Raw genomic sequence first — 243359 nt, 5'->3', positions numbered from 1 at the left:
CAGACAAGCACACATACGTCTTTGCATATCACACATACATGCACACAGAGTGCCAGTGTTTTATTTTTGCACACTTGCAGACCTAGAAATGGACAAAAGCTAGTGTTTCTGTCTCTCTGTCTGTCATAAAGAGATGCAGGCATGTCTGTGTGAGCAGACACACAGGAAGGCAGGCTGAGCAAAGACACCCAGGGAAGGGAGGAAGACTACACTTCATCTGTATTCATGCAAAGGCTGGAGGGCTGTGGTCAAGATATGCTTATTTGTGCTTTTCAACACACCTGCTGTAAAACAATCAGAAAATAACATTTTATTACCCCAATTTACTGCTTTGTTCATTTTAACTGCTGCTGCTGCTCTCCCCATCTCTCTCTCTCTCTCTCTCTCTCTCTCTCTCTCTCTCTCTTTCTCCATTCACTGTCCAGCACAGGGCAAATATTCTTCATATGATGCTTTTAACCTTCAATCATATCTTTACTCATAGTATTGTTGACAGTTGACTAGATTGCTGTATCCTGCATCCTATACACACACACACACACATATATATATATATATAACACACACTTATATATAACTGCTATGAAACAACAGTAAAACACTGCAAGAGAAGATGATTGGGAAATAATTCATTTCATTTATTTATTCTAGTCTGGAAAATGCAATGGATTGCCTTTTTCTTGCTCATAACATAAACCACACCAGCCTTCATGTCATAATCATATTCATTACAGTTTCCATACAGATACAAACCCCATCTGTGAGCTTCAGCATGCCTTTCTCATTGTTTGTGCACGTCCATCTGTGTTCCTAGATAATGATATCTGCGCACATAAACGTTTGTGAGCTTGTATGTGTGCGGCTATGAGCTTGCGATTTTATAGATTTGAGTATGTGCATGTTCGTGTCCACATGCGGATATGTAGGTTTTGTGTACATATGACGCGGGCACAGAGCGTGTGTCCATTTGTGTGTATGGGGGGATGAGGGGGATTGAATTCATAGCTACTTGTTATTCATGAAGGCGGCTGCTGCAGTGTGCAGCAGTGTGAGGGAGATTCCCAGTGGAGTCTCTCTGGTCACACTGCCTGTCTGGGACAGCATCAGAGGATCACAGCTGAACAGAAAACACCTCCACACTGAGCATTCAGCTGCTCCACTGCTAACCTCACAATATTGTATATTGTATAATAACAGTTGCAAAATGCAGACAGAAACATACATATTTTCAGAATTGTATAATTATACACACACATATATAGTGCCCTGATTTGTGCTCTTCTAAATAAAAGGACCACAGTGACATTTTGTGACATACCTTTTTTTTTTTTTTTTGCCATTTTACCCATGAGTCAGATTTTCTCTGTTTCAAGGTCTGGGATTCAATTTAGTTTCAACTTTTCCAAGCAGTTGGTAACTGCTAGCCAGAACCTGTCAAAATATATGCTTTCTGTCAATTTTAAAGCCATTCAGGAGGGCTTTAAATACTACATCTGTTCAATAAACATCCATCCATCCATCCATTTTCTATACCGCTTATCCGTCAGGGTCGCGGGGGAGCTGGAGCCTATCCCAGCTGACTACGGGCGAGAGGCGTGGTTCACCCTGGACTGGTCGCCAGTCAATCGCAATGTTCAATAAACAGTAGTATGTAAATAAAGTATAACAAGAAATGTGTCAGTCTGACTTCTTCATCGCTACCACAGTGCTTTTTCCTCCATTGTTGTTTCATTTTTGTATTTCATCACTCTAGCACATATGATGTTTGCTTTCTTTCCTTCCACCTTTATTCTTTTTCCTCAACTCTTTACTCTTTTACCTCATGTGTCCTTAATGTGACTGTATTTCCCTTACTGTTTCTTTACTCATTTCCCCCTACTTCTCTTTCTCTATCATTCCATCACTTTCTTTCTCTTCATCTCTTGAAACTAACCCTGGAGGTCGCTCCAGGCTGATTGCTTACTACATGCCTCACACCATACCTCAATACTGTCCTGGAGATCCCTACACTCTGCACACACCTACACACACACACACACATTGCAAAGCCGAATACATAAATACACAAGAGTACAATCCTCCATGGAGCCACATTTGCACAGAACACACACACACACAAACCTTCCCTGTCTTGTTCTCCTTCACTTTCTCGGCCTTATTCTTTCCAATTATTCTCTCTCTGTGTCTTGCTCTTTTACAGCCCAGGAAACCTCAGTGGAAGACATTGCAAAGTGCAAACTAGTAAATCCACACTGAAAGAAAGAGACCAAACAATTGCATTTTGAGTAACATGTTCAATGTAATGCAATAAAACAGGAATAAATACTTGTAACTACAAAAATAAAACAGATTATAATGAATGAAATAACATTCAAATACGAATCTAATAAACTTATGCCTCTGATGATGACTTAATGGGCTTTAAAATCTGCTGTAATTTTTAAGGGCACATACCAGGATATTTGATGATGTTAGCTTTTTAAGTGAAAATAGTGTATGCTTCACATTTTGGCTGACCGTTCTTGAATGCATACTTCATATTTGTGTTACATTCAGCCACATATGTATTTTCTCTGCTAATCTGGCAGCCACTGGTTTTCACTGCGATATGAAAATCAATTAACAGACTCTAAGCAATGGCTCGAGTTGCTTAATCCATTAATGCGTCAGTAATTCAGATTAAATTCAGACTGTTTCACAAAATGGGAAGTTTCCCCTTGAACATTAGTATAACTCACAAAGATTACCTAACAGTAATGCAGACTTGATGTTCACTGTTATTGATTACACAAGTAGAGTTTCAGCAATCTTTTGGTTAAGTTTTTTTGGTTACTATTCAGTACGAGTGATTAAACAAGACATGTTAAACCACTGGTGTAGTTTTTTATACACTACTTCTATCATGTTTTTAAAATCTTTTTTTTTCTTTGTGCTATAGCCCTCTTATAGTCCTTCATTTCATTCATGAAACTGTTATTTTCACAAGGTGATCCACTGAGGGTTGTTAACTCTGTTTTCTCCTGGTTGCAGGACACAAATACAGAGATACTGTGACACGTGTTGCAACACATAGCTGAAACTAAAATAAAAGATCATACAAGAGATTTTAAACCAGCACTGAATAATTAAATGTATCATCTCGCCACGTTAAGCCTAGAATATCAATAATTAAGTAAATGTGGTCATTTATTTTTATGGGTGTTTGTTATCAAGAATCGAACTAGATACATACCAAGTCTGCTTTTGCCCTGTGCATTATGTTTTCTGTTATGGAAATATGGAAATTATAAAAACAGTATTCAGTTCAAGTTACAAACAACGGAACTGGAGCTATTTTACAGTGGCTACAATTATCAGCATAACTATTTTCTGCCTGTTGTTTTTTTTTTTAAATAACAGTAGCAGTGATCATCAGCGCACAAGAACGAACAAAGGAGGTATTACTTTTAAAGCAGTATTGGAAGCAAAGGGTGCCTAAACTTCTATTGTAAACTTCCAGCAGTAGTCGTGGCAGTCCCTCAAGTACGAGCAATCGCACAAGCAGCTCAGCAAAAATAGTACCGATGAGGTTCGATTGAGCGGAGGGACACAACTCTGCTGCGGTCCATGAATGCCTTGGGATCCAGCGGAGAAACACAAATATGGATGACGGTGGTGATGCGGTTCTGTGTTCCACCGTTTTTTCACGCTGAGAGAAAAGAGACTGACGCTTGAGCGGGTGGAGACTGCCACACATTTAAATCCCCCGGGTCGGTTTTTCAGCGTTTAGCAACAATTAACTTTTCCTTTTTTTATTTTCTTTCTGTCTTTGGATTCTTTAGAGCTGGTTTAATGTCGTAAATGACAGGGCTGTAAGGGCGTCGTTGTTGGGAAGTTTTTTCGAGGGGGGGTTTTTTGACCAGCAAAGAGCCATGGCAGTCGAGGCTCGGCCGGAGCTGGTCGGGAAGCGGTTCCTCTGTGTGAGCGGGGACGAGCCGCCTGAAATTGGTGACATCGCTCGGTGGCCGTGGAGGTCCGGGGTCATACGAGCCGTTAACCACCGTGACAGCGACAATCCCGACCTGACGGTAAGAAAAACGCTGACTTCGTCCTCATCTTTGGTCTGCTACATGCAAAGCAAATGGTAAAATCTCTGTGGTTGGTGGCTAGCCTGCGAGGCAATGTTGCAGGCTTGCCAGGCGGAAATTATTGTGTGGCTTTCTCTTAGATGTTATTATGGTTCTTCAGACCAGTGTGTATACCACTTGTATTTATCACTGTTTCACCAAAATATTTGTCATTGTTGTTGTAAGTTTGACTAGTTATTTGACCACTTAGTAGTCAAGGTAATGGGAGGCAGACTGCCAGCAGGGGGTTATGGAAAGCAAACAGCTAGCGTCGGTCCAGACAGTACTTTGTCTATTTACATCAAAATCTTCCAACTTGTCTCATTCATAGACCATTTGCTGTGGCTAAGACACTCTTTCGTGTTCCCTTATCTTGTTAGTGCTAAGAATTGTCAAACCTCAGTGGGCTCCATTTATAGTACCCCTGCATCTTCAAGCTATAACGATTAAGGTGAAGTGTCATTTAGAAAATGAGCAATTTATCAACGAGAAATACCCCGAACGTGACTTGATATGGTGTTCTGTGAGAGCGGCTACATTTGTGAAAGCATGTGTAGGAATTTGGATCCCGAGCAGCTAAATGCGTTAATCTGCTGTATACTGCAAATCAGCTGACGGTAAGGTTAGCTTTCTAGATTTACCCCGTGTTACAGCCTTTACGTTAGTTAATCCCTATTACCTCGAATCCACGTTATTTGTGCGTGATGATCGACCATAAAGCTTCGTCTGCCTGTGTTTTTCTGGCGGACAACAACCCCTTCGACTTGGCTAGGGACGCAGGAATGCTAGGACTTGTAAAAACATAAAACTGGCTTGCTGCAGGGTGAACAATGGGCAGTTTGTCTTCATGTAAAATATTGTCTACAATTTCAAGGCAACCCAACATTGTCACTTTTTTAGCTTTCAGGAGCAGACATGTTCCTTGCTTGAGGTGTGATATTTGCATTCTAAACAGTCAGTAGACAAGCAGGGGTGGCTGATAATTTTGGCAATATATTGTTCTAAATTTTTCTCCTCCTCCTTTTTTTTTTTTTTTTAAAATTTAAAAAAAGAGCTATTTTCATAATGGGTTAACATGCCAAAAACAGCAAACAATTAAATATTTGCCCTGACAAGCCCTTGGCTGGCAAATACAGAGTAATGTCTCACTGTACAGTGTGCCTGTGCCCTGCTTTCTTTTGTTCACAGAATCCTTCTGGCTGCCTATGCAGATAACTGGCCAGACCCCAGCACAGTTCTGATTTGATTATGTGGTATAATACTGATGTACTATGTGCCATTCTGTAAAGACACAAAGTCATCTTCCAGCAAATATTATCATCTAATGGTCACAAGTCTCTGGTAGAGCTATTCTTTGTGTCTGAGTCATCTGTGGTAGTTCAGTTCTTTTGTGTTTTTAAATGATTATTTTAAAGCATAACTTTAAGACACAGGTCCGTACTGCGTGTCATTGACAACTCATGGTGTTTTCTGTGTGATGTTTTTCTGCCTTTCGCTCATGCATTTACATCGCATGTATTTGTTGTCTGTGTTTGTGACAGGAGTAGTAAGGTTGCATAATTTCATGAATGGCTAACAGTGTCATAGCTAAACACTTAGCACACTCGTAATTACATGTTCCCCTCTCTGTCTATGCAGAATGTTGCAGTACTTTGACATTACATTTACATTTTGCACAACAGACATGCTTCTAGCATCCTAATTCCTTTGTAGAATTGGTCCTTGTGTGTGATGTGATTTAGGCAGTGAGTACTGTTCTGGTTTAATTCCATACAATGGGGAACAGTCTCATTAGCAAGAGGCTTAACTAGCTGAGTGAATACAGTGGAGAAGGATTGGAGATTAGATTAGAAGAAGTGTGTCAAGCCAAGCTGTCAGGCCTTTGTCAAGTGTCTGGGGTCAGATAGGCCAGAAGTGTAGGACAATATTGCTTTAGCAACGACTCGCTCAGTCTTATTGGCTCATAGCTATATGTTTTGGTTGGAAAATAATTCAGTTCAAACAAGTCAGTTAGTGTGAACTGATGTCAAGATCAGTCGGAGATGACTACCCATTACGTGGCAAATGTCTAAAATCTGTTGGCTCAGACAACAACTGTTGGTTGCCCGCGACCCTGACAGATATGTGGTATAGAAAATGTATGGATAAACACAGTCTTCTCAAATAGCTTAACATTGTAACATAGAGCTGAAGTAGTCAATTAATTGATTAGATCGAAAGATTAGATAGATAGAAAAGAAAATTAAAAGTTAGCTTGAGTTTCACCGTATCATGGTTATTTCATGGTTCCAGCTTAACAAATGTGAGGATTTCCTGCTTGTTTTAAATTATAGTGAATTGATTATTTTTAGGATATGGATTGCTGGTTGGCCAGCATAGGCATTCTGAAGTTGTCATACACTTAGTTTGTTGTCTGAACACTCACCACCTAAACCTCGGTACTTTCTATGCACTTAACACAAATAATTACTGCACACAGTTAGTCTGTACTGTATATTGTGTAGTAATCCAGTGGTTAGCACTCATACTGTATATTGCAGTTGGATTTTATACACAGTGGTATGTGGTCGTGTTTTGAACACCACAGAAAACGTTAACCTTTGCTGAGATGTAATAACTTCTTTGAGTAGGTACAGTGATTTCCATACAACTTTATCAGTGAAGCTGTTATTATTATTATTATTATGTCAATTAATTTAAGGCATTTAGTGATGTATTTGTGTATAGGGTGGCCAGGTAATATACAGCTGGTCGAGTAACCAGTTTGTCTAGCTAGAGACTAAAGACAGTGTGGTTTTAACAAGGGGATGAAATGACAGACAAATATTATTAGAATTGCTGCTGTGTTTTGCTTAATTGCTTTAGAACCAATTCTGTATAATGTATGATGACAGTAAAAGCATTGTATTATAATACAGAGGCACTGTAGTAATAACAGTTGACTACCTGGCTGTTTGTACATTCCCTTATTTATCTAACCCTTAGTCCACATTGTGCAGGTCATAACCAGGTAGTGAATATGATGTAATGTATATGATATGATGAAACGGTGGGTTGAGGCTCAGTCCCTCTGGTATTTATTTACATATGTTTATGCTACTTATTGTAGTACTAGTGTATATATACAGGATTCAGTCCAGTCTTATCCCCTGCATATCTGAGCTAAACCTTAGCACTAATATTTCATCGTTTCCCCGAGTACCCTCCATGCGACAAACCTGACAATACTTTATATCAGCTCTGCTCTATAGAAAGCAGAACGCTTTTCTCTTTTGGGTGCCCACATAAGAAAACATTCAAGAACGCCTCCAAGTATTAAAATACAGCGCTCCTTTGCATTGCAGTGACCCAGCATTGGCGTTCAAATGGCAACACCAGAAACTGTTACATGAACATTAAAACTAAGCTCAGAATTTGTGCAGTGGTGAAATACGGATCATTTAAACAGCACTTTAATTCCCGAGTGTTCACTTTTACAATTTATGGTGGGACTTGAGGGTCACTGATACAAGTTGGAAAAAGAGAGGTGCTCAGCAGCAGAACCCTAAGCTGGCACATTAGGCATAAAACTGCCACACTCATCTGGATTCTCAATGAATGGAAAGAGCAGGGCAGCCAGGTCATTGCCTCTAGGAGCCTTTGTTTTCCAATACTCTGTGTGTGTGCGTGTGTGTATGTGGTACAGTAGCTATGCTGCTGGTCTGTTTTTAGGGTTGTGGCCCGAGGTTCATCTCTGTGTGGCTAATCAGCAGAAAATGACAGGCTGTGACCGGGGAAGAACCTTCCACATACAGTCCATGCGTGGTTGTTGCAGTTCAGCCAGCGCAGAAACATTTCTATGCAGTGTAAGTGTGTGTTGGCTGGTAAATAGCAACATTGTTTAGAGTACAAACACAAACCAGAGGCAGGGAGAATAAACACGACAGGAGAGAAGTGTTCACCTTCTACTGTATATGCTACAGATATGTATCATAATATGGATTTGATTACACCATTTTGTTCCAGTATGTACTCACCAAGCACTTTATTAGGAACACCATACTAATAATGAGTAGGGCCTCTCTTTGCTCTAAAAACAGCCTCAGCTCTTCGTGGCATAGATTACCCAAGGTGTTGGAAATATTCTTTTGAGATTCTGATCCATGTTGACATGATTGCATCAAGTAATTTCTGCAGATTTGCCACCTGCACATTCAAGCTGCGGAGCTCCTTTTCTACCACATCTCAAAGATGCTCTATAGGATTCAGTTCCGGTGACTGTGGAGACCACTGAACAACACTGAACTCACTGAAATGTTCATGAAACCAGCTTGAGACGACTGTTACTTTGTGACATAGTGCATTATCTTACTGGACGTAGCCATTATAACATTGCAGTAGATTGTGGCCATGAAGGGATGCACATAGTCAGCAACAATATTCAAATAGGCTGTGGCATTCAAACAATGAGTGATTGGTATTAATGGGCCCTAAGTGTGCCATGAAAGCATTCCCCACACCATTACACCACCACCACTGTTGACACAAGGCAGGTTGTATCCATAGATTCATGCTGTTGATGCCAAATTCTGATCCTATCATCACTGTGCATCAACAGAAGGGGAACTTCATCAGACCAGGCTACATTTTTCCCGTCTTCCATTGTGAAGTTTTGGTGAGTCTGTGCCCAATCACTCTGACTGAAGTGGAACCTGACATGGTCTTCTGCTGTTGTAACCCATCCGGCCCAAGATCCATCGTGTTGTGCGCTCTGAGATGTTTTTTGGCATGCCACAATTGTACTCCGTGGTTAAGATGGAGAATCAGCTTTATTGGCAGTATATGTATCTTTACATACACACACTGAATTTGTCTTTTGCATTTAACCCAGCCTTAGTTGAACACGCACATGCAACACCCAGAAAATTACATGCAGTGAAACACACACACAGGATCAGTGGGCTGCCACTGTCAGGCACCCAGGGAGCAAATTGGGGGTTAAGTGCCTTGCTCAAGGGCACATCAGCCATTTAAGGGGGGGTGGGGTGTTGATGTGAACTTTAACTGAAGCTCGTGACCTGTGTTGGCATGATCTTATGCATTGCACTGCTGCCACCTGATTGGCTGATTAGATAATTGCATACATAAGTAGGTGTACAGGTGTTCCTAACAAAGTGCACAGTGAGTGTAAAATGACAGCTTTACTCTTTCTGTTCACTGCGTTTTGTGTATTTCAGTTTGAATTTTTGTGTAAAGTGTTGTTTTTTTAAAAAAAAATATATTACCAGTCTGTCCAATTTTACAGGAATTGATTGGGATTGATGTCAAGAAAGGAAATATACTTAAACATATTTTCCTTGTTAAGCAAAAAATCTATTTATTTCACTGAACTAAGATGAGCTTAATTGCCTTGTTCAGTCATCATAAAACACTTCATTCAAAGTCAACAGAAACAAAATAGCCCACCAAAACCATTTTGGTTAGTCTTTGCACTGTACCAACAATCATCAGTTCTGGTTTGGTCAAAATAAACACAGAGCACAGACCTAGCTTTCTGGCTCTACGTGCTGTCCTTCTCTGCTGCCTCTCTTAGCCGTTGTTGGTCTCTTTGTGCCAGTGTGTTAGCTTGCTGAAAGAGAATCTGTAGGTGACCAGTGGCTATCACTTGTTCTTCAGAGACGGACTGTTAAATAAGGAAAATAAAATGACAAAAATCCAAAAAACAGCAATGGACCAGGCCATTCTCCGATAACCAATACATTTGTCCACATGCACTACCCTAAAATATGAGTAATAGTTAATAATAAAGCTACTATAGCTGTGTGTATCTGAGTCACATAGTACTGAGTTGTAAGGAACCGCATATATATTATTAGCTTAGCAAATAGGCCAAGATGGTATTTCATTATTATTGTTTCTCAAATTTTGTTTCATTTATTTATTTACATCTCATTGCAGTGCATTTACAGTGCAGTAAGTCTTTGTGCTGATGTCTTCAGAGAGCACAGAATGACCCCAGGCTTTCAGTCACCTGTTGTCTTTTTAGCATTGACCGGTAACTGTTAATGAATTTCAGTACAATCAGGGAATTAAAGTGGAGTGCATAATGGTGTTATAACGAGTCTTTCTTAACTAAGTGGATATTCACACAGTAAGCTATAGTATTGACATCCAGGTTACATGGTGGTTATGCAGCGCAGTAACTGGATACACAGAGTGTTAGTGGTTTGTTTTCTGGTGCCTAAGGAAACAAAATGTAATCTGAAGCCAGGATGGGCTGGCTGGATTGCTGACTTGATGTACCCTTCCCCCATCTCACCATCTCTCTCTCTCAGTGCACTAAAGCTCTGCTACATCACAGTGCTACATACGGCAGCCATAAAGTCTCCTATAGACTTGAAGGCTTCCCAGATAACCCCAGGAATACATTAGGCTCTGCAACTCAACAGCTGCTGTGGTTCTTGCAAAGCAGTGCCGGACCTGAATGGTGTACTAGTTTGTATTTTAGTAATGCAAAAATGCATCGCATCTGTTGGAAAACAAGGTCAACAAAGCCTGTAATATGTTATATATATATATGTATTCTTCTTTTTGATAGTAGCAACTGACCACCTGACAAATATGAGGAGAATACACCAGTGGCATCTAACATAGTCACTCTTGTCACTTTGGTGGAAGTCACTCTATATGTGAGGTATGCCGTATAATGCTGACCAAAAAAAGTCGATCATTCATGTTACCACCGAAGAAGACCGTGAATCAAATCACATTGCATTTTGTCAGTTGAAACAATGCGCTTTTGATTTTTAGTTGTCTCGTTGTACAGAGTGTTGTAGTAGCAAGCTGAGTCTCAAATGACTACAAGACTAACGGTGATGGAAGCAGAGAATGGCAATCAAAACAGAGGGCAGCGCGACTGTTGGCTGCTCTGAAGTCTGCAGTCCTATACAGTTTCTGGTGAATAAAATAATCTAAGGTGCTGAAAGTACAGATGTGAAGATAGCAAAAGTTATTCGGCACACAAACAAAAACATATTAGTGTGGGCATAGCCACAAATATCCATTGAGAAAGCAGCCCAGATAGACTGTGACTGTATCTTGAATAAGGAATGAGTAAACCTCTTTTACTACTATTGAGATTCAAACTGGCATTGTTTTGTATAAAATTTACAATCACATATTTGGTATTTCTTCCACATTCCAAAAGCCTTGAGTATGATTTAAACAATCATGGGACACTAACAGCCATTTCCTGCGTAAATATCAAAGATGGCCTTACTGCTCCTAACTGTGAAAGAAGTAGAGGGCAGCACGACTGCAGTCTGTTGGCTCCTCTGGTGATGACTTTCATTGAGTTTCGCCAATTATGAAGCAGACAGAGCTCCAGTCTCCTACACTGCTGTCTGTTGTTATCAGCTGTAGTTCAACACTTTGCTAAGGTCCACTGAAAGAGTCATGTCACTCTAAGTCATATGCTGGACTCATAGCTGCCTTGTGTATTTTTGAACACTGCTGTCAGGGAATACTGGCCCAGCCCTCTAACTAGACTGTTTTACCAAAGAATGTGAGGGAAGCTATTTTGGTGTAGCCAGTAATGAGGAGGTTGTGCTTGTTCAGTTTGGAACATCTCCCAAATGGATTGAGCAACTGTGGCTCACGCATGTCCGTGTAGCTTGGGTGTAGCTTTTCTTTTGATTAGAAGACAAGATGTCACCTTCTCCTCTTTGTATCCTGCTTATTTTTAGGATTGTGATGCAGCGGGCTGAGTAAGTTGTCCTGCTGTCCACCCCCTGAGGTGAAACTGTAATCGTTACTTGGTTTACCTTGTTTGCAGAAAGCTGGGGCTGAAGGAATGTTGCCTTACCTGTCTGTATGATGAGTGTGTCTGATGTCCTCACTGACACCAGTTGACCCTGTAATGTAATACAATTAATCTTGTCATCAACTAATTCATTATATTAACATAGTTGCTCTGTGCCAGTGGGACACCACGGAGGGATGAATGACAATAGCTTACTGCTTGCAGTCTCACTTGCTGAATTTGAAACAGGGTCCCTGTTGTCCTGAGTTTGTCCTTCTCTCTAGGCTACAAAAAGAAAGAAAACCACTTCAACTGAAAATTGATAGTGAAACTCATAATTAACAATATAAATTGCGTATGTGTCCTCAGGCAGCAGCTTGTGTTACTGGTCCTACTATAGACACACACACTTGGATTATTGGATTATCTGTGTCACATCCCCTGAACCCCCCTGAGCTTTAGCCCAGTCCCTGTCCTTTTGTATTGTTTCCCCCCAGCTGCCTGTGTCCTGTTGAGTTTTATGTACTTTTATATGTTGTACCCATATCCCTGCCCTGTCGTGATCCAGTCCACCCTGACCTGTTCGCTCATTTCCTGTCTGTTCCTGATCTCTTCTGTCTTGTCCCAGGCTGTGCTTTCACATTCATTGGACTTAGAAGAAACAAAGTCTGTTTCATGATACGTCTAAATGTGACATGCTGTTATTTTGTTTATACTTTACACTGTTTATACTAGATCTTGGAGCAAGGAATAGAATTGAGTGTTTGTACTCAACAGAAAGTCATCACAAATAAGCCAAAATATTAGATTAGTTTTAGACTCAGCTCTTTTCTTGCCTTTCATGGTTCGAATCACCTTCATAACTGTGTTTCCACCAAAGTGCTTTCGGTATAGTACTCTTGCAGACCATACTTGAACCATAATAAATATACATGAACCCTAAATCTGTTGCATTTCCACTAAAGACAGTACTGTTAAACGTAGGCATTGCTGTTACTGAGGCTTTGGAGGTAACTGCAAACACTTTTCCAGCAGTTGGGAAACAACAGAGGAGACTTTTCTTGGTCTTAAGAAGCAACAGCCCTCTGTCACATTGCTTACTGTAGGCTTCATTAATGCCAGATCAACAACATACGATCTGCTAACCTTTTCCTCCGCTCTGTTTTTATTCATGGTCACTTTTCTGTTTTTCAGTCACACAGTCACTACATATACTCACACATTTTATGCAGAAACTATCAGCTCACTGTGTAGTCAACTGAAAGAAAATTAAAAGCAACTATTTTTGATAATAGATAGACAATTTCAGTCATTTTCAAGTCAGAATACCAGATATTTTCTTCGCCTCTTTTGTATGGATCTGTGGATGGATTCTTTGTCATTTGACCTTGCATCTGTGGTAGATATGTTCACTAAATAAAAAAACTATCAAGAAAATAATCAGCAGATACAGTGATAAGAATTATTGTTGGTTGCAGTCCTAGAAGCTACTGCGCTACGGTGTATTTCTTCATAGTGCTGCAATGGTTTTCTCTGCACAGAATATCCAGATGAACTCAGTGGAAAGATAGCTGTACACTCTGTATCATATCTGCTTTTATCTATCTATTTATCTATCTATCTCTCTGTCTGTCTGTCTGTCTATTTATATTCCTTCTTCATTCTTAGCTTTGTCGCTTTCATTCATCTTGATTTTATCTCCTGGTAGTATTCACATAAGGCCTAGTGTTTTCATCCTGGCCTTGTGCTGTTGGTGCATGAGTCACTGACTGGATTTCTGATATTACAGAAAGACTGGCAGAGAGAAGGAGAAAAATAAAGTGAAAAGGATGGAGAGAAGCAGAATAAGTAGAAGTAGGCAGATGAAGGGAGGACGGAGAGAGTGAGAGATGTTTCAGAGAGAGAGAATGAGTGAATATGAATTTGAAAAATGAAGAGAAGGAAAGAGAGCAAGAGCTGTGTACTCTCATTAGTCATTTGGTTTTCCAGCCAGCCAGGCTCTCTGGCAGAGAGAACGAGAAAGCAGAGGAAGGAAAGAGATCGAAAGAGAGAGAGAGCGAGCGAAAATGGGAATGTGAGAGAGACGGAGAGAGAGAGAGAGAGAGAGAGAGAGGGGTTTCTTTCTCCTCTGTCTGGCCTCTCTCCCATAGCAACAGCGGCTTAGCCACGTGAACGCCAGTTCCTTTGAGTTCACCCATTGCACAGAACTTAACTCCTTCAGCACTGGATTGCAGCACAATACAGCAGTAAAGACCCACAGAACAGAAGAAAACTCCAGACAGGGAAAAACATACAAAAGAAGTGGACTTTGTCAGAGTTCAGCTGAATTCAGCTAATTTCTTTGGAGCTGGTCCAGCTGGAATACCTTTAAAAATGATATTCTAGAATGAATTCAGTTGAGTACAGACAGTGTGGAAATAAAATGTATAATATATAAATGTGATCTCTTCTGTGTTCAGAGACTACACAGCATTTATTTATTCATCGTCAGTGCCAAATAGAATACCATGAAGTAGTGTAGAATATTGTGGTAGAATACCATCATGTGGAGTATAGAATGTAGCTAAATGTGTCATGTAGAGCAGAAGAAAATATGTCATGTGTATGATTTATTTCCATAAGCGGCTGGTTGGTTGCAAGAGCTTAAGAGATTGTGATTGATAAGCATCCATGTAAAAATAAAAATACACAAGTTTAAACGTTATGGGATATAATAAAAAACAATTTTTCCAAGATTAGTCCAGATCTAATATGTATCTCTTTTGATGCTAGTTGCTAAAAATGTGTAAGAGGAGTAGTATAAAAACAGATTTGGACAGACTCAAAAATGTTAGACAATCTATTTATACTCTGACAGGTGTAGCTTTTAGGGATAGATTTGTCTGGACTCAGAATCCTGGAAAACAACCAAAAAAAAGGGAATTTTTTCTGAGACTTTGGATTTGAAACCTATCGGCCAAAACAAAAAGTTTGTTGTTACAGCGTCACCATCTGGCCAGTTGAAGTAACTGTGTGTGAGTAGCGGATGACATCTCCAACCTATTTGCCAATTTTGGAAACTGTAGCAGTTATCGTTTTTGAGAACTAGATGCTCTTAGGGCACAATAAGAGAAAGGAGATTCCTAGCAGCAGATACAATAAGGTTATAGCTGCTTCTCTGCTCGGACACCTAAAAATACGTTTAATTAGTTTTGATATTAAAGGTTTACCTTTTTTACAGTTGAATGGAGATCACATCATGTCCATAATCCATAATTATTCTAAATTAGAGGATCTTCATCTCCATTTTACTACACAGTGGAATAGGGAAGTCAAAGACTCCATTTTTGTCTGTCTCTCTCTGTTCACTTTGTTCCTTTTGTTCAACATCTAGCTAACTCTTTCCAGATGGTTTAGAGTTAACTCTCCTTGCCTTTCATCTCCTTTCCTCTCAACTTGTATGTACTGGCATTAATGTTACTTGAAGAGTTTTACAAATAGTCTATTAATACCATAAACCTTTCGAAATAAAAGAGGATGTATTTTCCAGAAGTGAGAGTTTAAATAAAAGATTTTTCCACCTTTCTTAGAATAACATTGCTGTCATTGGAAAACCCGTGTTTTTGACTATTGCCTCATTCTGTGCTAATTTAAATAGATGATAAAAAGAAATTGGTAGCTTTGAAAAATAGAGATGTTGTGGCCTGCAATTTTTTTCTGTATAGACCAAATGAGTAATTTTTGTGTATTTGTTGTAAAATAAGGAATATATTAGAAATAATCATTATTTGTGGACTTGTATGCATAGTGGTGCTTTGTTTGTGTTATTGCATTTTGCAGTAGTATGTTTATTATTTCTTATAAACATTTACTTACACTCTTGATTTCAGTCAAACAGAGTAGTATTTCTAATTACTACAAAGACATTCTAGGAAGATCATAATTTTGTGATTAGTCAATCCAATCCTGGTGTGACTCACAGGAAGCAAGCTGTTGGTATTAACCTGAAACCTGCCATTCTCCTCTCCTTCCGCCATCTGCAACACTATTTTGCAAGGGCACCGTCGCTGCATCCTGGGCTTATTCCCGCCCAAGACAGTTCAAATAGCTTTAAAGAAGTACAAACAAGCCAGATTGTTTTGTTCCCCTAAACTAGAATTATAATGGGTACAGTCAGATCTTTCTTTACAGCTGGAAGAGCATTAAAACAGAATGTGGAGGTCTGCAGAAGTCTGGCTATGCAAGACTAAGCCCATCCTATTTCAAAAAAAGCATTCATACATTCATACTGAAAATTAAGAACAAGAAGTTTGCTGTGTGTACACAGTGTGTATATATTGCTGTGATTATTGGTCTTGAAAACTCATATTGCTACAACCATGGTGTGAGTAGACTTGGTATTTGACGTGCCTCAGCTGGAATGTGAACCACAATTAAACAAGTTAACTCTTGTTACCAGAGAGGGGAAAGATTCCCTCTCACAGAACTCATCCTCTCATTGTTAGCACTCTCTTTGGTCTCTGAGGGCAAGTGGCAGTGTCTCTTGTGAGTACAATCTATAGCTGCAACCAATAATTATTTTCATTAGAAAGCATTAATTAATTATCCAGTCATCATTTGCCATAATTGATTCATCTATAACATTTCAGGAAATTTCATTCCCAGAGTTGGTAATGATATCTTCACTTGTTTTGCCTTCTAGCAGTTTAAAATCCAAACATATTCAATCAACAACATTGAAAACAGCGAAATCAGCAGTTTATCACAACTGAGAAGCTTAATGAATGACTTAAATGATTAATCACTTCAAGTCATTTGATTGTCCATTGACTAATCAGTTTAATTAAATAATTTTCTCAGCACAGGTATTATTCCTCAATAGTACTGCTGTTCCCATCTCCTCCTCCTCCTTAAACTAGAATGGTGTGTTTCCCAGTGTCTTTGTATGATGTGTGTTACCACACCCTGAAGCATGGTTAATCACCTCAGCTGTTTGTGAAATCACATGGATATGAATGAAGCTTTGTCTCAGTGTTAGGAGACATGGAAATACCCTTATAGATATCTACCCAGCTGTGGATAAATGTACAAAAAACATACATACAAAGCAAATAAATGGAAAAAAAAACAACTTAGAAACCATTAAAGATTGTGTTGCTGTTACCAGGGCTGAATGATGTGTGGAAAATATCTGATTTCAATGTTTGTCTGACCAGTTTTGACCCAATTTAAATTGTGCTTATTTTCTATAACCTAAATTCCAGACCTGTTTCAGTGCTGGTAAGTTATGTCAGATGACGTAAACATGATGTTGATGAAAACTGGCTGCTGACATGCTTCATAGGCCTGAATAACAGAGAATAGAGAATAGAATTTTTCAGTTGACAAAGCCAGGAGTGTTATTAACATTTTATAAACACTAATGTAATGTCTTACCAGTGACAGTTTGTTTTACTCCTTCTTTCTTGTAACTTGGATGGTATGGACAAAATCAGGTGTCATGAGATAACAATATCTAAAAGACAATGTTTTAAAGATTAAAGTGACATATTTTGTCATTGGAGGGAACTCACTCCAACGAAATTTGTTCTCTGCATTTAACCCACCCAAGTGACGTGCACACACACACAGCAAACCCGGGGCAGTGGGCGACCGCGTGCAGCGCCCGGGGAGCAGTGGGGGTTAGGTACCTTGCTCAAGGGTACCTCAGCCATGGACACCGGGACGGGGAATCGAACCAGCGATCCACCGGTTACGGGTCCGACACCCTAACCGCTGATCCACGACTGCCCCCAGAAACAACTGGAGGATGCGGGCATGTCTCACAGTATGTCTCATGTTACAGTACCATATCAGTTTATTTATTAAATAGACTTTTTTCCCCCCCAAAGATTGTAATAAAAAAAAGATCCCTCAACTAAACAACAAGTAGCTATCTTTTTTTTTTTTTTACCATGTAGAAATAAATCTGATACAAACATTATTTATTAATACGCAGATCACCAGCACTGGCCTGGAGTTTAATTCACCATAGTAATCACAACTGAAACTGCATTCACATTTGTTCATCCAAGAAAAAAATGGCAATTACATGTTTTAGCTCTGCCATGACTCTGAGCTGTCATTGATGTGACGTGGATTATTGACTATTATCGAACATACCTGTTCATTGTCGTCAAGTGCTTAATAGCTCCGTCAAATCAGTATTGCTATTGTCACATGTATAATTTTGGAGCAGTCAGTCAGCAGTGGCAGCCGCAAAGCTGCGCAGCTAGTGAGACAGGCAGACTTCTGTCGTGCTGGCCAGTCAGCTAGTCAGCCAGCCTTCTCTCCCCTCCTTCAGCTGTCACCTCACAATCCTGTCAGTTTGTACAGCGAAGTGTCTCTCCTCAGCTCTCTACTGTGTCCTCTTGTATCACTCAGGCTAGAAAGAAAAGCCGCATGTGGACTCCAAATGCCTGTGCAGACGCATATACTCACACAGGCCTGGTTTGTCTTTTCTCATGCTGGAGTTACACGGAGAGGAGGAAAAAAAAAGGGATTGGAGTAAAGCAGCAGCGTGACACACCTTGAAACAAAAGTCTTGTGGGGAGTGTTCTGAGCACTGAACAGTCACACATACTCACATAAACCTCGACGTAGTTCAATCACATACAGTCATGACTAGAAAATGTCTTTAAGGAAAACTCTAGTTAGTCTCTGAAAGTTGAGGCTTGGCTTGTGCTTTGTATTTTAGACCTAAATGAATGAAACCAGAGCTCTCATCCTCCTTGTAGACAGAATCACTGAAGACATTCTGTTTTAGGCAGGTTTCCTGCTGTGCTGGAAAAGTTACTGTTCAGCCTGTTCAAACCTCTGCAGAAGTTTAGCCTGACCTCAGCCTGCTCTTTATGGATAATAATTAAATTATAAAATGTGCACCAATGCTGTACATGTATACTATATTCAGCTTTGACTTTTCTTACTTTAATTTACAGTGTGTTTATGAATTGTGTAAACACTGTTGTTGAACTTGGAACTAGTTAATATTCCACAATGCTCTGAAATGTGAAATGTCATGTGTACATGTGCTACTGGTGTGGTTGTTTATTTGTGTATGTGTGTCCTGTGGAGGATAGAGAATGTAGTGGTGTGTGAAGTCCAAAGTTTTTGTTGACATTACATTGTTACATCTTCACTGTTGCTTCTGAAATGACGATTATGCCAAAAAGCAGCACTGCACGAACATTAATGTCTTTTGCACTACTTTTCGATTTTCTTTTGTTAAATTATAGTTTTAGGTGTTTGTTATTTTGACAGAGAAGATTATATAAAAATTATTCTTGGTAATTTATGTATGAGAAAACTGCACAAGTAGTAGAAATCAAACCCTATAAGCCTATTTATTTTCAAGATTGCAGTACACTGAAAGAGAGACCAGTGGATCTAAATAGTTTGAGTTTAAATCCTTAAAATATTGCCTGAAATCTACAACAATAAATCAGTTTTGTCTTCCTTTTTACTTTGTGGTTGACCTTTCTTATTCAAGCCAGTTGGTCTCTGTGTCCTACCAGAGATGCACTGCTTTTACCAGTGTTGTTTGATGTCTGAAATCCTGTTTAACTCTGCATGTATTGATATGACTGAGTTATTTATTTGTCAGAAACACAGAAGCGTCCAGCACGGAGGTGACTAGATATAAGTGTGTACAAGTGAATCTATGTACTGGCCCTTGTTGAAGAAGCATTGAAAAGTCGTGAACTTAGTGCACACAAGAGTTTTCTATCTGTTGTGGGGATATTTTCAGCCAAAATAAAGTTGACCCACTGGGTTTTCACTTCCTTGGATAGTGAGAGTAGATGTAGTCTTTTTTTTTTTTTTTAGTTGGTTCTTGGAGCCAGCAGAGAAGCTGTGTGTTCTGATTTGTGCTTTCATTGCACCTTCCTTCTTTCTGTTTCCTGGATCAGAATGATAGTAGTTACTGGATGTAACTTCAATTCTATGATTACGTGCGTTGCCCTCCACTTGTGTATTATCACAGTTACACATTATTTTTTAATAAGAATATAAAATCTTTATCAAATTAATGACAGTTGTTGAAAAATCCATGTCGTGACTAACCAGTATTCGTCCCACCCTTAGTATACACTGCGCCTTGTTTGTGATGTGTTGTCTCTGCCGCTCGTGCTGACCTGTGAGACTTTTGTACAACCAGCGAGACCTGAGATGTAACATGAGATTGTTTCTTAGAATCTAGGGCAAGGTTCCTTCTCAACACGTGTCGATCTGTGTGTGTTGAGCCTGTCTGGCAGCTTCCGAGTGTGCATGCATATATTTATTAAGCATGTGCTTGTGTGTATCCCTGTGATGGAGATTTGTCTGCAAATTTATGGGTTTGAGAGCATACAGTTGTGTAAAAGTATGCGGATGTGCGTTTGAACAAGGCTTGCGTGATAATTTGTGTGTGTGTGCATGAATTACATTATCATGCTTGGCTTTGTGAATGTTGGCTTTCTGTATGTGCGCATGTGTGTTTGTGTGTGTCCCAGTTCAGCAGTTGAAAGCAGGCAGGGGTGTTCTACTGCTGGCTCCATTGATTGGTTCCATACAGACTGAAACTTGACCTTCACAGCAGATGTCTGTAAGTCTGCCAGGACATGCACACACACACACACACACACACACACACACACACACACACACAAGACTGAATACATTGCTCTACTCTTATTTGTTGCTCTTGCTTCAAGTTTCTTTCAAACTATGTCTCATCACCCTGTCTTCATCTGTGTTTGTGTCTTTCCCTGTGTGATCATGCCAGGCTCCTCCAATCTCTGACATGATCAGTGAGGGTTATTTGATTTATCAAAGTTGAACAGCTTCCATCAATCACCATACACACAATTCACAAATCACTTGTGATCAGCTAGAAGGGGCAGATAACAGCTGGAGGGACTTTAGGGCCCTCTGAAAGTTACTGCACCCTGTGTGATAAGACCAAAAGCAACAGACCCAAACATGAAGATAGTTCTCTAGCTTCAAATGCTGCTGCCTTTTGGAGATTGCAGTCAGAGTTACATTGAGGCCAGTGGAGCACAGTGTGTCACCTTTCTGTAGTATTTCACAGCTGTCGGACAGCTTTACAACGACAGAGAGAGAGAGAATTTTTAAATTGTCTCCATGCTTTGTGTTTCAGAATTCACACCAGAAGTCTTAACTTGTGTAGATTCTTCAGCTATGTTGTACATGGAATTGTTTTTTCATAAGTAGTCAGAATTGACTTGACAAGTAGTGTGATGAGCAACTGGAAAATAAATAAGTGTTACTACATGTGCTAATACTACTACATCACTGCTATCACTGGTGCAATTGTTATCCTGCTTTTTAGTGCTTTCACTTGTACAGTTACTACTGCTATTACTGAAACTACTGCACTACTGCCATTGTTGTTATTGTTCCAATTTAGGGATCTAGCCAGGATTTCAAATCTAGAGATCAAGAGGTCTAAGTCCTCAGTCCTGCCGCCTCTTAAAACATTTTTATCAAGCAACCAAAAAATCAGGAAAATCTCCATTCCCCATATTTTCATGTTTATTGAACTGCTATATGTTGTTTGAAATGCATTTATTTTTGATTATTTGTTTTTGGCTCGTAATCAGGGTACAAAATTAGCACCGGCCACTAGCCAAATGCTGGCAAATATGCGCTGGGTAGATTTGTCTCTATTCCCAGACAAAAGAAAAGCTACTGTAATCTATTGAATTGCTGGTCACATTTTAACATTTACTAGCTATTTGGCTTGTGAACAAAAAAGAAATTGCATTCAGTTGGACTGAGCAAACTCTTGAATTGTACTTTGTAAGCTCCTCAGGTCATGAAAAAAACCCCAATTCCTTAAAACTGTACTGAGAAAAGTGGTTTTGCTCATCAGTGGTAGCTAAAGGCCTGCTTCTAGTATAACTATTACCCCAGAACTCTTATTATTACAGCCATGATGGTATGAACAATTACTTCTAACATTTACTGCTGCAGTTGCTTCCATTACTACAGCCAAAAGTCAAGTCAAGTCAGGTATCAGGTCACTAATGCCACCAATAGAACTACGATTACTGTCACTGCTGTTGTTTGACTGCTGCTGTCACCATAAAGGCAGGCTGTGATGTTGATTTGGTTGGAGGATTGAAACACAGTACCTGCACCCATATCCTCCTCCTGCCACAGTGTACACACTGGCCGAGGCTCTCAACATGTACTTAACGTCTTAAACTGTCAAGGATTCTAGTGAGTGAGCACAGTCGCATGCATGCTCGTTCCCACTCATATCAGTGTGATGAAGCTTGTAGTGAACACTGATTGCATGCTGTTTGAGCCTTCCATCAACATGAAACCTAATCACCTACTTTCTTATCAGCTGTTACAGTTAGTGCCGGGCTATAATTCAATTGTGTCATTTATTAACTCACAGTGACACAAAATTGTGATGATACAATTGTATTATTTTTTTGCAAAATATATCTGTCTAATTTTAATAATTTCGAGCAAATTATACATAATACTTAACCTATGGGAGTTGTTGTTGAAGATTTGTTTATCATAAGAATTTTGTGCTTGCAAGTATAGCAGCAGAACATAGTTCATTACAAATCAGTTAAAAATAAGTTTGATTTATCATTTTAATTGTCATAGCTGCATTCCAAATTACAGTTTTTGAAAACCCATATACTTGATAATGGGTTTCCCCAAATCTATGTTTAAACAGAATGAAGTTTCAGTGAGCTCCATGTTACACACTAGATGAGCACACACATCCTGTTCTCTGACTTGAAGAGACTGACGTTGGTGCCACTTTAGAACCTGCTTGAAGACACTGAGCAGCATGAATGGTGTCAATGAGGATCCTGTACAGATAGATTCAGTGTATGGAGAGATCCAGAACACAAACACACACATACAGACAGGAGAGGAGGGATTTACCAATGAAGACAGCACCGTCAGTTTTCTCCACATTATTCTTAGCTCAGGGTACTACCTGGCTACTGGGGAGAACCCCATGCTAGATTATGTGTGTCTCTCTGTGCATGTGTGTACTTTGAATAGACTAAATGCACCTGTATCTGTCCAGCCTTACCATGTCTGTCACCTGAGTGCAGCCCGAGAGGTTTTGAAGTTTTAAGTGCGGGCGGCAAGTCAGGTTCCAGTCATTTACCATGTGGAGAAATTCTGTCATTACAGTCAAGTTGAGACAGACCACTGATATAATGAGCTCATTGTACATATTGATGCAAGTAGTGTTGATGCTACACTTTGTCCAGTTAAAGCCAAAACTTAGCAGGATGGAAGTGGAATGTGATGATACCTTTACAGATGACCTTTTTTCATTGTGAGATGCATTGTAACTAGCTAAATGTAATAAAAGTAGTGCACATCCATGTCTCGGGATGGAGTATCTGGAGAAGTATCTCTTTTCTGTGACTATAAAGAACATTAAAGTGCAAGCTTCAGAGGATCACTGTAGAGTTGTTGCATATTTTTTGGTCTGACATTTTCAGACATTTTCAGACATTACCATAGGTGGATAATTTTGTAACTTTCTTTAGTCATTAATTAAATGAATAGATACGCAATTATAAATAAATATTTTGGTGACAGGTTGATACAGTATTTTTTTTTAATGAATCCTCTCAATCAGGTGTTGCTATTATGTCTGCCTGCTCTGCTTTTAGACTAGCATGCTGTTACTTAGATAATAGGCTGCTTGTTCTGTTGTGTCATGTCAAATGCATGTCCTGTCCCCATAATGATAAAGCAGATGTGTAGTGGTTTTAGTTATTGGACAGGTTAGGGTAGTGGTGGGCTATCTGTAGGGTTTGTTACATTTAAGGGCACTGACTGAATGATGTCAGTGCTAACAAGTACCAATTCGCATTAAATCAGTCGGTGCTAGATTAAATTTTGGCTCATGATTGAGATTAAATAAACTGGGATATTATTTTTTAGCCAGATTGCCCACTTCTAGGTCAGGCAAGTGATGGGTAGGGTAAGTCTCCTAGAAATGAATGTAATGTTAGGTTGTCTATGTAATGTGCCCATTAGCGAGTGTGTGTGTGTATGCAAGTGCATGTTGTACGTGTGTGAAGACATACACAAGAAAGTGAATGATATGCATGTGAAGACTGTGCATGTGTGTACTCCATTTTGCATGAGACAGACTGTGTGTGAGAGTATGCACACTCACTCTTTTCGAGCCAGGAAACATGCAATTTGAAACGGTGGGATGGTGGAATTTCTAGCCCACATGCTGTAGCAGGAGACAAAGACACGTGAGCCAGTTGACCTCAAACTATCTCTGCGAGAGGGAGGGGGAGGGGGAGAACAGCTCAGTGGCGAAATACACAGACAGGAGAAATGAGTATGTGAGTGTATTAAACAGAGGAAGACACGGGCAGGGGCGAGGGAGAGGCTGTGAAAAAGTAGTGGTACACACCTTTTAAAGGAAAGTGAAGTAGAGAGAAATTAAAGGAGACAACAGATGTGGAAAGAGGAAAAAAAAGGGGAGACAGAACCCGGAGAGATAAGGAGGGAAGAGTTTGTTTTCCTGTAAATCAGTGATTCATTTCTTACAGCAAGGCATGAACAGTGGCAGAGTATGACTTTCCACAGGGGATGCTCATACAGACTATATTCACACTCAGATCAGGCACTTATGAGAGAGAGAGAGAGAGGGAGGGAGAGAGAGAGAGAGATTTACTGAGTCTGGTTTCAATTAACATGCTCAACAATCCTGCTGTGTTTGTCTCTTGGCTTTCACACACGTGAAGTGTGTGTGTGTGTCTACTTGTGACTCAGTCTGCACACAGTTTGAGGGAAATTTCATGTAGTGGTGCTTTACACGGTATTGGTTCATTTATTTTGTTAGATTATAGACACATTTTATATACACACATGTGCACACCATACACATTAACACAAACATACCATAATTAAAAATTATTAAAATGTCAGTAGTCCCACACCAGACTTTTCATGTCTTTGCTGCATAGAGTTCTTCTTGTCCTTCTAACAGATATTTTAAATGTCCATATCCCCATAGCCAGACGTGATTGCTAACTAATCTATCAATGGCAGAACTGTTTAAACCTTTGGTGGGATCTACAAATGCACCTGTTAACCTGTTCTCTGCCTTGTCCAGTCACGTTCTGTTGTATTCACGAGAATCCTTATCACTGCCTTATATTTATGCTGTTTGAGGCTGCAGACTGAGGAGTTACAACAGTTCACTGCAAACACAGAGACAACCATTTTCCCTGACACAGCAGAATATGTGTCCTGCTGCTCTGCTGGATCACTGTCAAACACACACAATCACACCCACACACACTCACTTTGTTGATGTTTGCGTCAAATAGTTTTGGGTTGAGTCACAGCTCCTCTCCCTTTCTCCCACTCTCACTATGGGTTTGATTTCTTTTTTTTTTTCTGCTGTTGTCTTTTGAAAGCTGTAGTCAAAACAAATGTAGATTCTTTATCTTAAACTAAATTTATACAGAAAATGAAAATAAAGCTGTTTACATAGCCATTTGACACTGCTTCAGATGTGGAAGTCACCTTCCATGGTTTTGGCTTCACAGACCTGGCAGTGAACAGGTTTTGTAATAGCAAGATCATTCTTATTTTTTTGGGTGCCAGAATAGTACTGTGAGGTTTAAGTCTTATGTGCCATGTAATTAAGCTGGAACTAAACTTAAATTTAACTGTGATTAGATTTAACAAGCCCAACAAACACAGACAGCACTGCAGCAGCTGCATGTTACATGTGTGTTGTATCCCTGGACGTATTTATGTGTATGATTATTGGTTAGTGCAGTTGCACTTGCAGTAAATGGGAGAAAGCACATTAAGCCATTGACTGGCTCAGATTAAACTGTCAAACATGAACAAATACATACAGAGAATGAAGGACATAGAATTTTCTTATTTAGTTTCTGTCTGTCAGTCCAATATGTCTGTTTTCCCCCACTTCCCCTGCCGAACTCATCGCCAGGTTCTTTTGTGTAAAGTACCTTCAAATGCCTTGTAGTACTGCCAGTGATGAAACTGGAAACCCTAAAGCCACCTCTCAAAACTGAAGCCCTGCAATACTGTACATGTCAACTACAGTTGCCGGTGTCAGCAACTTGTAGAATTTAGTGTATGCAAGTGCCAAAGAAACTACCTCAAAGTTGATTCTTCTTCTTCCTCTGTCCCCCAATGGATATGCAAAGCACAAATGTAAGTTTGCTGGTTTGATATGAGGTCTAACACCTGACCGAACCAATATACTGAATCTTAGCTCGAGATGCTGCACTTGACTCATTAGCCTCTCCCATTGATCATGTAAATGGGAGCGTAGCGGCACCACAGTCCATCAGGACAGCCGTGACACATGTGATGTTTTCATTTCTCATAACAGCCATTCAACAGGATATTTCTTCTTCTAAATTTAACATCAAAACAACAAGAACAAAAAACAAACCCATCACCGTCATCAAACATCAGACTTCACCTTGATACAACTTGAGAAAAGATGACAGTAGCTACATTTCCAGGGCATAACCTTGCAAGTCACAATTAGAGCCTTGTTATTGGGGAGTTTCCCTCTGCTGAAATGCAAATGAAAGTCTATCAAAATGAAGCCTCATACTGAAATATTGTAGTGAGTAACATAATGTTGGACAGCATGAGTTGTACCAAGTTGCTATTGATGACATTTCTCTCTTGTGGACATTGCAGCTCTCAGCTTTAGTAAGCCTATATCACAACAAAACACTTGGAAGCACCATACTGCTGAACTAATCAGCCTTCCTTGAGTTCATGCCAGCTGGCTGCATGCTCTCCATCTACACCTGTCAATGTTGTGTCAGTTGATTTGCTTGGAATTACACTGGTTTAAGTTCGTCATCTTGACTGGACCGGCAAAACTTGAAACCTGCACAACCCTAGCTGACATGTGGTTGAAGTTATTCAAGTCGCTTTCTGTTTATATTGGCTACTTGAGTGGAAAAAAAAATCTTTTAAGTTGCATATGAGTTTTGGGGCTAGTGTGATATTTCCAATACCGGTACCAGAACAAGTCCACTGACAAGTGGTTGTAATGATGGAGAATTAGGAAAAGCTATTTTCCATGATGTCAGTCGTTGGCCCTGCCTCGAACCCAGAAATATCCGGCTCGGTGTGTAGCTGTCAGTCATTTTGTCTGCTTCTTTCTCTCTCCGCTTGTTCTCTCTCATTTTGTCCCCAGCTCATTTTGTGATAAATTGACATTATAGTTGAGTCTGAGGAAAATCTCCATAAGGCATTTAAGTCAGTAAGTTTGGGGGAGAAGGAGTGAAGGAGGTACAGCAGAGTAAGAGGAAGAAGAAAAGCATGCCAGCAGTGTGTAAGTGATAGCAGAGCAGTGCAAGTCAGACACATTTAGCTAGAGGTCAGCCAGGCTGTGTGTCCTGTCTGCATACGGAGCCTTGCATACTGCTCCAGCACTCATTTGTTTCAAAGCTTATGATATCTTCTTAAGAGACTGGCTCATTTTCCACAGTTCCATAGCTTCATCATGAACTGATTAATGAACTTAACAGGAATCTTTTCTGTATTCCTTTTCTGCTGTGATAAATCACCAGTATTTCACCTGTATTTTACCTTACCTTGGATGAAGGACAAGGATTTGATGGATTTATGGATTTGATAATTGTTTGGCAAGACCTGTGCTTAGATAATGCCAGACTTTAAAAATATATGAGAAATCTTAAGGAGAAAACTTTTATGCAGTTGAACTTCTATTAATTTTCAGGAGAGAGAGATTCAGACGTGGTTCAGACTTAATCTGAATCAACAAAAAGACGAGTCTCAGTCCTCATGGCAGGTCTCCCTGTCTGTTCCCAGCTATTGGAAGTCCCTGGGACCACAGTGTTTTGAAGCATCATTGCATCATTATGAAGTAGGTTCTAAGTGCGCATAGTGTTGGTTGAAATGCCTACGCAGCTCACTCACTAACTCATTTGTGTTGTTTCTCTCTTTCTCTCTTTTTGTTACTGACAGACTCGTCAGTATTTTGTTTACGTCCCCAATGTTGACTGCCATTAAACCCACACAGAAGGGAAAGCACTGATTTCAGACTGCAGACATTGTAGAGCTGCTTAATCTGTCCCCGTGGATGTGTGTGTGTGTGTGTGTGCATGCACGCATACATTGTGCTAATGTCTTAAACTACTGTACTATTTAGGTCTGCAATTGAACAGATGGCAACTAGCAAGCTGTTGCTGTGTGTGTGTGTGTGTGTGTGTGTGTGTGTGTGTGTGTGTGTGTGTGTGTGTGTGATCTCCTTGGTAAGGCTCCATGGTTGCATTACTGCCCTCAGCAGTGCTGTAGAGGAGCAGTCAGTGATTGTAATTCATGACACTTTTTGTCGATTTCTCCTCACCGTCTGCTGTCCGACTCTCTGATCTGAGTGTGTTTGTGGGGGTGGGGGGGGGGAATCCATTGTTTGTGCACAGTCCTGCCTCTGTAAAGAAGTGACGATATAGTAATTTTAATTTATTTCGAACTAAAGAAAACAAAATTACAAAGTGCTTCACATAGCAAGCAAAGAAAACATTAAACATGACACAATACACATAAAAACACACTCTGCCCTTTGCCTCTGCTTCTGCCGGATTCTCCCCACCTTCCTCATCATTGCCCTTGAGGAAAGGAACTACACCATGATAGTTATGAAACTCAAATAACATTGGAAATACTACCTTGCCAACTTTGTAAAAATCCCTTCCCTTGGAATTACATGTCTCTGGCTGTTTAATATAACTTATTGAGGCTAACCTGCCCTTAGGCAACAAATGCTCTGAATTCTGCTGTATTTCTCTTAAGGTCAGCTAGCTCAGGTGTTAGTGTTGCTGCCTTTGCAATACACATCTGTGAATTTGGGGGTCAGAAATTGTGATAAGCACTGAAGGAAGGGGAGTATTTCTTTGGCTGTTGATTTCAAATGTTAATTCTTTCTCCAGAATCTCTTACTTTTAAAGGTGATTTGTGTGAAAGAGGAGATATGACATATTGTAGATATGGTTACACTGCGGTAACTAGGAGATAGCTTGATTTGTGGTAAGGTATCCATTAATAGCACCAAATAACTAGTGCTAACTGAATACCTTTGAATATGAGGATTTGTTAACTGTTTTTGAGTCGTTTTTAACAATCTAGCAGAGCTGCATAAATGGCCAATTTGTAGCAACTGGACTTAACATTTCAGAGGTTACACTCTCAAGCTTTATTTTTGTCACAGCAGCAGGAACCGTGTGTTGTAAGCATCAGGCAATGGGACATAATTGCAGTCTGTTAATTCAAGGGTGATGCATTGCAACAATGCAATTTTAATGTGTTTCAGTTTCAGAGTGTTTTGGAGATACATACAGAATACTGATTGTACCACAGATTTGTAGAGTTTACATTACTATTACAGTACTGGGCATTAAGCAGATAGTTGTGGTCAGAATGTACTGTACAGTACTGTATTTCTTGTGTTTTTAATGTTTATGTAGTGCATGATTTTGTAGTGTTAAAGAATAAACGCTAAAGATGAATGAAACATTGAATGGATGCTGGATGAACAGAGTTTTTATTTATTTATTTATTTTAACATAGGATCAGCCTGTAGATCATATACATCTCATTTCTTCAGTGGATCAACAGGAAACAGTGGCCAGACATGAAATTCCTGTTGTTTACGTGCAATGACTCACCAGATAGGTGTGATGGGCCATCCTGGATCAGCCCATTGCAAGAATAGTCAGATATAAAGATATTGTCTGTTAGCATGATAAACACAGTTCATGAACACAGTCTATTGAATTTAGTTTTAGCCTTAACACGGTGGTTGAATTATCATCTGTTTTCTGTTTCAGCGAGATAATCTGTGTGCTATTTTCACACTAAAACACTCATAAAACACTTTAATTTATCTTACAACACCATCACAGACCTCTAAGACACAACATCTATTATTACCATTTTATAAGTCTGGCTTAAAGTTGGAAGGCAACAGCCATATGTGGTGTTAGTGAGTGTGTGAATGGAAATATGACCTTGTTTCTCAGAGAACAATGTAAATAATTGATCAGAGAAATACTGTGAGAGAATCATGGAGGAGAGGAAAACTGATGTGGTGTCTGCTCGCCTTTAGCTCAGTGTGTCTGAGACATTCAGCTCTGAATACTTCACCAGATGTTGCTCTCTAAGCAGGTCCAAGCAGTGAATGTGCTTCACATTACACACACACACACACACTCATTGTTCTACATGCCTGGCTCTCTAGAATTCACACAGAATGTTTCTTTTGAAATGGTGGAGGATTAGACCCTACACAGTCCCAAGTCAAACCCAGGTTTTCTGCTGTAGTTAGCGAAAACTCCTCTTATCTATGAATAAGCTGTTACATTGAAAAGTACAAATATGGATGTGCATGGATTCAATTTCTCTGGCAGCATTATTTTTATTCCAGCTGGGATAAAACGGGTATCACAACAACATTCTGACCATCCTGTCAGTGTTTTTATTGAAAGTGAAGCCTTGCACATGAATCATGAGTTTGTTTTGAGTGTGTCTGGTGTAACTGAGCAGTATTGGATGAATGTGTCTGTGGTTCTTTCGCTGCTTGTCTCTGCTTGTCTCTGGCTGGATTCGAACTGCTCGGTGCCTGAAGGCCTGTGAACCACTCCTGCTGGGAGGCACTCATCAAAGACAGATTGATTCTGCTTCAGTCAGTGCTGTACGTGTAACTGAAGAAATAAGACAGGCCTGCAGTAAAAAAACAAAACAAAAATGAACAAACCTTCAGACACTAACTTAAAGTTTAAATCCTTTCTTCTGGTGGCCTAGTGTTTTAAGATGCATACAGCTGCAAAATCCACAGACTGTTGTTCCGTGTCATATTTGTTGTCCTGTGTCCCTGCATTTCTTATCAGTAAATCTCCTGCCACTGTTAAAATAAAAAGCACAAATGCCAAAAGCCACAATCTTGGAGGTTGGACATCCATGTGTGGTATTCTGTTCTGTGCATGATCAAAACAATGGAAAAACAAGTTTGCTTAATTGCTATGAATTTTTTTTTTTTTACATTCTCACAACTTAATTAATTTAATATGACTGAAAGCTCTGCTGCAGCTAGGTAGAAAGTGAACTTTGAGTTGATAATGTTTAGTCCACTCAGTAGTTTTCTCTGGGTTCTTGGTCTTCATCATAGAGGTGTTGACTCAGTTGTCATGGAGCTGGTTCAGTTGTCATTATGTAACCCAAGTGTGGAACTTGAGCACATGTAAACTTTAATCTTTGTGACTGTTGACGCTGATACTGTTTTGTAAACTGTCACAGTTCACACACTGTCAACTTCTGTCATCATCTGTCATTTGTGCTTACTATCTTGAACGCAGGCTGATACCAATTATTTGTAATCAATGAGACAGATAACTGATAATTGGAGCCAATATACATTTGCATACATATACAAATCTTGGTGTCGAAGTTTAGAATAGTCAGTGAGGGTACAATAACTAAATACAATTACAATACTATATGTAATTACAATTTTGAAGTACTTGGCTTTGAGTATTTCCATTTTATGCTACTTTTATACTTATACTCCACTGCATTTTGGAGGCAAATATTGTTCTTTTTACTCCACTACATTTATTAATTACCTTCACTTGTTATTTTTTTGTATTATTAATAAAAAAAATATGTATACCATTGTGTATCACAGCTATTATGATCAACATTTTTTAAATTAATTTATTTTATTTGAAAAAAAATGATAATGGGGAAGATATTAAATATCAGAAATGAGAATTGACCAGACCAATAGTCAGTCTATGCCTACAAGAAATGTCCAGAACATAGCAAAAATAAATAAAAATAAAAATACAGACAGAGGGCAGGGTCTCTGCAGACTGGCACCACCATAACTTTCTAGTGGGTCATAAATAATGAATGGGAGGGATTACTTAGTAGTTTGCACACTTTATCACTTTAATTACTTTACTTGTAGAGCTACTTCCTATACAAAGACTGCCTGCCTTCTCAGTTGTAACATGTCTGATGACAGCAATAACAGGTTAGTGTATCAGAACAATTACACCGTCTGCTAAGTGAAGAGATGGAGAATAGAGGAAAGGATGGAGAGAGAGAGAGAGGGGGTAAGGGTAAAGAAAAGAGAAATTTTGCCAAGTGCCTGCAGTCGTGTTTCTCGTGCTATGAAACAGGAGATGGTGTGTGAGTCCTGAGCCAGTTCATTCATGGTAATTAACGCCACTAGAATAACTGCCTCTGGAAACAAGTTGTTCTGCTCTGGGGGGAACTGTCTGTGGGTGTGTGAGGAGTCATGTTTCGCACAGGTAACTGGAATCCTTCCACACCCTGAGCTTGCAGGGAGAGGTTAGAGGAGAGAGTGATGACACGGAAACCCAGCAATAGTTGTTTTACATCTCTGTTAGTGGACATGCTTTCAGCCTAGTGAAGGAGCAGAGGAAAGAAATGACAGATGGGAAGGGATATCCAGGAGCCCAGGTCTCCAGGAATCTCACAGACTGGAAAAATTGAAACATGACATTGGCAAGGTTCTCCCTCAAAACTCCAAGAATGTCACTACACATCATACTCTGTCATACAGGCCTACCAGTCCAAAATGTGTTGTTAGAGAGCACTTGATAGTCTTTCTCTCTAATTAAGAAAATAATGCAGTGACATGGGTATAAGTGAACCTTCAGTAAAGGATGATTAACACTTTTGTCAAAAAGACTTTTCATAACAGCGACATAAACATAATGTATATGCTCAATTTGCATAGTTCCTCCTCTAATTTTCAAATGCAGCTATTTTTCACACACACTAGTTCACTCTGTTAGTGTATGTAATGTAGGGACCAGTCTTGAAATGTTTCCAGTTTAATAAGGGATTCACTGACCATTGCTCTCTATGGTTGGGGTTATTGTTAGCTTATGGTGTTGCAGAGATGACTGGTCATGGTTTTGGCATGTTGTTGTTAGCGTAGGGGCAAATCGATGGAACAACTCTGCATTCAGAGAGACAGCCACTGCTGTAAATATCTGAATGTCTAGTCCTAGAATACAGTATACCCCTACTTGTTCTTTTTTGTTGTCTATTGTTATATATCTCGTATTGTTATGACAAAGTGTTATTTATTTTTGTTTGTTATTATTATATACAAACACATTACTGCCACTGTTTGCATCATGATGTATATGATACTCAGCAACTTTGCTTACATTTGCAGAATGTGATGGCTGGAAAAAGCACATGCCACTGTTATTGTTTAGAAAACAGTGTCGCAAGTATATGTTGTACTGTCCACACTGGAGACCAATGCTGTTTAGATTGAAGCCCAGTTCAGGCCAAAGATTCATGATGAGAAAAAAAATGGTTAAGAGTGATGAAATGAAAAGTTACAATTTTTCAAGCTGGACTGTTTCAGCTTGACTCAAGCTGTCAATGGCGATGTCTGCCGCTTAGCCTGTCACTAGTTACTGGTTTTACAGTGTAACTCATACAGCAGCTTGTAGCAGAGTTAGCTAGCTATGTCAGTCACAGTTGACTGGTCAAAACGCTGGATTACGTCAGTGTGTGTGTGTAAAATGTGCCTGTGTAAAAATTGTGACAAAGACAGCAGCTAATGAAGGTGTGAGTCATGTTGTCAAAGATGCAATCACATCTGTGCCGGTGGAGCTGTGAAGTGGTTTATGTAGTAAAGTAGGAAACTAAGGTCACTGGCAAGCTCCTCCCACTCCCACACTCCCTCCCCCATTTTCCTCCCTGTCTCCCCTCTCTTGTACCAGGCTGTTCCTCTGTAATCGCCTGAGATGTCAGAGACCATTTGTCTTCTGCAACTCACAGACACACACACACACACACACACACACACACACACACACACACACACACACACACATTGTAGTGGCTCTCCAAACCCAGTACAGACCTACTTGTGCATGCTTACTCGAATAGAGGTCTTCTTTGTTCACTACATCAACCCCAGAGCTCGTTCTGTCTCTGTGTGTGTGTGTCTCCTCTGTTCTTCCAAGTTTCTCTGTCTAAGAAACACATTTTTTGGATATAAACTGCAACTTGACAGAGGAGCAGAGGCATACAAGTGCAAGGTTTTTTAAAAAGTAAAAGTAAGAGTATGAACCTGAAATAAAGTGTAATCTTGCCTTGTCAAGACTTGAGAAAGAAAGGACAAACTGTCAACCAATGAACTGTTAGCATGCCTAAATAGATCACCCATGTATCACTTTCTCCACCTGTCCTCACTCAGCACAATATAAAATGAGATGTGAACACAGCTGTGGTTTTAAGGTATGTTACTACTGTACAAATTAGGTCACAGTACACATACACACACACACACACACACACACACATTAAGGTATGTGGTTGTTCAGTACTCTTTTGCCTTCCTCGGTTAAATCCAGTCTGTAACCTTTATGTATTGTCCACGTTGAATGGTCCCCGAATTAAACATGACATCATGAGATGTGGATGTCGTGCCCAGATATTTCAAGAGAAACTACACAAGAGGTCGCTTCTAAAAAGGTCAATATCTTAAATCATTTAAAATATCAGATGTGAATTAAATGTCAGGGGGTTAGTGTCAGCAATGGCTTCTTATTTGAGACGCACAACATTCAATAAATCTACAGGGAACAATCTGTTGTAGTCAGAGGAAAGTACTACCTGCAGAAATGTCCTGAAGGCTCCGATATTGTCACTTGCTCTTACACCTTTTGGAAATATGTTAACTCAGGCAGCCCTCACACACATCTATTGATTGAATGATCCAATGAAAAAAATGGAAAACATTAAAATGCTCTGAAATGTTGACATCAAATCACTAAGGGGAAATAGCATAAAGCTCATGTCAGTAAATGCAAATCAAAGGAAATAAAAAAAACGGTTCGTTCAGGTATTATAGGATATTAATAAGTAACTTACAGTGAAAGACGTTTTTCAGATATTCAGGTTCAACAGTTTAGTTATAAACTGAGCAACAGCTGGGTCAGTGATGATTTACTGGATGCCAGCTGTTGTTGGGTATAGCAGGACTTCAGCACTGTAACGCATTCATGCAGGTTGAAAATGTTCAGAACTTTACCGGAATCGAAGAGTGCAGTCTGTAGAGTGCAGATCCCCACCAGGTGTGTGTGTGCACAGTTGTTGTTCACTTGTGGCCCATACCTTGTTAAGAAGAACGAGGAGTCAGCAGTCAGAAACTGTCAATCACTGCACAGTACTCTGGCTTCATGAGCATACGGTTATAAATGTGTACAAAAAAATATTTGGCTCAATGGGTCCGGTAGTATATGAGATAAGCTCTAACTGCTGCAATACACACGTGCACACTCACACTCACACGACCAAATGTACGATCCCCTCCAGGCTTAGGGCTGTCTGAGTTAAGAATAGATCTTAATGACACAGGAGGAAGTTGTAGCTCTGATTTCTCATTTGAGTTTGACATATTAGACAGCTATACAACTATACAGCATGTTTTGTCTAATAGATGACTGGTGTACTGTGAAAACCGTTGGAGAGGAACCTGAAGTTAATGTTTTGAATGTACTAAGACATATGCATGACTAGCTTAAGTTTGCTAATTTTATAGCAGTTATTTGGTTCATAAGAAGTACTGACTGCTGAAGAAACTTAACATTCTGTGCCACGTACTTAAACAGCCCTAATAACGATACTGCCATTATTTTACATTTGAAAAAATGGCGCTAAGTGTTGCAGTAGTTTCATTTATGATTCCTAAATGAAAATCAAGTGAGGTATGGACATTAGAGTTCTAAATGTTAAACAAAGGGATGTTAGCTTGTTGTTCTTCTTCCAGGATGATAAGAACACAGTGTTGAATTCATTCACATTAATTCTTTAAAGGAGCGGGAAGTTTTCAGATTTTCCTTGTGACCGATACAGTATACTGTATACAGTCAGTAGTTTTGATACTGTTTATTAAAAACCAACACCAGTACCAGCTCTGAGAATCAGCTCTGTAGGTATTATGTAAAAAGGTATTCAGTCCCCGGTCTGTTTCTTCCCATGTCGGATGGATTGAATGCAAACAGACAAATATCACTGCACAGTCGGCAGGCAGGCAGGCAGGCATGCGACCGGTGGAGGCAGGAGGGATTTTCCCATACTGCCTCTGCAGCGGCTGCCCTAGATTCCACTGAACGATTGTCTCGATGCAACTCAGCTATTATTAGAGCTGTATTATCAGGAGAGATGGAGTGAGAGCAGAGAGGAAGGGAAACGCAAAGAGGAAGAAAAAGTGGTTGAGAGAAAAGAAAAAAAAGCATTCCTGTTTTTCTTCCAGTTTGTGTCCTTGCCTTGTGCTGAATATTCAACACTTTTTTTTTGTTTTGTTTCCATCAGAAGTCAGTTTGTATTCTCAACAGTATTGCATATTTCAGACCAGGGTTAAGATTGGCTGTTTATTTGCTTCTGTTTTTGATCCAGAGACATATATATCAGTTAGCAGAAGCAAAGATGAGGTTGAGAGAGGTGAATGACTTGTAATCAGTAATGCCGACTCCTTTTACTTCTAGTTTCAGCAGTAGCCTGCGTAACTAAATACCTTTGTCAGATCTGCAGAGCTAAAAAGCACATGCACAGTGATTTGTGGCACTGCTCTGAAATCTGAGCAGATGTGGAATTTCTAGAGCCACACAAGAGTTTGGCCTGTGTTGCTGCAACATGACATATACCACCACTGTCGCTTTCACACCAGTGCTTCACAGTAGACACAGCTGATTAACAGGTTTAATGATGCTGGAACAAACAAATCTGACCTAATCATTTCCAAATAATGAACACATAGATACAAAGGCTGGACCAGAGAAACAAATAGGGATTTGGTCGCAGTCTAAGTCTGCAAGTCGGTCAGCAGACTCTTTGGTCAAACATATAAGAATCATGTGATTGTTCACCTTTAAAGTATTTATCTGATGATGTTATATATTTTCTCTTACTGTCAGCAGATCCCATGTACATCCTCCTCTGCACCTTACTGCTTGACTGTTGATTAAAAAAAATATTCAAAAGCACATCAGTGAGCAACCTGGTTGATGCTCTTCAGAGCCTCTGAAGAGTTGATTTCAGCCTAGTGAAGCTTCTTCGTCTTCAGAGGAGCCTTATTGATTGATACCAGAGCTGTCACATTTTCAGATTGTTACCAAGTCATTGTCGTGGCCAAAAGAATTCGCAATAGCGATATTATCTCGATATCTCAAGAAAAAAATAAAATAAATAGTGTTAACAGTCTTTTCACTTTATTGTGTGTTTTGTCTTTTTTTTTTCGGGTGAACTGATAAACAAAACATCCAGTGTGCTGAAAATGCACACTGGATTATTATCATTTTTAATTCATTTTTTAAATATCACGGTTACCATCTCTACCGATATATTGGTAACACATTAAAGATAAAACAGGATGAAATCAGTGGCTCTGAAGGATGAGTCTGAGTTAGTATTTTCCTAGTAATGCGTCAACAACAACACAGTGCTATTTTTGGAAGTGCCTTTTCCTTCCATCTCTTCCTCTCACCACTCCCTCCCTCCTCTCTCTTGGGCCCACACATCCTTCGTATGGAGGAGATGAAGGAATAAAGGAGGAGTGAAGCTAGGTCACATCACTCTGCTCAAGGCTGTTTACTGTGCCTCTCTCTCTTGCTTGATCTCCATCTTTTTCTCCATCTATCTCTTTCTCTGTCTGTCAGATTTTTTTTTTCTTCTTCTCCTCAGCTTCTTCTCTCTACTTTTTCACCGTTTCTTATGCATTCTCTCAAGTACCTGTGCTGTATTGAACATCTCCACATGGTCTGTCCTGTTTGTCATCTTCAATGTACTCCAGTGAGTGAGTGAGTGATGACCTTGTGGAAGAGGGAATGTCTGTTCATGCTGTCATTGGGTATTACTTCAGCTCATCTGCTCTCTTATTCTGTCTCTCTCTCCTTCACATTACATTCACCCCAGTGAACCCCTACAACAGAGCCTCTCTTCTCCCCTCTCGATGTTGTGTCTATCTGTCTCTATTGTGTTGGAGCTGTAGCCTGGTTAGACCTTTCTAAGCTCATCTTTTTTTGTAATCTTATTCATCTCCAGCAGTTACATTTTGTTTGTGTGGTTCCTTAACAGGAACATTCTGAATCTTTTCCAAACCTCAACTGCATGTGTGTGTTGCTTCATTCTAGACTTGTTGTCTGAACTTGGACGCGCAGTGATTTTGGAGGTCTTTTGAATCTCGTAGTGTTTTTCATAATGACTAGGTGCTTGTCTTTGTTGTCTGCAGGAAGACATGATAAGACATGATATTTTTTGAGCTAAAGTGAAAAGTGGAGTACAGTGGAAACTTTATTAATGGCATATTTTCTTTATTTCTTGACTGTATACTTTACAGGATTTTCCTGAAAATGGTGTATAGACTCATACAGAAATAATTGCTTTCAGTCATCTCTTCAGTCATCACTAACATTAAATACAAGAACTAGAAAGGGCTGCTTTGTTTTTGATAAAAAAAATTTCAAGTGTGCTTTTAGAGTACAAACTGTGCACAATCTAAAACAGTTCAAAATGTCTTGAAATGTGAACTCAATTCAATTCAAGTGCCAATTCATAACAGAGTTATCTCAAGACACTTTACAGGTGTGTAAACAACACATTCAAAACAAAAAAAAAAAAGAAGACAATCAGAGAGAAACAGGTCCCAGGGCAAAACCCCACACCGAGTAAGCATTTGGCGACAGTGGCGAGGAAAAACTTGCTTTTAACAGGCAGAAACCTCGAGCAGAACCAGACTCAGTGTGGACGGCCTTCTGCTGTGACCGCCTGGGAGGGAGAGAGGAGAGACGGGGAGGACAGAGAGAACAGTGCAGAGCAGGAGCAACAGGATCTGGGCAGGGCCATGCAGAGGGTTCTGGATCCAGCAGCACCATCAGTGCATTAGGCAGGGCCATAGAGGGCTCAGGATCCAGCAGCAGTACCAGGCCCAACTCTTTGGGTTTCAAATATTGTGTATGAATGGGAGCAGCTTAAAAGAATTATTTCAAGTTTCACTTTAAGTATAGACATTGAAAGGAGTTGACATGTCAGCCAAATGCATTTGAAACTAGTCAAACTGTAATTGCTGAAAGTATCAGAAATGGTGAGATTAAGACCTGTGGACAGTTGAATTGACAGTATTTTTCAGTTCAAGTATTTGACTATAAGGGTTTGAGTATAAACATCTGAAGGTGGTATGTAGGCCCTGCCAGCAGTTGAACTATCAGTTGATGTGTACATGTTGAAAGCAGATGAAATGTAACTTTGAGCTCTGTGGTCAATGGTCAGCTTGTTCTGAGTGTTGAATTTGGGGTCATTCAGAAATAAAGGATTTCTAATACCTTGACAATTATATCAACTTTTAAGGATCATTAATAACAAACAATAGCAGGCAGGCAGGCAGTATGCCATTGCAGCATCTTGTTAGCATCTGTCTGCATGTAGAAGTGTCCCAAAACTCTGAGCCCCATCTCTTGGAACATAATGTTTTTTTCTCCATACCTCTATGATGGGTACTTTTGGACAGCCAATCACCAGTCTTAGATCTATGTATGTATGTGCATTGGCTCACTGATGCTGATAACATTTGCTCCTTATTGCCAAGCGACAATACTTGTTGGCATTGAAATAATTAGGTGAATGCCTTAAAATTAAGTTTGATACCCATCCCTATGGCTGTGCAGAAGCGTGTGGGTGTGTGTGTGTGTGTGTGTCTAGAGACTATGATGAGTAGACTGGCTGCAAAATGTAACACAAGGCCATGTGGATGTAGGGGCATTTACACTGAGACCTCCATAGCATGGCCCATTCACTCTCAGTCATGCATGATTAGCTGCTGTGTCCCAAGACTGGCATCCTGCAATCCTCCATCTTTCCCTTTACTCCTACATCATCCCTTTTTTTCTGTGCCACTGTATATCCTTTTGTCCTCATTCATCTGCATGTCTTCTCATTGAACAACTGCCCTGCTATTCCCCCTTGTAGTAATGAAACCTTACACACACGCACACACACTTAACATTGGGAGGGAACATCAAATAAGTCTCTACTCACTGCAGCCCTACTGAATGTCCTGTTCGCATGATGACATTTGTTCTTTTCTGCTCTCTTTCCTTGAACCATGAGATTGTTCTCTCTCTCTCTCTCTTCCCCCCCCCTCTCTCTCTGTCTGACCAATTCTTTGTTGCTTGTTGGTAATTGTGAGGTGAAGCCAGCCAGCAGCCCAATGACTCAGAAGCTGTTTTATATATTTATGTACCTCTGGGGGACCATCTCTCTATCAAAGTCTGTGTCTTTATCCCTAGCTCTCTCTCTCCCCCGCTGATTGATATTCTGTAGCAGTAGAAAGCAGCAGCATCAATTGGTCTGTTGTCAGGGAAGGGGCGCCTTGGTTACAGTGTTGTCAACCTGGTTGGCGTTGTGGTAGGTTAGTCGCTCAGTTTCCAGGCAGCTCAACTTTCCTTTTTTGTTCATCTCATCATTCCTTCTCATGTCACCGTGAATCCTTTTTGCCCTAAGTTGTATTTGACATATTCTGCGTCACTGACCGCTGAAGACGCTCTCACTTTCATTTCCTCTTTGTTCTTAACCACACATTGCTCCAATCTCTTTCCTTCCATTCTTTCCTTTATTTTTGTTTTATCCTTTCTTTGCTATTCTTCTCCTTCATGCTTCATTTTCTGCTGTTTGTCATTGGTGATGCTTTCCCCCGTCATTTTCATGTTCTTCTCATAATTCCTTGCCTCTCTTTGTCTCCACCATGCCATCAGATACATTTTTTCATCATCTCATTCCTCTTTTTTTACTGCTCATTTTTGCTTGATAATAATGATCATATGATGCTTTTCTAATTGTCACCACGTCCATAATACTGCTTGTTTCGATTTACTTGCTTTTTGTAGATCCTGGTCGCTCTCTCTACTACGTTTTCAACTGCAGACCCCCTGAATGTAGGCGGAGTTCTTAGCTGATCACTATCGCGATGCTGTGCCCTCCTGCACTTTTCTCAATGCTGGTTTAAAGCAGCCTTTCATTAGATAATGTAGGTTGGCAGATTGTGCCAGCAAAGGGGCACTTCACTGATTTTATTATTGCAAATCATACTGTTGGGGAGTCTTAGAAACCTCGAAATAAAAACTGTTTCAGTTCTCAGCAACAATTTTGAATGATCAGAATTGCTGGTTTTCCTCGATGAATGTGTGTAAATGCTTTAAGTGGCTTTTCAAAGTGACGGCTAAATACATGTCATGTAAGAAAATGTAAAAGCTTGGTTGTACTCAAGTCAGGGTATTACAACTGGAAAAAATACATATGCATTAAACCCTGCCTGTGAAGGCTCTAACGTTCAGTGTTGTTTCTCAGAGGTGATGAATCAACTTACCGTCATTATGGAGGTTGCAGTAAATATTACAGTAGGTGTTTCGAATGTTTTTTTTTTGTTCTACTCGGATATGCCCAACCCAGTATATTCCCTTTAGTCTGTCAAAGATGCTGACTGGATAGGGATTTGATGACCAATTTCCAAACACATTTCAACGACATTCTAGTCATTACCTCTAATGAAGCACTGCATATTGGCAATAATCCCTCTGATGATAAATGCACAATCAGTTTAAATTAAGACTTGACAAGAGGCTTGTTTGTGGTGATGTTGGATCTGATGTAACATTTTCTCCAGCAGATGCAGCAGTGTTTCAGTTTCTGAAAACAGTGGTTGGAAGGCTTGCATTTAGTACCCCGACTAGTTGTTGCCTTTTGTCTAGGCTAAGGCTGAGGGACAGACAGACAGACAGAGAAGCAAAAGGAGGGCGGTTTAGCTGCTCGAAAACTTATTAAGTCGCCACAAAGGGTTAAATGGCTTGTTGGGCTACAAACTCAGAGTTGTGACCTGATTGACTGATGATTGTTGACTCCCATGTAGGTCACTCTCAATGAAATAAAAAAGAAAGGTGTATAACACTTATTATGATTTACTGACAGTTTTAATTTGCCAGTCACAATAAAGCACACAGCCATAGAGGTGGGCTGAAAACACACATTTAGTAGTAGCACACATAGAATCTCACGTTTATAGTGTCTTTATATTATTGTTGTCTCCTGTTATTCGGTCCTTTTCTCTTCTGTACTGTGTATCTGTATGTGTTTTCTCCATCTTTCTCTGGCGCTCTATTTAAAAGGCAGATTTTACACCTCTCTCTGCATTGGTTCTTTGCTTTCATGCCTTATGTTCATTGGCTGCCAGCAACTTCTTGTGCAGCCAGCCAGAAAGCTGCTGTGCAGCCGTTAGTGATGGGCAGATTATACACCACTGCACCGCCAGTATACACATTTTATACACATATTCACTCCTATATAATCACATACTCTGCATGAATGTGCGTATATGCACACATCAGACATCACAGACAGAAACATCTTGAAGAGGCCATATTATGCTAATTTTCAGCCTCATACATTTATGTGGAGTTTACTAGTATAGGCCATATTATTCTATTAATGTATGTCTGCTGTGTACTAATACTAAGCTAATGCTAATCCTTAGCTTTCATGTTCAAAAATACATATTTTTTCTAATACTGTACATGCAACTCCTGTGTCCTGTCTATATCTTTGCTACCAGGAATTCACTGCAGCCCAGTCTAGCTGCACGTGCACTGTAAATATCACCACAACAATAGCTGCAAAACTACAACCACTGGGCAGTGCAGTGGTTTTGGTTGGTTTGGTTGGTTGCAGCTCACTAATTTGGTCTCATGTTTACATTTTGCAAGTTTTGTAATCTTGTTTTACCCTTATCTTAATCTTTCGCAAATCTGGTTTGGCTATCTGTTATATTGTCTTTGTGAGTATCATGCTCTGAGCTTGTACTATTATCAGCCCTTGTTGATAATCTGTAGTCTGCACTCTGTAAAATCCACACACGCACACACACACACACACACACACACACACAGCTAGTTTTCCCAGTTGTGGTGAAGACATTTCCGTCCTCACCACAACTGGCTCTTGACATCCTTAGATGGTGGGAGTAGATGAAGACTTTTATGTTGGTTGTTTCAGTTAATAACTGAGAAGTTGGCAAGTTTTGCATTGTAGGAGTTAGTATTAAACTCTTTGACCTGTTCTGGCTCTGTATGAATGCCTGGCAAGCTAACTGCTTGGTGGACATTGTGTAAATATGTTACATAGTGACACAGACAGGTATTACAAGAAAAGGCTGGACTGCTGATGAAGCATTTCAGGCAGTTTTGGAACAGTGTTTTCTGTAGGAGTAGACTTTTGGTATAATAACTTTGCAGGTGTTTTACATGCACCAATAAGTTAAATTTCACAATAAAGCAAATGAAAAAACCCAGCAAGCATCATATGCCCATTTTAATAATACACATTGACTGTGCACAGCCTCTTCACCTCTTGGCTAGTGTCAGCTCTGTCCTCTCTGTCTCTGGCCTTCCACTGTTGTTTTTTGCTGCACACTTGAGGCCATAAAATACACTAACTTGAAAGAGGGAGTCAGCTGCATGTCACGGCTGGACTTTAGTGACTCCACAATGGGAATCAAACTTCCAGACCCCTGATACGCATACACAAGGTATCTCTGCACCGTCTTTCATCCAGTGTAATTGTCAGTCTGCAGGTAAATACAAATTAATGTGTAGATATTATAACATATCATGAACATTCTGACCTGACAATGACAGAAATGTCAAACTTGTGTATTTCTTCTTTTGGCACAATTGCATTGTTTATCAGTTGGAAAGTGCTGGAAATGCCAAAGCCACTACTTAACGACAGTTGAGTAGTGGCTTTGGACGTTCTGAAATGTATGTTAGCTATGACATGTAAGGGTTGGGTACTGTTAAGACAAACCAGTGGAACAACATCGGGGATGCTGCTACAGATTCAGGCTCCCCTGAAAATAGATCTCTCTGTGGCCCTTGTCCAGCTGTGAGCCCCGGAACCATTCAGCCATACACATTCTTGTATCATCTGCACAGTATGAACCGGGGTTGTATTGGATGACCCAAGTCTGTAGTCAGCTTCATGATTGTGTCTAAGTCAAAGTGGAGCTATGAGCAGGCCATGAGAACAGAGGGACACACAGCCTGCAGAGATAGTGGGAGTTGATATTATTAATCGGATGCTGTACAGTGATGTAAGTATGGCATCTCCTCTCCTTTGTTCTCTCTGTCTCTTATTTCTGCTCCACGCTGTGCTTGATAAAAACATACTGATTCAGAGCTCTCTTGTGGGTCTGTGTGTGGCCAATGCTCACTGCTGCCTACGGTTACTATAGCAACAGACTCACCAGACATTGAGTTCTCCCGTTCCTGTCATGTGTATGTTTTTCCAAGGTAACAAGGTTCATTTATTTATGACTCTATAACGCAAGGTTGAAAAACAAAGTCCCTTGATGCTACTCAGAAAACAATAATAAGTAAATAATAAATAATAAGTCGTAGCAATAAACTGTTGTTTATAGTGTAGTAGAAAGGATGAGATCAGGAGTTTCACAGCTTGAGGAAAGAAGCTGCTCTGTAGTGTAATGGTACAGCAGCAATTATTTCAGTATCTCTTGTCAACTGGCTACAGTGTGAACAGGCTGTGGGTGGGCTGGGTTTTGTCTTTTAGTATCCAAAGGGGCACCCCACCTCACCTCACTCATATCAGTGATGATTGGTTGATGGGATCAGTGACATTCTAGGCAGTTCTGGGCTGTGTATGTACAAGCAATGTGCCAGTTTGTGATGTTTCCAGCCAGGATGCTTTCTGTAAAAGCATATATTAAAGTTAACAAGAACTTGGCATGGGGGAAATAAGCTTGTGACCAGAAGTTTGCCGGTTCAGTTCCCCGGACTGGCAAAATAAGTCTGTGTCAGAAAAGCCGGAAATCAGCACTTGCTCTTCTTTCATTACCACCCTTAAGCAAGGCCCTGAACCCCAACTGTACCACTGCGCAGCGGCCAGCAGATCAGACTGTGGTTGTACTGGGTAGCTTCCAGGCGTGAATGCTATCTGGACATTCCTGCAAAAGACAGGTTTTCTCACAGTGAATCTTCTTTGAGTATATAAAGTTTATCTGTGCAACACTCCACAACAATGTTGATTTCCCGATATGAATTCTCATGCTTGTTAGTAATTTGTCCTATGATGGTGGTGTCGTCTGCATACTTCACAACCGAGTTTTCTCCCTGTGTGGGATTACAGTCATGGGAGCACACAGCCTTTGTAGCACCTCCTGTGTTGATTTAATGCATTTACAGTTGTTACAGAAATGGTGTAGACAATAATTTAGTTTTATTTTGAATTATATTTTGATTTGATTAATTCACTTCACTGATCTATAAATACTGCATATTTGTTTCCTAACAAGTTCACCATGTCATCTTGTGATGATATATCATTACTGTGTTGACAGCTTGTTTCCCCTTAGGCCTCCTTTAGCTTTTGGCTCATAAAAATACTGGTCCCATTATGTGTCTTCAATTAACTGTAATGAATTAAAACTAAATACCTGGTTTATGTAAATGACTTTCCACATTTACATCTTTGAACTCAGCCCTGTCAGCACATCACTATAAAGCTTGTTATTTGTCCTGGGCCATCAGGCAACACCTTTTTGGCATGGGCTGACTTACAGGCCGTGCATCATGTGAAGGTGTGTTTTAGCATGGATGTCTGTATTTGTTTGCTTTGTGTGAATTTGTGGCAGTAATGCCAGTTTAAACTATTACAGTAAAACACACCCTGGGGTGGTTGTGGTGGTAGTTTTGCCTATATAAAAAATCAAAAGATAAGAGTTGCACTTTATCTAAGTTGCACTTTATCTAAGTTGCACTTTATCAGCAAAGATAAAGATGGCAGGACCACCCCAGGATCACGCTAAGTTGAACAGTTTAGCTGTGTTATACACTATATGGACAAAAGTATTCAGATGTACCTCTTCATGGGGCTTTTCAGGGGTTAGGGTTGGACCCTTACTTCTAGTGATAGAAAATCTTAATGCTTTAGCATACCAGGACCTTTTGGACAATGTTATGCTTCCAACTTTGTGGTCACAATTTGGGGAAGGCCCTTTTCTATTCCAGCAACACTGTGCCTCATTGCACAAAGCAGAGTTGCATAAAGACTGATGATTGGATGAGTTTGGTGTGAAAGAACTTGACTGGCCTACACAGAGCCCTGACCTCAACCCCATCCAACATCTTTGGGATGAACTGGAAGTTTTTGTTAGCCTTTTAGTCCAACATCAGTGGTCTGACCTCACAAATGCTCACCTCACAGAAATCCCAGAATCTTTTGGAAAGCCTTGCCAGCAGAGTGGAAGCTGTTATAGCTGCCAAGCTGTCATTAAAGTCACTGTGGGTGTAATGGTGATGTGTCCCAATACTTTTTTCTATATAGCGTACATTAGCCATGAAGGGCGCAATTTTCAAGAGGAACAGGAATACAGGGCTGTTGCTGTAGGAGGAGGAACCAATGAGAAAGAAAGAGACTGTTTTTACAGGTAAACTGGTTTCCCAATTGGGTAGTGGGTTGTAGTGATGACAGAAAACAGGAAGTGATTATTAAGCTGCCTGCATGATTTTTTTTTTTTTAAGAGTTTTAAAACCTACTGATTTGATTTGGTTTGGAGACATTCTCACTGGTAAATCACCTCAGCAGCAGGGTATCACTGGTGCATTGTTTTTATGCATAGATGTTATATTTTCTTCATAAAATGTTGAGTATTATTTTTTCAACTGTAGTCATTACTGGGTTCTAAAACATGCACATATTTTATTCATTTATGTTGTTAATTATAACGAATTAATGACAAATACGAATGACAGTTACCTGAGCTGAACTGGAGACAGAGACTCTGATAGATGGAGGTTGACCTTTGTTGTCTGAAATGAACTAGAATTGAAAGGATTGATAGACAATGGTAGTACTTGTGAGAGTGATGGATTACATTAGATGAGGTTGGAGGGAGTGATGTCCTGGAATGACTACTACTGATCCAAATGAAATGGTCAGAGGGATCAATAATCAATGGAGAGAGAGGTGTAGAATGAGATGGGTCAACTGATAGAAGCATGAAGGATAGATGGAGGTAGCAATAAATGGATTGAGTGCAGTAACGGTAAACAACAGAGGACAGACTGAGGTAGCTGCCCTCAGTGCCTGCTGGCTGGGTCTGAACATTCATTTGACTGCAGTAGTGCACTATGGGAGAGGGGGAAGGGTGGGAGGCTGAATGAGGAGAGATGCACTCGTTGATCCCACTTCCTCTCTCTACGTATGGAGGGAAGAGTGGGGGAGGGTTGAGTTATATGGAAGGAGAAAGATCAGACTGTGGAGAGAGTGAGGATGAAATGAGGAGATGGAGAGAGAAATTGCTAATGTATGCATGCACAGATGCACACACACACACACACTCATAAAATGACAAGACATTGGAGCAGTCAATCAGTGGATCATATTTTTTACAGTAAATAGAAAAAATAGAATTTCTTTCCCACTGTGCTAAAGTGAAGCCAAAATATCCCCGATGCAATCGCTGCCATCTTGCGCAAATGATGTCATTCTGCGTCAGTCTGCTCAGTTGTGATTGGGTGGTGAAACCACATTCAGTTCATGCCCATACACCTGTCTAACCCAATCACAAGCAGCGATTTCACTCCTTTTTATGGCATCAAATAACTAATTACCGTAAACTCAAATTTATCAGAAAAAAATAACATGAACATACATCAGCGTGATAAGAACCATCGAAACTGACAGAAACCATCTTTAGGCAAATTTTAATTGATGATGGAGGGGGATGGGTTTATGGTCTATACTCTAGCCAGATTTTTTGGCTGTACTTTTTGGGACACCCTCAAATCATCCATCTTTATACACAGTCAGTGGTCAGGAGAGGGCAACAAAAGACTGGGAAAGCTGTGTTCTCTTCAAAAAACACCTGTTTGCAATATTCCGCAAGTAAACAATTTCATTGGTAACAGGTGATGCTATGAAAGGGGCATCCTCGAAAGGCTAAGTTGTTCACAACCTAGAGTGGGGCAAGGTTCACCTCTGTGTGAAACATATCATTGTAAAGGATATTACTACAGTGCAGGAACCCTTTAGAAACCTGTTATCAGTAAACACATTTTGTTTGTAAATGATTTTATTCTGTTTTAATTTACATTTTTCACAGAGTTTTTTTCTTAATCTTATTCTCTTCCCTCATCCACTTTTCCTCCTTTCTGTCCACGAGACCCTCATCTGCCTCGTTCTTCTTTTACTTCTCCATTTTATTACTGCAGTTATGTGTTGGGAAACAGGTGTTTAGTGATTTAATATGGCTCCTAGGTTTAAAAGGTTGTGGGGATTTGTCTGCCTGTACAACGCTGATGTCAAAATGTTCTATCCCAACAGACGGTTCGAATCCAATTGTTAAATGCAAATCCACTGCACTCATGATTGGGTTAGTTTGTGAAAATTGTCTTTCTGTGTGGTGTGCAGGTATATGTGGAATTTGATGACCAGGAGTGGGAGAAGAGAGAGTGGGTGAAGGTCTACGAGGATTTCCAGCTGTTTCTACTGGAGCACCAGCTGGTCTGGGCCAAGAGGAAGGAGGGAGGAGGAGGAGGAGGAGCAGGTGGAGGAGCAGGAGGCCTGCTGCAGGGGACCAAGGCCAGACACATACAGTGGCCTGCTCTGGTAAGACCTGTGTTTTCTATTTATAGATGTGGCACAATAACGGAAACAGTCAGTCTTATAGCTGCACTGCCTGTGCTGTTACATATTCACCACAGTCTCAAAGTATTGAATTCTCTTCAGCTAAGTACAGAGCCTCAGGATCAGTCTTTATTTTCACTGTGTTCTTCCCTTTATTTGTCTCTGCGGTCTTGGATGTGAGTTGCTAATGAGTGGCAGCCCTGCCACAGTTACCAGCTTTGTCATGCTCCACATCAGTTTTGTTGAGCTCACTTGCCAGCTGTTGAGATTCCAGTGGTCACAACATTTGTCCTCGTGATGAGAGAGTTTGTCCGCTACATTGTCAAGCTTCTCTGTTAAACTGTCAAGCTTTTTCAGGGCTTCTCCTTCCCACATCAGTTTATGATGTTTTGTGATTTCTCTGCACTGTGTTTTGCCTCAAGGAGCCTGTTTCTACTGCACAAACTTACCTAGAAACTCAAGAACCGTTTAAGAAATTTGAGTACCTTGCCTGCATTTCTACTAAAAAAATCAGAGTTTTAGTTGCTCATCCATAGTCACTGTTAGTACCAGCTAATGACCCAGGACCTATCAGGACCTCAAAGCTGCTAAAACTTGTCTACAGCTTCATTTACACATTTAAAAGATCATTTATATTATAATAGAAGATGGACATCTGTTGTAACATAATTGTTATAATAAAACAATTAAAACTGATGTAAATTATGTGCAGGCACTGGGAAATAGTCTAAACAGAACTGCTGTGCCTCTGTGGTCTCTGCTGTCTGTGTACTTGGTGGCTGAGAGTATATTCAGGCCTTTAGTTCCTTGTTTACGTCCTTGATAAATTTGGTCAAAAAAGCAGCTGAATATCAAAAACAAAAATAAAAAATGGAAATGGTTAGAATTCTGTTTTCTACTTACTTTTATTTTTTAACACATGGTTGGCTGTAGTTTAGAGCTGCTTATTTTGTCCCCTGGATGGAATATGAGTATAGTGAAGTGAATGTCAGAGTAAAGTGGCAGCTGAAACCACAGTTAGAATATATTTGTCTGACAGTGGTTTTAATTGGACCGCCCCACTCTGTTGTGTCTGTCTGTGTGTCATTATCAGCGAGCACATCAGCAATCTGATGCCAAGTCTGCTCTGTCTCTGTCATCACACACACACACTCACACACATGCTTTAGTGTGGTGGCAGTGTGGTTGCTGTGGTGTTTTTGTTGTTGTCTGTATGTCATCCCATTCCTCACACACACTGTATTGCACACATTTCAGACAGCAGTGGTATGTGTTGACATGCTCATGTTGAAGTATTGTGGACGTGTATCTGTCTGTTGCAGTGAGCACATATTTTAATTGTTTTGGAGCTGGATGTTAGTGTGTCTGTCCCTGACTAAAGCGTTTGGTTCATAAATGTTTGACATTGATGGCATTTAGTTTTAGACTGTGTCTGACTGTCTTGTGTGTGTGTGTGTGTGTGTGTCTATTTGTCTCTGTGTGTTCCTAACAGTGGCTGTAAGCGTGTGCATGGAAATGTGATTCAGTGTTTTGATTATGTAATAGTAGAGTGCACAGCGCCATCTGGCACATGCATGAGAGATAAGAGTTCAAAGACTTGTACACACACGGTGCGCGCACACAGTTTTTTTCCTGGTTGTTTTTCCGTCTGTCTGATTCCTGCTTTGTTTTTCTCTCTGCTGCTAGTGTCACAGCAACAACATCAAAATTTAGTACAGATACACATACACAAGTGGTGAAGCTCTAAGCAGCCAATCACTGATTTTTATTTTTTTATTTTTATAAGAAAATGTTCATTCATTAACAAAAGTGAATGTTATAACAAAAAGAATTCCAAGTTGTACGTTATTCTGAACATGTGAGTTATGTTTATTTAATGTGTGGTAGAGTATTTTATTATCGTTGCTTGAATGTCGTTTTCATGAGAAAACGACATTAAAGGGACCATTCACCCCAAAATCAGAAATATGTATTTTTCGTATTGATTGAAGTGCCTTTTATCTATTTAGATTATTTTGGTGTGAGTTGCCAAGTCTGAGTATTTCCACTGTATTTCAACTATTTCACTTGTTGCTTCTTGCTCAAAGCCCCCAAAGTAGATTTGGACAGCTTCATGTTGTGTTCTAGCTGTTCAGACCTGCTACTGGTTTTCATGAGAATTGTGCCCAGTGTATTAAAAATTGAACGAAATTGCATGACTACAAATGTAATTGACCGACCACTGATAATTTTTGATTTACAGTACTGTGTGAAAGTTTTAGGCAAGTGTGGGGGAAAAAAAGCTGTAAACTAAGAATGCTGTCCAAAATATAAATAATGACGATGTTTATTTTTATCAATTTACAAAATGCAAAGTGAGTGAACCAAAGAAAAATCTAAATCAAATTAATACTTGGTGTTACTACCCTTTGCCTTCAAACTAGCATCAGTTCTTATAGGTACACTTGCACGAAGTCAGGGATTTTGTAGGATTATGGTCAGGTGTATGATCAACCAATTATGCCAAATGTGCCAAAGTTACTAATGATCGTCAATTACACATGTAGATTGAAACACAGTCATTAACTGAAACAGAAACAGCTGTGTAGGAGGCTTAAAACTGGGTGAGGAACAGCCAAACTCTGCTACCAAGGTGAGGTTGTGGAAGATTCATTCAGTTTCATGTCACATGTCATACACCATGCCAAGACTGAGCACAGCAACAAGACACAAGGTAGTTATACTGTATCAGCAGTGTCTCCCAGACAAAAATGTCAAAGCAGACTGGGGTTTCAAGACGGACTGCTTAAGCTCTTTTGAAGAAGGACAAAGAAACGGACAACGCTGAGGATCGTAGACACAGTGGTCAACCAAGGAAAGTTAACGCAGCAGATGAAACCCAGGTACATCCATCTACTGGCCAGAAGTGGTCTTCATGCAAGAGTTGCAGCCAAAAAGCCATACCTCCGACATGGAAAAATAGGAACTGGGGTGCAGAGAAATGGCAGCAGGTGCTCTGAACCAATGAGTCAAAATTTGAAATATTTAGCTGTAGCAGAAGGCAATTTGTTCATCGAAGGGCTGCAGATAAGTACAATAATGAGTGTCTACAGGCAACAGTGAAGCATGGTGGAGCTTCCTTGTAAGTTTGCGCCTGCATTTTTGCAAATGGTGTTGGAAATTTGGTCAAGATTAATGGTATCCTCAATGCTGAGAAATAAAGGCAGATACCATCACGGAGGCATATGATTGGCACCATATTTATTCTGCAGCAGGACAACGACCCAAAACATAAAGCCAGTGTCATTAAGAACCATCTTCAGTGTAAAGAACAAGAAGTTCTGGATATGATGGTATGGCCCCCACAGAGCCGTGATCTCAACATCATCGAGTCTGTCTGGGATTACATGAAGAAAATGAAGGATTTGAGAAAGCCTACATGCACAGAAGATCTGTGATTAGTTCTCCAAGATGTTTGGAACAACCTACCGGCCGAGTTCCTTCAAAAACTATGTGCAAGTGTACCTAGAAGACTTGATGCTGTTTTGAAGGCAAAGTGTGGTCACACCAAATGTTGATTTTATTTTAGATTTCTCTTTTGTTCATACACTGCATTTTGTTAATTAATGAAAATAAACTATTAACACTCCCATTTTTGAACGCATTCTTAGTTTACAGCATTTTTTCACACCTACAAAAAATTCACACCTAAAAATTTGCACAGTACTTTACATTACATTACACTTCATTTAGCAGATGCTTTTATCCAAAGCAGCTTATAGAATCACAAGTTTCAGTACAATAGAAGAGCTAAAACATAATTAAAAGTGCTTAAGTGGAAGAGCAAGAGTAGAAAGCAGGAGAACATGAGAGAGTGAAGGGGTGTTAGAGGGTTAGGGTTGTTGGGAGAGAAGGTGTAGTTGAAAGAGATGAGTTTTTAGGTGCTTTTTAAAGGGAGAGAGGGTTGCCCCTGCTCTCACTGTGGCTAGTAAGGTGTTCCACCAGCATGGAATGTTGTGGGAGAAAAGTCTGGCTTGGGAATGCCTTGTGTGAAGGAATGGTATAGCCAGATGACGGTCATTTGCCGTCGTCTGGCTCTGGCCCTGTACTGCATATGATTTCGGAACAATGCAGTTTTTGTCCCGGTTGTGGAACCCTTGACCAGACCCACAGCCTCGCAAGAGTGCTTTAGGGGTCGTGGGAGTTTGTCCAGCCAGATGTGTTTTGTGGACTAGGAGAAGGCTCACAACTGAGTTCCTCGGGGCATCCTTTCTTGGAATATGGGGTGGTTGGTCAGTTGTTACGGGCCATCCAGTCTCTGTATTGCCAGAGTGAGAGCTTGTTTTGCATTGCTGGCAACTGATCAAACTCGTTGCCCGTTAGGGTTGGACTCTGTCAGGGTTGGGATATGTCACCAGTTCTGTTCATAATTTTATGGACAGAATTTCTGGGCACAGCCAAGTGGTGAAGGGTGTCAGGTTCGTTGGCCCTACGATTCCATCTCTGCTTTTTGCAGATGGTGTTGTCCCATTGGTGTCATCGAGCAGTAACCTCCAGTTCGCACTGGGACGGTTTGCAGCAGAGTGTGAAGCAGATGGAGTGAAGATCAGCACCTCTAAATCCGAGGCCATGTTTCTCAGCCAGAAAAGGGTGGATTGCCCACTCTGGGTTGGAGGAGAGTTGCTGCCTCAAGTAGAGGAGTTTAAGTATCTCGAGGTCTTGCTCACGAGTGAGGGTAAAGTGGAGCGGGACATTGACAAGCAGGTCAGAGCAGCATCTGCTGTGATGCAGACGCTGTACTGGTCTGTTGTGGTGAAGAGAGAGTTTAGCCGGAATGACGCTCTCGATTTACTGGTCAATCTACGTTCCAACCGTCACCTATGGTCACGAGCTGTGGGTAGTGACCGAAAGAACAAGATCATGGATACAGGTGGCTGAAATTAGTTTTCTCCGCAGGGCAGCCAGGCTCAGCCTCAGAGATAGGGTGAGGAGCTTGGACATCCGTGAGGTGTTCACATCAAGGGGAGCCAGTTAAGATAGTTCGGGTACCTGGTTAGGGTGCCTCCTGGACATTGTTTCGGCATGTCCATCCAGGAGGAGACCCCAGGGCAGACCCAGGACATGATGGAGGGATTATATCTCTTGTCTGGCCTGGGAACACACTGGTATCCCCCTGGACGAGCTGGTGGAAGTGGCCAGGGAGAGGACAGTCTGGGCTTCCCTGCTGAGGCTGCGGCCCCCACAACCCGGATTCAGATAGGTGGAGGAAGACGAGACGATGATTTTTAGTCATGAATGGGTACTTTGTCTTGTGATGGTTCAGCTTGTGTTGAAATAATGGCAGAATCTGAAATAGCCATTAATGGCTGGGTAAAAAAGTTACAAGGGATCTGGAATGACTTGCACGCTACTATGTTACATTATAATTCACCATAGTGTACACACGTACATCACTTATTCCACAGCTGCAGCAACAGTCATGTCATGCTCACCACTCTCTAAGCCATGCAATTTCAGCTAATGGAAGGCTCTTAACATGAAGCATGCAGGTTGATGATGGCTTGACAGGTGTTAAAAACACAGCGATGTATGCTGTGTAAATGTTCGTTATTCTGGATTTATTAAGACTGGTGAACGTAGAGCGACTTTTAATCAGTTGCAGCCATAGCAAATTCTAATATTTTAGTTTAGTTTAGTTTTAGAAGCCTTTCTGAGTGTGATTGTGCTAAATGACACAACTAAGACTTGCCTCTATTAAATTAGACCTGTTTTTAATAAAGGCCTGGCTCTCTCTGATGAACATAGACATGCATCAACATCACAGCTGGTTGAAGGCACGAAGGAAAGGAGACACCAGTGGACAGCTTTTACTGTGAGGCAAATAAAGGGGCAGTTTGCTTATTGTGCGTATTGAGAATTTGATTTGATTACAATAAGAGTAGATTGTGCGCTAATGAAATACACAGAGTGATCCTTCTTAGTCCAGTCAGTGAGACACTGCATCTGGAGATAATACTTTATTTTGAGTTGACTTGCTCTTGATTACAATCTTTATTATTTAGTGTAATGTTCAGAAAGTCTGCTTTGCTTTCTGAAACATGAGCTGGGAACTCTGCTGTCGCCCAGGAAGCTCCACAGTCAGACATACAGATTAGTACTCACACAGGCAGACCCAGCATGTTGCTGGTCTAGTTATTAGATCGTTACATCACTGAACCTCTGTGACCTTATTCGTGGTTGTCAATGTTTTGCCGTTCTACTCTTTCTGTCCCTCTCATGTACTCTTTTATTCTTGTTCATCTCTCATTCTGCTTTTTCTCAGCATTGGTTATTATGAGGCCTGTAGACTCATTTAGATAATTTATTTTCCTCTGTTATAGGATTTTTTTTCTATAGCCTGTACACACATGAAAACAGTTAATGAACATCCTGATATCCTTACCTTGTGTGTGAGGTCAAGAGATGCCAACTAGATATAGTTGGGCTCGTCTCTATGCACAGCTTGGGCTCTGGAAGCACCCTCCTCAAAAGTGTTTGGTCTTTCCTGTTTTCTGGAGTTGCTCTAGGTGAGAGGAGGGTGGCAGGTGTGGACTTTCTTATAGCCCCCGCAGTTCTCTGCCTGCACGTTGGAGTTTACCCCAGTGAACGACAGGGTTGCTTTCCTGTGCCTCAGGATCAGGGAACAGGTCCTCATTGTTGTTTGTGCTTATGCACCAAATGCCTATGCCCATGACACACATTATGCACTACCCTGTTCCTTGAAGGCACTATGCTACATATATAACAAGGCTGAAACACTATCATTAGATATGCACTTATACCAGTAACAGTATCACGTATTGGTCTTCTACTGTGCTCATGCATAAGTAATCATAAAATTGCTACTGTACAGCCACACCTTAATACCATTTTACAGCACCGTGACATTAACGTCTTGTCAGTTAATTGAGGAGGTATATGGAGGAAGAGCAATGTCAGCAGTTAGGAGAAATTTTCAGATAAGTGATGATGACATAAGTAGAACAGAATGCAAACTATACTATGCTAAACTGTCAAGACCCAAGACCTGCTGAAATAGCACGCACAGTAAACTACAGTCTCATTCACAAGTGGAAGAATCCCAGTTTGTCAGTATGCCTGCCAACCTCTGGCAATGAGCCAGAAGGTCTATAATTCATAGTTTATCCATTCCACAGAATCAGATTATTTTCAGACTCCATCCTTTCTGCTCCATGGACCCACCATCAAACTGCCTGGCCCTCAGGCTGAGCCCTGGCCTGACTGCAGGATGTGACTTTGGAGTTGTCAGAGAATAAGTTTGTCTTATTAGATGCAAGAAGCATCAGTTAGGTTTATTTTTTACTGGTCAGCTGTTTCATTAGTTGAACTGTCAATTTTGTATTGAGCATTTACTGCCTCTGTAGATGAGGTCAACAGGATGGAAACAGAGAAAGACCAATGGAGAGAAACAGGGACAATGAATTGAAAGAGGAATGTCTGAGCTTGAATGTAGCAGACCTTGTTCTGGCTCAGTATCGTAGGATTGATCAACGCTTCAGTGATGCTAATGACGGCAGCAGTACTACTGTAGGAGCAGTAGTAAAAGTATCAATAGGACCTGCAATGCTGGTAGTATTGACAGCTGCAGCAGTAGTTGCTGTAGGTGGAGCAGCAGAAGGATGCAGTAATCTGATAACCAGTTTTAGAACTGAAAAAGATTCAGACAAAATATCAGGTTGCAAAACTGATTACCAGTTTGTGAATATGTTCATTTCTGTACTTCATTCCTGCAGACAGTAGTAATGCCACATTCCATTTGTAGTCGTAAGTCGTAACTCTGGACTCAGATTGACATCACATCTATTAAAAACTGAATCGGATGTGTTGAAGACAGCTTGTTTGTAACATTGCTCAGCCATTGTCGTTATAGCAACACTGACCAGTTACAAGCAGCATTATACAGTATTTCATGCCTGACAAGACCATATGCCTACAGGAGCAGTTAACATTAAGACAGTGTTTTGTACACAACTTACTAAATTGGACACAAAAAAGACAAAAGCACTAAAAACATGCAAAACCACAGCTTTTATTTACAGTTGATACTCTGGGCAGCCATCTTGGTTTGAAAACTCAGTGTCTTCTGAGGTCATCAAGTTCCATTTGTCACTCCTGGCTTCGAAAGTCTGAAAACAACTCAGAAAACGACTTACGACTACAAAAGGAAGGCATCATAAGGGGAGGGAGGTATTCAAGCAATGATGAGGTAAAAGTACATAAAGTATGTCTGTCAGTCATGTCTACAGTGTGGAATTTCACTTAACTAAATAGTTTGGTTAACTAATTGTTGCTACTGTTTATAAAGAAAGTGCTCTAAGGGATGACAGGAGCAGAGATCGGTATGGTATGGTATCATGGAGAAGATTTCACACCTGCAGACTAGTATTTAGTAGTAGGGGTTAGTCTAACACGCATATCCGGAGGAAGGAAAACCAGATCAGACGTTGGGCAGAGCATGCAAGTCCCAGACTGCATCTTAAATTAGGCTAAATAAACTACAGCTCACTTGACAACTACTTCTCTATACCGCAAAAGCCTGCTATGATGGGTCTTATCTCAATAAGTCCCTGATAATATTACTCACTCACTGACTGTTTTCCTTGTCTCTGCCACTATTAGCAGCCTAATAAACACATAGCAAAAATAAAAAAAATTCACCATAGCTTCAGGGTATGGAGAATTGAAAGACAAATGGCCAGTGGCTGCAGTCAGTCTAATCTGACTGAATGCCTGGCAGATGTTGATAGACTGTTAAAATTAAACATTAGACAATGGGCTGATCATACACTGGATGAGATGCTGAAGAAAATTTCAGATTCAGTCCACCTCACATCAATCACCCAGTTAGAGTTTTATGCTTGGTTGAGGACCATGACCCTGCAATTATTCTTTGACCAGCCGGTGGGCTTTCAAAGACAATTCTGATATGAAAAGAAAATGATTTTGACATGAGATTGGTACATCCCTGTCATAGCTGCTTCAATCCTGTTCAGTCTAAGGTTGTGTGATTGGATACTATGTATTGGTGGTTGGCTAAGTACTTCACTGGTTGTTTTTTTGAGTGATTTTTGTCATTTCATTTTGCTAATTTTATGGTCTGCCTTTACTTGAACAACAAAGTGAGAGCCATTGCTCACCTGCAGACTCTCATTCAGCCAGTCAACATAGTAGTACAAAGAGGCCAGCAGAAGAAAAACAGCATGTAGAGCCATAATATTTTCATATCCGCCTTTGTGAATTAAGGGTTTATTTTGGACAAGGCAGTCATTTACAAGTTGGTTCGTTAGTGGCAGGTGAATTAAGTGAACCGGGCCACTTTTAAGGACTTGGTCTTGACATCACTGGTATGGGGCGTGGCTAATCCACCCACTCCCTTCTGTACACCTGCACAAATCACCAGTTGATGGGCTAATGGTGGCTGGTTGCAAAATTTTAACATATCACCCAAATTCAATCTTGACTTGTGTGTGTGTGAGTGTATGTATTTGTGTGAAGGCAGTGTTTTATTCTGTGTGCACATGTATGCATGTTCTTGTATGTGTGTTGGTGTACTCACAGGTGGTGCCAGGTGATGTAAGGTTGCACTCTCCTGTAAGATAATCTTAGCTTTGTTTGCTAATGGAAACTGCCCATTTCATCAGACACCCATGCACACACACAAATGTTGTGACCTTTTCCGCTTCAAACTGCAGTCATCTGTTTTTAAGTATGTCAGTAGAGCTGGGCTGTGTGTGTGTGCGCAGCTGTCCTCTGTTGTCCTCTGCTGATGCAGGCAGCTTTTAATAGAGAGAGAGAGAGAGAGAGAGAGAGAACTGGCAGTCAGTGAGAGATGTGTAAATTAGAGTCTTAGTATAGTAGGATGTTTGCATTCTAAAATATGGTGTGTGTGTCGTACAGAACATACAACAAAATTCAGATGCACTCAAGAATTGGGCTCAGTGTACAAAAGTGTGCTATAAAATAAATAAATAAATACTCTCATTCCATTCACACAAAAACCCGCATTCTTTCTTCCTTCCCACAACCCACGTTCATTTTCCATACACTGTTGTCAGCGTGCGCAGTTCAGAAGTGAGATTAAAAGCAAAGTAGATGTTATTCATAAAGTCGAGCTTATTGCACATTAGTGGGGTTGTACCTATGGTTTGGAGTTTAACACAGTGATGGCTTAGTGATGACACACACACGCAAACACACTCCTGTTTACCATGCTCTGTTTTTTTTGTTTTTTTTATGGTTTTGTGTTTCCTTTTCCAAAGACACAGCTGAACAGTTCTGTCTACATTTTCCTCACTCATTCCACAATAACAGCATATGTAACTGGGTGGACTACTTCAGTGACTGTACCCAGGTAATTCACTTAAATGTAGCTTGGTTTGCATGTCATCTGACTGCTGACCAACTTTGTCTAATGTGTAACCTAGTACTACACATCTGTCAATTTTTAACATGTAGCCTGTGAGTGACAAGCACGATGTAACGTGAACCATACCACAGAGTATGTTATTTACACAGTGAGGCTTGCCTGGAGCTGAAAACCTGTTAATGTAGAACTGAAACAATTTCAGACAAACCAACTGAAGACATTACTTCAGGCTGTGGAAATTGTCATGGCCTCTTTTTCACAATTTCTGAAAGACCAAAAAACTGACCGCAAAAATAATGAATTAATAATTAAAACAAATGTTACAGTTGCAGTCCTATTGCAGTGCACAATGTCAGACGGATAAGCAGTATAGAAAATGAATGGATGGATAAATTTGTTGCGTATGCTGATGTTTTGCAGCACTTAAGAAGTAAAATCAATATGAGGAACATTAATAACCAACAGCTTTTTAAGCAGCTGACTTTAATGAAACAAATAGTACAGGCTGTATAAACCTCACTTTGGAATCCTGTACAAAATGATTAAAAGTGAAGTCACAAAGTATCAGATCAGTCTCTCAGTAAGGATCAAGAATATCACCAAGCATTCAGTGACAGTTAAAAACTGCAGATCTTTGGCACTTAGCCACAGACCTTGTGAAATGAAGGTAGTCTGGCATTGGAGTATTAAAAACTAACGATAAATTAGCTGTTGGTGAAGTATAGATTGTTGTAAATCCAGTGAAATGATGCTTAACAAAATCTGTGTGTTTGTGGTCACCTTCTGCTGAGTCCAGAGAAAACTGACCTTTAACTGATTATTCATATGCATGTGTGTGTACTCAGTGACATGAAAGTATGTCAACTCTTGGTTTTGAGCTTATGTTTATTGCACATTAGATGACAATAAAACATGTGGACAACACACACACACACATATACATACACACACTGCAAGTCTCACTGCTCTGCTTTCCTCTCTTATTGTTTGTGTTCAAAGGATAGGAAATGCTCCTTATTCACTTTGTGCATGTGTGTGTGTGAACTTGCTTGTTGTGTAGGAACATGTGTGGCTTTCTAGTCTGCCAAGGCCCTGGCAAGGTGTTTAGTGAGGCAGAATTTGCCATAGTCTCTCTACAGTTTTGTCTCTCTTTTCTTCTTTCTAATGGTCTCCTATAGCAGTGATTCAAACTCTGCAGTGTGTTCTTCTTGGTCAAAAATAGACCTTAAAAAGTTCCTGTGTTAGGTGTTAGTTACAGTCTGCTTGTCTAACTCCTTACGTTCTCATGTGTTGTTTGACATCAAAATGTCATACTTCTTTAATTTTTAGAGTCATAATCGTGCAGTATTTTGTTGTAATTTAGTCTGCAAAAGCACAACTACGTTCATGGTTGCTCGGAAATAGTTAATAAACCACCCGCACTACTGATACTGTTTTGGACTATTTTAATCATTATGATATTTGTACAGTGAATTAATTTGTGAAGATTTAGTTTGTAGATTTACTTTGGTTTTTTTTGGGGGGGGGGTTGTTTTTTTTGCATTTCCAGAAAACAACAAATTTGAGTTAGACTAAAAACAGGGATGTTCTTCTGGACCCCATTCACATTCTCATTATGTTCTTTGTACTGATCTACACCGTATGACTGCTCAGTGGGAAACGTGTCTCTACTCATGGACGAGAGCCTTGTGCTCACAACAGAGTATGATGTAAACATTAATGGTTTCTTCCTTGGCTAAACTGCAACGGTGGCTAGGCAGTTAGCTAGCCTCTCATCCCAGTCTTCCTTGTGTGTAGATAATATGGAAAGAAAATAGTTCCCACATGAAACTGCTCACAACAAAATCTGTGGAGTATCTTGTGTAACTGCTTGATGAGACGTTGCTTTTTATTTATTTTTTTTATTTATTTATTTTTTTCAAATATATTTTTTGGGGACTTTTAGTACCACAAGCAAAATGCCATCTGTTTTCATTATATTCAAGAGAAGACATCTGTACAGCAAATATCTCCAACACTCTGCAACTCATACCAAAACAATCTAGATGGATAAACAGCATTACAGGTAAGATGGGTGAACCCTTGATTCTAGCAAATTTGTAACTGGTTTTAGTTCAGGTACTTTCTCAATATTCAGTGCTTTGCTTAACTTGGGATGATTTAATTTAAGCAGTGTCATTACTGCTTCTTCTGCCTCTTCAAACAGATGACAGGGAAGTTTGGCAAGTTATATCATCATCTTTAGAATCTTCCAAACCTCTAAATTGAATGATCTAAAGGTGGACAGATAACTCATGTGAGGCATTATTTTAGTGAAGTTGAACTTGAACTTAACATAGGCTTTTGACAGCGGTTTCCTCGGTCTGTGGACAGTTATCAGCGTTCAGTGTTGTGGTTAGTTTTTGTTGGTTTTTTTCTCTTTTCCACTTATGTAACAAAATAACTTCTGCAAATAATGATTGACCAAGGCTGTGTCACAGTGCTGCAAATTTCCTGCTAAATTTGGTTTATTATTTGCTTTCTCTCTTGCACACACACACACACACACACACACACACACACACAGTGACTCAGCTTCTCACCCATTCTCTCTGTCTCTGTGTCCTCTCTTACCACTCTGTTCTCCTCATCAATCTGTGTGAGACATGTGGCTTATGATGACACATCTTCTTCCTACACACCCACACACACACCATAAAACCTTTTACATGAGGACCGCTGCTGACATACAGGATGTGATATAAGGTTCTGATATAACATAGGGCTTTAGTTTATGCACTATGGTAGTAAATAATACAAGTTCTGATAATGTGATCTTAGTCATTATTTGAAGCAGGCTACATTTAGTTTAGTGTCAAATTCAGAAACTCATTTTGTCCCAGAATGTCCTGAAACAGAGAATACTTTGTCATCTTATTTCGAGTGTTGACTGACATGTTCCTGCATGTTGGTTGTATGACTGCAAAACATAAAACATATATTTTAACATAGTAAGCAAGAATCCTTTTGCTTTAGTCATTATGCAATACTGCCAGTTGCCAGTTTAGCTGATAAGATCCTTATTTACCACACATACACACACTGCCAAAATTTTGGCCCATTAGTCAAATCTGACAGCATCCAGCTACTGAGACTGTCCCATTAGTGGAGCTCATAAAGCTGATAGTGGCTGTGTTTGTCTAGTTGCTTGCATCACTGTTGTGTTTGTGCTGTGCTTCAGGCTTCCCCACGCCCATACAACAGCTTTATGTTCCACTGAGCGGCAGGAACCTCTCTCTCTCTCTGTCTTTCTCTTTCTCTCATTGGTTTGACTCCATTACTGAAGCAGAATGCTAGCATTACACAACAACAGAGGAAATAATGAAGCAGTGCTGTTACATGACTTCTTGGCAGATGTGTGTGCAACATCAACCATCTTTAACTAATCACATACAGTAGACCATAACTAATCTGGTTTGGATATTGGTTCTAATTAAAGCTTTTATATTAGTATGCGTTCTTGTTGGTTTATTATTTCATTTTAGTGCTGTGGCAGCATTATTTTCCTTCTTACTGCTTGGCCAAACTGTTTTTAATCTGTCATTTGCACCAGGTGTTTGGTGTTTTCATTCATCAGTATGGCTCTGCTGTGGCCTCCTCCAGCTCTGACATGGGATCAGATCTCATCTGACACCACAGAGCTCCTGCAGAGAGAAAGACTGACATAAGGAGAGAGGGAGTATGTGTGTGCGGGGGCATGTGTGGTTGCATCTCCGATCCAGATATTACATCATCTCTCTGTCTCCCAGGGAACATAGCATACTGTGTGAAGTCATTAAAGACTCTGACTGCAGACTCCCATCAAAGAGACAAAATGAATTCCAGTGACCAAATGACACCCAAGGGCAGAGATAGAGTGTGTGACAGTGAACAAAGAGAATGAGAGAGGATTGAGAGAATGTCAGCCAAGCTGCATCTTACCTTCATAGGAAATGAAGGAAAGGTTGGAAGACATAATAAAACAAACACATGATCCTTATTTCCATGTGAGATTTTTCCTCTCAGTTGCCGTAAATGCTCCAAATCTGATGCAGTGTGTGCTCTGCATTGTTTGACCTGACTTGGCCGAAGTGTGAGGGTTCCTTTACAGGAAACACATCTTGGCAGGTTCAAATGGCCAGAAAGCTGCTTTGGCATGACTTTCTGCATTTATTCATTAATTCTCAGTTAAGTCAGAGATATGCCAAAATATGAGCACTAGTGTGTCTCATGGAAATCTCCAAGAGATTTGTTGCATAACGTTATCTATGGGTTTCTGGTTATTTTGCATTTTGAAGCTATCCTCCTGGGATCTAGGAAACTGTAATAGACATGTTTCGCTATCTTTGAATGAGTAATTGATTTATCAAGAAAATATTTGGTTGATTAGTCAGTTAATAAAAGAAACTGGTTAGTGAACTACTGCGACCTTATTTTTGGGTAAAATGTCTGACTTTTATTTTGGGGCACAGACAGTATAATAACTAAACGGAGCCTCCCACTTTGAAAAGTGAAGCCAGTGCAGAGGTGTCTCAAACCTACATTCTTTTTAATTGCCAGCAGGAGAAAACTCTGCTGGTTTCAGAAAAGAATTCCAATTTTAAGTTGTCTTATGAGAAAATCACCTTACCTGCTAAGGAGTTTATGATCTCACTCGCTAGTTTCAAGTGTTCTTCAATACAGCATGATGTTGGGTTGGCAAATTATGGTCCAATTCAGAGTAAAACAGATGGTACGGCAGGGTATGCTTAAGGTGTGGTTACTTTCTGATTCACAAGTCACTACCATGGCAGAGGTTTAGCTAAAGCATATCCTCCCCAGATCCAAATATGGCCACTTCTGCTTCAAAAAAACCAAAATGGCGACAGCTGTAATGCCAGCCTCAGACCTTCAGAATGGTAGTCCACAAAGCAATGGTGGCGTCATAGTGTGTTTATACTTGTTCTGTGGTTGTGTTTTTGGACTCTGTAATAAGAAAGAGCACTGTCCAGAAAAGGAGCTGCATCTTGAACAGCACATTTACATTTTCTGTACACACACATTTGTATGTTTTTTGTGAAGATTGTTAGATTGTTGTAAACTCAACAGCCTTGGTTGCTGGCAAAATTTCACAATCAAGAAACAGGTTGGATGGAAGGCAGAAAATTATATAACAGTGAAACAGTGGAAAAAGATTGATCAGTTAGTAAAATTGAAGGCTATGCAGCACCTTTTTGAAAATTGCTTTATATTGCTTAATTTCAAATAAAACGCTTAAATATTCTTGGTTCCAACTTCTTAAATGTCATTTCAATACAATTATGAATTGGACATGTTTTTTGTTTTTGAAAAGTTGGTTGGATACACAAAATCTTTGATCTGAAAAAGTGCTTATCACAGTTTCGTAGAAAATAGTGGCTAATTAATTGATAATGAAAACAGTTTTCATGCAGTTTACACACACACACACACTTAGATACATGCCATGCCCTAAAAGCCTGTAGGTTAGAATGGAGAGGTCATCCTTGCTGTAAATGAGCTAACTGACAGCCCACATGATGTGCTGTCTATCTGCCACCTCTGTAGAGGAGGCAAGTGGTGCCGAGCCAGCATTCAAACTGATGGGACGCTCTTCTAGCATGTGCACACACACACACACACACACACACACAGAGGGAGAGAGACTCAGACACAGACACACTTTCATGCTGCGTTCTGGCTGAATGCCCATGTGCTGCTACGCACCAACATTATCTGGCAGAGCTCTCCTCTGCCCTAATTTCAGAGAGACAGATAGACAGAGAAGCTGTAATTTCACAGTTCTTGTTTATGTTGAGAACTGATGGTGCTTGTGTGTGTGAGTATTGCATTTAGAAATGAATTCCTGAGGAAATTTGATCTGTATCTACTGCCAGTGCATAGGATTTATAGAAATTTTCCCACAGAGAATCATAGTAAAATTACTACTGCGACAAATTGTTGTTCAGTTATTTATGTTAGTCAGATGAATTCTTAGCAGGAACATTGCTGATAGGTTCAGGTTCATAGGACAGGATTCAGTGTTGTGCTTATATTGGAGATGACAATGGTGGGTACATATACACCGCTGACTGGTTAATGTGTGCATTCAGAAGTGACCTGCATCTGTCCTGAAGTCGTAGGCATACGTGTCTGCTCATGTCCACACTCAGATAGACAACGGCTCAGTGTGTGTGATATAAATATATTCACATGTACAAACAAACCCAGTGCAATATGATCAATTCACTGTGCTCAGTGTAACCTCAGTGAGATGCAGAGGCGAGGAATGACAGAAAGGCTTTTTGATTTGCAAATGGGAAACACAATTTGCCCACTTAACAAAAACATTTGCTGTTTTTTTTTTCCCTGACTGTCCTCAGTGAATGATAACCAATACACTGGAACTATAGTGTTTGCAGTATTTTAATAGTGTTTTTTATGGCTTTAGAATGACCTTAACCCTAACTGTGACCAACAGTAATTTACATTTTTCTATGTTCATCTGTTTGAAAAGGTTACAGCTACAGAAGTGCTCCACTGTCACTTATGTTAAATAACAAGCATGTTTAGAATGGAAAACCGTCTGCAGTTATCCCCTATAGAATAGTATACCCCTGGGGTGATGTGCGGTGATAAATGTAAAGTTAGCACTTTCGGGGTATGGTACTGCTGCAGGATATTATACCAAAGACTTGGTCTGCAGGTGTGGCTCAGTCTCAGTTGTTTCACTGTCATGTGGTTTTCACTCTTCAAACAACATTTGTATTTGTATTTTATAATGTAATTTGCACTTTCAGCTTTGTGTTCTCTGCACACAGACCCTACCTTTGTTTTGGTTTATCCAATATAGTGTGGTATATAGGTTCAAAAACATCTTTTTTAATTCCAGATCACATTTTGTTCAAAGACTTTTCCTCATTGACAGATTAAAGTTAGTAACACTGCTACAGAGAGAGCCAACTCAAAGTTACCCGCTTGAGAACCCATGGAAGTATGTAGTCAAGATGTATCAGCCTTCTATAAGGATTTCAAAGGAGTGGGCACAACTAAATCCTTATCTGACAGTTAGGTGATTAACAGAAGAATTCTCTTCTCTATTAAAAACCAGAATCCGAATTGTCTTTATTGCCACGTAAGTGAAGAGGTTTCACATTACTAGGAATTTGTCTTAGTGATTGGTGCATACATAGAACGTAAGAACGAGTAACATATAATAATAGAATAAGATAAAATAGAACAAAGTAAAACAAAACAAAATAAGTTAAATAAATATGGTTCTGGGGGTAGTACAAAAGTGAGGTAGTACAGAGTGGAAGTAGTGCAAGTAGGTGAGGTAAACAGTGTAAATGGTCAGCAGGTGGGTCATGACATGAGCACAGATCAGTGACTGTAGTGAAGTAGCTAAAGTGCAGGGCAGTATGTTAATCAGCTGGTGTTCAACAGTCCAACAGCAGAGGGGAAGAAGCTGTTCTTGTGGCGTGAGGTTTTGGTCCGAATGGACCGTAACCTCCTGTCTGAAGGGAGTTTCTCAAAGTCCAGGGTGTCCAGGGTGAGAAGGGTCAGCTGTGATCCAACCTGCACGCCTCAGAGTCCTGGAGATGTACAGATCTTGCTGCAGCCGATCACCTTCTCAGCAGAGAAGTCTTTGCTTGTCCCTGGCAGTGGCCCCAGCGTACCACTCTGTGATGGAGGAGGTGAGGATGGACTCAGTGATGGCCATGTAGAACTGAACCATCATCTTGGCTGGCACGTTGAGTTTCCTCAGCTGCCGCAGGAAGAACATCCTCTGCTGGGCCCTTTTGATGAGGGAGCTGATGGTCAGCTCCCACTTGAGGTCCCGGGTGATGGTGGTACCCAGGAAGCGGAAGGAGTCCACGATGGAGATGGGGGTGTCTGTCAGGGTGAGGGGGAGCGATGGAGCTGGCACTTTCCAAAAGTCTATGATCATCTCCACTGTCTTCTGGGCGTTCAGCTCCAGGTTGTTGTTGCTGCACCAGGACACCAGACGGTCCACCTCCCTCCTGTAGATGGACTCATCCCCGTCCGAGATGAGACCGATGAGGGTGGTGTCGTCTGCAAACTTAATCAGCTTGACAGACTGGTGGCCGGAGGTGGAGCAGTTGGTGTAGATGGAGAAGAGCAGAGGGAAAAGTACATAGCCTTGGGGGGTACCAGTGCTGGTCCGGGTGTCCGAGACATTCTTCCCCAGCCTCACATGCTGTTTCCTGTCTGTCAGGAAGTCAGTGATCCACTGGCAGATGGGGTCAGGCATGTCCAGCAGGGACAGCTTGTCTTGGAGGAGAGCTGGGCGGATCGTATTGAAGGCAGAGCTGAAGTCCACAAACAAGATCCTAACGTAGGTTCCCGGGGAGTCCAGATGCTGCAGGATGAAGTGCAGGGTTAAGTCGACTACACGGACATGACATGGAGGGTGATATTCTTTGGTGCTATTTAGGTCAGGGAAAAGCTGCCTTGATCTGGCTGTGAAAAGCTTTTTAGAAAGCTGCAGACTCGGAGACTGTCGTGTATAAACACTGTGTTAGTGTGCATCAGGTGTTTTCATCATTTGGTGAAAGACTGAAAAATGATAAAGGTATATGTATGTTACATTAATATGAATACATGTCAGTTTTCCATCTATGATGTGTCTGATATGATTTATTTTGATTAATTACATGAAATCATTACTGCATGCAAATGGTGATAACCTAAGAACTGAACATTTCAGTTTGGAGATGGATTTTTTTATTGGCCTGGCCAATTATGTCTGATATTCAGTGTTTTCTAATTGTTGGTATTAGTGTTTTGTTTTGTTTTCCTTTTTTTCCCTTTGTGTTATTGCTGATAAATTCATTTGAAAATGAGCTATTTTGGCTCTGATGCAGCATCTTCTCTCTGTAGTTGCCACTTTCCGGTCCTGTTCAATAACCTGCACACAACAGCCTAGCATCACTGAACACTCTGATGTGACCAGTAACTAAAGTTATATAAGTTAAATAAATGTAATAGTGCAGTATGTGCCTCCAAAATGTAATGGAGTGGAAGTGTAATGCAGCAGAAATTGAAATACTCAAGGACTGTACCTCAAAATTACCACACAGTACTCAAGTACGGGAAACAATAGTTATTGTTATATCACTTCCAAATGTTGGTTAATGGCCTCCTTGATCACTAAAAATCAATGCAGCACTCAAAACAAACGTATCGCTATAAAAATTTGCTATAGGTGATTTTTGTCAACCAGAGCCGAGGGCACATTGTGCGGTTACGTTTGCTGTGGCTGGCACGTGTGCACTTGAGCTGGACTGTGTTTAGTTGCACCACTGACCATGCTTTTGGAAGTCTACCTTTACAAGAACTCCACAGAGGCTGCAGGTCTGTCCAGTATATAGTGGTTTATAGTGCATGCAATACTAAATTTACAATCCAGTTGTTCAAAATGTTTTCTTTTCACAAAATGAAGTGACTTTATATTTTATTCTTCTTTTTATTATTATTATTGCTATTTTGTATGGTGCACAGGACAGAGAAAAATCCGGAGTCAAATTCCTTGTATGGTCACACATACTTGGCAAATAAAGCTGATTCTGATTCTGAAATAACTATAACAATAACATTGCTATTGTAATCATAGCATCTTGGCAGAGCATTTTGAAATTAATTGTCACTCTGTTGTTTCCACTATTTGAATATTAACGCTCATTTTGTCATGGCAGATTAAACTGGCAGGCAAAAGGGGAACAAAGAAAAATAAAGCCTGAAATGTGTGTAATATGTGACTTCTCTTTCCTGGCTACAGACTACTCATGTCCTGCTATGTTACCTAGCAACAATGCCCCAATTTGTAAACTGAAACACAGCACACATGCGTGCGCACAAATAGATATCAGCAGGCATCTTATTATCTGGTCACTGTGGCAGTTGTGACAGGAGAACAAAGGAGTGTGTGTGTTTGTGTGTGTGTGTGTGTGTGAGATCGCGATCACATATGGCTTTTTCCTTTGAAAGCCGTCTCTCTAAACTGTGTCCATCATTGTAATGATCTTGCCTCTGTTGCTTCGTGTGGCTATGGAGTACAGCTACCTCCACAGACACACTGGAAGAGTAGCAAGCTTGTGCCTTGCTCATGGGTTTGGTAGCCAACCAGAGAACTATTTATCTTTTTAACTATCCATCTATTTCAGATGTAGTTTTGGTGGAAATTAGGTCAATAAAAATTCCACACCCCACCCCATCTGTCTTTCCCTGAGCAGATGGAGCTGGTCTAGTGTAATCTCCTGCCTCCTGTGGATCTTTGTGTGCATGTTTAATAATAGCTTACCTTTATGGCAGCAAGGGCTGCAAAAATAATAATAAAAATACAAACATTTGTGTACCTGCAAAAAAGCAAGTCCAGGCCCCGTATTCTGACAGGAAGTAGCACTCCTGCTTTTATAGTCATTTTAGTTCAGACTTTCAGGGCTCCATACTTTAGTGCCAGTGTGGAAACTAAGATTGCACATGAAGTGCCCTCTCATTCACATACTCGCTACAGTCGCCTCTGCACAAATATATATGGTAAAATGATCAAAAGTTGTGATTTTGTTGTGTGTATTGTGAGGACTAACATAGCAGGTGTGTGTGTGTGTGTGTGTGTGTGTGAGCAAGTCTGCCACTCGCGATGTCTGAAGGTTAAATCCTGCACCAGTGTGGCAGATGGACTGCAAGATATAATACTGGACAACTCGGTGTGTGTCTGCTGTTACAGTATCAGAGTGTAAATCTGCTGAGTGATGAACAGATTAATCAGAGCTGCTTTATGGTCAGCTGATGAGTTCAAAGGTGATGGTTTAGGGTGAGAGTGTGTGTGTCTGTGAGGGTTCAGCAGTGGGGCAGCTTGCTCTGTTCTAAGCCAAGCACTCTGCAGCCATTTAAAGACTCCTCTGCTTATTTCTATTTGTTCATTATTATTTAGCAAGTTAAGACAAACTTATATTGTCTCTGAGATAGTGTTAATCTTAGCAGCCACACTTCATTCGATATTTTTTTTTAGCAAGAGAGTATAGCAACTAGAAGCATCAGAACATATGGCATCATAAGCACACAGGAAGTGTTTGTGTGTTTACTCTCACTGCCAGAAGGGGGAGACATGAACTTAATCTGCACATTTAAATATTATTGTTAATTATTGCGAGCATGTAGAGAGATACAGTTCCACAGAAGGATGAGTTTGGGTCCACTGATGATATTTGTGATCATGATGCTATATTAGTGTGAGGTATGAATCAAAATCTGGCCAGTGTTGTAGTTTCACCTCTTATCCACTTTCCCCCAGGGATCAGTAAAGTGATTCTGGTTCTGATTATTACTACTGTTACCGCTACTACTACTGTTACTACTACTACCACTACTGTCATCATCATTATTGTTAATACTGTTTTTTTGTTGTTTTATCATTCCAATACTTGCTATTGCAACGCATCTCTGTCTGCGTTATGGTTTTGACAGCAAAATTAGCATTACATTAGCATTACAAGGTGGTAATACATATATAAAATGGATTATCAGTCAGTTAATGAACATAATTTCAAATTGTTAAGTGAAACAAGTAATGTTAAGTTAGATAACACTCATAGGATACATTTCCATTAATAAAAGAAGGTTAGTTGTTGCTCATACACTGTTGTGGCATGGTCTGATATCTGATGTCTTTTTTGTCTGGCCCATTGTGTCACGATGGATTTGAATAGTTTAAAGTCAATTGCTAAGAAATACTTTCATCTTTTTAATTCCTATATTGTCTAAATAAAGGGAAAAAAGTGTTATGAATGCGGCATAAGAAATAGGAACAAGAAATAAGAAATAGAACTGGATTGAACAGTAGAGAGAGGACAGGGCTGTGAGTGAGATAGCACAGAGGCAGGAGAGGAAGTGAAAGAGAGAGCAAGTCAGAGAGCGTGATGAGTAAGGGAGAGTGAGTATGTAACACACACACACACACAGAAAGAGAGGGCGAGAGAGGAAGTGTTTGTTGGCCGGCCCTGCCTCCGTCCCTCCCTCTCTCCCTCCTTGCGTCAGCAGCAGTTAAAATGTCGGCTGTGTAGCTCGTCCTCTGCTCTGCTTTCTCTCCCTCTTGGCCATCTGTCTTCTCTTCTTACAAGAAGAAACCACTCTCTCGCTCTGCCTTTTTACCCTCGTCAAGCTTTCTATTCTTTCTTCCTGCCTCTCCCCTGTTCCCTGGATCAAAGCTAGTTTCGTCAAGTGTTTTTCTTCAGAGCCATTGCTCATTGACGTTGCTTGGAGACACGGGAGAGAGGTAATGTTATAGTTTTATATCCTCTGCTGTTGCTCAGATTGCTTTTCATTTTTCAGCTAAAGCCAATGTTGAGTTGGATTTGATCCATTAGACTGGATTGAAGTAACAAACTGCCTAGGAACTGTTTACATTTCCCAAAATAGAGTGTATGGTCAATCTAATCTTTTCCATCCTAGATGTTGACGTGTGTGTGTGTGTGTGTAGCCTGCAGTTTCTGAAGGTGATCTAGCTGTTTCTTATATACATCCTTACTAAATACCCTATTTGAAAACATGTCAAACTACACCACAGTCTTATCAAATTTCCACTTTGCAGTTTATATTGTAGAGCATATTGTGTTAAATGAATGAATAAAAGACTTAATGTATTGCATTGAAAGCTTACAGATTTGCATTGAAATCTTTAGATTTACATGTCATAAAATACAGTAGTGCTTATTTGTTTTTTCCAAAATCACTTTTAATTCTTGCTACATTGCGTCCTTATCCTCAGATGTATTTTTTCCGTGATACAGATTTGTGCACGTTAGCAACGGCAACCAAATCTCTCTCATGGTTTGTTCTGATTCACAAGCCCACACTGATGGTGTTCTGATGTGTAGGAGTAACCTCCATGTTTCTGTTAAGGTGTTAAATCATGTCATGTTGGCAGAGTGTGTGATTCATACTTGTACGGGGTATTGCTCATCACATGGCTCACAGTGCTGAGTATTTCAGTTTCTCAGGTATCTGTGTGCATCACAAGTCAAAGGCATACATCATACACCTACATAGCTAATATATTTTGCATAGCTGCAGATGTACAGTTTAGTCCTACACTCATGCTTAATATAGACTTACGGATGCTCTGCTGATTTTACTGATAAAAATCAAATCGTCATAGTTCTCAGCCTTTGAAAACTGTATAATGTCTCCTATAGCTCTGGGCAGATAAACCTCATGATGCCATCAGTCTTATCATGGACAGAGACTTGAGACTTCAATTTTTTATTAGGAAGTCAGCCTGTCAACTATGGGCGTTGAATGTGAAAAATGTGCAAGAGTATAGAAAGTAACTTTAGAAAGATCACATGGCGTGCTGTCTGGCAAAAATGTTTGGATCAGTTGGCTGCCCTTGCACATTCCCCAACTTTATGGAAGAGCCATACTAAAATCTTCATAATGAGTTTATGAATGCACCTCAAGCTAGATCTACAGAAAGATGACATAATGAAATGTCAGGATAATTAACGTCAGTGAATTCAAACAACTGTAGTCGATTTGTATTTTGATTTGCTGTCTAAATTTGGGTAGAAACATAACTATTTTATCACACTGTGTTGATAAAATGCTCAACTTTTTAGCACAAATATTCAAAATTTAATTTATAGTATCCTAAAAACTAAAATGTTAATAAAAAAGTTGTGATAAAATGTATATCCTATATACTCCTATATGGCAAACCAAAATGAAGGAAACAGATAAATAAATCTTAATAACAAGAGTGTGATGAGTCTTCTTGGGAGCTAATCGGACTGCATTCAGCATTGTGTTCAGCATAGTTTGACCCACGTTTTGGTAACATTTTCCACTGGGATGAAGTTCAAAGTGAGAGTGTTTTCTTTTGTCTGTCTGGCCTTGCGTAGGACTGTGTTATACAGGCTGTCGCCCAGTGCTGTTACTGGTGAACTGCCTGCTGTAGTGGCTGTAGATGGGATAGAGCTCCAGATGCTGGTTGGCTCCATGTGGAGTGGACTATCTGCAGGGCAGTGGAGGGCCACTCAGCCTGCAACCCGTTTGGTGGAGTACCTAGCAGAGGTAGAAACAGTAGTTCTTTTAATCACCCAGCTGCAGCACACACTGAGCAACTGACACTAAAGCCCGGGCATGAAATAAAATGTCATTCTTTGAAACATTCCCTTGGTCTAAGGTAGGTTGTTTTTAATAATAATAAATTAGTTATTTAATTTAATAATTTAAAATGAATTAATGCAGTTGGTTTTCACAGCTGACATTTGTTGAGCTTTTTTGGAAGTATTAAATGTGTTCAAATGAAACTGATCCTCATGTTGTTTCATTTCATATGCCGATTAGGCCATAAAATTCAGACAGTGTGTCAGATTTTTGAGCTAGTATGAATGGATTACCTGGTGTACACCAATAAACCACAATATTAAAACCACTGACAAGTGGAGTGTATAAAATAAATCATATTTTTACAATGCAATGTTCTGAGGAGCTGGAGAACCCCACCTGACCTGTCAGCGTAAGGGACACAGGACTTCTGGGGGTATTTAATGGTCAAGGGCATGGGAATTTTGGATCCTTTGGGTCATGTGCATTGAGGATGGGGCCTTCAGATGTGAGGCTGGATTCAGCTTATTCCAATGCATCCCACAGATTCTCGATCAGGTTGGGATCTGGGGAGTCTGCAGGCTGTTGTGGTCCTTGAGACATTCTTGAGCTGGTTTTGAAATGTGACTGGGTGAAGGTGAAGCTGGAGGGAGGTGGCTGCTGATGGGAAGAGCTGTTGTCATGGGGGCATGTATTTGGTCTGCAATGTTTAGGTGGGTGGTGTGTGCTAAAGAGCCTCCACAATTGCCAGAACCCAAGGTTTTCTGGCAGAACATTGTTCATATTCTAACGATGAGATTAATTTTAGATAGATAGAAAAATACTTTATTGATCCAAGTGGAAATTCAATATCCAGTAGGATCAGTACCAAGACAGAAAAAAAGCATGCATTAAAATATAAAGGTAAAAATATAAAGTTTAAAGAAGTATAAAAATAAAGAATATGTAAAGAAAATTAAAATTATAAGTCTAGATATATCTATATATTATAACTACTATACGGATATGACAGTTATAATAAATGCACTATTATACGAGATATAAACAATAATAGAATAAAAACAGTCCAGGTTTTGTTTTTATCTTATTTTTATTCACTTCACCTGTCAGTGATTTAATGTTGCAGCTGATCAGTGTATGTATGTATGTGCGTTTGTTTGTGTGAGAGAGAGAGCGTCTGTGTTTTGACATCTCTGTATACCACCAACGCAAGAAGCAGATTAGAACAGAACCTGTATGTGCGTGTGTGTGTGTGTGTGTGTGCGTGTCTTAGAAAGGAGCTGTTATGCTGTGACCCACTTCGAGAACACCGCTCATCAGTGCAGCACTCCTCTGCAACAAATTCTGCAAATCCTCTACCATTTTGGACATTCATTGCCTGTTATGGGGAAAATTATGGAATGAAAATGGTCAAATGTCGCAGGAAATTGTTGAGTAAGAAAAGGTTTTTTTTTACGTCACCATTTTGTCTGTATTCTGAGAGCAAATCTGTTTCTCTGGAACATCTGGAAGCTATAATCAAGACCAAAATATGATTCTAACGGTGTGTTTTGTAAGCTTTGAATGCTCCCCATCATAACAATAAATCCAAAAACAAGAACACTGAGAGACAAGGACAGGACCAGCTCTGTCTTTCTGGCTACTGTACCTCCTCTGCTCTCTGCTTTCACTCCCATCACCTGCTGTTCCTTTCCTGCTCTACCGTCCAGCTGCATTTGTTGTGCTTTATAACAACAGGGACATAGTGCTTGTTGTGCATGTCATGTGGTAATGTCTCTTGTTCTTCATATTTATTCTTGCTGCCCTGCTTGTGGATCTCTTCTGGACACTACATTGGTGTTTCGCTTTGCCAAACCAGCAGGTTGCCATGAGCAAAACTGAACCTGCAGGTGTTTGAATTAAGCCAGCTTAATACCTGGTTTTGAGAACTGACATCCAATACTGATCAGTAAGCCAAAAATAAATTCAAATAAGCTTTTAGTTTTTTTGGGGACAATTTGAATACACATATAGTGAAAATGTACATTAAGGTGGGTGTTTTACCAGTTAATCATATGACTTTCCTGATTAATAGGTTGCAGGGAAAGGCTTTCTAACATCCAGGCTGAGCCCCCACTGCAACCTAATGGTAGACTGCACATCTGATGTCACCAAGCAGCAGAGGAAAAGCTTCTGATGTCTCTCTCTTAATTTGTTTAAAAAAACATCTCTCTCTCACCTCTCTCGCTCTCGCTCTCGCTCTCCCTGACCTTCAACAGATAATGGCCTGCTGGGTAGCAGTGCTTTAGTGTGGGTGTGTCGGGGGTATCCTCTCTAGGTCACTTGATGATGCATGAGCTCCATCGCCCTCTCATCATCTCTCTTACATTCTGCTACACTTTTCCCTCTTTAATTATTCACCACACATACACCCATGCACAGTGATATAAACACACATGTGCCATATAAACACACATGTGCCATATAAACACACATGTACACAGACAAAACAGCAAAGGATGTGTCGTGTGCTGACCTGCTTTCTCAGAATGGCACTTTTTTCATACCTGTCCTCTTCAGATGTTATTACTGTGTGGGAGCTTGTGTGTATAAATATTCTCTGTCACTGTGTCTTGGGTTCTCTTTATGGAGGCATAGGTTAGTGGTTAGTTTTAATCTGTGTTGTGTATTAGCGGTAAGTGGACACATTCATGTTAAGTGAATTTGTCTCTCCTCTACTCTCCTGCTGCCTGTCTGGAAATGCGCACTGACAGAATGCTTTTTCCTGGCACACTGTGGCAGATGTGACCCAGTTGTGGTTGAGGTGTGTGTGTGTGTGTGTGTGTGTGTGTAAGTGTGTGTATAAGTCATTTTAGAGAGAATGGAGGAGCTGTCATGTCCTCTCAGTTTGAGAGAGAGGGGAATCAGAGCAGGGATTCACAGATGGCAGCCATGCTCTGTGTTTGAAGCTGTTGAGTTTAGATTCAGGATGCACTGATCCATTTTTCAGTTCTGGACTGATTCCAATACTTGAACATGGATAAATATTGCTGATCTAATAATATTGTTTAATTAGTAACAAGCTACATGGCTCACATCATTCTTTTATGGGTAAGGCATTATCAAGCAACACATGTCTGTGTAGACAGAATTGCCTCGTTCTCTTTTCCCAAGGTCTGGCATGCATCTTTTCTAAAGAGCTTTACCAGCCTGCTGTGCTCAGTGGTAGTCATGGTAACATGCTACTTCATGTGTTCTGTATTAACGTGCTTTAAACCTTGCCAAGGTCCCATCATGCATCTGCTCTGCCTCTACCTTACATCAGGTACAGTGGAGACTCATCTCCTCTGACTACATTTGCTCTGAACTCTGAAGAATTTCCCTTGGAATGGTACAAGCATGTGGTTTAGCATTGTGTTAAATAACATAATCCTGGTTTCTGAACCTGGATAAGCCCTTAGTGACCACTCTGATCAAGAATGTTTAAAGGGTGTGAGGGAGAATGTGGCTTCAGGTGCAGGCCAGACAGCCAAATAGCATTCAGGAAGTCCAGTTTTAGAAATTGCAAGTAGAAAAGTAAAAATACATTGTTCATATATAACACAACACCATATGCATAAAATCCAAGTAAAAAATCTTTTTTTAATACAATCTTCATTTGTATTTATCACACATCATAGCACTACTTTTTTGTGATCTTAGCAAATGAATTAGCAATTGTGCTCATTCGTTTACCAGAACAAATAAACCCAGCCTGATTAAAAATATGTAGTGTTTCTGAAGATCGATACAGTGGCATAAAATGTAATATCATTATACTTAAGTGTATTGTTATTTTATTACACCCCTCGTGTGCAGGGAGAAGAATAACCAGGTTGCTCATGTTTTGTATAATCATAGTATCCTTCTTCATGTGATCAGAACTGGGATATTAATGTGCATGTAAACATACTCACTGTCAGTGCCGTGTTCTACTGATGCACCCGAATGTGACACTGGTCAAGTCTACTGCCAAAGGGGGGGGCAGAAGTGACATGTGCACTTTTAAATAAAGACAAATCCGTGGTAAAATAATGTCCAGTCATATAGCCTGTGCTGCCATCTGCATGCTGCCACTGGAGGCTGGTAATATGATATGTATAGACAGACAGAAATAGAGCTGAGCGCACGCACACACACACACACACTCTTGTTTTGCTCGCAGACACAATGTGCTCCTGCCTCCTGTGTATTGGAGGAGGTCACAACCGACTTGTTTCTCACCTCTAATCTCTCTTCTCTCTATCAGACTGACCTTGTTATGTAACTATAAATCACCGCAGCACCAACCCCTGCTACACACACATAAACACAAGCGTGCACTGATGCGCTCGTAAAGATGAGCTCTCCGCATAGAGAAGTATAGCTGTAAATAGTGTAACTGCGCGACATACGCATTAATGCACATATGGATATGAAGAGGAAAGAAGCCAGTGTGGCCTGGTTTCTTATGTGCCGTAACAGCTGAGCTTAGGCCGCAGGCTGACAGTCATCACCAGGATATGTGTGTGCATGTATGTGTACAAGAGACAACATCAAAGTGGAGTGTACTGCCTTTGATCTGTCAGATTTCCTCTACTTATTAATTAATTCATCACTCTTGAGCTCTCCTTCCATCCCCTGCTCTGTCTATTTCTCCTGCTTCTCTCTCTTCCTCATTTCATCATGTCTTCGCTTGTGCTTTCCCTCCTTCTAATCTCATTCATACATTACATACATTCATCTCTCTCTCCTCTCATTCCTCTGTTTGCTCCTCTCTGTCTCACATCTCTCAGTTTATATTGTTTTGCTCCACTGTAGCTCTGGTTTAACCTAAACTGATTCTAATGTAAGGTTTGGACAGAAATGATCCTACTGATAATATTATGTTGTGTAATTGTTGCTGTACTGTTGTTGACCATGCTGTGTGTTTTTTGTGTCTGCAGGCGTTTAAGCCAGTAGTGGGGAAGAGCCTGTTGTCACCAGTAACAGCAGTGGAATTCTTGTTAGACCGACAGCTGGACTTCTTGTCTGACCATTCTGCTTACCAACCATATCAGGTAATAATCACACGTGCATAAACAAACTGAATGATCATCAAGCCCTTTTAAATTTGCTTGCTGTGCTTGATGACTAATTGATCAAGTAGCTAAAGAAATACAATGACACTTTAATAAGTAGCTCATTTGCTGAGAGTTAGATGAGAAGATTGATACTAATGTCACATCAGCATGGCACACATGAAGGTCCTGCCAGCATCCACTTAGCTGCCACTCAGGTCATGTTAGCACAGAAACTTTGGCTCTGTCCAGAGGTATCAAAATACAATGACCAACACCTCTGAAGTTCACCAATTCTTATGAACTGAACCATTGGATTTCAACTTTGTGGTTGAAATTTAATGAAGGTAACCTTCCAGAGAATAAACAAGTATGATTAATATTTAAACAAAGTGATTAAGTCAACAAACTGCTTAGTTCATGCTTGCGTTTCCCTCTCACATTGTTGGCCAGCGTTGCTGGAGCTACATCACAATCTTAGTTCTTAGTGTTTATTAGAGGAGCTCATTTTACTGTATCCATCAGGATACTAGGACAGTATTAGGAAAGTATTAGCCTCAGTTGATGTCAGTTGTCTATAATATGGCATTAAACTGAAAGCAGTTTTACAGGAGTAAGACAGCTTATTAAAGCACAAAGTCAGCAGAAATGAGCTTTTTGACTGTGTTGTCTAACAGATCACTGGTTCTAATAACGCAGCAGTTCACACAATGAAATGGAAAATCAAAGCTACGTATTTTGTTCCTGTGAAACAAAGGTTTCTGTCGGCTAGAAATGAGCAACAAAAATGTTGCGTTTTGGCAGATGGGCCACACTGTAGCTTGATCTCCTTTTGTAATGATGAATCAGTCATTCCCAATTAGTTCTCGGCCGGATACTGCAGCATGGAGTGCTGTTGGTCGTAGAGAGTAGCCAGGCATATGCACTGTGTTCCATGTGGATTTGACAATATGCGATGTGAATATTAAACCAACATGTGCAACATCTGTCCTCTGAGTGGGTTCACACACATTCATGCTGAGTGATACACAGATCCATGATAGATACTGTAGCTTCACAATTAGCAGTAATTCACAGGGATTTACATTTTTGTTATTATGATGTGTGGTTGAGGGTGTGTGTGTGTGAGAGTGCTCTGCAGCTGAACACAGCTTGCTGTATTGTGCTGGCTGGAACACTGTGTTCCACTCAGTGTCAACCAGATGGGGAGACTGTGTTCTGCACTCTCACCATCAGTCATCAGTTTGTTCAAATACCAAAAGAAAGAATCTATTTCTTTTTTTCCTTTGATGGCAGCCAATCAGAAGTCAGATCCACTGTTGCTGTGTCCTCCGGTGACTCATGCTTTGAATCTGTGCAGTAGTTTCTGTGGCTGTCCACTGTGGCCAGTGGATTGGCTTGGTCGTAGTTAGCGACCACAGATGTTCCACATGGTCTACACAGATGTGATGAATGTTGTAACATTGCATTCTGGAGGCAGTAAAACATAAGTATTATTACAGGAGATTGGTGGTTTTGCATTAAGTTGCCCGTATTTTGTCATTAAACACAGAAAACCTGCGTGAGAAAATGATTGGCCACTGCAAACTGTGGTTGCTTAGTAAGTAGTGGGTAGTAAAAATGGGGTGACAACAGAAAGCTTGTGAGATACATTGAACACTCAGTTAGGACTGGGCGATATGGCTTCTAAATAATATCTTGATGTTTATAGGCAGTGCCACAAATAAGGGATAATACCCAAAGAGGTGTCCATTATCGGGAATTAACAGTGTGGAGGCTGCATGTTGGACAGTTGCCTTAGTGGAGACCTTTCATTATTGATTATAGACATCCTGAAAGGCATTACCCTGCTTATACCATAGTCACTTACCAGCAGTGATAATACTATTTTAATATGTTTTCCAGTCAAAATGTAAAGTTTGTCAAAAGCTGTTTCTCTGGTAACACCTGAGGGTTTGACTAATACCTGGAACAAACATTCTCTTTCCAGAAGGTTGCTAAGCGTCGGAAACCTTGTTCACTTCTCCAGTAAATTAGCTGAACCTTAGATATGACTGGCTAATTGGGAACATCCCTAGTCTCCTCAGCTCTGGCTTAGCTGTGAGCCAGAAAGCTAATTTTATGCTAGACAGCAACATTGAAAATGGTTGACAAGCAATAAATATAATTTGATAGTGGGTTTAACAACAAGAACATTTAGCTATCCAGCCATCTCATTATCCTTAAATCAATCTCAAGATTTTCACCAGCAGATGATAGTCCATGTGTACTGTTGGCCACAGCTTGTGTGTTACAGTCACCATCCTGTGGTTAGGATGAGGAACTGAAGAACTACACTCGTTGTTGAGGTGTCTGTGGTCAGCACTTTCATTTAGAATAATGAACAGATGATTTTACTGGAACTAGCGCAGACTACGCCTTGATCTTCATGGTTTATATTAGAGACAGGTCTTCATTTCTAATTCCTTCGTTTTTTTAAATAAGTAGTGATTATGTTCTAGTATGAAGTCTCCGTGTGTTCTGATCTTGCTATTTAGTTCAGCATTGTTGACAGATGCAAAACAAAACAGAACTCATCAAACCGTCTTGTTGTGAAATGAGAATAATGAAATCGAGAGTCGTCTGTATTGGACCGTATCAGTATTCAGATTAGGTGAGATGGCAAAACATTTTTTTTTTTTCATATCAGCTGTTATCATTATTTATCATGATAAAAATGTTATCAAATCACCATTTCTGTTGAGCCTTTAACTTATGGTTGAGGTTTAGTAGAAGTAGATTTGCATTCAGAACTTGATAAAAGCAACAACCGGGGTAATTTGTGGTTAAAGGGGGAAGTGTGAGGTGTCAACTTTGAGTGCCCTGCTGCTCTTCCTGTGGACTCATCTTGTTGCTAATGTTTCAAAGTGTAAGCTGTCCTCTAAACTGCGTTTGTGGTGTATCCTAAACTTTTTGTTGGTTTTTAGTAGAGTTAATGGTGTACATTCATGTTGGTTATTTGGCCACCCTAAGTGAAATATTAAGTAACCAAAGTATCTTCACATTACTGACAGCTTATAGCATTTATCCACAGCAGTTGTTAATGTCTCAAGCTGTTACTTTCTGCCCTGACACCTGACGCTTCCTCAGGTGGAACCATCACTTGTCTTGTTTTTCTATCTGACTTTTGAAAGCAAAACAACAGCATATTGTGTGTTTAGCTAACTCAGTCAACCCTACTGTACACACGTTACGAAGGTCGCCGTTCCTTCCTGACTGTTCCATGACTGTTGTGTGACTGGATTAAAAATAGCTCCGTTCCTGTGATGTGACAAACATTTGCCAAACAGTGTAAGTCATGCACAGCGTGGCGAAGTTTCTGTGGTTCTTATCAAGGAAGTGTTTTTATAGTGTTAAGTTCTTTAATCATTTCTATCACTGGAGAGGAAAAGGAAGTTCTCAGAGCTCTCTGGTAGTAAATCACTTGTCCTAAAGCCGCAGTGATTGTCTGATGTAACAGTTGTTTGTCATTTCAGCCGTTAATTGTCTTCAAAAATTGTGAAACTTAATGACTCATATACAAAAGCATAACTATTCAGTCATGGCTTAATATTCAGCTGATTTTGACAGTCTAGACGAGGTAACAGTTAAAATAAATCCCTTCTTGTGAGATTTCAGAGCGAGACTTCTCCTTGAGCCTTGCTCAAGAAGTACTTCATTACTTCTGAATCTTGTCGGGGAAAAAAAAAAACAACTAAAGGAATAGAATAGATCTTTCCATAACATTGTCAGACAACAGTGCCAGCCTGTGAGTGGCAAAAAACGACTTAAAGTGGATCTTTGATGGTCAGAATTGGATTACATTACAGCCATTGCAGATGCGTCACAGCTGCAGAGTGAGGCAATCCACTGGTACATCTGTGTATGTATCATTTACACATGAAAATATGTAAACATAGGGTCTAGATTTTAAAATGTGGGAACTCCCCTTTAAAGTCCAATGACAACAAAATTTCCCAGTTAAACTTGTAAAGGTAGACAGCATGATGGCATGTCATTTAACAGCTGTTTGTGCACAAAGCAGAGAAAATTGCTAACCCATGCTCACAGGAAACATGGTGGTTTTTGCTTTTATAAAGCTACACACACTACTGCTCCAATGCTGTGACATTCCATCATATGACAATGACAGTCTGAACAGTCAATGTGGTGCAGAAGCTGTGTGATAGATATTTCAAAAGCATCAAGAAATGGTGTGACATCTATCGCTGGACAGTCACAGTTGTTTTGTCTTCTTTTGGCGATTGTAGTTAGACTCAAAAAGATGTGCATCATCTAATGTGTACAGTCTGTAATATAGTTACAGATGCTATATATGTAATCCTTTTACTCACGTTTTGTAAACAGTGGTGTTCACTTGTGCATAGTTAAGTCATGCTCAGCTGCCATACCAGCTTTGATACGGACACCTCTTTCCCGATACAGCAGCAGGCCGTAGCTGTTGAGCTCAGTCACATGCTAATCACAGGCAGCACGGCTGGTTGTGCCATCCTGCTTCAGAGACCTGCTTAATACCCAGGACCTAATATAATGAGTCTCATCACTTCACAGCTTGCAAGTGACATTTGAAATCATGGCAATGTGTACAACTGATGGGCAGCTGACTGTGACAAACATGTACATTCTGTGCCTGTGTGTAATTATGATAGTATTTCTGCTCCAATGGGTAGATGTAGAGAGCATTCTAGCAACTGAACACTTGTTATATCTTGTATTATACTACAGTGATTTACTTTATTTTCAGTCATTTTTTTTCTGTGAAAGTGGATCTTTAACAGACAAAATGAGAGACTTTTACTTTAAAAAGTCAGATCGTCTTTCCTCCTCAGCCCTGTGCTCAAACCTTTTATTCAGTCCTAAACCAATCCAGTATACTCAGAGGTATTGTTTTTGGGATCCTAGAGCCCAGTTTCGGCATACACACCGCCCAGTCGCTACTTGTTGCCAGACCGCACATCCAGAATACACATACTCCCACTTCTCCACTTTCCCAGTACCACCCATCAGCTACTGCTACTGCTGCCAGCTGAAGTGAGGGAAAGTGGGAGCCTCACTCTTCTCTGGCACAATTAACTGCAGAGAAGTACACACTGTCTCTCTCTCTCTTTTTCTTTCTTTCACTCACTGACGCACGCACGCATGCACACACACACACACACACATACAATAGCATATATGATGACTTTGGGCACTTTTCGTAACATTACATCTATTTATCCATTTCCTGGATACTGAACAGTAACTTGCCTAACCGTATCCTAACCATAACCTATATCCTCAATGAGGACACAGCTTTTTGTTCTTGGACAAGCTGTCCCCAATTAACTGGTCTTCAGTCTGAAATGTGTCCCTCAGCGTAGCCTAAGTCAGAAACACACACAGACACACACACAGACTTGAACAGCAGGCCAGCCCACTAAACAGTGACTTCATTGTACAGTTTATGCCAAACAGATTGTAGCCCCCCTACCTCACCCCATCCCCACCTCCCACCCACCCCCTTCCTTCCTGCAGTCTTCCTGTCCAACTGGAAAAACAGAGAGGGGAGTGGCCACGGCTTCACTGCTCTGAGTGTGTGAGAGTGTGTCACAGAGAGCGTCAGAGTGTTTTTACTGCTCTGTGGGGTTCATAGGTCTCCAGAAGAATAGGCAGCTCTGTGCGGGTAAGGGTGATTTAAGAATAGAGGAATCTGTGTGTGTGTGTTGAGGCTGAGGGGAAGGAGGTGGAGAATAGAAGTGTCACTTTGACCAAACTACACACACAGAGCTCAGTAACAGAGCAGTGTGTTTTCCCCAGTACTGTGCTGCTAGTTGCAGCAGTTTCCAGTCTGTCAGTGCGCTGTGTAGTTTGAGTTGTTTGTCATCCTCAAACCAAGTGTGTTCTTCCCACACAGGTGCTTCTCAGCTTCCTGTCAATCAGTCAGAATGTTCTAACAGGCAATGCATAACCTCAGAACACCTTTAATTATGTTGTCACATCAGTTGTTGATTGCAGCTTCATTAGAATAAGGGTTAACAGCACACACCCTTCACTTCAAAAGCCCTCAGGATCCAACTGTAGTGGTTCATGGTCCAGCTACTGGGTAATTTGATCCATGTGACCAAGCTATTCATTCATACTTATTCATTCACAGTGAATCAATCTATCACTTGTGGCTTTCAGTAGGTTAAAAGAGACTCTTAACTGTTTGTTGACACTGTTTGGAAGAGCAAATCTTTAAGCAAAATTCAGGTGATTTCTGGTGGTGAATTTCCTCTGTTAGTCAACAAATATGCAAATTCAAACCAACAATCAGTGTATTGTGTGCCTGATATAACCTGTGTTATTACCACCAACATGTACACATATACACTCATTGTAGTTTGACTCAACCTCAGATACTCACTAGAGCAATATTCAGCAATATTCAGCAATCTTTTTGCTGTCTGTCCTATTTTCTCTGAGTGCCATTAGCAAAAAACCACACTGATAATCTCCGAGAAACAGTACCACAGTTGTTTGTGACTGTGTACATGCCTACTTATTCCACATAATTGTCAGTTCTGTCTATGCAGAACGTTCACACAGGCAGGAGAACCCATCTTCTGAGATTATCACATAATGTTAAGGTTCTTTATTACATACTTCATTGTTGCAGATGGAGAAACACCCCACTGAAGTAGAGCACCAAATAGGCCACATGTTATATTTTTATGAGGTTATTATAACGTTGTATGATTATAAGAAGAGCAGAGGAGCTTCTGATGCTAACAGCCAAGCTACTGCTCATGCCAGATTTGACTTATTGTACTGTGGTGCTTCCGCCTCCTGTGTGTCCTCCAGCATAAGAGCAGCACAGAGATCAGGGAGGTCAGAAAATGTTGAGAAATGGGCTAACATGTTCTTGGTTTGTGTTATTTTCTGATGGTTATTGACAATAAGATAAGGCTGTCAAAAGTATCGAAGTCCCGATACCTTTTCAATACCACGTTTATCTGCACTTGACCAAAAGTAATGAAACTATAAAAACATTAATTCAATCAGATTTTCTGCACAATGCTGCATCAATATTAACATTGTTACATATTATAAGTGTTTGTATATGTTCAGTGACTTTTTTTGTATTATATCATTCTAGCTTTCTTCTTGATTGGATATTTGTTGTTATTGGAATGACAGTGTACATTTAGACTTCAGTGTGACATATTTCTGAGTGAAATGGAATATGTGGACAGTTCAACAGGGATTTGATTTGGACCTGACTTGGCAAGCATGGAGTCTGTGAAAGTCATTTGGAGCAGGATACTGCCAGCTATAAAGTAGACGATGACGACTGGTCTCCACGCTTGCCTACCTCACCTGAGTTGTTGCATCAGGAGGCAAAGAACAGGAGAGATGAATAGATTAAACCTCAACCATATTTTTCAGAAATATAAACAGAAATATAAAAGTTTTTCCAGCTGATGTCCTAACACCCCTGTCTGACCATGAATTTTGCTCCTCTGGGCACTATATTCCACAAGCTTTCATGATGGGTTGTAGAATGAGTCACCAAAAACATTAACAAGAGTAGGCTTTATGTACACTATATAGATAAAGTTATTGAGACACACCTCTTTACTATTGAATTCAGGAGTGGGATGGGATTTCTTTTTTTAGGTTTTGGGCTGGGACCCATACCCCAGCAAAGCTCCATAAAGACATGGTTGGATGAGTTTGGTGTGGAAGAAATTGACTGACCCACACAGAACTCTGACCTCAACCCCACTGAACACTTTTGGGGTGAACTGGAATCGAGATTGTGAGCCAGTCTTTTTTTATCCAACATCAGTGTCTGACCTGACAAATGCTCTACTGCATGAATGGGCAGAAATTCCCACAAAAACACCCCAGAATCGTGTGGAAAACCTTCACAGAAGAACATAAGCTGTCTGTGTATATAGAATGCATTGTCATCAAAGTCCCTGTTGGTGTAATGGTCAGGTGTCGCAATACTTTTCTCTATATTGTGTATTCCTTTATTTACTCTTAAAAGTCTGACAGTGGCAGCTGCCACACACAGAGTCACATACACTCTTCATTAATGCCATTCAGCTGACAGTGCTGCCTCAGTGGTTTTATGCCCTGTGGTGATCCATATACAACACACTCTCTCCCTTTACCCTACGCCCTGCTGTCACATACTTCTATATTCATCCCAGTGTCACGTTACTTTGACAACATCGAACCATCACACCGAAACACATGCCCACACAGACGCCTGTGGTGTCAGTTCACACTAATGCATGATATAGGGATTACCTTACGTGTGTTTTCTAGATCTGTAGCTACCAGCTATAAGCCTTTCGTTTTAGCAGGTTACCTTTGGTTTAACCTATTGAAATGACATTTTGTTCGTCTTAGTTAATTTCATAACTTGACCAAAAGACAACCGACTCACTTAAGTGTTTTTTGTTTTGGGGGCAGCCGTGGCCTAGAGGTTGGAGAAGCGGCTTGTGATCGGAGGGTCACCGGTTCGATTCCCCCACCAGACGGGCAGGAAAAATTTGGGTGTGGTGGAGTGATTAATGCGAAAAATGCCCCCCCCCCCCCTTCATTAGCCGGCTGATGTGCCCTTGAGCAAGGCACTTAACCCAGTATGCTCCCCTGTGTGTGTTTCACTGCATTTGTTTTGCATGTGTGTTCAACTAAGGATGGGTCAAATGCAGAAGACAAATTCAGTGTGTGTATGTAAAAATATATATACTGCCAATAAAGCTGATTCTTCTTCTTCTTCTTTTAGTTGCCATCATATGACTTGAATAAGGTACTTCAATCAAGTCATAATTGCACTTATAAGTATATGTGTACATAATATGTATACATACAGAAGTACACATATATATTGATCCATAAAGAATATAGCTTAAAATATAATACAAATATAAGATACTGGTACCTCACATAAGTTCATTCTGTCAACAGTAATCAATCTGAAATCAGTTTATCAGGTTCACACAGTGTGATGGGATATTAGTCCATTGTTTTGTTTGTTTCTAACTTTATTTCTGAACATTCTGAAGGTTCTGTATGACACCATAGATTGAATCAGCATGTTATTTCTTATACTGCTTATATCTCATTTTCAGGCTACAGCAGGTGGTCGTGAGTATAATCAAATTCGTCATTCTTTTATCTTCTCAGCCAGCAAAAGTCAGTGGAAACTTGGTGGATGTTTAAGATGTATCTGATCTTTATGTATGAGAGAGAAGTTAGTAAATATCTGGACAACATTTTCTAAAATTAACATAGTGTTACATCCACAGTGACTCGGCCACAGCTACAGTGCAGCAAATAAATTTGAGCAGTAGCCAGACAATCCTCAGTCACGCTGTCCTGCACTGTACTCCTGGTACCTGTCACATACATAAAACATACATACACATGTCCAATCTTCATCGCTTCTGTCTCTGAGCAGTAATAAGACCATTTGCACCATAACGGGTGTTTGACGTCTTTGACAAGCCATCTGTCTTTGTCTTCTCCACATATATGTGAATGTGTGTCACAGTTGTTGTTATGTAACTAATTTTCTGATGCACAAGATGTCCTTGTGTGACACTGTGTTGCGTCTGCCTCAGCCCTTTGTTGTATTCACAGCAGGGTTTGAACAAATAACCTTGAGTCATACAAATAGTCAAAGGAAAATAAATAAAAGCTGCTACCCATAATGTAATTTAATTAGTAGATCATAAATTATCTGTATCTGCTTTGTACAGCACACAAGATATCTTTTTCATTTAAGTAGCACAAAGCCATCCACAACAGTCTCGTCATCATCATCAGCAGTTTGCACATCATTGCATGTCATAGCACACCATTGTTGCCACTGTTCACTTGATTCTCTGCTTTTACTCTATTTCATTCCAGTTTGATGAAAATAAACCAATAGGTGTCAGGTGACCATGTTGCCTTGGTAACACAGTGTCTGTGTGTACCATGTCTAAACACGCCAACAGAAAAGATGGCTTGGAGGTAGCAGAAATAGTCTCGGGCACATAGATGTGTGTTATTTTGTGTCACATAAAGCTAAACATAGTTACCACAGAAAAGTGTGTTCTTTATGAGGCTACTCGTTTTGATGTCAGTAGAAGATTCTTCAGCTCCAGTGTTTCATGCTCTTCTGTGGAAAAATATGTCTGATAGCGGGACAACTTCATTAACTTCAGCACACATCAAAACACAGCAGTTAAAGGGGTGAAAATGAGCACATCAGCCCAAGTGTCCCGTTTTCGTCACAGCCGATCAGTAAACATAAACTAAAGTAAACATAAACTATAAACTATGAATAAGAAGGTAAAGTAAAGCTATAATGTGCATGTGTGCTACATCAGCTGTTGTGAAAAATTCAGCAAAGAATGAATAATTGTGCAAAAACTGTCAGGAGGTAAACAACATGGTACATGTGTAATTATTGAATATTAAGGTGCATGTACAGTAGACAGTATGTGTCCAGTACTGTGTTGCTGGATGTAAACAGTCAGTATGTACAAGGGTACAGTCCATTGTTACAGACTCCTGTTTGCTGTTGAGGAGTCTGATGGTGGAGGGAAAGAAAGAGTTCCTGAGTCTGGTGGTCCTGCACTTCACACTCCTGTTCCTCCGGCCTGAGGGGAGTGAACAGAGCTTGTTGGGGGTGGGTGGGGTGCTTGATGATGGAGGCAGCTCTCCTGTGGACTCTGCACTGGTAGATGGGCAAAGGAGTCCTGGTGATCTTAGACGCAGCCTTCACCACTCTCTGCAGGCCTTTGCGGTCCATGAGTGTAGAGCTGTCGTACCACACTGTGATGCAGCCGGTCAGGGTGGACTCAACAACGCAGCTGTAGAAGTTGCTGAGGATCTTTTGTTGACATGCCAAACTTCTTCAGCCTCCTCAGGAAGTACAGCCGCTGCTGAGCTTTCTTCACAAGCTGTGTGATGTTGAGTGTCCAGGTGAGGTCCTTACTGGTGTGGACCCCCAGATATTTGAAGCTGCTCACCCTCTCTACTTCCAGTCCCCAGATAAGCAGTGGCTGATGAGGGCTCTTCTCTTTCCTCATGTCCACTGTCATCTCCTTGGTCGATGTTTGTGATGATAGGGCTGAAGTCCTGTTCCCTATTCTGATAGACTGAGGCCTGCCAGTCAGAAAGTCCAGAAGCCAGTCACAAAGGCACAAAGGATGGTGTGTAGTCAGAGGGAGAACAGTTTGTGGGTGAGCTTGTGGGGGAAGACCATGTTGAATCCGGAGCTGTAGTCAATAAAGAGCATTCTGATGCAAGAGCCTTTATTCTCCAGGTGTGAGAGGGAGATGTGCAGGGCTGCGGCGATAGCATCTGAGGTGGACCTGTTGGGCCGGTAGGCGTACTGCAGGGGGTCCAGTGTGTCCGGGTTAATGCTCTGAATGTGGGTCAACACCACTCACTCGAAGCACTTCATAATGATTGGAGTGAGTGCTACTGGCCTATAGTCATTCAGGGAGGTGGGGGGCTCCTCTTGGGGAGGGGAACTACTCACTCTGTGCGGCCCCTTCTGAACCCTCCTGCAGGTGGTTGGCCTATGGGAGGGTGAACCCACCTCGCCTATTCGGGCTGTGGCCGGCCGAGTCCCGTGGGCAGAGTCTTGGCCACCGGGCGCTCGCCTGCAAGCCCCAACCCCAGGCCTGGCTCCAGGGTGGGGCCCCAGTAACGCCGGTCTGGGCGACATACACGTGCCAAAGTTGCCAGAGTTTATTTTATTCATTAGAGGTTTCTGAAGCGCTCTTGGTCAGACCTGTCACCTAGGACATGTTTGCCTTGGGAGACCCTACCAGGGGCCTTAAGCTCCTGACAACATAGCTCCTAGAATCATTCAGGTGCTCAAACCCCTCCTTCATGTTAAGGTGGAGGTTCAAGGAGGGTTTTTTTTTTTGTATTTTGTTTTGTGCTGTGGGAAAAGAGGAAAGATAGATGGAGATAGGATAGAGAGGTGGGAGAGGGAAAATGTGGGGATAAGGGGGGTAGAAAGGGGAGAGGAGTTTGGGATAAGGGGGAGAGGGGCAGAAGGGTTAGGGGGCCAGAAGATGGAAAGAGGAATGGGAGAGGGTGACAGAGGTGACCATTTGTCTCACCTCCCTGCTCACCTCCAGGGGGCTGAGTGGGGAGGTGAGGCAGATGGAGGGAGGTAGGACGGAGGAATGAAAGGTTGGTGGAAAGAGGAAGGGGTGAAGGAGACAGAGACAAGGGTTGGAATGGGGTGGAAGGATGTTTTTTTGGGCAAAGCTACTGGTGCTCAACCTAAGCTGAACACCCTTTCTTGAGCAGTTCTTCCTTTCTTTCCTCCAACAGTTTTACTCTTGTCTCCAAACTCTGCTCACTTGTGGCTAGTTGTTTCTTTTCTTTCTCCAGTTCTTTTAATTTTGTCTCCCAGCTCTGTTCTTTTTCAGCCAGTTTTTTCTTCTCTTCCTCCAGCTGTTTAACCTTTGTCTCCCAGCTCTGTTCTTTAAAGGCCATCTCCTCTCTGAAGTTCTCCTGCAGGGCTTCGTATCTTTTCTGCCACTGATTGTTGTTTTGGACAATTTTAACTATGTTGGCCTTCAGCTGGCTTGAGACCTCACTGGTTGACATTGTCCTTCTGCATTTGTCTCTTTTTCATTGCCTTGATCCTTTTAATTTTCTTTTTCAGTGCCTTTCTTTGGTCAATCTTCACACTCTTTACATGAGCAAAGAAGACTTTCCTCCTCTTCTTTGTTTTCAGGAAGATTTTTTCTTCTCTCCCTCCAACTGGCTGAGTGTTGTTTCCCAGTTGTGTTGTTTTTCAGCTTTGCCATTTGTGACATCTGTGATTTTATTGTCTTGTTCCGAGAGTACTTGCTTCTCAGGCTCTAGTCCCTGAATGTCCAGGTGCTCGGTGTCATCAACCAATCTTTGAGCCAAATGTTTGCCCTGTCGACATCCAGGCAGACATTAGGTTCACTATACCCTCCCCATTCTGTTTCTCATATGTTAGGCCTCATTCAGACCAAATCGGGCATTGTGGTGATTCATTTTGAGTGTGGACAGTGCATTTAGACTGCAGCGGTGTGGGCTGCAGCGAGTTCAGAAATAAAAATACAACAGCCCTGCAGCTGAAAGTTGAAACAGACTCAATTTTTGATGAAGCGCAACCCAACATCATGCTGGCCGTGACTTATCACATAACCTTGCAAAAACGCTATTGTTGTTCAGACTGTTTACAACTTGCTCCGAGTTACTGTTATGTTGTTTGGTACCTCAAACAACATCGTACTGCCAGGAAAACTGCACACACAGGGGAAGAGAAATGCTCTGTGAAGTTGTTGAAGATAAAGAAAGCCTTTTGTGTGAATGAGGCATTAGTGGCTGTTGGTATTTGTTTGTCTAGTGTGAATGGGGTATAATATTATGGGTATGAAACTGAAAATAAAATGTCCTTATGAGAGGTGGTATCTTTCTGCCATGTACTGAAAGATTTTTATGCTTCATATATACATGTCTGAGGTGAATCCAGGGTTAGAAGTACCCTTTGAGAATCTTGAGGAAATCTTGGTGGTAAAAGCCAAAGATGTGCATCATATGAATAACATAAAGATGATGTTTACACATTCATTCTTTCATTGTTACTCTATGTAGAATCAGCTGTGTGCTTTTGATGTAATAGTGGTAAAAGAACTCATCAGAACAACAAAACATAATTAAGAATATATAAGGTTTATGCTGACCCTCTGTAGCACTGCATTCCAGTGTGCTATTTTTAGTATGTATGCTGGCTTAATTTAGAGCTGAACAAGGCTATGAAACTAGAACACTGCAGCAGGATGAGAGCGAGCCGGACAGACAGTCGAAGAGGAGGAAGGTGAAATGAAAGCCTTGACCTCATCTCGTCTGTTCCAGCACTCCTTGTCTCTTTTTGACTCCCGCAGCTCTGCACTGTGAGTAGACATCCAGGCTGCTTTGATAACTGGAGCCTTGTATTACGTTTCATGTCTATCCCATGAGGGCTATAGAGGAGCTCTGTCGTGAGAGAAGGATTATCTTTCGAGATGAATGTGACTGCGGCGTTCACTTCTGAATTATGTTTCTGTATGTTTTAGTTAATATCTTCATGGACATTTTGTTTTCTGTGGTTAAAAAAAAAATGAAGTCAATCATCATGACGGTGGATGAATGATAAACATAAGATGAAAATGCTTACCATGTTTATTTTTTTTATTATTTTTTTAAAGATTTTGCTTAAGTTGTCAAGCTCACCACTGACTTCCTCTGGGTGACAGGAGGTGCCTTTTTTTTCCACTCCTTCCTCCAGCACAAAGACATTTATTTTTGTCAACTACCAATACAATGCATCAGCCTGATGCATGATGACCTCTGATCTTCTCCACTAAGGGAAAAACATCCCACTATGCAGATGCATACATTATATTTGAGATTTGAAACTAGTAACAAAGTACTGAGAATATGAACTTAAAAAAATCTCAGAATGGGCAAACATCACTACAAGCAGTGGTGGTGTTTGACTCAATATTTCTTTAAGAATGTGTTCTGTTCATCCATGATTCACATGTGCTGCATTATCACCTTGAAGACTCCCCAAAATAACCTCAGTTGACCCGGGCACATGCAGACATACAGCCACACAGAGCAGTAAAGCTGAGTGCACTGTCACTGTGGTGACTGAAGTTTGGTTTCCTCTTCCTCCCTCTGTCTTCTGTCAGCATGGTGTGCATTGTTGCTTTGTCTGTGTTTGAGTGATGGAGTTGATTTTAGTCTTTCTTCTGTTTTTCTGTATTTCTGCTTTCTTGATTCTTGCAGTATGTCTCCTTCTCTCATCTCACTCACCCTGGGTGACCTGCTATTCCCTTGTGTTGATATATGTGTGTGTTTGTGCTTTTTTGTTCCACAGAGAATTTCTGCTATGCTATGTTTATTCATGACTGCACATCTGTTTTCTTTTGAATATTTGTGTGAGTGGGTGAATGCTAGCTTGTGTTGTGAAGCTCTTTCGGTGGTCAGTCAGACTAGAAGAGCAGTTCATTTACCATGTTGTACTGGTCCTCAATAACAGAATAGCAGTCTTTCTTAAACTTTCTCAAAAACACTTCAATACCTCTTAATAAAGCTGTACTTGAACGGTGCTTGATTTGATGGTAGCTCATACTACTGTTGTTCAAATTTTTTACTCTTAACGTCTTCAAAAAGACCCAAAAATTGTAGTTTAGCAAACCCCAGTAGTTTAGCAAACCCCTGCACCAGAAGCTCAGGAATTACTCCTTGGTTTGACAGAAATGAAATTTTTCATGCAATTATCTTCCAACAGCAATAAAAGAATATATAATATTGGGCAATCTAACAATTCTCAATTGAGATAGATCTTGAAGGGGACCATAATCTACTTCTCAGGTGAATTGTTGAGATTGTCGTATTTAATGCCCTCTCACTTGTTCTTCCAAACTTCACATTATCTCATTGACTAGCAGATGTGTCTATGGGAACATACCAGTAGAGTGATATAGCCAGTCTGATGGCTATGCTGATTTGACATGGATCTTCCTTGGATGACATATTGTAGAGAATATTACAGTTACCAATATCAGCGTGGCATATGAGAAGCTTGTGCCAAGAAGAGCTTAAATCCAGTGTTCTATTTTAATATTGCAAAAAAATGTGTGTGTACCTTTCAGGATGAGGTGGACAGTCAGAACCCAGTGTTGAGAGACAACCATCAGCTCCATGAAGAAGTGAAGAGCTGGCTCAAAGACCAGAAAGTGCAAGAAATTTTTATGCAAGGTAAGCTATTTTTTTGTTCCTTTTCATTGCATCATTGTTGCATTAAGTGGTAGTGATTTTTTTGCTGAATGTTTTGAGCGGTTTTGCTCTGTTGACTGTGTGTCACTCAGTCTGCTCAGTCATCTCATTACTAGCGTTACAAACTGTTTCCTGTTGCTTCTAGGTCCCTATTCCTTGAATGGCTACCGTGTGCGTGTATACAGACAAGACTCAGCCACCCAGTGGTTCACTGGCATCATTACACACCACGATCTCTTCAGTCGAAACATGGTCGTTATGAATGACCAGGTACACCCACACTCACACAATGTTGCTCAAAATGTATGTGTACATTTTCTTGTGACCACTTGTAATCAGACACCATGTTTCTTTACTCAAAGATTTTTTTACAGACGATTTGTTGTGGAAAGCAAGCGTTTAAGGGAAGATTTTGATTTAAAGTTGACATTAATACATTAATCCTAATTTCTACTGAGTAATGAACATGAGTAATAGCCATCTGAAAATTAAGCTTACCTTCACATCCACATCCCTTAATTACCTTTTTTTTTGTAGTTTGTCCCAGCTGCAGTGTTGCTGTTGTCTAATTTTCAGTGACATTGCTGAATCTGAATGCAGGTTGTTGAATAAGACTTGGCATTAAAACAGTAAATAGTATGTGTGTAATTTCATCTTTCATATTTCTGTTGTTGTGGATAAAAGGTTGTGAGTAAATTGTTATACTATTTGTTGACTAAATTGTCACCGTAAAAGTGACAAAATCTTGCAGCAAAATCAAAAATATTTTAACATTCTGTATGATTAGCTGATGTCAACCCTGTGATGGACTGGTGACCAGCAAGGGTGCACTGTACTTCTCACCCGTTGTCACTCGAGATAGGCAACAGCCCAACCCTAACCGTGCACAGATAAAGCAGGATGGATGGATTTATAAGTTTTTAAATAGCTAATGTACACCTTAAACTCTGTCATTGCAAGGTGTGTACATGAAGTCTGTCTTCATCTGGTTGTTAAAATGAAATACCATGTGATTCTGCTGTGCAGCAGTGCACCACCAGTTCCTATGGAGACAAATACACTATTTAGCTATCTAGAAGTGGTTCACATGTGTATTGTGTAAGTTTAATCTGGCGTCTTTTCAGGTGCTGGAGCCTCAGAACGTGGATCCATCTATGATCCAGATGACCTTTCTGGATGACGTAGTCCACTCCCTGCTGAAAGGAGAAAACATCGGCATCACTTCCAGACGAAGGTCTCGATCCAGCCAGAACAACAACACTGCCCATGTGAGTACATACACACACAGCAGCTAATGTGCCCAACTGATCACAGCATTCTAAGAGCTGACATACACACTAACTGCTTAATATGATACTGACATATTTAACTGTCTGTGTTATGTATTCAAAATGCATAAAAGTACAATAGCTAAATTAGGACATTTAATAAAACAGAACATTGAGTACATTATGATGTACTGTAGCTTTACATACAGGGAGCAACAGGAGCTGGCAAGATAAAACATGTTTCTGGGTAAGAAGTAAGTTCAAGTTTGAAGACCCTGCATATGAGGTCTCATAAAGACACAGTTCCATTAATGTGTCATCAACAATTCACGCAGATGATGTCCTTCTGTCCAGAGATTACCATCAGACCACTGTGCGAAAAATAAAATAACCAGCGTACATATAAACCAAGATGGGAAAATGTGAACATAATGGAAGCCGAAAACAGAATAGAGGACATTTTGTAGCGTGATTTCAGCCAGATGAGATGAATCCATTATTGACGGTTTCAATTATAAGCAGGTGAATGAAAGTGTACGATGACTTTGCCAAAAAAATAATCAAAAAAAAAATCTGTTGGTCGACACCTTTCTCCGTCCATGTGCCAAGTGTTATTGTTTGGGTGATGGCTCCTTTGCATGACAAAAGAAAAAGAGAACAACGGCAACACATTAACAGTTAGAGTGAAACACTACACATTTCACATTTTGCACATGCTGTGTTAATGACTTAAAATAGATGACATGTATTTAGGCCTGCAACTTCCAGTTATTTTCATTATTGATACATCTACAGATTATTTTCTCAATTCATTGTCAATAAAATGTCAGTATATGTCAAGCTCCTTTGTGTATGCTCCACCTGAACGGAGCCAAAAGGTGGTAATTTTTGTTGTTTGTGTTTTTGTCGCTTCACCAACTGTTCATTAGACCTCAGCATTGTCTGCATTGTGTCTGTTTATCTGTTTGACAGACATTGGTCAACACAGTCTCCCAGTGCCTCCTCAAATCTTATATCAATCATAGCTCAAATCTTTGTTGCATAGATGTTTTCATTTTCTAATAGGGCAGTTATGTGATTATCTGTGATTTATCCTAACTGTTTGACCCATGTCTGCTGCATCATTTCCCTGCTTCCTCACTGTTTCTTAATATCTTTAAAGCTAAAGAAGTTCTTGTGTTGTTTTGTTAAGCTTTAAGTCAAAACTCAACACATAGACTTATTTGTTGTACTGGTGGTAACCAGTACAACAAATATGTCGGCTCCTTTCATGAGACAGTGATGTCAAACACTATTTATGCTATGAGGCACATATGGAAGGAGCTCAGAGATGAATCAGTCCGTAGAACAATCAGCCAGTCATTTCTGGTCCCGCAGTCATTAACAAAATCTCTCCTTGTTCCACATTTTCTTTATATTCATTTCATTTTGTTATTTTTCTCTTGATTTTTTTTTTTCTTGTTGTTGACACATTAAAGATGGCGGGAGGGAGACCCGGCGGGACCACTGGCAACACTCAGGTACCCCAACCCCCCCCCACCACCACCACCACCACCACCATCACCACAACCCTCCAACCCACCAGACCCACACTTTCTACAATACACGACAAATGAAGATATTTAAGTCCATTTAAGTGTACAGTTACAGCTGACATACATGATGTGTGCTTGCCTTAAAGAAAAGACACAGTGCACAATAAGCTTTCCCTAATTCTAAACATTTCCTTCTAGCCAGCTCTTGAGTTTATGAGACAAAGCTGTGAAAAACTTCAAACTATATTTGTCAATATGTTTTTACATACACTGAAGTTCTTAACCCACAACTGATTGAACACACCCATGCAGCATGCAGTGAAACACACAGGAGCAGTGGGCTGCCATGTCAGGCGCCCGGGGAGCAGTTGGGGGTTAAGTGCCTTGCTCAAGGGCACATCAGCAGGTTATGTATTGTAACCAAATTTGATTGTATTTTTAAAGGAACAGTTCACCACAAAATAAAAAAGGTAAAAAATACCGCCCTTACCCGTAGTGCTGTTTATCCAGCTAGATTGTTTTGATATGAGTTGCAGAATTTTGGAGATATTGGCTGGAGAGATGTCTGTCTTCATCTTAATATAGTAGAACTAGATGGCGCATCACTTCTGTTGCTCAAAGCACCAAAATACATTTGAATAATAATAATCCACAGACCTTGCGAGCAGTTTCATGTAGGAACTGATTTCTCTCTACCAAACTACACTGTATCACCGAACAAAACGTGCATCTGCTAATGGACAAGAGGCTCATGCTCTTGACAGGGAAAGATGGTTGTCTGTCTGTAATCTTCCTGATTCAGCAATTGAATGAATTAATGACATACATAAAAAAGACTTAAAATTGACTTTGTCTTTCTACTTCAAGTGCTCATCACGTCTTCAGCATAGTCAGAACAATTAACCTTTTCTTTGACTTGTATCCCCCATCTCATCAACAGAACTCAGTTTGACAAGAACTGTTTTTCTCAACATTTGTATTCACAGATTTATATTCCAAATAGTAAAGAGAAGAAAGTTTGTGATAAATATCTGCCCCACCCTGTAGATGAAATGTCAAAGTGAAATATTAATTTAAACTTCACACTGCCATCTAGTGGTTGTGCCTTTGCGACACACTGTGTGACCCAGCATTTCACAATGTACAAAGCACTTGGACCACACCAGTTCCTCAAAGCTGTGATGATAGTGTTGACAGAACTGAATCAGCCCATAGAGGTCAATAGCAAGGTTTTGGTCAGGTGTGGAGTCATGATGTCCACTTTGTGATTCAGGGACTTTAATGACGTGTCATTCTAAATACCCAGTGTGTGAAATTTTGCCCATTCATGCAGTCGAGCATTTGTGAGGTTCAGGCACTGATGTTACATGAAAAGGCCTTCTTCATTCCAGTTCAATCCAAAGGTGTTGGATGGGCTTGATGTCAGGGTCCTGTGCGGGCCAGTGAAATTCTTCTACACCAGACTCATCCAAACATGTCTTTATTGGCGTACCTTTGTGCATCGAGGCACAGTCATGCTGGAATAGAAAAGGACCTTCATCAAACTGTTGCCTCAAAGTTGGGAGCTTAGCATTGTCTTGGTATGCTCTCTTGGTATGCTAAAGCAGTACGATTTCTCTTCATTGGAAATTCAGTTCAGTTCAGTTCAATTCAATTTTATTTATATAGCACCTATCACAATCAAAATTGTCTTTAGGTGCTTTACAGAAACTCAGAGCCTGAAACCTTAAGCAAGCAGACAGTGGCAAGGAAAAACTCCCTTTTAACAGGAAGAAACCTTGAGCAGTACCCGGCTTGCAAGGGAGAACTATCCTGCTGATAGTCGGCTGGGTAAAAGAGAAGAAGAAGGGGTAGACAGGACAGAGAGGATGAAAGAGAGAGAGAGAAACATGCATGCAATAAACATCATACATTACAAAGGACAATCATGACAGGTTGTTATTATTGAAATGCTGAAGAACTATGCATTGTGTTTTTGTTATTTAGCTGATATGCTGTTCAAGTTAAGTATAATAGCACTACATAGAGGAACAAGATAGGCAGATATTGACTGTAGACACTTGGTTTGTCAGAGGGCCGGATGCAGGTCAGCATGTAGCTCTGGATGGAGACATACCTGCAGAAAGATACAGAGAGAAAAAGAAAGGGAGGGAGAGACACAAAACTATGAGTAGAACTGGACACACAGTTAGTGACATAAAATAATGGATCATATGTTGACCTGATGAGAGGAGGGGAGTGGAGGAAGAAGAGGAGAGGAGGTGGGGGAGTAGAGATGGTGGTGGTGTTGAGGAGGTGGGAGAACTGCTCAGTGGATCATGTTTGTGTCCCCTGGCAGCATAGGCCTATAGCAGCATAGCTATGATAGAGATTAAAGACTAAGAGTTAGTCATTCCTATTCTACCTGTTTCTGTCTGTCAAGAAGTGACTGTAACTATGCCTACCAGCCCTACACACTTTGTTTGAGGCTAACTATACGCTTTACTAAACAGAAAGGTTTTAAGTTTAGTCTTAAAGGTGGAGGTGGTGTCTGCCTCTTGAACCCAGATTGGCAACTGGTTCCACAGCAGGGGTGCCTGATAGCTAAAGGCTCGTCCTCCCGTTCTACTTTTATGAATTCTGGGAACTGCAAGTAAACCTGCACTCTGTGATCTGAGTGTTCTATTGGGAATATATGGGACTATTAGATCCTGCAGGTATGATGGGGCTAGTCCATTTAGGGCCTTATATGTAAGTAGGAGAATTTTAAAGTCTATTCTGAATTTTACCGGAAGCCAGTGAAGAGAAGCTAAGATGGGGGAGATATGATCCCTTTTACTGATTCCTGTTAAAACTCTAGCTGCTGCATTCTGGATCAGCTGCAGGTTATTAACAGAGTAATTTGGACATCCTGACAATAATGAGTTGCAGTAGTCCAGCCTAGAAGTAACGAAAGCATGGACAAGTTTTTCAGCATCACTCTGAGAGAGGACGCTCCTAATCTTAGCAATATTACGGAGGTGAAAGAAGGTGGCCTTAGAGATCTGTTTAATGTGATGGATAAATGACACGTCCTGATCAAAGATAACGCCGAGGTTTCTCACAGTTGTGGGCCGAAGTAATGCTGTCTAGAGAGAGAATATTATCAGTTATTCTAGTTCTGAGATGTTTGGGGCCAAAATCAATGACCTCATTTTTGTCTGAGATCCTTGTCTCATGTTCTAATCTGTGTAATAAAATGCTGTGATTTACAGTGTCAAAGGCAGCACTGAGATCCAGTAGAACGAGTATGGAGACAAGCCCGCGGTCTGATGCCATGAGGAGGTCATTTGTGACTTTAACCAGTGCTGTTTCTGTGCTGTGATGGGCTCTGAAACCAGACTGAAACACTTCAAACAGACTGTTCCCGTGTAGGTGATCAGTTAACTGACTTGCAACCACTCTTTCATCTTAGAAACAAATGGGAGGTTGGATATCGGCCTATAGTTTGCTAAGATGTCTGGGTCAAATGAAGATTTTTAAGTAAAGGTCTGATAACAGCAGTTTTAAACGCCTGTGGTACATAACTTGTTGTTAAAGACAAGTTGATCTGATCTAATAAGGAAGCGCCAGTCAAAGGACGTCCTTGAGGAGCTTAGTTGGGATGGGGTCTAAGAGACATGTAGTTGGGTTAGATTTATTAATGCTGGAGGTCAGCTCAGGGAGGTCTATGGGCAGGAAGCTGTCCAGAGGTGGATTAGGACTAAAAGAGGTTTCTAAAGATGGCAGTATATCTATCGTGGAGAGATCTTGATTGATATTTTCTCCAATGTTATTGATTTTATTGGTGAAGACACTCATAAAGTCTTCACTTCTTGGAGCTGCAGGAATGCAAGGCTCAACAGAGCTGTTACTCTTTGTCAGCCTGGCTACAGAGTTAAAAAGGAAACACTGGTTGTTCTTGTTGAAGTAAGGGGCCTAGCCCAGCCTCTGTAAGACAGCCCTATAAGGAGGTCTGTCTAGATACTTTTGTCTATGTAGCGTATGTAGTCGTCTTGCTTAGTCGACACTGTTTACCCCACTGTAATTTCCATCTGGACAGTATTCAAAGCCATAGTTTTTTCTCTTTTAACAGTTCACCCCACGAGATGGCTTCCAAAATTATCAGCATGTTTAAAAATGACAGGCATGTCCCAGACAGGGTCAAGAGCACAGGGCAGCAATTAAACAGCATGGCACATCGACTTTCCCTCAGCAGGAAGCCATCAAGGCTTTTTAGTAATTCTGCAGATATTGTCCTTGAGGTGTAGTTAGAGTTCTGCTGAACATGTGAAGTGTCAGCATCAAACCCTTTATTGCTAATACGTTAGAGTGTTTTCACAAGGTTAACAGCAATATAAGAACATATTAACACCTACTGCTCACTTTTGAATGGGTGACTTAGCCAAGATTTTTACATGCCCTGTCTTGGTTACGTGGAATCTGTGAAATTCGTGACATGGACATGCCATAGTTGTATTCATAAGAGAAGTAAAGATATAAATTGGTGATTTGTCTTACTTATATTTATTACAGTAGAAATGCATCAAGATCAGCCAGGGCCTTCTGTATTTAAAGAAGATCTACCTGTAAAAAATTAGAGTCATTGTTTACTTCATAGATTTTGGCATTTTCCACAGCTGCTCCTTTAACCCCCTCCATTTACCTCCATCAGCGCCAACCAGCACATTACACAATAACAATGGAACATATTTGCATGGAATCTGCTGTTTATTGATGCAATAAATCACCTCACAATTTACATGACTGCAACTGTGTTGCAAAGAATAAATGTGAAAACTTCAGTAATTTTACACACAAATTACTGTTCAGGGTAATTTCACCCCAAGCCAGTATGGATTGTTTAAAACAAACACAAGTCAGTTTGCCTGGTTGCTACATTTTGTTTAGACTGGTGAGACAGATGTCAGTTGAACTGTCTGCAGGCAGAGCACTCAGACAAAGATGGCATCCACCATCCACACTTAGTCTTGATCATATGGCTGGTAATATTTTCTGATTTTCCCTCTCATGTCCTCTGGCTACATTGCCTCAACTCTCTGTTATTTACTTTGTTTCCTGATGGACAGATAGCTTCACTTGATGCTAAACTAACTGCTTCTAATTGTAATGTTGGCTGCTGTTAGCCGTACAGTCGGCTGTCCTATAAGCTAAGAATTTCTTGCCTGACATATGGCCAAAAATCTCGAGCATCTGGGTTTACCTCATGGTAATGTGGCCCACTGAATATGAGCTGTAATGTCTCTCTCACTCGCCCTGTCTGCAGGTTCCCACTCAAACCATAGACTTATCATTGTTATGATGTCAATGAGTTTTAAATTGCTTTCCTCAACTTTTTCCAAAAATCCGTGATAGAAAAGTCATAACTGACTTTGTTCGTAATTCAGAGTGTCTTGTTAACAGTTTTATAGATGTCTCTTTTACAACGGTTGTCTGTGGGGAAAATGCTTTTGTGTCGCAGGAGAATTTTCCACTGCTGAACACTGAGTAGGTACTGAGCAAAACTGGAAGCAAGGCTGAGCAGCGGCAGGGTATCCAGGTCTAAGTAATACATTCCTGACAGGCCCCCCCTCAGTGGGCAGAAGTGCATCTAATCTATATATAAAATGGACTTTTATGAAAAATCTTGCTGTCATGTTTGATAGTTTTTGGTGTTAGTGGTTTGCCTGTCTGAAATTAAGATCTATAGACGACAAAAGACTTGACTTGACATCTTCCTTGTCGATGCTCGATGCGATTCATGTTCTATGGCCAACTTCACTTCAGACGTGTCAGGGCAAAAGGCCCTGAAACGTGTCAGAAGTAACATCCCACTGCTCATTTAAAAAGACATGCTTTATTTTAGACGAAAATTAGCTCGCCTTCAAACAACCTTAAAGTGTCCATTTCGATGCAGTGCAAACATATTAGAGTAGTAACGCTTTGTAACCGTGCTGTACCTGTTGGTCTTGTCCACTAGTTATATTGATGCCTTTTTTTTTTTATTACCTCTCCACTGTAAGGTGCTTGTATACCGTGTTGGTACATCCAGCTGTCCTTCATGAAGGCCTGTGCATTGGGGTGTGTGAGGACAACTGAGGACTCAATAACATGATACATGTAGAAACTCCTGCATCCTCCAAAATTAGACTCCATAAGTAGGACAGTTGAGTGTAGTTTAAATCAAATTAAACATCAGTACGATTCACAAATATTGCAGGGCGGTCATTTTGTACTGCTGCAAACTGTAGAGGTGCACTTAAAAAGCTGTTATCTGAGCATTCAAATGAATTTTTAATTTTCAATTGAGATGTCTGTATCTCTGTGAGTTGACATGTGACTGTATTTATTCTTACAGAGTCATTACACCCGAGCCCAAGCTAACAGCCCCCGCCCGATTATGACCTCATCTGGCCCAAACCCAAAAGGTTCCCAAGGCACACTGGCCTCCCAGCAGCAGAGCCAATCACAGCAAAGCCAGCAGCCAGCCAGCCAATCACACAACTCGCCTGGCGCCAGTGGGCGGGAGCAGAGAGAGCAGCGCAGCTCTCGCTCTTCAAGGAGGAAAGGATCAGATAGCAGTGTTCCAGAGGAGGACAAAGACAGGAGAGAAGAGACCATAGGGAGAGGTGAGGACGGTCACAGTCAGACAGTCAGAAGATTCCGTATGAGCACATTTAAGGTTACCTTGTGATTTTAGTTATTTCTTAAACTCACCTTCTTCCATGACAAAGGGATTGAAATTAACAGTTTTTGCTTTCTATATTCATTATTAATCTTCAAAAAATCTGCTGTATTAAAAAATATACATAGACTCCTAATTTAGGAGTATGTTGTTCTTGAGGATAAAACTGTAATTATTTTTATTACTTTTTTCTAATACGTCTTTATAACAGTAGTTCCATGTGAAGAGGTCATAAGGCTCTGTAGCTTTTGCTGTTTCCGTCCTCCCACCTACAGTATGTTACAGTAAACATCAGGGATGGTTAAACACAGTAACTGGCAGAGTTTTTAAGTGATTCGAAAAAATTGCCAAAGTTGTCCCTGAAGTGTAGATTTGTACATAATGGACATGGTATTCAGGAGATTAAACAAGCCAGAACAAAACAACAAACAGTGGCAGTGGCACGTTTGACCTAGTGGTCAATAATGGCAGCAGCAAAGAACGCAATAACAAGAACACTACTGTTTTCAGTACAGCCTACCACCTTAATGCGGTGGACATTCTGATGTGTGGTTATCAGCTTGATTATTTTGCCTGGGGAAGAGTCACCACACCACAGACCTCAGAACTAAGCTTTGGCAGAGTGCAGACACCATATTGCAGAGAGTACAGTAACCAAAACAAAATAAAAAAATAGTATATATAATATAAAAAAAACAGTCAGACTTTTGGCCTTGTGGGAACATCTAACTGTAATGAACATTATGTGACATGTAACATTAACAAATGTAACGAAACTTTTAGAACTTACACATAATATAATCTGCTACCATCCACATTTGTCGTTTTTACCAACTAAAGATTTCTTTTATTTGTCCAGATTCTAAGTCAAAGGCCAAGCAGGCTGTGAACAAACGCAGGAAGGGTGAGGAAGATGAGAAGAAGGCAGGTCTGAAGAGACTGAAGACTGACATGACCTCTGATCTGTCAGAGAGCAGTGATTCAGAAAACCCACACAACAAGAGGACCCCCCACTCCTCATGCTCCTCTTCCTCCTCATCATCTTCATCATCCTCCTCCTCATCCTCCTCCTCTTCCTCCTCCTCAGAGCCTAGTTCTGAGAATGAGCTAAAGACTCGCAGCGGTGATGTGAAACAGAGTAGTGTTTCCAAAAAGGAGGAAGATGAGAAGCCGCTGATGCAGGGCACCAAAATGAACGATTCCTCGTCTCTCATTGGTCGCCTGTCCCCATGGGTGGAGCTTCAAGCAGCAGATGACTGCAAGAAGGCTGTGGTGAAGGAAACAGGCAAAATGATATCGAAGGAGGAGGAAGAACTAGTTGCAGTAACACAGATCACGCACTCTCCACGGCAACAGATCCCTCTGATGTCTGACACCGTCCAGGGTGGCATTCTGGAGAGCAGCAAGAACGCTGTGAAAGGTACAATCCACTGATCCATTGTGACTGTCATGTACACCGATCAGCCACAACATTAAAACCACTGACAGATGGAGTGAATAACCTTAATCATATGTTTACAATGCAGTGTTCTGTGGGGAACTCAGGGGGTGATTTGTGGTCCCCGTCCTTGGATTGCTGGATCCTTTGGATCATTGCATTGAGGCCACCCTTCATTTGTCAGTGGATTTAGTGTTGTGGCTGGTCAGTGTATATCAAATCATATATATCCAAACCTTTAATGTTACTGGAATGTTCACTGGGTGAAAGCTTCTCTTCTGCAGGAATGCCCTGATCACATTCTCACAGTCACACATATATGATAATTATCAGTATGTTTACTATTCTTACAGTGTAATGTTTCTTTTTAGCGTCATCTCGATCCCAGACGCCGTCCTTGTCCCACCTCCATGGCAGCAGTGTGATTGACATCACAGATGATGCCCAGGCAACAGTGCACCAGGAGAGTTCAGAGGCAGTGTCAGCACTGCTCGCTTCCCAGAAGGCTGAGTCCACGTCCCTCTCCCCTTACCTTCCCCTCAACCCTTCTCCCGTCTCCTCACCTCCCGTCCCTCCTTCTCCTTCTCCAGAGGGAAGCCGCAGGACGGATATTGAACCTCCCATGCAGCAGCAGGGCATTATTGGAGGTGTTATGACAGCAGTCAGGAGCTTAGGTAGCAAGATAGAGTTTGCTCCCTCCGAAGTCATCAGGTGAGAACTGAATGCTTCACAATGTGTGTTTCTTCAAGTCGCGTCCTGAATTTTACAATTTACTCTCCAGTCCCAATCAATTGTCTTTTAAAAAGACAGTATGTGGCATCATAGTGCATAGCACTATAAATATGTAGACACATGCGACAGGTCAGTAATGAGATTTCTCCCCTGAAATTATTTTGGATTTACTTATTTTGTTTTAGTGATGCAATACACTGCTTCCTGATTATTGTGTGTATGTGTAAACAAGAGCTGACAGTGCAGTGAGAGACAGTTACTCTTCTGAATGTGACAGAATTTTGCAAATCAGCAGATGTTCACTAGTAGGACTGTGCAATTTGTTCCAAATATATAAAATCATGTACCTTCCTATATCTGTATCTTGTGTACTTATATTTGATTATTTTTCATGTTTTATTAGAACTTTTTTGCAAATTTTCAATTAGCCTTTAAATAGGTACAAACCCCTCTCCTGTTGGAATTTACTCTATTCTGTGACATCTCTTTCATTTTTTTTATGTGGACTTGATGCTGCTTTCCTGCCTTCGTCCATACAGTGTAGAACGAGGCAAAATATTACCATACAGAGTGTAATTTGTGACACAGCAAAATAATGACAGAGCATGACATGAAATTTATAAACTTTTTTCCATCTTTAAGCGGTATATTGTCATATCGCATAGCTCTAATGTTGTGCTAATGGTGGAAACGCACTACTTCAGAGAATACTTTGTGTTTCAGTTTTACAATGATGCAGCAGGTTTCTCTCTCACTGAATTCTTTGTCCTGCACAGGCTCACATATAAAAGGCAGTTAGAAACTCATGAACATGTTTACATCGGTGAGAAATCAGCTTTTGTGGGGAAAATAAAGTTTTTCTAACCTCTTACCCTGATTTTAGCAACCAGTTTCTGTGTTACGTGATATTTTAAGAGTCACTTGACTGGCAAAAGCCTACTGTCCCAGATACTTAAGTGCGTGTAAACACACTGATTGCCCCACTACCTATGTAGCAAAATGAGCTGAATTTCATCTCTATCGCACCAAAAGGCCCTAAAAACTGAGCTGAATAAAATCAGTACTGCTACAGCAATAATGGTCTGAAAGATTACGAACTGAAGTTAAATAAATTTGTAAGAATTTTGTTTTTCCTATGATAGAAACCAGGTCAAAGAGTGAGTGCATATGTAGAGACGTTAGTAGCAGCCAGTGAAAAATTTGTTTTCAAATTAAGATCATGATTGTTTCCAATTTTCTGATTTCTATTCATAGTTCTTTAACAGAGCTTTAATGATTTAATCTTTCCTAATACACAGAATAAAGAAAATATAATTTTGTCAGTATATAAGCAAAATCCTTTTTCTGTCTGTTTTTCCAGGCCTGTCGCTTCCATGACTGAAAATGTGGTGCTGGTGGAGAAGGAGAAAACTGTCCTTTCTCATCATCATCATCATCATCATCATCAGCAGCAGCAACAGCAGCAGCATCAGCATCAGCAACATCACACACAACAGCAGCAACACTACACATCAATTCACCCCAGTATAAAGAGCCCATCTCTATCTGAGGAGACGAGAAAACACCCACAGCAACAACAGCTCCCACACAAGATGAACACAGTCCTCCCCCCTGAATTAGCCAAATCCAAAATGAGCCCCAACCCAAACCCCAACCCAAACCCCAACCCAACTCAGCTCGACTCCCTGAAACAGAAACTCCAGCACCCCAACAACTCTCATTCCCATCCTTACCCCAACACAAACCCAGCTGACCTTCTTAAGACAAAGCCCCACCCGAGCCAGCTGGACATCTCCAAACCTAAACCAAACACTTCCCCAGAGGTCTCAAAACATAAAATACCAAGGTACTCTGACACATCCCCACCATCGACAGGCCGTTTGTCCGCTAAAGCAGAGATATCAGAACCTGCTCGATCTGGTTTCAAGCCAGTGCCAGCTCGCTCAGAGTCACTTGGAGTTAGTACAAGCAGCAGCAGCAACAGCAACAGCGGCAGCACCAGCACCAAGAGCCCTCTGATCATCGATAAAAATGAGACCTTCACTGTTTACAGGGACCCAGCACTGGTCCGCTCCGATGCAGAGAATTCTGCCTCTGTCACTGTCTCCTCTAACCACGTGGCAGCCTATCTCCATCCCCACCTGCACACTCTCCACTCTCCATCTCCTCACTCCCCTTGCCTCACCCCTGCATCCCACCCCCATGCCGCCTCCCACCTCCTTGCCCCTCCTCACACTTCTGCCCTACCTCACCATCACCTTTTACCCCCTGGGGTGTTACCGGCCATGCCTCCTCCCGCAGCATCTCTCCTTGGGGGTCACCCTCGGCTCGATTCCCCCAGTGGGTTGGGCCACCTTGCCCTGCCTCACCCAGCAGCTGCACACCAGCAGCAGTTCCTACAGGTCTGACTCCACATACATAAAACCATTTGTAGTCGCGTTATCTGTCTAACTATTCATTTACTATGAGGATATGAGAGTTTGAAACTGAACATAAACACTATTCTCTCAAAAAGACAATGAAAATGTGTCTTGGTTTTCAGGGTCAAGGCCCTCCTCCACCGCCCCTACTAGCCCAGGCTCACAGCGGGGCCGCAGGACTGGGCTTATACCCCATCCTCTGGCAGTACCCCAATGGAACTCCAACCTCCTACCCCCCAGGACTCAACCTGCCCTCCACAGCAAAGTGGGTCCACCCTGAAAATCCTGTCACAGTGAATTCTGAGGCCTCTCTCAGGAGGGTAGGTATATACATGTTGGTCTGTATTTGTGTGTGTGCTTTGCGGGAAATGTGCATGCACATGTGATTGTTTTTCTATTTTTGATAGTTAGCAACCTGCTTGTCTTGGAAGGTGAACATTGGAGATTTTGGCTGGCATGGAGAAAAAGTTGAGGAGGAAAGACCAAATCAAAAGATGAATAGTGCACCTATAAAAGGAATTAATATTATGAGTTGACTCTTTTAATGATAAAAACTTTTTTTGACTTTTCATGATGAAATGTTTGCTCTTAGTTTTTATTGCTACAAACAATCCTGTTGCATGTGTGTGTGAGTACACTATGTAGCATTTGCATTTTTTTGTAATTTGACATGTGTAAACACTTTCTCTTGTTTTTTTGTGGATTTTACGTAATTGTTTATTATTTTGTTGATGTTGTATCTGTGTGTGTGTTGTGTGTGTAGAACACAGCAAGTCCGTGGCTGCACCAGGCTGCTGGTAGTGCTAGTGACAGTCTAGGTTTGCTGAGCCATGTTCCCGTTCGGCCAGCCAGCGCCGATGCACACCGCGGCCCTGTCAAGATCAACGCACACGCAAGCCCTCCAATTTCAAAGGCCAGCTTGGACATTCATAAAGAGTGAGTATAAGGATTAATAACAGGTTAAGATTTGTTTTATGGACTTCAAATAAGAATGTACCTTCAGTCGAGCACCAGCCAAATATTCCTTTGAATGTATATTTCAAAGGTTGTAAAGTTCAGTGGTAGGATACTCAAAGTATTATTAGTGCTTTTTTAAATTTAAATCACCTTTTCAACTTTTAGTTGAAAGCAATAAGGCTTTTGTTGCTGTTGTTCAGCAGTTTACTCCATGCAAGACCTGCCTTGAAATAGCATGAAACAAGCTCTTGATGGGGAGTATATGGGGAAATTTGTAAATTCAAGGGAAGTTTAAAAGGGGACTGTTTAAAGGCTATTTTACTAATTATTCACACATTCATTACAATAGTTAATGTTCTGCCCAGCTACATTACAAGATAGTGAATCTCTCCAATGTGGGGATAGACTCATGGAATTAGTGACAACATAAGATTGCTACTTTTGCTTTTTACTGGAGTCTGACTGAAGGGAAAATATCGTGAGCAAAATATTTGCTTTGTACATTTGAACAGCATGCCATTTGCAACTACATCTGTAAAGCTAGATGTGTTCAGCAAGCCCACACAGAGCAGCATGAGAGCATGCTAAGTTAGCTCTGAGACGGAGACAGGCAGTACCAGGTCACGCAGATGAAGTGGCACTAATCCAGCATTAAAGCAGTTCAGACGGAATGTTGTTCATTCAGCAGTCTCTGTGATTCCTTATATAACCACTGACCATAATTGACACTACTAACACCACAAAAACACAGAGGAAACATCGCTTGTCTCTCTCATTAGCTTAGTTATGTCATGTTCATTCAAATCTGCTGAACAGGCAGTAATACCATGACAAACTGCAGATGACCTAAACTCGTGTTACCTAAGTGTAGGTTGCCTTTCATTAATCTACAATAATGTCTCATTTCTGATTGTCAGTGATTTCTTTATTTGCTGAGTTAAAATATGTGTTTTTGCACATGTTTTATGTGTCATGGCAGTTGACTGCTTAAATTGTGACCGAAAATTATTCTAAAATTGTTCTGCCGGGTTCTTTCTCGTCCTGGAACAAATTTTTTTGAGAGTCAGAATTAGCTTTAATGAGTCTGTTGCAAAATTTTGAGCTTGTTTGTTGAAATATATAGGAAAACCATGTGAAATGTATTGATTTGTTAAATGTTTAACTTGCCTGTGTGCAGGGATGTGGATAAGAAAGGTTTTGTGGACCCAATAAGGACGTTGACATTGGCCCAGCTGAAACAGGATCAGACAGACAGGAGTCGAACTCCAACAGGGAAAGACGTCAGCCTACACCGCCTCTACCTAGACCCTCACAGCAAGGCTCGCCTGGCAAGTACACAGGTACGCTACTCCGCTGTTGTTATCTGATTCATTATTGTTGTTAGTGAAAAATAGTAGTACTGGCTCTAATAGCAATATTACACAACATGTTCAGCTATGTAAAAAGGATAATATTATTAAAACATAATGGGTGAATGTATTTAAATATAGCACCGCCTTTTAAAATACTAACATTTTTCATAGATAATTCTGAATAAGTATTTATTGTAGTATAAGGAAGGACTAGGAAAAAAAAATTAAAATGGAAAATTGATGACCTTAAATCAATAAAAAATTAATGCATGTGTATTCCTAAGTGCCATTCCCATGCCTGAATTAATGGGTAAGGGTTTCATCAGGAAGAGCGTCCTGTGTAAAAAATATTTATATTTTTATGTATTTCAAAGGAGCTGTCTTCGTGCATTTTTTCTTTTGAGAAATGTTAATCTTTTTTATTAATATCTCTCAGTATAGTGATCACTCGAGGTGGACACTATTAACTTGTTGACATCCAGTGTTAAATTACTGGGCCCATATATTGGTCTATACCAAACTCAAATTTAGGGCTGTCAAAACATTAACATGTTAAAGCATTAGGGCTGTGCAAGTCAGCGTTAAAGTAATCGTTAATGCGATAATTAATGTTGACAGTAACCTTTTGACAGCCCTGTCTGTCAGAAAAATAAGATCAGTCCGTTAATCTTTTCATTTTATTTTGCAGGATGCAGTTCAGGCAGCAGACCGAGCCAGTAAATACAAAGAGGAGAATCGGCAAATACTGAAAGAAAGTATCGAAGTCGCTCCCTTCACTGCTAAGATCCAGCGCACCAGTGACCCGGGGATGGAAAGGGACAGAGAGAGATGCAGAGATCCAGCTTTCCCTGTCCGGATACCAGCTCTCGCCTCCCCAAGCCCCAAGGCCACCCACACCCATCCCCACGTCATCCAGTCAGAAAAAAGCAACTACTTCACCACGTTGTCCAACAGCGTAGTAAATGAGCCTCCAAGACTTTACCCCTCAAAGGAGCTCACCTCTTACTATGAGAAAGTGTCCACGGGACCTCCAGGGGTTGTAGCCAGTGTTGGGGCAGCTGTGCCAAGCCCAGGAGTGCTTCCCCTGGGCAGCTACAGCTCAAAGGCTTCCCTCTCCAAGCCCCCACCCCTCATTAAGCACCAGCCAGAGGGAGGAGAGGGTTTAGCAGGGAAAATCACTGAGCAGCTCAGTCAGCAGGTGACACTCCAACAGCACCACACAGGTATAGACAGGATAGAACGCCGTAGCCCTGCCATTTCTCCTTCCTCCTCCTCAACATCCTCCTCTTTCTCCTCAGCCCACAATCACCATCATCACCATCACCAACAGCAACAGCAGCAGCAGCAGCAACAACATCAGCTCAGGGCAATGCCATCTCTTCACCGAGCACCTGTCTTCCATCCACCCACACAGCATGCGCTGGAACGCAAAGAGGCTGCAGAGCGGGAGAAGGAACGAGAACGAGAGAGAGAGAGAGCTGGTTATGGTGGACGCCTGTCTCCACCAACCCTCACACCCATCCAGCCAGTTAGCTTAGCATCAACTGGCAGCAAAACATTAGCAGAGCAGCAGAAGCCCCCCACACTGCTGCCAGAACTCAGGGATATCAAAGGTCATGGAAACACTGCCATTGTCACCTCTGTGGCCTCAGCCGTCAGTGGGGAGATCATGACTTCATGTGTAGATGGGTGGAGAGGTGGAGAGATGATTCAGGAAAGAGGAGGTTCATTCTCTGGAGAGAAAGCAGTGTCGAGGGGGAAGCCCCAAGCCGCAGTGGCATCAGTCATTGTGCGTCCGTCAACATCTATTAAGTATGACAGCACCATTGGTGCTAACAAATCTGGTGCTATGATCCATAAGGATTTCCCTCAGGGTAGGTTCTACCCATCCAAGCTTCAGGGGGAATGTCCTAGACTAGGGGAGATTGTAAGAGAATCTGGAGCTGGCAGGATTATCCAACCAAATTCCAACTTGGATGATATGTCTATCCAGTATAAAAAGACTTCTGTGCGTGGCATACAAGGAAATATAGGAGCCAGTACCATAAACTCTGTATGCAGGACTGCTGTTTCACCGTCAGCTTTTGGCATACAGGTGAAAAGCGGGACATCTACACCAGTCGCATTTCGGGGAGAGATTTCAACCCACAACACTGGTGCTGGTAACTGGGTGCTGAGCCATTCAGGACCAGGAGAGCACCAGGAGGGGTTAGGCTCACGCACCACATCTCCAGGGGGGTCTCTACCTCCTCCTAGTCCAGCAGGGACACCGCAGCCCAGTCCAAGCCTCACCCCAACACCTGTCTCCTGCCAGCCTTACTCCTCATCCTTTGTTCACCTTAAGAAGCACAAAGCTGCCTTGGCTGCAGCTCAATCCCGAAGCAATTTCTCCGCTGCTCCAACATCCATCACAACTGGAAACTCTTCCGTAACTGTGGAAGCAGTTGATAAAGGGCCCATTCATAACTCACCTCTGCCACCATCCTCAAGCCAAGCTTCATCATCCTCCGTCGACAGCAGTAGCAGTAGCTCGGCAAGCGGTAGCACAACACCAGGCAAGTCTAGTCCCCTGCCTAATGGCCATACCTCTGGGTCAGTTTCAACAACCAGCATTCAGCCCAGTAACTACCACAAGCTGAAAAAAGCCTGGTTAACTCGGCACTCAGAGGAGGACAGGAACACAACTGCTGCTACAAGCTCCACCGGTACTAAACAAGAGAAACTGCCAAGCACCACCACCAGCACAAGTAACACCACAGCCATGTCGGAAATGATCAAACCTTGTACGGTCAATCTCAGCGCCTCCACCTCCAGTGAGGTGGAAATGAACAAAGACAGTGGAAGCAAAGTCGAGAGAGACAGACAGCCAGAGGAGAAGGTGGGAGGAGCAGCAGCAGGAGGAGGGGAGGAGAGGAAAACAGCTTCTTCATCAAGGCGAGGCAACAAACGGCCATATGAGTCTGGTTCAGAGAGCGGGGGAGATGACTCTGACGCTAGTGAGAGCAAAATGGAGGGCAGAGCCAAGCGTCAACCAAAACCAACGTACAAGAAGAAACAGAATGATATGGCCAAGAAGAAAGGCGACAATGAGAAGGAAGAAGATGATGTGAAGCCTAATGGCATCTTCAGATCAGCCCGAGAGAAGACTAAACTCAAACTGGCCAGCAGCAGTAAGTCCTATTGTACATGTTTACTGTAGCACTGACCATGCTTTCCATAAAGTTTCCCAGGCAGCAAGATTAAACAGTTTGTGGCGGTTAATAATGATAATAATAGTGCATTTTATCTATAGGCGCCTTTCTATACACGCAAGGCTATCATTAATCATAAGAAAACACACACAATAGTAGCAACAATAACAGCAGAAATAAGAGACAATACAACACAATTTAAAATGGACAGTGCTTCCTTGCAGTAGTAGTCAGAGGGGGTAGGCCAGTCTAAACAGATGGGTGAGGGAGTGAGTCAGAGTTACGGAGGTCAGGTGGTTGAGCAAGGCGGGCAGGGGGAACAGCGAGATGGAGGGAGGGGAATGATCTGAGGGTGTGGCAATATGGAGGAGGTCAGAGAGATATGAAGGGGTGAGGTTGTTGATGGCTTTAAAGGTGAGGAGAAGTATTTGATAGTTTATGCTGTGTGTGATGGGGAGCCGTTGTCAAATGTGTGTGATGTGTTGGGTGGAGGGGTGAGTGTGATGATACGGATGGCTGAATTTTGGACTAGTTGTAGTTTATGGAGGGTTTTTTGTGGAAGGCCAAACAGAAGGGAGTTGCAGTAGTCTAAACGGGAGGTGACGAGGCTGTGAACAAGAATGGTTAAAGGACAAAGCTTGCAATATTTGTTACTTTTGTTTTAGTTAATAAATCTTATTGAAAGGAGTGTTTGTTAGTCATTGTAGTCCCTCCTCTGTCTGTGACTCTCAGCCCAAAGCCCGTTGGTTGCTGCTGAAGATGTAAGTCTACACCTCACAAATACATAGTTTAATTTTAACCAAAGGCTTAATAATTTGGTCACTTTTTTTCAGGAAACATTACTCAAACATGGAGAAATAGTGCATTTACTGGGGACATTTCCAGGTGTGGCTTAGTTCCCATTTGATGCTGTAATGAGTATTTCTGAAATCAGGATGGCGGATGTGGTATTTAGTCAAAATAAACTGCAGTGTGTGTGTTCAAGGTGATGAGGGAACATGTCATTGCAACAGTGCGGTTCACTAATGTGTTTTTGATAGTTTTAGATAACATTGGAGCTCTCAGACACAGAGGAAGAAGATATGTCAGGATTTCAGGATTCACAAAACCAAATTTCAGACTGTCAGACCCATTAAATCCACATGTCACCTTTACACCTTTTACCTTTTCAGATGGAATCCCCAGATCCATCCTGAAGGACTGGAGAAAGGTGAAGAAGCTAAAGCAGACGGGGGAGTCTTTCCTGCAAGATGACTCATGTTCAGAAATAGGACCCAACCTGCAAAAGTGTCGGGAGTGCAGGGTGGTCCGCAGTAAGAAGGGCGAGGAGCCTGCGCATTCTCCCGTCTTCTGTCGTTTCTATTATTTCAGACGGTAAAACTCCCACAACCTTATATTTGTTTCACTTTGTTCTGCTGACATTTCGCACTTTGTTCTTATGGCTTCCTCTACTTTGCTTTGCTCAGTACACTTAGCGTTGCCCACGGGTTCTCCTCAAGCCCATCTTGGCTCCGTTCTTCCCTTTCATCACTAACCATTGCTACATGACATATTGTCATACATTTACCTTCATTACTGTTTTGTGTAAAGAGAAGCAAGCCCTGGTGCTTTTAAGAGGCTGCATGGCAAAACAAAATAACACAGATGAGAAAAGGACAGGAGAGAGGAAGGAAGGTCTCTTCATCAAACATCCTGTGCTAGCTACAGTAATAATCATATGGCTTGTGTAGTCGTGTACTGCCTCTGTCTGTATTTCTCTCTGCACATTTAACACACACACACACACACACACACACACACACACACACACACACACACACACACACACACGAGTTGGCTAAGCTGCAGCTGCAGTCTGAGGTCTACCAGGGTAAATCTGCCAAAGAGGATTTTTCACTTTATAATCTTTTCCTCACTGACTCAATCTGACACAATCCCTCTCTGTCTCCCCCTCCTCTTCTCTGCATCTCCACATCTAATTCTTGATCTCTCTCACCCTATCTCACCTCCTCCCTGTCTGACCCAGTAGACTGTGATTTCATAAACAGTCACCTGAGCTGACTGGGTTGCTTCAGGACATGCACACAGTAGTGGTTTTACAGAGAGATGGCTCATTTAGAAAGCTATCCTATACATATTCACACTTTGAGTCATTTTGTCATTCTAAGTGCTAGTAAATAATTGCATACTATTTGAAACTTGTGTTAGCATGATGAGGATTACTAATTAGGATTATATATATATAAATATTCACTTGTATATCAACTGTTGGGGCTCCTTGTGACTTACACTGGGTATTGTCAATGGATTTTGAAATGAAGAGGGAGAGTTTTAAATACACACTATATAGACAAAGGTATTGGGACACCTGGCCATTACACCAACAGGGTCTTAAATAATATTTGCATTCTAAATGCATACAAGATTAATATGGAGTTGGTCCACCCTTGGCAGCTATGACAGCTTTCGCTCTTCTAGAAAGATTTTCCACAAGCTTTTGTGTTTCTGTGGGAATTTTTGCCCATTCATGCAGTAGAGCATTTGTGAGGTCAGGAACTGATGATGGGTGAAAAGACTGGCTCACAGTGTCTGTTCCAGTTCATCCCAAAGGTGTTTGATGGGGTTAAGGTCAGGGCTCTGTGCAGGCCAGTCAAGTTCTTCCACACCAAACTCATCCAGCCATGTCTTTATGAACATTGCTTTGCTCACGCTGGAATAGAAAAGAGCCTTTCCCAAACTGTCGCCACAAATTTTAAAGCATTGCACTGTCCAGAATGTCTCTGAAGCATTTGGATTTCCCTTCACTGGAAGTAAGGAGCCTAGCCCAAGCCCTGAAAACCAGCCCCATATCACGCCTGAATTCAGTAATAAAGAAGTGTGTCCCAGTACTTTTTATCTGTATAGTGTATGTCCCTGTCCTTTCACAGCTTCACATCACATCACTGAATCTGTGCCTGGTGTTTACATTTAAGTCCAGTTTTTGTCAAATACAGCAGAATAATCTGCATTGGGCATGTTCGGAGTGGTGATGTGAGCAGATAACTCAGCATGTAAATCCAGAACATCCTTTTTTTTTTTATTTTGGGTGATTACATTTTAAATCTCCCTTTCTGCCTTAATTACCTTGGCTTTCCCATTTATGTTAGCAAAAGTAGCCATAAGTATGCTTGGTGTAAGCTGTAATTTAAATATTTACTATTGCTTTTCTAAATAGTAGCACTTCAGGGGCTTCCCTAGTCCACTGGCAATTTAAACTGCTTGGAAATGTACTGTAATATGGAGCATAATTAGCAAAAGAGGTTTTCATCATGCTGTATGACACATGTTAATACATTTATTACCTGGGTTAAAAATGTTTATCATTACTCGACAAAAAGTGTGTAAGTAATCTTTTGCTCCCATTCAGCCTTTCCTACAGTAAAAACGGAGTCATTCGGATGGATGGCTTCTCCACTCCAGACCAGTTTGATGATGAAGCCCTGGCTCTGTGGGACCCTGGGGTTATGCTGGAGAGCCACCTGGACCAAGCCACAGCCAAGTACATCCTCAGCTTCATTGGAGACAAGTTCTGTCAGATGGTTTTGACTGAGAATACTGCAGCCACCTGGGTCAAGAAGGATGGTAAGGTGTCCTTAAAAATAGCTGACATTTTGTATAATTGTATGAATAACTAAACTGAAGCCATTTTATGTGTTTTAGCCAAGCTGGCGTGGAAGCGTGCAGTGAGGGGGGTGAGGGAGATGTGTGATGCCTGCGAGGCAACCCTCTTCAACATCCACTGGGTCTGTCAGAAATGCGGCTTTGTTGTCTGCTTGGACTGCTACAAGGCCAAAGAGAGAAGGAGCTCCAAAGGTCAGTAGTGTGTCTGTTTTGACAGTTAGGAGCCAAATGTGAGATCAGACAAGCACGCTCTACAGGGATTCTGACATGTTTGCATATTATAGAAGCCAGTGAAGTAGCTGCTACCAGTGGAGGATGGTTTAAACCACGCATTCAAGGGAGCATCACATGTTTGGAGTTTGTCAAAATCGTCAATTTGAACTTACTTAAGAGCTTCTTGAACTTACTTTTTTTTCATTATGTGCTCTGGTTTGGTATAAGTTATAGGTGGCAATGACACACCACACTCCAAAAAAGTTGATATACAATATAAAAGAAATCTAAACATAAAATCTGACCCTGACTAAATAAATACTAAAGAATTGACATCCTAACCAAATAAGAACTGTTGATCTGAAGTTCTTGTGCTTGCTTTTCTCGTACAAACAGGGATGTTAGTACAGTAACTAATATTGCAGTCTAATAAGCAAGTGCAATTTCCTGCATTACCTTTCCTCAAGTAACATACTTTGTGTGTGTATAAATGTCCTCTTTTAGCCAGTTAAGTCAGTATTTAGTTAAAGTGACAATTGAAGAGCCATTGATGTGAATTTAAGTAAGAGGATGCATCAGTGTGGAAGTGAAAGGTATTCGTCATATTATTACAGCAAGTGACTTGTGTCTCTCTTTGTGTAATCAGATAAAGAACTATACAGCTGGCTGAAGTGTGTGAAAGGCCAACCTCACGATCACAAACACCTGATGCCAACGCAGATCATACCTGGCACAGGTAGAGTACTCACTATGGTCTTCCTGTTTACACCATGTCTGCATTCCATGGCCCTTTTTTCTGTGTTTAGTTCCTGCCATTTCTTGAACACTGATGTAGTAGAGTGAATAATGTGGATTAAATACTAACAGTGATATTATTTTAAGTCAAAATCCCTGGTGTATGAAATTTGCCATACAGATTAAATTGTCTTGCTTTGTTTTGAAATTCTGCTGCATCTCTGTGATATTTCAGTGTTGACAGATTTGGTGACTGCCATGCACTCTTTGAGAGAAAAATACAACATCAAATCCCACTGTCCCTGCAACAACAAACAGAACCTCCTCAACAAACTCCCATCTACCAATGGAGTCTCACAGGTACTATTCCACTTCCTGGGCTAAACCACTGTATCATTCATTATTCATTTATTCTGTTTTTTATTGTGATTATCCAGTGCGTTGCTTGGACTTTCCTGTAAGTAGTGCTTCAGACCCTTAACATGTTGATTTCTAGAGAGCCACAACAGATGTTATATTTAGTAGATAAACAGTTAGTGATATGATGTTGGGTCTTAAGTTAAAAGAGTAATCCCAAAATGCAGCAGATAGATCTTTTACAAATAACCTAAATGTTGTTTTGTCGAAGGAAATATTGTATATGCAAACAAATAATATTTGCTTGTGTGCTGCCATCATGATATCATGAGTATACTTGCCAACCTTGAGATCTCAAAAAAAATAAGGAGGTCACCCAGAAGAGTTTCAGACATTTTGTTTCCTGCATTTTGGAGATTTTTAAAGAATTTTAACGATAAAATAATAACTATAATGCAACATTTTAAGCATTTTTGTTAAAGATTTTTCTTAATTCTCACATAGAATGCAGAATAATTTTCCCCTCTGTTGAGATCTTGCATGAATCTGTCATGAATCAGTTTTTTGCCACCTCCTTTACAAGAGTCTGTGATTCACGTCGGTGTGACCCCATACTCGACAGAAAATCAGATTTTTACAAACCCAGTTCCAAAAAAGTTGGGACGCTATGTGAAATCTAAACAAAAATACAATGCAAAGCTCATTTTGAATTTGTGGCAGCAACGTGTCTCAAAAAAGTTTGGACAGGATCATGTTTACCCCAGTGTAGCACCCCCTCTTCTTTCAACAACAGGCCATAAATGTCTGGGAACTGAGGAGATCAGTTGCTGGAGTTTTGGGAGAAGAATGTTGTCCCATTCTTGACTGATAAAGGATTCTAACTGCTCAACAGTCTTGGGTCTTCTTTGTTGTACTTTTCCTTTTAAGATGTCCCAAATGTTTTCAATTGGTTAAGGGTCTGGACTGCAAGCAGACCAGTTCAACTCTTCTGCTACGAAGGCATGCTGTGGTTATAGATGTAGTGTGCAGTTTAGCATTGTCCTGCTGAAATATGCAAGGCCTTCCATGAAAAAGATATCATCTGGGCAGGAGCATATGCTGCTCTAAAACCTGTATATACCTTTCAGCATGGATGGTTCCTTCCCAGATGTGCAAGCTGCCCATTCCATAGGCATTAATGCACCCCCATGGCATCAGAGATTCAGGCTTTTGAACTGAGTGCTGATAACAAGACAGATGGTCTCTCTCTTTTTTCAGTCAGGAGGATTCTGCATTACAATGATTCTGAGATGGAATCACAGAATGTCTCAAAACAGAAATCATTCTAGAATCATTCACAGAAACATTCTATTTTTATTTACATTACACAAGCATTCTATTTTTATTTACATTTTAAACAGTGTCCCAGCCTTTTTGGAATTGGGATTGTAAAAATGTGTGCCCCTTTCCTTTAAAACTATAAGATCTGTCTCTATATGTAAGGAGTACTTGGAGTGCAAGTCTCGAGCGTGGATGTTCTTTTGGCATTATCTGCGTGCCAGGAAACGACCTTTAGGTGATGTAGAAACAGTAGTATTTTAGGGTGAATACACGCTGTACACTCCCAGCAACAGGTTGTGGTAACATGGTGTAAAAATCTGTCATAAATCAGCAGAACTGCAGGACAATTGTGACCCCGGGAGTAAACCGGGAGAGGGCAATGAAAAACAGGAGTCTGTCAGGGAATTCTGGATGGTTGGGAGTATGATGTGAATCGTGAAGTTGTTCCAGTGGGCTCCACTTGGCTTGCAGCCCTACACATGCACACAATAGCTGCTGTCCCTTTAGAATGAAATTGCAAACGATCTGATGATTCTCTCTTCTGACAGTCATGGTAATGATGCTTTGATATACCATAATTCATTCTGGAGCAGAGGAGACAAATGAAAACCGTTAACTACTATAACACCAGTTCACACATTTGAAAAGTGATGCATATATGCAAAATTTTTAAGTAAGTTGTATTGATAGGGTACTGAATAAACCGGACTGTTGGGACAGGTAGATTTAGCCAGGATCTGGACATTGATCACTTAAATCTTTTCAAACTTTAGAAAAGAATTAACATGATTACTGTTTAGTAACTTTTCACTCTCTATGAAGGAAGCATTGTTTATCTATATTGTAAGCTGCCAGTGTTGTGTTAATCTTTAACCTCAACTCTGCCAGGTTCTGCAGAATGTCCTGAACCACAGTAACAAGCTGTCTCTGGTGAAAGCTGAACTGGGCTCTCAGCAGAATTCCGACCAAGGCGGAATTAAGGCGGAGACTAACGGAGGAGGCGGTGGAGGAAGCAGTCCGGTTAGCGACGCAGGAAGTGCTCCTGTCACCCCACCAGAGTCTCAGTCACCTCTGCACTTCTTGGCTGACCTGGCAGAACAAAAGTCCAGGGAGGAAAAGAAAGGTAAGGGGAAGCCTTGCAAAGGGTGAGGGGTTTAGACTGTGTTATGTTGTTAAATAGAATCAGTCCAGTTTTATCATTTAGTCAGTGCTTCTTTAATGATTTCTTCTAAATGATCCATTTGATTAGTGTTTTTCACCTCCAGAAAGTATGTTGGCTTTTAGTAACCTGTTTTTGCCCCTGCCTCACTCCCACTGCCTCTAACAGAAAACAAGGAGTCAGTGGTGCTGGGTAAATCGGTGAAGGAAGACAAGGAAGGGGACAGTCTGGAGGTCCTGCAGCAGTGTAAGACCACCTCGCTGGTGGCTAACAGTACGGAGCAGGGATCCACACTCAGAGATCTGCTTACTACCACAGCAGGGAAGCTGAAGCTGGGCTCTACTGATGCAGGAATTGCCTTTGCACCAGTCTACTCTACTGCCTCACAGGTACACAGATTGATACATTCATGCTGTAATGAGGACAAGGATTACTGGTTTGGAAATGAATTAATTATTTGCTTTGTTGCCTAGCAAAGCATACCCCACCTGAAGATGTGTAATAGTATAGAATATTGTCACCTGTTTTATCTACTAATCTTGTCAGTGCCCACAGCACTGAATAAATGAGGTTTAAAATAATCATTTTTCCTCTTTCCTCCTTTCCTTCTAAAGACTGGAAAAGGTGGGCGGACCATGCCAAATATCCTTGATGACATCATTGCTTCAGTAGTTGAGAATAAAATCCCTGCCAGCCGCCAGAACATCACCACCAAGCTGTCAATCAAGCAAGAGCCTGTCACCCCAGGCAAAAATAACAACAACAACAACAACCCCACCCCCGTTGTTACTGAGGATGCCAAACCAGACAAGAAGAAGTCAGCACCTCTTACTGTGGAAGTGCTAGACGAATCCACCAATCAGTATCCAGATATTTCACACTGCTGGTTAAACAACAAACGATTACTGTGGCTCAAAGACCACCGCAACCAGAACAACTGGAAGCTGTTCAGAGAGTGCTGGAAACAAGGACAGGTACAGAATAGGCTTACTAACAAGGGCAGCGGCAGTGCTCATAGTAACAATGCTGTACTAAAAGTACTACTTAGTAATAATATTAATGTTTTCGTGTTTGTCCAGCCTGTGTTGGTGTCAGGGATCCATAAGCGACTGAATGCCAGTCTGTGGAAAGCTGACTCTTTCAACCAGGAGTTTGCAGACCATCAGGGAGACCTCCTCAACTGTAAAGACCAAGTGGTGTCCAACTCCGGGATCAAGGAATTCTGGGATGGATTTGAAGACATCACCAGTGAGTTGATCTGTGCTTGGTTTCACTGTCCTTGTTTGAATAATTAGATAGCTGCTTTTGCACATCATTCATATGAGATGGTCTGTCAGTCTGACTGAGACTTTCTTACCTATTAAGAGCGACCTAAGTCCAAGGATGGAGAACCTATGGTCTACAGACTGAAGGACTGGCCATCTGGAGAGGAGTTCATGGCCCTCATGCCTTCAAGGTACGCACACACACCTGTGCTGTTGAATCTTAAGTTAACAGCCCAAAAACACAAATGCAAAAAACTATGCTAAAAAAAAAAATGCTAATGATAATCCAAATGTATTTCATGGGTACATGTTTTCCAGTGCACTACAATATAAAGTGTTTGTGAGCCCATCTTAGAAGACATGTTTTTGCAGATATGATGACTTGATGAAGAACCTGCCCCTGCCAGAGTACTCCGATCCAGAGGGCAATCTCAACCTGGCCTCTCACCTGCCATCTTTCTTTGTCAGGCCAGATTTGGGGCCAAGACTTTGCTGTGCCTACGGTAGGACTTCTCCTGGCAGCATTCATCTTTTCACTTTAATTTTTTGTACATAAATGCTAATATAAAATGAGCAGGAAGATTTGGGTTTGAGAACTTAATTAGCAGTTAATGAGTATTTTACCAAGTTTGAATCAGTTATATTTAGAATATTTTCACTGATTTTCACCTTGCTGTCAGACAGCTCTTTCCATTGAAGCTGTTATTTCCATCTATGCTCCCTTCATAGTTACACTATATAGACAAAAGTACTGGGACATCTTTATTATTGAATTCAGGTGTGGTATGGAGTTGTTTTTCAGGTGTTAGGCTAAGTCCCTTACTTTCAGTGAAGGGAAATCTTAATGCTTCAGCGTACCAAGACATTTTGGACAGTGCTATGCTTCCAACTTTGTGGCAACTTTGTGGCAACTTTCTGGAACGGAGATTGTGAGCCAGGTCTTTTCCTCTCACAGAAACACCCCAAAATCTTGTGGAAAATATTCTCAAAAGAGTGGAAGCATTTATTACTGCGAAATGGGGGCCAACTCGATATTAATCTATGTGTTTAGAATTAAAAATCCTGTTGATGTAATAGTTGGCTTTGAGATATAGATATAATAGCTTTGAGAATAACTATAATTCAACCTTGAAAAGCAGGAGTTCCTGTTCTACTGCTGCCTCCATCAGTTAGTTTGTGTTATTGTGTTTTAACACATTATCCATGATCCAAACAAATGTGTTAACTAACTTATAAGAATCATTTGACAATTGTCTGATCAATAAATATTCTGTATCAAGCAGAGTTAATGTTCTGCCCCACAATTTTACTACTACTGCATTATGCGCTTTTACTGAAAATCTGTCTATTACAGAAAAGCAAAATGTATAACTAACTAAAGACAAATGTGTGAGCAGTGAGAGCAGTACCAAAATTAATATATGAACTAAAAGAAAAAAATAAGAATTATGTCTACTCTCTAGATAGTACTCTAAGAACCATTTTTATTCTGTCCATCAGGTTTTACATTTTTCCCAAAAAAAGTTCTTGGCAGATAAAATTCCTCTCTGCACTTCTTCTAATAAATTAGGTGTTTGTTTCCCTGTAGGTGTAGCTGCATCTCAGGACCAGGACTTTGGGACTGCCAACCTCCACGTGGAAGTCTCAGATGTCGTCTCAGTCCTGGTCTATGTAGGAGTAGCCAAAGGCAATGGAGTCCTGTCCAAAACTGGTGAGGCTTACTTGTATCAGTTAAATCTAACATCACAGTTTTATAGGTTAGTGTACACAGGAGGGAAAGAAAAGAAACTGAGCAGTGAAGAGACAGGAGGATGAATGGAGACTGGGTTGAGAGAAAGTTCCCAGACCTCGTCATCCTCTTAATCTTACTTGACATAGCCAAAGATAGCAGGGTCCTGTCCAGTGCTGAAACAAACACTCATAGGCTGCTTAAACCTTTCAGCTAAATGCTGCTGCCACTGTTCACTGGAACTGCTGAACCTTTATGAAAGAGTGATACCTACGTTCTACAACCTTAGCCCCCCTTTCCTCTTCACTGTTCATAGTAATTGTCACTGGGATTTTACTTAAGCACTTGCCATCCTTGGAAATATCCATATCATTTTCTTGTAAGAGATTACTTAAACAATTCAATTCAGTTTATTTATGTAGCGCCAAATCACAACCGAACTTGTCTCATGACATTTTCCCGTGTCTAGACCAAACTCTTTAATTTAATTCTTGGTACAGAGAGACTCAATTAAACCCCCATGAGCAGTCATGTGGCAGGGAAAACCTTCCCTTTAGAAGGCAGAAACCTGGGAGCAGACCCCAGCTCTTGGTGGGTGGCCGTCTGCCTTGTTGTGTTGTGTGAGAGAGAGGAGAGTCTGATACAGCTGAAACATGAAAACTCGATTAAGTAATCTCCAGATGGGATAGCAGAGACTTCTTAGTTTCTTCTTCTGATGTCCTCAGTTCTCATTTTCTCAGTCTCTGAGAACAGCCTCTGTTCTCATTTTCTAGCCTTGCTTCATTAGAAAACTTTATGCATGCATTTATGGAAATGAAGATTTGCTTTCTTTTATATGCATCATATCATTACAAACTAAATAGTTAAGGATTTTTGACAATCAATCCATTATTTAAAAGATTAAAATAACAATTGAATACAGCCTCAAAGACATGAGTGTGTGTCTGTGTGTAGGAGTGTTGAAGCGTCTGGAGGAGGAGGATCTAGATGAGGGGGTTCGAAGGAGGCTCAAAGACTCCAGTGAGACACCGGGGGCACTGTGGCATATCTACCTCAACAGAGACATGGACAAAGTCCGAGAGTTCCTGCACAAGGTCAGCACTCTGACAATCATACTGAACTAAACTAAAATAACTTCAAAAGAAAATGTGGTGAACTTGAGTCTAAATATCGAACTCGCTAACAACTTACTCTATCCAATCATCAACTACCTCAGCTGTGTAAGGAGCAGGGATTGGACATGTCCTTGGACCAGGACCCAGTCAGAGAGCAGAGCTTGTACTTGAGCAGGAAGCAGCGTCAGCAGCTGCTTGATGAACACGGAGTTCAGGGCTGGACTGTAGTTCAGTTCCTGGGAGACTCTGTACTTATACCAGCAGGGGCCATGCACCAGGTAAACACAGTATTCACACATGCACACTGTGCGCACACTCACACAGATCAGCACGTTTGAAAGATATTGAAACAATGTCTGCCTAACGTTGGCTGAAGTCTACAGTGTCCAGCTGCAGTGGATCACTGAACCCTTTTTTTGAAAATGAAACAGTTTATCAGTACGAACCAATGGGCTTGAAGCTGTGAGCCACAGACAGATTTGGGAAGTCAGAATGTTTTGTGAGATGGACTAACATTTTGTAGATTTTTGTATTTTGATTATATTGACTGAAATTAAGGAAGATGTAGAACACATCAGGCTTATTCTTTAAGTGATGTTTGATTAAGGTAAAGAGTTTCTGATATTTGTTTTGCAACTTCTCAACCTTTTTACCCTTTTTTATTACATAAATTAAAACCTCATTTTTGCAATATTTTCTTTGTAAACGGTTGTGATTCTAGACATTATCACAATACTGTAGTTCATGTTCTTATGCATTTTTTACATACAAAATGAAATGTTGTTGACCTTTGTAATGAACTCCAGACACATTCTGGCACATTCCTATGACCTCTTCATTACCTGAGTTCAGGGATGCAGTGTTCTCACATCCTCTCTCCATCCTTTCTCTCAGGTGCAGAACCTCCACAGCTGTGTTCAGGTAATCAATGACTTTGTGTCTCCAGAGCACGTGGCCAACTCCTTCCACCTGACCCAGGACCTCCGGCCCAGTAAGGAGGAGGTTAACTACGAGGATAAACTACAGGTGATGAACCACTGAGTTTTTATTAGTTTAAATTCAAACTAATAAAATCTAATTAAAATCTTGCTAAAATTCCCTCACTTATTGATAGTGTTAATGTGAGTTTGGCTGTGCTCCGTCACTGATTCAGAATCAGTCAGTATCCTTCCTCCTGGCTCACATGTAATGTGTGTGTCACAATAAAATAAATTAGACAGAATGGCAGTCAGTGAGGTTCTCTGGACATCAGGTCCCTCTGCTCTGGATGCACTCCACACATTCATTCTCTCATAGACACGAATGTAAATAGGTGTGAGTCGCCATCCATTGTGTGTGTGTGTGTGTGTGTGTGTTCTGGTCCGTTTTACTCAGCAAGACAGTGAGGGCAGGATTATTATCTATAGGAACTGCAGTGCAAATAAACTCATGCTTATTTTATTGTAAGTGAACATTTATTGCTTTGACCTCAGAGCTGTCCATGTAGATGTGTACAAAGACTCTGGTAGCATCATATCTAATAAATTGTAGATTTGGGCCTACACTGTGTACATGAGCATCAACAGATGTGCAATTGGTGATGTAGATGGAAGAGCAGCTGAACCAAACTTTGTTTCCCGAGTCAGTAAGAGAAATGAAAAGTTATTGTTTCTTAACAAATCTAATAAATGATTCTTTTTGAATGGGTTTTCACTGCCCATACTGTTGTATAGCTTTCACTAAGGGCTGCCTCTGTGCATACACTCCATATGAGACAGTGCTACTGTGTCACTACAGGGAACCTCTGATGCTCTGTCACAGTCACCTCACTGACCAGTTCTTCTACTCACGTAGTCCCATTGCTTCCAAACTCCTTCCACAGCACAATGGTGGAAGCCACTTTCTCCCGACAAGTTTCAGTGGTTTATGAAATGTGTACACATTTGCCCAGCTCTGTGCCTGAACACAGCCCATACAGACACCTGCACAGAGTTTCCCCGACTCCACATGTCGGGTTCTTGTTCAGTGCACTGTTTACTGTTGCAGTTCGACCTGCCGCAATTGGCTGATTATTCCATTAGTTGATGGAAAGAAAACTTGCTGCTGCAGTGAGATCACTACAACACAATGAAAGGTTTAAGTTTCTGAAAGCATTGTGTTTAATCATTAAATTAAGATTCACATCAATACAACAGACAGTAAAGAATTCAGTGTCTGCGTTTTGTGCTTCTCAACATAATTTAAAGACAATATGGGGACTGGTATAGGCAGAGTGAAATGTCTGTGCGGTTGGGATCAGGCTGACAGTGATCGTAATAAAAGAAACTGTTGTGGAATAAGTGCCAGTGTGAAAACTTTCTCGTCATCCTCAGGTGAAAAACATCCTGTACCACTGTGTAAAGGAGGTGGTGAGTGCCCTGAAGAGGGCCAGCTCTGAGGAAGATGATGAGGAAGAGAACTCGTGACACCTCACTGGCCTCATTCACGCCTTCCAGACAGGGACACGACTCCCATCGACACCTTGCTGTCCCCACACCCATCACCTCTCATGCAGGACTGTGTCACATGACCATAAGAGGTGTTCGGGTCAGAGCTGGTCATGTGACCCAGGGGACCTCGCAGTGTCAACTGCACACAAATCACACATCCAGGTGGCCAGTGAGAGGCACCTCCATCATCACCCCAGACCTTCAGTGCCAAGAGGAGACAAACACAAGACCAGAGGGGCCACTGGACTGACAGGGATTAAATCTCAACAAGCACACCTCTTTGTGTTTCATAGACTCAGTGCACAGGGAGGACAGAGGAATTCTGGGAAACAAAGTACAGCATGTTGTTTGGAAGTCTCCACTGAAACGGATGTTTCCTGCTAAGATCCGGTTTCCATGGAGACTGTGCTGTGAGCTCCTGTAAATTCACAGGTTTGATGGCAGCAGGAGCTGCAGTGATGATGGAGACGCACTGTAATCTGCTGTGGATTATCAAGGAGGTTTAATCCCTGTCTGTTGCAGCAGCACCACATAACGTCTTGGACAGAAATATCTTGCTGATCACAACAGCATCACCAGCAGCAAGCAGCATCAGGATCAAAACTTTCATCTCTGCTGTTTAAAAAATCAAGGAAAAAAAAAAGATTTGAGGGGAAAAAAAATGCAAAACAGAAATCTCAGATGTTTCAGCCAGCAGGCATTGAGATCTGCTGCTCCCTCGTTTGTTGTTCCTGTCATTTGTCTTTTCTCGTCCTTTTTTTCTAGCTGTCTGTTGCTGTTCTGTTCTTAATTGTCTTTTTCATACGAGCATTGTTTTATTTGCTCTGTGAAGATGTATTTATTTTATAGCTCTATGATATGCGATGTTATTGAGACAAAAGCATTAATGTAAATGTGACTTGTACAGGTTTTTTTTCCTTTTGCTATGTGATTTTCAGTTGTAATACGGCTCTACTGTGATGGAGGACACACACACACACACACACACACACACACACACACACACACACACACCAGCTAATGCCTGTAACTTTGGGAAATGTTGATGTTCTACAGTCCTCATGCCATAAATCCATTTTTTGAAAATGAACTGCCAAATTATTGTAAAGACTGTGTAAAGTTGTATTATGTAAAGAAAGAACAAAATGGCTTCTACACGTCAGCATTTTATGAAAAAGTATTTGCTGTAAAATTGAGACATTTACAAAAAAAGATGTAATTTATTTAAGAAAAGAATGAATTGTCTTGTTTTTTGTTTTGTTAAGATTTACTATGGTGAACTTTTGAAGTTAAAAGATAAAATAATTAAAAGGTTTACTATAATGTGTAAATATATACATATATACATTCACTGAGGTATTTTTTTAAAACATGGCTTGCTTCAATTTCAAATTTTAAAGTGCAAGTGTTACATGCTTTGTACATTGAAGTTCAAAAGGGTTTTACATTTTCCATTAAAATGGATTTATCAGATGTTTGGTGTTGTGTTGTTCATCATCATATCAAAAAATTGCTCTGAGAAAAGATATTGTCCTTGAATTTATGTCAAAGTAATCACCAGCACCATAAAACAAGAGTGCTTTTGTGGAAAGTACATCCCAAATACTTTAAGTAAATGTACATATCTACAGCTACAGGTAATGCTCTTAAAACTGTGAGAGTAAATGGGTGTAATTTGTAAAAATGTAACTTGTGCTATGTGATCATTACCACTAGGTGGTGTTGTTAGTCACGTTTGAGGCGAAGGCTACCCTTCCTTCCTACCATCCAACAGGTGCTCTGAGATGCAATATCCTCTTAAGCTGATGGACAAAAAGAGACGAAACAAAATCAAATTAAAACTCAATTCATAACAAATCAAAACGAGACCGAGAGTTTTGTGGTGAGGCACCATTTGGGATTGTAGTGATGGCCACTGCCATTAATCAAAGCAGCCCTCTTTCGTCAACATTTGGAGGACGCTGCCAAGCTGGTACGTCTCTTAGTGCGTCCTTGAGGCTAGTTTTGCCCTACACTACACACTGATTCTAAATAGGTTTTTAGCATATAGCATCTTCACACCGGAAAAGTATATTCAAAGCAGACAGTGTGCATTCTCAATTTTTAAGTATCCTTATAAGCTATATAATTTCCACAGAACTTTGATGTAAACTATTCTCAGGTGCATGTGCACAATTTTGTAAGTCACATTGTTTTGAAGGAGGCTGAATCTCAAGTGTTTTGGAATTGTATGAGTTTTTGCCACATTTTCTCCAACCAGTCATGTTGGATGTGACGTAATGAATTTGTCCCCAAAATAAGGAAAATCCTCTTGGTCTCATCCCTTGTGTTTTTCTTTCACCATAGCAAAGTTAGGCAGAAGACTAGAATTCATTAAACAAGGATTGATTATTTTAATACTACAGATAATTTAGTAAAAATCTTAAAAAGCCTCTGCTCTCACTGGAACTGTGATGTGTGGAAAAACTTTTCCCTCTTTTGTTTCTTAAATGAACAGTTGGAAAACCTCATACAGCTAAATGCATACAGCAATAAAGTGCTGCCTGATTTAAGGAATCTAATCGAAGTAAACCTTTGTGATGAAAACATTCTTTTCCTGACATGATCTTCCATTAAAGATATAGATATAGACAGTAACTCCATTCTAAACGGATAATCCCGTTGGTATCTGAGAGAGTTGCTGTAAATCTTCAGTGTCACTGTGCCACCTTCAGATTTAGCAAGCTCTCACACGCAGTACTCAGGCTTCACCAGGAGAGGGAGCCGCAGAGCAATCTGGAAATTCCGATTTCTGAGTTTTGTTTTACTCATTGTGAGACCAACTGTCAGAGCTGACTGGCATTTCTGAGTTCATGTTTTGTATATATGCTAGTATTGAACTGAATTCCAGCTCCCAGATGAATTAATGCTGCGATTTTGACACTCGAAATACACCTGGAAGGACTCAAGGATTCAAGGAACTTTACTGTCATACCAGCTCACATTCACATGTTTATGGTACAAAATTAGGACTGAGGTCCCGGGAGCAGTAAGTAGACTATAAGAATATAAAAGTACAAGGTAAATAGAAATATAAGCTAAACAGAAAATAGGATATAAAACTAAACATTTAAATAAGCTAAACATTTAAATAATAATCCAAAGCGGTTCTGTCAAAGATTTCTTGAATCAGCCTTAATTTTAGACTTGATATTGTTCCTTCAAAGGCCAAAACTACACATCCAGTCCAATTTCCATACTTCACAAGAGAGCTGATAATCTTCTGCAGATACAGGATGCCCAGGCATCCAGCTTTCACTGTGTTGAAGAGGGACATGTGATCATGTGGCCTGTGGTTATAAGCAACAAAGCAATGAAAAATGATCCATAGTTTAGTCCTTAGCAATTGTAAATAAACTGTATGATCAGATGCCTCTGCTGGAGGCAATAAACGCTGGATGTCTGCAGATGATTGTCACAGACAGAGATGGAGGAGGCAAGCAGAGATTCATTGTTGGGTGTGTTACAACTCTCCATCTCCCCGTCTCTCCTCTCCCCCCTCTCCCCCCTCTCCCTGTCTCTCCTCTCCCCCTCTCCCTCCCACAGCAGAAGGCCGTCCACACTGAGTCTGGTTCTACTCGAGGTTTCTGCCTGTTAAAAGGAAGTTTTTCCTCGCCACTGTCGCCAAATGCTTACTCAGTGTGGGGTATTGCCCTGGGACCTGTTTCTCTCTGTTTCTCTTCTTCTTTTTGTTGAATGTGTTGTTTACACACCTGTTAAGTGTCTTGAGATAACTGTGTTATGAATTGGCACTTTAAATAAAATTGAATTGAATTGACAAGAGAGGGCAGAAGTATGTGCATACATACACGTATTCTGTTTATTTATTTTTAAGAAAATAAGATTTTTTTAAGAATTTTTAAGAAAGGCTAAGATGTGGTTTCCCTGAAAGTGTAACAAACATGTACACTGGCGACGGCATCTCTAGTCTCCCACACAGCACACACTCCACCCAGGGGCTGCGGTGTGATGTCATGAGTGCGACGACAGCGTGCTGCTCTTCTTCTTCTTTTTTCCTTTTCTTCTGTGTTTATTGACAGATCACAAACCAGCTTTAAAGGTGCATACCCCACCTGCTGTATCACAGTTTGTATATGCTGTACTTGTTTTGTCAATGAAAACAGTTTGTCTTTGTATTTTTTGCCTGATATTAGTGGTGTACAATTTCATTATTGACTGATAGCCAGTAATAGAAGTCTACCATTATCAGACTCATCTATTATTAGTGCGGTATATATCCCCTGCTGCTTTATTGTAATTTGGACATTGATGCTGAGCTGCATGTCAGTGAGGAGAACTGTGTGAGGAGTGTTGCTAAAGTAAACTCTGGCACTGAGAATTGTCCAAACATTGCCAGTCGATGTCCAAAGCTACTGTATGTCTGGACATAAGCTTAGTCAGTTCTTACCACTAATGCTTTGTTGTATCTGCTGCCAACAAAAACTGCATGGGATGTATAAACAGATAGTTTGTTTTAAATGTAAAAAATGTATACTGATATTTATTTGTCAGTAATTTCTTAAACTGTCAGGTTCAGAGTTTGCCTTCTTCAGCGTCTTTCTTTGAGTTAACATTCATTTAGCAGGCAGTGACAGACACTCGGGCTGATTTTCTACCTGATTTCCTCTTTCTCCTCTGCAGTGACTTATTTGCTTTGAAACACTGGAGGTCATGTTTGTGCTGTTGTGTATATGCATGCTTGTGCATTTGTATGAGTGTGTGAGTGTGTGAGGAGACAGGAGCCAGTGCTGACATGACTAATGCTGGGATCAGCTCCCATTCATACCTCCAAAGCTGAACTGGAAACACACATGTTATCCTCCACTGCTCTCCATTATATAAGTTCAAACTGTGCCCTCTGGCACAGTGTGTGTGTGTGTGTGTGTGTGTGTGTGTGTGTGTGTGTGTGTGTGTGTGTGTGCGTGTGCGTGTGTGTGAGTGACAGGTTAACTGGAGTACACTGAGGCAGAAGTTCACCCAGTGAGTTCAGAGAGAGGTCACTCTGTTCTCTTTCTCATATTCCTCCTCTCTGTCTTTGTTTTCCTTTCTGTTTGTCTCTCAGTTGCTTCACTTTTTCTTTCCCTTCGTTTATTCATTTATTTTCTACTTTTTCTCTAACTGTAATTTTTTCTTGTTTCCACTTTCTTCCTTCCTTTCCTCCTTCCTTCCTTTCTTCCTTTCTTTCTTTCTTTCTTCCTTCCTTTCTTTCTTCCTTTCTTTCTTTCTTTCTTTCTTCCTTTCTTCCTTTCTTTCTTTCTTTCTTTCTTCCTTTCTTTCTTTCTTTCTTTCTTTCTTTCTTTCTTTCTTCCTTCCTTTCTTTCTTCCTTTCTTTCTTTCTTTCTTTCTTTCTTTCTTTCTTTCTTTCTTTCTTTCTTTCTTTCTTTCTTTTCCCTCTCCTTTCTCAGTATTAATCATTCCTGACCTTTGTATCTCTCTCAGACTTAATGGCTTTTTAACCGGATTCATTATTTGCTGACTGCTTGTTTCGCCCCCACCATCAGCACACACACACACACACACACACACACACACACACGTAAATATTTACTGCTTACATCATATAATACATATAACACCAAATTTTGCACAATTATTTTATCTCAAATATTTTTCAATAGTATGTTGTAATACTGAAGTGTGTATTGTGCTGCCACTCAGTAATTTAAACAGGACTATTTCTATGCTCACACCATGCATGTGTGTTAAGTCTGTGTGTAAGACTGGTGCCACAGTGACTTTCCTCCAACACAGATGCACTGATGTCTCTTTGTGTGAATGTGTGTGTGTGTGTGTGTGTGTGTGTGTGACTGGTTGCAACAATCAGTGTGTACAAACAGAAGTCGTTCTTCCAAGTGAGACGAGGTGTCATAAATCGAGTGTGTCGACAGCAGGCAGCTTCCTGCTGCTCCTCCCTGTCTGAGCCTGAAGCAGAGGCACAAACAAGTGACATCCAAGATAAGACAATCCACCACATGTCCCACATTTGCTTGCAAAGAAGGTGAGACCACACGGGCCGCCTCAGCTGTGCATAATTGTGATTTGGATCAGAGCTATATCTGCTCTAACTATAAGCACAGAAAGACAGCAAGCATAAATTCAAAGCCTCAAATAAGACATCAAATCATCTCCAAGAGGGGGCAGTGCTGTTCCGAAGGAGGGAGGATACTGCCTGTGACTGGAGAGTTGCCGGTTCAATTACTGACTAAAAGTGTAGAACTTGCCCATTCTCCATTACCAACACTGAGCTCCCTCAGTGAGTTCAATAGCCTCCAACTGCTGCAGTGGAGCTGCTCAGACCAGGCTCTGGTCACACTGGGCAGGTTCAAGTTTAAATGTGTGCAACTGCATGTCCCAGAGAAACTTCCCCAGACAAGTAAATATTAAACGTGAAGTACTGGTGAATATGGTGAGGAGCTCGGAGTAGAGCTGCTGCTCCTCCACATCGAAAGGAGCCAGTTGAGGTGGCTCGGGCATTTGTTCCGGATGCCCCCTGGACGCCTTCCTGGGGAGGTGTTCTGGGCATGCCCCACCGGGAGGAGGCCCCGAGGAAGACCCAGGACACGCTGGAGGGACTATGTCACTCGGCTGGCCTGGGAACGCCTTGGGGTCCACCTGGAAGAGCTGGAAAAAGTGTCTGGGGAGAGGGAAGTCTGGGCATCCCTGCTCAAGCTGCTGCCCCCACGACCCGGTCCCGGATAAAGCGGAAGAAGATGGATGGATGGATGGATGAAATACTGGTGAATAGTCGGAGGAAATACATGAGAATCATAATCAGCTTTACTGGCCATGTGAACAAACAGCTGTATATATAAACATAAACATAAACATACATATAAAGAGCATCAGTGATCAACAACATAAATGACATGTCTATATAGAAGACCAGTTTAATAATCAGCACTAACAGATAGAATATAGATTGCTACATAACGTTTATACAGCCTGCAGGGAATAAACTGACAAAACAGAGCATGATGATGTGTAAAAAACAAGCTGGCACATCTGGGAGAATATGATGAGATGAAAAATACTTAAGTTCCTCTAACCCCTCTTCAAATGTCCTCTTGTCTCTGTCTCACAGAAGGTGGAGGGACAACGTCAGACAATGTGGAAACAAAATGCTCTGAAACTTTGACTGTAAGCATTGCAGATGCCTTTCGCTGACACATTTACGGGTGACCTCAGGCTGAGGTCAGCGATGGTATCAGCTGGATCCTGCCTTCTTCACACCATTCATCACACGCACCAACTCACAGCTTTGTACCCTCACCACCAGTGGAGGGTGCAAACCAATGACTGTATGCAGAGACAGGCAACATGACAGTTCCCCGAAAATGAAGCCAAAGCATCTTGATCGCTCCCTGGTGTCAGGCTCCAGTATAGGTCAGAACCCTCAGTGTTAACAGAGGAGACTCTGACCAAACTAAACATTCACGTACATGTCAGATAAATATATAGATAGGCCTCACCGTGCTGAGGTGCTTGAACCGTAATAAATGAAATTAGAAAACTTCTGAAAAAGATAGAGTTGGTTTTAATTACTTATAAGATGTTATAAAAAGCATGCGAAATGTCACGATTGACGTTTGAGTGCAACTGTCAATCATTGTTCCACTGCCCAGTCACTACTGCACAGTCACAGGCTTCAAATGCACAAGATGGCATATGGGAAATCATCATGAATCATCTTCAATGCCAGTCTGTTATGGATGTAAGTGTATGTTTTGGTGTTGCAGGGATATTGACACTGTGTGCCTGATTTATGTTCATCAGAGAGATGGCCTGTGGAAAGAGGCTGCCCTTTTGTCTGGTTGTTTTCATGCTCCCCTAGCAGAGGGGAGAAGTTCAAACAGGTTGTGTCCAGGTAGTGATGGACTGTTTCCTGTTTGTTGCCCTTAAACGTGTGTGATTATCCACTTTAAATCTGTTTTTATTATGCAATGATGATTTTCAATTGATTAAACACACCTTGGCCTGCTACAGTACAGTAGTAAAATGCTAATTACAGCAGAATAAGTACTTTAACTTACTTTGGGGACAGCCGTGGCCTAGAGGTTGGAGAAGCGGCTTGTGATCAGAGGGTCACCAGTTCGATTCCCCCACCGGACGGGCAGGAAAAATTGGGTGTGGTGGAGTGATTAATGCGAAAAATGCTCCCCCCCTCCATTAGCTGGCTGATGTGCCCTTGAGCAAGGCACTTAACCCCAGTTTGCTCCCTGGGTGCTTGATGCTGCCCACTGCTCCTGTGTGTGTTTCACTGCATGTAATTTGCTGGGTGTTGCATGTGTGTGTTCAACTACTACGAATTCAGTGTGTGTATGTAAAAATACATATACTGTCAATAAAGCTGATTCTTCTTCTTACTTACTTTTAGTACATTTTACTGATAGTACTTCTGTGCTTTCAGGAAGGAAAAGTTTTGAAAGCAGAGCTTTTATTTGCATACACCTTTTCAGACTGTTACCTGTCTGTATCCTGCCTCCTAGCATCTGTCCATCAGTCAATGTGTCAACATCTTTCAAACTCCACATGTTTTTTGGTATAAATCTGTAGTCTCCAAGACCAAGCTCAGATAACTCTGAAGACAACGCTGTGGCTCCTCTATTATTATACACCTGTTTTCACATGATGAGAAAATGGACACACCTTTTAATGATTTAAGTGATATCTATCTGTTTAAACTTCCCTACCTCTCTGTGACACTCAGAGTGGAGTTCAACATCAGACAGATGCACAGCTCTCCCTCCCTGATTCCACCATCAGATCAGCATGTGTGGAGGTCACAGGCTCCTGCTGTGTCTTCACCAATGTGAACTCACTAAGGGCTTGCTAACAGCTGTGTGTGTGTGTGTGTGTGTGCGTGTGTGTGTGTAGCATAGCTCCATTTGGCTGCATGAGGTTTGCTCCCAGTAAAAGTGAACCACAGATGCCTGTCTGTCTCACTCTGGCAGACAGACCAGCTCTCCGAGACTGATTGCCGACCTCAGCATCACACTCCTGCTGCCTGTCGGTTTAACATTTTGGCACACAAGATGCATAAAATGATATGTCTGAATCAGTGAGAGGCTGAAACACAGAAATGGCTAAAATGTGTAGCTGTGAGGAGGAGCATATTAATTAACATTTTAACAGAGAAGACGTGGCCCTAGGATACACCATGTTTCTCAGGCCTGAACCTTCACGGCTTGTGAGCTGCATTCCTTTTCATGTGCCGTGTTGCAAAAATGGATGATGTAAAAGTGGAAGGGCTGCGTAGCTTCAGGTTGTGGCTTGTCACCGCAACACGATGCAGAGGATTGTAATACGCAGAGACAGGATCTAACGACCTTGAAAAGTCATCGCTGTGATGGGATCTTCTGATTTTGAAAATAACATAACAGAACGTGTGCTTGCACAAGTTTGGTTGTCCAAAGCGGTACCTGGTCAGATGATAACGCACTGCCATACAGCAAAGGTTGGGTCACGTTTGATTATGTTACTGGGCCGACCTTGTGGGGTTTTTTTTTTTACTGGAACTTCACTGTCAGCACCCCAACTTTGACAAATCAGTGATCTGAATGACATTAAGAGAAGTTGGCATTTTGTCCCGCAGCCCTAATCTCAGTATGAATGTGGCCTTTTTGTGAGACTGCAGTCAGCCAAGTCATGCATTACTGGCCCTGGCATTTCTTTTCCTTCCCAGTCTTTTCCCTCAAAATCCCAGTGATTTTGAACTTTTCCCCTCAGTAGACCACCAATGGCTAGTAGAAATATCTGACAGAAATCCTGTCCCACATGCGGAAAAGGTAATAACTGAAACTAGGAAGACTCGTGAGACTCTGCTGCAGTTTTTGCACAGCAGGCTAAATTCTTGAATACTTACGTATTGTGTATATTTTTATACTTGGGTATTGTGAGTTGTATTTTTTAAAATGTGTATTACTGAGACGTCTACTGTCATATATCTAATTTAATGACATTTTATGACAAATGTCTGTTATATGTTCTTTTTTATGGTATGTCTTATAATGAAAACCAAGACAAATTCCCACATTAATAAAGATTTCATAAACATGTCTTTGTGAGTGAGTCAGCAGGGCACACTAAGGTTTCTAAATTGGTATTCTGTGCAGATTTCAGACAAGCCTTGCTTAATCCTATACTACTGTCTCAATCTTTTTCTTTCAAATTTTTAATTAATGTGTTGTTTTGCATTCAAGGTCTTGTTAAACTGTAATTTGAGAGTGTGAACTCTATTGAAACATTTTTCTAATTTAAGCTAAAGAAAACCAAGGCTGGGTGGAGCCCTGAGTTTCATAGATGTGACTTTACATCCATGTACAGCAGAGGAGGGAGCAGAAGAGGTAACAGGGCAGTGGGTGTTGGATGTTGGGTGGGGGTTAAGGCTATATGGAGAGGTCTGGGGTAAGATGGGGGTGAAGGTTTAAGTTGAGGGCAGAGGGGAAAGAGAGGAGAGGAGGCATGTATGTTTTGTGTGTGTGTGTGTGTGTGTGTGTGTGTGTGTGCACGAGGGTTTAAGTGAAGGGCAGACGAGAGGCTGCCTGTGTGTTTCTGTCCTCTGAACGACCCCCGCTCTTCAACACATGAACAAGGCTCCCATCTTACCGTGTGTGTGTGTGTGTGTGTGTGTGTGTGTGTGTGTGTGTCTATGTGAGAAAGACAGTGAAGGAAAGCTGTACAGGTGAGAGCATTATGTATCACATGCTTATGTGTAGTTGAATCACAAAAAAACATATCTGTGATCCATCCTATTGTACTCAAATGTCCACTTTTACACGTTCACATCTCTGTCCCCACTGTCTGTCTTATCTAGACACAATAACAGCTTGTTTTATGTAAGGGAGATCTAATTAAAGCATAATTGCTCACATGAAAAATATATACTTTTTACACTGAGATCTTCCAATACTGCCACACAAAAGACCTGTCATTAAGTTGCCATTGTTTTTTTATTTATCAATCAAGCTGGCATAAATCCAGCCCAGTTTGTGATCTTAACACTGCTGTCATGGTGTCCAGTGTGGTCAGCAGTGTTGTGCATGTGCATGTTCATGTGGCTGTGCATTTACGCAGTGTTGGCTAACGAGTAGTGACCCCAGTGCTATCGAATGTTTTCACACTCGGAGGTTCCGCTTCAGCTTGTCTGCGTGTGATTCAGATCTGAGCTGTGATCATAAAAATCATATTTCTTTAGGTACAGGAGGAAGCACAATAAGATAAAACTCCAGCCATCTGAGATTGGAACTTTGGAGTCAGTTTAGGATTAATCACAGCTAAGTCTGGGCTCTGGTCTTTAGTCAGTTCACACAGTAAAGCTGAATTTTTCTTTTGCATCCTCAAAGACAGGAAGTACAAATCTAGTATGCATGTGTGGAACAACATCCTCCAAGTGGATACCAACAGAACCCAGAATGTTGGCTGTGCTAGCCACGCCCAACGCCCTTGCAAACACACGCACACACAAATTCCTCAGTTCCACTGTCACCTGCAGTGCCTGGCTGGCTGCCATGGAGCAGACTGCCAATTTCACGCTCCACTACGTTTTACCGGAACATTCTGCAGGAATCTGTCTCCAACTGGCAGCGAGGCCAAGACGGACAGGTGTGGTGGAGTATTTGTGGGTGGCTGCGTGTCTGTGTGTGTGAGACAGGGAAGGACAGCATTAGTAATTGAGAATATATGCGTGTGTTGTAAGGTTTGGTTATGAATGAGTGTGACAGACAGAAAGTGAGGGTATAAATCTGATGTAAGCTGGATGAGATTGCAGTCTGAGAGCATATTGTCACTTCAAAGATGAAATGAAAGATGAGTACATTTTCAGAATAACCTTTTAACCTTGTTGATACAGCAGTCTACAGATACATCTGATTCACCAGAGCTCCTGTTTGGATAGTAAGTTTTCAGTTTTCCCACCAAAACAAGCTATATATGTATATGCAATAACATATTCGATAAAAGGATTATTTTTTTTATTTATTTTAAATCCTGTATGGTTTACCTCCATTCTTTCAGAGTGTGAGTACTGTATGTGGTTCAAGTTTTATATGTTTAAGTTAAAAATGATCCTGGTGTCTTGCTGAATTGAAGAGCAAAGTTAACATTAGCTGTCGTGCTAACTGTGACAGTCGTATGTGATAGTGTTTACTTAGAAAGTGAAGGGAATCCAGAGTGGCTTCCTGACTCGTGACTTCCTGCCCTCTGCTCTGCCTGGTCCTCACCACACAGCTCTCAGTAAAGCCTTGTGAAACATGCACATTTTTCACTGAAGTTGAATATTTTCAGCTTGCCCTTATGACTCCAGTGATGTAATTCACAATGGCCATTCGCTTCATTCACATTGCCCACAGTGCCCGTCTTTGTATTGACTTTATATGCAATCCCAATGTGTGAAAAAATCCTATATGCTTTCTATGTGAACAAACCATAATGGGACACCAGTGAGTTACCATAAGCTAACAGATGACTGTAATGCCTTTAAGACTAGCACAGTTCAATATTCACAGCTTGTTAGATAATATTAGCAGCCGTGTTTTCAATGTTAAACAAATAAAGCTTTACATTCATTCATATTACACATCCACACTCCACGCATACAACAATTGTAAAACAGAAAATGGATGGAGGCATTTTTTTAAAATCTGGATCAGGTGAATAAAAATTTGTGGTCATTACTGATGGTTACTCAGCGATCAAAAAATTCCAGGTTTTCTGCAGGACATTCCTTGTCATGCAAGAGGCGACTTCCTCTGACCAGTCCATTGTCTGCATTGCTAACTTGGCTAAAATATTGACCAATGTGATCCCAAAACAGTACCAGGTACCAGGTACAATCCATACCTGCAAAATAAAAAGCCTTGAGTATGATCAGGTAGAGCTGAGTCATAACATTAGTGAAAAGACGAGCAGCAGAATGTGTTGACTACACTGAAGGACAGAAGGAGAAATGGGAGGATGGCTGACAGTGATGTTTTGCTGCTATGGCTTAGGCAGTGAGCCGCTATGAACTTTGACCATGGGGGAGGTGACTCAAGTTCAAATGTTACATAATATCAAGGGGCTCCTGTAGACTTGGTGGACACACACACACACACACACACACACACACACACACACACATGCATAAAGACATTACACCCTAAACAATGTATGTAATGTAGCTTTTATTATCTACTGCTTACAAGCCTGGTTTTCTCCGAATGCTTTGCTTCGCTCCAAATGCGGATTAAAACAAACCTGTAATCTCAGGTTTGATCCTGGGTACTGTTCCCCACTATACACGCCTCGCTACCACATTCGCTAACCACACATGTGAACCCCAACCTGTGATGTTAAAGTCTTGTGATTTGAATGTCCATCATTTGGTGCAACCTCCCTCCTGTGGTTTGAGTGTATGCACTTCCTTGATAGGAAGAAAAGGTTCCCAGTAAGTGAAGTCCAGGAAGCAAATTGCATTTCCTTTAAAACCTAATTGAAAAACCTAATAATAATAATAATAAAAAGTAAATTAAATACAAAAAATGCCCCCCCATTAGCTGGCTGATATGCCCTTGAGCAAGGCACCTAACCTCCAATTTGCTCCCTGGGTGCCTGACAGTGGCAGCCCACTGCTCCTGTGTGTGTTTCACTGCATGTAATTTGCTGGGTGTTGCATGTGTGTTCAACTAAGGATGGGATAAATGCAGAAGAAGAAAACATATATACTGCCAATAAAGCTGATTCTTATTTGTTATTCTTTATGTGTGCTTCTTTCAACCTCAGTAAACCCACATGACACACTGTATTCAAACCAGAGGTACAGTGTTGTTTATGGTTGAAAAGTTCAAGAAAATGTCACAATTCAAAACAATAAAAAATTATTTCAGGGAACATTTGACATTTGATGTTCAATTTTATTTGTTAACCTCAATTACATCATTTAATCTTCTAACAGGACTTAAATTTAAACATTTCCATAAACAAACAATGTGCTTATGTGTGGAACAGAAAGAGGATCAGAGAGAGAGCATCTCCCCATCTCCCTGGATGAACTGCTGCTGAACTTTGGCTGTGGTGAGAAGTCACACACACACACACAAATACACATGTTTGCGTGCACACACACACACACACACACACACACACACACAAATGCATGCATGTGCATGTTCTGGGATTCCCTCAGTGGGACATCTGCCTATTTCATGACCACAGTCATTTTGTGTGTGTGATTGTTACGTACATGTGAAGTGAGTATTTAGGTGCACAGCAAATGGTAGTTCCTGTTGATGGAGAGGCTTTGACCCTGCAGTGACCACACATCATTCATCAGTTAAATATGTCCATGTTAACAAAAACACAGTGAAATGACATGAATTACATAAACAAACTGGTGGACTAAGTCAATTGTTACAAAAGGTTGATGTGAACATTTTAGACACAACAAACAATGTACTCTGCCACCCTATGAGCTGTCCTGTGGTGCAAAAGAACAACACGTGGCTTCTGAAAATCAGACAGCTTTTTGCTAAGATTTAAAATCACAATCTGACTCCTCCTAAACCTACAAATTGACAGATTCCTGGGATAAAGTATGCATTAAAATGATGCAACACGTCATCCTGATTCTGTACATGGACTGATGTCCATCAGAGAAGAAACAAAACTGTTTCCAAAAGTGTTCAACAATTCCTCTCAGACTAGTAATTTATTTCATGATTGTAAAAAGTCAAATTGTTAACCGATATGTTTTAAGGCTCTATATGTATTCACTGACTGTCACACACCCTCCACTGCACATTTGTGTGTCAGTGTGTTGTGTCACAGAAGTTAGCCTTCACTGCATTTAGTGCTGCTCAGCTGACATGTAAGCGCAGCCGTGTATAATGGGGAACCATCACATAGCAGGATGGAATGTGGACTGGGGCTGTGTGTTAAACACTGGGATGATCATCCAGGGGTCACACAGGGGTTTAAGTCTAGAGGTGGCGCAGTTCTGTTCTTACTCACAAAAACCCATACTTACTTTCACATACAGTACATATAAATAGCAAGACAGAGACACACACAGTTTTAAATACACGTCCATGCACAGCCACATAAACACAACCAGGGAGAGACAAAACCTACCTAATTCATTTTAAACCTTGTTAATCTGTCTGAACACACACACACAGGCACACACAAACTCGGCAGTGGAGGTAAGCTGCATGCCAAACATACATAGCCCTGGACAAAGGTAACAGAGGGACAAAGGTAAAGTAGAGGTTAGAGCATGGATGGAGAAAAGAGAGGCAGTTGGACAGATAGATGGATGGAGGAATTAAATCAGGAGGGGGTTTTGGAATTGGAATTGAAGTGCAGGGAAGATGAGAGAAGAGAAAGATGTATGAGAAGGGGAAGAAGAGAATTAAAAATACACAAGGCCGCCACTGATGATGGAAATGTTGCTTTCTTCATCTCTCTTTTTGTTATTCAAACACTGGGGCTTCATTACACAAATGTATTACCACAACGCTCAGTGATATTTGTTGGCTTGTCCGCAACGGATTGCACTCACGCAGCAGTGAGTTGAAAAGTTCAGTGATATGAAACAGGAGTGTTTTCTTTTCCCTCACAGGCTGCATCGCTGATGATTTTAAAAACTACTCTGTAGCTATTCTGAATCATCAATGACCGCTGTAAGAGTGAGGGTCACATGGTCCTGCTTCTCTTTAGCCAACCCCACCGCCATAATACAGTTTCTCATCAATATCATTGTCTAGATAGAACATAGAATCCTGCTGTGCTCTTTTAGCTTAACAGCAGCACCTGAGGATAGAAAGGTTCTAGTTCTGAGTCATTTTGGATTCTGACTTGAATTTCTAAACCCAAATCAGGACCATCACTAGAAAAACATTTCCAAATATTTAACTTTCTTTGCCAGAAATGAAACAGAAAAACTAAAGTCTCACACTCATTTCAAATGGACTAGACTTGACTAATCGCATGTATGAACAGATGCATTTTAGTAAAAGGGGGGTCTTAAGAATGAAAATAAGGCAGAGTAGGAATGTCCAATGCTGATCCACAGCCGAGATCAGGACCAGTTTAAATAAATATGTATGTCAGGTATTACAAATCCAGATGTTACCTCTGGACAGCTGACTCTGTTCCTTTAAAACTAAAAGCTGTGAGCGAGCGACCTGCTGAGTCACAAAATGCGTAAAAACAGCGGTGAGTTTTAGTTCATGAGGTGACAGTGAGCAGCAGCGAATGGTGCTTTTGTGTCTGTTTTAGTGAGACTTTGCAAATGAAAACATCAGTATTTTATTCACGCTCAGGTGAGTGTTTGGAGCTCCTGCTCAGACTGTCCTGCAACAGAGCACTGACACTAAATGGTTATTATAGAAAATATAGAACAGTGCAAACTATTCTAACTAAGCCGTAAAACACATCTAAATGGCCTTATTCAGTTTAAGCAGATTTGTAATATGCAAATGAATAATGACAGAAAAAATTGTGAAAGATAAAATGAAAATAAATATTGGATTGTAAGTGAAAATACTGATACTGATAACACAGCCAAGTTGCCACGTGTTTGTTACCTGTTGTATATTGTTCTAATTACACATGAAGCAGAAGGAGCCAGAAGGAGCACGTCCTTGGCAATGGCTGCAACAGCTTTGACACCATCCTACCAACCATCAAATTGTCTTATTTTAGCAACTATTTTCTAGTTGTGATTGTGGCGACTAAAGCTGACATTATAAACAAGACGTCAGGAGGGCTTCCAAACTTATTTGGGGTGACAAAACCACATATTTAAGGTCCAACATAATCTTTTATTAACACTAAACGTGTTTTTAGGGCCTAAAAATGTTTCAACTAGAAACTGTCCTGGTTTAATTTCCTGTTATGATAATATAACGCAGTAATACAATAGACCCGTCTGTATACTGAACCTGTCTGCACTGTAAGTACGCAAGACCAAAATGAAGACTGATTTATCAATTGTAATGCATTAATACCCTCTTGATATATCTCTTATTTTTGCCCCTCTTGTATCATTTTAAATTGTAATTCATTCGCATTTTTATATGACTTTTAATCAACAATTAAAGTTGTATTAATTTATCCTGGGGATGAAAAACAGGAGGAGAGAAGGAAAGGGGAAGGAAATAAGGTGAGGATAAAAGATGGTCAGAGAGAGGGAATGAAAGGGAGCTGGGGCAGCAGCGAAGGAGGGATGGAATAGAAAAGAAGAGAGGGGTGTAGGCAGATGAGAGGTGAACAAAGAATAAATGTGTCTTCATTAAAGGATTGGTAGGTGGAAGATCTGAGGCCTGTGGTGTTTATCACTACACCTCTAGCCTCTTGTCCTCTCCCTCTGCTCTTTCAAAGCTCCTCACATGTGTGAAGGGCGTAAAATCACTTCCTGGGTGGATCGCTTTTGACCCCACGGTCTCGGTGGGAGGTGGAACTGAAGGCTGGGCCTTTCACAGGGCTAAAAGGTGACCGCTATCTGAGACAGACATGGACAGATGAGAAGAGGAGGAGAAGGCAGTTGATGGTTCCAGCTGGAAAACTTGTCAGAGAGGAAGACAGAGAGTTCAGGAGATAGAAGGAGGAGAACGAACACATTCTATCAAAAACTGGTTCAGGGGGACATTAAAATAAAATAAAAATAATAGCTATATAAGTATTGCATAGAATAACACTGTTGATACAGAACCTTAATAAAAGCACCTTATGGGCTGAATGTATGATCTGCATTCATTCTTTGGGTGCAGTGATTGTAAAATAATTTGAATTGTTTCGTAGTTATTTTGACTGATGTGATGATTCAAATTAGCAATTCTAATTTGCTCTTCTAAGCCCTATTTGTGAACCCTCTAAAGTCACCCCAACAACAGCAAATACGACACACTCTCTCACACACACACCTCCACCCTGTGACCCACAGTCAACCCCTGTCCTGCTAACCTGTATTTATTGGCCATTAAAGGCCATAGTTCACTCCAACCCTGACAACTCTGATTTATAGGCAGATTCATCACACCATGTTACTACAGCACACACACTTACCGCCCACTGCAGGTACATGAGACGTGGATGGATGAGTGGATGGATGGATGGATATGTAAAGGGATGACAGAAAGATAAACAGCCTCAGAGAATGTTACTGAAATACTGTAATACGGTGAATTAATATATCCTACAAACACATGAATGATAGCAAAGGTATATATAGAAATCCTCTGATGCCTGCTTTTCTTTCAAACAAGTACTGTTTGAGTGCGCTTGAGTGTGTGTGTGTGTGTGTGTGTGTGTGTGTGTGTGTGTGTGTGAGCTCTAAGTGGTGAGCCATTAGCCAGGAGTCAGGTCGTCTGGTTACTTCTATTGTTCTCTACTTCCGGTGGAGGTGTGTGTTTGTGTGTGTGTGTGTGTGTGTGTGTGTGGATGCATGGACACGTATTCCTGTAGTTGTGGGGACAAAAAGCTGTTTACACAGTCACATTGTGAGGACCTGCCTTACTAATGGGGACAAAACACAAGTCACCCACAACTTGAATCATTTAGGGTGAGGACTTCCTTTAAGCTTAGGTTGAGTTAAGGTATACAAGTAATGTTTATTGTTATGGTAAGGTGGTGGTTAAGCCTCCAGGAAATGAATGGAAGTCTATGAAATGTCCCCAGAAAGTGATGGAAACATGGCTGTCTGTGTGTGTGTGTGTGTGCATGTGATGGAGTTTGTGGATTAATAAATATTTAACCTGCCTTATTTTGTTTTATGCTATATGTTCTATGCTGTATTATTGATGGTATAATTACTAAGGTTATAATCATGTAGAACTGGTTGTTTGTCTCAGGACTGCACACTCTGAGGGAGACAGAGGTATCATGCATAGTAGGAGAAGGACACCATATCTCAAGTCACTCTGACCGATGGGCGAAGACACTGATACACCACCCCTCCCCTCTAGCTTGAGTGGAAAGGTTTAGAGACTAACAACTAGTGTTATCTTAAAGTATATATAATGATGTACTTCCTTGAGTGCTTTAGATCCCACTTGGCGTTTGGCTGAAGCAGACTTGTGTTCTGAGGTGGGATCTCCAAAGATCTTTGTTTCTAAAATAAATAACTCTGTTTTAAGGCTATTCAACGACTCTGTTTTAACTCTCTCACATCAACCTACTCGGGGAAGCAAGTGGGCTTCAACAATTTGGGGGCTCGTCCGGGATGTGAGGAGTTTTTTGATCTGACCTAAAACCAAACTGCACACCGAGGACACAGCGCTGTGGTCGACCTAAAACAAAGGTAAAGCAGAAACCTGTTGTAACGAATTCTGCATATTGAATACTCTTAAATAAGAAGGCAATCTGTGTCTGCAAGTGTGAAGTTTCCAAATTCAGAGTCTGTTGAAAATTCAGAGGATAAAAAAATAAAAAAAATAAAGTGTGAATGAGTGAAAAACAAAGTAAGGAACTGGAACAAAAAAAAGAAAAGAAAAAAGAGGTTAAAAGATCAATTGTAGATCTTGTCCTTGGTCGTGGCGGACCCCACCGTCCTCTGACGAGGGGACGGAGCCAAGGAGGCAGCTGGGTTAGAGTCCCGGGGAGGTGAGGACCCCCGAATTCTGAGTTAGAAGAGCGGTGTCTCTTCAAATATTGGGTTAGAGTCCCTAGGAGCGGCGTCTCCTTAAAAGCTGAAAGGATAAAAGTTCCAGAGTTGGTGAGTATTGAATAAATGTGATATTGTGTGTATGTGTGACATGTCTGGGTAATTGGGGATAAAATAGATAAAAAATAGAATTCAGCGGTGTCTTAAGTGCAGAGCATTACAACAGTGTCGTGACAAAACTGTTCAAAACAGACAGCGGAAACCTCACGGTGTCAACGAAAGCTGCCTGAGCCGCGGAAACCTCACGGTGCCAACGGAAGTGGCCGGTTTTTGTCACAAGGGTCAGTTGCTCGGGTGAACTCCATACAAACTGACTGGCTGTTTTGCTCTGCTCACTGAATAAGACTTGTGGCTCGGGTGGACCCCATACACACCGGCTGACAGCTGAATTTATATTTGAATAAACTATTGGTTAATTAATTACTTAATTAATTAATAGATTGGTATAACATTTTTAAGGATGGAGGGTGAGTTTAATAAGGAGTTACATGACGGAGGTTGTGGACCTGAGGGTCGGTGGAAACCTCTGTCAGCACAACTAGAAAATATAATACTGGCAGGGACAGGGGTTACTGAAGAGAAAGAAAAGGAGAAGAAAAATGGAGGGGGTAAAAAAGAAGGTAGAAAGATGAATAAAGGAGACAGGGAAAGAGTTAAAGGACAGAGTGTCCTTGGGAGGGATGTTATGGGAAAAAGTAGCAGAGTCGAAGGCTAAAAAAATAGAAGCCAGGAGGCAGGAAGAAGCAGCCAGTTTATTAAAAAAAGGAAAATGGAGGAAGGAAGGGAAAGCATATGAGGAGGAGAGGAGAGAATGGTCCGAGTTGGCGGTCTGGTGGCAGGGTGCTGATCATCTACACAAAGAGAAGAAAGAAGAGCGGAAAAGCGAGAAGAAGGAGGCCAACACACTGGTCCAACCCCCACCCTACGCTCCTCCACTGCATCATGTGAGTCCCCTCAGGAAAGGTACCCAACAGTGAAAATAGAGAAAGGACAACTTTTCGTAAGTATACCATACCCAACACCCACCGCCTCTGCAGCCAAATGAGTGTTAGATAAAGCCTCAGTCTCAACGCAGTCACTAGAACAGACAGATAACGAATCAGCAGTGTCAGAATATCGCGCACTGCCAAGACAAGGCCATCGATAGAATAGTACACACCGTACACACACTCCTACCAGGCGAGGATGAAGCGCCCCATGAGCAGCATAAACACCCTATGACCTTGAAATAACACACACACTCAACTACGATAATTTTCCCCTTAATCACCACCAGCTAGGGAGTCAAATACAAATCATTTGGACTAGGTGATGTGCAAGCAATAGTTGATAAAATGCCCCAGTGGCAGAAGGCGGAGGATTGTGGTTAAACAACTTAGATAGTCTTACTGCAGGACAGACTCTGGCGCTTGGAGACTTTAGAGCGGTGGCAGCCAGATGCATGACGGGAGCAGACCTGAGGGAGATTTAGGAGGAGGCTAATACGAGACGCTCTACTGATAACACACCATTTACTAGGGTAAGCACTGACATAGGCAAAGCAATGAGAGAGAAGTATCCATTGCCCAACGTTGCAATGGTTCCAAAATTACAGTGGGCGCCTGAGCAGCACCCATGCGAGTTTCTAGATAAATGTAAGGACACGTGGATCAAACACACAGGTGTCCACCCAGGGCCAAAAGGGGTACAAAGGGAATGGTACAGACAGGCGGTGTTAGAGGGTGTTCCAGAGGAAGTTAGAGAAAAAAAAAACATTTAGTGCATCACCTCACTTGAGCATAAGACGAACAGCAAAAGGAGCGGGACACTATTAAAGAGCTTCAGGGTCAATTACTGAAGCTACAACTGAACGAGGCCTGACAAAGAAGGTAAATGACAAAAAGAGAATAGAAAAAAGTGAAGCTGTGAAGGTAATGGTCACTGCTGAGAATAATGATACTCCTGATTTGTTTCCTGTTCCCTCTTGAATAGAAAAAAAGCTGCCCGAGATACCCACCATACGGCAGAGGAGGAGGCTCCGGGGGCTGGCCACAGTGGGGAGGAGAATGGACGAGAGGACGTGGGGGAAGGGGCGGACCGCCAAAGGGACAGCCGGGAGGAAACGTGTGCTACTACTGCAACCAACCAAGACACTGGGTGAAAGACTGTTCCAGTATACCGCAAAGGGCCGAGGTTGAGGCGATCCACCACGCCCAGGCCTGACGCAGGCACTCAATCACCAAGCAGCACCTACAGTATCCAGTATCCCATGGTGAACTGGGATGACTGGGAGGAGTGGGGAACACACCACAGAGAGACCGCAACAGCAGACCCAGTGCTGTCTATAAAGTCAATCTATTGGGGAGAGATCTCCTAATCAAACTGGGGGCGTCCACACTGTGTAGCCTGGACAGACTCATAGTGACATTGCCAGCTGAGAACCACAGGGCAATACCTCCTCCAGTCTGTGGAAGAGCAGTATGCGGACATCTACTGGGCTCTGTTGCAACCTGAAACGCCTGAGCACAACGGCATCCTCTCGGCCTACCTGCAGTGGAAACCCTGGATCTCACTGCTCGAGCCCTACATCTCTCCTCCTGACCCAGCCCACGTGACCCTCTTCTATGACAGACTGCAAACTGAGTGGTATCAAGACGGGTTCCAAGAACAGCTACAAGGTAAAAGTTGGCGAATACACTCCACCAACATATATGTGGCACCAGAGGGAGTTGCAGCAGCAGTCACACTCACAGCAGATCAACTAGATTGGTATATGATGTCAGAAGAGGCGGTTCCTCACGTCTCACTAGCATTACATCCTAAACATCATGGCAAAAGAACTGGGAGGTGTGGTTAAACACACTCTGGCTCAGACTGATTGGACACTCACACAAATCCCTCATCTTCACTACTAAGCTAAGACATATCACATTGATTGAAATGCGACATGGCTAACCCTCACACTCCGCATGGAACACCCCTATCCTGCCAGTAGAAAAGAAAGGGACAGGTAAATACAGAATGGCACATGACCTCAAAACCATTAATAACATCCTTTCTACTACTACGGTGCCCGTGCCTGATCCATATGTGGCTCTGACTAATCTGGATTCATCTCATTCATGGTTTACATGCATTGATCTGGCTAATGCATTCTTTTGTCTCCCATTAGCAGAAGAGTGCTGTGACATTTTTTTCATTTACCTACAAGGGTTGACAGCTCACACTGTCACCATGGCTGTTCAATCAGGTCCTCATATAGGCTTTAAGTGACTGCATTCTGCCAGACAACACCACACTCATTCAGTATGTAGATGGTCTCTTCCTGGCGGCGCCCACAGCTACTGTCTGTCTTACAGCAACCAGCTCTGTCCTGCAACACTTAGCCAGAAAAGGGTTTAAGGTAAGTAAAGCCAAATTACAGATATCTAGGAAACAGGTTTTATTCCTAGGCAGAGCGATCTTCCAGAAAGGAGCAGGGATGGCTCCAAAAATTGGCTACTGCCACTGAATTGGCCTTACCAGACTACACGTTGCCATTCTACCTTGATATTTCTGAAACAGAAGCAGTTGTTAATGGCATTCTGTTCCAGAAAAAAGGGGGAGAAAAAACAGTGCTAATGTACATAACTGCAATAAACAAATCCATCAAACACGAGGCAGAAATGAGGGAACAATGCAGCAGATCATGCAGCAAAGATGGCGGTTGGGTATCAGGTTAAACGAGAACTAATGTGTTCAGAAGAAGAGATGGAACTGAACCAGAACTAACTGACATTATAAGATTGCAAAAGGGGGTCTTACCACAGGAGAAAACGCTCTGGAAAGCCCGAGGAGCTACGGAGGTGGGAGGACTGTGGAGGAGTCCGGATGGACGTCTTATTCTACCCCAGGCATGAGAAAAACAGCGCTAGAGGAGGCGCATGGAGTAGGACACGTGGGAGCGGCACAGATGCTGAGAAACCTGGAGAACTAGTGGCATCCTCACTTGAAAGATATGGTAAAACACTGGGTAAGAACATGTGAACTTTGCACCAAGTACAATGCCAGACCGACCATCAAAACTCGAACCGGGTAAGTATCCTCTCGAAGTATGACCAGGGAAAGAAATTATCATAGATTACACAGATATGATAACCGCAGTAAGAGGGTACAGATATGTTGATGTGTGTGGATGTGTATACAGAGTGGCCGGAGGCGTGGCCAACAAAAAGGGAGGATAACAAGTCGGTGATTGAGTTTTTGATTAATCACTACATTCCTCGACATGGGTTCCCAGAGAAAATTCGATCAGACAATGGGACTCACTTCAAAAATCAAGACCTCCAGCAGGTGGAGGCAATGCTAGGGCTGAAACATTCATTTGGCACTGTTTACCACCCGCAATCACAGGGCAAGGTTGAAAGGATGAATCAAACAGTTAAGCACAAATTGGCAAAAATATGTGCACAGACTAACCTGACCTGGCTAGATGCTCTACCCCTGGTGCTCATGTCCATTCGAAGCTCCATTAACCAGAGCACAGGGTTCTCTCCTCATGAGCTACAAACAGGGAGAGCTTTTCCAGGTCCCATGACAAAATTGATTGGGATTGGTGAAGACAAACAAAACCTGACCATAAGAGCATATTTTAAAGAACTGCAGGCTTTCGGTTCAGCTTTTGCCAAACAGGTCACGGACCGACATGAGGGGGCGCACGAGGCTTCGTCGCCAGAGGTGAATTGGGTCCTGTTGCGGGTAATCAAACGCAAGTGGTCGGAACCAGAGGTGGACTGGACCGTTTCAGGTGGTGGAGAGAACTTCGCATGCAGTCCGACTGAAGGGTAAAGGAGACACCTGGTACCACTGGAGCCAGTGTGCAGCAGCGGAGGAACCGCAGAGGTCCTTCTTCGAGGTCCACCAGGACCTCCAGGCAGCAAACACTGACCCAACTGGGTTGGGCGTGAGTCACACACACAAAGGGGCAGAATAATCCCCGTGTGCTGACTAGGTGACAGGGCAGTCTACCCCTGGCACTGAAGAACAGAAGAGAAGACGTCACGGGAGGAGGTGAAATAGCGCTCCTCTCCTGCATGTGGCGTGCCAAGCCACCAACCTCCAAAACAGACACCTCTGAAACCTATGAATACAACAATCAGAGAACAAAACAAATTGACCAAGCAGGTGGTATCACTCATACAGAGAACAGAGTTGATTAAAATCTTCTCATTCAGGGATATTACCAACACTTGTGGGTGGCAGATAAACTTTCCAATTGGGCTTTTCTATATTACATATACGTTGGATGAAATCCGAAGGTGAAACGGTAAGATTTGAGAATTTAAGAAGTTAAGATAGCACGTAAAGATGTCCGACTGTCAGTTATCTTTCTTCATTGTTTGTTGGTTTATTGTATGTGTGGCTTTCGCTCTTGCTCTAATAAAACTCTCGCTGTGCGGTCATACCAGACTATAAACAGGATAAGTTGTGCAGCCTCGTGGCTGCTAGAATTGAGTCATAATTCATTTAATATTGTATCTGTGCTATTTTAAGTGTAAACTGTTGCATAATCAACTTCAAACCATTGACAGGGTAAAGAAAAGAGAAGTGATGTATGGTAATGCTAAATGGCTAGCAGGACTCAGCCTGCTGGCCGTGATGATTGTAACTTTAATATTACTCTTGTGTGAATCCACTGACAACACCACATTTGCTTTAGAGCCACAAACCCACACCTACCCCTGACATCTCATCCAATGACATTGTAGCTATTGATTATACCACACTAAAACCCCTAGATGTAATACAAATCTCCACAGGATACAGAGATAGTAGCCTCTGGAGGAGTGGATGACAAATATGTTTGGTCAGTGGTTTAATTTTGTCACTTATGGTCTCTATTGCGACTTTTGTGGGAATTTTAGTTACTTGAGGATGTTGTTGTGTACCCTGTATTCGAGCTCTCACTGTTAGATTCATCACAGCCACAGTAGAGAAGGGTAGCGCCCCTGTTCCAAGGCACATGATGCCGTTGTTGCAAAAGATGGACTCCGATGGGGAGGACGAACAGGATAGGGTTATCAGAGAGTTTGAAATTGACATTCGTAAGTGATCTCTTAATAGAGATCAAAAGGGGGAATTGTGGATTAATAAATATTTAACCTGCCTTATTTTGTTTTATGCTATATGTTCTATGCTGTATTATTGATGGTATAATTACTAAGGTTATAATCATGTAGAACTGGTTGTTTGTCTCAGGACTGCACACTCTGAGGGAGACAGAGGTATCATGCATAGTAGGAGAAGGACACCATATCTCAAGTCACTCTGACCGATGGGCGAAGACACTGATACACCACCCCTCCCCTCTAGCTTGAGTGGAAAGGTTTAGAGACTAACAACTAGTGTTATCTTAAAGTATATATAATGATGTACTTCCTTGAGTGCTTTAGATCCCACTTGGCGTTTGGCTGAAGCAGACTTGTGTTCTGAGGTGGGATCTCCAAAGATCTTTGTTTCTAAAATAAATAACTCTGTTTTAAGGCTATTCAACGACTCTGTTTTAACTCTCTCACATCAACCTACTCGGGGAAGCAAGTGGGCTTCAACAAGTTCCTCACTTTTTCTGTACATCAGAGACAGGAATTATTTCCCTCAACAGACACAAAGACCCCAAATGTGCCAGTCCTACCAATACAGGCACAACTGATCGGTAGTTTTACTACCTCTCCCACACTTTCTCTGTTCCTCCTCCCTTTCCTGTCATGGTCATATGGCCAAGACTATGATCTTTGTCTAACCATCCATCCATCCATTTTCTATACTGCTTATCCGTCAGGGTCGCGGGGGAGCTGGAGCCTATCCCAGCTGACTACGGGCGAGAGGCGGGGTTCACCCTGGACTGGTCGATCTTTGTCTAACCTTACAAATTTATTTCTGTTAACTAAAGAGGAACTACATTCAGGACAATATGTATTGTGTGATTGTTCTTCTTGTATGAGTCTGCTGCTCAGTTCTCTGGTCCCTCTCTGACTAAGGCTACATTATAAAATGCAGAACACTAAACATGTTTATAGCTAATGAACAGAAAAGTTAATGCTGCCAGACACAGACATGCCAGAAAGCAAAGGTAGGGCTGCTAGCTCAGTTACAACACAGACACCACACAGTAAATCTCTCCTCCTACAGTCATTGCTGCTCCATTTTTTAAATATCCTGAGAGGAAGGGCTCCAGCAGCATTTGGTGGTAGGTTATAGTCATGCTTTAAGACAAAACTACAGTAACCCAGACAGGATTGTGATGTCCTACACTTTTGCCCACCTTCTACACTGACTGAAAATGACAAAATTCCAGATCTGGCTGCAGGTAATGAGGTTAATGTTCTCTGCATTAAAGATGTATTATGTCACCCACCTGCATCCCATCCACTATCATTCAGAATGATCTTTTATTTTATGACTCAGATTGCAATCTGATGCATAGCATGCCTCCTCCTCTTCAGTTAAATATTGGGGCTTTTACCATGTAGTCAAACAGAGTTGTTAATGGGACAGAGGAATGGAACATTGTGGAGGCAGAGGGTCCACCAGGTTAGTATCACATACCTGTCTCTCAGCATGGACTAGTGCTGCTGTTAAAACAGCAGTGCACCATGTGAAGGCATATGTGCTTTTTTCAGGGAATGGGAAGTGATACTCTGATTGGTTTAACTCATGCTGCATCGAAAACACACCTATGAGTAATTTAAAGATACTACCACTTTGTGCCTTTCACCTTACTTTGTGCCCACATTATGCACTGTTTAACTAGTGCCATGTACTATATCATGTGCTTGAATAGGGCCCTTTTGGTTCTTGAGTTTTTTGTGGCTGTATGTTTTCTGGAACTATTTGGTTGGAAAGTGCATTTACTTTTGCTATAGCTATTCCTAACTAATATTCACTTTTTCTCTCTCTTCACATGGTTTATTGCTCAAAATTAAAATGAATCTCTTTCCTCCCGTTCAATTTAATTCATGCGGTCTGTCTTTGCTGTCTCCAGCCTCCAACCTATCATTTGGATCTGCTGTCTTAACTTATCCGGTGTCTTCATCTGTTTGTATGTGATAGGCAGGAGAAACACATACGCATATGCCTGCATGTGCAAATACACACACACACACACACACACACACACACACACACACACACACACACACACAGAGTTAGGCATGCTGCTACTTTAAGGTTAGGAGGTGAGCAGGGTTCATGTGCAGGCCAGATGACAGTGGGAGAGGACTGTCACAGCGTCTGCCTGTTACCTGTGTCAGCAAAAGCCCCTGGGCACAAATGCTGATTTCAGTTCAAAGACTCCATGGGACATTTTGTTGATTCTTGCTTTGCTCGACTTGCCACGCGTGGATGCACTGTCTCATTCTTCTGTTTCACTCCCTTGTATCATAAAGTGTGACCAGCTGTGATATTTTTGCTTGACTTGTCGGGGACAAGACACATTAACATCACATCACATCACATATATTGCCATATATTAGTGCAAATAGCCTACATCTAATTCAATAAAAATTCTGGGTTCTGGGATCTTCGAGGAACTAACCAAAATGCCTAATTATGATGACCATTTGGTTTTTGTGTCTTATCTCCGGAGGATTTGGGATGTTTACACTATCAGACTCAAAGGATTGGGCAGTGACAGGCTGCTTTTTATTTTGAACTGCAGTGTACCAATGACAGTCTGAGAAGCACAGATTCAGACAGCCAGGGTTTCATACATCATGTGCCTTAGGAACCAGTTCTGTCATGTACATTGAAACCAGGGGTATCAGAGAAGAAACAAGATGTAACTCTCCATCAGCAATTAGCAAGATAAGGTTCACTATTTTTAAAACAATGGTAGAGACATGTTATATTTTTGGCTGCAAAATGAGAAATGGTGAATCTTTGTGTATTATCAAAAGATTGGAAAACCTGAGAGCTAACGTTCCAGAGAAAACAATGGTTTGTAGTAGTCATTTTCCAGCTGCTGTTGTGTAGCATCAGCAAAGCTACACCAGCGTAATGATGCATCTTCTTAACAACAGTGTTGCAGGATCTCTGTATAAAAGTGGCTATGCACACATGCATATGCATGCACAAACAAGTACACCACTCTACAAAGAAGACAAGACCGTCCTTTGAAGGTGACAATGAAAGATAGCCAGGCGCAGAGCAAACACTGAGACTATGATTGATCTTGGGAATACTCAGAGACAGCCAACAGAAAGTGAAACTGGATGATAAATGTGTTCACACAAATGTGCATTTGTGGGTGGCTTTGCATATATATGTGACCATGTGTGTGTGTGTGTGTGGGTGCCTGTGTGTGTGTCTTTGTGTGGAAGAACATGGCAAACTGCCAAACTAGAGCCCTACTCAGACCCATTATCAGGAATGAAACCATGAATCCAGGTGTTTCGGGATTGTGTGTCAGCCCAGCTGAGATAGTTCACACCATCAGAAAGTGTCTCCTGTGACTGCTGGTGGTTAGGTTTCACTTGCATGGTCACTTTTAATAATTTGATCTGAGGGGTAGCTGTTAATGCTGTTAGGTCACATTCAGAACAACTTTACACTGCATGAAAAAACTGAGCCCCCTCATTCATTTTAATGAAAGCAGTCTGGCAGCACAGCAGGGGTGTCGCGGAGGGCTCCAAGAAAAAACACACAGGACTGTCTGGCAAAAAAGTTAAACCAGGCTGCAGCCCAACATCATCCAGCAATTATGACTAATGTCTCAGGAGTACCTGGCACAAGGCCCCCACACCAACACGAAGCCATATGTTGCTTTAATGCACATATCTAGCTGTGTTTGTTGTAGTTCTCTTTAAACCTGACCTATTAATTTAACTACCCACGGGCCCAGAAACTAACTCCTCATGGCCTAGCACACATAGGTCTGATAAATGGCAAAATATGTATATGTCCATGTTTGTCTCATGCACATGCTCATAAATGTGATGGACATATCACTTATCATATACTCATAGCATATACCTTTTCACACTGCCTTTAGAAAGTATTTAAATTTATTTTTAAAACATCATTTTTAAACAATCAGTAATATTCTAAATTAAAAATGGTTATGTGCACAGAGAGCAGTTTGTGAGAGTTTGAATTTATGACAATAGGTGTCTGAAAATGTCTGGCGCATCTACATTTACTGGTTTTAAAATCTGGCCCATTTGAATTTGTAACTGATTAGCCCAGCTAACACAATCCCAAACAAAAGCCCAAATCACTTCATAATATATTGACTACCTCTATACTTATGGTGAGACCCCTAACAAAGGTCACTACAGTCCAGTAATATGAATGGCTATTTGCTCATTCAGACTGAAACAGCCAGTAACATCACTGGGTTTGCCCTGCTTTTCATGATGGACATAAACTTTGTGATGGAAAGTGGCATTTTGAAATGAACAGTAACTGAGAAAATGTCATGAAAATGAATGCTGACTTGGAAAAACTGCACTTTAAGAAGAAAAATTTCTTTTTAAAAAAATCACCTGCTGTAATAAAGATTGAGGTACTGCCTCTGCAAGCAAGCAAAGGAAAATGATATGTTTGAGAAAGTGCACAGTGTGCATAGCTTCTCTGGTCAGAATAGCTGTCTTAGCTGATTAGAATGGACGAGCTCAGCTGTGGGCATGCTGTGGCAGACCTGTCATGCAATGACAGAGGACAAGATTATCTGTCGAAAAAACCCAAGCCAGTTTAATGGTGTTCTTTGCAGGAGCACTGCATGACCTCTGCGTAAAAAGAGCAATTGCCTGTAGTTGTTACATGGCTCACTGACCTGACATCACTAGCTGTTTAGCCTGCTTGATATCCTTGGGTGTGGGTGATTGGGTGATTGTATCATTGAACAGTTTACACACAGTTTTGCCTCTGTTTGGGGCTTTTGTTGATGATTGCCAGAAACTCTTGCTGAAAGGAAAACAAGGGACACAGTCCTATTGTACTAACTCAGCATTATGTGTAGCATTTTGCCTGATCTTTCCAGCTGCTTTGGAGATTACTTGTTGTGTTTTCCTTTCTTTCCCTGACTGGTGATTGGTCACTTTCTGTTTGTGGATATCTGCCTGACAGCATGCCGACAGTCTTGTTGCCATAATTAATTTGGTTTGTTTGCAGACTGCATTTAGCGCATTGTTTTCTTCCAAACTGTTTTGAAAAAGTCAAATAGTGCAAATGTGTGCTTGACTGATTTCACCTCATTAATGACAGGTAGCTTTAGCCCTGATCTTTTCCAACTACACTTACAATGTGCATCTAAATGTTACACAAGAACTCTATCACTTTCCTTAAATTCCATCATTCTGTGAATGAATGCAGGGTTGAATGCTGTAAGCAAAATGGCATGATGACAAGATCTTGTTAAAACATACCATCAGTTTCTTGTAAAATGTGTGACCCTTGTTTAGCAAACACTGTTTTGCTGACCATGTGTTCAGACTGGAGGAATTTTCTAGAAGTGCTTATATTGCAAAGATGCAGACTTGAGCACAGCACCAACTATGGGCCAGTAGCAGGCTATGTCAGTATGATAAAATCTGTCAAGTTTAAGTTAAAGTTTCAACTTTCAACTCAATTCAATTCAGTTTATTTAGCGCCAATTCACCCTGCGATTGACTGGCAACCAGTCCAGGGTGAACGCCGCCTCTCGCCCGTAATCAGCTGGGATAGGCTATACAGCCCCCCCGCGACCCTGACGGATAAGCGGTATAGAAAATGGATGGATGGATGGATGGATAGTGCCAATTCACAACAAAAGTTATCTCATGACACTTTTCAATTAGAGCAGGTCTAGACCGAACTCTTTGATTAAATTTTACAATACAGAGAACCCAACATCCCCCCTTGAGCAAGCACTTGGCGACAGTGGTGAGGAAAAACTGCCTTTTAGAAGGCAGAAACCTTGGAGCAGACCCTGGCTCTAGGTTGGCAGCCATCTGCCTTGACCGGTTGGGTTGAGAGAGGGAGAAGGAGAGAGAAAGGGGGAGAGATAGACAGGCAGAGAGAGAGAGAGAGAGAGAGAGAGAGAGAGAGAGGGAGAGGGGGGTGGGGCATGAGAGAAAGAGCACACAAACAGAGATACGTAGCTAAATCAAGTACACCAGAAGTACTGGAACTCTGGATAATGATAATGATGAAGTATATAAAAGGTACTATGGTGATTATGATAACAAAAGCAGTAGCAATAATAATAATGGTAGTAGCTGTAGTCATAGTAGTAATAGAATTAAAACAAATTCTGACTAAACAGTAGTAATTGCAGTAAGTGTCAAGCAGGACCGCAGCAGGAGGTCCAACCACGATCCATGGGAACCTGCAAGATGAGAAAGCACAAGGACTCCAGGGAAGAAGTTGGGTTAGTGATATGCATTAATGGAACATAAATGTGTGCAGAAGGAGAGGGAGAGGAAGAAAGAGCTCAGTGCATCACGGGAGGACCCCCGACATTCTAAGTCTATAGCAGCATAACTAGGGGCCGGCCTAGGCCAATCCTAACCATAGGTTTTGTCAAAAAGGAAAGTTTTTAGTCTACTCTTAAACGTAGAGAGGCTGTCCGCCTCCTGGACCGAAGCCGAAAGATGGTTCCACAATAGAGGAGCTTGATAACTAAAGACTCTGGTTCCCAATCCACTTTTGAAGGCTCTAGGAACCACAAGTAGCCCTGCATCTTGGGAATGTAAAGCTCTGGTGGGATAATAGGGTACTCTCAACTCTTTAAGATATGATGGGGCCTGACCATTCAGGGCTTTATATGTGAGGAGGAGAATTTTGATCTCGATCCTGGATTTTACAGGTAGCCAATGGAGAGAAGCCAGTATGGAAGAAATATGATCTCCAATGTTGATTCTTGTGAGTAATCTTTCAGCAGTGTTCTGCATTAGCTGGAGAGTCTTTATAGATTTATTGGGGCAACTTGATAGAAGGGAGTTACAATAATCCAGGCTGGAAGTAATAAATGCGTGGACTCATTTTCCTGCATCTTTCTGGCTCAGAATGTGCCTAATTTTAGCAATACTGCGGAGGTGAAAGAATGCAGTCTTTGAAATGCGTGTTATGTGTGAGTATTGATCAAAAATAACTCCGGGATTACTTACAGTGGAGCTTGAGACCAAGGCTAAGCCATCTAGAGTTGTTATATCATTGGATAATTTGTTTCTAAGGTGTTTCGGGCCCAGAAGAATAACTTCAGTTTTGTCTGAATTTAGAAGTAGAAAATTCCAAGTCATCCAGGTATTTATGTCTTTAAGACATGCCTGAAGTTTGGCTAGCTGATTTGTGTCATTTGGTTTCACTGACAAGTGTGTGTCATCTATATAGCAGTGAAAATGTGTAGAGTGTTTCCTAATAATATCATCGATAGGGAGCATATAAAGGGTGAATAGTATTGGCCTGAGCACAGAACCTTTGGGAACTCTGTGACTAACTTTTGAGTATGAGTATGGATGATGCATCATTAACATGAACAAATTGAGATCAATCTGATGAATAGGAGTGAAACCAGTGCAATACAGTTCATAAAATGCCAAATAAATATTCCAATCTGTGCAATAAGATGGAATGGTCATTGGTGTCAAATGCAGCACTAAGGTCTAACAATGCAAGGACAGAGATAAATCCCTCATCTGATGCAAGTAGAAGGTCATTTGTGAAGTTTTTGTGCCTTTTGCTTTAGTATGTGAATCTCAGTATTATACCATGGCACTAGTCTCTTTTGCTTTATATGTTTCTGTGGTACCGGGACATGACAATAAAATTGCTTCTTTAAATTTAGCCACAGCACAATTAGACAGGTATCTAATATAGGAGTTTTTTTCTTGGTGGTATGTAGTCAAGTAATACAAACTCAAAAGTTATTAAATAGTGGTCAGATAAAAGAGGATTTTGCTCAAAGAGTGTGAATAAGACAGTGAATGGGTCATATGTACACACTGAGAGATGCTGATTGAATCTAATAAAGAGATAAATGCTGTGCAAAAGGCTATCGTTATCATTGTCCACATGGATATTGAAATCGCCCATAATAATTACTTTATTTGTTTTAAGGAGACAAGAACTAGACTTGATAGAAATTAAAACTAAGAATAAGGCTTTTGAATGAATGATAGTTGATTTTAGGCTTTGGATTGAATGATAGGCTTGGGTCAAAAATGGCTGCAAACCCCACCTCCTTGGCCAGTGTCTCGAGGAGTGTGAGTATTAATATGACTTTGAGTAGATTTATTTAGGCTGACGTATTCTCCTGGACAAAGCCAGGTTTCAGTAAGACAAAATAAATCTATATTATAATCTAATATTAATTCATTTACCAGTATATCTTTATATGTTAGAGATCTAACGTTTAACAGTCCATATTTATGTATCATATTTTTTGTAGCTGTGGAGATGTTGGTGTTAACCTTTATTAGATTTTTATGTATAACACCTCTTTTTGTATATCATTTAATTAATTTAGGCGGTCGGGATACAGACACAGTCTCTATGGATTTTGGATGGGTAACTGTTCTAATGAGAGTGCAGCGAGGCATGTAGGACTGCAACTCTGTCTCCTGGTCTCAACCCTGGGTTGTCATAGTTTTGGTTTAATAAGAAACTCCATCAGATTTCCAGATATGAGAGCTGCTCCATCCAAAGTGGGATGAATGCCGTCTGTCCTAACAAGACCAGGTCTTCCCCAGAAGGTCTGTCAGTTATCTACAACATAATAATATAACTGCCACATTGTTTGTTGCCAGCGATTGAATGATGGTGTGCAGCAAAACATGTCATCACTGGTCAGATTGGGTAGGGGTCCAGAGAGAACTACGGAGTTAGACCTTTTTTGGAAAAGTACACATCTAATCCAAGTTCATTTTAGTGACCTCCGACTGGAGCAGCCAAGTGTCATTACTGCTGACACGTAATACTATTTTACCATATTTACGCTCCTTAGCCAGCAGTTTTAGATATGATTCAGCGTTGCCCGCTATGGTCCCAGGACAGGTCCCTAACTTCACATTTCTGACTATAAATTTGCCAATTACCATGTTGACTGATACAATATAATTGCACTGATCCACACTAACCTGTTTTTTATTTGCTTTATTAGGACACAGGGGAGTTTGAGGCAAGCCTTGGTAGGCTGGTGATGGATACTGCCATGGTTGTTTGTATGTTGAAGTTGCTTAGGTGCAACAAATCTTGACAAAAAATCTGTTTGATTATGCATATGTTGGATTATCTGTTGGATTTCAATTTTCCAACATGTTGACTGTCTGTTGTGAATACATCTTTACTAATTTGGTGAAACTGATCTAAAAGGTCTCTTTTATTTATTTACTATATTTTGTAAAATATCTGTGTGACCCTAACATGACTGTTAACTATTAAAAGCTAATGTTTAATGGGCACTTTTTTAACTGTAATTTTAGTTTTTCTACAGTTTATATTGTGAGTTTACCAACCTTTTTTGTTTTTACAGAATTGCTTTAAAACAACATTTTACAGGTTTCATATGTTTGGCACTGTGCTTTTAAATATGTTAAGGCCTGGAACTTTTTCTTCTCTTTCAAAGTTTAAATATGGTGTGTTCAAATAAACTGCAGTTTAATTTAAAGTCAAAGAAAACATGTTATTGGAGACACCTAATTTTAAATTAGTTATCAACTTAAAACTTAAATTAAACATTCAAAACTATGCTTATCAAGTATATCACAGCTAAGTGACAATACTCAATCCTGAATATTTATACGAGACTGACAGAAATACACCGTAGGAATCGTTAAGGAGTCTGTCCATCACCCATATACCCAAACTGACATGAAAAAGCGATGCTCCAAAATACCTGTGGGGGGATCTGCTCTTATTGGAAAGTATTGTGAGACAACTTTTGTTGTCATTTAGTGCTATATAAATAATTTAAATTGAATTTAATTTTGGTTTGGGATTCTTTTGTCTTGCTCGAGAATGAACTCTGATGTGTGAGAAAGGTGTTCTGTATTTTTAGCTAAAAAAGTCTCCTTTAGAGTTTTAAAGAGCTATTCCATGGAGCTGTTTTATGTAAATAATACTCAGTAATTACTAATACTCAAGTGATAGTGCAAACAAAATTTCCTAAAACATTCTTAAAATAAAATGATTCAAACTCCTTCCTCCATACTTTTTCCTATTCACTCAGCTGGTGTACCTTGGCTGAACTGTGAGCTTACACCAGACTTGTTTTCCATCTTAAGGCTCTCTGTCTGTCACCAGCCTGCCCTTACACCTTCAGTACATGTAGCTAAGTGCTTGTCTTTGTGGAAAGTGCTTGGATGGTAACCTCTAAATGCATTCCAGACCTGGCCATTCTTTCACGCCTACTCTGTCTTTCCCTCCTTGCCTTCCTTTCAACTTTTGTTTCATTGTGTGATGGTCATTTGATGTTCACCTTTACACCCCCTCTCACACATTCCCCCTGCAACAGTGACTACTCAAACTTTCCCTTTATCGTCATTCTTCTGTGTTCCAGGTACTGAATCACTGGCTCAATGGCTGTAGTGAACCAAGATGCCAATGATGCTATCTATGTTACATTATTATTAGTAGAGAAGGTGTCACATAAGGGGGGATGTAGTTTGATTTCTGGATCTGTCTGTCCACCATGTATTAATGGATGGATTGCAGTGAATTGTGGTACATACTTGGCCATTTCATTATGAAATTTGATTATCCTGGTTTATACTTTATTCTTAAATCAGATTTCCTTACAACCACACATAGATACAGCCAAAGTGAGATGTTCTATGGTAATGTGAAGTTTTAGTAATCAGACAAAAGGCTAAGCATATTTCAAACTTGATCTTGATAATTAATTTCATAAAGACAGAACAGTCATTTGATTTTGTATCCTTCAACATTTTCTGAAGGAAAACTACAAAACGCTACAAAAAGCTACAAAATTCAAGGCACTGTGTGTGTGTGTGTGTCTCTTCCAACTGGAGACGTCGGAGTCTATCCAGTCTGTCAGTGTTTATGAGGCAGGGTGTTGCATTTGGATGTAAATGACATTGAGGAAATGTTAACAGCACTCGAGCTCAAATGTTGTTTGTGTCTTTTATTTCCTTTCTATTGTCTTTTAGATGTTTAATTGTCCCTGGGCTCATCAAAGTGGGGAATCCCTGTAAAAGTTAAGAGATATGACCCTCATGACCTCTTCATCTGTTCTATTCTGTCTTCCAATCCCTGCTCAGCTTACTTCAAGTTTAAATCAAAGAGCAAGAATTCTCACATGGTTGCTACTGTGGAACTTTCATATGATAGTATTATATTTGCATTCTATCTGTTTCAAGGAATCCATGTATTTGATTCAAGACTATAGCAGTTTAAGTTAAAAACCACAACCAAAACTGGAGGTTATATGTTGCAGCTATAAAGCACCAACTCCCTCCCAACCACATAAGTTGTATAAAATGTATGATATTTATTAAATATATTTTAACAATTAACCTTTTTCTATTTGTGAGTGGGGTTTGTCCAACACTGATGTTGGGTGATAAAGTCTGTCAGAGATCCAGTTCATCCCAAAGATGATGGATGGGGTTGAGGTTCCATCCAGACACACAAAGTACCTTTTAGTGTCTGTGTGCATGGCACAAATTCAGGAAATCCCAACCCAAAGCTCCAAACCTGTTGGGACTTCATCTCTTTGTAAAAGGCCACGCTGTACAGTTTATTTGATTGTCTGATAATGATATGGGTGTGTTTTCATTGGAGGTGCATTAAAGCTTCATGCATCCACTCAAATGTTAATGGATAAGTTCTGTGTCAACAACATTCATGTCCTGTTAATGAGACCAAGCTTGAATTTCTTCTTTTATGAGCAGCAGATTTTATCACTGCAATCAAGCGTTTACATACACATTAGTAACCAGGTCTTTCAGAGAAACCAGGTTACACAGGTATTCAGAGAATCACAACTTGTGACGCCGTTACAAATATCTGTTGTTTTAAATAATGTACTGCTGACTGACTGCTGAGTGAAACAAGTTCAAGTTAAGCCACCATTACAACTTCACACACTTGAGTATTCATTTTGGAGAAATAACTAGCTACCACTGCGCCACTCTTATGTGTATGTGTGTGTGCATGTGATTATGTGTGTTATCACTGCCTTTTGGATGACCTTTCTGCTATCATTAGTGTCACCCTCACCTTGGTCTTAAGTTGTAACTCCCCTGGTATCCTAAGTATTCCCTGAACTTTACTGGGAATAGCTGTTACTGGAAGTACAGGCTAATGCAGAAAAATAGACTGCCTGCCTCCCTCCACAGTCCCTAAAAGAGTTCAGAGCAATGTTGAACTTTTGAACTTGGCAAAGTATGTTTGAAGGCAAAAGGCATCCTGGAAAATCTGCAGGTTGTAATCCCTGAGGACTTTGACAGCAGGGAAACAGGGAGAATTTACTCTATGTGAGACCAAAGGAACTGCTTTCTGGACAATGTGGTGTAAACGTCTTTTTGTAAATGTCTCTTTATAAATACACTCTTGCAAAGATTTTCCTTGGCTTGTACCGAGACTCAGCAGTGTTGGAAAAGCACAGAGAAATATAACTAATAACCACTATTATTCAGCATCCGTACAGCAATTAAGAATTTGTATTACACAAATTTCCAGTTTCAGAGAATAACAAAACAGCTGTCAGTTTTTGGTCTGGCTTTCATTAATGATGGTTTAAGAAACCAACCTGGTTAATTCCACATCACATATGATTTTTATTAAGTTAACCCTATTAAAACATTATTAATAAGGTTCAGGAAAGAGACCATGACAAATTCTCTCACTAATTCAACCACCCTGTCCTTCTCCTGGTCCCTTTCATAGGCCGGCGCTGTGGCTCTGCCTCACAGCTTGAAGATCTTGAAGATCTGAACCAGGATTGTCCCAAGTCTTTCTACTTAGAGTTTCTTTATTATACCAACTGCATGCAGTATGATAAAGCTGTGCCTTGTGCCCACTCACAGACTGTGGACCTGATCATCATCTTAATTTAGCAACTTAAGCGTTTAGTTTACATACCAGTGCTTTGGTATGTATTCCCATTGATAAGACTCAACAATAAACAATAATGGCCAACTCATAATATTGATATTTGATGACTTAGCAATGAGACCCAGCAATCAACCATCTTTCTCCGGAATTAGTCACCCAACCTTTAAACGCAGAACATAAATATGATAGGATGTAGCATGTACTGAGATTTACCATTTCTGTCATGGATGAGGATGAGAGGCCACTATGCCTCATCTGTCAGGTAGTCTTTTGTGATTATTGAACATGTTCATGTCACAATAACAATCAAAATAATGTTTTAACAATAACAAACCCTAAGTAAGGTGCACCTAATCACTTCTGGAGCTTTCATATAAAGATTCCTATTTATCAGATGCTTATTTTTATACAATAACTAGATCATGTCAAAACAAAATCCAGCCTAAACGGTAATCTTATAAATTCAAACAGTGTAACCTATTGGGAAATCCGCTCTCTCAAGGGCAAGATTTAGATATATGCAGGATACACATCAAAGAGGGAGTGTACTGTTTCTCATTTAACAGTACCTGGAAAACACTTGCTATCTGAGTTTACAGTTCTCATATCTGTTGGTCAGAGATCAGGTGTCAACCTGACCTCTGGGTTTCTTAAAAGATGTACTTTTATTGCAGGTTGTTGGCTGGCCCATGACACCAGTGCTAATGACTGTATCTTTGTGATAAGAGGATGAATAAGAGCACGTTTCTGAATGGCAGATGCGGGTAGTTGTGATTTCTCAGCCTCCTGACACCAGTCTCATGTCTGAAAAGGTAAAAGCTTTGAGGATTTTTAATTAACTTGCAGTTTTCATAATATTACGAACTGCCATACTGAGTTTCTCAAATACCCCTTTAAAAGAAAAAAGACAGAAAGAAAATAAAGTAGAATCACATATACATTTATATACACACATATACATACAATTATATACATCCATCCATTTTCTGTACCACTTATCCATCAGGGTCATGGGGGTCTGGAGCCTATCCCAGCTGACTACGGGCGAGAGGCGGGATACACCCTGGACTGGTCGCCAGTCAATCACAGGGCTGACACACAAAGACAGACAACCACACACTCTCACCTAGGGGCAATGTAGAGTAGCCAAATAACCTAATGCATATTTTCTGGAATTGTGGGGGGAAGCCATGCAGACACAGGGAGAACATACAAACTCCACTTAGAAGGGCCCAGACCGGGATTCAAACCTGGAATTCTCTTGCTATGAGGCGACAGCACTAACCATAACACATATTTGGCTTCTCAGTAACCTTGAGGTAGGTTGTTCCAAAGTTCTTGAGCCATGAAAGTTCAATACTTAACCAGTGTTGCTGGAGCTGAAATGTGCTTAACCAGTGGCATGGTCTTTTAAGGCAGCAGCTGCTACTTGCATCACCCCAAGGTACTCACAATTTGAATCAGTGAACACAAAGAGGTTCAATAGGATCTCTTCAACCCATCTGAAGTCAAGTGTTCATGGTCCTCAGTGAAAAGCTGACACGTCACATAATGAAGTCATTTGAAAGTGTCATATGCTACATTTTGGACAATACGTATTTTAAGACAAGAATGGCGTGTTTCTCCTCTGTATTTGTCGAAATACTGTGCTTTGCAACAAAATGCTGGAAGAATGGATGGACTGCATGTCTGCCGGTAGGATAAACAGTACAGCAAAATTCAACCTGGAGTTCGCATGATCCTGCAGGATGTCAGTGTTCCAGCTGGGACGATTACAAGTGCATTAGAAGTTGATTCATAGTTTGATTTAGAATATGGGTAAGTTGCTGTGTCATAGCTACACATTACAATTTCCCTTTTGGTTTTCACCATTTGGCATGGAAATGTCCAATCTGACCAGTGATGACATGTTTATGTCATCATTCAATCGCTGGCTGTCCCCCAAACGATGTGGGCTTTGTAGATAATTGGCAGACCTTCTGCGGAAGACCTGGTCTCATTGGGACAGATGGCATGTATCCCACTTTGGATGAAGCAACTCTCTTTACTTCACAGCTACAAAAAATTTGTAAATTAAATGTTGACTGTTAAACATTAGATCTCTATCATCTAAAGCTATACTGGTAAATTAGTTACTATTAGATTATAATAGAGATTTATTTTGTCTAACCGAAACCTGGCTTCGGCCAGAAGAATATGTCAGCCCAATTGAATCCACTCCCTCCCAGTCATATTAATACTCACATTCCTCGAGACACTGACCAAGGAGGTGGACTTGCAGCCATTTTTGACCCAAACCTATCATTCAATCCAAAGCCTAAAGTCAACTATCATTCATTCGAAAGCCTTATTCTTAGTCTTAATTTCTAGAGTCTAGTCCTTAAAACAAATAAAGTAATTACTAAAGGCGATTTCAATGGACAATGACAACGATAGCCTTTGCACAGCATTTATCTCTATTAGATTCAATCAGCTTCTGTCAGTGTGTACATAGACTCACTCACTGTTTTAATCAAACTCTTGACTTTATGTCGACATATGGCATTGAACATTTAATAGTCTTTGAACAAAGTCCTCTTTTTTCTGACCATTGTTTATAAACTTTTAACTATTAACTTTTGAATTTGTATTACTTGACTGCATACCACAAAGAAAAAACTCATATACTAGATACCTGTCTGATAGTGCTGTGGTTAAATTTAAGGAAGCAATTCTATTGTGATTTACTTCAGTATCATGTGGGAACATTACAATACCAAAGAAAAGTCTTACACCAATTGTAATCTCTCTCAAATCGACCATTTTGTGGACAGTGCTGGAAGCTCAATGATAACAATAGACTCTATCGCCCCTCTAAAAAAGAAACACATAAAGCAAAAGAGACTAGTGCCATGGTCTAATACTGAGGTTCACATACTAAAGCAAAACGTGCAAAAACTTCACAAACGACCTTCTAAATGCATCAGACGAGGGATTTATCTCTGTCCTTGTGCTGTGAGACCTTAGTGCATTTGACACCAATGACCATTTTATCTTATTACACAGATTGGAATATTTAATTGGTATCAAAGGAACTGCATTAAGCTGATTTCAGTCTTACTCATCAGATCGATCTCAGTTTGTTCATGTTAATGATGCATCATCCATACTCATAAAAGTTAGTCATGGAGTTCCGCAAGGTTCTGTGCTCAGGCAAATACTATTCACCCTTTATATGCTCCCCATCAGTGATATTATTAGGAAACACTCCATACATTTTCATTGTTATGCAGATGACACACAATTGTTCTTGTCAATGAAACCAGATGAAACAAATCAGCTAGCCAAACTTCAGGCATGTCTTAAAGACGTAAGAAAATGCATGACTTCCAAATTTAGACTCTAGGAGTTATTTTCGATCAAAACATGTCCTTTAACTCACACATAACACACGTTTCAAAGACTGCATTCCTTCACGTCCACAATATTACTAAAATTAGGCACATTTTGAGTCAGAAAGATGCAAAAAAATTAGTCCATGCATTTATTACTTCCAGACTGGATTACTGTAACTTCCTTTTATCAAGTTGCCCCATTAAGTCTCTAAAGACTCTCCAACTAATCCAGAACGCTGCTGCAAGATTACTCACAAGAACCAACATTAGAGATCATATTTCTCCCATACTGGCTTCTCTCCATTGGCTATCTGTAAAATCCAGGATAGAGTTTAAAGTTCTTCTCCGCACATATAAAGCCCTGAAAGGTCGGGCCCCATCATATCTTAAAGAGTTGAGAGTACCCTATTATCCCACCAGAGCTTTACGTTCCCAAGATGCAAAAGTTATGTCTTACCACTCATTTACCTCAGCACATTTGTAACCAATGGATTGCATGTGTATGTGTGTATGTGTGAATCTGTAAAATGAACTACTGACAGTTGATCAAATTTAGACACTTTGCATGCATACGTGCGTGTGTGAATTTGAAGGTGAGTCATTGAATCAATCCAAACACTGCATTACTTTCACCATCTCTTAATGGCTCTATTATCTGACAGGAAGCAAATGAGATGTGACTTACAGAGTCCAAAGTTAAAAGTAGCTTAGCTACTATGAGTTTCATTCTGAGTGAGGATCTCAGCTAATATCTTGAAGAAAACAAGTCAGTAGGAATAGTTCAATCTCATAACTCCATCTTCAGTACATTGTATAATACAGTCTGAGCTTCTTATGATGGCCATTGCTGATTTTTGTTGGTTTTAGGCCAGCCATCTACTAGATGTTTTTCATCTGCATACCTCTTGTATTAGCTGGTGTAATTTCCATCTTGACATTGTCCCCAGTGACATAATGGATAGATGGATGAGTGGATAGATATTTAAATTTGGATGTGCAGACAGCACTGGGGTAGTGACCCTGATGCTGCCAATGCTGCTGACATCCCAGTAAAAACCCAAGATGTCACAGCCTGAATGAGCTGATTACCACACTTAACCACGTGTGTCTACCAGATGCAACTTCACCACTTCTGTCACAGTTCAAAAGTTTACTGGTAGAATTTCACAAGTGATGTATCTTGAAGCAACGGTCTTTTTTTCTGCTAAGACTAGTCCAATATTGTTGAACATTTTGTGTTGAACATGTTTCTAACTAATTTATCACTGATGTAGTAACAGATATGTTAAGCCCGGACTTTACAAGTCTTTATTTACTAAGAACAAAACCATCTGATCTTTTTTTCCCCCATATTTCGTATATATCCATATTTCCTGAATAGAGTACACTGTATTAGTTTCTAATTAATAGTCATCAGTGAAACCCAGAGTCCACTGGGTGCAGGACAGCTAACTTTCACCTGTGGCTACAATTTTCTTTCTACTAAGTAATTAGTAATTAGTATTTGTAGTTTCCCTTTTGTCTGTGCTACATTCTTCACTGTATTTCAACATTTAAGGCTTTTTATTTGGGAAAGAGAACTGGATAGATACAAACAATGCTGTATTACTGTATAATCTGACATAGAAAATTAATTAAATATGTGTAACAGTTATATGTAAGGCTTAATGTGCCTCTTTAAAATTTAAAGCAAGAATAGTGGACAAATCTTGATTAAAGTAGCTGTGTGATAAAGTAGTATTGATGTAATAAGCGCCACTGTCCCAGGGTGCTGAACTCTATCTGACCTGCTGAACTTGTCAATGGTCTCTCAGATTATGCATAATCACAGTGAGCCACCAACAGCCATGCTAACGACGACATTAGCATCTCTTATTGGGCACTCATACGACTCCACAGCAGGGGCTGAAAGGCAAGCAGACTCGTTGCAAACACAGTTTGAGGAATTAACGCTTTTGATGACTTACACTGACTTTTTTTTTTTAACCCAGGCAGCATTCGCCAGTTGACTTTCAATGACTTTACTCATCAGACCAAATAGCTGCCCACTGAAGTTAAAGTGCATCTATACTGTGCTTGATTAAGTGCACATGTTGCATTGGGAAATTTCTGCTGACCATTTGTTTGAAGTAAACATCTGCCCATACAGTCCCTACTAAATTTGAAATATGAAAGAATAAATGAGAAAAGGAGCACACAAGCAGAGATGCATAGCAGCATAGCATAATAATGACAACGAAGTATACAATAGGTATTATGGTGATTATGATAGCAATATTAGTAACAATAATAATGGTAATAATAATAATACAGCAGAGTAGTAATAGAATTAAAATAGCTTATGACTAAACAGTAGTAATCACAGTAAGTTTCGAGCAGGAGGTCCAACCATGATCCATGGGAACCTGCGAGACGAGAAAACACAAGGACTCCAGGGAAGAAGTTGGGTTAGTGATATGCATTAATGGGACATAAATGTGTGCAGAAGGAGAAGGAGAGGAAGAAAGAGCTCAGTGCATCACGGGAGGACCTCTGGCAGTCTAAGCCTATAGCAGCATAACTAGGGGCCGGCCTAGGCCAGCCCTAACTATAAGCTTTATCCAAAAGGAAAGTATTAAGTCTACTCTTAAATGTAGAGAGGGTGTCCGCCTCTTGGACCGAAACCAGGAGCTTGGTAACCCACTGCTCTTGTGTGTGTTTCACTGCATGTAATTTGCCGGGTGTTGCATGTGTGTGTTGAACTAAGGATGGGATAAATTCAGTAAAATTCAGTATGTGTGTATGTAAGAATATATATATACTGCCAATAAAAGTTGATTCTTCTTCTTCTTCTTCTAACTAAAGGCTCTGGTTCCAGATCTACTTTTGAGGACTTTAGGAACCACAAGTAGTCCTGCATTTTGGGAACGTAAAGCTCTGGTGGGATAATAGGGAACTATCAACTCTTTGAGATATGATGGGGCCTGACCATTCAGGGCTTTATATGTGAGGAGGAGAATTTTAAAATCTATCCTGGATTTTACAGGCAGCCAATGTAGAGAAGCCAGAACAGGAGAAATATGGTCTCTCATGCTGGTTCTTGTGAGTAATCTTGCAGCAGCGTTCTGGATTAGCTGGAGAGTCTTTATAGATTTATTGAGGCAGCCTGATAGGAGGGAGTTACAATAATCCAGCCTGGAGGTAAATTACTATAATTTCTGTGTAGTTTGAGGAAGAGCACTGTAGCTACAGAATAGCTAGCATGTAAGTTTTGCAGGAGTTATGAAGCTACGCTGTAACCATAAAATGCATAACTATAGACCCCCCATTACTATTGTTAGTTTAGTAAAACTAACAATATTATATAATAATATGTAAAACTAACAATTGTAACAATAACTAATATTAATTTTCTTACATAAAAGTTATTTATCTATAATAAACCTTTAATTTGTGAGAGTCATTTGTTTGAGTCATTCAGCCAGTGCTTTGATCAACTTCTGTGTGAGAGAAAGTAAGTGATCATAGAAAAGAAGCTTTTTTAATTTGGCATATTTGATGTGAATCAGAAGGGTAACTCATGTTTTATGTCAGAATCAGAATTCCTTTATTTATCCCTGGAGGGAAATTCTTGATGTATGTAATTCATGTAATTCATGTAATGTAATTCACATTTTAGATGCAACCGCACAGCCCTGCAAACAAACCTGTATGTTTATCTTCCCAGTTCTTTTGCATAACATTTCCAGTTTTGTGAGCAAACACAAAAGCATCAGCAACCTGTCTCTTCAGTTCTGAAATTATTTTGATCAAGTAGCATGTATGATGCTAATCATTATGTTAACATCATAGATAATAGTGCTGTAAAGTGTAAAGAATAGGAAGAATGAATCAAAGAGGGGAGAGGTTAAGCATGTAATGATTTGCCATGCAAAACTCAAGAACATTCTGAGGAAATTGCTCCAAAACCAAACTATTGTACTACTCATTTCTTCTTTATTTGAGGGAGGGTATAGTGTGCTGCCATTTTTCCTAGCATTCATCTTTTTCTACTTAACAAGGAATACTGAAATGGAACACAGAGTTACAATAAACCATGTTTTGTTTTGGATAAAATTGGTCGTAAGCATATTTTCATCTATTAGTCCACCGAAAAAACTCAACAATCCATAAATAGCCCATTGGATCTAATTTGCACCGAAACAATCATGTACCGTAGTTTACAATATACAATGCATGTTACAGGGATATTTGACATCGTGAAATCAAATACAAACAAATCCTTTGGCTTTAGCTCCTTTTCTCTTTCCATTTATTTCTGTATTTGTCTCTGCTTCCTCCAGTCTCCACCCCTCACTTTTTATCATGTACTGTTCTTGGCAACAAAGTGATTTGGTGTATAAAAGTGCTGCCTTCAAAAACAATACTTCACTGGCTATTACAATGATTTACTTTGGACCATGTTCAAGCTTGAGGAGCTAAATGAAAGCAAGCTAGTTTCAAACCTCTTTCAACACTGTGTTGTAAATTCACTACAATGGTCACAAATTTTAACGAAAATAGCCTTGGCTGTGCAAAGTTTTGTCTCCACTGGGTGATGGTGAACAATGGAGGCAAGCAGACGCTCTTTAGAACGAGGAGAGAAGGCAAAGTTCATAAAAGTTCATTCACATCGTTCGAGGGCTAGACCAGCGGGGATAGGATGGCCGGACATAAAGGTGTCAGTTGCAATTTACTATTACAATTTGGCCATTTAGCTGAAACTCTTATCAACAGTGACTTACAATAAGTACAGCAGTTCGGCATTTGTGGATCCAATAATCGCAAGTAGCACAGTAATAAACAAGGGCCAGGGACAACAGCACAATGCTAAGAAGTCAACATGTAGTGGAGGGAGGCTGGGTGTAAATCAGATGGGCACCAGAAAGAGAAACAACTTGTGAAAGAGGCCAAAACACATCTGCCAGTAAAGCTGCCATTAGCCTGTAGGAGTGCAGGCTCTCATTCACCAAGCTAAGTGAAGACCTTTATAAAGATTTGCTAATGTGTGCATTCAAAATGTTTCATGTTACTGATAAGACTGGCAGCACTTTAGAACATTCAGTGTCACTCTTTGTGTTTACAGGCACTTAAGTAACCAGGTTGCTCAGAGATACCAAGTTACACAGGTAATCTGAGAACCTGTGAACATGTTCTATAGTAACTTGAATATTGTTAATCTGCATGCACATGCAGCAGATCTTATTTACTGACCTTGTTTTAGAACCAAAGCATACTGATATGTCATGTGTTAGTTAGTCGAACCTCACTTTCTTTTTTTTTTTTTTTTTTTTTGACTTTCTGTCTGTGTTGGAGCATACTGACATAACTTATCATATAACACACTTAATTCAAATGGAACATAAATGAAATAAATTTCACTTAAACCATCTTGATTTGTCTCTCCACAATCACCTCTGGTTTGATCTAAATACATTTTCAATTCAAGATATGACAAAATCATGGTTGTACAAGTTGTTTTTGCCCTCTGCTGATACCTGAATCCCTTTCGTTTCTCTGCCACTTCAACTCTTTCCTTTCCCTGCCTTTCATGTCCTCTTGTCCCTTGGGACATGGTTCTCATAGGACATGCTGGAGACCTGTAGCCCTCTGTAGTGTTGTCAGACTGGCCTCCACTAGCCTCAGCATCTGTGTCCAGTGCCAGTCCTGTGTTCAGCTGTGTTCTAGCTGTGGAGCCCAGTTTATTTGAACCCTGTTGCATGTGGTGACTCCCCTGTAATCCAAGGTTGCAGTCCAGGTGCTATGGGGACACTAACTCCATGGTTAACTGAGCTAGAGGTAGCTGCAACTACATCAAAAAATAACTATAGCACACAAGAAAGTGAGCAGTAAATGGTGGTTAGTCTGGTAAGTATTGGGTGCACCTGGCCATTACACCAACAGGGACTTTAATGACATTGCATTCTAAATACATAGACAAATGCACAGATTCCACTCTTCGGGGAAGGCTTTCCACAAGATTTTGGAATGTTTCTGTGGGAACTGTTGCCATAAAGTTGGAAGCATACTGTTGTCCAAAAATGTCTTGGTATGCTGAACCATTAAGATTCCTTTCACTGGAGGTAAAGGGCCTAGCCCAACCCCTGAAAAGCAGTCCCATAAGGAGGTGTGTCTGGATACTGTTGTCTATATAGTGTAGGTGTAGGTGGCCCACTGGCTGATATGGGTGTATTATACTACTATTGTAGTATACTGTACTATTAACATTTTATTAAAATACATTCTATTGTCAGTTTTCAGCACTTTTTTATCAAACCTTACTGTACCCCCCCCCCCCCCCACCCTGCAAGTAGGCTAAGGCGCCGAAGATTGTTGGCTTGTTTGTTTGGTATGCTGCAGGAGCTAAATGTGGAAATGCTATGTGTATGTATTTTCAGGTCGTCTCAGTGAAAAAAATGGCTAAATCTTATGCTGCTTCTTGTTTGTTAGTGCAGCAAACAAACAAATAGTAATGTTGCTCACCAATCACTGTCCACAGTTTCTTGCAGGATATGATTGATAATTTATTGGACAGTGGAAGAGCAGCAGAGCAACAACAACAATTGCACATTTACTGTCAGACCAATCTCAGAAAAAAAGCTGAGAACCACAAACCAAAAATAAAAACTGAATACCAAGAATAAGCCACAAAGCCAATGATAGCAATACAGTCATGTTAAAAAGTTGTAGTTAGTGTTTGATGTTTATAGTACCACATTTGATTGTTTTTTTATAAGGGACAAAATGAATATCTTTGTACGACTTTGTTTTAGAAATACTTTTCCACTTCAACCTTTCCATCACACAAATCATTAACTCTGCCGGCTACACACCCATTTTTTAAACAAAGCTGTCTGTTTAAACAGCTACTGCTGTTCACTGACCACTTCAACATAAACACCCTACAGTAATCCTTTAACTGTTTGTTACCCCAAATTTGAGCAAAGAATCTTATCTCTGACTCTGCAGTAAATGTGTGTTCATGCTACTGGCCTACTTCCACTGTTCCACCGAAGGTCTTTACTGGTTCAGTGCCCTGAATCTGAACTGATCAGTATGAACTCTGTTTCACCCTCTGTCTGCTCATCTGCCAGGGTCATCAGCCCTCTGCTTTGCTTTCCCTCCTTCTATGGATTCCAGATTTTTCTGCTATTTTCTCTTTCTTCTCTCTCACAACTTATTGATTTTGTAAGGATAATGGAATGTGTGTGTGTATGTGTCAGGACCACACAGCCTCTGTGTGTGCAGAATAAATATGGTACATTAACAGTCATCGGCAAACCTGTTTTCAAGTAAGATCTTGTCAAACAGTCAGATCAACATAAGATAAGATAATCCTTTATTAGTTCCATAACTGGGAAATTACAACATGAGTACTGCTGTAAACCTATTTATTAGTTACCTGTTTAAGCCCTGTACACCCACTGGATCCTAAAAACCTTGATTAAATGCAGCCTGAAATACTGTCTCTATTCCATTCTTCATCCTTGTCAAAACCTGGTGCTTAAAATACCTACAATACAACCCAACCGTTAACACTTTGACTTGAGTATCTTATTGATGAAGACTCAAGTCACCAGCCTCAAGAAGATGTGAGAAACAGACTGTAGAGGTCTGATAAGCATTCTTATTTCTAATTCCACGGCACAAATGTTCATGTGTGATGTTTGGAAGTGTTACTAGGGTTATTTTTTCCCCACACTGACTTAGTTGTTTCCCCCTCCTTCCAGTTTTTATACCAAGATAGACTAACCTGACTCCAGCTCTGTGCTTCAGACAGATTTAAGATTAATCTCAAGCTTTTCCAGTCTAACAAAAAAAGAAGCAAATTAGTGTATTTCTCAAAATGTTGACACATTTTAATGTTACAATTTACCCTTTTATTTAGAATGAAATGAGAAAATGCAAGATTCACAACAAAACATCTTTATTAAATAAAAAGCCCATACAATAAGTCATTTAAATAACAGGGTAAGATACAAAAGTTATATAAACAGACTCTACATATGTACATAATCCTATAGATACAAAGTTTTCCATGTTTGTGTACAGTGCCTCTTGTTTAGTTTGTTCATATCTTAAAAAAAAAAAAGAAATTATATACAAATCCAATGTATTAACATCATAATATAAAATGTAAAATGCATTAAGTCATCTACAATATGTACAGTTTATATAATGCCATAAATCCACATGAACCAAAGTCCAAAAGAATTACAAGTAGTTTATGTGTGACTGCAGGATTTGATTATTCCTAAAAACTCCCAAAGTACATCAATCATGTACAACATAATTGAGATACTTTTGGGTTAAAACACAGATGATTTGAGACTATTGGAAACCTCAAATTTCAATTGACAATTCTACCACATCTCCATTTAATTTTGTGCATATCTGGTAAACTTGGTTGGCAGATTGTCCACAGGATAGACAGTAGGTCCTGTTTTCATAGTGGGTGGTCCATTTAAAAGAGTCCAGTGACATTTTGTGACCACTTCCACTAGGAAGATCTTCAACAGGACCTTAGCAAACTCCTTCCCCACACACATCCTTGATCCCCCTCCAAAGGGGATGTACTGAAACCTGGAGGAATCAGTGGAGGGTTTGGTCATGAAGCGCTCTGGCTGGAAGTCTTCCTTATTGGGAAAGATTTCTGCAACATCATGGGTGTCACAGATGCTGTAGATGACATTCCACCCTTTGGGAATTTGGTAACCCTGAAATAACGAGAGAAAAATCATCAGTAAGCAGATGGGTAGATGCGACTTTTGAGTATGTTTCTCTTTTAATCAGTTTTGTTCATAGATGTTTGTCAACTTACATTAAGTTCAAAGGTCTTGAGGGCCACTCTGAAGCCTCCTGGAACAGGAGGGTTGATTCTTAGAGTCTCTTTAATGACACAGCTGGCGTATTTCAACTGCTCCAAAGACTCGATGTTCAGATTCTGAAGGTCCATCCCATGCTCCTCCTGAAGACAGACACAAAGACTAAAGTGAGGACAGGCAAGAGATTGTTATGAACCTATTTTGAACTATAGTTAGAATTGAGGACCGGGATAGTACAGATTGTTTACTTCAGCACAAACAGCGATTTTGCATTATGGTAATTTCAAAACAATTTTTACTTGTTTCTTAAAACTGGAACAACAACTTCTAAAACTAGTTGCACAGTGTAAATACCTTGTCCATCAGTTCCTGCCTCAGTCTGTCCAGAACTTCAGGGTTCAGGCCCAGGAACATGATCAGAGAAGTGGCTGTGCTGGCTGTGGTTTCATGGCCCCCAAACAACAGCTCTGTAGCAGACTCCTTAATGGCCTGGAAATAGAAATATAGACTCAGACTTAGTTTTGGCCCTGACCAAAAGAATGGCTCATGGGGATGATAGAAGGTACTTGGGAATTTATCTCTCATGTAGCTTGGTAAAGTCGATATGACGTGAAGGTGTCACTACCTGCATGCTGAATGGGTCCCCATTCTTCTTGACGCTGTCTATGAGCTGCTGCAGAGCATCTCTGTGTTTGGACTCCTTGTGTGACTCCTGCACCTTATTCTTGATGTTCTCCTCTATCTTGGAGTGGATGAAGTTCCTTGCCTTCAAACCCTGGAGGACAGGAATGTTGGTGGAGGAGTAGGGATGGACATAAGAGAGGTGGAATGAAGGGTGATGGAAAGAAAGAAGGGAACAACAAATGAAGAACAGACGGTTACATTCACCATGTACATACATGCAGGCACATTAATTCAACCATTTCACATTGCTGCTTGCCACTTGTGATATGCTAGTTCTGACTTAAAGGACCATATCAAAGTTTTTGAGTGTTTTAGCTCATTTAGTACAATCCATTTCCATTACATGCAGCAATTGGTTATCATGTCGATCAAAGTTTGATCCATGTTTAAAACTAAAAGTGCTACAAAATGATAAAGTGTTTCTCTCTTACCCTGTACAGTCCGCTGAAAGGCACGTCAATGGGAAGGGAGAACAGATTCTTGATCATTTCCTCAAAAGCTTCTACCAGCTGCTGCTCGTCAGTCTTGATCTGCTCCGGCTTGAAGCCGAGGAGGATCCTCATGGCTATGCGGAACATCAGACGCTTCATCTCTGGGTAGACCAGCACACAGGAGTCTTTGGCCAACCACTCCTTCACTGCAGCCTGCACCTCCTCTTGGATGACTGGAACGTAGAGCTCCAGAGCCTCCCTGGAGAAGGCCCGCATAATGGCCTGGAAAGGGACAGGAAGGAGGTTTCATTTATGAAAACAAAAGTCCATCATGTAGCATTACTTTCCATCCAAACCAAATGTCTAACTAAATGACCTACAAGTTAGTTTTTGGCTACTGCGGACAGGATAGACGGAATCTTATCATACTGTCTTAGTGTCATGCATAATCTCATAGCAACATCAAATTTATTATGAGGAGCCTTCAAAGCCATAGGCTGAAACAAGTCCATCTATTTGGAAATGAGTCAAATAAAATAAATGAAATAAGTCAGTAAAATGAGTTATTTCAAATTATATTTCCAAAGCAGGTTCAGTCCACTATGATACTGAAGTTTCACATGTCACTGAAAGTAAAGCAAGGAGTGTTTCAAATGAATCGACTTACCTTCTTCTTGGTCTTGTGTTGGGCTCCGTGCACATTAGACAGTGTGTCCGAGCCCAGGATGGTGCGCACAGAAGCAGGCCACTGCACGGACACGAGCCTGTGCTCCCCCAGCAGAATGTGCCGGACGTTATCCGCTCCGGTCACGCGCACCGTGGGATTCCCGAAGAGGTGTGTGCGGTAGATGTAACCGTACTTCTGCCTTTTCATTCGCAGAAACTTTCTCCTCTGCAGACACGGACGCCAAAAACCAAAACAAAACGATACACACAAAAAACAAACATTAATACACATGGCCACATCTCGCGAGAATAAAAATATACACACAAAACGAAAGCTAAAAGTAATTAAGAAAATCAATAAAATCAACATGGACTATTTCACTTCAAATTTACTTTTAGCTTTGACTTCTTAAAATGGCAACGTGGATGCACTGGAGTTCTCCAAATAAATAATATCTTTAACCCCGGAGGAGCCATAAGCGTCTCAAATCAGTGATATTTGTTTATCACAACTAAAAGCCATGAGAAAAAGTTAGCCACACTCCTCACGGTGCCTGGAGCATCCTGTCCACGTGTGCCCGACAGGCTTTACGCAGAGTTTCCGCATGAAAGCACAAGCCGGCAGCAGTGCAAAGCGTTTACCTGGAGGATGAGCTGCAGCGTCTCTCCAATGAAAGGTAAGCCCATGGATCCGGGAGGCAGCGGGCTGGGGCAGCTCGGGTCTCTGCCTCTGATCATGTAAACCTCCCACAGCTTCACTGCCACTAAAAACAGCAGGATGGGAAGCACGATGGTGCACAGGAAGGTGGCCAGCAGTGTGTTCAGAGCCATGTTACTGCAGCTTCCGTGACAAGCAGCGTCTTGTTGGGGGGAAAAAATGGTGCAGCTCAGGTGAAGCAACAGAGGCTCTGGGCTGCTCATCCAGCGCTTTTATAGGCTGCCAGGACTGCGGGCAGCCTGTTACCTTCTCCTCCCTCAGATAAATTAGTTCACTCAAAGTTCATCTTTAATTGTGGGTGTCGTTCGGCCCCGCCTCCGGCCTGTACTGGCTGACGTGCCTCACCATTTGTTCCAAGGGCCGCATCTTTAATCCCTACCTCCTGTTGCACACAGACAATCCGCGGCGGATTTCACTGAGAAAAGGTGATGATTCCCATCGAGACAATGGATGCGCGTCCCAAGACGCCTTTGTTGGCAATAAGGCAGCTAGTTTACACAGTCATTACCTTGGCTTAAACCCCGTTTGTAGGAGAAGTAATCATGCCTGCCGGGCGGCCTGCATTCAAGAGCAAAAAGCTTTTAAGCAGTACATTTTCAACTGCTTCAGAAAATGGAAAAGAGGCTCAGGGTTGAAGAATGTCCTAATCCCTGTCTCCCTGTGGGTTTCACCACTGGCATTCAAAGTTAAACCTTCTTCTTAGTTTGCTTCAGTTTATAGACTGGATCTGTGCGCAGTTTGTGCGTTGTAAGATTTCATTTGGATGCACCTAATTGTCATTTTCCAATGGACAGATTTCAGCATGTGGCTGTTTAAAAAAACAAATCCAACAATCAGCTGGACCCTCCCCTCGTGCCTTCATGATGCGTCAGTATAACAATGCGGCAGAGACTATGAGAGATGAAACCGTGATAAACACCACTGGGAGCTGCCCTCTGCTTGACTCTGCTGTCTTTGCTCAGTCTGTCTTCAGCTTGAACCTCTTCCTAATCTACAAAAAAAGACTTTAACCTGCTCTTTTTCCGCCCCGCGCGCATGTGTGTGTGTGTGTTATAAAAATGATATCTCTCTCAGTGGGTTCAAACTTGGGTCAGCAGAGACAGGCGGAGGGTACGTGCGCGCGCGCACACACACACACACACACACACACACGCATGCACGCAAGGTTATCCGCGGGCTACGCCGCACGAAAAGTAAACACCGAGCAGAGAAGGAGTCATCAGCCGAGTCACCACATCCTCACTGTGCATTTGGACTCGTGTTTTTTTACGACCTGCCATAACTGCAGGACGTGTGTGTGTGTGTGTGTGTTTATGTGTGTGTGGCAGGGCCAATCGGTCAGTGACAGTGAGACAGCCTGGCTGCTGCTTTTACAACAACGCATAACATGGATGGATCTGTCTGTTCCGGCTAACTGTGTGCGTTTTTTAAAAGAGGGCGCCCTCAGGTTCACCCCGGCGGGAAGGCACCACAGCTATCACTACTGCAATCACACAAAAACCTGGATTTTTTCAAATCTGATCTCGCGTTATGGCTTGGATGTGAAATTTCATGGCTTTTCTTTCGACCTTTTGCTGGTTCAGAATCAGAATCAGAATCGTCTTTAGAGGTTTCACATCACTAGGGATTTGACTTGGTGATTGGTGCAAACATAGAACGTAAGAAAGAGAACATATAATAGAATAAAATAGAATAAGGTAAAACAAAATAAAATAAGTAAAGTAAAATAAACATGCTTCTGGAGGTAGTCCAAAGGTGAGGTAGTGCAGGGTGGAAGTAGTGCAAGTAGTTGAGGTAAACAGTGCAAGCTTTTGGGAAAGAAGCTACATTCTACAATGGAAAAGCTCGTGTGTCTTTTCTGAGATTGACTCCTATATATTTTTTTTTAACTTGGTATGCCATTTGGCTACTTTATAAACAACAAAAAGAGTTTTAAATAATCATCTGCAGGTCCTAGGGGCCCAAGGTAGCTTCAAGGCCCAGTGACTGACGTACACGTCCTTTTACTCTGTTAAACATCTGTTAAACATAGTGTTACTTGATCATATCATATATTCCCAAGCAATATTTAGATTAGCACAAACCAGCTGACAAAAAGTAAGCTTTTGTTTGGCTAATAAAACAGCAACACTTGGTTTTGTGCATCTGTAATTTCCCCATAAGTTCCTAGAACGTTTCTTGGAATCTGGTTCAGATCGTATGTTTTGAGACAGTCTTTAGATGAGTTTACAAGCAGTTTCCTTTTTTTCCTTGTAAGAACGGCTCCATTCATATAAAATTCCCAGAAAGTATAACTGAACAGCAGCCAAAAGACATTTGAAAAATCTGAATAATTACAAAACTACTACGCGTCTGCGGTGTCCACAGCTGCTTTATGCTTCTAAGTGAATTTCCACATGCTTCTACAGATCATTTTTATAAAGCACCTGATCAAGAGAGCATGTAATACTGCATGAATATTTTACGCTACAGCTCTGTGCATGACAACAACAGAAAAAGCTAATAATAAAATACAACTATTTTCATGACATTATTGTGTTTGTTTCACAGTATCAGACACTGAAAAACCGAATGTGACATCAGCCACAATGTTGCTGTGCAGGTCCTTGTTTACTCTCTGTGTTCAGACAGATCACAGTGGGTGAGACATCTTCCAGGTGAATGGGTTTCCAGCTGCTCATGCAGTAGCTGGTGAGTTTTTCTCATCACAATGTGAATGTGTGAAACAGGATTCTGCTGTTCAGGTGTGATAAAAGCAGGGAGGAGGAGGAGGAGGAGGAGGAGGAGGAGGGGTGGGTGAAGGGAAGTTCAAGTGTAGGGAACGATTCCTAGGACTTCGCCTCACCATGCTGCTCCACAAACTCACTGCCGATCACCTGCAGGCCTCCATCTCAAGCGCAAATCCATGCCTTCAGTTTAAAAAGAAATGTACGGCTTTACCCTTTTCATTCAGCTGTACTTAAATGCAGTACCTGAGTCCACGTGCTACTGTTTCTGCTGTGATAATAAAAGCTGAGCTGTTACAGCTTACACTGATGATAATTCAGTCAGACATGTGTTAATGTGTCTCTGTTATCACTATACACTACTTCACTGCATGGACAAAACATGCAGTTCAAAAACACACACACACGCTGGCAGAGAGTGCAAAGTCAGCAGCATGTATTTGAATGTCTCCTCCCTCAGCTCGTGAGTTGGCTGACCTGCTTGTGACCCTGACATTTCCATGAACTCTCTGTGCAACCAAGTTCACTGGCTGTCGGACAGAGATAGAGAGGATCACTTAAAAGTGCTGAAGACAAGGGATCTATTTGTTCCAATATCAAAATCAAATCATTGTTGAATAATTTAATAACAACTACACACAGAAGCCAACAACTCTGCAGTTCCCCTCAGCTCTACAAAACATAGCACTTGTTTTGTTATGTTTTGTTGTTTTTTATATGCTCTGCCACTTTACTCTTTCGGTTCACTCTTGCCACTGTTGTTTTTAGCTGCAGCATCAGCTGTTGGTGAAAAAAACAAGACTTCCTCATACTTGCACACACTTGCACAGGCATATTTATGCTGCTATATGCTAAAACTGGCTCCTTTATATAAATGTTTAGTTTTATATTCTTCTTATATTCTATTTTTATTTAGCTTAAATTTCTATTTTATTCAACTTTTTATCTCATATTTTTATATTTTTATATTCTACTTACTGCTCCCGGGACCTGAGTCCTAATTTCGTACCATAAACATGTGAATGTGAGCTGGTATGACAATAAAGTTCCCTGAATCCTTGAATCCTTGAATCCTTGAAAAGGCGCATAGCACAATACCCGCACAGCACTGACCTGTGGTGAACACAGTGGAGCATTTAGCTGAGGCAAATATTTCCCTCAGGATATGATAGAAACCAAAACAGAGCCAAAGGAGAGTGAATATTGAACTTTCACAAGGTGGCCACAAACATGACTCGAAATTAATGACAACATTGCTCTGTGTCTGCTGAATACTAATACTAGTACTAATTGATTGCCGCAAAAATTGAAAAGCCACAGTATCAGGGTTGTTATCCCACACTCTGGAAAGCTCCTCCAGAAGGTATTATAATATCATACAGACTGAGTAGTACTTTGTGACGAGTAAATTAAACTTCATGTGTAAATTTGGCAGAGTGGACTGTATACTTTCTGTAAATACAAAAAAAATAAAATATCAAAAAGCCAAACAGTCAAGTCAAGTGGATAAGCTGAAACTGAGGCTGAAATAAGAAGCTAATGTGGCTTGGAATAAATAAGGTTCATTAGCTTTGAGAAGATAACAAAGCCTGACATAGTGTAACAGTGTAATACTGGTCAGAACTCATGAATGTTCCCCCCAGGTCAGTGGAGGTATGAGTCTCCTCTTCCTCTTCCTCTGCCTGCTGTATTGTTGAAGTGAATGTAAAAGCTGTTTACTGCCCTGTTAAAGCGTTTGATCTTTGTACTAAAGTACTTGTCACTCCCGTTGACATCCAGGAAGGAAATCACTGTCCCCCACCTCCCCTCACTGCATTAACAAAGGAACGCAGTATCTACTGTTTTCACCTGCAGCAAATGTGCAGTGCAGTCCCAACAAGACTGTGCTTACGATGAACATGGGGCTGAAACCAGTCCAACCTCTGAGCAGGACTGAGAGGAGCAACGACAAAGCATCCTGCACAGACATTCAGTATCACAGGGACTAGTACTGTTTCACTGTTCATGTCAGCATGATGTAGTATTTCTGACAATTGCTGTTTGGGTTATTAGTGACCTTCAAAATACAAAAAATGCAGCTTTTTATATGAACACTTCATATATATAGGAAAAAAATATTGATTATTTATGCAAATACGCACCAGGATGCTGTAAATAAAGACTGACACGCTTCATGTGTTGCCTTTTTCAACTCATGTTAATATATTTTGATTTTTTCCTCCAATTGAACGTGTTGTTTAGTGCATGTAGTCCTACTCAGCTCTTTCAGATCGTTACCTTTAAAAGGGCCATATCTTCTGTGGCTGTGGAGAACCTCTGAGAATCTAGAAACTTTAATTCGAGCGGTTTTCTCGAAGTTTTCTGACTTGCAGTGTTGGAAAAGTAAAATTGTAAAAAAATAAGAATAGTAAATAATAAAAAGATAATAAGAAAGTAAAATTACAATCAAAATTTTAAATCTTAATTTTACCTGTAAAATGCATGAACAGTTCTTATATTATTATGTATTTTATTATTGGCTCATTATATCTGAGGTTTTATTGTGGAAGTGACATTTTACTGTAGAAGAAGAAGATGGTTGAGCTGGAGCTAATTTTGAATGCTTTTATGTGTAAGCTGATCTTGAATTGATCTTTGTGTGTAATGTTTTACAAAATAAACATTAACAAAAGATAAATAAATGAAGTGCAATTAAAAACTGCAATATTTTTTATTTTCTGAAAACTAGGGGGAGCTTAAGCATAATATAGTCAAGTAAAGAAGCTACTTTTCACCACTGGCTGATGATCCTTTGAGTAAACACAATGACTACACCCCTCATCACTGGTTGTATCTGTCTCTCTGTTATGGCCACTTCAGAGTTTTAATTGTAAATTTGCAAGAAGACAAAAGCAAGGACTGTAGTAGCATATATGCACACACACACACACACACACTTACTGTGACAAATGAATATCTCTCCTACAACAACTTACTGACCCCCATCTCCATCTTCCTGTCATGCTCGGACTCCTTCGCGCAGACAGGAGTCATTTCAGAAGTTAACAAAGTTGATGCACTCTGTTACTCTTATGCCTTAAAGTTGGACCAAATATACATCACTCTGACAATGTTTGGTCAGTTAGGGGTCATTTTGTACTCTTGAGAATACTAACCTTGATATTTGTGTGTGTCCAAGCAAATAGTTGTGTGCTGAGAGATAACTCCACCTTCACTTTGTGGATGTGGTGAGTGTATGCAGAAGAATTGTAACAGTGGGAGAATGTAACAAGACAGTGGAGCTCAGAGTGTGCAGTAACAAACACATTTGTGTGTGTGTGCGTGTTGGCAGGGTAGCTGCTGTCCAGTGAAAATAGAGCTCTCCAAATATCTCTCGCCTCATTACATCTGTGGCGACAGGGATCCTCGCATTCAATTGCTGACCCAGGCCAAAGTTCATTTGCTGTTTCCCAGTTAGCGTGTGGTGGGATACAGCGAGGCTCTGAGGGTGAGATACAATATGACAGAACACCCTCGCAGAACAAGTGATGCTTCTGTCTTTGTGTGAGTGTGTGTGTGTGTGTGTGTGTGTGTGTGTGTGAGAGAGAGAGAGAGAGAGACAGAGAGAGAGGAGGAGGAAGAAGGAGGGAGATAGCACCGATATCTCAATTTTGTGACTGGTGGGTCAATTAAAGACGAAGCACCATCTGTCGGCACCTTTGTTGCACTTCAAAGGATCAGTACACCAAGGTAAATAAAAAAAAGGTCTCAACAACATAATTTTTTTTAATTACCTATATAATGGACAAGTCAATTTGGATAGTTATAAGACGAATGCATGATAAACCAAGCTGGAGGCATCTCCAGTGTTATCTAGTTCTGTTTCTTCCCAGTAAAGTTAAAGCAACACACTGTGTGGAAACACAATTAAACACACTAAACCATTTGTGACAGCTTCACTGAAATTCGTCTATTTTAGGGTTTGGGTCTGGCTGTTACCTTCACACGTACATTGTTTTATTTGTTGTGGCCTTTGTGCATGAACTAGCAGAATCTGCAGTTGTCCACACATAATCAAGTGGCCTGGGAGTTGTTCACACCACTGATGGACCTCCACGGATACACAGAGCTACTTAACTGCAACCTGAACTTCAACAGAATCTTGACTGAGCAGGGAATTAAAAAAAATAGAAAAAGAAAAATTTCTACTGCTGGCAACAGCCAACTAACAGTCAACTCAAAGGCATACTATGCAGAACTTGTCAGTTGCTGATTGTAAAGCCACCAGTCAAGGGTGCAGTAAGTGAGAAAGATAGCTAATTGATGAGTCTCATTTCCAAGTTGTCAGCTCCCAACATTTTGGGTTGGTATTGATGTTGTGGCTCAACAATCAATCTTCTTTGTGCAGAAGTGTTGCTCAGAAACATCCCAAACACAGCAAAGTACTAGGAAAATAAAATCCAGACAGAGGACAGCGTCTCAGACAGATACAGACACCACCTCATACCAGTGTCTTGCTATAAATACAAAATAATAATATATAAACAATACTTCTATTAATGGACACTTAAACAAAAATGACTTCATATAGCAAGAATAATGGCCAATGAGGGACCACATAATGTTTACATTTTTCAAAAAAAAAATCTATAATTTGTCTTGTTTTCCCTGTTGTGCTGAAGACAGTGACCCTCAGAGCCTTGAAGTATGCACCATGCAACTATGTTTTTTTTCCCCGTTACATTCCTGTTCTAGAAATGATGGCCAAAACTACAAAAATGAGGCAATTATCCTTTTATTTCCACAGCATAATGATTACTAAGGGATAGAGATGCAACAATTAGGTCTATGATATATTCAATTCAGTTTATTTATATAGTGCCAATTCAAGTGCCAAAGTTATCTCATGACACGTCCCAATTGGAGCAGGTCTAGACCAAACGCTTTAATTAAATTTTGTAATATATATATATATATGATAGTAAATGAAGAGTCTTTGAGTTTTGGACTGTATGTTGGACAAAAAAGGCGATCTGAAATCATAACTTTAGGCTCTGGGAAATTGTGATGAGAATTTTGCACATTTTTTTCAATTTTGTACATTTTATAGATGACACCACTTATCAATTAATTGAGAAAATAATCAGCAGATTAATTGATGATGAAAACAGTTGTTAGTGCCAGCCCTGTTAAGGAATCCTTGGGTTCTTTTGAATATCCATGACAAATATCATGGCAATCTGGACAGTATTTGCCTTGAAAACGCTGGGCAGTGTTACTCAAATACTCTTGACTTAGCTGCAGTTGAGCAAACAGATGTTTAACAATAAGCAGACCTTACTGTTGGATAAACTTTTATTACAGCACACAAAATAAAAACAACTAATTTAGGAAAACAACATCTCAGTCAGGGTGTCTTACTCAGAACAATGATAAAAGTAAAGCAAGAATTCCTTTGGATATCAAAACGTACCCTCTCTCCTCTTCTGGTCCCATTGGAGCTGATCTAATCATTGGCATACAAGCAGATTCATAACTTAAAAACCTGAAGCTTCCCCTGTGCTCTTTTGATTTGGCAGCACTGATTCATTTTGTACTTGATTTAGATTAGGTGTCGATATTAATCTGTTACATTCAGACATTATGTGACACATTATATATTAATAAACATTTATTAAATCTCACCTGCAGAGAGAGAGAGAGAGAGACGAGCCATTTCTAATTCCGTTGATTTTAGAAAACAAGGGAATTAGAAATGGCCAGATTTTACAATCCTGTTTCCTGGAAATTACATTTAGAAACTACTAATAAGCAACAGCATATAAGTTTTGAAGCGCATGTAATGCTGAATTCTCTAGACTTTTTATTAACATTATGTTAATAAAAAAATCTAAAACGTTTTGTTCATTAACATATTGATCGATTGAACGTATCAATTAAATGTCTGTGTAGATTCTCAATCATTCAGGTCATAGAGGAGCTTAAGTTTAGTAACTCTTCTACATATCACATTTTAACAACGTATTATATATTTGTTTTGGGTTTTTATGCTAAAATATCCAATCAAATACAATCACTTACACCAACGACTGCATTTCTAAACTGCATTTCTAGGAGACAGGCTTGTGTTGTATATGACACAGGTACATGTGTGGTACAGGTACAGGTGCTCCTGTTATAATTTGCTGTCTTAAGTCAACTCAGCATTCCCTTCATATTTACTTGTTGTCTTGATAAAATCAGTATAATCTACACTTTAGCTCAAACTCCAAAACCAAAAGTCAAGCCATACTCACCATTCATGCTGACTTTCTCATGTTCACTGATATACTGTTTTCAAGCTCTATTGTCCAATCATTTCAACATTGCACTTTCTGAAAATTTGCAGTTTAGTTACTGTCAAAACTCAACACTTCTTGCACAGTGGTCTAACATAATGTCTTCAGCTGTTTTAAGAACAGATTTCCTGCTTCTTTTTTTTCCTGTAGGCTTTAAATCTAAACACTGTACAGGCAGATTTGAGTTGCATTGACTGTAATAAAGAAAAAGATCATAAAAACAACAAAGCCATGAAGGTAAACAGTATTTATAATAAAGAGATAAAATAAAAGCAGCAGAGTAGAGGTGAGTATGACATGACTGCTGATGTACTGATGAAAATGCTATGTAACAGGGTTAGCATTACATCTATCCTCAATATTTTACTGCCCTCAGTTGTTGCCCAGCTTTTATTCAGGACTTTGCCATTATTTAAATGCACTTATTCTTTTATTTAAAAATTTATGGTAAAACGGATTATAAATGCATGACAGGAGAGGGAGAGCTGAATGACAGAGGCCCTGTATGCACCTCCTAAGAAGGAGAACAGCAGGTGTGTGCACAGAAACACTTAATTTCGAACTGCCCTTTATTATGGAAATTATCTATGAGCAGTTGGAATCTTACTCCTTTACATTGGAATGGTAAACCGGGTCTATGCAACAACATGTTGTCACATTTTTGTATCTTAATCATGCAAGAGTGGGGAGAAGGTACTAAGGAAGTCCTCACATTATATTCGGCTGTGTTCACAAAGCAATCAACAAACGAAAATTCAAACTCTTAATAATTACGTATTCATGGAGATGCATATCACACTGTCACCCCCCGTCTGCCCCATTCTGTTTGTAGCAGACAAACCGCTGTAATATTGTCTTTACAAAATATGCAGTATATACAGTGGCATTTACAAGCAAAATTTAAAAAAGGCAAAACACTAATTAAAAAGAAAGAATAGTTTCAGTGCAAAAATGCCTGCTGAAATTGGAGCACAGACCTAAAACATAACAAGAATAAAAACAGTCTTAATATAAAATGTTTGTCATCAGGAGTCATGTGTGAGTTTAGGTAAGCATCAACTTCCCTAAAGGAACCAATTAATTATTGCTGTGCTTTGTGGATATATGTGGGTATGAGATTCTAAAGCTTCATTTCACCCTGAGGAACAAAAAGAAAGAATTTAGAATGCAAGTTATTGAACTGTTAAATATATGTATATATTATCACTAATAACACGTTTCTCCAGTGGGGGGGGTTGGTTTCTTGCAAGCATGAATTAAGCAGTCCAACTGGGTTGTAAGACAAAACTGTAGTTTATATCACATAATTAGGGTCCGTAACCCTACAACAGACAGGATTTACAGAGGGACGAAGAGGGCATGCACTGATGTCACTTTTACCACCTGACCATCCTCACCACCACTGAGTAGCCAAACTTATCTGTAAAAGTTTTGTACAAACAAGGGTGAATACATTTAACAGCATTGTGTACAACATGCCCGTTTGGTCTGTGAGTGTTGAAATGTACTACGAAAATACAGACCCCATCACCTGGTATTAACATGTGATCATATGCCTGCACATTTCCACCTAGTATTAAGAGGCGTTCTCATATACACTATATAGACAAAAGTATTGGGATGGGGCTGTTTTTTGGGGGTTGGACTTGGCACCTTACTTCCCGTGAAGGGAAATCTTAATGCTTCAGCATACCAAAACATTTTGGACAATGCTATGCTTCCAAATTAGTGGCAACAGTTTGGGGAAGGCCCTTTTCTATTCCAGCAACACTGTGCCCCAGTACACACAGCAAGGTCCAATAAAGCCTGGCTGGATGAGTGTGGTGTGGAAGAACTTGGCTGGCCCACACAGAGCCCTGACCTCAAAAGCCATGAAACACCTTTGGAATGAAGTGAAACGGAATCTGCAAGCCAGTCCTTTCTGTCCAACATCAGTGCCTGACCTCACAAATGCTCTACTGCATGAATCTAAAATCTTGTGGAATCTGTTATAGCTGCAAAGCTGTCTATGTACGTAGAATGCAATGTTACTGAAGTCCTGGTGTTGGTGGTCAGATGTCCCAAAGTTTTTGTCCATACAGTGTAGATTCTGTCCTCGTGGTGGTTGCTTCTCAACATAGAAACTAGGTAGATTGAACAGATGGATATGTGAACAAACATGGTGTGCCCCACCACAACTTCAAAAAATGTGGAGACTCTTGAGGAACTGTTAAGACGTGTAACGTTGGAGTAATACGACAGCCAAAGGCATCTGTGGGATATCCGCTGACTTCACCATAGACTGTACAGATTATAGCTCCTGTGGTTGTGGGCCAATCAGATATTGCATTAAATCAAAGAACGTTTGCAATGAGTGACTGTGAGGAAAGCTATATAAACAGTTTTTTTTCCTAGATCTGAGTGCAAAAAGAATTGAACCTTTTTACAGGACATGTTTTGATACTACCTTGTACATCATTATTTTGGTTGATATGCAGCCCTAGCAGTTCTGGACTAGCATTAGTTTGCCACTAGCCTACATTCTGTTTTTCTGAAAATTAAGTCATGGTGACAAAAAAGTATAGAATATAACCTAACCAGACAATGAAGAAGTATGCTAGCACTAGTCCTAGTAAAGAGCCTAACTACACTAGTACTAGTGCTAATACTAGTGCTAGTGCTAGCTTAGCTAATGCAATCAGTCTTGCGACTTCTGTCTTGCATGCTGTAGCAGTGCTTCTGAGTCTTTTCTCAATTTTAAATGTTTCCAGACTGGACATTTCATTTTGTAAAATCACAATACACGTCTGGAGGTGGTCCAGCTGATCCAATGTTAATACCAGTTGTCAGTTTCCTGTGACTAGTGATAGTGACATCACATGAAAAACGACCATTAGGACTGTTTCATCCATTGTTCACTGACACTCCATCTGAAAATTCTCATTAGCTCCATGTAGGCTTTACTGATCAAACCCAGATGTGTCTACCTGTACAATATAATACAATCCAGTACCATGACCTGCATTTTTTGGTAAACGTGTTTGTTTGTCCAACCTGTGTATGCACACAAGAAGGACAAAAGAATTTAAAAACATTCCAGATTTTCACCTTCATTTTTGAACGAAGTCTAACTACAATCTGGGCGTCAAAAACTCAGCCCAATAACCATGCTCCACAAGGAAGGTTCACCATATTTTACTGGCTGTGACACTCATGTGATGAGTTCAAGCAAACACTGAACTGCTCCATGTTCAGTCACTGCGCGGCTCTGTCTCAGTGGGTTGGTTTCAATGTAAAATGTGAGGCAGAAAAAAGACAAACGACAAGCAAAGCCAAAGTTCAACAAAACCTGACTATTTTCATGAACATCAGTCTTTAAGACGTCATCATCCATTCATCTGCTCTTCTATCCATCCATGACCTCAGTGGTACTTGGTTTTGGGTAGACATGCACACACCATAACAGTTGAGAAGTATTGAGAAAATGAGTTTAACTTGGTAATTGTCAGAACTATCTATGGCAACATTTCCATATCAGTAATTCTGTATTTCTGTAATTCTGGAAAGTAGGCAGATAGTGAAAATTAAGGGAAAATAGAAAAATGTTCTTGACATTTGAACATTTGACACTTGAAAGATGTTCTTCAGGTCAAAGCAAAGGTTTCTTGGGTTTCTTTTGAGATTAGACTTAGTCTACAGAAACTACCCTGACGGTTGTCTAAAGCCAGTTTAAGAACCCAGTCATATAAGAAAATGGCACAAGATGGATTCACACATGCTTTTGAAAAGAGGGATGTTAGGGGTAACCATAGGTTGCAGTGGAGCGAACAAGCCTCAACATCAAGCAACTGGTTAATCCAATTTTTATCAGGAATCGGAAAAATTAACAATGTTAACGTTATACTTGCATGTATGCAGCCAAGTACATATGTGAACTGACAGTAAATTAGATCATACAGGAAATGTGTTTATAGCCTCCATAACTAGGAGACTAGTTGTGACACTGTTGCACAACAGTCAGACCAAGAGACTTTACAACTGTAGCTGAATCTTTCTTGAAATATCTGCTTTGTAAGGATGGTCTGCAAAAATTTAAAATTTATATACATGTGTTTTTTTTTATTTTAAGTTCCAACAAATTTTAAGTTTTGGTGCAAGACTGCATTTCTATTGACTGCAATCTAAAATGATAGTATTTTAAAATAACAGTATTGTATGATTACTCAACATGAGGCTTCATCAAGACAACAGATGTAAAGCCCACATGAATAAACAACTGGGTAATAGTAATTGGGTTTCTTTAATGTAATGTAGATGAGAAATCTGGTTTCCATATTAGGGGTAGAGGATAAGAGAAAATTGATATATTTCTCCAGCTAGACGTTTTTACTGTGTTTCAGAAGGTATCAACAGGTTTCTCATTTTTTAAACTACGTTTAAAATCCAGACACATCTGCATTTTCAAGCAGGTGGGGAACAATTGTGTTAAACTCTTATTATAGAGCTTTCTCTCTCTCTCTCGCTCACACACACACACACTATGTTTTTTCCTTGCATTAAACTTGTGAGCCATGTTAAATTGTTGCACAGTTGGATTAAGTGGAGATGTTGGCTGGATTAGTCATTATTGAGCTATAGCTTCCACAACCAGAAATATAGGATTTTTTTTTAACAGTATAACCTGATTAATAGATTACCAATAGCCCGTTCAGTTTAACATATCAATGTTGTGATCTTTCAGAATTAAATACCAGGAAATACATTCCATCTTCATCCAGGGAGGAAAAAAGTGCTCTAACATGTCTTGATGTTGAATGTATAATATGGGTTTCTGACTGGACAACAGGAAATGGTTTATCCCCTCCACCTGTGGTGAAGCTATTGGGGACAATTTAACTCAGTGTCCCAGTACTTGTGTCACTTCCTCTGCTGCACCAGTGTCCCTCTGCAGCTACAATCATTACACTCTCACAAATGTATAAAACATAGTTTGTCTTATCATAGCCATTAAAAATACACTTTACAAACATTTTACTGTTCACTCCTGTGAAGAGTGCAGTTTAGTATGTGTGTCTGTTATTTACATTGAGCATTAAGTTTGGTTTGTGTGTGTGTGTGTGTGTGTGTGCTGCATTTGCAAGGAGTGTGTTCCCTGCATGCCTTGTACACTGTGTGTATTGCTGTGCCTTCATGTGATGTGTTTGTATGCAAACTGACTGCCTGTCCCTTTTGTGTGTCAATGTGTGTGCAAATTCCCTGTGTGTGTCAGTGGTGTGTTGTCTTGGCAGTTCAGTGTGTGCACGTAACTGCATGCATGTTCCATTCTTTCTATCGCGTTGTGACACACATGACTCCGGTGTGTGTGTGTGTGTGTTTAGGAGGACATGCCGTTGACCAGGCTCCTCAGCTGTTTGACCACAGTCTCTATCAGCTTCTGTTTGTCTCTGTCGTTCTTCCTGAACTGAGAGAAGATGTTGTTCTTCTTACTGGTGTCCTTCATTCTAGACACAGAAAAAGACAGACACACAAAGAGTGTAAAGACAAGAGCTTTGAGATAAGTCCCACACATGTATTCTGTCAGTGGTGCAGTCACTTACTATTTATGAGATCCTTATTGTTAAGGGCTGAACTATCACTTACTGCTCTTCCGTCAGTGACACCAGACACAAGATATATGTCAGAATTCAAAATAGAAGAATAAATGGACTGGACTGGTCACCTAACCCGGAACCCTCTTGCTGAGAGGTGACAGTGCTAACCGTTGCACCACCATGCTTTAGAGGCCCTTTGAGCTACAGCCCTCGTATGAACGACGCTAAAATAAAAAGATTATGAATATAGTTTTAAAAAATGTTTATTATCATTATCAGCACAAAAGATCTATACAATCAGCAGAGTTTCAAGGTGAACACCCAAGGTTAGTATCAGTTCATCATTTTATCCTATTGGACATTTGTTTGAATTTTTTTCATAAAATTAGTGTGTGAAGTTTTGAGTTACAGCTAAAAATATGTTCTGTGAAGCCACAGTGATTTTTGACCACCAAATAGTTAATCCTTGAGTCCGTGTGGACATTTGTGAAATCAAAAGAAATATCCTCAAGGCATTCAGGTTTATGCTATACTACTGGTTCTGCACATATCAGCATGCATGGAGAAGCTCAAAGAAAACCAGCAAGGAAACTGCACCTACCCCCTGTAGACTCTGAGCAGTAGTTAGCAGCAGGAAAACAGCAGAGAGTAGATGATTTAGAAGAACAGTTGAATAAAAATTATATCAAAACACAAGGAGAGGAAGAAACTAAAGCAGCCACACTTATATCTTGGGTTGTCATATGTTTCATGCAAGAATTATTGTAATTAAGTGCTACTGATGTGAAAGAAAATGTTAAATGTCAAGAGAAACTTTCCTTGAAAAACAGAGTGCACACACCATTTTTCTTAATGCCATAACAACCCATGAGGTAACAGCATGGTTTTTGTTGCTCCTCATATATAATCATGACACCTGTTATGGATTAATGCAAGTGTAATCTTGGTACCCGTCACTGTATCTTGCTTTACATGTGTCAGCAAAAAGTTTCCCATCCACATGGGATTTTCTAGAAATGTGTTGTCTACTGTTAAAGTCAAATATCCTAGGGTTAATGGTTCAAGAGTTTTTAGGCCATTCATTTAGCCCATTCATTTCATGTTGCCCATTCATTCATCACTCCTTTAAAAAATGATGCTGAAATATCATCATGAAGATCCCCAGCAGTGTGTACATGGCAGATGCACTCACTTCTCCAGCAGAGCCAGGGCAGTGGCTGGGTTCACCCTCAGGTATTTGCAGGTTGGCTGACCATAATCTGCCAGGTAAGTTGACCAGTCCCACACCATGAACAGGTCCAGGAGCTACAAAACACACACAGACATAACCGCACTTAAGAGAAATTCAGGGAGAACCGCAGAGAGGAACAATGGGAGACTGAGGCTTGTGTCAAAACAATTTCAAAGTTCATCTGTATATAGGAAATCACACCAATTCATTGTACTTCACATTTAGTGATAATACCTATGTCACTGCATCATTTTAAGTCCTTTGGATGCTTCTACAATGAGGCACAGAAGGCTCTTAAAGCAACAGTTCACCCTAAAATCAAAAATACCAATTTTTCCTCTACCTGCTGTGCTATTTTAGGATAGCAATAGCATACATAGGACACACGCATATACTACATTTACAAATATAACCTATTTGTACATAATCTATACTATACACTGCAGTGATTACTAGTACTTGACAGAGAAATTGTGTAATTTTATGCACATTTTCACTGTATGAAAGTTAATGCAGCAATCATGTTCAAGTGTTTTAGATTGAAAAGCACAAAGGACAGAAGTCACCCTCAGTATCTCTAGTATGGTTAAGTGGATACACCCTATGCCTGTACTAATTACAGAAACCGGAAAACATACATGTCAAAACCCAGAAGAGTGAGAGCTGCGCTAGAGCAAGTCAGAAACAGGATTAGATAATGTGATGATGGCAAACACTTGAGTGTCCTGAATTATACTGTGTCACTCTGAGATGCAAAGAGAAGAGAGAGATGTAAAGAGTAGAAGCGAGGAGGGAGGGGGGTTCTTCCGCTACATGATGAGTGCGAACAGGAACGTTTAAAATGACCCCCCCACGACCCCTGGTTAACTGATGGAGATGATCCCCCAACCCCACTCACACACAGTGTATGCTAATGTCATAGGGTGAAACAGCTGGGTGTTTGGGTCATGTTGAAAGAACAGCTTAGTGATAATAGCATTATTCAGCTGACTGAGAGACTCAGACACACAGAGAGGGGCTTAGCAACAATGCCATTATTTTCACCTGGAACTAAGTGATGATGATATGTATGCATGTAGAGAGTGTCACATTTTAAGCCTCTTTCAAACATTCACGGCTACCCTGAAATTTTCCAGACATCAACCGGAGGCGCTGTATATATGAACACAAATGCCCGACTTTACCCTGCCAGCTACCTAACAGAAAGTCCATTCGAGCCCTTGTGTGAATAGAACAAGTCATTGTACAAAAAATTCACAGCGGGTGAATGTGTTGATGATGTTGCATGGAGAGCAGCTCTTTCATGCTATTTTCTGCTTGCCGTTATAGCTTTCTGCCATTTGGTTGATATTTTGGGTATGCCCAAATACATATAGTATTGATATCAACACAAAAATAGACATTATTATGGAAAGTCCATCTCCTTCTCCTGTACAGTCTACCACAGAGTATTTCCAATAGGTGACATTGCATCTGATATAGCAAATCTGCTGTTTGGATCTGATTCTTCAGTTAATATTTGAAAACAGTCGTACTCTGAAACTCAATGAACTCTAAAATTTGGAACAGAATCCAAAATTTGATTAATTGACTTTAATTAACTGGCACAACGAATCCATCAAGAAAACTCTGGTTTATTACAACTTGAATTTCATTTTCAAAAATTTGGCCAATGGTTCTGTCAGTTATAATAATGCAGTTGTACACACACTGTTTTCCGTGCAGTGAGGGATCATTAGTAACATTTCAGGTGTGGTGTAATCAGTACAACAGATGTTTGAAAGGGAAACCAATATTGATATGTTCCAATAACAATGTACTAGGCAATTTTCACATTCTAACATAAACCAACACTGAACATCCTGCACATGTTTAATAAGGAGCTCTATTTGCTTATCAATCAGTTGTCACTAAGATACATATAAAGCTGGACATTGACCACATTAACAATAAACTTGTCAGTACTCTCTGATGGACAAACTATGCAATAGTTAATAGACACAGTAACCTCAATCATATCTTTGGCATTTCCAACTGACATTTCTTGTTATTTGCTGGCTAAAATCTGTGATATATTGTTGTCAGTATCTGCCTGCTGGAAAGGCTGAGGCACTCACTTTCAGTATGACTTAAAAATTAAGTGGTTTAGGTAATCTGGATATAAGCAGTGTGGCATCATGAATTATTTTGTCTTTAGTGTTAAAGTTAGCTAAGTTAGTTAAGTTAAGTTTTATTCACATGAGGTTTAGTCATGTTCGATAACTTTCTTCCTAACTTTATAACTGTCAGTAAATCAGTAAAACATCTATGAAAGGCTGTTCAGTTCTAAAACTGATGCACTCTGCAAAGATTTATTGCGCACTCATGTTTGGTTGGTGTTAACAGGGATGCCCCTTTCAAGTGGCTAAGGCTCAGGAGATAGAGCCTCCACCAATCGGAATGTCAGTGGTTCAATACCTGGTCCCTGCAGTCTATGTGTCGAAGTGTCCTTGGGAAAGACACTGAATCCCAAATTGCCCCTGAGGGTTGATTCCATCAGTGTGTGAGTCTTCATGTGAATGGTTATTGCTCCTGATAAGTAGGTGGCACCTTGCATGGTATCCTCTGTCACCAGCGTACGAATTGCTGTGTGAGGGGGTGAATGCTATCTTGTTTTGTAAAGCACTCGCAATGGTCTGTCAGACTACAAGAGCGGTAGTCTGAGTGCAATTCAATAATTTTAATACTGCTCATACCAAGTCCTGAGCCGGCGTGAACATTTTCCTACATGCATATGATTATATGATTGAAAGAATTGCACAGATTCACGGATACAAGTGGTCAAAATGGGCATTTAATTAATATGACTGGCCTCAATTATTGCTATCCCAACCTGGATCAGGTGGAACATGGGTTGATATCATTACAAAAATTATGACAAATGATAAAAATAGCCTGTGACAGAATTTTATTTTTTTGTATAATTTTTGTGTTTAACAAAAAGAGCCTAAGAACATAATAAACATATAAATGAATATATATATATATCATTTTTACACTGGGTCATGCTTCATGATTAGATTGTAAAAAACATGATAATGATGTGTCTAAGTTTAATGCTTGCTGTTGTGTGAAGCACCAACTGCATATACAGCCCACACATGTCGCTTTCATGTGTGTGAAAGTATCAGCTTATTTACCTACCCTACTTTCTGGTAGGTGTTGCTCATTTCACTGACTGCGCAAGTGTAAGAGACAGTGTAACAATCTATAATGAATGTATACATCACAAAGCCAATTTCAAACTGAGCAAGTTTTTTTTTCATGCACACATTAAGAAACTAGGCACTTTAAAAAAAAATACTGTGTAACTGAGCACAGTTTCAAATTGAAATGTAAATCTATTTTTTAATGACAATATGATTTTTTAAAATTACTTTTAATTTAGTAACTAATATAAGACTAATAATCACTGCGATATAGAACATTTATTTATCAATGATTCACCGATTTCAGTGTCAGTCAGTTCGTTACTCAGGCAGCAGTTGCAGCAGTTGCAGGCAGAACACAGTAGCACACAAACTATTATTTTTGTTTAAAAAATATCCAAATCTTTTTGCGTCCTTGTCTGACGTCATATCAGTTGCCCTAAATATCTGGCTTTCAACCAATCTAATTGGTTACAGGATAACAATCTAAAAAGCAGTTTTAGCCACTAACTCAGCAGCTGTAAGACAAAGGGAAAGTATAAAGATGACCTCTGTGTAACCTTAACCTGCAGATGCCTCCCAACCCCTTCACCTGAGGCTAGGATTAACATGTCAACCATGCAGCCTGTATAAAGGAACATGGACACATCTTGACTAATGAGTTGCATCACAGGAAACTAAGGTCCGCTCAAAAATTCAACCAGGTTGAGCGGTAGCTAATCCGGAGTTGATTATAGCATAAACATAGCTAAGAATCTATTTTAGTTACAGTTCAGGTGGCTTTGAGTTGAAAAATGATAATAACAAAAACACTTCAGATCATAATGGAAACACATGACCCCAGTGCTTCTAAACTCCTGTCCTTGGTTCCAGTTAACTGAAAAAGGCATGTGATGGCACGTCATTATGTGATTGACCTCTGAAATTTTGGGCTATTAAAATGATTTCCACATAAAAAGGGGAGGTGGCGTTGTAAACAGTGTTTGGCAGCAAAAGTTATTAAATTTATATATATATATATATATATCTATATATACACTATGTATACAGATCTTTTGCATTTCACTATTTATTGTTATTTTATTCTCTTTTCTTGTGTATGCCAGATGCCAAAACAAATTCCTCGTAGGTGGAACCTACCTGGCAATAAAGGTTTCTGATTCTGAACCATATGAATAAAATTAGGAAATTAATTGATTTTGTTTGGTATGAATATTTTGTGTGAAATTAATCCATCTCATGTGCCATGATTGTTGTGTGATATTTTCTAAAGGGTTAGTCAAAACATTAGTTGTTGCACATTATTCCCCGGGCACCCACTGCATGCTGCATGTGTGTGTGTTTCAATCAGTGATGGCTTAAATGCAGAGGAAGAATTTTGGTGTATGTAGAAATATAGTGACAAAATAAAGTTTGACGTTTGAAGTTATTCTTATGATTTCACCTTTCCAGGCCCTGCCTCAATTGTCCTGTTGAAGCATCAGTTTGAGTTTAAGTTGAGTTTAAGACAGGGACTCCTTCAGCTTTGTTTTTCAGCAACTGTCTGTTTTCATGTCACGTGTTATGATTTAAAAATAGCAAATAGAGGGGGAAAAGGCACATCTACGTGTTATTTTGATCTACTTCGGTCTTACTACTGTGGTCAAAAACTACTGTAAAAGTGAAAAATAGTCAAAAAGTAAAAGTCTTACTGCAGCTTATTCAACAAATCTCTCAGTATAGCGCTGTGACCTAGACTGCATACAGAGCCAAGCCTTCACCTCAGGCTCAGATTAACAGGTCAACACAGAAACCTGTTAATGAGACCCAGCAAAACTTTACATACCACTAGTCCTTACAACAAAAACGGAGGCAGGGTTTCGTGCTTGTGTGTGCAGGAATAAGAGTTTTCCTGAGTGGGTGAAATAGGACAGGTGAAAGGTTAGAGTTGTATCAGAGGTGAAGCTTGCGTGCACACAGTAAGTGCTCTGTACATGCACAAAGTGGTCCTCTTTCTTCTTTTGCTCAGCCAGTCTTTTAAACTCAGTTGAAAATTCAAACGGAATTTGACACACAAGCTAAAAATTAATTTATGACTGATAGCTTAGCTATCACTGACATTCCCCAAATTATTCATTTTTAAGGTGTTAATTTACTTAATTGTAATTACATTTTCACAAATAAAATAGTAAAGGCAGGAGTCATTAACTACATTTGTCCAAGGGCCACAATTTTTCTATAGCTGACAGTGTGAGGGTTGGCCTTAATAAAAATATAACAATGTTTAGGGCTCAGTTGGTCTATTATTGTTTAATAGTTTCACTTTCTTATGAAATTAATGTTATTTATTTTAGCCTATATCAGTGTGAAAAAACATCCATGATGTTGACTAGATACTTAACCAGAAAATGCACTGAACCATACGAACCACGAATTACTCTAAATCTAAACAATCATCTGACTTCCACGCAGTGCTTATTGTTTTTATTGTTGTGCTGATATTATCAGGTAAACACATAGTTTCTCATTTATATGTGCTGTGTTTCCTGCTCACTGGTGCATGAATTGACCTGGATTTGAAGGGACACAATGCAAAATAATACAACATTAGCGTATAAAACAGAGCCCTGTTCTCTCTTCCTAAAAATAATAATCATAACAATAATAATAAAATCAGCAGTTATTTTAGCAGCAGTGTAACTCTATGCTCAGTGCATATAGAAGAAACACTGGCTGGGATTTCATTTATGTCACAGCCCCTGAATATAAAATACTTAGAATGTTGATCTTAACAGCTTTTTATGCGTCACTGGCAGATTATTAATTAGCTTGAATTAAGAGTGTGGTGGCATGCCAACCTCAGTGTAGTGTTGTACAACGTAAGGACTAGTACAGGAAAAACCTAGAAAACACATTACACATATTCATTTCATTGAAAGATAATATCAAAGAGAATGACTGGACAGATGATGATGCACAGACTGCAACAATTTACACCAGGACTGTCTCATTATTCTGTATACAGATGTGATTAGATGAAGAATGATTGATATGAAGAATATAAAAACCTTCAAATTCAACTATGAGATTTAAATGAAATAACTCACACATGACCAAAATTGCTGCAGGTAATGAAGCTGTCCCAAAGCTTGTGCTGGGTAAGTCTATGTACACAAGTGAATTCATTTCTTCTACACTAGGCAGTGAGACACTTTACCTGTCGTAGGTCGATGAAGGCCAGCTGAAGCGTGTCTCCTTGAAATCCAGGGACTGGCTCAGAACTGGCGAACACTGTAAAGAAAATAATGAAAAAATAATGTAGTTTAAAATTTATTTTTAAAATTACTTCGTTAAAGGCCCTTGATGAAGGAAATAAAATCCAATACCTTCTTGTTATGAGGTGACAGTGCCAACTGCTGAGCCATTGTGCTGCCCTATTTCACTTTCACCATGATTAAAAAAAAATCTGACAAATTGGGACCCCCATCAACTGAAAGTTACAGTTATGATAAAGTAGGACCAACCTGCTAACCAATTCAGCCTGACCAATACTGGATTTTTTAATATACTGTCAATAAAGCTGATTCTTCTTCTTCTTCTTCTTAAACCAAACAAAAAACATGATGGATGAGTTGAGTGCTTAAGGATCCCATTAATTTCAAATTGTGACTTAAGTATGTACTGAGCAGGATTTTAAAAAAAAATTGCTCTCTTGAGACACCTATGAGAAGGAGCCATGATGATGCAAATTACCTCAAACACATGTTTGATATTTTTGGACTGCATCAGTCATCCACATGCCACCACCTGAACAAGTTGTTTCTTATTTCTTATATTATTTTTAAATTATTTGATTTAATGCATGTCTAATAAAATGTTTCCAACAATGTTAGTACCACATGTTTAAAACAATATGATATAACTAAATTGGGGTGAACTAGTGTATTTTATTACCTTGATGAGTAATATTTTCCAAAACCTTAGAATTATTTTTATTGTGCGTGAACCATGCATCTTAAAGCATCACTGCCTCAACAACAGAGCCAATGGATTCCCTGAAGTCAGCAGTATGATGATCTGATAACCTCGCCGTTTCTTTGTGGGTATTCACAGTATCGGTATTACTTAAGAACAGAGCAGAAATGTAACATGATATTGTGTTGCTGTAGCTCACTGGATCATCTGACACAATGCTGAACTTTGGTTGACCCCAAGAACACACATACACACATTTAGATTTAAACATTCAGCTAGAGATGACACATGCACGCACACACACCTCAGCCGTGAGAATTTAGACAACATAACAGAGCAACAGCTTTACTGCTATCAACAAATTGTATCTCAAAGCCCTGTAGCATCATCAACATTAAGCATTATTGACCATACTGAACAAAAAAATGAATAAATAAATAAACTCTTCTTTTTGGGTTTAAGGGTTTAGGGTTAAGCTCATTCAATCCTTTCTGACTATCTATCAGGAGTTTCAAATCAAGTACTCTTTACGGGAGTATGGATGACCCACAAGGGTAAATACTGCCACAAGCTTTCCAGCCTTGGGCTGAAAATATGATTGGAGATTTGTTTGTTGTTTGTTGTTTTATACTTTCAATACCATCAAATGCAGCCATTGTGTTGTTTTAAACACATGGCATCAAAAAAGTATCAACACCTAAATACTTTTGACAAGCTAAATTGTCACAAATGCTATTAACATCATACAAAAAGAGATTGTTAGAATCTGTAAATTGATTCAGATTTGTAACACACAGTTTTCTGACTGTTCCCTGCTTAGAATGTGCTTTTTATTTTCAGTTTGATCCAGTTGGATACAGGATTCCATTTCTTTTTTTTCTTTTTTTTAATTTATATGAAGTCTTTCCAGCTCTGCAGATAGAAAATAAACATGTAAAATCAATAACAATGAAAATTGCATTTATTTTTACTTACATTCACACTGAATGACATCTAAGTTGAATTGTTGAATGGCCCCCATACTGATTTGTTTGAGTTCTGTGTCCAGCAGCATCTGCATCAGTGATGTGGACAGATGCTTGCAGGCTGACATACAAGCTGTCTGGGCCACTTTACCCTGCACAGAGAGGGACAGCCACAAAGAGGGAGGACAATGAAGGTGACAGAGGAAGAAAGCATACAAAAGAGGAAGGAAAAATGAACAGTACAGGAAAGATTAAGATGGAGATAAGGAGGACAGCGAATAAGGACAAGAAGGAAGGGAAAGAGGTGGTATGAGGTCATTGGAAGAGGTTAGCATAAATGAAAAAAAGAGACAGATCGTGTACAGAAAGGATTGGGATATGTGAAAGTGTGGAGGTAGGACAGTTGAGTAAAGGGAGGAGAGTAAAGAGGTGCAAAAGACATTGTGGAAAACCATCAGCAAGAGAGTACATAGAGAAAGAACAGAAGGAGGGTTTGTGGGATGAAGATAAAGGAGTAAAAATAGATGTGGGGGATAAAGAGCAAGAAGGGCAAAAAATAATTGGCTGTTAGCTCCACTGTGAATTCTGGATAAACACAGAGATACAGGTGAAAAGCAACAAGTACTTTACACAATCTACTGTCTAGATCAGGGGTCAGGAACCAATGGGTTGTGAGCAATAAAGCTTCTTCAAAGACATATGATTATTCAATTTTCTTCCGTTTTCAAAAGCTGGTGACAACAAATTAGGTGTCAATCTGCTCAGAGAATTTGAAGGCTGCAAAACCCCATGTTGACAAAGTGGAAAACACGTAAATGACTTCTGTAAAACATGAGCCATGTATCACTTGCATGACCAGTGAAGTGTAAGATATACAGAAACATAGCTATCAATCAATTTATTCTTGTTAAATGTCAATTGCAGTTTAAAAAAAAAGTTTTGGATTACATTGGATACATTGGTGTACTTACACTATATAGACAAAAGTATACAGACAAACCTCTATATGGGGCTGTTTTTTAGGGGTTGGGCTTGGCCCCTGACTTCCATTGAAGGGAAATCTTAATGTTTCAGCATAACAACACATTTTGGACAATGTTATGCTTCCAACTTTGTGGCAACAGTGTGGGGAAGGCCCTTTTTCTATTACAACACGACTGTGCCTCAATGCAAAAAACAAAATCTGGTGAGGAAGAACTTGACAGAGCCCTGACCTCAACCTCTTCAAACACCTTTGGGATGTACAGGAATAGAAACTGCGAGCCAGGCCTTTTTGTCCAATTTCAGTGCCTGACATCACAAACGCTCTACTGCATGAATGGGCAAAAATTCCCACAGAAACACCCTAAAGTCTTTGTATTTAGAATGCAATGCCATTAAAGTTAGCGTTGTTATAATGGTCAGGTGCTACAATACCTTTGTATATATAGTATATTCTATACCAACTTAACTACATCTGAAGTAAGGGAAACCAACAAATATTCAGATAACAATTAATTACACTAGAATTGCTGTGATCAGTGTAGAATAAGTCTTGACAATATTTCCCTCAAGATGAACTTACATGCAAAATTACACTTTTGAACAGTTGCAAATGATCTTGGCAGCAAAGTACCAGCTGATTGCAAACAAGACTTTTTAAAGCAAAGACAGAGTCACTGCTGCTGAAAGGCACAAGACAGAAAACTCAAAACTACTTATAAAAATCTACCTTCTCTGCACCATGTGTCATGCCTGGTTTTTCGTTATGCTTTCTTTTGATTTCAGTCCATGTGCCATGTTTCATGTTTGTCTTGTCATGTGTTGCCATGTATTATGTTCAAGGTTTTTGTCATGTCCAGTTTTATTTTGAAAGTGTCTCTTCCCCTGTGTGCCCTGTTTTCATGTAGCTTTGCTTTGGTTTTCCTGATTGCTTTCTCCCTCCTAATGTGTGTCACTTGTGTCTCGTTGTGATGTCTATTTAGTCCTTGTCTTCCCAGTCACCTTGGTCAGTGTGTCTGCGTTTTTGTCCCCACGTCATGTCAGGAGCTATCTGCCTTGCCTTGCATTACCTAGCCTTGTTTAGTTTTGCCTTGCCATGCCTTGTTTTTGCCTGGAGTTTTTGCCACGGTCTTTTTGTTCATCCTAGGCCACAGTAAGTGTGTGATTTTGATTTTGCTTGTTTTAATAAAAGACAATTGTCACCTCGCCTGCCAGCCTTTTTGACTCTGCATTGTGGTCCTGCCTTTCTGTGCGTCAGCGACGCCGACCCAACCTAACACCATGTCTCCTAATGTTTACTTTAGTGCAGACAGAAAGGTGCATGAAGCCTGAAAGCAAACATTTTTACTGATGCGTACTGCCAATACAAATTACAATGGTAACAATGGCAATTAAGACAGAATTCATGAAAAACAGACAAGACTAAGACAGAGCATGTGATTATTTGGTTCAACAAAAGTTGCTGATGAATGTGTTTGTCACTTTAAAGGATTGGAGTTCTCTCATGAGTAGTTGATGAATGAAAGAGAGATACTACCAATACCACCAGAAGCGAGTGAGTAAATGAGTCAATGTAGTTTGCATGAATGCAAGTACAGAAAAGGTGACACCAGTTTGATGAGTTGTTATTTTAAGTATACTTTTATGTTTTGGTATTAGAATGGTTGTATTAATGATATTGCCCTGAAAACATAAACATAAAACATAAAAGCAGATGACACCTACTTTGTTTCTCTGTAGAGTGACGAAAGATTGATTCACTTACAAGTCATAAACAACCTGACAAAATCATGAAATTAATAAAAAAAAGACAAAAGTAAACTGTCATATTGCAAACTGCAGTAGTGACATTTACTTAGAGAAGAAGTACTAAAGGCTTCCATGAATTGGTTTTGTGTTTACAGGCATATAATGTACAATTCATCTAATTAATAAAATTAGATCTTGAATGGTAACTAACAACCTTTAAAAAACAAAAAGGTTCCCAACCCCTGACCCAGCATAATAAGGACTACTGTGCGATGGAAATCCTCACACATAAAAGTGAATTCTTAATTACACTGGACAGCATTTAATTTTAAGAGATTTTTATGTCAAAAACTTTTACCATACCATGATTACCAATGAAAACATGCTTTGATTATGAAGCCAAATTATCAGTGGTTCATAAAATCTCTCACTGAAAGGTATGAGACCATTTATGCTACTGTCAACCTCCTAATGTACGTTCTTCGTACAATATCACACATACAAACCTAAGTCCAAAACAGTTGGGATGCTGTCTAAAGCATAAATAAAACCAGAATGCACCAACACCGATTTTACTAAGTGTTCCTGAGTATGTGTAATAATATAGTTTATACAATCACGTGTTTCACAAAGTGTTGAGCCTCACCCATCATTGCTTGTGAAAGCCTTTCTTTTCAAGAATGTTCATTTCATACCCAGTCATAAAAATATCACATGTTACTAATGAACCTGTTCACCTGTAAAATGTTTCAAACGGGTGGTTTTTGAGGAGTACTCAACTTTCCCTCTTTTGTTGGCCCTGACACAACTTGAAATGTGTTGCTGGCATCCATCAAATGCAGAAGGAGTGTGTGTGTGCGCATGTAAGGTTTTTCAAATGAGTTTATGTTCGAAAGAGTTAGGAAATGATCGCATTCTGTTTTATTTAGATTTTATGTAACGCCCAACGTTTTTGGAATCAGGGTTATATAACAAAAACCACACATAGCGCAATGCATGCAGATAAGGTACAGCATATGTTCAATTAATAATTACACATAGAGCACTCTACATTCTTCCACAGCATCATGTTCACAACTCCAACGCAAATAAGAATTGTGAGCGTTTCCATTACTTGAAGTGCTCTTGATTTTGCTTCTTTTGTAAGCAGATATACTGTAACATATTATCCACCTTGAAAAAAGCCCTCTAGTAGGACTGTTATTTACAATTATTTTCATTTTGGGGTTATTTTCTTATTATTTTCACAATCAATCATTTAGTCAAAAAATTATAAAATTTTGAGTCTAACCCCCAAATACTGTTCATTTACTATCAACAACTACTACAATAAATTTTCTTTTGATTGACCAATTGATTTATCGACTAATCATTGCAGCTCTACCCTCAAGTGTTTGAAACGCTAACAGTAATTTTGAATGGATCCTTAAGTTACAACTAATGTTTGTGGCAAACAAACAGAAGTACAGATCAACACAATCCATTGTCACATACTCATGCAAAAACTCTCAGGGAAACCCAGGGATGATGTGGTGACCCCAATATGAAGGATAATGCACAGACAGCAGTTGTATTGAAATACAGTTACAGAAGGAAACACCCCTATTTAAAGCGATACTGGAGAGACAAGCAGTGATCCCTGTAATAAAAGATATGTTAGTAAATACCAGAAATCACTGATTTTTTTATCCGAGGAGCCATAGAGGCTTGATATAAGAAAGTCAATGTGAGCGTTGACTTGCATTCAGAAAAATATATGTATGGCTTTCTTTTGTTTGAGCCCCACAACATCCCTTTTAACATCCTTCATGCTGACAATTGACTAGCAGACAGACAGCAGTGATACATGGTGCAGCAACAGTAAGGACTGTTCATTCATTCTAAATGAGTAGCTATCAGAAGCACTGACCTACATTTACAACCTAAATTCTAATATTTGTTCCATGAAATTGTAATAATGTATTTCCAACAGTTTATTTTCATCATTTCGTAGCATTTCTCTCGGCTGCACCGCTTCCAGTACGTATGTGGCTGTTCGATTTTTGTCAGATTTCGGCCTCTATGTGTTGCCCTGTCAGTCTACTCTGCCCAGGGCCTTCAGAATCGGTAGTGCTGACCCACGCAATTTAGAATATATTAGCCAATGACTGTTTCTTTAACTAATGAGGTTTCAGAATTCTCGACCAATCAGCATTCTTCCATCCTCTGATTGGTCGGTCAGAGCAAAAGTCACAGCCAAGTGCGACTAGCAGTTCTGAACTGCTCCGGGTGATGTACATGGCACAGTTGTGGTTATAGCGTAGAGGTATGGAGTTGTCTTAACTGTGTTTCTTGTTGTATCAATGATGGTAATTATCCTCAACACGCAACACGTTTTTTATTTATTTATTTATTTTTTTTTTACAATTGCGAAGTGATAGTAGAGGTGGACTAAGTCAGGTATGTCCCCACTGAAGGCTCAGGTACCAAATGCACGGTCCACCACTACATCACACCAAGTAGTTTCCCATTGCATAAACTTGGTTTTCTTTTATTGTTCACACACAGATATGTGACAAAGAAAAAAGCTTGGAACTCCTCACATAAAGAAGTAACTGCTCGCACTCAAAGTATGTCCACACTGAGTCAGCTAAATTTGAAAATTAATTCTGAAAACTCTTTTGGCCAACCCTTTTGATACCTGAAAACTGAGCTTTTTCAAAACTGCTAACTGGTGTAGAGTATGAAGGTTTAAAAACAGTGATGTGGGTCTGGTTGGGGGCTGCATAGCAGTAAATTTAGGAGGATGACTTTCAGTGAGGTATTAGCATGCTTTAAATAAACTAGATTGTGTGATGTATCATCCAACCACATCTGAAGAGAAAGGTTTACAGCTTTAAAACTTTTGACTCTTGCTTCTAAATGGCCACACTCAAAGCCAGATAGAAAAATGTTGTCATAAAAAGGGCTAGACATTTTTCTCTTTAAGGCATTCATGATGTTATGCATACTTTCCCAGCTCCAGACAGCTGAGCAATCACTGTTAAGTGGACATGTTAGTGAGACTGCCTTTCAAAACGCTTTGCTGTCATGTCAACTTCTGTCCTTGTTCACACAGAGGGGCACAATCTGGTTACTTCTAATTCATTCATTCATTTGTACCATAAGTACAGGTTATCTCTAAGAAGTGAGAAAATTCAACTTAAAACAAATCAAGAAAATAAAAAAATGAAAGTTAAAAGTAACATAAAAGCAAGACAGCTTCAACTCCAGTGTTATGTAAAAGCTGAGAGTCACACACTGCCCATCTTGTAGCTGGAATAGCAGTTCACAGGCTTACTGTGAAACGGTGTCTATGTTGTTGCCATTACAAAAAAAAAAAGGTTATGTTATGTTATCAATAAGGACTGGAAGAAATTACATCTCATTCTGCGTAGTACAGAAAGTGAAGCCCAAACATGTCTAATTTCTTACACCACCACCAAGGTAGTGATGTTTCAAGCAACGCTGCTCTTCATCAGCCTGAGTAGATTTCTCAATGCATTAAACATGTTTTGTTCTCTCTCAACCTGTTCATTTTTGGTTTGCATATGCAAATGTGCATACCTTGGAGTCAATGTGTTCAACAAGAAAATGGTGAATGAGGTGTAATTACCAAGGTCCTTGAACACAGGATTCCTGATGGCCTGATATCTGATTCCAGTTGAGCATGAAAGGTCATTCTGGAACTTATGTGTGGGAACAGTATGTGTGACAACATAACTGAAGACTGAGAGATGTGGTTGTAAACTCAGATAAAGTTAGTAAGTAGAATTTTGAATTGAGATTATGTTGTCACGCGTGATGACAGCTGCTACTGTGCCTATTCTTAGAAACTATACGTATTTTGCTCTTTTACTCTCATCTCTTTTGCTCTTAAAACACGCCTTACCCTTCAGTTAGCAACATACAGCACATAAGTAATGCCTGCTAGTGAAACCATGTCTTACTAGAAAAAAAAGACTGATGAGGAAGAGGAGGTTGAGGTAAGTGAATGAGCTTTCTTGGTCAGCATCTTGCAGTCATTAGAGGACGTTCCCCTCTGGCGTTAGCTTTCAGCTGTGAGGGTCACTGCTCAGTCTTCCCTCACTAAGGGTTACAGATGGCAGAAAGCCAAGAAGCCAGGAGTAGTGAAGCTTCCACACTTCAACATCAGCATGCTTTTCAACTTCCCTCTGCCTGTAGAATGGCAGGATAATGTTGTAACAGCTGGGCAGGAATACTCACCGACATCGACGCATGGTCATTGTTGTTATTCTGAGCAGAGACACCCCAAAACCAACCAAAAATAGAGGGAAAGAGGGAAAGGACAGGAAAAGAAATGTGGCAACAATAAATGGACAGGAGGAGGTAAATTCAACGAGAGTTATCTTGCAGGCTCAACAAGTCAACTTAATAAAGGAATAAAACAAAAAAGTTCCATTGCTGTTCAATACAGGGGGTGTGAATGGGAAGATGAAGACATTCTAGAAAAAGAAAACAAAACAAAAAAACAAATAAGCTGGAACGCTTTCAAGACATGAAAGAGATGTTGGAGAGAAGAGCAGGCAAGAATCCTACTGTGAGTGGAACTGAACAGGCTGTAGCAGTCAGGTATTTGACCCAAAACACACACTTACTGACCAAGTTCTTCGCACTTTGCTATTACCAGGTAGTAGTTAATGTACAAAAGCAGCCTACAAGTCAGTAACAGCACACTCACCATGCATATGGACAGATGACCAAGGCGCAAATACTACTAAGTAATTAAACAATTCGCTTTCAGACAGTACATACATTTTAAGAAGGATGTGATGAAATTATAACAAAACAGCAGAAGACAGTTGGGAATTCAGGGAAAACAGAAATAAAACAAAAAAGGGAATTATAACATCCCTATTACCAATGAAAACACAATCAACACTGCCACACATCAATTGCCAGCAGCTAAAATTTGTCTAAAACACCAAGACAGCAATGTCCCACAACTCCAAGCGAAAAAAATGGCAGGTTTAATGGGTAAGAGGATAACAGATGGATCAGACTCACCGGGAGGTGTGTGAAGACTTGGAAAGTGGAACGCAGGAAGTTGATCAGGTCCATGAGGTATCCGGAGGCACGGCCATCTGACTCAGCCATGCCCCATTCATAGTCTGCTAGCTGGATAAATTCATCGATCTTCTGGTTCAGTTTGGTATAAATCTCTCCCTCCGCAGCGTGACGAGCATCCTGGAAAACATATTTCATTAGGCCTCTTGAAAGGCTTAATAGGACTAAATGCAGTTGTCAACAATTTTTACCAGCATTCATTCAGCAATAGACACAAGTTACTGTATCTAATCAATTTCATTTAGTTCATTAGCAAATTTTAACTGTTATGCTAGCTCTTACGCTAATATTAGCAGTTTGACAGATCACGGCCATATCCCTCCAACATGATTAACTGAGTCAGCTCCATGTGACTATTAATGATCTAATACCAGCCTGGATTATTTTTACTTCTTCATAGATGACTTTAACTGTATCTTGCACAAATAAAATTACTAAAGCCATTGCCACAATGGTCAGTTAAAAAAATAAATTATTGAAACTGATGCACCAGAACAAGTCAGTCTTTCATTCGATGTAGAATTATTCCTGGTCACGACCTGGCAAGGAATAATAACCTGATTATTTGTCACCACAAATAATCAATTTCACTATCCTTTTTACGATTTATAATGGCTAAAAGCTTAAGCACACACACACACACACACACACTGACAAAGGAGCCATCTGTGAAAGGCCAACTCTCTCTGCAAGCATTTGAATCAAAACATGATCAAGCACAGGAGGGAAGATTGTCAATGTTGTTTTCACTGAACTAACCTGGGGCTCAGAAATGGTTAACATCATGAGCACTTCGGCACAAAGTTGTCCAAAACCAATGCATCCAAGTTAAGCTGGATAAGTCAATCTCAAAGATTCAACTCATGGAGTTGTATATGTTCATGGCAATAAAATATTAAAATAATATGCAGTGGAGGACCTTATATTTAATATAATAATATAATTTAATATAGGATGTATTACATAATACCCCTGCAGTACAGTTAGGTATCAGGTTTAGGAGTGTTATGACAGTAGCAGATAATGTAGTCTGAAGCTTCTGGCCTCTGAGGTGAGAAGCAGCTAACTCCACTCCAGGTATTCTTCCTTTTCTAACTTAACCCAAAAGACGCTGACTCAAGTGGCATCACTTGAGGACATTTATCAGATTTCACACAGTTCCCTCTGAAGACACTAAGGCTTTATACCAATTTTTCTATACATGCAGTGGTTCTCCCTCACAGCTGGAAACAAACTTTGATGATGAAAAATCAGTAGAGTAATTCGGTAGACTTAAGTTTACCAACGAGAGCTGACTTAAACTCTTGCTTATGTTGCTTTCATTTAGCAAGCTGTTTCCAAAGATACTTGGTAACATGTATGGCTGAGCTCACAGTGCTTTCAACAAGAGCAGACAATACTGCAGCTCTTCAGGTCCTGAAATTGTCATACAGCAGCAAGGACAAAGAAAATGATATGCAATACAGCACCCTTAGAGCCCGTTTGTGTAATGTCGAAAGTAATTAAAAGTAGTAACAAGACACGTCGCTCCAGCAACAAGCTGTAACACAATTAACACAAATACAAAATAAAGAAACAAAGCGGAATCCATATCATGTTGACATTTTACCTTGAATGTGGACAAGCCATAGAGTCTTGTTGTGTGAACTGTTTCGGGAGAGACATTGGTGATGTTTGTTATAAACTCCTCAAGGTACCTGCAGGCCTGCTCCAGGTGGGTGGTGTTAATGATGATCTGCACCAGCTAAAGAAAGACAGTTACAAATTTAGAGTAAATGATGAATTTCTTGGACTAAATGATGTATGCGTTTAGTAACAGCAGTGTTGTTCCCACCTCAGTCAGTCCTATGTGGGGTTTCTTGATAAGGTTTTGCAGACAGCTGCTGAGCGTTCTTGTCAGCAGTAGATTGGTTGATTTTCGCAACATGTCATCGATTTCTGTTGAACTGGATACACAATTTCAGATATTTTACTATTGCACAACAAAAAGACCAAAAGTGAGTGAAAATGAAAGACGCAGAAGCGTTCTAGTGCCCACCTCAAAATATAGAGAATCAAGATATAGTAACTGCTCAGTGAGACCAACCTGCGGTGCAGTGATTCTGAGAACTTGAGGCTGGCGTAAATGAATTCTTTGACCTGTGTGTAGATCTGAGGGACCGACTGGGACATTGGCAGCTTTTTCGGAAAGTCCTGCTGCTCACGCACACACACACACAGACAAAACAGAAAACTACAGTATAACATGATTGGACTGTTGTGTAACATAGTTTTATTCCTTCACTTTTGGAGAAATGTCTTTCCATATTAGCATGAACTAGTTTCAGTGGCCACACTTTCACCCGGTGTGATAGTGCTGTCGCAGGAGGTTAGGGAGGCTAAGAGGGTGTGGTTGGATGAGTGTTCTATCTATCTATCTTCTATCTAAGTGTCTATGTACATGCACAACTGAGTAATGAAAACCTTCTGTGGATGGCGAAGTTTGTGAGTTTGTTACCTTCTCTATTTCAGCATCATGGAAAGGAAAGCGGCTGACCACCAGTTTATACTCCTCCTCTGTCTCTACTGGGATGGGACTGTAGTTGTCCAACTCAAAGATCTCCCTGTAAAAAATAAATGAGTATCAGAGCTTTAAGAAACTCTCTTTCACGCAAATGTACTAACATACACAGTTTGGTCAGTTGTTTTCAGATGTCATGCAAAAAAGACAATATACTGCTGTTGTATCCATACTCTAAAATAAAATACACTCTATAGTAAGTTAAGGTCACAAGTGTCATGGAGACTTGTGCATGACAACAATTAGATATTTTAACAAGGAAAAATGACTGAAAATAATAAATTGCCCAAGCTGGAACAATAGTGACTTAAAGTACGCAGAGCAATGAGGACTCTGTGCTTCATAGAGATGATGATATTTACTTTATGAACGAAAATTCAACACTTTCCTTTCATTCATCTTTACCTGGTGGCTTTTGTGATGACTGAGAGAACACACTGAATGGGATAAAGCCGGGCTCAAACTTAACACGAACTTAACAGATCTTCACATGTCTCATCTCAAACATGTACACACTAAAAGATTTTAAAAATAATGGCACATTACACAGGATAACGCTATCGTGGCAATGTTGCTGTAGTAATACTCTCCAGTGAGAAAAAGAAAGGAGAAAGCAAAACAAGCCTGTGTGAGAACATGGCTGCAGAGACCGGACCTCTGTGAGCTGTCTGGGAAGTTTAAAACTGGATCTGTAAACCCCTCATATTACCAGATGATCTGGGCTGAACATCAATCCAGGCTAAGGTTCCTGATCAAATTTCTTCTTTGATTGTCAGGAGAGGTCAATCAGGGATAAATCAGCCCACAGCTCAACTGTAGTCTCAGGCCAATTTAAGAAGGTTAAGAAACAAACTTGGAGCACAAAACATAATCACTGATCAGTGCTCATTTGTTAAAACCTCCAGCAAGTAGTATTAAGAACAAATTCATTGTGAGACTGAAGGGTTTCAACTTGGGGCCTTAGGGTCCAGAAATATTGCTGGAACTGTGATCTTTCAAGAGTGATTACTCTTCTCTGTGCACTAGATGAAGTTAACAGAAAAGCTCACTTCTGCTTTTGGTGTGATAGAAGCAAAATAAATATATAAGGATTTGCTGCTGCTTGGTTTAACAGTAATCTCACATATAAAATGATGAACAGAAATACAAGTACAGCCACATATCAATAAAGCCCACCTGAAAACCAGTGCCCACTTCTTCAGCAAAGTTTCATTGTACTGGTCTCTGACCTCAAACAGCAGGTCAAACAGTCTGTTCACTGGGAAACCATAACCCTGTACACACACACACACACACACACACACACACACAGGAAGCAGGAAATCAAGTATGTTAATCTCAATTGTTCCACATAATTCAGAGTGACAATATGTTAAGATGAAGTATGGCTCTGAAACAACCTGTAGTGTGTCAGCAAAGATGACTATGAGGTTCTTTAGCTCCAGGACCAGGTCTGGGTCATCACAGTATGACTGAGGACAACAAACAATAATCAGCAAACAAATCTCACAAGTTGCAAGTGGAGAAAAAGAATCTATGGCAGCATTAACAACAACAGATATGGTAATCATTTATGAGGAAATGTTGAAAAGACTGGTAAAGCACTATGTTGTTTTAGTCACGAAGAAAAAACAAATATTAATAAATAAAATAACAAACAAAATGTCCTTTGCCACTCCAAGGCACATAACTACTAAAGGTGATCATCAGTTGAAATAACGATTGACTGTTTGATAAATGCGTGGGTACAGGTCCTCCAACCTATTGTATCAGAATTTTAAGCATAACCATTTTTTTTAAATTTTGTTTTTGTTTCTATTTTTTAAAACAAGACCTGGGTAATGGGATTGAGACATGATTAATACAAATGAGCTGGTCCTCATCTCCAAAAATACTTAACTGAAACATACTGTTAAATACTAAACAATACTGCATTTCTCTGAGCTTTGTATTGGTGGTCCAAGTATCAACATAATTTAATATTGTACAATATTATTAATTAGTGCATACAGTTTTGTGGTCACCAGTTGTAACCCGGAGTACAACAACATTTCAGTTCCTTTATTACCATGTCTAATACATGTGGCCATGAAATAAAGTCATAAAGTCATAGAATGTCTGTTGGAGCAGTTTCCCACTATCTCACAAAATTAAAATAAAAACCTGTCAGAAATGCTGCTAAAATCTAAACCACAAAGTTGATGGCCGCAGACTAAAAATTAGGCTGTTTTGTCTGGAATCATTCCTTATTTAGTTCAAACAATATTACATTTACTTCCCCTTATTTTCTAACAGTATGAATTCTAAGAGAGAAATTTAGTTACTGTAAACTGTGTACATGAAGTGCTAGAATAGAAAGCTTGATAGGCATTGCAAAGTCACTAATGGGGAGGGGCCTAGACAAGGGTCAATCAACACCAACAAAGTCCATCCATTTTTCTGGAGTACAGAATGATTTATGACCCTGAAAGCAGCACAGTTTAGTCGCTTAACACTGACACAAGGATCCTGCCACACACAGGAGTGTGTAAATCAACAGAGCAATTGAACACAGCCTGAGATTTGACATAAAGCAGAGGCCGCCTGCCTCTTTGTTTACTCAGACACATACATACACACACCAACAATCAGCTGGAGACTGGACTAACAGCAGCAAATCACAGCAGTGGGCAGAGTGCACCTGAGCAGTTTAGACAGTTTCACTTCTATCTACCATGTTTTGATCCATGCCATATATGAATATAATGTGGTCCTTTAGTCATGCAATGTATATTAAGTCTATTGTTTTTGTTTGTGTTTCTATTGTTATCATTGATGATGAACAGGATGGGTAAAAGTTGTGTTGTGTGGGATGTGTTTATTAAAAATTCTGTCAGAGCCAACGGTATGAACACCTTTAATTATTGTGCCTAAAAGTGAGGACATTTTACACAGAATTAGAAGTGGACCGGCTAATGGAAAGGTTTGTGAAAAAGACTTGCAGTGGTTATAAGGGCAGGACCCCGGCAGTGTGGAGCTGCCTGTGTCTGAGTTGTGGCCCTGCAGAAGAGCTGGAGGCCACAATAGAGACCAGGGCCTTTGTTAAGTCTACTCACCCCATGCTGTGTGGGCCATTCTTTGGCCTGTTAGCATAATCCTCTGGGTCATTTACAACTGACTAGAGCCCAGCGGTCAGGATTATGCCTTCTTAATCTTCTGTTATTGTTGCAATCTGTTTCTCATTACAGCCCCAATGACCTCGTCTTTGGCTGCATGCGTATGTGTGTTTTGACCTCTTTGCTTGAGAGTGACATCATTAGTGTGTTTGTGGGTGCACTGAGGTGCACTGACCTCCACAGTGCTGTGTGTTCGTGTGTGTGTGTGTGTGTGTGTGTGTGTGTGTGTATGTGTGTGTGTAAACCAATGAATGAAGTTTCTTCCAGGAAAATAGATCCACAGCAGGCTCTATTATCTCTATTAACTTTCAACAGTCTCTTCATTCACAAACCACTCCCTGCTGGCTGTGTGTGTGTGTGTGACAGAGAGAGAGAGAGAGTGTGTGTGTGTGTGTGTGTGTGTGTGTGTGTGTGTGTAAGCATACAGAGTGTGTGCGGAGCACAGCGATGATCTTAGACAGAGCCATGTTCCACAGTTCATCAGTGAAAGCTCTGGTCACCAGCCCCTGCGTGGCGTGGAGGATATGGTCCTCTACAACAAAGAACCTGACACAGAAAACACATTCACTCACTCATTTCAATACTTTATTTATCTTCACACTTAAAAAAACAAAACTGAAAAACAAATATGGTTAGTCATGAAGGGCAGCAGATAGTAATGTAAAAGACAGTGGGATAAACACCTTACCCTACAATCTGATTGAAGTATCTTCTGTAGCCTTCCACTGTCTCGTGCTGGACACACACACACACACACACACACACACCTGAGTTCATGATTTTACTTAAAACCACTATGTGCAGAAATTTGTCTATATAATGTTTCAAGTTATTCCAAGCTATTGTAGGCCATACTGGTAGATGTAAAAGAAGTTCATGGGGGTAGAAACATGGCCATATACCTTTATGATGTTACCACTAGGGGCAACATAGTTTCAAAGTTTACATGGTGTATAGGATTTAATGCCCTCTAGTGGTGTGGTTGTATACTGCAACTAACTGAATATGCCTCGTCTCAGCCTCCCTTATGGTAGTCACTAAAAACATGAAAGGACCTCTCAAGAGTCAGTGCTCCTTTTGTCTGTTCTGGGCTGCTGCAGAAACTCTGTAGATATAAGAGGCTCACTGTGAGGTAGCGAAAACACCATTCTTAGTTTCAGGTGATTACACACTAATGAAAATATAATTGTGAAAATTAGATTACATTTCTATCAACAGATCCCCCTAAATCCCATGACAAAATTAAATAATCGGAAAGGTGTGTTTATTAATGCCGTATTTGTCACTTCACTGGCTATCAATTTTCTGTGGATCAAAGATTCTTCATTCAAAACATTTTGCTCTCTAGAACAAAATGAAGTCTTGAATTTTCATGTCTGCTATAGGCTACAAATTTTTATAAATGGACATTACATGTTTGTTTCAGGACATTACTACTGTATTAGGCATTTAGTTAATGTTGCTCACCATGTTAGCCTGTGGCTGCAGAACTAGTCGGGCCTGTTTCTTCCTTTGTTTCCTATAGTAGTTCTCAAATGTTTCCCGGTCACCCTGCAGACACAAACAAATACAACAGACAGAATGCAGCTGATCCAGTGGCAAAAAGTTAAATGGACTTGCATTTAATTAGTGCCTTTCTAGTCTACAGACTGCACTAAGTGCTTTGCTACACTGACCCATTCATATACTGATGGCAGCGGCAGCCATACAGGGTGCAGACGTGGTCTGATATAGCACCTTCTATCCAAAGTGGTCCCTGATATTTATATGCCATGATATCTCTATGAGGCAACCATTGTGAGAAACTTTGGGTTTATTATCACGGGGGAGGACACTTCAACATGCAGCGGGAGCTGGGAATCAAACCATTGAGAATTCGTGGACGACCCCAGCAGCAACCACCATGAACTGAAATGTTCTGCTATGACGGACCTGGACTTCAACCAATGACTGTATAATAAAGATGGACCACATGACGGCACCCAAAAATGAAGCCAAAACATCTCACTCACCCTCTGGTGGCTGCTGGCTATGGAATGGGTCATAAATACCACCACCTCCATGTTAGCAGATGGGATACTGGGTAAAATAAAAACTCATTCGCACCTTTTACATAGTCCTCATCACACAGATGATGTTCAAGTGTTCCTTTTTACTGATAAGTTTGGTTTTAATTAGTTATAATTATCAGCTGGGACCTGCTTGTGGTGGATCAGGTGGGTGTATAGGTGGGACCTGGATAATGCGTGTCTCACAATGTACCTGATCACTACTATGCAGACACTGACTCTAAATGTTGTCATCAGCACAAGATGGCAGTGCTCATATCAGAGACATTTTTTGTACAGTGAGAGGAAGCGGAGATTTGTCATCCATCTTTGTGTACAGTCAGTGATTTCAACCTGTTTTTGCAGGTGTCATTTGAGTCTAACAATGTATGCTGCCTCATTAGAGCAGAAGTCCTACAAAAACATTGAAGAGGTCATTTATTCATCATAGTAAATTCTGGAATTATAATGCTGCTACACCACATCATTGCTATGATGTGGATAAGTGTGTATGTATGTGTGTGACAGAGTGAAACCTACCAGCACAGTGTAAATGTGCAAACACCTGTAGACAGGTGAGAAGTCCACCAGGTCCTGAGCCGTAAGAATCTGTCAGATACAGACACGCATGACGAAACATCATTAGTGTCAAATATTTCTTTAACATTTTCCACTTGACAGTACAGAATATATCAAGCTCTGAAAACAAGTAGGAAACAACGAAAATAACCTATCCTATCCACAGAAAACAAAAATAGAGCTTTTAGAATTATCTTTTGGAGTTCCTAGATTTATGCTTGAAACGGTGCTCTTATACAACATGAAAACAGACTCATGTTTTCATTCGGACTCAAACATCCATACGCAGTATACTGTATGAACTCACCACAGAGAAGACCATGACATTTATTTAACAGAAAAATTCAATTAAATTTACATAACGCCAAATCACAACAAAAGTTACCTCATAACACTTTCTAAATAGAGCGTATGGTCAACTCCACATGCAATTCAAACACTCTCAAATAAAAATAAAACACAGTTTAAGAAAATCATCATCACTACACCCAACAACACCCAATGTTTCTTCACCTCTTCCTCCGCTTCCTCCTCATCTCCTGTGTCATCATCCATCAGGCCGTTGTGAGTATGTGTTCGTCCATTGAGGGAGTACAAAGGCTTGGCATAGTGGCCCATACTGGCCTGTTTGGCAACTGTACTGTTAAAAGTCCTGTGCTGCTGTGCCTAGAGGGGCGGACAGGCACACACACAGAAAAATGTTGGATATGACTCAACGTTTATGAAGAGACTAAATTTACTCATCTAGTAATCATAATCATCACTACTTGTAGCCCTATATTGACCCTCACTGCTGCCTCCACCACATCTAACAGCTCTCCTAGGAACCCTACCATCTTGCAGATCCTCGCACCCTAACATTTGGGAGGGTAATTCTGTCCCAATATACCGTCGCTCATGGACCCATGGCTACGATGCACAGACACATCGTCATATTCTATGTTGCTAGACATCTGATCGTCATTCTCTGAAGGCAGATATTCTCCTTCAGAGTCAGAATCAGGGAATAGTTGACATAAAACATCAACTGTGATTGATTTCTCTGCATTTTGCGTGTTTTTGCAATGTTTTCCTTTGGAATTTTGGAAAGGAACATTTCCGCATGTATTCCAGTTAGCGCTGTAAGTAAGGAACTTTCAACTTTGATTTCCTCAGATATTTTGAATGAGAACACGCCGTGATTTTAGGTTACTAGTAGGGAGGAAGATTTGGAGCTATATTTAGTACAATCGTCTGTTTAATGCAGTAATGCAAGTCTACGACTTCAGCACTTACAGGGTTAAAAAATACAAACTCTCATACCTGTCTCATGGCAGTCTCTCCAACCTTGTCAGAGTGTTTTCTGATGCTCTCCAGGAAGTCCTTGAGGTCTGACATGGAGATTTCCTTGATCTCCTCTCTCAGTCTGGGCAGGTTTTCAGCCATAATCTGACAGAACCTGTACTGACTGACCCTGGAGGGGGAACAGCACAAGTATGTCCACTTTATAAAGAAATGCTCAATCTAAACAACACTATGTAATTGTGTATGAAAACAATACATTAAAGTAGGGCTGGGCGATATGGCAAAAAAGTTATTACAATATATTTTCCCATACTGAATGATATAGATTTTTATCATGATTTCTTTTTCGCCCTGGCACTGCCAGTTTGAAAGCATCTGGACTGAAACCAGAGGAAACCAGAGATTAGTGTTATTAACATATAAAGTAAACGACATGCATTAACAAGAGTGATTTAGAAAATATAAGAACAACCTGCACTTACTCAAACCCTTCAATTTCATAACTGTCATCTGGGCTTTATCGGTCATACATCTGTAAATAGTTCTGCCCTCTACAAGCTAAAAGGGACTACAGTACTAGCTGTTGAACATGGTGAAGCATTTAACATCTTTAAATTACAAATTTAAATTTAAATTTAAAGCATTTAAGACGAATTTTCCTAAGGAGTGTCAAAAACACAACTACATGTGCACAATAACGTTCTGGGGGTGTTAAATGTGTAAATAAAATACTTATTTATTAAAAAAAAGATTCACCATAAAATTCACCATAAAACCTTGTTTACAGTTACAGTTCTGCTGCTACCAAGAGGCCAAAACTGTAATTAATGCAGCTTTAAATCTAAGCCAGCGTTACAAAGAGAAAGGTGGTTTAATATGATGGGTCAAGTAGAAAGATGTTTTTGTTTTTTCTTTTTTTGGACTAATATTTCAGCCAATATAGCCATATACTGTACATTTTGCTAAATGCATCACAACAATAATATCTGGTTGTATAATTTTACATATATATACATATACATCAGCAGCATTGAAGTGGATAATACTGCAGGTGTGGTTTGAGATAGTCCCATGGACATCTTTACATCTCTAGGTGTTTGCCATAACTCTGACAGAATACTGATGAGAAAACTGTTGAGAATCCAAGCTGTATACAGACTTTTCAGAATCATGATGGTATAATCCTACCTGGGGATGTAGACCTTCTCCAGCTGCTCCATGGTTTTCAATGCAGCATAATGTCTGCAGAGACAAACAGTATAGCTTCTGTAAGGATGCAGTCACGGCTATGGTCCTTCACACACAACCACTAAAGGACAGGTTGATAATTTTTCAAATCTGTCTTTAAATAATAATCAGGACACTGAAACAGTTTTTGCTTGCTATATTTATTCCTGCTTTTCATATTAGCCATTGAGAGATCACTTCCTAGTGCATTTCCATTGCATGTGAACCAGGACAGAATATATTCCAGTTTAACTTTATCTACAGCAGCCTGAGTCAGTAAAATTAAATGTGCATCTTCTCAAGCAACAAAAGATTTTTTGTTCTGTTAAAGTAAGTAAATGTGCTAAAAACCACATTAACTCCAGCAGAGAGGCTGCAGAAATCTAAATTAGGCTGATGCTTCACTGTTTTTTCAGTTAAACTTGGAATACATTTTTTCACACAAAATAGGGACTTTGGATTTTGTCTCCTGTCACACAAGGAAGGGCTCCTTTAAGGAGAACTGTCCTGATATTACATATAACAGTTCAATAAAAGAATGGATAAATGGAGTGAATCAAAGTTGTATAAAGCCTTTAGTGTCTCCAGAGTGAGCTGTGTGAAATCTGCTAAAAGTCAAACTAGAATAAACATCTCATGATTGTATGCCTCTGCCAACTAGTCAAGTTGCAGCTTACATCACTTAAAACAATTTTTAAGTGCAGAGGACTGAAAGAGAGCTTTGTCACATGGTGCAAAAACAATATCAGCAAAAATAAAATATCAGCAAAATCAATGAGCCTGTGATGGACTACAGCTGTATGTACCGTAAGTTCATTAAGAAATTCCTTGCATGGCCACTAAAGACTACAAATTCTAAAATGTGGCTGGCAACACAGAAGATCCGTACAATCAGCAGAGTGTCAATTTGGGGACTTGAGATTAGTATAACTAATTCAGTATCAGTAACAATGTCCCGTTCTGTTCCTGAGTTATGGTGTTAAATAACAGACAGAACAGTGTTTTTGCAGAATATTAAGACGTCAGAGTGAAGTTAACAACTGACCTTTTAGATATAAAATGTCATCACATTTTATCTTATTAGACATTTGTGAGAAACTGTAACATAATTAGCATATGAATTCTTGAGTTATGGCTAAAAAAAAAAAGTGTTTTGTGAGGTCACTATGACCTTCCAATCTAATCAGTTCACCCTTGGGTCCAAGCAGCCAAATTTAAAGAAATTTGTTCACGGTGTTCTTGAGATTTTGTGGTCATAAGAATGAACACGAGCATGTCAGTAGCACTGTCACACTGTGAGTCATTTAATGTCAACAATTTTGATCTATTTAAGTTCTATTACATTTGTGATGTGCAATAATAAAATACTGGAGCACTCTTTCAATGGGCAGTAATAACTGAAGAAAGAATTACATCAAGCAATAACTGATTCAATGTAATAATATATAGGCACCTGACAAATGTTTTAAGATGGACTTGACCAGACTAGTGGACTAAAATATCCCAGAGCAGTGCTCTCTACTTAAGATTACCTATTAAAGGACCAACTGCTTGGATTTTAAAGACTAACAGGGGAATCAAACAGCTACGTGTTGTATATCTAATACAATGCATGCAGTGTAGTGTGATATTTTATTCTTAACGGCTATTCAGCCACCTGTTATAAGGATATTGTGGTCTTTCACAGTGTGTACACATCACAAGGGTTCAGCCTTGGGTCAGTGTGCTGAGCTCCCATCATTAGGCTGATAGTCAGGCTGTGAAGGGATCTAATTGGTCGGTCAGTGAGTGTAAAATGTGTTGTATACACATGAACAGAAGACAGTCTCATAAACTCTACAGTGAAAAGGTTTGGAGGACACAAAGACTGCAAGTGGCCAAGTGGGGACACTGAACAGAATGTGACCTGGACATCAGCACATAAAGAGCAGATAATAATGCCCACCTGCACCATACAAACTGATCCCAATATAAGGTATGTATATAGGCTATGTCATTAGTGTTTCAAGTACACCCCACACACACAGATCCAACAAGGTGGCCAGCATGGTCTAATTGCCTTGGATTGGCTGTGGCCCGTGACAGAGGTGCAGTGAGGGGGCCTTATTGTGAACAAGGGCACACTGAGGGTCAATTGTCCTGCCAGTAAATGGCCTCTTCCGTTGGTACACGGTAATGAACAAGAAAGGGTCATTATTTTCCTGTCCAAAGCGAACTCGACTCCCCTCTTTAGATAGCCACAAAAATACAGCCAAACATGAAGTTCATGGGGTGAAACTAAAGTTAAATCAAACTGAAATAGCAGTGGATGAACTGAAAAGTCTGCATATATTTAAACATTTCTTCAGAATGAACAACAAAAACATTAAAAAGTTTTGTCCATTCTTTTTTCAACACCTCCATTTACTTAAAAAGTAAGTTAATGCCAGGTTGCAAAGTAGTCTTGAATTTCCCTCTGTGTTCAATGTTTTGCTTCTGACCAGAGTCAACATCACTAATACTTTCTAACTAGAAAAATAATGACAGACAAGACCCTCAGACCTTACAGATTACTCATGAACTGAATCAGATATATTTCTGTAGTGGTATGCATAAATTTATTTAATTTTCATTGTTGCTTTCATTGTCTGATATTCATTGCAGGATCTCTTGGGACATTACACAGTATGTAGGCTATTCATGTTGTGTGTACTCTGGTGCTTTTAGATGCTTTTGGGTTTATTGAAATATTGAAATATTGAAATATTGGATGGTTTTGGTTTAACCTATCTGTATAATTCCACAAAGGAAGGATGATGTTAATGGCCAGAAATAAAAATAAAACTATTAATTAACTCATCTATTCTTGGCTCTATGGGATGAAAGGTATGTCTGCTGAACCTGTGGTCATAAGTCTCTGGACTGAAAAGGTAGTTGCAAAGTAATGATGACACGCTTTTTACCGTGCAGCGGTAAAGTTACAGCTGGGTATGGTCAGGTGGTCTTAAATACTTGAGAACACACCCAATCAAGACGCCGCATGAGGTGACAGGAGGGGGGAACATTTTCACTTACAGGTCCCAGAGATAAAATGCAGCTGCAGAGTTTGTGTATGTATGCGTGTGTGTGTGTGTGTGTTCGATGAAGTATTTTGTACGAGGAACAATTAAAGTTTTTTTATTAAAAGATGTGTATCTGTCTTGCTATGAGCATTATCTAACTAAACATTACTACTTTCTATGTGTATGTCAACTTACAATCATTTATTGACTGAAGATATAAATTCGAACAAGTTGAATATGTGTAATATTTGTCTGCTAAATCATATTACCACATTGTAATATGTGTGTGTAATACTTAAGCACACAGTTATACATCAGTCACATCGTGTTGAAATGCTTTGTGAAATGGATACCTTTTGGACTCCAGTTGCTCCTTTAGTTTGCTGTACATTTCTAGCACTGCAAGTTAGACAAGACGGGAAAGATGATCAGAAGTAAGGACTGTTGGATCATTCCACTTCTTATCTTTGCTCCAAAAGAACAAATTTATAATGCATACAAAGATACACAGGTGTACAAAATAAATACATAATACATCAATAAAAACTGGACTAAAATTTTGATGAACCCAAAATGATTAAGTAAGTGTATCTGGTTAAACAATTCTTTAACAAATATCTTTGTTAAAACTACATGAGAAAGGAAAGGAAGCGTGATAACAGCATTCTGCAACATTTAAAGAATTACAAAGCCACTTCACATAAATCCATTTATTTGTGGTGGCCCACTAAAATATCAGCACTGCCTGTCACATGCTAATTTTCTATTTATGGAAATGTGTACCCTCTCATTTTCTCTCTCTCTCTCATACACAAACGTGTTTCCTTCAAGGACTGTAGTTAGGTGGACTGCCCAGGAATATATGAGTGCTGCTGAAGTATATTGTCAACCCAAAATAAATATTTTAACCTCCAAGAGAACAGTGCCATGGACATGGACCATCCCTCCTCACTCTATCCTTCTCGTCTACTGACTATCACACATGCTCTGCAGAGTAGCAGAGAGACAGAGAGAGTTACCTCTCTCAAGTTACCACTTGCAACTCTCACCATATATACTTCTTTGCTTCATTTTGCACTACCCAGAGCAAATTTGTGTCAACCTGTGTCTTTAAATTGATTTTATGTGCAATAGAATTGTGATTGACAGGAGTCATTTCCTGTCTTTGTGGCCTAGAAGTAAAAGTCACAATCTATTCTTTAATAGAATGTTAGTCGACAGCTGGAGGACTTCAAGTCTCCCAGTTGTCCAATGGGCATGAAACTCTTCTGGTTGAATCTTCAGTACAACTGGGTTAGACAATGTCTGCCTCTATGATCAGAAGTCAAAAGTAGAAGGTAGAAGGCATGAAAATGTAAGTGCTGAAATCAACCACAACTCCTAAGATTCATTTGAACTGAATGATCAGTTTTGGCCCCAAACGGCAACGTTCTGTTTTGGGCCTTCTCCTTAGCAATGACAACCAAGGTCTATGGGTACTGGAATAAGCAGAACTGATTTTCACCTTTTTTTATCCAGTTGCTCACTAGTCTCCCAAGTGTATGAAAGTGTAGTGCTAAACCACTGAAGTACCCCTTTAATATGATGGAAACATTAGTATAACGGCCTTCTTCCATACTGTGTGAAATGAAAAGATGAATTGAGGCTGTTAGAGAGAGAGAGAGAGAGAGAGAAAGAGAGATTCTCTGGTATTATATCCGCCCTGTAAATACACTGACTGAGGTGCAACTTCTCCTGTTTAATGTACGGTACGATGCCACTGTCTTCAGCTAGAAAGTGCGCCCAATATCATTCTGTACTGTACAGTGGTTTCGATCGTTTCGATAGGCTACGTCATTAAAAATATGCCTCCTCAATACGGCTCAACTGCCGTTCTGAAAACTGAATAGCGAGTGACAAAATCCAAAATGTAAGATGTGTTTATTGGGCATCTTTATAAAACATCCTGCTGAAGAAGCAAGCTGACACAGCAGACACAGTGAGAAAGGTGAGGCAGGGCAAGCAGGTGTGTGTCAAGTTAGAGACACAAGATGTGTATAGCGTACTAAGTACTATGTAAACAGTATGAGAATTAACACGAAAATGAGGTGAGGAATGAAGCAGAATTTAAATGTTGAAATAAGAAATAATCCATATAATAGAAATAGGGTGATAGGAAGAAAGGAAGGAAGGAAAGGAAGTTAGGAAGAATGCTCACACAAAATGCCCAAGATTTCAGCCAAGGGGCCTGAACTGCTCACACTGACACACAAGGTACCTGGTATACAGAGCTGTAGCTTCTCCACAGTGGTGGCCATGTTTCTCTGCTGGATGCGACAGCGAATCACCTCCTCTGTCTGGGCTGTCACCTGAGGGAAGAAACACACAATGGAACGAGACAATGAATAAGAGGCCATCACTGTTAACTACTGGGTTAAAGAACGGTCACGTCTATTGCAGCACTGGCTTTGCAGTTAACGAGCATGCATATGTCCTGACAGCAAAAGGATGGCTTTTGTCTTCTGCACATTCATGCATACATGAATACGTTAACTTACCTCCCTCCCGGCTTCTTGTAGTCTTCGATTAGTGTCTGTCACTTGAACCTTTCAAAACAAACACAGACATCATTTTAACTGTACAATGTCAGTTTCCCTTTTTTCCCCCCATAATTCATACAATTTTTGGCTTACTGTCAGGCACCATTTTAACTGTACAACGTCAGTTTCCCTTTTTTTCCCCCATAGTTCATACAATGTTTGGCTTACTGTCAACAAATCCCAGGTGTCTTTTTCCTTTGTGCAATAGACCTCCATTTTTGTCCAAAAACTATCAAAAACACATTAGTGAGCCACACTGTCATACTGGATCACATGATCCTTTACCACCAAGAACACTACATTATTTTGACTAAATCACACAGCATGTCCTGCTGCACTACTAGATGTGGATTACCTCGCCACTGGAAATAGTCGTCAGCAATTGCACTGTTTCCTATTGTTTGAGTAACATTTGCTAAAAAATACAATGGGCATTTCAGGGAATTACTGAACCTTATTTAAAAAAAACCCATAAAGCTGTATATTTATGAACTGTAATGATTTCATATATTCAGCACGAACCAATGAGCCTGGGACTGAGAGCGACAGAGAGAGTGCAGCGATGTGAGAGGTGGCCTGAATGTGATTTCTCGACAAAAAGAGAAAAATGTAAGAAAACCAGCATCTTGCAAGTTGCTGTCTGTAAATGAGTTTTTCTTTTGATGTGATTAAGGTGGAGGTGATGTTCACTCGGCACTGGCATGTTAATATTTCTGTGACAATTTAGGCTTATTCCACGACATTCTCTTCAGGAGCACTTTCTTCATGTTTTTTTTTTTTAATACTATGTAAATACTGATACTGGTTCAGCCATACACGCTGTCACATGTCTATCCATCTCCCCTCTCTCTGTCTACTCCCCCTCTTCATGCCCTCTCTTTTCCCTCTCTACCTCCCTCACTGCAGCTGCTCAGCCTTGTAATCAGCTCATTGTCCATGAAGAGGCAAGGACAAAAGCAGGCAAATTCAGATTAACCAGGCAGCGGGGACCTGAACCCATCATTGGTGCACTGGGCCTTTCATAGGGTTTAATGGCTTGTGACAGGCTCTTTCTCACAGATTCAGTGACAAACTTCTCAATTCTGGATGAAGATTTTTGAACTCTCGGCTCTTGTCAAACGGCTGAGAGCCATGACCCAATTGACCAGTCGGCTTTCTGATGACAATCCTTTCAACAGTGAGGTATCCACACAAGGGGGGGCTACATCATTACTGCCTCTTCTATCATTCAGCTAGGGCACCACAGCAAGAGTCCTTGAGAGAACAGAGACAAGTGACGTTTCTTGACGGTTATCAACAACCAACAACATAATACTACAATGGTCAACTATCAGCTAGTGCAGTCTATGACCCTTCTATTATGAGACAGTGTCTGTGCTCATTAGCTACTTTGTCCCAGTACAGAAGAAAGTTCTCATTAGCCCTACCTAGAAGTGCTAAGTCAAAGGCAACTGGATTTAATATAAATTCTTATATTATATTAAATTCTACTTCTGATCTGGAAGGCTTCTTTCAATGAGTTTGGATGAGAAGTAAAACAATTTCAGGAATTTAAGGTGTGACTACCTTTACCTCTTTGCATGATGTAATCAAAAAGACTTTATTTTGCTTACAGTACAGTTTTACTTTCAATCAATTACATGATGACGACAATTTCACTCATACTGTTGAAGATGGACCCAGCAAATGTTAAATATCTTTGCTTGATAAATATTTATCAAGATAGCTGAAAACTAATCTTCCATTGATAGTTGATTAAACGACTACTCATTGCAGCATAGAAAGAACTCAAGTGTCGATTTAAGAGAGGCTCCTGGCTAGCACTGAGCTCTAGCTAGCTAGCTTTAGCTGCTTTTCTTCTGCTAGCTTCTTCAAACTTGGCACATTCAGCTGGGTGATGGTGTTTTAAGTGTCTGATAAGGTTTGCTGTTCTGAAAGTTTTCGTGGTAGTCCCCCGTGGTTTACCCTGACATTATTGCCTGCGCCGCTATGCGTACAACGTGTGGCGCATCTTAAAAATGGACCGGATTGGAATCAGAGATGCAGGAGACTGAGTGGGCAGTTTTCAGTGTGCTCAACCGGTCAATCGGTGCATCTGTAACAGCAATCATGAAAAAAAAAAATCCTGTTCCAGTGTAGGCTGCACAACGGTAAATGTGCTTTCTATGTGCCATAAACCAAACCACCATTTTTCTGGGAAAAATCCCACCCATCAGCAGACAGAATATTACAGTCAAAGTTAGGCTTAAAGGGAACCAAAATAAATGGTGTAATGTGTCAATCGCCATTAAACAGTGCAATCGATATTTATTTACAGACGACAAGCTTAAACAGTTATAAAAGTTGTGGATTTCCACTTTAACAATCTAGTTGGCAGTTAAATGGAGATCAAATGCACAATATATTTTGAGATTTTTGCAGCTAATGTGGGCTACAGACCAATCTGTCCAGCTATCCCCTCTTCTGGACTATACTTCTATTTACAGTAATTTCTTTTACCATAAGTTTCTCTGCATCAGCGCGGACTTTGAGGAGCTCTGTGATGGCATCCACAAAGCCTTGGTGGTGGAAATTGCACATCTTCTCAATCTCACGGTCATGGTTTCTTATCCGGGCATCCAACTTTTCCATGAAACGCTTGTGGGCATTTGGCTGGTCATCATAAATAGACCTAAGAGAAACAACAAGTAAAAAACAACAGATGAAAGAACAGAAGAAGGAGGATAAGGAAGAAGAAAGATGGCAAAAGGGGAACTTTCAGAACGTGATGGAGGTTCCTCATAAAGGCTGCACTCAAGTTGTCACAACATGTTTGCATCGGTTTACTGCTCTGTGTTATACTAGCTGCACGTTGGTCTACATGTGTACATTTATGGTACTTATTATTATTATTATATTATTATTGAAATTATTATTATGTATAATAGACATCAAATACAAACTCCCAAGATTTTTGCTCTTAAAAAATACATGTTTTAACTCTGGCCCTTAACAGATATCAGGATTTCCACCAGATCACTGCAAGCTTGACGGCACACTGTAGCTTAGGAAGTAGTTTGAACATACATATAGACAGAAGGAAACTATAAATTCATGTGTAAAACTAAAAAAACATGAAAACACCATAAAGGAATACAGTGTCTAAAGCAGGCACATTAGAGCAAAAAGAAGAAAGAAATTAGAGCACGCAGCATGCAGAAAAGCCCTATACTGTGCGTGTGCATACTGAGCTACAAAACTGCAAAAATACTGACAACCAACAGTACTGTGCTAATATGGAGACCCTGGTGGGCAGCTGTTTGCACATTATTGTGAAGAACCCTGCTATGAATCACTACTGCTCATCCAAAAACCACACACACACACACATTTCTCTCTGTCCTATCCTGTCCTGGCTTCAGGTACAGGCACAGATGGTGTGTGCATATCTGAGAGTGTGTGTATGGGCGTCTGTGTGTGAGTGAGAGAGAGAACTTAAATGTGACTGTAACAGCAGTGAATTGTGTGTCTGATGGTGTGTGCCCATAGACTGTACAAGATTTTTTTATTTACATGCAAGCACTATACTAACAGTTTTTCTCCCCACAGACATTACAGTATTTCCCTGCTATTGCATTAAGGGGACACCTCTATGTCTAAAAGAAATTATTATTTTTTTTTATGTTACATAACAAATTCTTTCCTTTCAGAGACATTTATTATGAAGTTACAGGCCTCATTCCACTCCCTTTTCTTTCTGCTAAAGTCCTTTAGTATGCTCTGCTATGCTATACTTACAGACGATGATGAAAATTCTAATATTACTGGCGAACTGGCAAACCAAGCCCTGAGCACAGTGGAGTGCACTTTCTCATGGCATTACTATAGTTACTCTCACTGGTTGCCCCTCAACATGAAGCTTGAAATGAAGATTCTGGAAAGTTCCTGTGGTACCAGTGGATCTATGCTCCCAGTCATATAAGGCTTGCTGGCTGGACCTCACAAATATGTTGTTGACCTTAAATGCCAGGACCCCAGGCTTCTCAGGACGACGTTGAACAGTAAAACCTTAACTATTTAAAAAAAAAAAAAACTTTAACTATTTTAAACCTATAATACTAATACTACTGATTGCACTAGAGGTGTCCCTTCCATACTAAACATTAATTTATTTCTCCTAAACCTACAGTTCCCTAAATTATTCTTAAACCTGTGTATTTGTGTAATAATTTAATTCTGAAACTATGCTTCAACTTTTTGTTTTTGTACATGTTTATGTTACTGTACCGATCAGAGGTACTGACCCTTTTCAGTAAAAGTTACGAGAATGAGTATGAATCTGTTACATTAAGAAGATAACAGGGCCATAATGTGAGTAACAAGATTTAAATCAGTTGATGCAGCATATTAAATGTGGTTGCAACATTAAAATACCTGGAGTCTACCTGCAGCTACTGCAGATGTGTATTTAAGCTTAAAGTGAATCTTTGAAGTTGTATTCAAAAACAAGCTTTCATGGACACAACAAATGTTACAACAGTTCGTTCTAATGCCATAAAACTGATGTCTTTATGTTTTATGTGTTTTTGATGTAGAAAGCGTCAGGAAATGCAGAAAGAGGATCCCAGACAGGCAAAAATCTATAAGCCCTTATTTCAGTTGGAGTAACAGCTCCATCTAGTGTATATGAATTGAAATGCTACAGTTATACATTTATGATAAATAACATTGTTAATATGGTTAAATATAGGGTTACAGTATGATTTCTGAACATCTCAGACATTTATTTAAGGATGACCTTAAACCATTACAAAACACAGGGCAAGAGGCGGGGTACACCCTGGACAAGTCACCACTTCATCACATGGCTGACATATAGAGATAAACAACCATTCACGCTTATAATCATTTATAGTCACCAGTTAACCTAACCTGCATGTCTTTGGACTGACACAAGGAAAACATGCAAACTCCACACAGGAAGGCCCTGGTTTGAACCAAGGACCTTGTTGCTGTGAGGTGATAGTGCTGCCCCTGTTGATTCCTGTCACAACAAAAACAAATATTTCACCATGCCATCTCAAGCTATACTACTCACAGATTATAATTTCACTATTGCCAATGTTTTGACCATATACAGTACACTCCATTCATAATGCTTTATATTTTTGTTTACACAAATGTAAGACAAAAGCTTTTCATTTTTTTAGATAAAAATCACAGATGGAAAACAAACAAAAAATCTGATGCGACACAATCATCTACACAACGAGTGCAAATACTAAAATGTTGGCAAATTTAAAGGTGTCTGACACTACCTCAAGCACTCTATCCTTTGCCAAAGTTTCATAAAGATTTTGTACAGGAACATTTCAGTACAGGAAAATTTCTGGCTCAAATTTTGATCAAAATGAATACTGATGGTAGTAACAGAGGTAGTATTCTTTACTCTGGCAATGATTTTATGACCATAAATATCTACAGTGCCTTCACTACATGGACTGAATATCACTTTGATCAGCTATTCTTAAATTCACACTAAGAAAAGGTGAATTCACACAATTAGTCATAAGAAAATCAGTTGCCAATTATTTTGATAATCAATTCAGCCATTTTTCAGCAAAATAACAAACTTTTGCTTGTTCCAGCTTTTTAAATGTAAGGATTTATTACTTGTCTTTGCCATTTATGATAGCAAATAAAGAGTCTTTGGGTTCTGGACTGGTCAGTGCTAGCCACTCAAGGCTCTGGGAAATGATCAGCCTTTTTGCAATTTCATGTATTAAATATTTAATTGTGAAGATATTCAGCAGATGAATGAGTAATGAAAATAATCATTAATTGGCAGTCCTAGTGTAGAGTGCACAATGCACTCAAAAAAGGCCTTTGCAGTGCTATACACATTGTTAGGTTGCTCATGCTGGGTCAAAGAGGCTGCAAGGTTTAATTCAAAACATACCTACATCTAGAAAGGCAAACACAGCATGGTGATATGATACAAGGAGATTAAGTTTAAAATTGCTGAAAGACAAACTGACAGTGATGGGAGTGGACTCACACTGTGTCATGGATTACAGACTCACAGGGAGACCTCGGTACATCAGGCTGAGGGATTGCATCTCCAGGACTGTAGTCAGCAGCACAGAAGCACCACGGGAGACAGTACTCTTCCCTATCCTGTTCACCCTATATACACCTCGAACTCCAAATACAACTCGGAGTGATGCCACATGCAGAAGTTCTCAGATGACACTGTAACTGTGGGGTGTATCAGCAATGGACAGGAGGAGGAGTACAGGAACCTGGTGCATGACTTCGTGGCACGGTGCAGGTTTAACCACCCACACATCAACACCTCCAAAAGCAAGGAGATGGTGGTGGACTTCCGGAGGCCCAGGCAGAGCAAGCTCTATTTCCTGAGGAGACTGAGGTCCCTTAGCATCTGCCGGAAGCTGCTGCAGATGACTGTGATAGCCAGCATCCTCTTCTATGCTGTGGTGTGCTGAGGAAGCAGCATTAAGAAAAAGGACGCCTCATGGCTGGACAAGCTGGCGAGGAAGGTTGGCCCTATAGTGGGGCAGAGCTGGAGTCCCTAACATCTGTGGCAGATGAGAGCATTCTGAACAAACTCAGACTGATAATGAACAATATCCATCACCCCCCTGCACAGCACCTTAATTAAATAGGCAGAGGAGCAGGAACACATTCAGACACAGGCTGCTGTCTCCGCCCTGCTTCACAGACAGGTTGAGGAGGTCTTTTGTCCCTCAGGCCTCAGACCCTCCCTGGGTGGATGGAATTAGACTGGGTCACTGCATGCTCCATATTGGACTAGTCCTTAAAATGACACTAAGTGTTGTCATTAGGTGTAGATTTGGATACACTTTATGACAACACTTAGTGTCATTAGGTGTAGATTTGGATACACTTTTGAATTGATACTGGTACTGATAACAGTACCCAACCATACCTTTTCCCCATATATTACTCTCTGTTTAACAACAACTCTGTTAAAAAAGTCATTGAATATGTTGTAACAACAGCATTGCTTCAAAAGAAGAAGCTGTTCTACTCTGCACACTTTGCTCAATCTGGATAACTGGGCTAAAATCAAGAGACTGATGCAATATCAGTACAGTATTGGGGCTCTCTGATTGGCTGACAAGTCATGAATATAGCCTTTGATTTGGCATTAAGGAATTGCCAGTGGACAGCAAACAACAACAAAAACTGTTTTCAACAGCAAGCATTGCCTGTACTGAGTTTTTACATAGATGCACTATCAGGCACAGAAATTTGGCAGTGACTGATTTAAAATGAGTAAGAAGAATGATCAAAATAAAAATGTTCAAAAGTAACAATTAGTACTTGGTAGTACAGACATTATTGGTCGGTACATTTAAAAGTTAAGTTCTATACTAACCATATGTGTTATTACACTTTCTAACAGTGTCATGAACAATTTCCCTTTCTTTACTTTCCTAACTGATAATGAACAATATCCATCACCCCCTGCACAGCACCTTAATTAAATAGTCAGAAAATACCAAACATTGTGTGTTTGTAATCAGATTCAACAAACAAATAATCAGAACAAAACAAGCAATGTGAAATAGGCTCATCAAGAGAATAACTGACAGATTAGTTGATGTGACTGATAAATTAAAGCAACTGTTAGTTGAAGTCCAGCTTCAGTGCAATCATCTCACAACATATGATTGGCAAGCTGAGCCTGCAGGGCCTGAATACCTGCATTTGCAATTGGATCCTGGACTTCCCGACAGGGAGATCACAGACGGTCCGGATCAGGACAGCATCTCCAGCACCACCACACTGAGTACTGGGGCCCCACAGGGCTGTGTTCTCAGTCCACTGCTGTTCACTCTGCTGACTCACGACTGTGCAGCAACACACAGCTCGAACTGCATTATCAAGTTTGCTGATGTCACGACTGTGGTGGGTCCCATCAGCAATAATGAGTCAGCTACAGAGAAGAGGTGAAACAAATAGCAGAGCCAACAACCTGTCTCTAAATGTGGATAAGACAAAAGAGATGGTTGCTGACTTTTGGAGTGGCCAGGGTGACCACATTCCATTGACCATTCATGGATGTTCTGTGGAGATTGTCAAGAGCACCAAATTCCTTGGTGTTCACCTGGTCCCTCAACACCAGCTCCATCAGCAGAGAGGCCCGGCACCATCAATACTTCCTGAGAAGGCTGAGAGAAGCTCATCTTCCACCCCCAGTTCTGACCAGCGAGAGCAGGTGCATCACTGACTGGTTTGCAAATTGCATCATCTTGGACTGCAACTCTCTGCAGCAGATAGTGAGGACAGATGAGAGGCTCATCGGAGTCCCTCTCCCCTCTATCACAGACATTTACACCACAAGGGACATCCACAAATCAATCAGTATTGTAGATGACACTTCTTATCCCTCATGCACACTCTTTGCCTTACCATCTGGAAGGTGGTACCAGGGCATTCGATCCACCAGACTGCGAAATAGTTTCTTTCCCCAAGCCATCAGACAGCTAATCTCCCAGTGAGAGGACTGACACAGTCATACATATTCCGCACAAACGCAAATCCAAACTTGCACACCTCTGCAATGTGCTTCAACAACCACACTCAAATGGCTTGTTGTACTACACTGTTTTGTCTATCCACTGTGTGTCAAACTGTGTACAAAACTGTGTATATCTGTGCATATGTTTTATTTCTATATTTTATCTTTACTCTATATTTCTATTGTTTCTATTGACTTGAGAGTAGTCTTTTGTGTAGCACCATGTAGCATCCCCGAGGAACACTGTTTCAGTGATGTTATTGTGATATTACAGAGCTGTAATGACAAATAAAGCTCCTTGAATCCTTGTAGGTATACCTCTTAAACTGGGATTTATGGTGAGCACAGAGAAAGAGAATATTTTTCAAAGTGCATCTAAACATACCAAATTCACTGAGAGACCTAATGTTTTTGTTATACATATCGAAATACTGGCTAAACGAGAATTACCCTAAACACCTCGCACCCGACAGGCCCACCCACCCACACAACAAAACTGTCAAACTTTAATGGAAAAATCCAACCATGTGTTGAGCCAACCTGTTAACCACCTTTATGAAAATGACAGAACTGTGGTCACAGGTGCTTGTAACGGTTTTCATGACTTACAAAGTATTGAATGATAATCAAATTCTGTGGAGTCCCAAACTGTTAAAAAGTTAAATTAAATTGAACAGGGCATCATGAAATAAAAATTCTGTCAACAGACAAAATATATCATAACAATGAAACAGCAGAGGTAAACACACAACAGGACCAAACGTTTCTGTTCAGATTAAAATGAAGTTTACAGTAAATAAATGCACCACTTCAGCTACTTCAGCTGAGTACAATTTGGAGGTAAAAGTACTGACTCTGGTGCTACAGACATTTTACACCAGTGTAACTTTTACCAAACTTCTCTCAGAGATGACGGAAGTGACTAGATGCAAGGATGGCCAAGTGATGAAGTAATTTAAGTTGTACAAAAAGTTACCAAATGTGGTGTAACGCCAGCATTGTTTCAAAGCAGGAAGTTATGACAGTGCAGTCAGTCACATTCAGGAGGAGATGTGAGAGGAAAAAGTCACTGCACAGTCAGAGGAGATCAGACAGCTGCCTGTCAAAGAATATTCACCAGATCGATGCACACTTTTCCTGAGTACTGAGTTAATTTGAGTGTGGTGGAGTGATGTTAATGCGAAAAACGCTCTCCACCTCCATTAGCCGGCTGATGTGCCCTTGAGCAAGGCACTTAACCCTCAATTTGCTTCCCGGGCGCCTGATGCAGCCCACTGTTCCTGATTCTTTGATTCTTCTTAAAAAAAAAAGAGTTAAGTGAAAGTTGAGTATTGATCAGGTGGATGCAGCTGACTACTGTCGGTATAGCCAAGCAGAACAGATCTGTTTACACCAGTAACTGTATATAGTCCCAGGTATACTTGTGCCTCCCTAAAACATCTTGTGCATTCCACAGTCTATCATACAGACTGAATACAGGGGCATATGGTCAAAAATATTATTAGCCCAAAAATGCCTTACAGTGTTGCGCTATTATTTTCAGACCACTGTGCCACACAGATTGTCTACTGACAGGTACAAGCAACAGTATGAAAATCTTTCTCAATTATGGCCCCACCATCAGCAAATTGAAACACAAATCACAACACCAACACCAGCATGCATTAAATAAGTCTTTTTGTCACCGACCCAAAGTACCACAAAGTGCAAGGCTGCACTAAGCTAAGTGTATTGCCGGTCATTTCTATTTAACACCAGCAGGTTTAATTTCAAAATCCATTTTTATCTTGGAACATTATTTTTTTTGACTGTTTTTTTTTTCTATTCAACACCTCTTTTCTTCTTTTACAATCATGACAATCAGGCTCCAGCCCAGTCTGTTGCCCTGATATATCACCCTACACAAACTACAAACAAGCAGGCGGAAAAAGAGATGGCTAGATAAATGAAAAACATTCATCAACATCCAGAGTTCCATTAGTCCTTTTCAGGCTTGAGCAACCATTCACCAAAAGCACGTCTGACGATATTTTATAAGGAACTCTAGGTCATTACTGATAAGCACTCGTGGAAATCTAACACAGGTGCAGAGAGATTTTGCACTTCTTATTTGCATATGCTTTACACAACCACCCACCAGGGTTTCCTATTACAAAGGTCTCTTAACATCCCAACTGCAATCAACAAATCAAATGTCCTACCTGCCAGTCTACCAAATTACCTGCCTACCTCTGGGTAGCAGAACAGAAATTTCAATAACTTGACAGTCCTAACAATAGCCGTGTTTGTTTTAGACATTTATTATGATATTGTTAGGAGTTGTTTTACATGTGAATGAGATTGAGTGAATGAGGTTGTTGGATATGGTTAATGATGACAATAATGCATTGTGCTCTCACAACCACAGTGACTTAGATTGAGGTTGGATATTCAACAGACTTTAACAGAATGTCTGTCGAATATCCAACCTAAAACTCACTTCACCACAATGAACAGCCCTGAGCCAAAGAAAGATCACCGCTGCAACAGCGACAACCAACTCATTCGGCTAACCCGGTTAGCACAAAGCCAACACCCAGTCTGGTACAAATATGATGTTTTTCTTATATTGCAGATGTAGGCCAGATGCCTTAAAGAAAGCCCCTGTAAGTTGAACCTCCTGCACTATGGCTGATATATAAGCTATCAGTCACCTGCATAGAGTAAAGAAGTGAAATGAAAAGTGAAGACACTTAAAAAATAAAATGTATGAAGACTGCCATTGGGAAACTTTTGTGTTAGAGAGGTATCCTTTTTTTATAGTTTGATCAGCAAAACTGCTATGAAGTCCATTCATGTTCTTAAGCACAAGGAACAAATAAATGTACAAACGCATACAAGTATACACAATGTGTCCATTCCAGACCATACAGATAAAGAATACGGATCTCAGCACAATTTTAACATAGAATAATAGTGTGACATCGACATCAGCTCCATTCACTGACCACGTGGCTGTGAAATTCATTAGTCATTACAGCTGCATGATTTTAGAAGATCAACTTAACTGTCAACAGAAAACATCCTGTGTTTCCAATAGTCTGATTGTATAGAGATTTTAGTTCAGGAAACACAGAATTATTTCACCAGCTAACCTACACTCATAACAGAATGACAGCGTTCATTACATCATAGAAGAATCACTGAGACAAGCTGAGAGTGACAACTAAGGTTAGCTTTAGGGCATATATTCATTGGTTTCTTCAGGTATGCTACAAGAAAACCACAGCCTACAGGCATGTCTAAGAGACAGGTGTGAGTGAGAGATTCAACTGAGATTTAAGTCAATTTACACACACTAGTCAAACTAATGTCATTAATTCATTACGGCCTTGGGATCAAGCTTTGTTAAGAACGTCGGCTTAAACAATTTACCTTCCCATTTCACTGCTGTCAACCTCTTCCAGTAACCACACAAAAACACTAAGGAGTCAAGATGACGCATAAGTCTGTGTTGTAAGGTAACATCGTTACCATAATATTTCAAATTTCTACTAACGAGTAGAAATTATTAGCACCGTTAGCCAGAATTAGCTGCTTAATGATAAGATGTGGTGACCCACAGCCACACCCACAAATGATGTTTACATTTTGACAGGTCACTAGCCGTCCATCAATGCACAGAACGTGGAAAATCCCATATAAACGCAGGTGTATTGTAGCTGCATGGAAGTGAACAGTGGCCAGTGTTGGCCTGTGAGCGAACAAGCCCGCTAGGCTCAAGCTTCATTACGAATCCGTACAGCCTGTTGGCTAAAACTGCTAATGTTAGCCTACCGGTGGCTAGTGTAGCTAAGCTAGCTCGTGAACAAAACGTGTGATAACGTTGGAAATGCAACCAAACACAGACAAACGACAATTGGTAATCTGTTTCTAAGAAGCCATATATTGTTACCGAAGAGTGGGACCAACACAAGCTGTGTCGGTGCTCTCAATTTCCTGTAAAATCCGCTCGTGCTCCGTTATACACTCCAGGGTTTCATTTTCCGCCATGATTGTTGTGTGTATTACGGCTGTCACTGCAGCTACAGTAATGAGAGTAACTTGCAGGTCAGTATAGGGTCTGGCCTGCGGGGGGCGCACTACAGCTGTCAAGAATTCAATGTCAGCAGCTTAGTTTCAACATAATTACAGTAAAGTGATCACAGCAACAGAATTGCACATCCCCAAACCTTCACCGCAAAAACACGGGGCATGGCAAACCATACTGTCACTGCTGTCATATCGGTGGCTGTTGTCCCCACTGTAAATTGTAAACCTACAGTAATTAAGTTGGTTATGTTTTTATGTTTTGTTTAAAAGTCAGTCTAAGTTGGTTCATTATTAAAGCGTTAACCCACTTAAAATCACATTACCTTTACTGACAGAGATCGGATACTTGTATTGTGTTTGCTAAAAAGGACTATGGTAATAGTTTACTTCCTTTGCTTACACTGCCTTATCTTACATATTATATTCAGTTATATTATAATCAGTTCAAGTCTTTTTGAAGGATTATTATAATTATACATCATCACCTGCCTATCAAAAAGTTGTTTTGGTTGTTTTCACCCTAAAACATGCAGACAAGATAGTAGCTAATATTTTTTCATCTCTAAATGTCTGCACATAAGTCAAGCTGATCCACATATCTGTGGAGATTCTCAGTCATCCAGGTCATATCCACTCAAAGAGTTAAAGCAAGGCGTCTGGATTTGGGAAGATTTGGCTTGAAGATGTTTCGCTGCTAATCCAAGCAGCTTCAACAGTGGCTAGATTAAATTAAAAAAAAATCTTGAATATTGCTTGAGTTTACCTTAAGGTGGTTCCCAAAGGCAGGTCCACAGACTCTAATTCTGCAAAAATATTCCCAAAAGCTTTCTCATCTTTGTTCTCCTCTTCGCTTTGACTGGGAGGGTCAGGTAAAGCAGCATGGACCCTGTCAGTGGCCATTTCTCTCTTCAGATGCTAAGTGAGAGGACTAATTATGTGCATATGTGAAAGAGAAGGAAACCAAGAACCGAGTCTGTGTGTGTGTGTGTGTGTGTGTGTGAATTTGAGGCCACCTGCTATGGTCAGCAAAAAAGAGTGAGCAACAGGAAAATGAGACCTTGTGATTCACTGGACTTTGAAGCCAACAAAAGTAACTTCAGCTGCTCCCTGTGCGTAGACCTTCATATCTCACTCACTCCAAACTCAGAAAAAACGTTGAAGAAGCCTGGCTTCCTGACTTTACTCACCCCTGCATATTTAAAACACAGCAGTCATGGTAGAAATGAGATGTTGATTTTTGGATCCATAATGAATCAATAAACGAAATTCTAAAAAGTGAAATTCTCTGTACTGAAGTTCTAACTGTCAGAAAGATGTAGTTTCATTCATATTTAGACCTCTGGTAATACAC

General features: G+C 40.4%; 4 protein-coding genes across 8 annotated transcripts; 2 read left to right on the top strand and 2 right to left on the bottom strand.

The window, feature by feature from the left end:
* The first annotated feature begins 3651 nt into the window (after window positions 1-3651).
* jmjd1cb (jumonji domain containing 1Cb) lies at window positions 3652-129197 on the top strand. 4 transcript variants are annotated; one of them, XM_046377809.1, is made up of 31 exons: window positions 3652-4067; window positions 48472-48669; window positions 78181-78294; window positions 94005-94110; window positions 94274-94398; window positions 95253-95396; window positions 96875-96916; window positions 103287-103557; window positions 104473-105033; window positions 105423-105762; window positions 107144-108185; window positions 108326-108523; window positions 108967-109139; window positions 110338-110500; window positions 111201-113682; window positions 114876-115077; window positions 117110-117324; window positions 117403-117555; window positions 118223-118312; window positions 118547-118671; window positions 120877-121111; window positions 121316-121536; window positions 121762-122121; window positions 122227-122395; window positions 122513-122603; window positions 122785-122915; window positions 124001-124123; window positions 125096-125235; window positions 125358-125534; window positions 126151-126282; window positions 127608-129197. In XM_046377809.1, exons 1-31 carry the CDS (start codon window positions 3912-3914, stop codon window positions 127698-127700), a joined length of 8772 nt encoding a protein of 2923 aa, XP_046233765.1. In that variant the 5' UTR covers window positions 3652-3911; the 3' UTR covers window positions 127701-129197. The 4 variants fall into 4 exon arrangements, with proteins under 4 accessions (XP_046233765.1, XP_046233766.1, XP_046233768.1 ...); XM_046377810.1 differs by lacking the exon at window positions 96875-96916; XM_046377812.1 differs by lacking the exons at window positions 3652-4067; window positions 48472-48669 and adding an exon at window positions 71179-71405.
* A 21987-nt stretch (window positions 129198-151184) lies between these two features.
* Window positions 151185-152223, top strand: LOC124053039 (uncharacterized protein K02A2.6-like). The gene has a single exon (XM_046377968.1). The coding sequence runs from the start codon at window positions 151540-151542 to the stop codon at window positions 152206-152208; it is 669 nt and encodes a 222-aa protein (XP_046233924.1). The 5' UTR covers window positions 151185-151539; the 3' UTR covers window positions 152209-152223.
* A 25492-nt stretch (window positions 152224-177715) lies between these two features.
* LOC124053038 (cytochrome P450 26A1) lies at window positions 177716-181395 on the bottom strand. Its single transcript, XM_046377967.1, has 7 exons — window positions 181054-181395; window positions 180413-180637; window positions 179746-180027; window positions 179256-179405; window positions 178985-179119; window positions 178627-178773; window positions 177716-178522 (listed from the first exon to the last, which is right to left on the bottom strand). The coding sequence occupies exons 1-7, from the start codon at window positions 181330-181332 to the stop codon at window positions 178184-178186; spliced, it is 1557 nt and encodes a 518-aa protein (XP_046233923.1). The 5' UTR covers window positions 181333-181395; the 3' UTR covers window positions 177716-178183.
* A 13145-nt stretch (window positions 181396-194540) lies between these two features.
* exoc6 (exocyst complex component 6) lies at window positions 194541-242971 on the bottom strand. 2 transcript variants are annotated; one of them, XM_046376522.1, is made up of 23 exons: window positions 242772-242971; window positions 231889-232060; window positions 229348-229395; window positions 229068-229158; window positions 227164-227209; window positions 223731-223784; window positions 222561-222711; window positions 221772-221924; window positions 221220-221288; window positions 220099-220182; window positions 219320-219366; window positions 219057-219177; window positions 216877-216948; window positions 216653-216750; window positions 215414-215519; window positions 215003-215112; window positions 214751-214862; window positions 214526-214660; window positions 212857-213036; window positions 205091-205232; window positions 203358-203431; window positions 196935-197047; window positions 194541-195652 (listed from the first exon to the last, which is right to left on the bottom strand). In XM_046376522.1, the coding sequence occupies exons 1-23, from the start codon at window positions 242906-242908 to the stop codon at window positions 195526-195528; spliced, it is 2442 nt and encodes an 813-aa protein (XP_046232478.1). In that variant the 5' UTR covers window positions 242909-242971; the 3' UTR covers window positions 194541-195525. The 2 variants fall into 2 exon arrangements, with proteins under 2 accessions (XP_046232478.1, XP_046232479.1); XM_046376523.1 differs by lacking the exon at window positions 242772-242971 and adding an exon at window positions 241872-242174.
* Window positions 242972-243359: the final 388 nt, after the last annotated feature.

This window comes from Scatophagus argus, chromosome 21, assembly GCF_020382885.2.
Source record: "Scatophagus argus isolate fScaArg1 chromosome 21, fScaArg1.pri, whole genome shotgun sequence".
In the NCBI taxonomy this organism is placed as follows: Eukaryota; Metazoa; Chordata; class Actinopteri; family Scatophagidae; genus Scatophagus; species Scatophagus argus.
This window is presented reverse-complemented; position numbering and strand designations above follow the sequence as displayed.

Excerpts from the sequence above, each read along its gene's own strand:
- LOC124053039 (XM_046377968.1), top strand. The coding sequence starts at position 151,540 with ATGTTGATGTGTGTGGATGTGTATACAGAGTGGCCGGAGGCGTGGCCA.
- exoc6 (XM_046376522.1), bottom strand. The coding sequence starts at position 242,908 with ATGGCCACTGACAGGGTCCATGCTGCTTTACCTGACCCTCCCAGTCAA. Across the intron at positions 221,289-221,771 it reads AGGAGGAAGCGGAGGAAGAG|ATTCTTACGGCTCAGGACCT; the intron begins GTGAAGAAACAT and ends TGTATCTGACAG. Across the intron at positions 213,037-214,525 it reads ATGGCTTGTCCACATTCAAG|GATGCTCGTCACGCTGCGGA; the intron begins GTAAAATGTCAA and ends TATGTTTTCCAG.
- jmjd1cb (XM_046377809.1), top strand. The coding sequence starts at position 3,912 with ATGGCAGTCGAGGCTCGGCCGGAGCTGGTCGGGAAGCGGTTCCTCTGT. Across the intron at positions 117,325-117,402 it reads CACCTGGGTCAAGAAGGATG|CCAAGCTGGCGTGGAAGCGT; the intron begins GTAAGGTGTCCT and ends TATGTGTTTTAG. Across the intron at positions 118,672-120,876 it reads CTACCAATGGAGTCTCACAG|GTTCTGCAGAATGTCCTGAA; the intron begins GTACTATTCCAC and ends CAACTCTGCCAG.
- LOC124053038 (XM_046377967.1), bottom strand. The coding sequence starts at position 181,332 with ATGAGCAGCCCAGAGCCTCTGTTGCTTCACCTGAGCTGCACCATTTTT. Across the intron at positions 180,638-181,053 it reads CGCTGCAGCTCATCCTCCAG|AGGAGAAAGTTTCTGCGAAT; the intron begins GTAAACGCTTTG and ends CCGTGTCTGCAG. Across the intron at positions 180,028-180,412 it reads AACACAAGACCAAGAAGAAG|GCCATTATGCGGGCCTTCTC; the intron begins GTAAGTCGATTC and ends GTCCCTTTCCAG.